Source organism: Anoplopoma fimbria, chromosome 3 (assembly GCF_027596085.1).
Source record: "Anoplopoma fimbria isolate UVic2021 breed Golden Eagle Sablefish chromosome 3, Afim_UVic_2022, whole genome shotgun sequence".
NCBI classification, from domain to species: domain Eukaryota; kingdom Metazoa; phylum Chordata; class Actinopteri; order Perciformes; family Anoplopomatidae; genus Anoplopoma; species Anoplopoma fimbria.
The window spans coordinates 8,775,924-8,992,968 of NC_072451.1; the positions used below are offsets into that span (position 1 = coordinate 8,775,924).

Here is a 217,045-nt window from a genome sequence, read left to right on the forward strand (position 1 = left end):
GATAGGCAGAAAGTTCTTAAAGCTACTTTTTGTCATCAGATACCCTGCTCAAGACAGGGTCTGGAAGTAAACAAGGGCCCTCATCATGTCAGTGAATATTGTGCACAAATTAGCTCATAACATTTCACACAGTAAGTCTGAAGTTCTGAAGAGCACTGGATTTCTACAGTCCGTGGGCAGTTGGCATGTTTTCTCAGTTCAAATTCATTCAGCCTTGAAAAAAAGGAATTGATTTGGAAATCCATGCTAGCTAACCAAGTGTTTTGGTTCACTCTCTCACACTGTAGTTTTCAGTCGCAGCAGACTGACATGAGAACATAGTGCAGCATTCAGCAGCTAAAGATACAGACAGATAAAGTACTCAAGAATTATAAAGACCAAAACATGTGAAATATTGGACTTGATCATCAGAAACAGGACTCCAATTGAATATTAAGGTTGTTCCATAATTGCTGGACATGTAACTAAGTAACTTTATGCTAACAAGTTTACTATATCAACTTAAAAGTTGGTTATATCAGTTAGTGTCTGTTAACAGATTGTTTGTGTTGACCCCATGTGGCCAAAAAGAACAGTGCTTGCAGGTTTAATGATTAATGAACGCTGACAAAATCAAGGCCAGTCTGGTGAAATCAGATGCCTGTCCAAGATGTTTCCTCTGGCTATGGGACCTGTGGTATTTAGAGTAACTAAAAACTGTAAAAGTACTGTTATTTTGCAAAGAAAAGCATTCAAGAAGAAGTAAAACTATTCATTAGGATAACTACAGTACTTGAGTGAGAGTACAAAAGGAAGTATAGATTTTTCTTATATTCAATTATATTATTTGCTGTTGTCTCCAATATTATATTATTATTTTTTGTCAGATAAATTAGCCTGTTAGTCTGTTATGTCAAAAAGTAGATATAAAAAATGTCAACATATTAGTGTCCATACCTTTGATCATCACAGTCACAAATCACAACCATGTCTCTCCAGTCACATGAAGACACTAAGATTAGAGAAGGTGACATATCGTTCTCTTATCTTTCTGAAAATATCTCACATTGGATGACTCGTTTAACCAAATTAGGAGATAATGATGTCATGTTTCATCATTAATTCCCTGTTAAATAAAGGTGTGTGGTGGTCTCTACTTTTCTGTCTCTCTTCATCAGGCTACACAAAGCATGACTAGTTAATGCACACTACTTGCATACCCATTGAATAGTATTGTGGCCACACCATAACTCTAGCTTCCATAGTGTTTTCCCTGTGTTCCCATCCTTAGTGTTCCTGTCTCTCTCCCTGTGTTTGTCTCTTTTCAGCTGGCTTGGGCATGGTCCCCTGTCTTCACCTCCCTGGCTTCCAGCTTCACTCTGCTCATTCTCCTGCCTGCAATCATCACTCAGCACACCAATCATTGAATCAGCTCTGCATTAAATATACCCCTGCTCCCCTTCCATTCTTCGTTGTAGGCTACTGCTTTCATCCTCACTTGCTGTAGCTTCATCCATACTGCTTTGTACAGAGAGTCATGTTGCAGCGTGGCTGCAGTAGGAATGCCAGCAGACCTGGACCACCTGCCTCTTAACGGATCATGATGTATACAATAATAAATAGAAGTAGCGTGAGTAATGTATCCAGATTTAACAGAATAAAATAAGGATATTTCTCTAAGAATCCTTTCAAGTAAAAGTAAAAAGCATGCTAAAACTACTCTGACCAGTACAATTTTAAAAAATGAAAGGAACTGCCTCAGAACTACTTTAGCGTAACCATATTTATCCAGCAATAACCCCATTGGCCTGAAGTAACCTCTGCAGTTCAGACAGCTGACTCCAGAGTGAACAAGAAGGATGTAGAGTTATGCAACAACAAACTGAATTACTGAGATGTGTGTTGCTGATAACAAACCCACCATTGTCAAGTCAAGGCCAGCTGTCCAGACACGTGTATGCATGCTATTCATTACACTGTGGAGAATGTTATTTCACAGTCACATTGTGATGACATATCTCATGGACACTCAAACTTCAAAAGAACATAAAACAAGATAAGAGTTCATGTGTGTGAGCAATGGAGCCTCAGGGAAGATACAGGTCATCAGATCAAAGAGTGCCCCCCACTGGGTTAATAAAATAGAAATAAATTACAATAAATAAATAATTAAATATAATTAAAATGTATTCAAATATCTTGATGGAGTAGACATTTCCCATTAATAGTGAAAGGGAATGATTCATCATTTAAATATATATATATAAAAAGAATATGTTAACAAAACTTAAAAAAGTATTATATATACAAATATGAACATAAAATGCTGGTAGTGCAGAATGTCCCCATCTGTAAGAGAACATTTACAGTTATTAAAAAATTCATGAGTATTAAATTATTCATGTGAGGATTTGTCGTCGGTCTGGTCTATGTGGTCCGCAAATGACTGTTTGCTGCTATAATTATGATCTGAATCCCAAATAGAACCTTTAAGTATCAAAGATGCTAAAGTCATTTGGGACTTTGTTCCTTTCACAGTGGTAAATAATGTACCAAGATTACCAGGTGTTAAAGATCCGTCATGCCAAATGTGGGTTGACCAGAAACCTTTGTTTACCTGTTAATGGGGACATTCTGCACCACCAGTATTTTATGTTCATATTTGTATATATTATGATTGTTGTTTACCTATTACTAAAGATAATGATATCAGTAGCTTATAGGCTTTCAGTTCCACACAGCTCATTTTTATTATTAATTTGACCTTTTCAAAAAGGAATGATTCTGCCACTGCATGTTAAATTCTGGACATAAATCTTTCGGCTGTTGACACAAATCAAAGGCCTGTGGCCAGGCATCAGGGACAGGGATAAACACTGATAACATTTAGGCCCTGACCTGAGGTAACTTGATGAGAGGTTACTGCAGGTGAAACCATGACAATATGAGTCAGCAAGACAATTACCCGACCCCAATGCCTGGGGTGCAGTGTGAGCTGGGCGGCAGGCTGGGGCGGGAACTTGGGCGTGCTGACCCCCGGCATCACAGACTAGCTCTAGTGACGTGGAATGTCACCTCTCTGGCGGTGAAGGAACCGGAGTTAGTGCGGGAGGTGGAGCGGTACCAACTAGATATAGTTGGACTCACCTCCACGCATAGCACTGGTTCTGGAACCAAACTCCTGGAGAGGGGCTGGACTTTTTCCTTTTCCGGAGTTGCCCAGGGTGAGAGGCGCCGGGCGGGTGTGGGGATACTCACAAGCCCCCGGATGAGCGCCGCTGTTTTGGAGTTCTCCCCGGAGAACAAGAGGGTCGCCTCCCTGCGACTGCGAATCGCAGGGGGGAAGTCTCTGACTGTCATTTGTGCCTATGCACCAAACGGCAGTTCGGAGTACGCAGCCTTCTTGGAGTCCTTGGGCACCGACTGGGGACTCCATAGTTCTTCTGGGAGACTTCAACGCTCACGTTCAATTCAATTCAATTCAATTCAGTTTATTTTGTATTGCCCAGAATCACAAATTACAAATTTGCCTCAGAGGGCTTTACAATCTGTGCACATGCGACATCCTCTGTCCTTCCCTCACATCGGCACAGGAAAAACTCCCCTAAAAAACCCCTTTAACAGGGAGAAAAAAGGAAGAAACCTATGGGAGAACGACAGAGGAGGGATCCTTCTCCCAGGATGGACAGAATGCAATAGATGTCATGTGTACAGAATGAACAGCATAACAGAGATACAACACATTCAATGTATATGACATAAATGATTCATATAATAAGACTACTTATAATAACAGCAGCAATTATTACAGTAGAATTATAGTTATGAAAATAGGGATAGTAATGTGATTAATAATAATAATCGAAGTAGCAGTGGGTGTCAGTCGGCTCACAGCAGGAGGCACGACTACGGTCCAGGTACCACAACGATTCATGGAAACCTGCAGAACGAGAAAGCAAAAGGGCTTCAGGGTGGAAGTAAAGCTAAAATGCTTAATGGTACAGGTAATAGTAATAGTAATGTGACTAGTAATAATAATGGTGGTAGCAGTCGGTGTCAGCAGGGCCGTAGCAGGATGCACGACCACGGTCCACGTACAGCCACGATTTATAGAAGCCTGCGAAGCGAGAAAGCACAAAGACTCCAGGGTAGAAGCAAGTCAATAAGCGTAATAGTACAGGCAATAATAATAGTAATGTGACTAATAATAATAGTGGTAGTAGTAGTGGGTGACAGCAGGGCCTCAGTAGGTGGCACGAAGACAGTCCAAATATAACCCCGATTCCTGGGAACCTGCGAGGCGAGAAAGCACAAGAACTCCGGGGAAGAAGCAAAATCAGCAAGGTGCATAAATAGGAGATTAATACATAAAGATGGAGGGAGAGAAGAGGAGAGAGGAGCTCAGCGTATCCTAGGTAGTCCCCGGCTGTCTAGGCATATAGCAGCATATCTAGGGGCTGGACCAAGGCGAACCTGAACCAGCCCTAACTATAAGCGCTATCAAAAAGGAAGGTCTTAAGCCTGCTCTTGAAAGTGGTGAGTGTGTCTGCCCCCCGGACTGAAACTGGAACCTGGTTCCACAGAAGAGGAGCCTGATAACTGAAGGCTCTGGCTCCCATCCTACTTTTATATACTCTAGGAACCACAAGTAACCCTGCATTGATTGAGCGCAGCTCTCTAGTTGGGTAATATGGAACTATAAGTTCCTTAAGATAAGACGGTGCCTGGCCAGTTAGAGCTTTGTAGGTAAGTAAAAGAATTTTAAATTCTATTCTTGATTTAACAGGGAGCCAGTGCAGAGAAGCTAATACTGGAGTAATATGATCTCTTTTCTTAGTTTTTGTTAGAACACGTGCTGCAGCATTCTGGATCAACTGTAAAGATCTAAGAGACCTATTAGAGCAGCCTGATAATAAGGAGTTACAGTAATCTAGTCTAGAGGTAACAAATGCATGAACTAGTTTTTCTGCATCGCTTTGAGACAGGATTTGCCTGATTTTCGCAATGTTACGTAAATGAAAAAAGGCTGTCCTTGAAATCTGTTTTATATAAGAGTTAAAAGACAGATCCTGGTCAAAGATAACTCCAAGGTTCTTAACGGTAGTGCTGGATGCTAGAGCAATGCCATCTAGAGAAACTATATCGTTAGATAATTGAATTCGAAGGTGATCTGGGCCTAGTAGGATAACTTCTGTTTTTCAGAGTTTAACATTAAAAAGTTACAGGTCATCCAGGTTTTTATGTCCGTAAGACATGCTTGAAGTTTAGAGAACTGGTTAGTTTCGTCTGGCTTAATTGATAGATATAACTGGGTATCATCTGCATAACAATGAAAGTTTACTGAGTGTTTTCTGATAATATTCCCCAAGGGAAGCATATATAAGGTAAATAAAATATGTCCAAGAACAGACCCCTGTGGAACTCCGTGACTAACCCTGGTTTTCATCGAGCTTTCATTGTTTACATATACAAACTGAGATCGGTCTGATAAATACGACTTAAACCAGCTAAGTGCGGTTCCTTTAATGCCTATAAGATGCTCCAATCTCTGTAATAGGATTTGGTGATCAATGGTATCAAATGCAGCACTAAGGTCTAGCAATACAAGTACAGAGACAAGTCCTTTGTCTGAAGCTATTAGAAGGTCATTGGTAATTTTCACCAGTGCCGTCTCTGTGCTATGATTCACTCTAAATCCTGACTGAAAATCCTCAAATAAACTATTGTTATGCATAAAGTCACAGAGCTGATTTGCTACTGCTTTCTCAAGGATCTTAGAGAGGAACGGAAGGTTAGATAGGTCTATAGTTAGCCAACACCTCTGGATCAAGAGTAGGTTTCTTAAGAAGAGGTTTAATTACAGCTAGTTTGAAGGCCTGTGGTACATGGCCCGTTAGTAAAGACAGATTGATAATTTCTAATAAAGAAGCCTAGTCGGAATCGGCTCTAAGAGACAGGTGGAAGGTTTAGACTTAGAAATAGTTAAAGTCAATTGCTGAAGGTCGATGGGAGAAAAGCCATCTAAATATATTTCAGGTTCTACAGCTATGGATCGATCGGTACTGGTTGAGGGCAGTAGATTATAATTTTTTTCTCTAATAGTTAGAATCTTATCATTAAAGAAGTTCATGAAGTCACTACTACTGAGGTTTATAGGAATACACGGCTCAACAGAGCTGTGACTCTCTGTCAGCCTGGCTACAGTGCTGAAGAGAACCCTAGGGTTGTTCTTATTTTTCTCTATTAATGCTGAGTAATAGGCTGCTCTAGCATTACGGAGTGCCTTCTTATATATTTTAAGACTGTCTCGCCAGACTAACCGCGCTTCTTCCACATTGGTGGAACGCCATATCCTTTCAAGCTATCGCTTTAATTCGCAGGTTTGAGGGTTATACCATCGAGCAAAACTTCTTTCTTTTATTAGCTTCTTTTTTAGAGGAGCTATAGAGTCTAGTGTCATTCACAGTGAAAATGCAGCACTATCAACAAGATGGTCAATCTGAGACGGACTAAAGCTAGCGTAGGAGTCCTCTGTTATATTGAGCAATGGTACTGAATAAAACCCTGAAGAAATCGCTTCTTTAAATTTAGCTACAGCATTATCAGATAGACATCTAGTGTAGAAACTTTTGCCTAATGGCGTACACTCTGGTAGAAAAAATTATACCATATTTTCTATTTCAATACCATATACCAGAACAAGGTCGAGGGTATGGTTAAAACAGTGAGTCGGTTTATGTACACACTGACAGAAGCCAATAGAATCTAATAATGAACTAAACGCAGTACTAAGGCTATCATTATACACATCCACATGAATATTAAAATCCCCTACAATAATAACTTTATCTGTCTTAAGGACTAAACTAGATAAAAACTCTGAGAATTCAGATAGGAATTCAGAATACGCACCTGGTGCACGATACACTATAACAAATAAAATTGACTTTAATGCTTTCCCGCTCGGGTTTGAAAGACTAAGAACAAGGCTTTCAAATGAGTTGTAATTTAATTTAGGTTTAGGGTTTATTAATAGGCTTGAGTCAAAGATAGCTGCTACTCCACCTCCTCGGCCTGTGCCTCGAGGAATATGAGTATTAATATAACTTGGAGGAGTTGATTCATTAAGGCTAACGTACTCTTCATGACACAGCCAGGTTTCAGTAAGACAAAATAAATCAATATGATTATCTGATATTAAATCATTTACAAGTACACCCTTAGATGACAGAGATCTAATATTTAAGAGTCCACATTTAATTGTCCTGTTTTGATGCACTGTTGCATTGGTTGCCTTAACTTTTATTAAGTTATTTAGTATAACTCCTCTTCTGTTGACTTTAAATAATTGAAGTGGCCGTGGGGCAGACACAGTCTCTATAGGGGTAACGACGGAGAAACCTGGAGGGGTGTGATTGGGAGGAACGGCCTGCCCGATCTGAAGTGGTGCTTTGTTGTTGGACTTCTGTGCTAGTCATGGACTGTCCATAACAAACACCATGTTTGAGCATAGGGAGGTTCATAAGTGTACTTGGTTACCAGAACACCCTAGGCCAAAGGTCTATGATCGACTTTGTAGTTGTGTCATCAGACCTGCGGCCGTATGTCTTGGACACTCGGGTGAAGAGAGGAGCAGAGCTGTCAACTGATCACCACCTGGTGGTGAGTTGGATCAGGTGGCGGGGGAGGCTGCCGGACAGACCGGGTAAACCCAAACGTGTAGTGAGGGTGAACTGGGAACGTCTGGCTGAGGATCCTGTCCGCAAGGTCTTCAACTCCCACCTCCGGAATAATTTCTTGTGCATCCCAGGGGAGGCTGGGGACATGGAATCCGAGTGGGCCATGTTCAAATCCTCCATTGTGGAAGCTGCTGCTAGAAGTTGTGGTCGGAAGGCGATCGGTGCCTGTCGTGGCGGCAATCCGAGAACCCGCTGGTGGACACCAGCGGTGAAGGAGGCCGTCAAGCTGAAGAAGGAGACCTTTCGGGCTTGGCTGGCCCAGGCGTCTCCTGAATCAGCAGGCAGGTACTGGTTGGCCAGAAGGGCTGCAGCTGCGGCAGTTGCTGAGGCAAAAACCCGGGTGTGTGAGGAGTTCGGCAAGGCCATGGAGAAGGACTTTCGAATGGCCTCAAGGAAGGAATTTACCATGGGTAAATTGCCTCTTGTAGTTGTCTATTTCTGATTAATAACTGGAAAAATGGGTAATCTGAGAAGAGAGATTATGTTTTGAAAGCAACAGATCAAAGACCCAGAAAATGTTGGTCAACCTCAAAGATGTTCTGAACGAGAGTCTGAAGTAATTGTATGAAGGGAAAGTTTGGAAAAACGCTGCAAAGCGCCATTTTAGCCCGATCTGGTTCTATTCTCCTAGGATCTGGTCCTATTCTACACAGATCGATACTATTCTACCCAGTTCCGGTTTGATTCTACCCTGATATCATTGTTGTCAGTATGGGGGTGACAGCCATTTTGAATTTAACTGGATTTCTGGATTGTCTTTTAGGATTATTCATAAATCACTTGTTGAAGAGGAAACTGTAAAGTCAAACAGGATTTTTCTTTAATATAGGATTAGAAAAATATGAAGATAATTGTAAACAAAATAATAAGTAAAGCAATTGGTAAAGAAATGAATACACTGACAATCATATGTTTATTATTTTTCATTATATGGATAAGATCATCCAAGGAGATGACAGTGAGTTTGAGGGACATGAAGATATTTGGATGAAGACCTTGAAGACCCTGATTACACTCCCAGAAAAACGGACATGGAGAGTGATGAGTCAAGTGGTTGTGCTGATTCAGACAGTAGTGTATCAAGTGATTTAGATGAAGTACCGCAACCAAACATCAACTCTGAGCAGCAAAATACTGTCCAAGGAAAAGAAAAATCTTTGCGAAAGTAACCCTTTAAAGACCCAAAGAGCGAATTCAAAGGAGAGAGTGACACACCTACAGACAATCTTCATACTCCCTTGGAGTATTTCAGAAAGTTCCAACGCTGAACACGGCAGCAATGTGAACATCACTGTCAAAGAACTTCAAATACTGACTGGCTTATATCTGCGAATGGGTCTTTGCCAACTGCCGAGAAGTCTTGAATACTGACACAAGGTGTTCATGGTGGCTGACAACATGTCACGCGTTTTCAGTCCCTGCTGGCATTTCTCCATTTTATAACACTGCTTTGTCAAACAATGAAGTTGAGGATAAGTGTAAGAAGATCTGTCCATGGCTTGATTTGTTTGCAAAGCTGCCTGGATATCACCCAGAGAAGCATAGCTCTAATAATGAGCAAATGGTGTCCTTCAGAATGACACACAGCCCAATAAGGCAGTATGTGAAGGGAAAGCCCCACCCTTGGACCCTGCGTACCATTTTTTCCCTTCAGCGTCACTGGTGCTGCTACAGATATACTTTGTAGGAGCACTCAATGGCAATCGGTTGGCTGGTTGTTGGCTTGAAGATGGATCTGTCGATGCATGGCGGAAAAAGAGGAAAGTATGGTCATTAACAAGTGGTACAACAACTAATCTGATTCGTTGATATCATCCTACTGTGCAACTAAGCCTCTAGACAAAGCTTGATGCTGGAGCAAATCAGACAAAGCATTTGTGGAGGTCAACCAGCCACACATTGTGAAGGAGTACAACACTTTCATTTATACCTCATTAATGCATGTGTCGCAAGTACAAGTTATACATCGAGGTTTAGGAGGTCAAACAAATCTGAAAAATCTGAAAAATAATTTGTTAAGCAAAGTTTTAATTTTGATATTTATTGTGGAAATGCCAATGAAATTCGATTCCGTGTTACTAAGCAATTAACATTGTGAAATATATGTATCATTCAGATCTTTGGCTCTAGGGGATAGTTTAAAAAAATATGTATCCATATACGGTATATCAGAAATGTGTTCCTTGCTCTGTTTTATACCCCCTATAATTTCTTTTTAAGGAAAAATGTGTCTGGGTTCTTATTTATTTATTAAGCATCACTCATGCAATATATTTTATAATAATGTAAGTTTGATAAGGATTATATATTTAATATTCCTATTTTCAATGCAATCGTTACCTGCCGTAAAATTGTCAACTGCACCATAAAAGCATTTTCTTTTTCTACCAAATATGTTTTGCAATGGCTCAAATATTTCAAAAGGGGTACATTATTGAAAGAAGTGGAAGAACCACTGGTTTAGCTGTTCAGTTAGTTAATGTTCTTTGCTCATTTTTGGACATGGCAGGCAGCTGTTTTTCTTTTAATTGAGAAAGCTCCAAAGAGTCGGTGTACACAACCTATTCAACATCAAGCAGTAGAGAGACACCGTTAGAGACAAGTTGGTGAACATAGTGGAGCATTTAGCAGCTGAAGAACCAGATAGTTTCATCAGAAGTTGGTTGTATGGGTTGGGCATAAAGAACCAGATTCCAAATTAGAACCGGTTCCAAAATTCTGATGCGAAAGATATCATAAGGAAATATCAATTTAAATTCTGGTGCTCGATTCCAAAACAAATTTCACTAACGTTAGTTTGAAATGAACAGTGCAGGGCTGACAACTTTTTGGTTTAGTCTAGCATGATAGAGACTTTGTCCGTGTTACAGTGTATTTTGAGGTGATTTTCACTGTTGATAAATTTAAAAAACTTTCAGCAAACCTCTGAAGGAAAACATTTATTTATTTAACTTGCAAGAGTTTAAAATTAGTACATTTTCAATGTGTTACTTTATCATTTGACTGACAGCTGACTTTCTATATTCAATACTGTGAAATTAGAGAAAATGGCTCCCTGGATGAGAGCAGTTAGTTAATTATTACATCAGGGCATGAGATCGTAGAGTGGTGGATGGAGGTGGTGGAATGAGGATTTCCATTATGAGCTACATTACAGAGCTTGTATAATAAGTTAAATATAACACTGATATAACAATAATAAAAAGAGCTATACATCGCTGTTGATATGGAATTAGAATGTATATTTGAGACTTCTAAACAGTAATCAAAAAAGTGATTTATTGGTTAAATGCTTTCGACTTTGTTAGCTCAGGTGATATAGGTTGATGGCAATAGGAGAAAGAAGTCGAAGGACCTAACGTTGTGTGATTGAAAAACACAGGGTAAGTCTAAACTAGGGCAGGTATTTATACAAGTTATATTGTTAGTACATTACACATAATAAATGTATTATCATAGTTATACATATTAGTAACCTACTTTAGAAACACTGTGTGCTGTGTGGTGAACAACAGTGATCAGCTGGAGGTCAGGAGTATTGAGTTGACCATGGAGACATTTAAAAGATGACAAGCTAAGTTTTTTAAATAGTCCAGCAATAAGGAATCATACTAAGGGTGTATTGTACTGCCGTATTTTATAAGGGCTCATAATTAACATTTTATGTTTATTATATAAGTAATCATCCCTCATATGCAAAATGTATTGTAAGTAGGCTAATCATTTTAAGGAAGCATACTGCAGTGATGAATCGAGTTGACTTACCACGCACAACAACTCAGCTTTGTCTACCCAAATACCTATCCCATCGTGGTTGACCGTATTCGGAAAACTTCATACTACTACACACTCACTGCTGAACAGCAAGCGACCAATAACATGAGACAACTTTATACAAATTCATATTTGTCATACTTTGTTCAACTATGATCACAATTAATGAGTTAATAACTTGGGAAACAAAGTTCCCCCCCCCCCTTATGTCACAGAGTCAATGTCCCATCCACACCTATAAAGGTGAGTGTAAACCTTTCTCCTCTGTCTTATCTCTCTCTTTTAGCAAAAGAAGCACAAGCTGATGGTCATAAATTGACCAACGTGAGCACAAGTAGACATGTTGTGAACCTGAAATATCTCTTTCAAGTCCAGTAATGTTACAAATGTTGGGATTAACTACACAACTGAACTTGGTTATTTTAAAACTCTACTTATGTGTTGTGAAGCAAAACTAACTATACAGTTTTGTTTTAGGACGCAAGGAGCAAACGGCTCAGTTTATCAAGCTGAGGGGGGAGAATGATAGCCTCTTCACCAGGGCCAAAAATATAGCTAGTGTAGCTTGGAAGTTAGCCATTAGCCCATTTATAATATCTTGTAAATGGGCTAATGGCTAACTTTGTCATCCAGGTTGACCTGCAACTTCTTGATGTTAAACTCCGACAAAACTGAAGTTATTCTACTAGGCCCAGATCACCTTCGAAATCAACTATCTAACGATATAGTTTCTCTAGATGGCATTGCTATGGCATCCAGCACTATCGTAAAGAACCTCGGAGTTATGTTTGATCAAGATCTGTCTTTTAACTCTTATATAAAACAAATTTCAATAATATTTTAATTCTACTATTGTCATTGCTGTTTTTATTATAAGTAGTCTTAATTTTCTCCTTCGTTACTTTGCTTACTACTGTGATTATATGAATAGTTTATGTCATATACATTGAATGTGTTGTATCTCTGTTATGTTGTTCACTCTGTACACATGACATCTATTGCATTCTGTCCATCCTGGGAGAAGGATCCCTCCTCTGTCGCTCTCCCATAGATTTCTTCCTTTTTTCTCCCTGTTAAAGCGTTTTTTTAGGGGAGTTTTTCCTGTGCCGATGTGAGGGTTCCGGGACAGAGGATGCTGCATGTGTACAGATTGTAAAGCCCTCTGAGGCAAATTTGTAATTTGTGATTTTGGGCTATACAAAATAAATTGAATTTAATTGAAAAAGAATTGTGCTTTGCGTTACTTTACTAATAAAACAACCAGTAAATTGGGCGATACCCTTTTTATTTGTTGTGTTTCTCAATGTCACAGAGATGCAAGTTGTGACTGTCACCTTTTTCTTTTCTTCTTTTAAAAGATTGTTGCACACAGGCTGCTCATCATCATCCGCAAGATGGAACTTAACCAGCAGAATTGGAACACAGTCTATGAGAACCTAGATAACGTCATAGAGGGTTTTGAATCCATCAGAACATACATCTAATTTGATAGCAATACTGAGGGAGGGCATCTGGCCTCCTGAAGATGCTGCAGAACGATGACTGCTGTTTTTCCTATTTCATCAAATCATCTCACGTTGACATGACATACCAGGAGCTGGAGAAAAAGACACTGACTTAGTGTTCATCAAATGGTAAAAGGACTGTACTTGTATCGCGCTTTTCTAGTCTTCCGACCACTCAAAGTGCTTTAACGCTACATGTCATCACCCACCCATTTACACCCATTCATACACTGATGACAGGGGCTACCATGCAGGGTGTGACCCTGACCATCATGACTCTAACTAATCATTCATACCCGATCATACACCGCAGGCACAGCCTGTATGAATGAGCAATTTGGGTGCAAGTGTCTTACCCAAGGAAACATCAACATGGACTATTGGAGCCCGGGATCGAACCGCTGAACCTCTAATTAAAGGACGACCTTTCTCTACCACTGAGACACCAATGCATCCTCCAGAGCTAAGCCTATATGGTAACAAGGTTAAAAACTATAAAAGTGGGACGAGCTAACCCCCTACACTTTCATCATCAGCTGGCTGACAAGCATGGGTCTCCTTAAAATGTCCCTGCACAAATTGGAACAAAGTAACAAAGTAAAACCCACACTCGGCACAATACTTTTGGAACGATAAAAAAACAAAACATTTGTTGGATTCTCATTGATTAACATTCACATAATAAATATGATGTTTTTTCCTTGATAGGGTGGAAACCCAGCCAACTTTGCAGAACCTTGGGTTGAGAACTGCATAACAGAACTCACCATCAATGGTTAAAGCAACCTCTCTGCTGCCATTATGGATCAAATGCAGGGCTGCCAAGAGAAGCCTGTAAAAAGGCAGATTGTGCAGTTCACAAGTTGTACATTTGTGAATAAACCCAGAAGTAAAAATTACTTTTATATTTGTAATAACTATTTTTTATTGTTCAGTATTGAGAAGAACAATGCTACCACCTAGAGGATAAATAGTGCAAAAAGCCATCCCAGTTAATTAGGTACTCAAAGTTAAAACTCAAAGTGTCAACATATGCATTTATTACATAGGCTGATAAAGGATGATTATGTGATGACTACCAGGTGTGATGTGTATAACGCCTTGGTCATGTGATGGCACACTCTGGATTATTTATTGATGGAGTGCTCCGGAACCAACAAAGGTTTTATCCACATGTTCACACAGCCACTCATTGTTACATGCTTCTCCCTCCAGAGGTAAATGTACAGAGCAGGGAAATGCAATACCGTCGTATTTAAGGATGTCCTGAACATGATTCACCGTGCTTTGCCACCTCATCACTTCTGAATCTCCATTAGGAGTGGAAGCGGCTGTCCAGTGGTGGATGATGGCCAGCCTCCACAGCCTAAGGGCCTCCCAGTCCCTCTCCTTTGCAGCAGCAAATATATAGGGCATTGATCAGCAATTGACTATGGGTCTTCTGTTTGTGGGGCAGCAGCTAGTCTAACTGAAATCAAATTGACAGAGTTTAAAACAAAGCCTTGAGACTTAGAGTCGGTGCAACTACTTTAAATTAAGGAAAACAATAAAAGTGCAGATCTGGTGAGTGAGTTTTATGGGTATGTGGAATGTAAATATAAAGACTTTGTGCAGGTTTACACAGATGGATCCAAGGATCCAATAACAGGCCACACAGGTTCTGCAGTAGCATTTCTTAGCTACAGAGGTGAGGTATACAGACGGATTTCAAATTTCCTTAGTGTATTCACTGTTGAGCTGTACGCCATCCTGATGGCTTTAGAATGGGTAGAACTAAACAAATCAAACAAAGTGTTAATATGTAGTGATTCACTCTCTGCTCTGTACAGTCTCATGCCAGGTACAGCTAGCAATCGTCAGGATTTAACCTATGAAATAATTTCAGGTCATGCAAGAATAAGGAAACAAGGTGCTGAGGTTGCATTAATCTGGGTTCCTGCCTCTTCAGTAAAATGACTTCCATTTATGTTGATTTCTTTTGGCTGGATGACTATGAAAAACTTGAGTTGGGTTTTAGGAAAGGAACCTTCTTTATAGCAGATTTTATTTGCCAGGCCTGGGAGAGAAGACAGAATGTTTTGTTTAAGATGGAGCGGTGAAGCAACATGTTATTTTGTAATCAAATGTGACCTGATGAGATGTGGATCCACTGCAGCTGTATTGTTGGTGTCTTGTAAACCCATGAGGGTTGGGCACGTTTTTGTGCATGACACGAAAATAAAAAAATATCTATCTATCATAGGCATTCTGGGAAACGAAAGAGTGGGCAAACTAGCCAAAAAAGCTGTTCACAAAGGGATCATTGATACACAAATAAATCTATCAAAATCAGAAGGAAAGAGCATTGTTCAGAAGGAAACCAATAGCAGCACTGGGATCAGGAGACAAAAGGAAGACATTTACACTCAATTCAGAATAGCGTTGGTATTGTGAGAAATAGGGGAGGAAACAGAAAACATGGGACGGTCATTACAAGGATAAGAATAGGGCACAGCAATCTGAACAGTACACTCCATATTATAGGGAAGCACTCAACCGGCTTTTGTGATCATTGTCATGTACCAGAAACTATACAGCATGTGATGGTTGGATGCAGGAGATATGATGTACAGAGAAAGGACATGTTGGACTGACAGGAATAGGTGTAAAGAATATACTGGAGTGTGGTGGAAGTGGGCAAGGCAGAATATGCTTGGGCAAACTTCTTGGCACCTTGCATGGTAGCCTGTCATCAGTGTGTGAATGATATGTGATATATGCTACTGATTGTAAGTCGCTTTGGATAAAAGAAGAACATAAGAAGAACAGGTCTGATGAGTAAAATATAGCATTCCGGACGCGGTAGGAGTTCCAGAAGATGGCAGTAGTGCAACTCTAAGGATGCAAGCTGCCGTTAAAACCCCAAAAGAAGAAGAAGAAAAAGGAAAGTATCAAAGTATCACCAGGTGATCATTACCTAGCTGTGTCTTCCCTCTGTTTCGGATAGCCCCCCCCCCTGTAGAACATGTCCGGACTCCAGACTGTGACGGTGTTCGTCAGACAGCGGCTGACTGCAGCTGTCGACGAGATAATCGGCCACTTAGAGTCAACACTGACCGAGTATGAAGAGGAGATGGAGTGCCGCTATCGCAAACTGCTGCTAGACACGGTGTCCAAGCCCGAGGAGAAGCTGCAAAGAGCAGGTCAGTATGAAAACACATCTCCTGCGTTGGTGGTGCTGCACCGATTCACGTGACAGCTCAGGCTACTTCTACATAGGCTATTAAGAGAATCAGTAGAATGTGAGAACTGATTGCTACATAAAGATGTGACGTTAGTTGATCAACGCTCCCTCTGTGTGTTGTGATCCAGGCTACAGTATTCTAATGCTTTACAACCTCAGTATTAAGTTGAAGCCATAATTACATGACATTACACTTGTTTTTAGATGTAGATAAAAATGAAAAAGGGTGATCATGATCACAGACATCACTAAGGCCAACTGAGGATTTCATTAAATGTTGCTGTCAACACATTCAGAACAGTTATTATTGGTCTGAATGTGTTGACAATGCACATTAATTAACATGAGCTCTTCGGTCAGTTATGTTATCGTACCAAATACACAAATTTTCATCTGCAGTTAATCTATGCTTGCACAAATAAGCAGGCAACAAGCATCCATCAGCACATGGCTGAGCCATCAGTGTATGAACGGGTATGAATGTCAGTAAGTCCTGATGGACATGTGGCACCTTGCATGGTAGCCCCTGCCATCACAATGACATAACCACCAACATAACTCCCGATTATCACAAGCTCCTCTTGATCAGTTTTACTAATATAATAAAAAAATATATGTAATATATTCAAATAAATAATAGGTGAGACACCGTTAAAAGAAGTCACATAGGAAATAGCTAAAAAGAGACATGTATATAACACGATAGAGTAATAAATACAATAAATAAAAGTAATAAAGAAGACAGAGCTTATTAATATACATAATTAATGATGTGGAGTTTGGGTTTATTTGAACTTGGATGTCAGTCTGTAATTCACTGTTTTCTGCAGATGTCCAGCTTCATTTGCTGATTAAAGAAGAGCAGCAGGAGTGGAGCCCCGGCCTGGACGAAGAAGACCCAGTGCGCACACACATTAAAGAGGAACAGGAGGTTTTCTGGACCAGTCAGGAGGTTAGAACCCAGCTACCAGGACCGCAGGAGGGGGAGTTCACATTCACTCCTGTCCTTGTGAAGAGTGAGGATGAGGAAGAGAAACCTCAGTTCTTACTGCTTCATCAAAGACAAACTGATGAAGACAGAGAGGCAGAGCCTCCAGCCAGCAGCTCAGCTGAACAGATGAAAACCGAGGCTGATGGAGAGAACTGTGGAGGATCAGAACCAGACAGAGTTTTAGTACCTGGTTTTAAATGTCTATCTGCATCTGATGACAAGACTTCACAGTGTTCTGGTGCTGTGGCTGAAGACAGCAATGATTGTTGGAAGGAGATCAGGAAACCTCAGACAGATTTAAATATTTTGAAAAATAAAGTTCCTGTAAGTGATATGGGACCTAAATCCTTTAGCTGCTCAAAATGTGGTAAAAGATTTGGACAGAAGCACCATCTTCAGACACACATGAGATGCCATACTGGAGAGAAACCCTTTAGTTGTTCTCTTTGTGATAAAAGATTTAGTCAGAAGGGAAATCTGACACAACACATGACAGTCCACACAAGGGAGAAACCATGCAGTTGTCCTGTCTGTGGCGAAAGATTTGCACAAAAAGGAAATCTGACACAACACATGACTGTCCACACAAGAGAAAACTTTGTTGGTGAGAGATTGACAAAGGGAAACAGAATTACACATTTTACAAAACATTGAGTTAACAGCTACACATCAAAAATCCAAAGTGATAGCAGCAGCTAATGAAGTTGGCAACTGTTGGTTGAGAGCTATAGAAACGTCGGCACATGTAAATCCTGGTAGCTCCCATGAATTTTGCAAATTTTTTTGTCTTACTTAGTTGTTTTTGTTGTGTTTATCACTGGAGCACTAATGGCATATGACATAATAGATTCATCAACATCGGAATAAGAAGCACTTGGAGACGATTAGCGCTCCACAGCCGACCAACCAGCCTGACCTGCCGGACCAAACGCCGCCAAACCAACCCAGGGAGGAGAGCCGAGATGAAAGCTAAGCTAACCCAGCTAGGACCTGAGGCTACTCCACTACCCAGCATGCTCCTGGCTGTCTGATAGACCTGGCTCCATCGTTCATCCCGGATCAAGCTGCACTTGATGGGCGGACTTCAGGACAGAGAGCAGGACTTCAGGACAGAGAGCAGGACTTGGGCAGGACGAAAGGAGAGGGACATCATTTTTTTTTGCTGCTATTTACATTCCTTACGATGCTAACTCATAAAATGTACTACAGGAAAGTACTTCTGGTTTTGTTATGTTTTGTTTGACATGTTTTTCTTGTGTTACAAATGGGCTACAACTGTCCTGGCATCCATAGAGTCCCAAAAAAAAAGAGGTTTGTGACAAGTGAAGCTGTGCAGTTACAGGATGCTGTAGATCAGTCATTCCTAAGGACTGGGTAGCAATGCACAAGTCTGTTGCAGGAGATTTTCTAAGGGTCCCTAAAAGATTTGCAGAATTTCTCCCATTAAAATTCTCCCATTGTCTTTCATATCGAAGTAACACCCTTGAGCCACATGAGGGAGCCTGCATGTTCCAACTGTTCTGATAATTGTAGCCTACTTATAACAAGGAATCTAAAATTTAAGCTAGGGCACATTCTTTTTGTTTTACTGATGAGAGGGGGGAAAAGGAGAGCCGGTTAAATCAACGTAATAAATGAAGCATTTAAAATCATCTAGTGCTGAGGTTGCTGATTGAAACCCGAATGAAACTTCTGTGTGTGTCAAGTGTTTGTAGAACTACGGTAGCCGTCCCCGTGAAGAGGACCCACCTGCTCCATATGTAGATATAAACAGCTTATCTAAGGTAAAAAACAAACTTGTGATTTACCTTTCTTGAATTGGGTTGTGATGGTTTGTCTTTCTTTTTTTTTTAAAGTTGGTCTACAGGAGGAGAGAGAGGAGACAAGGAGGCACAAAGTAGAGAAATCAGAAGAGCGATGTAATAACTACAATGCTCTGGTTGGGCTCTAAGGACAAAGAGGCACAGGGGCGGGTCATGGCATAATTGTATTCATTATTTACGTATTTATTCAGTTTACTTAACACTTACTAGGAGGTAGCTGGCCTGTTGTGGGTCAAGCCTGCCTGGGCTTAGCGGGGATCAGGTCAACTTACTCCCAAGCTGTCCCAACAAACGGTTTCAATGATACTTAAAGTGGCCCTATTATGCTTTTCCACTTTTTCCCTCTTCTTTAGTGTTTTATTTATTTATTTATATATATATATGTATATATATATATATATATATATATATATATATATATATTATTTTACATGTAAAATTTTACATGTAAAAGGTACGTAGAGTGTAATACCTGAAGTCCACGCCTAAAAGGAGTTACCCTCCCCCTCAGAATCACTGCTCCTGAGCTGCCTGAAACGGCTCCATTGAATTCTCTCCTTCACTTCCGTAACTTTATGAGGTCATAATGTTACGGAAGTGATGTAAAACTCCTTCTGGCGAGCTAGGCCCTCAAACAACAAAAGAGAGAGACGACTCTGAAGCTCCGGAGGAAGAGTTTTTTGAAATGTGAAACGTTGACCAATCACAACAGAGCGGGCTAGCTGACCAATCAGGGCAGACTTTGCTTTCTGGAGGGAGGAGCAAACGCTACAACGGAGCATTTCAGAGAGAGGGTCAGAGGAGGTGCTGCAGGACAGCCAGGATGAGAAAAACAAGGCGGATTATGAGCATTAACGCATGTAAACATGTTGTAACTGTAACTTGAGATAAAAATATGCACCTGGAAAATAGCATAATAGGGTTTAATGCTCAACTAAGTTTGTTCCTACTGCTGGAGCATTGTGTTCCATTATATGGAAATGTGCCTGTGTCACTTTATAGTCCTGTCAAAATCCTGTCTTCCAGATAAATGAAGAGTTCCGTAGGTGCAACACTATTCCCCTGGAGTCAACCTTTATCTCCCAGCTGGACAGGTACACTCCTAAATTCCTGGAATTATTCAGCTCAAAGGGAGGTGCTGTTGGACAGCGCATGAAGAATGTGTTTATTGAACTGATAAAGGTGAGGTTTAAGTGGTCTTAAAAAACATGGTCAAATAATAAAGTAAACTGGAGCAATAGGGTCAGTCTAGATTTGTTTTGTTTTAACCTCTTCTACTCCATCTCTTTTTACCGTAGACCAATTTCTGTCTCTTTTTTTTGTCCACAAGCTTTCCAGACATACCAGAATTTTACAATTCAGTTGCTGACTGTTTAGGAAAATGCAAAAAAAACATATTTAGAACAGCCCAAAAATATAAAACATTTTTATAGCATTTTATAATTTCATATGATAGCCGTACCTTCACTCTAAAATAGAGTGAAGGTACGCCTTCACAAGCTACAGCTGCTAAAAGATAGTGAAGTTGGCCAGGGACGCTGGCTACTGCAAGGAGTAGAGGAGGTTAAAATAGGTTTAAAAAAAACAAAAAAACTTTTCAAGACATATGGTTGTTACATGTCCTTCTCGTTTCACAGTTTCAATTCTATCTTAGAAGAGCTAAGCTAGAATTGTGAGCTGAGAGAGTGAAACTAGCTTCTGTTGAAGAGGTGACAGACAAGAGAAGTATTGATTTAGTTTTATTTATGATCCAATGATTAACCTCAGGACCCACATGCCTCAGTGGAGAAGAAGAGGGACGTGACTCTGAGGTGCCTCATTCAGTACTTGGGGGAGAATGTGAATGAGCTCATCTCTGAATACTTTGTAAGTACTGTCCTAATAACTGTGTATTCATAGAGTAAAGTATTAGTAGTTAGTAGTCGATACCAGTACCAGTGAATTTTCCACAATTCTCATTACCAATTCAATACCACAGTAAGAAGCTAAAGTAAAACCACAAGTACCACGCACTAAAACTTTGCACTGTTTCCATACTATTCATTATTAGGAAGTTAAACAGGTAATAATCCTCTCTCTATTTAATTTATTACAAAATTTAGTTTGTATGCAAATAGTTGTAAACCAAGATGGAGAAAGAATGACTTTGATTTGATTCATACGGAACACCAAAATGTTCACTACCAAATAATTAAAAGATATTTGAGAAAATCTTACGAAGAAAGTCACATTTTTAAATAAAAGCAGACATGTCTTTTATTAGAGAAATAATTGTGAAATTACATTTTGTAATAATGAGAAGTTTTAATAACTTTTAATATTTACAAATCATTGTTTAATTTTTATACTTTTAGCAATCCATTCATGTGATTATTTATTTCACATTTATTTATTTGAACTTACAAAAGTTACCACAAGGAACCATTTTTTTTTTTCTGTTTTTTTGCGGCCCCCGTGGATGAAAGTGGTAGTGTTTACTAGTGCCAGAGTCCCTTTAGCAAACCTAGTTTTACTGCAGCAGGGTCTGACAGGCTACCCTGCTCGGTCCTGGTCCTGGTCCTCCCGTGTCTCACTTCCCTCTGCGGGCCCAGCAGTATAGCCTGGGCCAGAAGCCGTCTGTGTTGGCTCCCACGGGACCGGCAGAGCAGGGAGGAGAATCTCACACCATATTAGGTCATTAGGATTAAATTGAGACCGTTTCATAACAAGTTAAAAGTTCTTCTCAGTAACTTTAATATCCAACATGTTAGAGCCCCATAGAATCAGTGTTGATGAAATATGTCAAATGTGAATGATTTACAGAGAACAGAAGAGGATCAAGTGCATCAGGACCTTAAAACCCAGAGTATGAGGATCTATGTTTGTCAGCAGCCGGATGCAGTGGGGATCGTCATCGATGGGACGCCGGTGCTGACCGGTCTGGATAACCTGTCCAGAGCCTGCTGCCTTCTCCTTGGCCTAACCTATGCCTTAAATCTGGACTATCCTCCCAAACTTGCCAAAACTTTTGAAGTCTTCCAAAGACTGTTTGTAGGACTTGATATGATGCAGCCAAAACCAACGTCCAAGTACATCAGCTTGAAAAACAAACTCCTCACCTAAACATTGGCTGTGTGATTTTGGTCTGACTCTACTTAATCACGCCTCTGTTTGTTAGTGTGTTATGTTCAGGAGCTGTATAGGTGCTTATGAGGATATGGATAGTAATGAATATTCATTGTTTGTAATAACTGTTAGAGTTCAAATATTGAGCTATACTTCAGATTTTAAAGGAACTTAAAACTAGTAACTTGCTAAGGACACATATTCCAAACTCCAAAGGCGTTCCTGTTGTAATATTGTAGTGACCTAACCCAAACTAGCCCACACCAACAAAGAGATCACCAGGGGTCTTCAGAGCCCAGTTCTTGCTGAGACTGTGTGTTGTATAAGATCTGTAAAGTTTCAAGTAAGCTGCATTTTTTTTTCTACTTAATGAGATATGGTTTACTGTAGTTCAAAGTTTTAGATTTCGATGTACCTACATTATTTATCTCTTGAGGTCAGATGATACTGAAACACATTTTAATGTTTTTTTTTTAAAAAGACTACTTTTTGTAAACTGACATTTCAGTTAAGGGGTGTACTGGGGAGATTGTTCACTTAGATAATAAATATTCCAGTTTAAGTATATCAGTCCTAACACCTGGATGGTAAACCAAATCTTTCCCTCAGTCTAGCAATCTGTTGTCACAGATCTCCACATTCACATGTCAATCGAAAGAAAATTATGAAAAACATCATAGGTTGTGAAGACACAATATTGTAGTTCTTTATTTTTTCACTTTGATGGATTGTTCATTGAATTGATTTTTACATCAAATTATTTAGCAAGATCATTAAGAACATTGTATGCTTTTACATGTGATGTTTTCTGTACATCATTCACACATGGATAAGAGTTATACAGTTATAAACCCTGTTGCCTAATTTACATTTTTACTTTTACGGTGGACATGTTGTCAACTCTGTCCTTAATGTTCCTCCCTCTCTTAAAATTTACCATTTTGGTTTGGTGTTTAAGACATTTTCCAATTGCGTCTTTGTTCAAAATTTTTATTAAACAGGTATATATTCAAAGCTTAATATGAAGCTGTCAACATCTTTTGTAAAACCACTCTACTGTGTGTGTGTTTGTGTGAGAGGCAGATACAGAAGCATAGACACTAAATGTAGGATACTAAATCTTTGCTGGATTCTAGAGAACTGGTCTATATGATATTTCCAGTCATCCAAATATTCTACTTTTAGGCACCCATGTCCAAATATGTGCAGATCATGTTAGGAAGTGTTCAATTCATTTACTCATTATTCTCTGAATGTAATAATATCAAGTAATACTTTGAAAGATTTTAACAACAAAATACAAAAACTTAAGGGCATGGTGATGAAATATGAAGATAACATATAATAAGTGAATGTTTAAATAAAGTTTTATGTGTATTTCATGGACAGTCCCCATTTAACTTTAGCAAAGTTGTTGTATCCTCTCTGCCAACTGCAAGCAGTGAAGGACCCGGATTTTCTCTCTGCGGAGCTCCTCAACACTCACTTGGCCCTCCAGCTTGGCAGAGAAGTGGATGAGGTCCTGCATGAAGAGGCCCACATTCCCTCTAGGTGCAGGTGGGATCTGGGTCAGAGTGCAGGAGTCAAAGTGAAAGTTGATGTTCTTGGCCCTGGGGAGGCCTGGCCCACGTTCCTCAATCCACGTCAGAGGTCTACAAGGGACACAGAAGAAATGAATGATTAAACCTGTCTCCACAGCTGTGCTCTCATTAAAGGGACTTTTGTATCGTTGCTATGTCTGGGCCTGGAGCTCTGCACTTACCCTAGCCTGCAAATTAGCAGCAGATCACGCGCGCGCGCACAGCACACACACACAGCCCATTTAGCTGCATACTTGTTTTTTGCATATCTGTTTTTTCTGAAAGACCGATTAGTGGACTTTGAAGTCATACTGTCTGTAACCTCAAGAGAAACTGATTCAGAAAACATTTAAAATCAGTCCACAACACTGTTAGTGCTTTATTTATTTTTTTAAGAAAACATCATCTACATGATAACAAGTTAATCCACCAAATATGGATTAATCTCCTGCTGAAAATAGTCCCCAACAAATACACTATTTCCCCTTGTTTGAGTAGAATTTGTTAAAAAATAAAGTGACAAAAGGGAAACTATATAAATTTGAGAGTTGGAGCCCATTGACAGGTGACGGAGAGGCACAGACGGAGTAGGGAAGACAGTGTTGAGAGACGGACTCACACATTGTTGGTTTTAGTCTTTTCACTATGAACTCCATCAGTGTGGTAGACATACAGATGTATCCTCTCTCACCTGTTGTCAGAAGTGAGCAGCTTTGCAGTCATCTTGCTGTAGTTGTTAGCAGGGTCTTCCTCCATGGTTGCTACAGTAACTGACAGCTCACCGAACAACTCAACCAACCAGGTGAGGCGAGCAATGCCACTGAATGCTGGGAAACCAAATCCGGGCTTCAGAGCTCCACCTTCAACAAATGACAGTATACACACATGATTACATGTCCTTATGGGGGTGTTCCTGGAGTTCCAAACCCCAAAAATGTGCTTGTTTTTTTGCTCTCTCTGGACAACCTTCATATTCGACCTGTCAAGAGCGTTCTCAGCACAGCGCGGCGATGATTAACTGGATAACAGTCCAGCACTTGAACCATATTCTTAAAGTAAAACTAGAAATGACTTTCAATTCCAATTTCAAAACTGAGATGAATTTTTTGGTCAAAGCTGTGTCAAAGAGACGTACATTCCTGTCTCTTACCTGTAAAATGAAGAGTTCCTTCCTGCAGGATTTTACCCTCTACCTCTCTCCTCAGTGCTTTGTAGTCTTCTGTCAGCAGCTCAATGTGTTCTTCATGGAGAATCACTCCTGATACACACACACATACACACACACACAAATGTTGACTGAGATGCATTCACTGTTAGCTGGGCCTGTGTGTGTATTTGCAAATCTGTCATTGAACCCACAGTGCCAAGCACTGATCTGAGAATGTAGTCATTAATGAAGGGAAATCATGAGCACAGAATCTTGACCCAAGGTGTGTTTGTTTTTAGTCGCACCTGGCCCATAAAATGAGAAAAAGTAAAAACTCTTTCTCTATTTCTTATTGTAGCACTGGACATAGTTCTGCATGAGTACATGTGAGAGCGTATATATTGTTATATATATATATATATATATATATATATATATATATTGGCATCACCTTTTTTCTGGGCTAAATCCCAGAGCTCCACAGCAGCCTTGTAGTTCGTGGTCATGGGGTACTCCACACAGACGTGTTTTCCTGCCTGCAGAAAAGCGCTGATGAGACAGGGGGAGGGAGTTGTCTTTATCAGAATTTGTAATGAAAAAAAAACTACTGAATATTGATTAGAAACAGTAAGCTGTGCATTCTGTTTCTCTATTGGATTGTAAAATGGTTCAGACAGATCGAATCCACAACATTTTTTTATATTTATTTTGGGTAAATTCAAGTTTTTATTAATCCAGAATTAAAAAATTGTCATAAGAATATTTAATACATAAAGTCATTACATTAATCACGTAATCCAAAAAACAATTGTGAGACTTATTGATAAAAAAAAAGTAATTGTTAGTGGTAGCCTTAAGATAGTGGAAAATCAGGGCTTAAGTTTTATATTGTGAACGCTAGCCGCCTCAGAGAGCCTCTCAGCCTCGAAACCAGCGTCATGTCGTCTGTAGCGGTCTCCATTCTTGTTACTAGTACTCCTTGGTTCTGGCACACAGCTGACAACAATGTGTTAACAGCTTGGTGTTAATCCTGCCCCTGGCGCTGATGGCTAGTTGCTGAACCTTGGTCGATAACATTTTAATTGAGAAACCCATAGACTGTATACAAGTACATATAGTGACATGAGATACAGCTCTGGTAGTGGCAGCGACCTGTCAATCACAGTAGGCCTGCCCTAAGGCATACCCTCCTTTATGGTCTATTTGAAGTGTATTGAAGAAGACTTGAAACTAGAGATTGAGACCATAAACTCATGTTTACAATTTTTACTGAGGGAATAAATCAAGAGAGAAGGAGAGTCATTTTCTCTTAGACTTCTATACAACCAGAGGAGTCGCCCCCTGCTGGGCATTAGAGAGGATTCAAAATGTAAGACACTTCCACATCAGCTTCAGTTTTGGCCCCTGGAGAAACAGCTGTTTCATGTAACGCTGCCAGACAAATGAGTCGACTCAAACACGGTGGAGTTGACTGACTGATCATTCTGGCTCTATTAAGCATACATCGGTACAAAGGACAACCAAATGGGTTGATTGTTACAAGAATGATGTAAATCATCTACTTTTTTTCAGCAGATCTTAACCCAACTAAACACCAGAGATTATTGAACGTTGACTAACTGTACAGAACTATTGAATGCGACACAGATCAGGTGTAGAGACTTTTTGCAGACTTGTACATTACCTGACGTTGTCCTCGTGCAACACATTCTCAGTGCAGATGAACGCCACATGAATGTCATCTCTACTCACAGCCTCTTCTATGGAGATCTGACTCACTCCCTGCTGAGGGTCCAGGCTTCTCCTGTTCACAAAAACATCTGTCAGCTTGATTATGACTGGAATGCTGCTTTCATCAAAGACAGTGTCTTCCAAGATGATATAGTTATAGATATAGTGGACTTCATCCAACTATGCATTTAAAAAAACTGCTCCTACCATTTCACAAACACTATGAGGTAAAATAGCTCCATTTTGAAAAAGCCAGATGGGTTTTTCCATATTAACCATACTGTATAAATAAAATAGTGGGTCTTGGTTATTACAATACACTGTATGTGTTTTAAGTACTAGTTCTAAGACTCCTTTGGACTCTAGACTACAAAGATGGAAACACACAGTTGGCAGTTTATTTGGGATGAAAATAATGCAGTCTAATCACACAGCCCTGTATAAATATAGGCTGTACTCTCAATATTTAAAGTCTGTACTTCTGTCTTGCTGACCTCTGTTTCTATCTTTGTTTCCATCAAGTTAGTTTAGTATCCAACTATATAGTACGGAGTCTCTGTAATGTGTCCTGCTCATATCTAGAAAAATGTCATCTGCTCTATTTCACACTTGGATGGGGTATTGCTGGGCACACAAGGACATGCAGCGTCGAAGTTGGTGCCATTTTGACACAGGACATGTTCAATATAAACTTTAAAAAGACAAGCGATAGCGCTCTGTCAAACATCAGGGATTCAGGGCTCTGTAGAATGATGGAGCACGACGTCTGCAGCCGGCCTTTACGGCCTCAGCCCATTGACTGCAGCTCACTCTGGCTGCCCGATAGTGGATATACTCATGAGAAGACCGGCCCCGCATGGCTAGCTTGCTTGTGTTTATCTGTGCATGCTGGCAAGCTTGTGTGGGTTACCTGGATATGAATCCTCTGACATTGAGTTTCTCTGCAAGACTGCCAGGTTCAGGAGCCAACATGTCTCGGATTCTCACCCAACCTGCTGTGCCAATGCCAACAACCACAGCCCCCAACATTCTGACTGAGAAACAGAGACAAGAAATAAAAGGGTAAAGTGGGTTAAATCGGGTGTCCCGGATATCAAAAATATAAATATGGACTGTGTGAGAGTGGGGTGGGTGGACCGCGGACCCTCTACGGGGCACGCCCCCGGAAGACATTTTATACATTTGAAAGTTAAATGCATCAACCTGGTGCACTTTGGGAGCAAAATTAAATTATATATCTCTGAAGATCTTTGTGCTCATGCCCTGGTAAACAATTTAAGTGTGAACCTTTTTATATATATATTAAAAAAAAGGTTCACACTTTTATGTTTATTTATATATATATATATATATTATATATATATATATATATATATATATATATATATAATATTGTATCATTATTCTGCTTTGCAATCTTATTTTTCAGGGGCTTGGGATGCTCGAAAATTCACAAACAAATGGCACACACTTCAGAGGCACAAGATAACACGTCTAAAAAGTTCTGGTATCCAACTTAAATCAAAAAACCTTAAATGATAAAGTGCTCTTCAGGTCACAAGAGACACATGCAGTTTATGCAAAGCCTCTTCTAGATGTGCACTACTATTGGGTAAGGTACTTCTACCACTTCTTATAAACTCTTTGTGTAGTAGTGATCATCCAGTGTCACATGTAAATGACCTGTTCAGCTACATTTAGCTGAGTATGCAGGAAGTGATGGAACCTTGCCCTGCTACAAAATAACACATTACACACTGAGTAATGGAGTCTGCCGGTGGCTCATACGTGGTTACCAAACTATGGATGCTTCACTTTAAAAGTGGTGGTGCTGGTCAGCTTTTTTTTTTTTTTTTTTTTAATTTAAAAAAAAAAAGTCACTGGGGGACTGCAGCTGTTAGGTAAGCAATCTACAATAACAATTGATGATATCATAATGTAGATATTAATGTCAATATTAGAGCCCAGCTGGTTTCCTCTCCTGTGAACAATTTGAATCAGAAATCTAGAACAGCCAGCGGACTACGGTTCCGTTCGGACTCGGTACCAATGATGAATGAGGACATGGTTAGTGACCTGCATCCCGGTGATTCTGACCGGCCCGCGAAAGATTACATGATAATTAGAAAATAAAACATATTTTCTAATTATCTTATGGGTGGACTAAAACCGCATTGCTTTTATTTTGAAGCCCATTTATTCTCACAGTGCACGCAATCGTGCACGTCAACTGTGCACGTGAAATGCGTGTGATTGACAACCTGTCTTCCTTCCTTGTCACCCCTGAAAAATGCGAAAATATCGGCTCATGCCAAAAAGAGAAAAGTGGTGCCGAAAGCAGAACTTTCAAACAAATATGGACTACTATTTTTTTCTTTACTGAAGTCCAGGGTAAACCTGTGTGTTTGGTTTGTGGGGAGCATGTCGCCGTGTTTAAAGAGGACAATTTTCTTTTCTTTCTTTTTTTTGCACAGTTCTGAAAACATTAAATGTTTAATATAGGCATGTAAAGTCAAAAAGGCTACAAAACTGGGACACTTTTCTTTACACAGTTACACAGTTCAGTGACATGTCTTGTTTATTTTGGCTACAAAGATGATGTGATGTCTTTAGAAAGCTAGGAAAATCCTTGTTTCAATAGTATATGAAACTCAAAATGCCCTTTGTTATTAATGTGACTGAAAATGAGTCAAATGTTTCACATTTTGTTTATCATTTTGGAAATTCTATTTGAATAAATGATATTTTTGAAAGCTAACCTCACCTTTTAATTGCCAAATAATAACATACACTCTTACCAGCGGTCAAAACAATGCCATTTACTGCTTTTTATATAGAAATAAAATGTATATTATGCAGAATTGAGTTCGGCATTTTGGCCCGGCCCTCCAAAATATTTTCAGTTGCTCATTTGGCCCCCTGGGAAAAATAATTGCCCACCCCTGCGGTAGAGCCTGAAGGCATCAGTAGGCTCTACCGGGTAGAGCCTACTGATGCCTTCAGTTCACCGTGCATGTGTCCCCGTGTCCCCGTGCTTACCTGCTTCAATGTAGCTCGTTCGTGTCTCACGAGAAGGAGCCTGGTTGTCACTGATGTCCGTGTGTAGATGTGTCTTAGCTGGAGGTGACATAACATGCAGCTCACTACAGCGAGCTTCAGCTAAACTTAAAGGCGCGCTCGCTGTGTTGCAGTGGTGAGACCGGCCTATTGCTGGGAAAGGGGCGGAGCTGTGTTTTTTTTTTAGGCGCCTCTTCACACTCATAGGCCTCAATGAATAATCAGTTTAATTTATGAATTCAACAAAGGGCATTACCGAAATAAAACAATAACCCTGTAAAACTACCAAAAGATGTACTGTAATAATTGTGAATGTACTTTATTGTTTATCCAGCTGCTTGAAGCATACCTGACCAAGCTGATTCTGATTGTGAATATGTCTTGTTACATATATGAACGTTTTTCCACAACCTTTAGATGGATTTGTTTAACCAGAAACTACATATTAAGAAAAAACACATGCAGTGAACTCATGCTTGCTTCTTCTAAATACACGAAGAGTCAGTTTGAGACCCTCCCATGGAGTTCACTGGAACGTAGACCACTGATAAGAAAGATGAGCTAACTGCCCCTCTGGTTGTTCACGGTGTATGATGAACAATGTCAGATTAGGGGTATTGCCTAATCTCATTGGCATTCTTGTGCTAATGCAAATGTATTCTGAAAAAGTCTGCACTTTCTTAAACGTAAAGCAAATTGTAAATTGAAAACATGTTTTACATCTTATTACTTTTATACATAGGCATTGCATTACAGGCCCGTGTTGTGAGCAGATTACACATGTGCACCCTGTAGGAGAGTGTCGAATTGAAAACTTTATTTATATAAAAATCTACTAAGTATTCGTCACATGTTTGTTCCCATTCCTTTCATATGGAGAAAAGGGTTGTAATGGTAGTACTCTATAAATAACAGTAGACTCACTTTTGTTTTATACAGCCAGAGGATATTCAGCAAAACATTGTTAATTTAATCTATTTTATGTAGAATAGTTAGAAGTGCAAACAGTAAATTAATTTAAAGTAAATTAAAGGTGTATCGGAGAGCTTAGTGGTGTTATTGTCATGACAACAGAGCCAGCATAAAATCAAAGTTCAAGGTAATCAACTCTTTCTACAGTCAGACTCATCACATGTCTCAACACTTTATCCTGTAACATTCAGCCGAATAGTTTAAGAAGCCTTTAAAACATAAATAAATTGATAAATGTATGAATCATTAAAATATAATTCCATTGTTTGCTCATTAGCAGTATATTCACGATCAGCTGTGGGAAAGTGGCAGAAATATGACTTAAAAACAGTTATATATAATGTTCATTATTAAAGCTATTTAATTTAGCTCTTCTTAAATTGACGCGCAACTTTAACTTTGAAGGCAAGCTGTCTCTTGTTTCTGGCTCTCGACTTTCGTTACTCAATTTGCTGTATCCAAATTGGATAATTTAACAAGCTGAGGTAGTGGTGCACATGTTCATTCAATGCCACAATAACACAGACACAGCATTAACCACGTTAAAGCAGCATCGAAGCTATCCAAAAACAAACTCACACGTATCAGAATACATTAACACTAACACAAGTAGACCAGTGAAATAAATCAATACCTCTAATATTACATTGTTCATCATACAAAGGGAACAATGGCAGATCAATGAAACTTCATTCACGGGCCCTTCCAAAGACCTGTATATATTTTTTGTCATAATTTTCTTTGCTTTTCTATTCCGCCCTCTGAGTGTAAACTGATTAATTGTCCGCTGTATGTGCGATATCATTTGTTGTGTTCATGTAAAATTAAACTTATATATAGCCTATAATATAGCCTAATCTCTGTATAGTAGTGCAGACGCCGCCTGCTCGAACATGAGCGGCACACGCAGAGTATTAACGAAGCGCACCCACATCCCATTGGCGACAATCCGTGTGACGTTTACGGATGTAAACGGAGCAGAATCGTCCTGCCTGTGTAGAACAAGGTGAGCATGTTTCCATATTTAGTTTTAAGGGAGCAGCAGCATTTGTTGAAAACCCGTTAGGACACCAAACCTAGAGAGAAGGACAGCAGGTAGGCTACCTCTGCTAACACCGAGCAGTCTGACGGAGTTCAGCTTTGTGTCACATCCGAGCTGCCCGTCTTCATTCAGACAGATAACTACTTTCCCTACTTTTTGGGTACATCCCAAGTCTCTTAAATTGCCTCCTCGATTCCCTCACTTGCGTCGAAATAAATCGAGGAGAGAGGAAACGAGGAAATGTGTTTCAAGAGACATGAGACGTCCTTTCCTCTGTAGCGTCACTTGAAGCGACGTCTGTTTCTGATGACGACGACCGCTGATCACATGATCACTGTACTAATATTAATAATGACACAAAGTAATCATCACTGTACTAATATTAATAAAGACACAAAGTAATCATCACTGTACTAATATTAATAATGACACAAAGTAATCATCACTGTACTAATATTAATAAAGACACAAAGTAATCATCACTGTACTAATATTAATAAAGACACAAAGTAATCATCACTGTACTAATATTAATAATGACACAAAGTAATCATCACTGTACTAATATTAATAAAGACACAAAGTAATCATCACTGTACTAATATTAATAATGACACAAAGTAATCATGACTGTACTAATATTAATAAAGACACAAAGTAATCATCACTGTACTAATATTAATAATGACACAAAGTAATCATCACTGTACTAATATTAATAATGACACAAAGTAATCATGACTGTACTAACATTAATAATGACACAAAGTAATCATGACTGTACTAATATTAATAAAGACACAAAGTAATCATGACTGTACTAATATTAATAAAGACACAAAGTAATCATCACTGTACTAATATTAATAAAGACACAAAGTAATCATCACTGTACTAATATTAATAAGCGCAGGACCGATTTGTACCGGCGAAATGCGTTTGTCTTATTTATGAATGATCAGCCTCATATGAATGAATGGAAATTAAGATAAATGATGTAAAAGTGTTTCTACTGACAGACAGACAAACTCTCCAACTCTCTCTGACTGTTCGATCTGTGATCTGTCATCACTCTGGTATTAAACTCCATTGATGATGATCTATATCAGATCAGTACGATCGGCTGCAGACTTCCGGTTCAAGTGAGGATCGAGGAGCGAGGAAATGACAAATAAGAGACTTGGGATGTACCCATGGTCAACAAGCCGTTTTCTAACAAGACAGATGTTATTTGTTAAGACTTAAGTATTTCTCCATGATCTACCTTTGGATTGTCTGTTAGGACAATGTTTGTATTGATTACATGAATGGAGTCTGTATTGGCTGGTTCCTTTATCTGCCAGGAGGGGGCACTACAGACATTACATTACATTACATTACATTACATTACAGTCATTTAGCAGACGCTTTTATCCAAAGCGACTTACAATCAGTAGTATATTACATATCATTCACCCATTCACACACTGATGACAGGCTACCATGCAAGGTGCCACCATCAGACTCTAACTAACATTCATGCAACATCCAGTCCACACCGATGGCAAGCCTTCGGGAGCAACTTGGGGTTAAGTGTCTTGCCCAAGGACACATCGACTGCCGAAGACATTTGGTAACTTTCCCCTTAACAGAACTAACAGCCACTGAACCCAGAAGTGTCAACATTTTGACACAGTCTGATTGTGGACGGTGGAATACCTCTTTGCTCTAGCATCATAAACAGTGCAGTTGCAGGGCTCGGAGGTAGTCAGGGTCATTTTCCAATCGAAAGATTGACGGTTCGATCCCCAAGTCCCCATGTCGAAGTGTCCTTGGGCAAAACACTGAGCCCCAAATTGCTCCAGGAGGCTATCTCATAGGTGTGTGAATTTGTGTTTGCATAGTGGATGTATGGGTGTATGAAATTGGGTGAATGGTGACAAATAGTGTAAAGTGCTTTGAGTGGTTGGAAGATTAGAAAGGCATAAATTAATGCAAGTCCATTTACCATGCAGTATGTGCCATGATTGGTAACTCAGCCTGACAACTTGGTGTGTGAGAACACAAAACTGACACATAAACTGCAGCTTGACTGTCATTTTTCAGTCATAACACTAACAAGTATGCAGCTAAATGGGCTAAGTAAGTGTGTGTGTGTTTTGTTACTTTTGTTCTCAATATGCACAGAAATAGACTTGGCCTGAAAACTAAAACAAGGATAACAGAGCTGAACAAGGCAAACATGAAAATTGCCTTTACAGATGTAAACATGTGAAAAATGATTTATAGGCTATAAACAACACATTGAAAATTGCAGAGAGAAGACAATAGTGCAATGGTGCAGAGAACGGTGCTGGAATACATATTGAGTCATCACATTCAGTTTCCCTTGGTAAAATGATTAAGTTTTGGCAGTAGCCAAACCGCATGGACAGCTGAAGCAGAATGGTTTGCCGCAGTACTAACAGGATGCAGCTGGATCAGTGTAAAATGGCGTAATCGGGGCCCTTGCTAAAATAGTTATGCAAGATTTAAATGGAAAAGTACACAATATCCAACAGTTCCTTAAAAAAATAATACAGACTGACTAATAGTGCCCCATCCTAGTAGACACAGGAACCTGCCTAGAGCTGCACACTCAAACCATTTTGGAATTTACAGTAAAATCATATCAGGTGTAATAAACAGTCGTGGAGGAAGAACTCAGGTCTTAAGCAGAAAAGCAGCAATATCACAGTGTATACAAATAAAAATTATTTGTTCAAAATTTAACTTAAAGTGAAAGATTTCATTCCTGGTTGATTTAGAATTTAGTGAAATCAAAGAAATTGTGCTCAGGGTGTAGCAGTCATGAGTTCAATACTGACATGCTACTATCCAGAAATAAAGATATCAGTGCAGTAAAAAGTACAATGTTTCCCTCTATTTACTGGGGCTTGTATAAAGTAGCATGAAATGGAAACACTCAAATAAAGTACAAGTATGTTTAAAATGATAGTACTTCAGTCAATGTACTTATTTACTTTCCACCACTGGACATTAATACATTTACACAAACATGTCATTTTACACTATCGGATAATAGATCTTAAGAAAAGAACGCCGTCTTTTCATGCTGGTAGAAAAGGGCATGCCACATTTGTAACAAATCTACTCATTTATGCTGAATGATAAGTAAAATGCCATGTATGCCATGTTAATGTTCTGCAAAGTGGAGTTATTGGCATGTCCAAGTTTGGTATTTTGGATGTTGCCATCTTGTTTTTTAAGTTAAGACATTTTTAGGTCACCAAAATGTTACAATTCACTTTCATGAACTAACAGAGAACTGTCAATGGAATAAAGTTCTAAGAAAAACTCCCAGACAGGACAACAGTGTTTTTTTCTTCCATCAAATTAATGCAGGGCAAATTTTATTGTCATGGTAAAAGAATTTTGATCTGAAATAAATAGGCTTTTGTTTGTGTTTTTGTTAATGTGAGCTTGCCTTGATAGCTGGGTTAGCCTTGAGTTACTGCATGAAAAGTGAATAAATAATTAGCACCCTTTTACATTTTACCAAAGGTTTAGTTAAAGTAGACATTCTCCACAAATCACTTCTCACACAAAAATATCACAAATGCTGCTTTGTGCTGTGTTTGTTTGTTATACAGAAATGGGATGTTAGCTTATAAGACTGAGACGCTAATGAAGCTAATATTATCTGTCAGCATAAATTCTGAATGGAGAATTCCCTCCATCGGATAGAAATGATCTGAGCAATAAGCCACAAGGCTCTGGTTTACCGTGATGTTAGGCTTGACGTGGATCTGTTGTAAAATCACTGTAAATCAACAGCCTAAAGTGGTTTGCTGCTTTTTTAAAAATGTTACTACATGTACCTGGCAATGTTTCATAAAATAAATACAGCAACAAAAAATCTGTAATTTATTGCACCAGAAAATCATTTTTCTGCAAAGCAATGTAGTTCTTCAGCGACATTTAGCAGACTTTTCACCAAGCAACACACAGACGCAGTGGAAAGAGTGTTTAAAGGTTCGGGGAGGGATTGTTCTGGATATCGCAATTAATTGCGCAATTGTTGAAGTGGTGTTCAATCATACAGGGTGTTAGTCTCTGGACAAGGGTGTTTTAATCACCCCCATTGGCTCTCCAGTACACCTTTACACGGTACAACACGGTTAGAAAGTATAAAAAAAGTTCTCATGTGTTGCAGTTCACTTTCCCCTTGCTGTTGTCACTTGCCAGCAGTATACTTTTTTACAGTATAGCTTGAATATTTAGCAAGTCACTGGGCAACACTGTAAAATAAAATAAAACCGCTAGCTATTGACAACATAACTAGAGTAAAGTGAGCATGATGGAGCGCCGCAGGAATCAGCACTTCCTGTTCCCTTAACTACAAGTCTGTGTTTTTTTTCTATTTACGCTTGTGTTAACCACAGACCTTTTTCAGCCTAAAATAAAGTGGGGTTAATTCAAGCGTAATATTTAAATGGAGTTGTACTTGTATAGTGTTTTTATTAACAAAACAGCTGGGCTCAATGAGACAAAACATGTAAGTATTATAAACGTCTGCCACAGAGATCAATATCTGCCAAAATCCAATGGAAAAATACCAATAGTTTTTTGTCAAAGAAACCAGCGCTATGCTGACTCTCTGGGATGGTTTACAATGTGTCATTCAATGACATAATCACTTCTCCAACTTCTCCAACATAGGGACAGGACATTGTTTTGTCCATATCTCCCAACTGCTTATCCACATTAGCCCACCTTGTACATCAACATTCACAACAAAGTGGGAGATTTATGAACAAAAGGTAACTAATTGCTGCATTTGGCTGAGGAGCATCACGTGATATTATTTACTACGCATGCAATTGGTTTGTCAGTTTAGGCTAGAAAAGCAGCTCAGTTCAAATAATTCTCAATCATTTATTAGTTACAGTTCCGGGTCTGGATAAAATGGTGTCTGGGTCCGGACCCGGACCTTGGTCCATCTATAAGTGACCTCAGCTAAAATTATCATGCGGTATGACACAGTTAGGACACCGTTTATTCTCCCCTAATTGTTTGACGTGACTCCCACTGAGCCTTGAGTTGATTTTTAATGTCACAAACTCAATATGTATAAAATAATTACAATTCCCTCTCACAAGAATTTCTCTTTCAGTATGAAAACCGTTTCATTGCAAACGATTCCCATTTCCTTCTCAAAAGAATCATAAGAAAAATGATTGCCATTAAACTGACCAGACCTGTGCATCTTTACAGGTTTCAGGAAGAAAAGATGAGGGTTTCCACCAGTCATCTGCAACAGCTCACCATCTTCACCACCCTGCTGACGGGGGGTGGGATCGGCACTATGTACTATCTGCTGCAGAGTGAGTACAAAGGAGCTGTGTGTATGTGTGTGTATTAAGTAGAGGTTGGACAAAATATCAATATGGGAATATATTTTATTATTTGCAAACTGCCAAATATTTAAACTGCTCTAAACTGCTGTATTGGGACTGTCGAAAAGAAACTACTTAGCTACGCTACCGTCTTTAAAGGTTGAGTGGCAACGCTAAGCCCGGATACAAAAACCTTCTTGAAGCCCAATGTTAACAGTACAATCCTCAGAGAAGTGTTTAAACCACACTGCAGGCTGGATTCCCTGATAACTGTGACAAACAGAGTGATGGCCCATTCTTATGAACCGGTCCCATGCAGGGGAATGTATTAATAATGTTTTAATAACTTGTGTCATGCGATTAAGGCAACCTGATTGGTCTACCAACCTATTTCAGAACCCCATGTTCGATTTAAGTTAACCACAGACCTTATTTCAGCCTAAAATAAGGTCTGTGGTTAACACAATGGAGTTGTACTTGCTACCATGCAAACAACATGGATGCTACACTGCAACTGTGGCTCAGTGGTAGAGCGGGTCTACCTTCAATCAGAGGATCGGCGGATTGCTCCGCTAGTCCATAAGTCTTTGGGCAAGAAGGACATATGGACAAGACACTTAACCCCCAGTTGCTCCCGTAGGTGCGCTGTGTGTGAATGTTGTATGAATGTTAGTTGGTCCTGATGGGCAGGTGGCACCTTGCATGGTAGCCCCTGTCATCAGTGTGTGAATGTGTTTAATTTACAAAGAAGACGTGTTGTAATTTAAACAACATGCTAGCTGTTTGTTTGAGTTGTCGTTCAGACCTGAGGTCCCGTTCACATGACTTTTCTCATTCGGGGAAAAAAAAATATTCCGCTGATTCATAAACTTCATGAATGCAACACAAATGCCCAATCCCGCTGTTCCATTGAATGCACATGAGAAAATCGACAACATGACTATCTGAAACGCCTCCTGGGTCCCACATCAGCAGACACTTAAAGGCAGGGTTGGTAATAATATTCGATCACATTTTGATATAAGAATCCAGTATCTGTGGCTGTTGTAGGATTGTAATCAGGCCCTGTAATTTGGCCCAGATGTAATGATTGGACGTGTTGCCTACCTGCATGTATTCTACCCGTGCACTCATGCTCATCTCTGGAGACTTCCACAGGCTGCTGACTTAACAACATTGAGTACTAACAATAGCCATATTCGTTGTTTACCTTCATAATGACATATTTATGTTCATTATAATCATTTGGGGGGAGTTGCTTTCGAGGGAAGCCTGAAGGATCGAGCTGTCAGTGTTGCCAACTTGGCGACCTTCTTGCTAGATTTGGCAACTTTTGGAGCTAGTGCTGCTAGCTACTTTTGTTGGAAAAGAGTTGGCTACACTGGGCTGGGTTTTTCAGTTGGATCATTTTTTTTTATCTAGCGTACTCTCGCTTGTTTCTCAAGTTTAACAACCCTGCCTTTAGCTGCATGTGTTGCTTTTACTTTAAATAAAACATCGACTGCTTTAACTTCTTACGACCGGCTCACATACACTCAACTAGCAGCTGTGCTTCTGTTTCCCCAGGTAAACACAAATAGGATTTAAACACTCATTTCCAGATTGTCCCATGGCAGAGCATATTTGCCTGAAGTTGAACCTTTCTCAACTTGTCCATGTCCCACCGCAGGGAGACGTGAATCAATGGGGGAGGTGCCAGGCTACTATTTGGAGCTTCTTTTCACAGTGAATGACAAATCTTGTGCATCTGGTGTTTGAGTGTGGATAAAAAGGGGCTTACTCTTCAAGTACTAGTTGAAAGCAGTTCAACCGCTACTGTCATTACACTGTGTTTTCAGCACTTTAATTATTATTTTATAATCCTCTTAATTTCTGTCCACTTTTTTGTACCTTTCTGTCTACTATCCAATTAGAGAAATTTGTTGAGTCCGACTACCACCGACTGGCTCTGCAGAAGTTGGAAGCATGTCCAGTTGCCATGGAAAGCCTGGGGGCTCCACCTTTAAAAGTCCACAACATCCATCTGACTGACAGAAACAACCGCATAGATCAGCACACTGCAAAGGTACTGTGCTTTAGTAAGTCATCAAACGTTGTTAATCTGTGTTCTGTCTGTTGCAACAAAACAGTCGCCACACCAGTGTGGCTGATGCTTTCTCCTGTTCTGTTTGTTTGGCAATCTTGTCCTTGCTATGGTCCTAAACGTCCAAGTTGGATCATTATTACATAAGAACACGGGTCATGATGTTTGGACTAAGTCACTCATTTTATTACTTTTTAACTAAATGCCTAGGCAGGCTCCTGATTTACACTAATATCCTTTTGGAATATGTGTTAGTTTTACTAGTATTGTGAGAGCAAGTCTTTCATATGTTGTCCACTGTGAGCTTTTGTTATTGTGCGTGGGTGACCAAACTAGTTTCTACTCTAGGGATTGATAAACTTATCTGTCTATCTAGCAATCAAACATGCGATTGGTTTTGGATTCAGATGATGGGCAGCTTTACCCCACAATCATTATGTGAAGAGCTCTGGTACCTGTCTACACATGTGCAGATTCATTTGAATTTGCTTTGTGTTGCAGATAAAGATCCCTGTGACGGGTTCAGAAACTGGAGGTTATCTGTATACTGCTTCAATTCGAGACCCTGACACTAATAGGTGAGTACATTCTGTTCAATTCAGAGTTAAATGCAAATGATGGTGACAATCAAAGGTCACCTTAAATGCAAAATGCACGTTTTCTTGGCTTTTAAACATAAACATGTGTCCCCAGTGTGTCTTTGGACCCCCAGCGTGTCAGAAAAGAACACCCACTCTCTCTTTCTCCTGCTCCATCCATCTGAAAACCTGTGTAAAAAAAGAGCTGATCAAACTATGGACCCGTTAAAGAGGTCCCAAGCCATTTCTGTGTTTCCTGGTGGTACTGCAGAACCACCTTCCGCTAGGTGACCCATTACACAGAGCTCTGCAGAATCCACTGTGGTTTACTGTCATGGACCTGCTAACACATCTCAAGCAAATAATGATCTGTTGTTGGCTGCATGAACTAACAGAAAAGTCATGTTACTTACTTCCATCACTGAGAACGTGAACACCCAGTGGATTAACTTTATGTTTAGGTATTTTTGGTGTTTTTAAATGTCCTCACAATCACAACAAAGGAAACCTGTTTCTCAATGAGCGTCGGTACCAACATTTTAAAACTGAAGCTCTGGATGGATCTGTAGCGGCTGACTGTGACCTAACTTCAAACTTGGAAGATGTAAGTTGTGCCATTTTTATGTATTTTATGTATCTAGCAGACTGTTTGCGTGTTAACGTTAACATGCTGCATTGCTAATATGGTTAGCTTTGATGTCCACAGGCTTGAGTTATGTACTAACTTTAGGTAATACAGACAGAGACTGTGTGGACAATAAGTCTCATATGAAGTCAGTTAAATAATGACAGTAGTATGTTTGGCTTTTTGTGAAGCACATTACTGCATGCAGCTAAAACGTGTGTGTGTGTGTGTGTGTGTGTGTGTGTGTGTGTGTGTGTGTGTGTGTGTGTGTGTGTGTGTGTGTGTGTGTGTGTGTGTGTGTGTGTGTGTGTGTGTGTGTGTGTGTGTGTGTGTGTGTGTGTGTGCTGTGTGTGTGTAGATTCACTTGACAGACTGCCCTGGAGTCACAGATGTAAAAAATCCAAAAAACAATGGTGATTTATGCTTCATATAACTATTCATGCTCTGTTCTGCAGTTATTTCACACTAGTTGTTGTTGTCTAACAAGAAATCTAAATGATTGTGTAAAAGGAACTGAAACATTCTGAGCCTCCCTTCTATCAGACATCCGCTTTTTGACAGAGCAAGTTCAAATGGAAATACAACATGATCTCTTAGGTTTTCACACAGACGCTGTATTGTGTAGTATCTGTAGGTTATCAAAAACATTGAAGTAAATAAATATAAATATATATAACAAAATATACTTCAAACATTGGAAAACTGGAAGTGGAAAATAAAGAAGAGTTACAAAGTCTTGAACAGAAAACCTCTTGGAATCTCTTATGGTGGAAGCTAAATCAATCCTATCTTCTTCAACCCCTAGTGCTTGTCCAGTGGATTAGTTGTCCACAACTGAAGATACAACCACAGCTGTAATCAAAAGTGACCATATAAGGATAACCTTCCCCCACCTATGGAAGACAAATTATGATCCTGACTCACTTCTTGCCCTACATCCTTATCTGATGCTGATCGAGTAGTTGCAAATTCGAGCCAGGCGGCGTGAATGACTCAAATAACGCGAATGGCGCGAAATTTGCTGTGTCGCGAAAGCCAATCAGCGTAGATATTCTCCTCCTGTCACCACTGACTTCCTGTCCTCTCGGTGTCTCTACGATACCTCATATTATTAGAGACTGGACGAAATTATGTGTATAAATGTATACGTATAAACCATATGGTACAAACAACCTCGCATATACACGCCTGTGTGATGTTATTTTAAGAGTTGACGGAGCAGCTACAATGGAAGCCAAGTCCAGCACCAATTGATCTGAGCTTGTTGTCTTGCAGAGAGAACTAACAAAACATGAATTCTGACTTTTTACAAATCTGCATCATTATGTAGTTATTTCGGCATCCTTTTTGTACGTTTATTGCAAGTAAATCACAGCAAAATTGTTTATCTTCGGTTCATACAGCTATAGTAAACCAGCCGACGTGTGGCTTGCTAGATACAGTGAATACAGCTCGATGAAATCCACCAAGCGCCTCCGGATGATGTTATGAACCCAGACAAGACGGCGTCTAGTTTCCCGGAATATCTGGAACCACCACAACAAGCACAAAGCAGAAATAGTAGTTATTTCTTGCATGGTTGATTGCGGAAACAAATGGCTTAGTTGACGACGGTTTCCAGGGAGATAAGCCACTCCCCCTCTCCGGCACTTCTGGCGCGAATGAAGCGATTCTGAAAAACATTAAACCACTTCTTACTAGTCAGCTCAGCAGTCGAGTTGACAGTGTTGAAGATTTAGTTTGCCTTGTTCATAACTAGAAACGGACCATGATCAGCAGCTTCAATAAAACCAGAGACTGGGTATTGAAAATGTGAACCCATTTCCAAAAAATACCACCTCAGGTCAACCTGTTGATAGACCCTGACCCTCAGTTTTGTGCTTGAGATGTACTGGTTCCTGCCCACAGTACAGTTCACCTGGCACTTCCCCTAATCCTTACAGAAAAACCATTTGGTTTCGATTTAGGCCAATTAATGCTGTCACTGAAGCCGACGCATATACACCCTTTCCAATCAATGAAATCCTTGAATCCCTTTCTGGAGCTGCCCATTTCTCCACAGTTGACTTGGATCATGGCAAGAACCCATGGATCCAGATAGCAAAGAAAGAAAAATGTTACTCAGTCTGGATTATATAATTTTAATATCATGCCCTTTAGGCTCAAGAATGCGCCGGCCACCTTCCAAAGGCTCATTGAAAGAGTCTAGGATGGCCTGATGTTAGAAATCTATCTAGTCTATGTAGATTACATAATTGTTTATTCGTCATCTGTTACTCAGCATTTTTTTTTTCTTTCAGGATTGTAATGGATCAGCTCTGCAAAACTAATCTGACAATCAACCTCAAGAAGTCTAGGTTATGCATGCAAGAAATCAGATTTCTTGGACAGATTGTCTCTGGTAAAGGAGTCAGTGCTGATCCCGACAAAGTCGAGGCAATACAACATATCCAGTTCCGACGAATCTAAAGGAAGTTTAAAGGCAAAGTGGCCTTGCAAATGGCCTTGCTGGATAGTGTCACAAATGTTCACCAGACTTCTGGAAAATTGCGCAGCCCCTGAATTAACAAAAAAAAAAAAGTGGGTGAGTCACCCACTTGTGAGTCAAGCATGTCAGCAGGCCTTTGACCAATTAAAGTCCAGTTTGACCTCTCCACCTATCTTGCGTCACCCAAATCATTCCTAGACCATTCCTAGTCGATACAGACGCAAGTGATACAGGTCTTGGAGCTGTGTTGACCAAGAGAACGAGAAAAGGAGTCAAAGAAGTTCTTGCTAATTCAAGTTAAACAATAAACAGGGCTGAACGGACTTACTCTGTAAAAGAAAAGGAAATATTTGGAAGTAAAACCTACGCAACAGGTTGTGTACTGTTAGCTTTGATTCGTTAGCACCAGTCATTAACTCACTCAAGCCAGTGGTACGGAGGAAGAGACACAAGCTAAAATAACCTCATTTATATTATGTCTTTAGACTTTTGCAGTGTGGTTATTGTTAAGCAGCAATTCACCAAGACATATATGAAGTATGTGAATGTTTTCTTGGCTAATAAACGATCAAACCGGGCGAGTGAATGGGTGAGTAGGCAGAGGAAGAGACACAGCTGTGGGGGAGGTTAGAGGAGACAGCTGTTGATCAGAGCAGAGGAGAAATGATTCATAAAGATTGTTAACGTCTTATCGTCGCTTTCCAACCACAGAGAGCCAATACAAATACAACATGAATACTTGTTTCAGCATTAATGTTGTCTCAGGCTAAATAATACATCAAAGTGTAATAAGAGTGTCTGTAGCAACCAGCTGAACAGAGTGTCAAGTTGCTATGATCTAGCAAAAAATCATAGCAACTTGACACTCTGACACACTATAGTGACTCACCGCAGCAGTTTCAGTGTAATATTCATATTGAGATACTGTCAGCAGACCTGTCTCTCCGGGGCAATGTCTCTTTTACACAACACCAGTTACAACCCACAGTCAACCAGTCTGTGTAATTCATTTCTGCCTCCATATTTGGTAAAACTGAATTATAATATTTTCCACTGTAGCAGTTCTTGGTCAATCTCACTGAATCTCACACTGTCGCTATTTTCAGCTTGTACTGAGTTTACAAGCCTTTGGTAAACACAATGCCAGTTACACTCCTAGTCAAATGCTCTGTGTAATTAATTTCTTCCTTCATACCTGATACAACTGATGTATCCTTATCTACAAAGTTTGTAGCTGTGCTGTAGCTACACATGTAAGATGAGGATGGTGTCGTAAACTATAACTTTACTCCTGTCACACTTACTGTCATACACCTTGATGTTGAACTGTGAATCTGTCATGTTTTTACAGGTGGTCTGAGGGACCTGATGCTCTGTCCTGTAGCTCCTGTCTGATGAGGTGTTCCTGAACCCAGCAGACTCCTCTCACAGAATGAATAACCATCAGAGGAAAAGAGGCCTCAGGATGACCTCTGACTCGAGGGCTCTGTTAGCATCTGACACAACTTCATTAAACAAGAAACCCTCTACTGATGGAGCACATGATCTGGGGTCTCATTTATAAAACAGTGCGTAGGATCCACACTAATTGTTTGCGTATGTTTACAGGAGGAAATGCAGGTACGCCAGAAAAAATTATTAAGATTTATATAACTTTGCGAACGCCTGCCAGTGTGCAATATCCTTTTTATAAATCCCAAATCAACCTGTAAATGTGCCCAGCTGGTTCAGCCTCACATCCTGCCCTCCACACGCCCGCATTCAGCCATAAATGGTCAATGCAAAGCACCTCATGAATGTTTATGCATAGAAATGAGCCTGCTGATCAATCGGTCTTTACGGGGAATCGCATTAACTACCGAGAGGAAGAACACCGGTTTCCTCCCATTTCTTCCATTTACAAAGTCCTAAGAGAGCCAGAAGTAAACACAACTTATTTCCACACTTTGCTTAATTACACAATACTTAAGTGCAGGTGGTGAAGATGAAGGTGAGGTGACAAGAGAGGTGTGCAAGAGTCACCATGGTGACTGCTCCAGTGAGCTCTGATACTGGCATCAGAAAGCTGTTTACAGTTTGTCTGTGTACAGTATATGGGTCCCTTTTGACACCTAATGAAAACTCAGATTGTACTTGGTGATTTATGCCTAGTAAGAGAAGATTATTTAAAAACTATTTACGCTCTGTTCTGCAGTTCTTTGACACTAATTGATGTTACCTAACAGCTGATGATAATTTCATCAGCTGCTCCACAGATGACCATGAGTGTCGGTAGTTTCGGTCTCTCCTCTGTACTCCGGGCTGCAGACACCACTGATGAAATATTAAGCAACATTTGATTTGAGGTTTGAGATGGTTTATATCTTTTTACAATTAATATGTGCTTATAGTTATGGCTCACTAGTACATGCACAAATACACTGCTGGTTACACTGTTTATGATAAAGAGATTATATAAGTGCAAAGTAACATGTTATGTGAAGTGAAATGAAATGTGTGAAAGGCATCATTATACCTGTAATGATGCCTTTCGCACATTTCATTCCTACAGTCTGGCTTCACATCACCACTCCCCGTCTGCGTCGGTAATCCAAAATGTTTTTATACGCATGGGTCAGCGTTTCCGTACAGGTACGCACATTCTTCTGTCAAGTTTATTGTTTATAGATCACAACGTTTGCATGGGAAGTGGTGTACGCAACGGTTATAAATGAGACCCCAGGACAGTTTACATACAAATTATGGCTCTGCTACATTGGGCATTATGTGTCCCCAATGTATATTTAAATGTCAGTCTATGAATAAACAGCTTTTATATTTAAGGAAGTTTTTGTCATCTTTTATCTTATTTACTTTAACAATCTTGTATTTGTATTCGAAAAAATACAACACAAAAAAAAAATACTTCACAGTTTTATGTAATTACTCTATTTAACAGGTGATATGAAAACAGTTAAAAAAAACCATGGTCCAAAAATGTAATCCTTTACCCCAGGTTAAATACTGACTGTGAGCAACACATTTATCTTTGAGTCAAAATTTTTTACTACAATATGAATCATACAATATTGTATAATATACTATATATAGTATTCATATTCTTTACAGATAACTATAAAAATAACTTATCTCCTCATATCATTTGATTTCTTCTTCACTGGGCTCTGTCCATCATTTCTCACTAATATACCTGTGAAGACAAACGTGGTGACATAAGGGGAATCCTGCAAGCTGTCATGATGCTTGTAAAGTTATTTTCTCTGCATATTTGATTGCACAAAACCTGTAGGTCGTATGAAACAAAAAAGAATCTATCCAGCAACAGCTCTATTGGATCATTTTATGCAGAAACATTTAGTGGGATATTATCAGAAACTACTTTTGTCTATCTTGTACTTTTTTTCTTTTAAAGATCAAAGTTTGTGTCACAATGTCCATTTATCATTGTAAGAGCTTTGTAGCCACAATTCCTGACCTGTGTTTTCCTCTCCCTGCAGGTGGAGTCTGAAGCAGGCAGTTCTGAAGCTCCGAGAAGGACATACCATCGACCTGCTAGATCCTCCTCCCCCAGCTTCAACAGAGCTCACAGAGGGGCTGGACACCGACCGCTGGCACTGACCAGCTCCATGTGCTATAGAGAACAGTGACAGTGGAAGTCGCCCTGCTTCAACAGGGGTTGAGCAGTGACCCAAATAATAGTACATTTACCAAAAGGCAAATCCTCAACTCTAGTTTCAGACAGCAGACAAACCTTTAGTCCACTGACTTCATTTCCCCCCTACTTCCTCTTCCTGCAAATGTTTGTGATCAATTAGATAAAGACTTTCCTGTAAACTTGTTTTTTTCAAAAAGCAGGTTAGTCTTGGTGATGGAAGGCTCCGTTTCTGTGTTGAACTTCTTCTCCTGGTATCAGTTTTACTTAAACATTTGCAAACCAGCTAGAGCATGTTCTGTGTGTTTTGTGTTCTTGAAACTTTTCATACCGTTAACAAGATCTATTGAAGAAAATATGTTTTCCAGAAACCCTTTAAAAAAAGAGAGCCAAAATAAAAACACAGGATTTTACCAGACCTAGGAATCACGTTGCCAGGTGACAGGCAACTGATACTACCTGGATGTAGGCCAACTACAAATAAAGCAATATATATATGTATATATATATAAGTGAAGTCTTGGCTATTATATTATTCCTATTGTCAAATATATAATAAATGAGTAAACTGTAAGATCTATATAAAATTGGATATAATCGTACGCAGACTAAATGGTTGAGTTCACATAGCACATTTGAAAAAGGATATATATGCAACATTGATATCATCAAATCATATTACCACACACTGACACACATACTGTGAATTATTATTATTATTTTCATGTTGCTGATTCAGTTATTTTTATCTGCGTCGTAAACTATGGTTGACATAGTTGTTGTTTTTTGCACTGTGTTGAGTTTTCATTTATTCATTTTCCGTAACCTGCTTATAACCAGTTAAGGGTCGCAGGGGTGCTGGAGCCGATCTCAGCTGTCAATGGGCGAAGTCAGGGTTCGCCCTGGACAGGTCGCCAGTCTGTCGCAGGGCAGGTGTTGAGTTTTGACATGGTGATTTGTTGTTTGCATCTTGGGTACTGTGCTTTCCCATGTTTGTACCGCCTTGTACAGTACACAGTCCTTTGGCATTACTATGTCATGTTATGGTTATGACCAATCAAGCCTTATGGAATTGAATTGTATTGATATTGCATAGAATAATGATATTAAAAGGTTAACATACAGTTAATGAACCAAATGCATATCATCATGAAGGGTCATTTGTACCTAAAACGCTACCATTCTTCAGGCTAGCTGGCACGGACGTGTGGGTGATTCAGAGATCCTATTTCTCTTTCTTTCATCCAGACTTGATTGTTGTGAAGTTTTGTTGTCAGGCCTGCCGCATGCTTGTACTAACAGTCTTCAAATGGTCAAAATGCAAAAAGCTAGAATCCTAAATAAAAGTAGAAGATTTGACTTTATTACAGCATTTTTAGCTCCCTATGGTCCATGTCAGATCTGACTTTAATTTGTTTCTGATGACAAAATGTTAATGGTCACCACCCTTTCTGTCTGACCTTTAACCTTATTTTCCATCCTGTGTTCTCTGCTCTCAGAATACAGGGCTCGTGTCTGTCCCCAGAGTTAAAAAGAGGTCAGCAGCCTGCTAGGTCTTATCCTGTATCAAATCCCCTTCCTCTGGAATAACCTCTCTGCTGATCTCAGACAGTCTGACTACCACATTGTCTTAGGGCATTGTATGTTGAAATAAAACAAAATAAAAAAACTAAACTGGGGGAAAGTCATTCTCCCCCTAAACTTAGGTCAGTGGTCCTAAGCTTCAAACTATGACGCTACATGTACCCTCTAGTGTCAGATTGGACAGGAATGACATATCAATATAAGCTCTTTACATGCATAGTGCCCTTTCAAAGAAACCAAAACCACTTTGTTAGATTTAGAGGTTTAGGTTTTGACTGACTAACCACGTCAGTAGTCATGTGACTCGCATGACTGACGTTGACTTTTAGTTTTGCACGGAACACCTGAATGTGTCCATCATTTGCACTTTTTTACAGTTTGACTAGTATGAACTGAATATTTTGATACTCTCTATACCTTTATTGATAAATAAAGGTATAGAGATTTGGATTCCAACAGCCCTTTGGATTATAGTGGTGTGTTCTGCACAAAGTTTCCAGCCTTGTTGCTAACACGGAATAAATACTTGCTGGTGTATTAGAATTCACACTATGGCTTTTTTGGTTGGGTTAAACTCTCACCATGAAAAATGTATTTGTAAACAACTTTATCTTTCCCAGCTCAAAGAAGAGGTTGACATAAATTCACTAATGGTGTCTTTACCTACTACAGTCCCTGACAAAAGTCTTGTCGCTTGGGTACAAGTTGACCTTAAGTGCCCCTCAAATATATTTGTAATCAATTTTTTTTTTACAAGAAATGGCTAATTTCAATCCCAACAGCTTTTGAAATAATGTTTTGGTGCCAAACGAAACTGCTGAAAAGCATTCTAACGTTCACAGCTTGGTAAAGCCCACTGAGTCAGTTTTTGCAAAGACAAAAGTCTTGTCGCCTTGTCATATGATGCACCCAATCCTAGATTACAGCCTTACCTGTGATCAATAATTGATCAATCAATTAGTGGGTGTGTATAAAAAGAACCCCAGCACACCAGACCTTCACATCAACTGCAACTTGACCTCTGACAACATGCCTAAGATTCACCCTGAGACCAAAGCGTTGATTATCAAGAGGCTGAAGACCAGATCCACTGCTGAGGTGGCTGACACCTTCAATGTGTCTCAGCGTCAAGTACAAAGAATAAGAAAAAGATTTGAAGAGACTGGAGATGTTTTTGACAAGCCCAGGTCCGGCAGACCCCGCAAGACAACTGCTCGGGAGGACCGTTTGTTGGCTCGAAAATCCAAGGCCAGCCCCTTTTCCACTGCAGCAGAGCTCCACCAGGCCTGGTCACCTCAAGTCCCCGTGTCAACCAGGACAGTTTGTAGAATTCTGTCTTTCATGGTCGAATCAGTGCCCAGAAACCATCACTAAACAAAAGGCAATTAAAAAAAAACGTGTGGCATTTGCCAAGGCCCATAGCCTGCTAAAAGGATGGACGCTGGAAAAGTGGCAGAAGGTGGATTTCTCAGATGAATCTTCGGTTGAATTACATCACAGCCGCCGCAAATATTGCAGGAGACCTACTGGAGCCCGCATGGATCCGAGATTCACCCAGAAAACAGTTAAGTTTGGTGGCGGAAAAATCATGGTCTGGAGTTACATCCAGTATGGGGGTGTGCGAGAGATTTCCAGGGTGGAAGGCAATATCAATAGCCTAAAATATCAAGAAGTATTAGCTACCTCTTACATTCCCAACCATACAAGGGGTCAAATTTTGCAGCAGGATGGTGCTTCATCGCATACTTCCATCTCTACATCAAAGTTCCTCAAGGCGAAGAAGATCAAGGTGCTCCAGGACTGGCCAGCCCAGTCACCAGACATGAACATCATTGAGCATGTCTGGGGTAGAATGAAAGAGGAAGCATGGAAGACGAAACCAAAGAATCTTGATGAACTCTGGGAGGCATGTAAGACTGCTTTCTTTGCTATTCCTGATGACTTCATCAATAAATTGTATGAATCATTGTCGAACCGCATGGATGCAGTCCTTCAAGCTCATGGAAGTCATACAAGATATTAAATATGGATCTCACAGCACCACTACTTAATTCACTGATGTTATGCAACATATTTTTGTATTTGAAGTAAATTATTTGTTCAATTTTCACATTACTCTCTGTAGGCGACAAAACTTTTGTCTTGCCAAAATCTGACCTTTCTGTGTTCATTAAATGATCAATCTTTCTTCAGTGAAGCAAATTTATTTTAGTATATTAAACATAATTTGGGAGGGTTTTAGCTTTCATATGAGCCATTTCTAAAACCAATGGATAAATTAAAAGTCAGGTTATAAGCTGTTGTTTCTACAAAATGGATAAGTGACAAGACTTTTGTCAGGGACTGTATATTAGCTGAATCTGTTTATCCAGCTTGTTGAAAATGATTTCAAAAGTGATGTGATTTTCAGTGTTATTGCAACTTGTTAGAAATTAGGTCAAATGGGCGCACCCTGATAGTCATTTCATATCCTCTCTCAACATTATGCATGGGAACACAGGTCATGACTGATGACAACAACTTTCTTTCTTCAAAATGTCCAAATGTAGCTCCTAGGAGAATAGGAAGGGCTCATTCCAAGCTTACAAAAAAGCCACGATTCTTAGTTTACTGCAATTATACAATTATCAAAACATACTTATGAATACTATATTCCATTTCTGATCAGAGATCTCCCTAAATCATACACATTGAACCTTTAAGTCATGTCTACCAGTTTGTATGTACTACCAGTTTTTTTTTCCATTGCTTGAGTGTAAAACCTTGTTTGGGATGTTGCACACATGGTTAAACATGGGCAACATGGACCTAAAATCAGTCTGCAGTTGACCCAGATCACATGAAAACCACCAACGTGCAAATTACAGAGGAAATCAAAGCCATCTCCGGAAGCTTCTTAGGTCAGGAGAAGCAATATTATCATTGAAGGCATACCTAAAACAGAATTATGCTCAGACATCAAGATCATGGCAAAAAAATTGTTCATTGAACATCTCATAATTCTCCTTAAACTCATTGAAATTGAGAGAGCACATGTTGTAGGAGAACATGATCCCAAAGGACTACTACTGCTCCTCCATTGATATATTTTGAGTGTCCTCAGTGTAAATCTTTTATGTTATACTCTTACATGTTTGTCTGTAGTAGGACTGCCCCTTTGCAGATGCCTCTTTATCACTAAAACTCTTGAGCTTTCTCATTGCAGTGAATGTCCCGGAGTCATTCACTCCTTCCTCATTCACCCTCCCACTGCACTACCACACAGCTGCCTGGTGAGTTCAACCAGCCTTCACCACAGTCATATCAAGAGCTTTTCTTGTGTGCTTAATTAATTTCACAATAATCTGTATTTAACACTAGATTCTTCTTTATGAATTGTATATATGCATACTTTGCTGGTACATTCTGGTTTGAAACTGGCATATTTATGGTCTTTATTATATTTCATACGCATGGTGAGGATAAAGAGTGTCTTTACATGGGGATTTTTTATCAGATCAAATAGCACTAGTCGTAAACTAAACTTTTAACCTCTTACAAATTACTGAAATTAATCATCACATGAAAACAAATTCTTAATAGTTTGTCATAGATGTGTCTAACTTTCCAGTCTTCTTATTAATGTAAAGCTGCAGAAATGCAGGTTTCTGCTTTGATGTAAAGTAAAAGTTAAACGTTATAAAAGATATGATAGAAACACTTAAAGGTCATCGTGAATAACTATAAAACACATTAGAAACATTCTTTAATGTAAAATAGGCAAAACTGCTCTGTAGTTAAAAAGGCATAATATTACATAAATTATATATTTGTTAGGTATTTTATTCATTTAAAATGAATTGATTGTTATTAATGCCATTGTGTGAATGTTTGTTCCTGATCATACTGAAGGAAATTGAGATCTTAACGTCAGCTCTAAATTGCTGAGCTTGAGGAAGGCGAACAACTACTTCTTGTTTCCTGTAACTAGTTGATTCAAGTAAGATTGGTCACATCAGGAAAGGGGAAACCATTTGTAGCACAATCAATTCTCCCAATTGACTCGGGATCAAAGGTTCCACTTTAGGTCCAATCTACACAAATGTTCCGCATAAAGTTCAACTCTGGTTCATCTTGACATGCACATATTTCGAAGGAAATAGATAAATCTGTCATAGCTTATTCGTGTTATTGTACCATTCACTTTTATCTAACCTGTCAAAGTAAAAACAGTAGAAAGCAATAGATTAAAGACTGTTCTAGAGATTCCAAGGTGATTGGGAAGGGTTCAACTCGCTGTGTGTGTGTGTGTGTGTGTGTGTGTGTGTGTGTGTGTGTGTGTGTGTGTGTGTGTGTGTGTGTGTGTGTGTGTGTGTGTGTGTGTGTGTGTGTGTGTGTGTGTGTGTGTCTGTCTGTGTCTGTCTGTCTGTCTGTCTGTGTCTGTCTGTGTCTGTCTGTCTGTCTGTCTGTCTGTCTGTGTGCATCTGTCTAGTGTCTAGGGAGTTAAAAGGGTGGACAGATAAAATAGGGGGGGGAGCTGTGGTAAATTATGAATAAGTGAGAGAACAAACAACATCAAAATGACAATTTGCAAACCTGTTAAGCTGATAATGACCCGTTTTGGAGAACAAGTATTTCACACCAGTTACGAGAAACCGGATTTTTTTTACTGCTCAGTCAGCAGTTTATGTTCTCTTTTTTAAGAGTAAAATAAGGAATCAACATACGACACCACTCTGTACTTTGAAACCAGTTACTCAGTTATCTTGCGTTGTTTGGATCCAAATTCATTTTCACAGCTGCTCTTCCTAATTTCTACAGGTGAAAATATAATATAAAATACATGTATGTAATCAAAAATAAGAAGCATAGTTACGAACCCAGTAAAACACCATTCATCCACATCTAAGTCAGCTCTCCAAATAGAAAAGCAGTTACATGGGCCTTTTTGAATATCAAATATACCTTGCTGTGATATAAAATGGCCTGCCAGCACATATAACACCATCCACAATAAAATCATAACCTTCACTGTCTTACTAGGCTGCCTAGTTAGACAGTGAAGTATATCATAGAAACTTTCATTTCTCCTTCAGTGATTGGTAGCCTTTGTGCCTTTAGATGCCCTTGGCTTCTGCATCAAGCTACACCAGTTGTGATCCCTCAAAAATATCGCAAAACAATATTTAATGTGAGGAAATATCTGCCGTAACCCAGAGAAAAGTCAATACTGATATTCTGTTTGATGAGTAAGTTTCCTACAACAACTTGTAGGATGTCAGATATTTTGTGTGCAGTTGATTAAACACATGCTACTTCCTGACACCACACAGTTTCCTCTGAGGTGAGAGTAGAGGAGATGATAAGATTGTGATTATGCTGCTAAGGTGACACAGAGCTATTTTGGTGCACGTTTTAGCATGAAATAAAAACCTCAGCTAACCTTTTGCAGTCGTCAGTTAAATTCCTAGGCTTTAATTGACACATGCACACAGACCTTTCCCAAAATGCGTGTTTTATTAACTGCATGGAGAAGATCAGGACCATGTCAGGATCATGTCTTGTGAAGTCTAAAACCTCCACATTGCTGCAAAGGTTAGAGTTTGTTTAGCAGCCCTAATTGAATTTCAGAATGTTGAAAGATTAGGGACATATGTACAAAAAGATTGAAATATTAATTAAAGGTCAGGTTAATTTACTTTCTAGAGTTAACTTGCATGACCTTTTAATAAAGCCTCACTTACATTTAGCCACCCATCTTGCAGTAGAGAATAGACACCTGGCTTCTATGTTGAGTCTGAGGGTTGAGCTGAAGTCCAGTACATTCTATGTGATGAGGACCGGCTGTGCTTTATGAGCAATTTCTTCAACTACCAGGCTACAGACTAACATGCATCTGTATTTTATCACAGGTCAAACCCCAGCCATGGACGATGACGAATATCGGCTGTTCATGCAATCTTATGAGGAATCCTTTAACATGACTGACCCAGGCTATGTGGTCAGTGATTCTGTCCAGCTCTGTGATAAGCAGGCTGTCAACCAATTTGGCGCGAGATTCATCCCAGTTTTTTACTATGTCAACTTCCTCCTGAGTTACCTTGGTAATGGGCTCGTCCTATTCATTATCTACAAGTTTGAGAAGCTCTGCACAGTGACGAACATCTTTCTCCTGAATTTGGTCCTCTCCAACCTTCTCTTTGCCGCAAGTCTCCCTTTCTGGGCAACTTACCATCTGTCTGAGTGGATCTTTGGCCTGGCTCTGTGTAAGATGGTCAGCAGTGCCTACTTCATCGGCTTCTACAGCTCCATCCTCTTCCTCACACTCATGACATTTGACCGATACCTTGCGGTGGTTCACGCAGTGACAGCCGCTAAGAGCAGGAAAAAGGCCTATGCCATCATTGCCTCGGTGGCAGTTTGGTGCATTAGTATTGTAGCGAGTGTGAAAGAGCTGATTCTCCAAAATGTGTGGAAGAGTCCGTATAACGGCCTGATATGTGAGGAGTCGGGATACCCTGAGAGCACCATGGCGCGCTGGCGTCTGGTTAGTTATTACCAACAATTCCTGCTCTTCTTCCTCCTCCCTCTGTTCATGGTGATGTACTGCTACATCAGCATCACTGTGCGCATCCTATCCACCCGCATGAAGGAGAAGTGTCGCGCCATCAAACTCATATTTGTCATCATCTTCACCTTCTTTGCCTGCTGGACGCCCTACAATATTGTGATCCTCCTTCGAGCTATTCAGATCTCTCGCCCCATTGAGGGAGACTCGTGTTCTGACGGAGAGAGCCTGGACTATGCACTGTATGTGACCCGGAACATAGCCTACTTGTATTGTTGCATTAGTCCTGTGTTTTACACATTTGTGGGAAAGAAGTTCCAGAGCCACTTCAGAAGGCTGATGGCTAAGAGGATCCCCTGTCTGAAGAGACACATGAGCCTCAACAGCCAGAGCACTAGAACCACGTCACAGAAGACACCGCACTCCGCTTATGAGTTATAGACAGACAGCAGACACAGACAAACACACAGAATTTCACTCCAAACATGAAGTTCACTCTATGTCTACTTCCTGCCAGACTCTTCAACACTGTAAAATCTTAATTTCAGTTAGAGACAATCAAATCTGTCAGCATTAAAGGTGCAATATATTGGATTGAAAGCATGAATGAAGTGATGTGTATGCTATGTAAAGATACAGGGGAGCAGAGAATGAAGTTGGTCTCTCTCTCTCTCTCTCAGTATTGTAATCCGACCTTAGATAAGTTTATTAGTTTCATGACTGCAAAACTACGGACTGCTTAACATCTACTTCTTACATTAACATTGTTAGCTTTTATCCTCCTTTTTTTTTGCATATGTTGTGTTTGTGTGTTTGTTTCTCAAGAAAGCCTTCTTATTTGAAAAAGGTTACATTATGAAGGTTTTTATTATGTTTCTTTTAACACATTTGTCTTATGAGACTCAAACTACTGTTAAATCAAATTCAATAAAAAAATGCAACAAAAAAAATGGTGTTTTCTCAGGTGGCTGATTGGTGACCCTTATCTGACATGAAAGTCTAAGACTAATGTTATTTTATAATATTCTACTGTCAAAGAATCCAACGAAAAAATCAAAACCCTGTGTCAGGCCGTGTCTCACTACATTCAGGCTCTGTACCCTAACGACGCCGTCACTCCCAAACATACAGCTTTAAAGAACAACTCACAAATTAATATTTTTTTAAAAAGCTTAAAGGAGCAGTGTGTAAGATTGGCATCTTACAGTGAGGTTGACAATTGTAACCAACTGAATACCCCTTTGCTCTCCCCCCACTTTCCAATTGTGCCGGAAAACTACGGTGGCCTTCAGGTAATGTAAAAATATGAAAGGCCCTCGTTAGAGCCAGTGTTTGATTTGTCTGATCTGGGCTACTGTAGAAACATGGCGGTGCAACATGGCCTACTTCCTGAAGAGGACCTGCTCCCAATGCTGGTTCATTCTAAGGTAACTAAAACACACCAATTCTTAGTTTCAGGTGATAATAATTTTCTACCAATAAATCCCTCTTAATCTTACACACTGCTTCTTTAAGCGCTCAGCCTAAACAACTGGGCACCGGGTTGTGTCCAGGCACTTATAATGTCAGTGTGAGTTGAGGCAGACCTCCAGCAACCCAATGAAGGACATAGACCAAATGTTTATGCAAGTAATTGTTAAACGTTGCTTTTCTTGAGGAAATTTAGTCAATGTTTCTAGGTACGGCTGATAGATTTTATGCATGTTCTTCAGATCTGCTCGAGGTCTGGTCCTTATTCTTCCAATCTTGTTGAGTCAAAGTTGAATGCAAGGGGGTTATTTGTAATGTGATGTATTTGACACATCTTGTATAAGTGCTTTAAAATTAACTTTATCTTAACATTTTTATAAATATGCCAAACACCCCTGTGACATCTGTTGTTTTATGGACACTATTTCTTTTTAAATTCTTTGCACTGTTGTTTTGTGGGATTGGGTTAATGTTTAGATTGTTTCCCTTTTATGACAGAACATCTGGAGCAGTTTCCTGTCAGCTAAGTACATTCCTCTGATGAGTCAGTGTAGTCAAGTATGGGCAAACAACATGAATGTATGATAACCAACAGATGGTTTTAAAATTTGGCTTGAGGCATTACACTAAAATCAAATATTAGAAATTTGATTTGTTATAGCTATATTTTTTCAATTGAATTCTATTTAGTTGTATAGTCCAAAATCACAAATCAACATAGTAAAACTACAACACAGTCAAATAAATTAGTAAATTAGTAAGCAGAATAATGATGGGAAAATTAGGACTACTAATTACAGCAGCAGTGGATATAATATAATAATAATAATACAAGCACTAATGGTATCAGCAACAGTAATGGAAATGTGACTGATAATAATGGTAGTAGCAGTGGGGGTCAGTAGGGCCACGACAGGAGGTACTACCACAGTCCAGGCATGACCAGAATCCATGGAAACCTGCGATTTTAAGGGGTAGCCTACTTAAGGTCAAAATCAAAGCACAGACCTCGGCCTTGTGGGCACTTACACTTAAGCCTATACATTGAATGACATCTCCCCAACTCCTGAAAGGTGTCAGTCCTCCTTTTCCGCCCAATTGAGATAGGCAAAGCCTCCCTCAAACACAGTACCCAACAATCTACAACGGTGCCTCCCAGTATGCTCTTCTCCTTGCATTGGCTGTCTTCATATTCACAATCAGAACCCATGAGAAACATTAGAGACTGGACTATAGCTCATCTCCAGTCAGCCCTAAAAGGTAAAGACATTCCCTGCAAACACAGTGACAAAAAGCCAGTTTGTTTCACCTTTACTCAGCTTCCATCAATACTCCAACAAACACCAATGTTCCCCAGACATCTTCGACATAATTTATTTGATCCTAGTGTATTTCAACTTTCGCCTAACAGCTACAGACTCCCTTACATTATCCATCTTCAATTTTCTTTTCATCATTCCTCCATCATCACTCCTCGAATTACTCTCACAAAAGCAGATCCACCAAATGCCAGCTGCTAGCCCTTATTTGCCACCTGAATTTATGCCACATACATAATTGTATCAATGGAAAGCCTGTCCAACCTTCCAACCATGATAGTCATTCTTGACGACACATGCAAAATGAAAATGTGTCTTTCGGGACACTTACTGTCTTCCTGAAATGTAATTTGCTTCTTCTACAATTATTCAACACGACGACATCCAACTTCACACTGATGCAGCTCCTTCCATAGGTTTGTGGCTTCTACGGAGAAAGATGTTGTGCTTCTATATGGCCCCTAGAGTTTATATCTCTTGAAACAGAGTCCTGCTCTACGTCTGTGCTCCATGAGCTGTACTCATTGTTATACCTGCCAATCTTGGGACATGTCTAGGAAGTCCATATTTAATCACTCTTATAATACGGCAGTTGTAAAAATCCTAAACAAAGGTTCTGTCGGGTAACAGAAGTTCGGACTGGGCCAGTTGATGAAGCCCGAATTACTGCTCCAACTCTTTTACTTATTCTATACTAAATACCTATTGGAGTCTCGATGAAGTTTGAAGAAAACACTGGAAACAGACAGAGTTCGATGCGATAGAGTTTATTCTTTAAGCAAATAATTAAACCCGAGTTGGCTCTCCGGAGGCGAACTGATTTGCATTGTCCTTAATATGGTCTTATATAGTGTCACAGCTTTTTTTAAATTTTTTATCTGTAAGTCCTTCCCTGTTTTTTTTTATTTGCAGGTGCACTGAGCTATCTATCATCCAGATGTCTGTGCAAGCCATCTATCTTTTTTAATTGGTTTGGAAACTCCCTGACTGATACTTGAACTTTTCTATGCCTATTATTCTCGCATGTTGTCATTTCTTATAGGCTGAAGTGTTAGGCCTTGTCAATTCTGCATGTCGTAACTTTGGGGTGCTGAAGTGTGTGTGTGTGTGTGTGTGTGTGTGTGTGTGTGTGTGTGTGTGTGTGTGTGTGTGTGTGTGTGTGTGTGTGTGTGTGTGTGTGTGTGTGTGTGTGTGTGTGTGTGTGTGTATGTGTGTGTGTTTCAACAGCTCTTAGTCATAAAACAGGTTATATCTTAAGTCATGCAAATCACTCTATATTCACACCCATTTCAGTATGCAGATGCCATATATACTGTATATATATATAAGTTTCAAACATTCAGTTATATTCAAACATTTAGATAATCGATAGTGATAGTCTATTATGATTAAATCAAACTCCAACAGTTCACCTCATTCTCCAGTCATCGTTCATGTGAAGACTCACATTAATATAAGCCCAAGTCAGGAGAAGAGATTACTTATAGTTAATCCATCCTGTCCTGGTGTGGACTGGATGTTGTATGAATGTTAGTTAGAGTCTGGTGGGCAGGTGGCACCTTGCATGGTAGCCCTGTCATCAGTGTGTGAATGGGTGAATGATATGTAATGATATGTAATATAAGCTTTGAGCTACTGATTGTAAGTCGCTTTGGATAAAAGCATCTGCTAAATGACTGTAATGTAAATGTCCTGTGAAGACCCACCCTCCCTTTCCCTCCCCCTGATCCATTTACCTTTTGACCTCAAAAGGTAAATGGATCCCTGTTAACATCCATTCATCTCTTACCTTCTTTTCAATTCCGTTTGATTTGATTTATTAATAGAAATGTACACATAGAAAGAACAAAGGACCTAGGACATTTCCCTGTGGCACACCGCAATGGATTTCTCTAGCCGCAGATAAGGTCCTGTAAATATCAACTCTTTGACACCTATCAGTAAAAAAATGACCAAATCCACTCACCAGCCATGCTATTTAAAATCCAAAGCTTTTAGTTTTGTAATCACAATCTGACAGTCAATTGTGTCAAATGCTTTCTGTAGGTCTAAAAGTACCATGCCACAGAATTGGCCTTAATCTATATTTCTTAATGTAATCAGAAAGAAATAATAAATATGTATCATATGAGTGTGACTCTCTAAAGAGATGGGGAAGAGGCCAGATGGCTTCGGTGGCCAGTTACTGCAGCTCTGTTCTACTTTCTGCATTTTTATTGTACTTTATGCCTTTTTTCTATGCTAATCCTCGTTCCTATGCAGCAATGGAACACTGAAGAGATTAGTGGTATTTTATTTAACTTATTTTTGGACAACTTAGATCCACAACAGGACTCCTATTCATACACAGTGTCACATAAGAATACTCTCCGTAGAGAGACCAGACACCTCTGAGGAAATGAGGAGAAGGAAGGGGGGGTGGAGAGCTGGAGTAAAGTGCCGGTTGAGGGAAAGATAAACCATGCCTACAGTCTGTTATTATGGGGAACATCAGATCCCTCCCTAATAAGATGGAGGAGCTAATAGCGCTAACCAGACTGCAAAGGGGGTAACAGGAGTGTAGCACCATGTGCTTCACAGAGACTCGGCTGAAAAAGCTCACTTCAGACATAAACACATAGTTCTCTGTCACTCTTAATGACTGTAATCTTTCTTCATGACTGTAAACTTTATGGTAGATTTTAAATAGGCCTACAGTTATATTATATGATACATAATTGTGAATATGGAGTATATATATTATATGACACTAGCTTGGATATGGAGAATTATATATCATAGATACAGGCCTGTATCTTGAGTGTAAGTGTTGCATGCATGTAACTAGCTGTTCATCAACAAACAGACCTTGTAGTTGCAAATTGGACAAAATTTGCAAAAAGTTATCTGGAGTGGGTCAATCTAAAAACAAAAGAAAGCGAAATTGCAGAAAAAGTTGACCTAAAAGACAGCCCCATTCAATGTCCCAGCTCACGAGGAGGGGGGTAATATAGGCAGTGGCAGCTTTAGTTTTTGAAATGGTCAAATGGTTATATGAACCCCAAGAAAATTCTGAACACGTTGCTGTTTGGTGGCAGTCTCAAGTCTATCATAGATCTATGAAAACTAAACTGTAGTTTAATAAGCTGATGAGGGAAACCCTTGAGTACTTTAACATAAACCTAAAACTTGTTCTGGCGTCACCTGAAGTCTGCCGATTATATTCATTCATTGTAGTAATAGAAGTAAATAAAAGTAAGTAGAATTCATATTGTCTTTTTAACTTTTTAGTTGGTTTACAACATCAGTTTTGGCAGGTAACCACAGATGATAAGACCTCTTGACCTGACCTGACCCTGACACATCTATTCTGCTTAAACAGTGAACGTGCTCTTTGTTTTTTAAATATATAGAGTTAACCTCTATAGAGCTGCTTAACAAACTCCAACCTCCTGTACTGTCTCTACTCTGTTGTTTTCTATTTCTCTCTTTGTTAGCATACTGCAGGTGTCATTATCTACTGCAGCCAACATGCGCTGCCACCTATGGCTTGCACTCATTTGAGGGGAGCCCCTGTTTTGTTTTTCCTATCGGGCCGTACCAAGTGTGGGGGACAGTGGGGGTGTACTAATTGGTTCTGCAGCTCGGCGGTTGGAGTAGCCCCCGTCTGTCTGACCATGCACCTGGAGCGCGAGGCACGACCCGCAGCACAATCGTTCGGTTCGGTTCACAGGCTAGTTCTGGAGGTTGTTGGTCAAACCCTGCCGCAGTGCCTTTGGGCAGGCTGGTGAGAGAGAGAGAGAGAGAGAGAGAGAGAGAGAGAGAGAGAGAGAGAGGATAAAGAACAGACCAAACGCACAGAGCGCAGCGGGCGGAGGGCCGTGGCTTGTTTTTTCCTTCGCCGTCGGAACAACGGGCAGCCGAGCGGAGGGAACACCGCGCTGAGACCCGCCTGGAGCCGCTTCATTGTCTCGGACGGTGCGGATCTTCTGTGAGGATGTCTTATCTGACCGTGCTGCTGCTGCTGCTGCTGGTGGTCCTGTGTAGCATCACAAGCACCTCCAGCGCTGCATCCTCAGCATCCCGTAAGTAGGCTGAAACACACACACACACACACACACACACACACACACACACACACACACACACACACACACACACACACACACACACACACAAACACTCTCACTAGCAACCGTGGCTAATTTGGTAGCTCTCTCTTGTTGGGGGCAGTGCAGTTCTCAGTGCAGTCATTGATTGTGGACTACAGACAGCACTCAGCATGAGACCAAATATAAATAAACAGATAGGCTGGGGATCACATAGTAACGTTATCTGTCTTATAGAGGGACGTCATCTTCACGAATTCTGTGTTACTGAGGAGAAAAACAGCAACATGATTTGAAAGCCGGACATGAGTCAGCCTTATACTCTGTGTATTTATGAGCCTTCAGTTTATATAGAACATATAATCCAGCAGATGCTAGACTAGAAAGCAAATGTGTGCAAGAAGCACATCAATACCATATCAATATCAGTTGTGCAGAATAAATATAACATATTTTAAGTACTGTCCATACTGCTCCACAATTAAAACCAAAAATAGAAGGACCCTTTTATACTTACATTATTGGGTGACACGTATTATCCCCCCTATTTAGCAGGTCTAATCACTGTATACACACTTCATGAATTAATTATAACACATCACAGTGTAAGCAAATGTGGAGACCATGTTTTAGGTGTTTATTTTTTTACTGTTCATAGTACTAAGATCAGGGATACTCAAAATCGGTTAACCGTGGGGCCACTTTTTCATAATGACAAGAGGCCAGGGGTTTCTAAACAAGCTCTATTCTATTTTTCTTTTTGATGCTTTTTGATGGACTTTGGATCCTTACAACAAAAGTACAACAGGTCAGCGGGCCACCCAGCCAAATGTGGCCTGTGGGCTGAAGGCTAAGTCGAGTATGACACCATAAGATAACGTGCAATAAGATCAGAATCTCCAGAACAGCTTCTAAATGGACCTTGTGATAATATCTGTAAAATATGTAATGTTATATTATTTCACAGGAAATAACCCTACATTTTCACAACAAATGAACTTTGGTTAGTTTATCTAATCAACAGATCTTTAAAACTAAGTTTCTGTTCTAAGAATATATCCAAAGCAACCACTTTAAATATTTTGTTTACCAGAGATGCGCTCATGAGTTTCTTGGAAATAAGTCATTTAGAATTTAAGAAGCATGACTAAAGACTAATCGACTAAAGAAAGCCCAATACACCCTAATTCACAAGGCTTTTAAAACATTACATTACATTACAGTCATTTAGCAGAAGCTTTTATCCAAAGCGAATTACAGTCAGTAGCTCAAAGCTTATAAAAAACAGAATGTGTGAGGAATGTAGTGAGGAACTACCAGGGGCATATGATAACAACTATTTAATACGAGACACATAATGTATATCTATATCTATCCCTATATATATATATATAATGTGTGATTTGTTTATTGTTGACATACTGCAACTGTTAACATGGGGTTTAAATAAATATTAATTTGTTGTGCAACAAGATGATGTTAAAGGAGCTACCATTTTACATATTGAGGTCAGTTTAAGTATTGTCTTCTGATGATCTGATGACATGTTTGACTAAGACAGACATGTCATCAGGGATATTTTGGGATGGGTTTAGTAATCACACATAGGGACATTTTTATTCATCTAAAGCTTGAGTACGGAACCTTTGACCCCTACCTTTAAGAGTAATTACCATTTAGGAGAGGCTAATCCACTTATTCTCATTAAACACTGTAGGTAGGCCTACCTCTGTTTCATAGTCAACCATAAATATCTTTAAACTTCTCAACGGGTGGGGTCAGAGCTGTCCGGGGGATTCAGCTCAGCTGGTCAGAGGGGGAGGATCCTCCGCCCGGTGCTGGCTGGCCCTCACTGGGGCCATTTCCTCCATGTGCTTCGCAACCAGCTTAAGAAGATTGGTTTTGAGAGGCCTGGGGGTGAAGGTGGCGATCGGTTGTTGGGCTACACAGTCAATAAGATCTTTACATGTAAAAGGTTACAGCTTACAAGCACATATACAGTATGGTCCATTTTTCATCATTTTACATATTTTTCATATTTTTGTGTGATGGTTTTCTTTATCATTAGTTTCAGCAGTAGCTTGTATCTATGAGCCTTGCTGTTTCATTTCTATTTTTGTAGCAGTACGATCCCCAGGACCTTGAATTGGTGGTCAGATATATCGTATTCTAATCCTGCCTTCCAATCTTTCTTAATTAGATAATTGAGATTGAAGGATTCACTTTCACTTTTATCTCCCTACCTGTCTTTATGAAAGCAGTCTGACCTGGAGATACCTGGAGAAATAAAGGTTATGCGTGTGCGAGAATAGTCAACTGACCTCTATGCACTGAGAGTTAATCTATAAAATGACTGTTTACAACATAAACTGTTACAGTTTGGCATCCTAGAATGTGATGGAACTCCTGGCTCTCCACTCAGCCAAGATCTAATTGACATCTTGCTGGATAACACCTTGACGTTTTATAGTCTTCATTTTTTTGTTTAAGTGTAAGGATTTTTATTTTATTTGTCAGATTTTTTACAATGAAATTTTATTTTGCAAAAATGATAGATGTTATGTGGTCAATGAAAAGGCCAGCTGGTGGAAAAGGCCAATGAGCACAACAGCAGACCTATTTGAATCGTTGAACAAATCTGAACCTAGTGATTAATCATTAAGTTAAAAACTCACATCATCTCTGATTCCTGAACTGGAAGCCACAGTAATGGAAAAAAGGGACATTTCACCAAAACCTACACCCTGTAAAAGTTCATTAGTTTGCTCCGTCATAGAGCACAGATGGCGGTGGTGAGCTTGAATTTCAGTCATTTAAAATGGATTTTATTAGTGACAAGTTTTCGTAGGAAAAGAAGTACCCGAACATCCATGAAACCATCTCAGCAGAATCCCATTATCATCTCTGCAGCTTGGTGATGCAAACACTCACGGCAAACTGCTTCAGTCACAGTCCTAATGCCCTGTAAAGCTTTTAATCTGCTGCATTAGCACGGTCCTAATTATGTTTTTGAATTTAATGACCAAGAAAGTAAAAGTAAAAAAAAAAATACCATACTTACAAATATCATAAAATTCATATTATTTTAAACAACTAGAAAGAACCCTCTCGATATGATTTGGATATAATAGCGATAAATGACAATCATTAAAGGTAATATGGGGTTTTGCAGAATTGTCCAATACTAAGAGCAGGAGGCACAAAGGGGACAATATTGTTCAAATTACCAAATAAGAACAAGTCTTTTCCTCAGCGATATGAGACGTCAGTGTGGAGGTTATTCTCCAGGTTCTCTGTTGAGCAGATAATCTCTTTCTTGTTCCTTTTAAACTGCTTGAGACATGCTTGGCTTGTTGTTTTGTAATGCATATTAGGAAGCTCATTATCATACCCAGCACCTGTCGCACATACATACAGAGCTGGGACCCCTCCCCCACCCCCACCCAAAACTCCAATTCATATCTATTCTGGTGAACGTGTGGAGAACAAAGACAAACACACTCCCACTGCCTAATGCTAAGAATATGTCCTATTTCACGGTAAAACAAGCTATTTCTGTCAAAAATATATATCGGAGAAGTGACAACATACTATATACTTGACTGTATACTGAAAATAAACCTTTTGTGGTTGTACAAATTAAGTGAACATAAGATTCACAGCTAACAGGAACAGGAATTGGATATAGAGCCTTTTTATTCTGTGAAGTTGCTATTTTATTTCTTGGGAACTTCGAGGACTCTGATATTACATGATTTACACAAACAAAAGAGTCATGACAACTGCTCCCAGATAAATAGAAATGTATTTACAACATGCACACATACAGTATAATGAACACAGAAAGAATATATAATGTGAGGCATTATCAATTTTAGGTTACTTATAAAGACACCTTGATTAATAAAAAAAGAGGTTTCATTAATTATCATATGTTGGCTTGATTAGTCAAAACACTCTGAGACCGATTATTAATAATGAAAGGTGGGAGAACAAGAAAGAGATCAATGATTTGTTTAGCAATACACAGGCTATAGAGTCAAACAAGGAAATAGAGTCAAACAAGGACAATACATGATTCAGTTAGATCTAATGACACAAGAGATATGTGTTCTGGTTTATGGATACTAGGACGGAAAGGTCTAAACCTGGTATAAACCTGTTATAGTTTTGGGTTGATGGGACTAAAATGACCAGGGGAGTCTTGGCGCAAACCCTAAAGTTACTTTTATTAACAAATGTTCTTCGAGGGTAGTTTCCCCAAAATCCTCCTTGCTGTGCTATTAAATGCCATCAAACATGACCTTAATTACTGCTGTAATACACATATCAATCATATCAATAATATCAATCAATTATTAATATTAGTTAAACTATCAATAGATATTATAAATAAAGGACACTAAAATGATGTAGTTGCAGTAGCTCAAAGAGTCATTAAAATGGCTTTCAGGAGTAATTAGTAATTATCAAAATAATAATTTTGTCATTATCATATAATTATGACATTGTATTTATATGATTCGATTGGCATTAAACCCCCCAGGGGCACCACCTTTTATCAAAGGGAAAATGCAGTCTCATGAAATAGCCTCAGGAAGAATACAAAATTATCATTTGGGAATTCTCATTCATAAATTGATAACTACAACCAAAATTACAATATCAATGGCTGGTTAAGGTTGAACGATTTGTTCTTTCCACGTAATAGGGTGGCAGCATTAACTCTTATGCAACATATAACAGACCAGCATGTATAGCAATATGGCTTACAATGTAAAACTACAAAGATGGCCGAACAAAGTGTGTAATGTGTGGAACATTGAGCTGTTCCTCCGAATGTGTCTGTGTTTAAAAGCCACTGTGGCTCAGCCGTAGAGCAGGTTGTCCTTTAATCAGAGGGTCGGCGGTTCAATCTCCGGCTCCACTAGTCCATGTCAGTGTGTCATTAATCCCAAATTGCATTTGAATGTGTTGTATGTGAATGTTGGTGTGTAGTAAGTCTGATGGGCAGGTGGCACCTTGCATGGTAGCCATCATTCACCATGAAGGAAAGAGACTTCTTTATTAATGAGCTGAACTCGCTGTGTTTGTCTTTTGTCCCTCTGGTTCAGGAAAGTGTGAGGACAGCTTGGCCACTCCTCTCCCCTACAGCTCCTTCACCAGTTCATCAGTGTTTGCCCGAGGATGTGGAGCAGGTTATGCCAAACTCAATCGGAAACAAGGTATGCCTTTGTAAATAATTTAATGCACTTTCACATGTAAATACAGAGAACTGCTTCCCTTCCATGTTGTGCTACATTCCTGCTAATGGACCAATCTTTGCATCAAAATAACAGAGAGCAGACGGGCAAAATGAGTAATACAGTGTATATAACTCTCCTAATCTGGACTGAAAGTGTAACATCCAGGAAAGTTTTTCACATGCAGCAGCATGACAGCTCCTCAAAAGTGAAGCCAAACAATCTCAGTTGCCCTCTGGTTGCTGGCTGCTGCTGAAGCTTGACTGGATTTGATAGGCTGAGTTGTTTTCTATGAGCGTAGCATTCTAGCTGGATTGGCTATCGGTGACAATATGTCAATCTGATGTCTATATATATTTACTTGTTATAATTTGAAAAGAAAAAAGGTAGTACCTACAAAAATATCTGTCAATTAACAAATTAATCTATGTTAAATTACAGAAACAATACTTCTTTAACTGCTTTATCAGATTAAAAATATATATTTACAGTATTCAGCTTGAATTTAACATTATATATATTTAAAAAAAGTGTTACAGTACCAGTCAAAAGTTTGGACACACCTTCTCATTCAATGTTTTTTCATTCTTTATTTTTAATTTTTTTCTACATTGTAGATTAATATTGAAGACATCCAAACTATGAAGGAACACATATGGAATTATGTGGTAAACAAACAAATGCTCAACAAACCAGAATATGTTTTATATTTTAGATTCTTCAAAGTAGTTGAATGAGAAGGTGTGTCCAAACTTTTGACTGGTACTGTATATCTGTGAAATTATGAAAAATGTGTCTTTTTGTAAAAAAAAATCTTTAAGAAAACGGAAATTTTCCGTTTTACACAGTTATGTGTTTTTATGTTATTTTACATTAGTCATCTATAGTAACAGTCTAATATTTAAATTTGTATATATATTTTTTTTTTCGTGTATCTTTACAAGGCAGTAAAATTCAGTAAAATAAAGAAGTTAAATTTTGTAAAAGAAATATTGTTATTTAATAATATTTTTTCAAATGTTTAGATCAACTTTTCTGCTCTTCCTCCTTTTTCCCGTCCTCCAATCTTTTATCCCGTCCACCCTACAACACCCATACAACTAGGTTCTGGAGGCTGGACCCCCTTGGATACAGATCGTTACCAGTGGTTACAGGTGGACCTGGGTTCTAGGAAGCAGGTGGTTGCTATAGTAACACAGGGTCGCTATGGTAGCTCTGATTGGACTAGCAAGTATCGGCTGCTTTACAGCGACACGCAGAAAAACTGGAGGCCTTATCTACAGGATGGAAACATCTGGGTAAGGAAGAATCATCATTTATTAATAGGCCATCTCATCTAAACCTTTGAACCTTTTGAAACCATTTGATGAAATCTAAAATAATACAAATTGCACAAAAATGTCATTCAGTTACTGCTGGAATCAGTGCAGCTTAGTCTTTTCAATGGCAGTGACAACGGTGATTCATCAGGTGTCCATAGAAACCTTTAAAATATTGCAGAAATGTTGCAGATCAAAATGTACAAACTAACAAATGTACAGCAAAAACACAGGTGTGACTCAGCACATTTTTTGAAAAGTAAGTAGGCTCCTCAAAGTCATGAGGATAATAGCACGATGGTGCAGCGTTAATCAGTTACAGTATTTGAAACGCATTAGTTTTGTCTCCCCCTTTGTATTATACATATCCAAAATGTGTCTAGGTAGTTGAGATAAGACTGGTTGTCAGATATCATAACATCATCCATTTTCCCATAAAAGTTGCAGTGAAACTTTCAATTGGGATAACCTTGGATATTCTCTATACCCTTGAAATTCAGTTGTGGACTCCACTGTCCCTTATAAGCTATGTCTATAAAGTCTTCCGTTCAGAGGTGAAGTCTGACCTCAAAGAAATGTCCCAATGTCCTCTCTAGTATTTTTTCATTACCAGACACAACTACAGATAATAAATAATATGTTGCCAACTATTTCTCACTGAGATGCAATGATTAGAGGCATTAGAGCTGATCTTATTGAGATATTGTCTTGTTTATTGTAGCCTATACTATGCTATACTGCATTGTAACTACGGAGTAAATACTATACTTTAGTACATATACTCCATGGTTACAAAGTACAGATCTCTGTATATTTATATAGAGATATCAATCTTTTTCCAAAAGATATATAGAAATAGAGCTTTTTTAAAAGGTGTAGTAGAATAGAATATAACAGAGTAGGGTGTGTGTGTGTAACTGTGTAACTTTCCATATAAATCACTAGAATTCAATTGCTGAACCTTTTTTTCAATCTATCATGTATAATAATGATTTTGCAAATGTGCTATGGATAGACAAATGGACAAGGTAAACTATGTAGTGCTAATCATGCTTTGGGTTTCCTGAATCTAAGCGACTCACTTGCGTTTGATTTGTCCTAATGGCCACTCCTGAAATTGACAACAAAGAAAAGCCCCACAGGGCCGAAAAGCCTTTTTAATTCCCATGGACCACCATAGTTTTGCAGTCGTTGGAGAGCAACTTTTCTCCTAAAACTGCAACCATGATCTCAGATGATCCACCTTGATTTCTTTCAAAACTCAGATACTCAGAAACAAAAGCGATGTAACCGCTTACAGTTATTAGCTATGTAAACGGCATCACCTGGACAGGACACCGAAGGTAATGATTGAACCGAGGAGTGAAGATTGTGAGAAGGACTGCCCAGCTCCTCCCTTTCAGGTAACCTAAGGGATAAATAGAAATTGAAGTACTACAATTTCCAGTTTGACTAGTACAAAGATAAAAATCCCCCCAAAATAATCCCAAACTATATTTGATCTTTTTCTTTTCTTAATGAAGGTTTTACAGATTACGGTATAAGGACGTGGGTACCTTCTTGCCAGAAGTTTTATAGCATGTTTGTTTCTTTCTGTTTCAGACATTTGAGGGGAATGTGAATAGTGAAGGTGTCGTTCGCCATGAGCTGCAGCACGCTATCCTGGCTCACTACATCCGCTTCATCCCAGTGGACTGGAGCAGGGAGGGACGCATTGGAGTACGCCTGGAGCTGTACGGCTGCTCATATTGTAAGTACAAGTCGACAACAGAGGCAAAACTGTGGGGGGGTTAATACTGTTGTCCCATACTAAAAAGCCCACAGTGTCTATATGGGTTTCTGCTGGGTGAGGCTGAGAATCTAAATTGCCTGTAGGTGTGGATATGAATGGAAAAGTCTGGTTGAACTTCAGATTCAGGAGGAGCAATGCGGATTCCGTCCTGGATGTGGAACAGTGGACCAGCTCTTTATCATTGCAGGTCTGTAGAGGACTCATGAGTTTGCCCATCCATTCTACAAGTGTTTTATGGACTTGGAAACAGCTATGACTGGGTCCCCTCTGGGAGTCCTGTTAGGGGTACCGAGGGAATACGGGTTACCTGGGTCGTTGCTATGAGCCATATGGTCCTTGTATGACTAAAGTGAGAGCTGTGTCCGGATACTCAGCACAAAGTCAAGCATGTTCCCAGTGCGTGTTTGCATCCTCCAGGGTTGTCCCTGGTCACCAATCCTGTTTGTGATTTTATGGACAGGATTTCAATACACAGGGAGGACAGTTTCCGCTTTCAGGACCTCAGAATTGTATCCCTGCTGAGTCCATGGTTCTCTGCAATGGTTAAAATGGAGCATGAGATGGACAGTTGGTTCAGTTCGCCGTCAGCAGTGCTGCGGCCATTGAACCGGACCGTTGTGTTGAAGAGGGAGCTAAGCCAGAAGGCAAAGCTCTCTATTTACCATCTATGTTCAGACCCTTACATATGTTCATGATCTTTGGGTAGTGAACGAAATAATGAGGTTGTGGATGGGTGTCAGTCAATTAACCGAAGAGAGGACTCCATTTATGATGATGACCCGTAATGGAGATTGGTTCTGGCTCACGGTGTATTTGTTTGGATATCACTGCAGAATCCTCTTGCCTTCTCTGTGACGCTAACACTACATGTACAGCGGGTAAAATAAGTATTGAACACGTCACCATTTTTCTCAGTAAATATATTTCTAAAGGTGCTGACATGAAATTTTCACCAGTTGTCGGTAACAACCCAAGTAATCCATACATACAAACATGTTCATTTAGTAAATGATGGTCCCAATTAGATTAAAATAGAAGATAAAGCAGTGTATGTTAAGAGCGTGGCTATGTTGTGATTTATAGATTGCTACCACAGTGTTTTCTGGTCTGGGTGACAGTTAGTTTTTAGTTCATGAAAGTTAATTCTAACTGCTTTGGTCTAAAAATGTCTTATTCAGAGTTCGATTGTACTTTACTGTAGCTCCCTTCCTCATGTCACTTCTGGTTGCAAAACACCAAGATGACGATGGCCAAAATAGAGAGCAGCGGGCTTCAAAACGCAGTCCACAAACCAATGGGGGAGGTTACGCTGACTACGACCACCTCTGGTGTACAGTCTATATGTAATTTAGTGCCTGTGCTCTTTATCCCTAACGGTTCATGTTTCATATAAATGTAATTATTTCCTCTAAAATTGGTGCAGTTCAAAATCAATTTGAATGAAAAAGTCATCAGCAGGCTTTGGTTATCTGCTAAAGGGGTCTTACAGAAAAAATGTGGTAACCGCTGGCCATGAAAAAGGGGTGTCCACATACTTTTATATACAGCAGGTAAAATAAGTATTTAACACATCACCATTTTTTTCAGTAAATATATTTCTAAAAGGTGCTATTGACATGAAATGTTCACCAAATGTCAGTAACAACCCAAGTAATCCATACATACAAAGAAAACCAAACAAATGAGTTCAGAAATTAAGTTATGTCTAATAAAATGGAATGACACAGGGAAAAAGTATTGAACTTGCTTACTGAAATGTATTTAATACTTGGTACAAAAGCCTTGTTGGTAATGACAGCTTCAAGACGCCTCCTGTATGGAGAAACTAGTCACATGCATTGCTCAGGTGTGATTTTGTCCCATTCTTCCACACAAACAGTCTTCAAATCTTGAAGGTTCCGTGGGCCTCTTCTATGAACTCTGATCTTTAGTTCTTTCCATAGATTTTCTATTGGATTCAAGTCAGGTGATTGGCTGGGCCATTCTAGCAGCTTTATTTTCTTTCTCTGAAACCAATTGAGAGTTTCCTTGGCTGTGTGTTTGGGATCATTGTCTTGCTGAAATGTCCACCCTGGTTTCATCTTCATCACCCTGGTAGATGGCAGCAGATTTTTATCAAGAATGTCTTGGTACATTTTTCCATTCATCCTTCCTTCAATTATATGAAGTTTGCCAGTGCCGTATGCTGAAAAACAGCCCCACACCATGATGTTACCACCTCCAAACTTCACTGTTGGTATGGTGTTTTTGGGGTGATGTGCAGTGCCATTTGACCTCCAAACATAGGGTGTATTATGGCATCCAAAGAGTTCAATTTCGGTCTCATCTGACCAGACTATATTCTCCCAGTATTTCACAGGCTTGTCTAAATGTTGTGCAGCAAACTTTAAACGAGCTTCAACATGCTTTTTCTTCAGCAATGGAGTCTTGCGTGGTGAGCGTGCATACAGGCCACGGCGGTTGAGTGCATTACTTATTGTTTTCTTTGAAACAATTGTACCTGCTAATTCCAGGTCTTTCTGAAGCTCTGCACAAGTGGTCATTGGCTCTTGGACAACTCTTCTGATAATTATTTTCACTCCTCTGTCAGAAATCTTGCGAGGAGCACCTGGTCGTGGCCGGTTTATGGTGAAATGATGTTCTTTCCACTTCCGGATTATGGCCCCAACAGTGCTGGAACATTCAGAAGTTTAGAAATCCTTTTGTAACCAATGCCATCAGTTTGTTTTGCAACAATAAGGTTGCGAAGGTCTTGAGAGCTCTTTGCTTTTACCCATCATGAGATGTTTCTTGTGTGACACCTTGGTAATGAGACACCTTTTTATAGGCCATCAGTTGGGACTGAACCAGCTGATATTAATTTGCACTGACAAGGGGCAGGATTGCTTTCTAATTACTGATAGATTTCAGCTGGTGTCTTGGCTTTCCATGCCTTTTTGCACCTGATAGATTTCAGCTGGTGTCTTGGCTTTCCATGCCTTTTTGCACCTCCCTTTCTTCATGTGTTCAATACTTTTTCCCTGTGTCATTCCATTTTATTAGACATAACTTAATTTCTGAACTCATTTGTTTGGTTTTCTTTGTATGTATGGATGACTTGGGTTGTTACTGACATCTGGTGAACATTTCATGTCAATAGCACCTTTTAGAAATATATTTACTGAAAAAAATGGTGATGTGTTAAATACTTATTTTACCTGCTGTATATAAAAGTATGTGGACACCCCTTTTTCATGGCCAGCGGTTACCACATTTTTTCTGTAAGACCCCTTTAGCAGATAACCAAAGCCTGCTGATGACTTTTTCATTCAAATTGATTTTGAACTGCACCAATTTTAGAGGAAATAATTACATTTATATGAAACATGAACCGTTAGGGATAAAGAGCACAGGCACTAAATTACATATAGACTGTACACCAGAGGTGGTCGTAGTCAGCGTAACCTCCCCCATTGGTTTGTGGACTGCGTTTTGAAGCCCGCTGCTCTCTATTTTGGCCATCGTCATCTTGGTGTTTTGCAACCAGAAGTGACATGAGAGGAAGGGAGCTACAGTAAAGTACAATCGAACTCTGAATAAGACATTTTTAGACCAAAGCAGTTAGAATTAACTTTCATGAACTAAAAACTAACTGTCACCCAGACCAGAAAACACTGTGGTAGCAATCTATAAATCACAACATAGCCACGCTCTTAACATACACTGCTTTATCTTCTATTTTAATCTAATTGGGACCATCATTTACTAAATGAACATCATGCTGTACTGAAGAAGACTTGAAACTAGAGATTGAGACCATAAACTCATGTTTACAATGATTACTGAGGGAATAAATCAAGAGAGAAGTCATTCTCAGGTTGTATAAAAGTCATTTTCTCATAGACTTTTATACAACCAGTCACCCCCTGCTGGACAGTAGAAAAAGCAGTGACTTTACATTTCAGTCCCAAAGCTTGCCACCTGACATAACCCAGTTAAGATAACATATTTAATATTTAATAATATTTATACAATTTTGACATTGTGTTGGTCCAATGATCATTTCCCAACGTCATCATCAATTCAAAATGAATTGTATTTAGCCAGAGTTCAATGTTCCTACTCAGCAGTAGCTAGCTACATTAGCCATCGCAACATTAAGCTTGTTGTAGCAGCCCTGAAGGACCTGTGCAGCAGTCTTGCGTCTATATCGGGGTCCAGTCCCAGAGAGCTGCCCCCCCATCATCTGAGTCATTTCTGCGTACCACGGTGCAGAGCAAAGGCCTGGAGCTACAAGAATAACTGACAACTGCTCCTGCTTCATCCACCCTGCAGCAAGAGAAAGTCAGGAGTTTGTGAATAACTCATGTACTCATCACCTGCTCGCTGGCAAATACGATATTCAAGCTGCTCTACCTTTCTCCAATGTTGGTCGGTTCCAAGCAGGGGCCTTCTGTTGATGTATAGCCCTGTTTGTGCTCAGCTGAATCTGCTCACCACAGCTGCAGGGGGGCTCTAACTCCTCCAAGTTTTATCCTTCTCACGTTGCGTTGTTACAGTTCGTCTTCGCTTTCCCCTGATATTGAGAGAGCGGCAGATTAGATGTTTCCTCCAGCCAGAAGATCATCCCGGTTCTTCTATGGGAGTGGCATAAATCCCAGCCATACATGCCAAAAGCAAATGGTGATTAGAGACATCACACAGCATGCTGCTGTTGCATCTCCCTGAGTCTGATTATTCATTTTGCCAATGCTACGGTTCAGAATGTTAGTCTGAGACGGCGGGACAGTGACGTCAGACTGGGCAGATACATGGAAGCAGGAGGGGATTCAGTGGTAGCCTATCATGCACTGCTTCAGTTGTCATCACAACCCAAGGAGGGAGCGGAGGGCTTGTACCAGACACCATGACATATTGTCGTCATCCACAGATGAAGCCGGTGTCTCAGCATGGGTCAACAGAGGCAGCTGGGGCGATGATGGATGTATGAGTGTGTATGAGTGTTGGTTAGTCCTGATGTGCAGGCGGCACCTTGTATGGTAGCCCCTGTCATCAGTGTATGAATGTGTGTGAATGGGTGAACGATGACATGTAGTGTTAAAGCGCTTCGAGTGGTTGGAAGACTACATAAAAGCTTTATACGTGTATCGAACCACTAACGGTATCCTCTTTCACATAGAGGCTGGTTAACATAGATGTCATCATTACTAAAATTCTCGACATGTTTCTATCCAATTCATTATTCTGCTAAACCCATATTTGTTGATGTGTAACAATGCAAAAAACACATTTTCACTGTAGTCAAAAAAACTGTTGGCTCTTCTGCTTGCTGGCACATTCCTGTATTAACTGGGCAGTCTAGTAGAAAGGACTTACATTTATATTAAGATAAATAAGATAATCCTTTATTAGTCCCACAGCGGGGAAATTAGCAGGATTACAGCAGAAGAGTGGATAGTGCAAACAAGAGACATAGTAAAAACAAGATCAAAACAAGTATAATAAAGTAAAAAAAAGCTGCACAGAGCTGTCACGGTGTGCTACATGGGGTGGGAGGTGTTGTCCATCAGGGATGATATCTTAACCATCATCCTCCTGTCTCCCACCACTTCCACTGTATCCAGAGGACATCCCAGGACACTGCTGGCACTCCTGACAAGTTTGTTCAGTCTCTTCCTGTCGGCTGTCGAGATGCTCCTGCCCCAGCAGACCACTCCATAAAAAATGGCTGATGACACCACAGCGTCGAAAAAGACCTCAGTCTCCTCAGCAGATAGAGTCTGCTCTGACCCTTTTTGAGTGCATTTGTGTGATCAGTCCAGTCCAGTTTATTGTTCAAGTGAACACCCAGGTACTTATAAGATTTCACAATCTCAATGTCCATTCCCTGGATGTTCACTGGTACCGGAGGAGAGTGTTTACCCCGGCGGAAGGCCACCACCAGCTCTTTGGTTTTCCCAGAGTTGATCTGGAGGCGGTGCCGCTGGCACCATCCTATGAAGACCTGGTTCAGTTCCCTGTATTCCCTGTCATCACTGGCCGTGATAAGGCCGACGACTGCAGGGTCATCAGAGAACTTTTGCAGGAGGCAGTTAGCAGAGGTGTGTTTAAATCCGTGGTGTATATGGTGAGGAGGAATGGAGCCAGAACCGTTCCTTCTGGGGCCCCCGTGCTGCAGGACAACAGGTCGGACTCACAATGTATTACCACAATAACATCCAATTATTTTTGGCCTTCAAAGCTTCATTAGTAAACATTTTTAATCTGGTTGCCTCTTAAAAGGTTTTTATGATAATGGTTTTAGTATGAGATACGTGTCTGTTTACATTGGGGGGCTGTGGCTCAGAGATAGAGCGGGTCGTCCCCTAATCGGAAAAAAAATTGTGATCAAATCCCCTGCTCCTCCAGTCAATATGTCAAAGTATCCTTCCGAAAGATACTGAACCCCAAATGCTCCCAAAGACTGAGCCATCGAGCCAATCGGCTACTCAGAATGTATGGCTGATTTAAACCCGCTCTCTGTTGGATGGACAACAACAGCATTTCATGGACTGCCAATTATCATTTCAAACATTCCATGCACTGCTTACAACTGCGATGAGCATTTAAAGAATGTAGGACACAAAGCAACTCGTTTCACAGCAAGAAGGCACAGCCACCACATTTGACTGAACTTCTTTAACACCCTTTTCCTTTTGTCTTCCAGGGGCAGATGTGATCAGTTTTGACGGCCTTGGTGTCATCTCCTACCGCTTCAGGAGTAAGAAGATAAAGATTGCGAAGGATGTCATCACTCTAAAGTTTAGAAGCACAGCTGGAGATGGGGTCCTGCTCCATGGAGAGGGACAGCAGGGAGACTACATTTCCCTGGAGCTCAGCAGGGCAAGACTGCAGCTCAGCATCAACTTAGGTAGCTCTCTATAAAGTCTGTATGCTTTCAAGGACAGGAAACGTCCTATTCTATTCTATTGAAGTTCTAAGGACTCTCTTATCTCCTCCTGTCAGAAGTGACATGAGAAACATGTATAAGCTGTTCCTGTCCTAATGATTTGCTCACTTCTCTCCAGGCAGCGACCAGTACGGTTCCATTCAGGGTCACACCTCTGTGACCAGTGGGAGCTTACTGGATGATGACCACTGGCACTCTGTTGTCATACAGCGGTACCGAAGGAATGTCAACTTCACTCTGGACCATCACACTCAGCAGTTCAGGACCAATGGGGAGTTTGACCACCTGGACCTGGACTATGAGGTAAAGACTCCATTTAGTTCATGCTGTCAAGCATTTTTTTCATCATCTCAGCCTCATGTCATAATCCTGGGACTTTGCTCCCATTTCGAAGGTCTGTAAGTTATACTGGTCCTTTAAGATGAAAACTAATGGCAAAAATATGTGCGCCCACTGTAGCCTGACTAAGTCGTCTTTGTAAAGATGTCCATTTGCTTTGGATCATCCGAACAGTAGGGAAATGTTATCTCCTCTTTTTCATTGTCTTCGTCAAGTCTGTCATAGCTTTCATAACACTGGCTATTTCCACTTGAAACTTTTCACTTGTGTGAGATAAATGAGTTTGGGTGAGTCAATGTATGGGGTTAGCCATGGAATTTGATAACAGTAAATGAATACCAGTTAAACTACAGCTGCCTCAACTACTGCTACTGTTGCTTCAGTGTGTGTGAGAAGAAGATGGTGGAGATGCCTGTGTGTTGATGAGGACCTTGCTGGTGCTATGTCCTCAATACTCATTACAGGCAGAGAGCTCCACATCTGAAAAGACAAGTCAATGATGAAGTGCCTTAAACGTCAATTCTCTCTACTGTCCATCAGTGGGCGTCTCCTCTGGTTGTATAGAAGTCTATGAGAAAATGACTCTACTTCTCTCTTGATTTATTCTCTCAGTGAAAATTGTAAACATGAGTTTATAGTCTCAATATCTAGTTTCAAGTCTTCTTCAATACAGCATGATGTTCATTTAGTAAATGATGGTCCATTTACAGTCAAATAGACCATAAAGCAGAGTATGCTTTAAGGCGGTGCTACACAGTGATTGACAGGTCTTTTCAGCAGCATTGTCCAGTCTGGGAGTTGTCTGTGTTTTTGTTAACCCTTTCACAGTGTGTTCAGTTGTTGAAAATGAATTGTAACCTTTTTGGTAGCCAGCCCGAGCTAAGGAGGTTGTCCTTCCTCCATTCTGGGTTGAACAACCACCGAACAACACCCCTTATCTTTGATATAATCAACCATGGGCCTTTCCTGAGCTATTGCTTATTTGTAAACAGCATATGATGCTCTTGGGGTGATATATTTTTTGAAACCATTTTATCTTTTAGAATAGATAAGAAAGGCATTAGGAACTTTAACTCCAATGTGTTTCATGTTAGTCTGTAGCCTTAAAGGTGGAGTCAGTGATTCTAGAGAAAGATTGTTGATATATGAACTCAACACCCAAACAAACAAAAACAAAAGTTAGCATGAGCCAGATTTACTGTCCCTGTCACTACCACTCGTTTCTCTTATGCTGTCCATCCATGGCCTTATCTCGATCCTGTATAAGAGGTCAGATGTCTCCTGTTGCTGATTGGCTGGAATAGTGTTGAGTGGCTCCGTCCCAGCCACTTTGATATTTCTCATTCACGGAGCCAGGGCTGTATATGAACACTGGAGATATTCACTGAATTTGACAGAAAGTGTTGGGTTAGAATCACTGCAACTGTAAATCTTATTTCAGTGCGCCTTAAGGGCTTATGCAGTGCACAGAAAAAAAGGTTAGAGTGTACAGTTTCTACTCTAGTCTTTAATTATGTCTGATGAAGTTGTTGTGACATTTCTTCATGGCTTCAGGTTTATGGATGAAAACATACTATCTTTTATTTTCTTGCAATGTTCCTTTTTCTGAATTGAAAGCTAATTTTAGAGTTCCTGACAGTAAGTGTGTATTTAATGTCATTCAGTCCATGTTGCTCACCCTGCTCTGTCCTCAGATCAATTTTGGAGGGCTGCCTGTATCAGCGAAGCCAAGCTCAGGAGGCAGAGGGAACTTTGTGGGCTGCATGGAGGGAATCACCTACAACGGAGACAACATCACTAACCTGGTCCGCAGGAAGAAGGTGGACACCTCCAGCTTTGTAAGACAACTTCTTCTTGCTTCTTGCTGGAGTGTGTGTGTGTGTGTGTGTGTGTGTGTGTGTGTGTGTGTGTGTGTGTGTGTGTGTGTGTGTGTGTGTGTGTGTGTGTGTGTGTGTGTGTGTGTGTGTGTGTGTGTTCCTAGTGGAAAAAATTGCTCCTAGGGTCGAAATTCTAAGCAAAATCATAGAATTACGATTTTATTTCTAAGTAGTTCCCCAACATTTAAGAAAAGATTTTAGGAGAGATGAAAGTTATTCGAAAACCATTTTAGGCCTTAAAAGAGCTCCTAATATAACAAAATCTGGAGTAGAGAGGAGGACTTTTAAGATGCTCAAGAGTTTCTGAAGCAGAGGAAAAAAAGGTGAAAAGAAAAAGAAGACGCTGAATAACAGTGAGTTAATGAAACTACAGATCTGATCATCCAGGGATAACGTTTGTGGATCATCTCATTAGAGATACGCTCACATCTCCCACCCATCGCAATAACGCCAGATATTAAAGTGATCACAACAATAAGATATCTTGAAGAGTGCATTTTATTTAATTTTTCTGTTGGGGATCAACCAATCACACCTCCTAAAAAGAATGCATTGAGAATGCAGTCCAGGTTAGTTAGGTAACTGGTGCAGTGTCCGCTCAAAACATAGCTCTTCAGAACAGACTGCATGCTTGGCCTGTGGTCCTGCTGCTCACAGCTCTCTGGAGAATCGTTCACACAAACAACTTCACATTCAACAATGTGCTTCCTTGGGTCGCCAGCAATACACCTGCTATGATATAGCTGCATCACACTTGCCATCAGAAACAGAACACCAGGGGCAGACTTTATAGTTGCCAGGTAGACCACTGCTATGGATTCACTATGCCATTTAGACATAAAAAATAATGAAATATGTTACTATTCTTAATCATTTTACCCAGAAATAACTTTAAAAACCTTCAATGAAAGTAGACACAAAATAAACGTATCAATTTGCACTACTGCAGCGTTTTAAATGTGGTATTACTGGTAGATGGTTTTTCTGGACTTTTTTTTATTGTACTTGGATAATGGAGGTATGGCAGCCACAGCAAGAGAGCCAGTGTGACACTCAGTGAGAGGATCAAGAGAGACAGGACATTTAAACCTTTACTTCCATCAGTTATTTTCGGCAACCCATTACCTGTCACTGGCCAACAATATAGTTGCACTAGAACAGCCATCGTGTCTACGTGCAGTCTGGGTTGCTTTGCTTCATGGAGACAAAGCTGCATAGGAATATAGCAGACACTCTGCTTGAACACAGCAGTCAGAAGAATGGAGGAGCTATTGTTGTCTGAGTTAACTCTAAATGGTGTAATCCCAGGCATGTGACCCAGAAGGAAAACAAATGAATTATTCAAAAATGATTGGCAAAAAGCAAACAAACAAAGATTAACTTCCTTATTGGGATTAATAAAGTGCAAAGTGTTTGACTTTCATGTGCGCTGTCCCTCTGTCAGCTGATGGATCTAACAGGAATGAAATAGTTTGCTCTTACCGCTGTTACAGACTCTGCTGTTGTGTTGCAAAGACTTCCAGAGCCATGACTTAATATAGATACCTAAAGCCCATGGCTGAGAAGCCGTCTGTGTGAGAGCAGCTACCAGTGGTTTTTAAAGCAAATGGTGGAGCTGACTGGTTTAACAGCTGCTGCAGTTGAAATGTGTTCATTTCAGCATTGACTCAGCACTAGCTGTAGGACTCTATGGCCACAGATATAGGAAATGTAGAATAACTTGCCTTTGCATTTTCTTTCCTCCTTAACCATTTGTTCTAGTGAAAATTGTAAAACACATCAATGTGAAGGTCCAAAAACTTGTCTGGCAGTTTGGTTTGAAGTTGAGAAGTATAAAATAATTGAATTAAGAATAATTGAATAACCTTCAAATATTTTTCTTTACTATATGTTTATTTAGAATTCATCTAGGGTACCAGGTAGAGTGCATTAAGTGCAGTTTGGCTGATTTAGTTAATCCTGAGATTCTTCCCTATGAATTGGTTGAAGTGCAGGTAGAATTTCAGTCGACCAAAATTATCTCTGCTTGACAGCCCTGAGCTGAAAAAAGCTAAAATACTCAGAGCAAAGGAGAACTGCACAACATGGGGATTGGTTGATTTGTCGCTGCAGCAAGCCATACCTTTCACCTTACACATAATGATTTGATCAATCGTTGATTTGAAAAACGATCAGTATTCCCAAGAAAGTTAAATATAAGGTGTGCATACAGAATCTCTGTGTGGTGATTTCAATATAATACAATATTATAATCTCTCTCTCTCTCTCTCTCTCTCTCTCTCTCTCTCTCTCTCTCTCCCACTCTCCCACCGTAGCGTAACCTGACATTTTCGTGTGCTGAGTCCAACTCCTTCTCCGTCTTCTTCAACTCTACGTCCTTCCTGCGGCTGCCGGGTCAGAGTGACAGCGACACCCTGTCAGTCAGCTTGTCTTTCAGGACGTGGAATCCCAACGGGCTGCTGATGTTCACGCCGCTGGCTGACGGCTGGGTGGAGGTGGGACTGACGGAGGGCAAGGTCACGGTCTACATGAATGTGACGCAAAAGAAGAACACACGTATTGACATTTCATCAGGTGAGCTCAGCTCAATGTACTTCAGAATGGAAGTTCAGGAGCCCTCAGTTAGTTCAATCTGTTGCCACTTTAAGCTCCATTTTTATTTTGCTGCTTTCCTGAATGATTGTTGTTGTTGATAGACTGAAGTGTGTTTTCCCTTCCAGGTTCCGGTTTGAACGATGGCCAGTGGCACAGTGTCCATCTGAATGCATTGGAGAACTATGCTATGCTGACAGTGGATGGAGACGAGGCCTCCACAGTGAGAACAGCCATCCCCATACAGATTCAGACAGGAGGAACCTACTACTTTGGAGGTGATTCCTCAAAGAGATTAGTAACCTTCCAAAGTATTGTGTATGTTTCATTAAAGGATGGCACTGAGGATACTTTTTATTTTCTGGCAGTGAATCATGAAGTCCGATTACCTTTGTTAGTTTCAAATGAAAAGTGTTTAACCCTCATCCTAGACACATATTTAACATACTAGGACTACTATAAGAAATATAAGAAATATAATTTAAACTTCGTTCTTCTCAAAACATTATTAGTTATGTAGTTAATACCATCTGAAGAAAATACATCAGTATTTTACAGTCAATTTATCTATTCTATTTTATCTATGTTAACTGCATCGGCTACAATTGGGTGCTTTTGACTCGGGTCCCCCAGGAGTCCAATACATTATTTTTGTTTTTTTAAATGCAGTAATTATAACAGAGACAAAAAACAATGAAGTCCTTCGGAACAAAGTGATTAGGATGATAGAATTAGGCACCTGGGAGAGGCAGCATTGATAATAGTGAAAAATTTAAAAAAGAGCAGCAACAACTTGGCATTACAGGGAGGCCTGTGAATCACTGTTATGTCAGTGAGTGGTAGCTAACTTTTTCTGAGGCGGGGGACCTGGGCTTGGATTCATGACCTTTCTTAAAATCCCTTCTGTGCTTGTCTCCAGGTAACTTCCTGCAGACCAACACCCGATCATTTCAGCGCTCATTCCAGGGATGCATGCAGATGATCCACATAGATGACCATCTAGCAGACCTCAGGGCTTTGGAGCAGGGCCTCATTGGCACCTTTGAAAATATCAGCCTGGATATGTGTGCCATTATAGACAGGTAAACAAGTCAGTCAGAATAATAAATGGAAGATTTTCATAAATAAGAGAAAGCTCAGGCTCAGTGGGTAGTTATGTTACAGCAGATATTGTGGGTCACAAACTGGTCCATTCTGTGTTCTGCCTGTGTTCACATGAGTTTTCTTCCACTGTCCATCTGTGTGTCAGGTGTGTTCCTAATCACTGTGAGCATGGAGGTCGCTGTTCTCAGACGTGGGATACATTCAGCTGCAACTGTAGCGGCACTGGATATACAGGAGCTACCTGCCATACATGTAAGTGCGCTTACACACACACACACACACACACACACACACACACACACACACACACACACACACACACACACACACACACACACACACTGCTTTGTGTCTGCTAAGCTGTGTGTCTCCTCTGCAGCGATGTATCAGCAGTCCTGTGAGGAGTATAAGCACCAGGGGAAGAGTTCAGGGAGCTACTGGATTGACCCAGACGGCAGTGGATCCATCAGCCCCTTCAGAGTCAGCTGTGACATGACAGGTGAGAGAGCTCACTGAGAAAAGAATCAACAATCAACCAGAACAGATTTTTTCAATGCTTGTTCCAGAATCTTGCACAAATTTGAGTTCTACTTAAAAGTTCTGCAGTTTTTTTAAGCTATGCTAATTACACTCCACAAAATGTATTCCTATCTCTGTTTGTAAATCAGGCAAGAACATGTGTTTGTGAATGTCCTGGTAGCTGCTGTGGTATGGAAACATGTATAACTTTAGGCCAAAGGTTGGGTGAGGTAGCAGAAAGAGCCTCTTGCTGACTATGGAACAGAAGGTAAGGAGGAGATGGGCAGTGATTTGGCCACAACTTCCGAGCCGCCAACAAGGAGTTGTTACGGTTCTGACACTATCACCTCCTGGCCAAGGCTGCAGTCACCAGACAGTTCATCTTTTTAGAGTGAGAGAAGTGAAAGCATTTCTCAAATTGTACTTTCATGTGAATTCCCTGGGCAACCAATGGCTTCCAGGACATTCAGTATTGAAACTGAGGAAGATTGGTGACTCTTGAAAGACTGAGTCTTCCCCGGCGTTATACGAGCAATACAAGAAATGCCTGATGCTTCTCCAAAGGCTTTGGTAGCTATTTTGGAGAATATGAAAGAAGGTCACCATTCCATCTGGCTGGAAAAAGGCAGAGGGCTGTGTTGGGCCAAAGGAAAAGGACTCCTCCACCATCGACCAGCTCAGAACGATTCACTCCTAAGCGTAGAGTGCAAGAACATCTTTTGGCCAAGAGGATGACCTCATACACAACTGAGAATGGGTAAAGTTATTTACAGAGAGGTGGGATTCCAGGCTTCCTTTACGTTCTAAAGCACAAATAAACACATCCACACCTCTGCACAGCCCTGTGGGAGGCTGGATTTTGAAATAATGCAGCTGAAGCAAACGCTCCATACTGTCTCCTTGACTCTGCTCTGCTGGGGCCTCTCTGCTCTGCCTGTTGTGCCTGTGTGCAGACACAAAGGAGAGGAGAGCCATGATCCAGAATGAGGATTGGAATTTAGAGCATGATCAGCTGAGGTCAATGGCTGTCAAGCTTGCATCCCACAGAGCCTCGACAAAACGTCACAATGCGAGCTGGAACTCTTCCACATCTCCTTCCTACTGCGGTCAGTGTACTAAACACTCCCAACTCCAACACACCTGTGTTAGTTGGGCATGAGGGAAGATCCATAGTGCAAGCAGGGGGAATGGATGGCCAGCATTGCTATTCCAAGTCGATCTGGATTGCAAAAGATTGCCGGCACAGTCAAAGTGAAGAATGCTGACAGCCATTGAGATGACAAGAAAGGAATGAAGGAAAACAGCAGCTAGCAGGTGGGAGGAGGCAGCAGAAAGAGCTTCTTGTTGGTTATGGAACAGGAAGGAAGAGTTGAGCTGGAAGCCAAGCCACCACCCTCAAGCGACTGTGATATGGTTGAGGGTCGAAATAGCCGATGAAAGTTTGATATCGTCTGACAGCATCACCACCAGGCAAAGTCTGCAGTCACCTGACACTTAATCTCATTATTGAGAAAAATAGAAGCACTTTCAGATTTGTATTTTCATGCAACTGTTACACTATTTTTCCCTTTATATTGTACGAGTTCTTATGCATCTGCTTACATATTGTAAAGTGCAAATGAATCTTTGCCTCAGAAGGAGAGGAGACTGATAACAGGATTTCTTCTCGTCTTTCAGAGGGAAAGGTTTGGACCACGCTAAAGAACAACCTGTCTCCTCAGACATCAGTCAGCAGAGCAGACCAGGAGGGGAAGGCAGTTCTGCAGATCACTTACAATGTGACTGATGAACAGGTAAACAATGACTACACACCTACTTTGACCTAGTTCCCCTGCTGAACACTTCGTATTGTTTTTCAGAGTGGGTCACTTTTTTTTGTGTAATGCATTGGTACTAATGCTAATAGGATACAGTCACAAGTTGAAGTAAAGTAAATATTTAATTAAAAACAGAGGAAATGCAGATTCCATAAGCATGTTTAACTGATTCTACATTATAAAATATGCATGGGATCACCGTAAATTCTTGAATACAATCCAATATAATAATATGAAAGAGAAAAAGGCCCGTCAACAATAAGGACCTGTAAATCTGCTGGCACACAATGTAAATTCCGTATGACGTCTTTTTCCATAGCATAATATTTCCATTGAAATCAGTCCACTAAGTTCATGTCATACCCACCACTCTACTGTTTAGGGCCTGATAATAATAGGGGCCCAGGACGACTGAATGAAGGCAAATTTCAACTCCACATGGTCAGATCTTTCCAGATTTTACACGTTTGATTGAACCAGATCCACCTCAAATTTGGTCAGCCAAATGTAAAAACTGCAAAGCAGTTTGCCTTTTCGGGGAACACCATTTCCATGTCGACAAATTATTTTCCATGAAGCAGGAAGCCGTTGTAGACGACTAGGGTTGGTTGAAAACAAACCAAGCTTGGTGCGTGCATTAGACGTATAAGATTGTGTCATTTAATATAGTTCTTATCTGTGGGTGTGGCAAGGCGGCTTGAAGGAGCCCTCTACAATATTTCAACAAAGCAGCGTTCACAGTTGGTTTCACTTTGGAGGCTACATGTATCACAAGAAGACTAAAAAAAGTCTATTTTATCTGATTTGTTTCAAAGGTTGGTATAATTCTCTACTAATGTGACACTAAATTGCAAAGAATAGTTGATACCTACAACAATGTTGTCATAGGTCATATGACAATATCCCAATTTAGGCACTTTTTGGAACTCTTCCAAGAGGGATGTTAACAAAATTTAGTGGGATCATTGCTCTCATCTTTAAGATCCCAAAAAATAGAAATAAATATTTTCGCCCAACAGGCAGTCAGCCATGTTGGATTTTGTGCCTTAATTTTCATCTGGCCAACATATGTTTGAGAATTTAAGGCACACAAACTTATTTGCACCTTATTCAAAGTAGTCAATATTTCGATTTGATATCGGAATTAGTCTAGAGCATGGCACATCTGCTCAATAGTGCCCCCTAATCAGCCTTCAAATGAACAAATGTGTGGAAGGCCTTCATTGGGACATATTTATGCTGATATTCACAAAATATATCACCTACATTGATCTCATCATTTCAAAGATATTTCACATCGGCTTTCATTAGCTTCGCCCAACCGGAGGGTTTTTTCAGTAGTATTTTATGAAAACTTTTTCAAACTCTCAAATTTGGTTGGTATACATTTCTAACCAATGTGTCGCTAAATTGCGAAGTATTAATTAATACCTGAAACGATGTCATAGGTCATGTGACAATATTCCATTTCAAGGTACTACTTTACAGGTAGGGGCTATAAAACATTTTGAAACTCCTTCTAGAGGATTCCACAGATCCATCTCAGATTTGGTCAGCAGAACCTTAAAACCTTCAACGATTCCATATTGTGGGGGTGACAAAATGTATTTAAAATGACCTAATAACTAATCATTAGTGTTGAAGGGTGGTTCTCTAACAATGTGCAAGCCTTTAGGTACAAAGCAAGGCAGTGATACCTCATCAATAAAAGGAGAGAAGAGGGGAAGGGAGAAGAGAAGGGGAGGGAAGTGAAGAACAGAGAGGAGATGATGGCAGGGGTGAATCTAAATGAGTAAGCAAAGATAGATATGATATAATGGGATTCAATCTACAACCATAACCTGGTCCACGTTTTATTTTTTCTTTCTCTTCACATATTGGCTACAAGGCCACCTTAATCTTCAATAACTTCATATTTTAAAACACAGATTTTATATTGTGCCTGAAATGACACTTCATCAATGTTTCTGTTCATGATTACAAACATGTATTGACTACAAAATCACCTGGACATTTGATAGTTCCATAATGTTAAAATACCATTTTTTATAACATTCTTCAAGAGATCTTTCACATAAAAAGGAGGAAAATTGACCTCATCATTAAGACCAGGACATTTTGTTGCTTTCAGTTGTGCAATCCAGAAGGTGTCGCATTGAAAAAAGTATTTTATGGTGGTTGCCTCCTCTGATGGCCTTCTAACACTATGACTTTCAGGGTGTCTTAATGTCCGTCCAATATAGAAACAATGTGTGGGAGGTGCTTGCATTGTCGGTCTCTTTCCTGTGTGTTTCCAGGTGTTGTCAGTCACCAGCAGTGCAGAGTACTGTGACCAGTATGTAGCCTACGCCTGCCGAATGTCCCGTCTGCTCAACACTCCTGGTAAACTTTCCCTCAGAACTATCATCTGCAACTTCTCAGTCACTAATAAAAGATCTTTAGGGGCTTTTCCGTTTATGCTTCTTGTTAGCTTTGGTTGACCATATGCCCCCCCTGTTACAACTCTCAAGGCACTGTGTTTGAAGATGTCTGCACAATAGATTTCTTAACAGATGAAAAAAGAGATATGCTGCACACCATTTACAGTGCTGACTAGCTGACTATTTATCCTGTTGTGACAAAGCACATACTAGTCTGACTTAAGAATTGATCAAATGAAAGTGAAAGTCCAAGCTGTTGGTTTGACTTCCATAGATGGCGTCCCGTTTACCTGGTGGGTAGGAAGAGCTAATGAGAGGCATTCTTACTGGGGGGGGTCAGGACCAGGCATACAGAAGTGCTCCTGTGGTATCGAACACAACTGTACTGACCCCAAACGCTTCTGCAACTGTGACGCTGACCTACGCGCCTGGTGAGTGGAGTTTTTAGTAGTTCTATGAAAAAGCAAGGAGAACTCTCTCTGATAGAAAGTAAACTATAATAAATGCAAAATAAAATCCTATTTGATGTACTTACTTACAATCATTCTGTTTGTGCACAGTTTAATGTTGCAGTAAATATTTTAGCACATAGGTCAGCTGGGTCCACTTTAAAAGAAAATACATCAGTAAAAATGTTGTTATAGTTATGAATATAGTTTTTATAAAAATCTGTGGGATTGGCTCCTTATGTTGCTGCCCTACTGGTCTATAACGCTGTGTCTACTGGTGTTGCTGCATGCTCAAATCATTTAGGTCAAATCATTGTAATAAGTAAGTATGATGAAGTAAGTATAAGTATGATTCCGACTTGATTGACGTGTGTGTGTGTGTGTGTGTGTGTGTGTGTGTGTGTGTGTGTGTGTGTGTGTGTGTGTGTGTGTGTGTGTGTGTGTGTGTGTGTGTGTGTGTGTGTGTGTGTGTGTGTGTGTGTGTGTGTGTGTGTGTGTGTGTGTGTGTGTGTGAAGGAGGGAGGATGCAGGCCTGCTGGTGTATAAGGACCATCTGCCAGTCAGTCAGGTCGTGGTTGGTGATACAAGCCGAGCTGGATCGGAGGCCAAACTGACAATAGGGCCACTCAAATGCAAGGGGGACCGTGAGTGTCTCTCTCTCTCTCTTTAATAAACACACACACATCAATCTCTGGGCTATGAGATATTTCATATCATCATAGAAACATAAGTATTTTTTAATCCATGTCCTGCTCTTGTTATGTGAAGGGAACTTCTGGAACGCGGCGTCCTTCACCAGCCCGGCCTCCTACCTCCACTTCCCTTCCTTCAGAGGAGAAACCAGCACTGACATCTCCTTCTACTTTAAGACTTCGTCCACTCATGGCGTCTTCCTGGAGAACTTGGGAACCACTGACTTCCTTCACATTGAGCTCAGAGGTGTGTCCCTGTGTGTGCATTGCACCAGGTTTTAGAATCTTCTTGAGGAAATTGAAATGCTCCTCGTTGAGATAAGAGTAAAATGTTTTTTTGAACCAAATCAATACTGATAAATGTTGATCATCACAATGAAGGTTTGTTGTGCTCTGTAATGCTTTTGGCAGTGTCTTCTTTAATAGTACCCACATGAGTTGCGCTTAGAAATGTCCAAAGCAACACTTAAGTAGCTTTAGTCACTAATGTATACCTGACTCCTGTTTATATTGAGAGGTTTTATATAAGGTTTAAGCAATCTTATCAAGCAGGAACATGTTTTGACTTTAAGAAAGTATTCTAAGAAATGGAAGCAGCTTAGTTCACTCAGAATAAGGTTTTATTTGGCCTGATGAAAACATTTATTTTTTCATTTGATATAGCAGGCACTAATTCACAGAACATTCAGGACAATTTATAAGTGCTTTACAGTTAATATGGAAAAGTGGGAGAGAAGCAAATAATTATTATTATTATTATAAATAATAATAATAATAATGAGATAAATATGTTCAGGAAGGAGTTTCAAAGCTCAAGGGCCTAGACTGAAAGGGCAAGTTGACCAAAATACTAACAGTAAGCAAATATATTTAGTTGCCCAAAGTACATGTATATGTTTGCAGTAATTCCAAACAAATGAGAAACCATGGAGGGAGTTTTTGTTCAGGTAAAGTCTTAATATTTGTTGTTTGAATTTGGTTCCGCTGCTCCCAGGAGGCACGATGGTCCTCTTCTCTTTTGATGTGGGCAGCGAGCGAGTGGAGCTCAGTGTCCGCTCGCCGGTTCCACTGAACGACGACCAATGGCATCGAGTGGAGGCTGAAAAGAACATCAAGGAAGCAGTGCTGCAGCTTAATGGACTGTACAAAGAGGTCAGACCCACGCCCCCACAGGGACACACCAAACTGGAGTTCTACAGTGAGCTTTATGTTGGTAAGACTCACATGCAACTCATGTACTGAACTATACTCTGCAGCTGTCACATGTGATGTCATACACCATTAGGAGTATTCCTCCTTTTGCTCCTGTCTCTAGGGTGTGTCAGCAGAACTCTTAAAGGTTTGAATATGCCGTAAAAACTTTGACTAGATGTTCCACAACCACATCAGGGAATCCCACTGGGAGGATCCTGGTTGTTCTTGTGACTTTTCACTTCAGAACATGATGAACAAACTGTGAAAGCTACCTCAGTCTGTATAAAAACAGTTTCTCTGTAACATTCGGTTGAATAATGTGTCCAGAGTTGGTAGTGGAAAGTGTCAGTGCTGTACATCTGCATGAATGTGATTTACTCAATTGCTAATGAGCCAGTGGCTGTGAAGTGTGAATGAAACATCAGGAGACTTCAGTGCTCTGCCCAAACTGATGCAATGCTTCATGTCTTATTCCCAAGGTGCCTCGAGTGGTCAGAGGGGTTTTCTGGGCTGCATGCGGGCTCTGAAGATAAATGGTTTGACCTTTGACCTGGAGGAGAGGGCACAGGTAACCCCAGGGGTGAATCCGGGCTGCCAGGGCCACTGCAGCAGCTTCGGGATGCACTGCAGGAATGGAGGGAAGTGTGTAGAGCTGTACAACAGATACTCCTGTGACTGTTCCCTCACTGCCTACGATGGACCCTTCTGCACTGATGGTACGGCCTCCACCACTGAAGGGCTTTAGAGGAGAGAACATCATTTAGATCAGATGATGACATCTTTCATGGAATTACATAGAATGAGACAACAAAGAGTCATCAACACTTTTGATGTAATTAAGATGCTTTAATTACCCTTCTTTCCACTGTGTTTTAGATGTAGGTGGCTACTTCGAGACAGGAACACTGGTGCGATATGACTTCCTGCCAGAAGGGGGCCCTGTTGTGTTGCAGGAGGTGAAGAGCAAATCAGGTGTTGGTGTTCCTAGTGAATCCAACCTGACACAAGAGGAGCTGGTGTTCAGCTTCAGCACCTCCAGTGCTCCCTGCATCCTGGTCTACATCAGCTCCAGAACTCAGGACTACCTAGCTGTGGTGCTCAGACACAACGGTGGGCTCATCATCATCATACCTGATCAATTTATTTATTTTTTGGTTAATAAAAAATATGTGTTTTATACACTTCTGTTACATTATAATCCTCTGTGTGTATGTGTCCAGGCACTCTCCAGATCCGCTACAGTCTTGGTGGGCTAACAGAGCCTTACACCATAGATGTTGACCATCGTAACCTGGCCAACGGGCAGCCTCACTCTGTCAACATCACCAGGAACTTAAGGGAGATCAGACTCCAGGTCAGTACCTGCCACAGCAGTACTTGGTACACAAAGTACAGTATGCTGCACATTAGTAGAGAAAAGTGTGTCAGACTGCATTAAAGGAACAGTGTGTAACATTTCGGATGATTCGTTGGCAGATATGGAATATAATATTCATAACTATGTTTTCATTTTAGATTTTTTACTTTGTGATATTAACATTTATATTTGAAATTGAAATAAATTCTAAAATTATATATATGTTTTTAAAACCATTTATTTAGTCATGAAAAATAACTGATAGGAGTAACTCCTAGTAGTAATTAAAAACCCCAAAGATACCCATCCCTACCTGAAGGCCACCGTAGTTCTCCGACAAACTTGGGGGGGTGGAATGGCCTTTTAAAGATCCTACTGGAAGATGAACAGCTGGTAGTGGTAATGAACACAGAGCAGATTACTGTCAGACTTTCACCTTTCCTTTCCTCTGTCCATATTCTCCAGCTGGACCACTACTCAGTGTCCACATACACACTCCCTGAGGCCTCTGACACCCAGTTCAACTTGGTCAAAAGTATCTTTCTTGGAAAGGTATTTGGTAAGTGTGAAGAGTAGAAGTGTGTTTTTGAGAACCTACTCAGAAAAGATTGATTTCTTAGTGATGCTGGGTAAAGTTCTGTGATTTGAATGATGTCCAGACGGTGAATCTGTTTGATTTCTCACTTCCTGTTCTACATTACAGTACCATCCATTACATTCCCAGTTACCAACAGACTTTCACTTTGTTCCTTGGTCGGCCAATTATTATCATTAGAGAGAACCTGAAGCCCACTGGTGAATAGTTGCATGATTTACCCAAACAGAATTTTCTTGACTACAACAGAATCAATTACTGTAATTTGGCAGTGATTAAAATGGGCATCCATAATCAGATTCTTTATTACCCAGCTCCTTCTGGAATATTAAACCTCCTCCAATCCATATTTTAGCGTGGCTACAAGATGAAGACAGCATCAACATCATCTGAGGGTCTGAATTCCAGCCACAACAAACATTTTTTTTATTTTCTTTAACAGTAGATAGTTGAGAGCTGAAATGAGGGGGTTCCGCATGGGGGCATTGCAATTAAAAGGGTGTGTTTGACCCCAAGGCTAAGGAAGTTTTTATTGGACTTTAATAGTTATTACCCACATTAGACAATCCACAAATGTGTACCATGATCCAAAAATATTTCACTCTCCACATACATATATGTTTTGTGTAAAATCATCCATGAGAATACGGAGCGATTTGGCAATTTCAGCTGTAAGTGCAGTATGAGAGCAGTGCTTTGAAGATGCCGTGAGCTAACCACTGGGAAACGCTCACGAGCATAAACATGCACTAAAAGCAGCGCACGTGCTGTATTCTGAAGAAATCTCAATGGAATACATGTGATATGTACTTAATGCACTTTTACATTATTTTCTCTCAATACTCTTGACCTACAAAACCAGTGTGTGTGATATGAAATATCTTAAAAGTATAATGTAAATAAATACAATAGTTGTGCTCTTAGAATTGATTAGGTACACTATACAATACACTGTTTGAATAAACTGTAAGTGTATTTTAATCAAGTATTAAGTAGTATTTAGTAAAAAGTAGTATAGTGTATCATGTTAATACTGAAGAGTGCATTTCATTTTAGAACACATTAATCATTTTACATCAAAGTTAACTGAAATTGGTTCATAGAATATATAACTACCATGCTTTTCATATACCTTTACAAAGCTTTAGAACGCTCTGCCCACAACAGTACAACATCAAGTTTACTAACAACAAAGGGGTATATTTATCACATGTGAACCTATAGGATTATTATGTGAAATATAAAAAAAAACATTGAATGGTGAATCTCGCGTGTTCTCCTCATTCGCCCTGCCCGGCGTGAACATGCGTCTACTCGCTTCCATTCCCTTCTTTGCATTGACTTTGTATGTAATCCTGTCGCAGAAAAATGTACTTCTCGTGAACACAGCATAACAGTTGACTAGATATAAAGTCTTTTGGTAAAAACAGTCAATCTATTAAAAGGTAACATTGGGCCCTGAAAAGATTTTCAGTTGTGTTGCTTGGTTATTTTGTAATGGTCTAAAAGTGTTGTTGTGTGTTTGTTGCAGAAACGGGACAGATTGACTCCATCCTAATCGAGCGCTACAACACGCCAGGCTTTGTTGGCTGTCTGTCAAGAGTTCAGTTGAACAGTGTGGCTCCGTTGAAAGCGGCGCTGCGTTCAGGCCTGGCTGCACCCGTCAGCACCCATGGGATTCTGGTCCCATCCAACTGTGGAGCCTCTCCCTTGACCATCTCCCCCATGGCTTCAGCTAGTGACCCCTGGCACATAGAAGCAGGTAGAGACACAGACGGAAAGATCATTAAATTGTAAATTAAAATAAATAAAACTATTCTGAAGAACACTCCCTCTTGAGTACAAATCTAGTTGGCCCTCTCCAAAAACACAGGACCACCAACCTTGATACTTTCATTTACCAGACAAAAAATTGTTAGATATTCACTTCTTTCATAAATTTTAAGAATGTATTTGGCATGAAGGGTTATATAACATACGTCTTCATTATAGTAAAGGAGGACAAGGACTAAAGCTGGACACAGTAGACACGGACTGCCAGAACTGGGCCCTGACAGTAAATATAAAGAAAACTAATGTCATGGTATTTCAAAAAACACCACAGATGTCAGGAGAAAAATACCATTTTACCATAAATAACCTTATCATTGAACATAGTTTGGGTTCTTACCATAACAGCATCAGGGAGTTTCGACATGGCAGTTTTTGCACCAAAAGAAAAAGCTTGAAGAGCTTTAAATGCAATTAGAGAACATTTCATAATCTCCAAATTCCAATTAAAATATCTGTATAGGTCCAGTCATCATAGCTATACCCATTGGGACAAACATCAGGCAATGTTTTATATGCAGAACTCTACAGATACATTTTACGCGTAAACAAACAAACCAACAAATGAATGTTCATTCATTTTGAAACAACTTAATCCAGCCCCCAAAAACAGCCTCCACTCCAAAGCCCCCCCAAACACAAGAGCTGAGCCAAGAAAAGAGGGCCCTTTGTCAGTGAGTGCTGAGGCGAACTGATCCCTCTCAGGCCAGGTCTCACCAGACCCACAACAACACGGCTCTCCAACTTCCAAATTGTAACGCAATGAAAAGAAAACTATTAACATAAGAAAGAAAAAACTAAAAAACAAATATGTGGTCACTGTTTTCAACAGGTGAGGCTGAGACAAAACCGCACTTACTTTTTTAAAATGTAAAACTTTCAATGAAATAAGGAGCATTGTTTTGACAAATTCAACTCTGTAATCCCAGATTTCAAAGAGTTTAATGATTTAAAAATGAAAAATACTCCTAGCAGAAGGAGACGAGGCATATCTTGCTGCCCAATATGTATCAACATGCCACAACCTGAGGGACAGTGAATGATTTTGACAGAAACATACACACACACACACACACACACACACACACACACACACACACACACACACACACACACACACACACACACACACACACAAATGTTATTGAAAACACTCTATATATATCATATCAGATAAAAATTGTAATGTGTGTTAATATTCATATTAATATTATTGTGTACTTTTATATTATATGCTTTGGCAACATTGTTTTTTTATACTTTCATGCCGATAATCCGACTTTGAATTGAATACAGTTTAATGGAACATCAGCACACGCCAAAGTCAAATCAAAAGTCTGATGAGGATGTCAGAAAACAAACGGATAACAAATGTTTTCTCCACAGCTGGAGCTGTTTTCCCCTTTAATGAGGACAAGGCCGGTGGTGATGGAGTGGATCGCAACTCTGCCATAGTTGGAGGTAAATCTCATTTGACTTGCAGCTACCTCAGAGCTGCAGCTGAGAACAGTCAACAAAACGGTTGAGCCTCCAAAGAGCAGACAACCCAAATGACTGTTTACATCAACAGAAGACAGATTTTTGTCTTAACAGTCAGACAGGAGCAATCATAAAAGTTAACAGTAAAAATAATATTTATAAACATAGAAATATATGGTATTTAAATACAGTATGTAAATATAGAGGACAATACACCGATATCCAAGCAATCTCCAAATACAGGAAACCCTGTATCCAGACAGAAAGGGACATCCATCATAGCTGTTTGCATTGCTAACTTATGCTGCTGGTTTGTTGGCAAAGGAAAATGCAAAATTGCACTCTTTACCACTGCAATGTTTGTAGCTAGAGAAAGAATTGATGCTGAACAGCGCTCTGATCTAAAGAACTAGCTGCTGCGTTCAAAGGTCAGTCAATGTGTACATAACCTGTAAGCAACCCAAACTCCTCCTCTTTGTCTCCAGCAGGGTTAATGACCAGTGCCTCTGCTGTGTTTAACTGGTTTACGTTAATCACAAACTGTGTTTTTCAAGTCTTGTATCATTTTTTTCATATTCATTTTTGCTTCATTGCTTACCTGGCATATTGGTGACGTCAGCTTAAGCAACACAATATATTTGAGCTGTCTAAATTATATTCAGTCCAATCAGGCTCTGTGTCTAAGACAGAGTGGTAAACAGGCTCTCTATCAGCACTGATCATGTGGTATACTCTGTACTCCTGCCACTGTTAGACCTAAACAATGAGAGGAGACTGTCTCTTTAGATTGGGTCAGATTGTACTCAACCTAATTCTCCCAATTAGCTGTCAGTTAAAAAAAATTCCGATGGTGTTGATCATTTTGGACTCATAAGGACATGTACTACACTTTAGACTACTCTACAGTTCAATAGAGAAAAGAGAAAAGGCCGATATAGTTGCAGCAATGGCTCTTATTGTGAAATGTGAAGGGGCCCTCCAGCGATTAGACTCATGGTCAGTTTACTAATCCCAAGGAGTATTACTGTTTGAATACTGTGTCTCTTCCAGTCTAGTGTTAGAGATGACATGCTCATTTGTTTTGTTTCCAGGTATCATTTCCATGGTGATCTTCACTGTCCTCTGCATTATGGTGTTTGTGATCCGTCACATGTTTCGTCATAAAGGCTCCTACCACACCAATGAGGCCAAGGGAGCCGAGTCAGCAGACTGTGCTGACGCAGCAATCATCGTCAATGACCCGGCCTTCACCGAAACCATCGACGAGAGCAAGAAGGAGTGGTTTATCTGAACCCCTCTCAACAACATGGACTCATGACGTTAGGATGTATGTAGTTTTCTAAGCTTAGGGAGTAGTAGTGAGGTCACTGCCTGTGGAACCTCGAGGATGTGCCCAGTGGTTTATTAAAAACTTTATGGACAACAGACAACCATGGGATTACAGCGTGGGGTTTAAAGCACAGGGCACAGTGCTGCCTGGCAGAGCTTGTGTGGAAATGTGGAGCATTTTATTTTAACTTTATTTACAATGAACACTGGGACAGGATGACAGCCTTCAGATGATGTAGAGAACGGTGACATGAAGTTGTAGGCTTTAGATGAGTGAGTGTGTTATTTAGCTTTTATTTAAGCATTCATTTATATATTTTTACATTTTATTTATTTTTACATTTTATTTATTTTATTTAACATTCATGTATTTATTTATATTTGAGTCATATATTTTTTCATAAAAGTTTTTACTTTATATACGTTTATTTATTTTTTCTAGATTCATATTTCAATGCCTTTGTGCAATGTGCACGTATTTCAGAAGATTATGGAAATGGTGGATCATTAATCCATTAATTCCATTAATCCTTCACGTCTGTAGCATTGTTCATACATTTTCTTTTTATATATATATTAAATCTCATGTTTAATCATTTGCCTTATTTTAAAGTAAAGTTTTGAGTGTGTGTGTGTGTGTGTGTGCGCGTTTGTGTGCGCACTGACTGGCTTGCTTGTCTGTAAAGGAGATGTAGCCATGACTTTGTCCGCAACAATTAGGACTAAGGCCGGAAATTGTTATTGCCTCTACGTGACTGACAAGTATCTATTGTTTACTTTTGAGCATTGATTGCTGAAACTCTTAATAATTGCATATTTTATTTAACTGTTTCTGATGCCAAATGAGTTCAGGGCTGAGTTCAGCTTTTGAAGAATAAACTGAGTCCTGTCAGTCCACAAGAGCTTGACTCACTGGTTATATTTCTGCAGATTTCGGAGGCAGAGGTTGTCTTTTGTTAGCAATGCCAGTGTGGAAACTCTTATTGATACCACGGGCAGTAAGGTTTTCTTTTTAAGGAACATAACGACATTTTGGAAATCTTCTCCAGTGCCATCTGACTCAAAGTCAAGAGTCAATAAGATTAAGTTTATCTTGGTTCAGTATGGAGACAGTTGAGGGATGACTTTAGCTGGGTTAGCACAAAGATTGGAAGCAGGAGGAAACTGCTAGCTCAATCACAAGTGAACACCTTCTCACAACTGTTCAGCTAGCGGGCTCCCCAAACCTGACAGTCCCACTATGAGGACAGGACTTTTGGTGTTCTGGTTGGAGAAGAAACATCCGTTTTTTTCCCCAGCTGAAAGTGCCAGGTTCTTTCTTAACACCCAGGTAGAAATACTTGTGAGCGCTTCAGAGGTGCAGCGCCTTTTTCAGCTGAGACGTTGGATTGTCTGGTTGCTACGATATGGAATATCTGTAGAGTACTTGCTCTGGATGAAGCTCGTAGGGAGATGAGAGGGACCTGCTGGTGAATGTGGCGTAAGATGTTTTGAAGGCGAGAAACCATCTTGGTGAGTATCGTTGTTTGTTCAAATTCTGATCAACTTTAATGTCCTGCACGAAATAACTAACATGGTCCAGTGTGTTGGCTTTAACGACACCATAAAGGCCACGCAGAATAGATGTTCGCTGAACATTTGGTATTTTGTAGAGGAAGAGGGCCTGTATTCAGGGCCATTTGTGTCAAGTCTTGGGTCCAAGCCTCAACAATTTGAGATAAATTCACAAGGGGGCTCGCTCGCAAGTTAAGACAGATTCTGAATAGGCTTGACAGAAAAAAAATGTAATAAAGGAAATTAAAGTACTGCTGCTTTTAGTTTATGTTATTTGAATTTGTAAAAGTTTGAAATGTAATAGAAGCAGGAAACAACTTCCAAAAGAACAACTCTCAGCAAAAGAAATATATAATTATATTAGAATCAAAATATTTGTCGAGACCGAAGACACGGTTAGACCGGAGGCTAAGAACAAGACAGGCCCATGTCCAAACATCCACACGAGTGGAACAGGTCCTCGGTAACAGAAAACTTGAGTACTACAGCTGTGGTAGGAAGGTGTATTTTTTGTCATTTGTGATGGACCTAGACTATCAGTTTCCCCCTGCATCCAGTCTTTGTTCTATGGACTAACAAGGAAATGTTGGTACACTATTACACTTAGTAATCAGCCTCTATTTGCGGCATGTTAGGAATTATAATTACCCCAACTATTGAGAAAGTCGTTCTTATTTTCATATAACACAATGTTGAAACAATTCACCAGTGTTATTGATATTGATTTAGTCTGTGTGGCCACGTTGAGGACTGAAGCCAGCCTCTTCCTGAAGGGGGCGGCTACTCTTCGGATGGACTGAGAGGACTCTGTCTTTGATCTTTGATCTATGAAGTAGGATGATGTTTCTGGAAAATAATGTGTGTTACCCACATACACAACTATGGCATACATGCTGACATTTGATTGTATTGCATTTGTATTCCTTTGACTGCACTGCAGTGTAATGGCATGCTGTTTGACACTGAATGACACGCATATTTCTGTTTGATAACCCACTGTAGCATCATGTTTTTTCTTCATGTAATAAAACTTTGCGTAAATGTTCTCATTATTTGTGCTGTTCTAATCATCTTGGGAAAAAAAATATGCTTTGCAAAGAATTGTAAGAGAATAAATGTGTTGCCTCAATCTCATCAACCTGGAGGGCAACTGATATTGAGTTGCCAAGACTTCCAAATAGGATGACCGGTAAAATATAAGCACAGATCTTACACTGGCTAATATAAGTTAACTGACCAAACAGTTGGATCCAGGTGTTTGAAATCTGGAAGAAGACAAACCTGATGTTTGCCCCCACCTTTAGACAGAAAATGACATTATTCTTCAGAAAAAATACACATGGAGATGTTTGTTACAAATAATGTCTGAAAACATGAACACATTTTTAAAAGAAAATACTGTCCAAACCAACCTAGAGAGAGCACAGTAAAGCAGATACATGGACTGGTTGATGTCAACCCCCAGATTTCATAATACCAACCAAATGTACACACAGGATTAGTACTTGTTAGAATTTATCAAGTTATTTGTTGTCGGCTGATACAAGCAAATTAAGAAACCATCTTCACCAATTTGATCACCGGGAATCAAGGAAGTCGTGGTCAACAAGGTGTTGGAAACATTCCTCAGAGAATTTGGTCCATATTGACATGATAGCACCACACAGTTGCTGCAGATTTGTCGGCTGCACATCCATGATGCGAATCTCCCATTCCACCACATCCCAAAGGTGCTCTATTGGATTGAGATCTGGTGACTGTGGAGGCCATTGGAGTACAGTGAACTCATTGTCATGTTCAAGAAACCAGTTTGAGATGATGTGAGCTTTGTGACATGGTGCATTATCCTGCTGGGTACACTTTGGTCATAAAGGGATGGACATGGTCAGCAACAATACTCAGGTAGGCCGTGGCGTTTAAACGATGCTCAATTGGTACCAAGGGGCCCAAAGTGTGCCAAGAAAATATCCCCCACACCATTACACCACCACCAGCCTGAACCGTTGATACAAGGCAGGATGGATCCATGCTTTCATGTTGTGTACGCCAAATTCTGACCCTACCATCTGAATGTCGCAGCTGAAATCGAGACTCATCAGACCAGGCAACGTTTTTCCAATCTTCTATTGTCCAATTTTGGTGAGCCTGTGTGAATTGTAGCCTCAATTTCCTGTTCTTAGCTGACACGAGTGGCACCCGGTGTGGTCTTCTGCTGCTGTAGCCCATCTGCTTCAAGGTTGGACGTGTTGTGCGTTCAGAGATGGTATTCTGCATACCTTGGTTGTAACGAGTGGTTATTTTAGTTACTTTTGCCTTTCTATCATCTCGAACCACTCTGCCCATTCTCCTCTGACATCAACAAGGCATTTTCATCCACACAACTGCCGCTCACTGGATATTTTCCTCTTTTTCGGATCATTCTCTGTAAACCCTAGAGATGGTTCAAAAGTTCAAAGTCACTTAAATCCCCTTTCTTCCCCATTCTGATGCTCGGTTTGAACTTCAGCAAGTTGTCTTCACCACGTCTAGATGCCTAAATGCATTGAGTTGCTGCCATGTGATTGGCTGATTAGCTATTTGTGTTAACAAGCAATTGAACAGGTGTGCCTAATAAAGTGGCCGGTGAGTGTATAGCCCTGTTGAGACAGCAATATGACATAATTTCTTAATAGGTCCTGAAAGATAGAAGTTACAGCACTTTTGCAGCTTGTAGATGTAGATAGTCATGACACAGTTGCAGAGACCAAGAAAATGAAACCATTTCTAAACAGGTAAATTATGTTATAATTTATTAACATGAAATATCCAACAAAATATTGACACAAAGATCTGGAAATCTGTTTTGAGAAATCATTGCTAAGTGCCCCGTGCATGTTTCACCCTGGTTTGAAATGTGAATGTATGCACGGTTGAGTTTGGAGTTGTGGATATAATTCATATACCAACACCACATTCAAACTGTTGGCAGTTCAGCTCTCATCAGGTTTATCTATTTGGTCTGAGTCAAAGCTGAAGGGCTTATCGTAGCCCATCAGGTGGTTGTAGTCATGTGGAACTGGGAACATGTCCGGGTTTACCAGTAGCCCCATTTTGTCAGCATAGAAGGTGGTGAACATCTTGCTTATAGCTGGGATCCTAACCTGCCTCTGGTGGAACACATTCTTTTTTTCTGTGAGGAAGACACTGTAGGTGATGGCTGTGTAGGTGTCTCTGTCAGGGTTGTGGTACATCCGGACCACGTAGCCCTTGGTGATGAGGTGGAGGAGGACAGGGGTGAGGAAGGTGAAGAATCCAATGACCCCACAGAAAGTGGCTTTCAATGCAAAGCTCTGGACCACTAGTCCGGTCTTCAGGAGGGTGTGGGGCACTAGAAAGAGGCTGGTCCCGCTGGTGCTATAAGAAAACAGTTTCACCCCTGACAGAAGAGAAAATTCAGAGAATACAGGTCATAAAAGAGAGGGTTACACTTTTCTATACACTGCTATCATCTGGCATATTCATTTATCGAAGTATAGAGTGCTGAAGGGATGATGTATTTTTGTAGTTAAACCCCAGAAGTAAGTGTTACACTGGTTTCCTTGACAAAAAGCCTATGGAATTGTTCCATTGGATTTTGATTATTGCAGAAAATAAGCTCTGTGGCAAACAAGTTTGTGATACTTAAACATTTTAAAAGCATGAATGCAATTGCAAGGAATAAAAAGCTAACATTAGGCTATACACAAAATACAATAAAATACAGTCTCATGAGCCATGTCACCCCAACGAGGCTTAAGAGGCGTTTAGAGGAGTGGCCCTCATGACGCTTTACCAGGTCCTATATGGGAAAGACTAGCAAGCTTTGCATTGAATTGTTACTTAACAACCACTCATATCAGACACAGGAAAAAAGACTAAGTTTAACAAGCCCAAGGTGACTCACCTCGAACAGCATTACCCAGGCTGCCGGAGTAAATGAGGTTCCCATCCTCGGAGGGGGTCGCGGTGGAGAAACATCGGGTGGAGGGACAGTTGGACTGCACCTACTCACAGAAACAGAAGACAATACACAATGAAAGCTGCCTTTAGCAGGGTTAGGCTACTCTGTTCGAAATCTTGAGTCTGTTATGATGTCCTATAAGGTATTCAAGTGGTACACATTCTCATTCTAAATGGCTTCCTATCTATGCCATCTATTTAAAACATAAACAAATTAAAACAAATCCTCCTTATCCTATCCAGTCGCAGATACAGGACAACGAGAAGGAAAAAGGCACATTTCAGTAAAAGTTTTATCGTTTTTTTAAATCCACAGCCTGCAACCCACAAGAACGCAGGGGTTTGTTTTTTTGTCTGCATTATGGGCTAGGGAAATATTGGGATATTATGTTGTTTAACAGTGGTTACAGGTTACAGTGCTATACTTATGCAACGCTGCGTAATCAAGCACTGAATACATGGAAATCCCTGAAAAGCGCCTCAACTTGCTTTTTTTGTCGTTTCAAACTTGCAATTGGCAGCAGTATCGTTACCTGAAAAAAGTGAAGCACACTAGTGTTACCTAACATTACTTGAAAGTATACACGTTAGTCTAGGCCTGCTATAGGCCTCGACTGCTGGGGGACTACCTAGGATACACTGAGCTCCTCTCTCCTCTTCTTGCTCCTCTCTATCTGTATGCATCATGTGCCATTACTCTCTCTGTTTCTTCCTTGGAGTCTCTGTTTTCCCTCCTCACAGGTTTCCATAGATCGTGGTTATAACAGGACCGTGGTCGTGCCTCCTGTAATGGTCCTGCTGACACCCACTGTTACTACTGTTATTATTATTAGTCACATTTCAATTACTGTTAGTGCTATTACTACTGCTTTTATTATCATTATTATTCTATATATCCACTGCTAGGGCTGCACGGTGGTGTAGTGGTTAGCACTGTCGCCTCACAGCAAGAGGGGCCTGGGTTCAGTCCCCGGGCTAGACAACCTTCTGTGTGGAGTTTGCATGTTCTCCCCGTGTCAGCGTGGGTTCTCTCCGGGTTCTCCGGCTTCCTCCCACAGTCCAAAGACATGCAGCTTAGGTGCATTGAAGACTCTAAATTGCCCGTAGGTGTGGATGTGAGTGTGAATGGTTGTTTGTCTCTATATGTCAGCCCTGCGACAGACTGGCGACCTGTCCAGGGTACCTGCCTTCACCCATTGACAGCTGAGATCGGCTCCAGCACCCCTGCGACCCTTAACTGGATAAGCAGGTTACGGAAAATGGATGGATGGATGGATATCCACTGCTGCTGCTATTAACCATGTTTCTATTATTATGACTGCTATAATAAGTGCTACTGCTGCTATTACTTCTCTCATTTCATGAATCATTTATGTCACATGGATTGACTATGTTGTAATTGTAATATGTATTTCATTCTGTACACATGACATCTATAACACTTCTGTCCTTCCTGATAGAGGGGTCCCTCCTCTGGTGGTCTCCCTGAGCTTTCTTCCTTTTTTTCCCTTTTTTTTTTTGGGGTGAGTTTTTCCTTTTCCGATGCGAGGGTCCAAGGACAGAGGATGTTCTCTGCTGTACAGATTGTAACGTCCTCTGAAGCCAATTTTTAATATTGGGCTATAATAATAAATTGAATCGAAAAAATGTCATGTTATTTAGCAGGGAATACTTTCAGAATAAATATGAAGGTGTACCTTGCTGTTCAGGTTGATGAAGGACCTTGTGTCAGCATCGAGCTGGTTCCTGCTCACTCCGTTAAACGGGGCAGCATGTCGGGCTGCCGTAAAGTGAGCCTTACTGAGGGACTGAGCGACAACACAGTGTCGTATTCTACGCAGAGCATTCACAGAAAACATAGTTATTTGGTTAGCGACCCTCACTGACATACTGCATTTCACACACGCTGAAGTACTTCCGCTTCCGGTCTTCTTCTTCTTCTTTGAGATTTTAAGGCAGTTGGCATCCACAATGATGCATTACTGCCACCCTCAGGTTGCATTTCCCACAGTTTCCATACATTTGAAAGCCGTTTTGCCACCCCAGTTGTCCTGAAAATATATTAAATAACATATACCACTTCTTCCCACTGTCTCCACACTCTAATATACTCTAACGTTGTTCTCTACCCGCCATATTGTTCGTTTGTCATAAGCTGTGTCATAAGTCTTCCCTGTGTAAATGTCCTGCAGGAAAGGATGCATGTTACTGTCTCAGCATCATGGCATGGATCATAAAGACCTGTTGGATGTTTTCCTCTGATCAAAGTGCACTGTTAAGGTTGCTGTATCCAATTGGTAAATGGCAAATTCTCAACCTGTTATTATTCCTTGCTTTTGCGGTCTTGTTCCCCTACTCCTGAACATGTGCTATGTCTCTTGTGTGCACTTTACTCTATGCTGCTGTAAGCCTGCAAATTTCCCCGCTGCGGGACTAATAAAGGATTATCTTATTTTATCTTATCTTATCCCTGCTGTTTTGGATTGAGTGTAAAATATCTCTCTTTTGCTGTGTTATCCCACTGATGGTGTACCTTTCTCCAAGCTATGCCTTTTTTCCCTCTGACTTTTCTAATTTGATGTTAACTTCAATAATTTCTATTTGGACTGCTTCTTGTTGTGGCTTAGAGTTAGAACGGGTGAAAGAACACACACACTATACATGTTTTCCTTCAAGTAATTGCATTTAAACAGCTTATTTTCTACTTTTCATGAACAACTGTAGTTTCCATCCCTGTACCTCCTAAAGGCGTAGATGGGTCGTCTCTTCCTCAGCTGCAGTTAGTGATGTAATAGAAATTTCCAGACTTTGTCCTTTTTGCAAAGAAGTATTTTATGCCGCTGCAATGAGCAAGATGTTAGTGCCTCAACTTAATGTTAAAGGACAGAGGACCGAGCATGATGAAATTACCTGAAATGCTCTGAAGATGCTGATTTGTACCAGCTCTAGATGATGTGTAAGAATCCTCCTCTCTGATCTCATCATTTGTCAATGTGTGACAGAACAGACAAACCATGTGCTCAGTGCTCATTCACTCAGCTCACTTTGCTCTGGCAACGGCGGCACATGTAGATAAAGCTGCTGGTAGCTCCACCACATTTCCGTAGCATATTTAGAATTTATTATAAAACGATCACCACCCAGACAGACCACCCAGCCAGACCAAACACCACAAAACCACCCCATGGAGGAGAGGGAGGAGAGACAAGATGGAAGCTAACCCAGCTAGGACCTGAGGCTACTCCACTACCCAGCATGCTCCTGGCTGTCTGATAGACCTGGCTCCATCGTTCATCCTGGGTCAAGCTAGACTTGACGGGCGGACTTCAGGACAGAGAGCAGGACTCCAGTGGGACCAGAGGAGGTGGACTCTGTTACATCATGATGCTTGGTGCTCACACACAGTCAAAGTTGATGGACAATGTTTTCCTCATGTTGAATTTTCTATGTTAAGATGTCGGCCATATTATCTGTCCAGATTTTTTTTTTTGCTGCTTCTGTTTACATTCCTTATTATGCAAATTTTTAAAATGCACTACAGGATTGTAGTTCTGTTTTTGTTTTTATTTTGTTTATCATGTGTTTGTTACATTACAAACAGGCTACAACTGAATTTGGTTGTGCATCCCTGTGTTGCATAATGACAATAAATAAATGTTGAATCCTTGAATCATTCATATGGCGTGACAGGGGACAGGATCACGTCCCCTGTCACGCCTCCCTCCACTGGCCTCCTGTCCATTTCAAGATTGATTTTTTTCTCCACACTCAAGTTATAACAGTGAGGTCAATTATTAAGATGCTCCTGGATGTCCCCAGAACTAAACACAAAAAACAGTGGTGTTCAAATTCTTTTACTACTATCATTTGCACACTGGGCCTCATTCACAAATAGTCATATGTCCAAATCTGGGATTTATCAACATTTTCTAAACAGAATTTGTTGTAACACTGTGTATCACATTTTATGCCATCAAACAAAAAAAAAGAAGAATCTGATTTGAGGTTATAGTTGTTATATAAATGTCATTCATGGTGCTGTTAGTAAGAAAAAAAACAGTTTATTGACCTTAGTGCAAGTGTTGTTTATGAAAGGCTAAATATGAATTAAGGCTGGATATTTTGTTAGATAAAACATGTTGTAAATTTTAGAAATTATTACATCCATCTTTTCCAATAAATGTTGACTTTTGGAATTCACAACGCTCTGGAGTTATTGGAAATGTTTGAATCACAAGAGTTGGAAACTCCACCATTAAAATGTAATACTGCAAAAAGTATTATACTAAAATGAGTGTAGCCCGATCTTTACCTGCAACTATGCAGATATACAGAAATAAAAGATTGAGTAGAGATGCAAAATAAAAAGCTGCGCACCATTCAAATGTTGTTTTAGAATTGGAATGCCCACATTCTGAATGAAGCGTTAAACTATTTGGTACAACCCTAACATAATAGTAGGGTTGTTATAATTCTCCAGTTCAATGGAAGACTTTATTGTTTATATTGTAAAAAGGGAGATTTGCATGTCTTCATTATAAAGCATATCTAAGTTGTATATAATTACTGTGAAAATGAACGTAATGCTGAGTCCATGGAGATACAGTATGAAACTAAACTAGAGCAGGTCCTCAGTCAGCTAACTCCTGAAGGAACATCCATTTCCTTATTGTGTTTACAGTTTGACAGTTACTCTTAGAATTTGGAAACTGGTTACAAACTTCCACCTAAGAGGCAATCATCTTATAACCACAAGTTAGGTGTTTTGGCTACTTGTTAGTTGGCATCAATGCGACAACTGTATTTTATTGCGTGAAGTAAGAGCAAGATTATTACGGATTCACACAAGGATCAGTCTTTTTCGTCATCATTTCATACAGCAACAGAATGTTCAGTGTCTTTGCTAGTTTAAATGACCCGGCCATTTAATGCAAGAATGATGTGACGGGTTGATTCCAGGAGACACCATACGGGAGCATTGCTATATTAGTTGTTGTTACATGGATAAAAGGAGTTATCAGCATAGCCAACCTTTTTCTTCATTGTTTAGAAAGTAAAACATCAGAAAACAGTGACAAAGTCAAAGAGGAGACAAAAAAAAAAATTCCAAGCCCCAAAATATTTTGTTCATTATAAAAGCAGACACGTTCGAGAGGCTGGAACATAACGTTCGGGAGGTTTTTGCGACTAAAGCTGCCATTTAAAGACATTTGACTGGATGAATGGTTCCTGGTCTATACCAGGCAACATCTTATGTAACATCTTGGTTAGCTGGTAGCTTGGGCATGAAATGTCCTTATTGTCTTTAATAAATCATTGTCATTATAAAATAAGTAATGGTTACAGTTATTACCTTAAGTGAACAGTAAAGGCCTTTTAAAGCCCCAGCTTTTTAAAACATGAAAGTAACCAGTACATATTCAGGTTCATTACTTTATTTTGTTGCTTACTTTAGATATAAAAAAAAACAATAGCCAGGCTACACACCACAATGTGGTGTAAGTAGAAAAAATAGCGGACAAAAAAAAACATATACAAAGTAAGAATGATATGGGGAAATAAAATAACTACAATCCCAGCATGCACTGGGCAAAAGGCAGGGAAACATCCTGGACAGGTCACCAGTCCTTGATGGTCCATCCAAGAACAATCTAATCCTCCACCTGGATGACTCTGAGGCTTCAGAGAAGGAGGAGGAGGTTCCAGTGAGCCAGCAGAGGCTTCAGAGCAGCAGTGAGGCAGTGAGGCAGTTTAAACCAGTGAATGTTTCTTTTCTCTCTGCATGGCCGGCACACACAGACAGCGTGAGGTGCCAGCACCTCCCTGCCGGACTTCCAGCGCTGCCAAACTCCAGAGGTGTGATTGAAAACAGTGAACGCAGAAGAACAGAGGAAAGAACAGCATGAGGAGGGCCCTCAGCTTAAAAAAAATTAAATAAACAAGGGATCGTGTTCAAAAGCAGAACGCTGTACTGAGGTCTGCTGATCTTGTGTTGCAGATGGACTCTGTGGGTTCTGGAAGGATCAGACGGTCTTCCTGGCAGTCAGGACTCTAACGATGGAACCGACTCCTCCCACTGCCAGAGCCTGTGGACACACAACACACTCATTACAGCCGGATGTCAGGTGTAGTGCCAGATCAAAATATTTGTATTTCCATATTAGGTTCTAAGGCAACTGAGCATAAAGAGAGTTTTGAGGAAAATGCAATATTTTGTAAGAGTTCATGCATTGGAAACCAGTTCTCCCATAATAAAATTAAAGGATACATTTAGCAACAAATCCCAGATCCCCCTCAACCCTTAATGCATCTACTAAGTATTGTGTCTGTATCAAAGCCTCATATATCTTCTTCCTCTGTGCCACAGAGCTCCATTGTTGTTACAAACACACCAGTGAGCCACACTGATCACTAGGTGTCACATTCCTTCATTACCATGAACACACACTTTGTAGTTTATTTGGATTCAATCCCACACACATCCTTCTGCTGCCACCAATACTCACTAGATCGATAAAATCTGGATTAATTTGCCTCCGGAAATAGTAACGTTTGCTAAAGACCACAGCGGCCAACTGGATTATTTCTGAGCCTTTTTATAAATGAAACCGTACACTTGTAGATCTTTTTTTTTTAAAGAGATATAGGTCTTGAGAGACAGAGTCATTGTCTAGACATTATTGGTTTTGGTGTTTTCAGGAGATGTTTTGACTTTCAGAATATCCCCAGCGTATTTTTGCAGGTAGCCTAATGGATTGTCCTTAGTACACTGTGGAATACCTTTAAAAAGGGACAGGACTACTTCAACCTTATGATTACTAAACCTAACTATTTTAAACATGAACAGTAGCTTGAGACAGTTTCTATAGAAGCGTTTGAGTTATATTAAGGTTCAATGAAGATGCATGTGATTGTAAAGTAGTGAGCATATGACTAGATAAATGAGACTTGGATTACACTGCATGAGTTGTGTGACCGATTGTAAACGGACATTTAGATATAGTTTCGTGCTTGTCATTTACTTCAAGTTTTCCTCCAGAATTCAGGGTAGCATGTGGTGAGAAACTCATATACAACTGGTCCTTTTGGGGGGTGAAGTGTGAGGTGAAAGTGAAAATGATCATCTTGCTCCATGCTCTGTTTTGTGAGGCGGAAGAATGACTCAGCGTATTATAGCGCTGAACACCTTCCTAAGAAGATCTTTAGATAAGTGAGTCACCTGACTGAGTGCTGAGTTTGATTCTGCTGTAAAGCTGTCTGAAGTTGTGGACCCGTGAAACCATGTATCAGTCATTCAGCAGCTGAGTGAAATGTTTTCATGAGAGGGATAAAGCGTGCGCACATCCAGGCAAAGACACTCATGTGCAAGGCAAAAAACTAAACTGTATACTCTATATAAATGTTAATTTCTCTTTCTCGTTCCTAAAATGGAATGCTGGCAGTGAACACTTTGTCTTGGCTTTTTGGACAAGAACAATGAAAACACATTTGAGGTGTAGAAGCTGCTCAAAACTCCTTACACATGTAAACATGTATTTGTACAACTACACAGATTGGTACTGAGTGCTATTGTAACAAAAAATAAATCGGATTTTCCAAACCTTCCTTATATGACACTTATAGTTGATCTAAAAATGCTGTTCATTTGGAATTAGTATGAGATTTATTTTGTATCCTTACTAACCTTTTCGTGCCACTGCAGCAACACAGCGCTGCTGTTGTCATTGGGGTTCTCAAAGCCTCTGTAGATGTATTTCATCAGCAGGTCCACTCCAGCTCTGTCCAGTGAGCCCACAGCCTTCTCTATGTCGCTGCTCTTAAAACTGCTCAGCACTTTGATCACCAGCAGCTCTGCTCTCTCCTACACGCACACACACACACACACACACACACACAGGAGATAGTGTACATTGACCAACATGTAGCTGGATGACTAAACTTTCCCTCCAGCTAAAGCCTTTTTCAGATCTAAATAGTTTGGAACTCTGCAGGACCAAAACATAGATATTCCAGGAAAATCTGCTACACATGTTGTGTTTTTCCTTTGTAGATTAAACCCAGTCATTTTAGCAATACAGCTTGCTAAACATTTTGGCAGCTGATGATCTTTACATCTAAATTGAATTTTTAGAATTGTCTAGAACGCAGCATGATAAGTGGATGTAGTAATCGGGATGTCACCCCACTGGTTGGTGGACTACAGTTTTGAAGCCTTGAATTGCAGTATTTTGCTCAAACCATCTTGTTTTTTGGAAAGCAGAACTGACACCAGAGGGTGGAGCTACGTACAACCGACACTGAACAAGGCGACCAAAGTGTTGGCCAAATATAACTTCATGCACTGAGAACACACTGTGAAAGGGTTAGAGATCTAAGATGAAAACACAGGCAACTCCTAGACCGGACAACACCATGGTGGCAGTCTGTCAATCACAAGGTAGTCCCTCCACAAAGCATACCCTGCTTTATGGTCTATGTGACTCTAAATGGACCATAATTTACTAAATGAACATCATGCTGTATTGAAGAAGACTTGAAACTAGAGATTGAGACCATAAACTCATGTTTACAATGTTTACTGAGGGAATAAATCAAGAGAGAAGTAGAGTCATTTTCTCATAGACTTCTATACAACCAAAGTTTTTCTTCAACGTCTATGGCCCAAATCACTAAATCCACCCCTACGTGTGCCATCGCTTTCCATAAAATGATTCATAAATCAATTCGGCACATTAGGAGACACCCTTCGCATACCATAAAATTATGAATTCCCCCCCCAAAAAAACTATACATGCAGAAAAAAACTGGCTTATTCATGCTTGAAAAGAGTTCACTGTTCTGCAACACTGCCATCAGGTGATACAAGCAGAAGGTGGAGGATCCCCCGACTCAAAGTGGAGAGGCATTTTTTCCATCATCACAATAGCACCTACCTTGGCAATCTGGTTCTTGGTGTTGATTGGAGGATTCTTTAGCACGGCATGGAGAGCTGCATTCATGTTCGCCTTGCAAAACAACAGTCAAGGATCACACAGTTCCACAGGACAGGTTCATGTGCATTACTTTATTCACCTAACTGGGCGGCCGGAGCTCAGTTGGCCAGAAGGTTGGCGGTTTATTGTTAATATATTTTAAAAAAAAAGAGAACATCTAGCTTGGCTTGTTTGGTTCCTCATTTTGCCAACGTTGTTCATGTACAATGGCTGCTTTAGCATATATATATATATATATATATATATATATATATATATATATATATATATAAAAATATATATATATATATATATATATATATATATATATATATATAAAAAATATATATATATATATATATATAATATATATATATAAATATAAATATATAAATATTTCTCCCCCCATTTTTCGATTTGATTTTTCGGACATTTTCTTTAGAAGGCTGTTTAAACCCAATTTCTGTAAGTGTATTTAAGATCCTTTCCATTTTCCAATAACTTAATGCAATATATTTGTATGTATTTTCTGATATATGAGATGATTAATATGATATATTTCATAACAATAAGTATGACCTTTGTATAACTGTTTTTATCTTCTTTATTGAATTGTTTACTGGTGTTTTGGATGAATCACAACTGTCATATTAGAGCTTGTTTTCCGGTTGGTGTGCATCATGTATAAAAATGTAAATATAAATATACAAAAGTTGTCACATTGATTAATGTGCACGCGTTAACTTTCTCTTTAAAAACACTGAAGTTGCCCATCCACCCATTTTACTGACCACGCCCTCCTGTGAACTGACACCCGGAAATGCTCCTTTGACTGCGACCCAACAGAAGAGCTCTGCCAAATAAATGTCCCCATATGTCAGATACGAACCGACTACAATAGATAGACTGAATAGATGGATACAATAGAAATATTAAAATAATGTATATACTGCGTAGCGGCAACGTCACCTTTAATTGTTGTGACGTCACCAGAGCAGACGTGTTCTGAGCCCTGGCACTAGTTAACGTCCCTGTTGTTTGAGCGGACGTTTTATTTGAAGTTAAAGGATATTGTCGGAGCAAACCGTCTACTTCTGCTTCGTCCGGTCCACCCTGGTTCTCTCCTCCGTCATCCTCGTCCACAAACTTATTCTCGTCGTATTCATCCACATCTACTTTTCTAAACCGGTCGGAAATTGTATTCTTAGACATTTTGGTCACGATGGTAAAGAAATGTTCAACGAAATAGGCGCGTTATTGACAGCAGACCCTATTAATATTATTATTGGCAGCTGTACTCCACAACTAACGCTACTCGCTTCGCTTCCTCTCCTTCCGCGTTAGACTTTCTTCTTCTTCTTCTTCTAGTTAAATGGTGGTTTGCAACCATTGCTTATAAGGTGCATACTGCCACCTACTGTACTGAGTGACTTATCGCATACTGATGAATATTGTCCCTGGATAAATGTATATAATTAGGTTAATAAAGTAATAATCAAATGATAGTATTAATAGTTAAAGTAAACATATACATATATATATAAAAAACATTATATTCTATGATACATTCTTATCTCCTTTAAATATTCCACAACTGCTCCCTGTGTATCCTGTACCCCGTCTCCTGCTGTTCCAACAATACCCTCGAGCTTCCTGCCTTAAAAACTCTTTCGAGCATTCTTGGAAATTTTGTCTGCTCTTTCGTTCCTTTTTATGTTTACACAAGCAGGTAGGCAGCATAACCACACTTCCACCCCAAGTCTATTTCATCTTAGCATACTGTGAAGGACTGTTCCAGAGTCAACACAGCGTACCTCTCTATTTGGTCTTACTTCCTCCACCCACTGCAGGCCTTTGGTCACCTCCATTGCTTCTGCTGTATAAACTGACAGCTGATCAGGTATTCTTATTCCTATGTTAACATTCATTGAGGGTACACATATTCCTTTGCCCACTTTATCATTTTCATCTTTGGACCCATTGTATTTGTATCCAAATGACTTGATATTTGGTTCTTAAGTAATGGCTTGCTAGTTGTTCTATCTCATTCTCTCTTTAATTCCATTAAGTTGAGGTCTAGGTCAGGTCTTGGGAGTAGCCAGGGGGGAACATTACTAATAGAGGTAGGGGGACTACAAACACTCCAGCCTGTATTCCTCTGTTTTAGCCAAAGCAGTTACCCTGAAATCTGCTGTATTCCCAGCGTTCCTCAATAACACCAAAGTAGGGTTTTCGTTACCACATCCCTGTAGACGTCTCCAATATATAAAAATAAGCATAACTTATCTCATTGCTAAAGGTATTTCTCTGTATGTTTAGGGTTATTGAAGAAGATTAAGGAAGTTATCAGTTAATTCTGCATGGAATATGGCATGTGTCGTGAGAGCATGTGGAAAGTATCAAATGAGTGAGTTTCACGGTTAGCGTGTGAGAGTTTGAAGCACTGAATTAAAGATTTATTTCTAAAAGGTTTTAAGCTCCGGAGCACAAAAAATTGTATTCCTGACATATGTACTTTGTAGTTTTACCTCTGGAATGGGCTGTTTTGGGTTTACACTCTGTTAATGTACCTATGTTTACATAAAGAAATGGAACCAAAAAAGTCTGGTTAAAACACTACAGTTAAAGAATAATAATTCTACTTCTTCTTCTTCTAATTATTCTGGCACATCACGTAGGATCGTAGCCCCCACATGATGTGCGTATAATTGATAAGAAAAAAAACATCCCCCTGACTAGAGACAAATGCTGGTTAAGTCTTGCCCAACTACAGCTTAATTAGTCCACAACTTTTTTGCATTCTGTTTCTACCTTCTCCACAAATGTTTTCTCGGCATATGTCCGTCAGGACGCGACTTTAATAGCAAACAAACCGTAGAGAAATGCTCATTTGACTGCTACTGAAGTAGTTATAGGACACAGCAAAACTGTTTAGAAAAATATATAATTTCCCCTAAAGGTGAAATAAACTCTTTTGTGCAAAAAAACTCCCAGGAGTGTCAAACCCTATGTGATGGTAATGTACAACGCTCACATTCAAACAATGAACTTATGTAGCCTTAACACTTTTTTACAAACCTGCTTGATCCATCTGCCAGATTCACAGCTCAGTGATGACGAGGACATCTGGTGCAGCTGGTAGGGGAGGTTAAAGAGGGCTAGAGGGGTCTCCCACTGCAGACCAGACAGCTGAAGGTTGTCCAACCAAAGTCTCTGTGGTCTCTATTGCCCCAATAGATCCAGATCATGGCTGGATGGAAAAAATACATTGTGATAGTGGAACATGTATCATATTGTAGGCTATAGAGAAAAGGACAAATAAACAGCACTCTTATTAGATGAGTTCCACACAGTTATCTGAAAATTCATTATTCTTTTGGCTTAGTTGTAAGAGTTTTCATTTCCACTCCACCGATCAGCTTTTCCTCGTCCAATGTGGAGCCTTTAAAGCGAGCAGCAGGAATAAATAGAAACAGGGCGTCTGACAAAAAAACGACGAATTCCGCCGCGCAGTGCTAAGGACAGATGCTATAGACTCTGCACACAGCGTGCACAAAATGACATTCAAAGCAACACAGTGACAGTGTTTACTCTCCCTCATAACGTCTGCACAGTTTAAACGTCTCACTGGTTTGAGGACCAAACAACTCATGAGCTCCAGGAACACTTTCCTTTAGAGTATCTCTTCAACTCAACATTGTTGTCTCTTCCCTCTTCATGGGACTTTTTTTTTTTTTTTTTTAATCACCCTACCCACCCTCACTATAGGAACATCTTTATTGACATATAATTGTTGAGCTATTTATTATTAAAAACTCTGTGGAAATCCTGATATCACACTGTCACAACCATTTCTTCTCCCTGGCACCAGTTCCATCACACACTCCTGTTCCTACTTCTCATCTAATCCTCATTTACACATTTATTTCCTCAAACAAATCTTTTTTGCTACTGGTTCATTTCAGTGACTTCTTTTTCCCACAGAACCTTCTTCAGTAAACTTCTCCCGAGTGCAATGAAAACTTGACTAGCTCGAGGCAAAAGCAATTTAATTTGCTTGCAGGATGCTCAAACATGTTTTGGTCATAATTATTTTTATTTAAACCGACACTATGGAAATTTTGGAAAATAACACATTTTTATTCTTTAAATGAAAAGTTGAATTCTTAAGTAATAAAACACAACCTTGCTCAGTTCAGTACACTGAGCAAGGTTGTGTTGTTTTTTCAGCTATAAACAGCATTACTTGTATGTCTTAGCATTTATCATTTATGGCTACATGGCTGTAATTTAGCTAACATAAAACTTGATGTGTGTTATGTCTTTGTTATGTTTTCTGTGTTCTCTTTTCATCGGTGGTCCTTCTTTTGGTGCTTTGTCCCTGGAGGGCATATTTAACATATAAATATAGTCGAGGATCACTGCAGTGAGTAGTTCATGATCATGATTTATGTCAAGATCATAAAATATTTTAAAATAACTGATTCATTTATCACCTACACCACAGGTTGACCGATGCTTTCTGAAGGTGCTGTGGAGATGAATTGAAAACCTGAGCCAAGATGTTTGAAAGCTGCTCAGGACATACCCCAACACTCTGCAATGTGCTGTACAGTAAATGAGTTTAACTCTCCCTCTGTGACTTGCTCTTATCTTCATTCTATAAACGAGGGTGAAACACACTCTGGCAGTTCAAGTTGAAGCTCCTCCTCTTGCTTTAATAAAGCAGAACCTGATAGTGTCCTTGGTATACTTCTGCACTCAAACACAATGATAGATATGTTTTGTCCACATATTGTGTGGTTCCACAACATATGATGCAACAGTTCACACGCAAACATACTGCAGATCGATAAGTGAACATGAACAGAAGGAAAAGCTTTGGTTGTAAATGTTGGGATCTTCTGAAGGCTCCAGTTACTCTTCCTTGTACTTTTACTTGAGCTGAATGCAAAGATAAGTGGATCAAAAACAAATCCACTGCTGCCCTCAATGCTAACAGTCCTTTATACTGAGTTGTCCCGTTAAAAAATATATATCATGTTTGCGTCTTATTGGCATTCAGAAGGAAGAACTTCTAGCTAGTTCACCTGATCATCAGCAGACTGATCCCGGTAGAGGACATAAGTCAGATCAAAGGGCAGCTGAGTGACATACCCCCCCCACTGTTACCCCTGGATGTCCTGTCTCACTGACTACGTTTACACGCATACTCATATGCCGCTATTATTCTGGATATGACAATATTCCGATTCTGATATGGCTCATTTAAACATCATATTCCGTTTGGAAATTCTGAATTAGACCTTATTCGGAATGGAGCGTTTTCCGATTGAGACATGTGGGGTATGCCGGTATTATTCAGGTTTAAGGAGCGTTCTTTGGACATTTAGAATATGGGTCTCAATAGAGGTTTTTATGGCACTTTGTGACACACCGTCTCTTTCCTGTTGACCTACAGCTCTGTGCGTTGAGCCGATATTTGCAAAGCTGAAGTAAAGATGCATGTCCAGAAGAAAATCACATTTATGGTCAGAGGGAGAAACATTATGAATTATGAAAGACTTGGATATCAACAGGGTTTTGATATGCCCAAATATTGCAAAGCTAATCTTTTCGAGGAGGTGTTTGACAGAATAAAATAGCGGGATGTGTTCACAAAGTCCACCAAGTCCCCCACCGGTAGTAAACTTTGAAATAAACATAATTTTTCGCAAAGAAGCAAAATGACAGAAGTGGTTCCTGCTGTTCCACTTTTCCATATTTTGAACTGATAAGACATGTAAGGGCATTGACCCGTCAAACACAGCCCGTGAATGGCGTCCACCTGGGATCCACTGGCCCCGGTGATGAGGCTGCAGCATGGGGGCGTTTACCGGTAATCGGAATCTACACGGCTGCATGTAAACGATGATATCAGTGGAATATTAATTTAATTTAGCCATGTAAACAGCTCTTTAGGAATATTGTTGTTTTCTGAAAAGGGCAAAAACCTAAATATTTGGTGCATGTAAACATAGTCAGTGAAAGGCTAGAACCAATCTCCATCCTCAACCATACTTTGAGGTGTCCATAGCAAAACCCAAACTACAGGACCTCCTCTGTTCAGAACTGCCATAGATCCTACTAACAGAGACTCACTCTGATATCAGAGTGACATTCTTAAGAGTATAACACTGAGTTCAAAAACAGCATGGTCATCATTAATGAAGACGAAGACACACACACACACACACACACACACACACACACACACACACACACACACACACACACACACACACACACACACACACACACACAGTATCAGTTGCATACAATGGTATTGGGATAGGTTTGGTTGGGTTTAATGAATGTCCTATTTGATTCTTAACCATTCATTTGTTCCAAAAGAAATCAGGACTTCAGTGTGTTGCAGGCTGCTGGGCCTAAGTTATCTCCCCGCCGGTCTTAAACATCAGGGAATTAGTGATTTTTTAAAAGATGTTTTTTGAACTAAAATGTGTGATACAGTAGTGCATTCCCTTGAGGAGTAAGTTAGTGCCTGGGTTGTATGCATAACCTTCGAGCGTTGTGAAAATTTACCTCAGTCTCAGAAACAAAGACTCTTTTTTACAAAGTTTGGATATTGCTATAGTATTTTGTTAAAGTATTGCTGTATTCATGCCTGTTTATATCTTGAAGGTTTCAAAAAGCTTGCATACATTGAAGTTATTTTGCTCTTTACATCTGTTATGTTGTCCAGTCTCAACATGCAGTTAGGAGGGGATATGACAGTCAAAGGTGTTAATCCATAAGTGATACATATTTGGCTGCATGGCAAACACATTTGGCCCTGAGCCATATACCTGCTTTCAGTTGAATGAACATAGTTGAGTGGATCAAGCTGAGGCTGTAGCTGATCTCCGAGGATAGAGGACCGGAGCAGCAGCAGTGTATTTAGTTGGGTTGTGTAATAAAAGTTTGTTGTTGTTTGTGATGTACACACAACAACAAATCTTTATGAAAGTGTTATGAATAAACAGTCTTCATTAGCTGCTTCTCATGGTGGGGAAATGCATTTCTCATACTGTGCATATCAACCAGATTATTTTTTCCGCACTTGATTTTACACTTACAGGAACTCAGACATGTGTTAGATATGAAAAAAATGCTTTAATCAGAATTCATTCAAAAAAGCTCTTTAGTATTCTATTGAACTTATATTGTATAAAGGTCAACATGCTGTAATTTGAAAGTATATAGTCTACTGTCATTGAATGGATACACACAATAAAAAAGCCATTAGTGCAACAACAAAACTGCCTTTAAATCATTATAAAACATAATGGAATTTGTTTTTAAAGCACATAACATACAGACAATATTAACGGTAAGTAATGGTTAACAGCCGAAGTAGGTAATTAGTGATTCAAAGAAAGTGTCCCGTTGCCTTGATTGCAGTTGAGAGACATAGGAGGAGTGGAAAAAAGGTTTTCCTGTCTTCCTGTTACATTAACACTTGAAAATGTGATTAGCCTGACAGTTTAAAGGCTGCAGTGGGACAGGAAGTACTTAAAAAGGTTCCTGTTGTTTAATTAAAAATCATGAATTTTCTGCCATCAAGGGGTGATACCATCAGCCGTGCTGAGCCTGGGGAGTGGAGAGGCCGCCAACTATTTCTCCAGATGACGGTGCAGAGTCGGGAAACCAGCAGGATACATGCTAACACCAGCAGTACGACTGATTGGACACAAAAGTAAAGAAGTTAAAAAAATGAAACAGAGGGGGATTGGGTTAGCCACCAGAACTTAAATGAACCTCCAGGTTTATAAATGGATATCATTATAGCAAGAATGGGAAGGCAGCGCACAAAGATTTATTTGTAAATAGAATCACATTATATTTGGAAGCAGCTGTCTAGCAAACCTTGTAAAAGAATCTTGTTTTTTTCTTGATAGAACTGTAGGGCAAATGACATTGACAAAATGCGTGTGGACATAGACTTAATGTGTCTGTTCTGTTCATAATCTGTTCATCCAGGATTCATATACCGTGAATATCAGATAAAAAAGAAGCCACGTATTTAGCTTGTTGGGCTGGGCAACTCACAGTCGTAGTGATCCAGTTTTTAACTCACCCATGAACACAGAATTTGGAGTGGGATCATCTAGGTTAAAATGTTTGAAGACGTTTCCGACCAGAGCAACGATCACCACGGGGTACACGGTCAGGATGTTACGCACCCAACGGTCCAGCACCCAGTTCTCAAGGAGGAACCTGCACACACAGACAACTGTAAAATGTACTGAAGTGCAGTGATGGGTTTTTCAGAGCTCCCATAAATGTGATCCCACAGAATGGTATTGATCCCAGACCTTAAGCTGCCCTTAGCAGCGGCTGTCTTAGAAAACATTTATCAAGTTTCACACTTAAGATTCCAAAAATGACAATATTTTAGATCTTTCTGACAATCATAAAAGACAGAAGAAGCTAATGAATCTGATAGTATCACATCTATCACTCTTCTACTTTTGAGATGCCCATCTTCTAACCTCATCCAATCAAAGCTTACCATCCCACCACCTCTGCAAACAGGATGCAGAGAGAAGCTGTTGCTGCTGTGGTCTTGGCCACACCCCACAGGTGGAGAACCAATGAAAAATTGATCAGAGAAGCAATGGAAATCCATGTGGTGTAGAGAGCCAGACCATTCTGGACCTGAACATATGAACATATACGAGCACAAAAATGACACTATTCACAGGGGACTTTCTTAAAAATTGAGACTTATCAGCCATATCTTGAATAAAGAGCACATAGTCTACCAACACTCTGTCCACACACACACACACAGTCTGCCATACCAGTATTCTTAGACAGTACAGGTCTTTGCGATGGAACGTCTGTAACCAGAGTCCATAGTAATCTGTGGCAAAGCAGCAGAAGAACATAGCTGTGAGGTTGGAAATTGTCATCAGGATTAATACAACCAGAGCCGCTAGCATCAACCTGCAAGACAGAGAGAGAGAAAGAGAGAGAGAGGGTCAGCAGTGATTCCATTACAAGTGCACATTTCAGAGATAGCAGATCAAATGAGTTCTGCCTGGAGTAACAGGTAACTTTATTATACAAGGCCTTGATATGCTTAGTAAAAACCTGCTATGAGATAAATTGCATAAAATGGATTCTTCAAAAACGTATACCCCTATTTCATATTTTATTGATGATTGTGTTTCGACTATTTCAGCGATACTCATTTTATCATCCCCAAATGTATTGTACTGTACGCGGGCAGACAACTGAGTTTAATTTAGTTTTTGGTAAGATTGTGTGACGTGTAACGACTTCGACCCAATTACATCATTCATCGCATACGCATTGCTGCTTGTTTTTTGAGTTTGAATCAGCTGCTAAATCTCCTGACTTCAGAGCAGCTTCTTTCCTCTGGCTGTGAGACTCCTTAATTCATCCTCCACCCACCAGTTATAATAAAGGTTTTCCTTTGTCGCAAATTGGGACTACAAACAAAATGTCATGGTGCAACCCTGTCGTAAACTGACAAATATAAACCCTTGTTATCTTTTTCTCTGCCTCTAATTGGCTGCTGACTTCTAAACGCTAACAGTAGCCTAGCTTCGATGCTAACCGGCTCTAAGAGGCCCGGCAGGAGAGAAACCCAGGCATGGCACTTCATGTTTTTGTGTAGATTTTCAATAATGGCAGTTTTACACAAAATATCACATCATCATTTATGTATTCATTTTATATTTTGAAAAGTTCCGTCCTCCAGGAAACTACCCTTTAAGAAGAATATAAAGTCAATTTTCATCATAAATAAACCCTTTCATACCTTAATGCTTGTTAACACTGTTCTTAATCCCAACTCCTCTCAATGGGACTTAATGTAGTCATAGTCTTATTTGTACTCATGGTTATCTGCAGGTATGTCCAATCCTCCTCGTTGTACTTGCCTACCTGTCCTCCCCTCACCCATAGTGTCATTACCCAAATCCACATTACATCCCTTTTTTAATCCTTGCTGTTGTTGTATTTAAGGTTTTTTTGTGCAAAAGAATCAAGTACTAAGTAGAAGAAGCAGACATACTCTCTATCCCACAGCAGCAGCCATATCATGTTCATCACCATGTTGGACAGCCAGCAAAAATAGAAGGAGTATGGCAACAGAGACTGAGCCCAGGATCTATTCACAGAAAGAGAGAGATCAGTTTCATCTGCATTTTGCTCCGACTAATGAGTCCTATCAGACAGGTTAAATCCACATGAGAAACTATTTAGTAGGACTACATTGATGTTATCTTACCCTCTGAATACATATGTAGTGATGTACATCACCATCAGGGTGAGCCAGGTGTAGATAACACCCCAGATAGAGAAGGTCCAGCCAGCTGGAGTGATGTCTGTCTCATAGCGGCTTGACACATTACCTGTAGTAGATTTGAAAGGACCTGGAAACAAGCAGAGACATTGATCACAAGACCATTAGTGAGGTCCATCAGGGGTGTTTGGGGATAAGGCCTTGCTCTCAGTCAGTGCTCTGTGCAGGTCAAGCTCTTTTTTCAAGATTACAGACACATTCTTGTCTAGACACAAAAATATGCTGAATGAAGATTTTCTTTAACTGGAAGTGAAACACCGCTTTGACCACGAAAAAAGTACACTGTGTGGACAGAGTTTTCATTCTATTTTTTAGAGAAATTTGTTACAGAGAATGTTTATCCGTGATCTTTTTATTGACCTAATTTATGTGCACTTGTTTTACTTGATCTCAGTGTAAGAGTCTTTACTGCGTTTTGCTGTCATGCTACTTTTTCTCCTCTCCTCTGGGCTTCGATTTTGCAAATGTAACTACTTCTATTATATTATTCAGGACGATGGTGCCATAATCTCTTTTTTGCATTGAATGCATAGCATATGTAAATCACTAGAGACCAGCCAGTTTTCAGTAGATCGGCCATGACAGTTTCATCTTTCCAATTGGCCACATTTACACAAGAAGGTGAATAAACATTGAAATGCCGGCTGGGAAGAGACTAGAATTGGTGATTAAATATAGAAAGCCTTTAATAAATGTTGGCTAGGACAAAACTAAAAACAAAGATATGCACCAATATACAGCAACACTTGAGACACTGAGGAAGGCAAATGTCCCATCCATTTGAGATCCTAGCATTAAATGTTTATTAAAATATACTCAATATTTGCATGATGTATTTATATTTTCTTTTGCTATCATTATAAATGTTGTTGCCAGATCTGGCAATATTGTGTTGGTGAGAAAAAGAAAGGTCGGATCAAAGTTAATTCTTTAACCTAGCTAGCTAGAAGGCCAAGGTTACCGCCATGTTGGTGTTTGTGACATACACTGTGCAAAACCAGAGATGTAGTTCACTAAGCAGTTTCACACAAGATGGTACTACAACAAACCTACGAAAAAAACTGCAACTTTCTTGATTGGCCAAAATGTCTTTTACATTGAAAAACATCATATAATGTATGTACTTCATGGCACCTTTCAAACATGATCAAAAAACCCGTTCAGCAGTCTGCTGGTCTGCTTGCTGGTTCCACCATGCCTTTGATGCTACACTTGTTAAAGGAAATAAGGCCTGTCAATGTCAACGTCTCCATCTTCAGTCTGACATAGCCACCCTCAAGATGATTTCTATGGTATCAAGTCAACTCAGACTCGGTGGAGTGGGCAGATTCAATAGGTCTGGTCCGGGGAAAACAGGTCAACTCTTTATCTCTGCAATAAATTAGCCTATTGGCAAAAATGTCTGTCCATCTCTCCATAGTTAAGCCTTCTGCGTGCAAAACCAACAAGTCACAAATACAGGAAACTGACTCAGTGGGCGGACTCCTTTCTGAACAGTTTGTGGTATTCCACAGCAAGGCCTCAGGAATGGATTTGAAGAAAATCTTACAAAGTAGTCACGCCATGCCCTTTGGCTCAAAAAGTATTTTTCCAAAAGACTTAAATTGGGAAAGAGACGTCTCTAACTAAACAGATGATAGTTTGTTTAGGTTAATCAACTTATCAGTACAAACTCTTGAAAAGCTCTTGTTTAAATCATTAGGTCGTAAAGGCTGTAAAAATTTACCAACAGTCTAATACAGTTGGAGTCGGTGATAAAGGGAAATCCCCTAGGTTTATACTGGGAAATTCACTTTTTTTTTTTTGCATTGTGTGCTATTGAGCAATCTCCATAGAGATGACTAGGGGGCCGGCTCCAACGCCGTGTCCAGTTCTATTTATACATCCATGTGCCACTCCCTACCCATAGATGTCCCTTCAGTTTAGATGTAAAGCTCAATGTCACTAGCATTGAACGGTAGATGAAAGTGAGAAAAGTTTTCCCCTTTTTTTATTTGGGTGAACACTTTTACACGGTACAAAGGGATTTTTTTCTCATCAAAAAAACCGCTTCAACTATTCAAAATAAAAAAACTTTTGTTTTGTTCTTCCGTGTTTTTATATATATATATATATATATATATATATATATTGCTTACCTAACGCTAATTGGCTGCGCAACAACTGTTTTTAACATGTTACGTGAATCTCAACGTTACACAAGCAGGGTCATGGAAATCATCTGCCATCGTTTTGTGTAACCAACAGGAACGACGAGTTCCCAGCATCCCGGGAGTCTCCCTCCCAGTAGAAAACAGTCCCATAACCAGTGAAAACTCAGCTGAATAAGGCACGAGGAATAACACAGTGTTCTAAATCACGCGTGTCACAGACAACGGAACGTGGAGTTGAACGTTCGGGAGTTGTTTACTTCTGGAAACGTAACCTTAACTTGAGAACCGTAAAGAACATTCCAGTGTCTGAACGACTCTTATTTCACTCACCTCTGCCCGATCCAGCCAAAGCGTTAAGGATTAAAACGGCAATAAAAACCACCGTACACAGGATAATAACAACAATACGTGGCAAGCTGTTGTCCTTCATGTTGGTTGTCGGCAGCCTCGTCCTGAGTCCCGTCTGTTGTTCTGCTGATAGCTAGCTGTCACTGACAGTCGGGGCGGAGGAACACAAACGCACGTTGGCTAAATGATGCCTTCACGTGTCGTGCTCGGTGTAAACGCCCAAAGCCTGGGAGCGAACGTACAAACTAGGCTAAGAGATCAGTTTTCACTGGAAATCTGACTCTTGGCTAATCCCATTTTTTGATACGGTAACACTACTAACTGTACACAGGGGCGCCGAAAAGGGGGGGTAAAGGAGACGGATTCTAGGGGCCCATGATGGAGGGGGGCCCAGAGAGGCCCCTAATGATGATGAAATTATAATACAGAAAAAATTCAGAGTTAGTGAGTTAGTATTCAGAGTGCTCAGTTCTTCCCCTACTGTACATGTCAACTGTCATGCTGTTCTTCTTTCACAAATATGGTAATGATAGTCAAAAATACCATTAAAATGCATAATTGTATGTAAAATAGCATCAAAAAATTTTGCCGCTGTGTTGGGGGCCCTGTAAAGATTCTTTTCATGGGGCCCAAAATCCCTAGCGGCGCCCCTGACTGTACATAAGGCATAAAAGTGCTTTTCTTCTTTGGCATATGAGGAATGAGGATTTGACTGAGGAGGAGTTGCATTTGATTAAAACAGTCCACGTTGGTTCGGAATGTGTATCCACAGAAGAGGGAACCATTCGTTCATGTTTAGAAGCTATAAATCACTCCAAGTTCAGTCAGCAAATGCCTTCTTTATGTGAATACCAATACTGACCTGTGGTTGGGACCAATGTTAAACTTTTGTCTATGCTGTCACATACCTACATGGACAGTGGACCTCTGCATTTAACCCATCCTAAGCATTTAAGAGCAGTGGGCTGCTCAACAAGAACTTGATGAACTACTTGGCCACAATGTTTGCTCACTATTGACGAGACTCTGTAGTCCCTCTGTTTCTCACTCATTAAGTCATTGTTTATCTAAGTGTCCTTGGTTACTGGTTAACATTTGTCTATATCCATTGTTGCAACCTGGCCAAGAGGAAATCCGGCCTAAAGGAAACCCTGGCGCAACATGAAAAATGAGACTGTCCTCTTCCCCGATCACAAAAACCACCAGCAACGAGGTATTGGCAGTCCTTTTAAAAGTTTATTTAAAACTTCAAGATACGTCTATAAACAAAGACTCACACAGACTAGTCCTCTCTTTTAACAGACATTTTAAGTGTCTCAGTGCTATAAGCAGGATTCTGTTACAGAATGATCTGATGGAGAAAAACCTAAAGGATGACAAGGCTCCACTCAAAGTGGGGTCTCTGGGGTCAGACTGAGCATACAGCAGCTACCAGCCTTCTCTCAGAGAGGAACACTGCTGCCTCAAGAAGACACCACTGTATGGACAGCCAGCATGAGAGTTCATGTACAGGGTGACATACAGACATAAACATTCCCACAGAGCACCAATCAACTGTAAATGTTGAAGTTTGATCCAACTAGTAAAATGACACAGTGCTGCTCCATTGTCATCATTGAAATACATACAGTAAATGTACCCATGACCGTCTCTCAAGAAGCACCATGTGTTCCAGTGTGCCACTTTATACTCCATCAGTCTCCAATGGCTAAAGGTGCAGAGTACAAAACGCACAGCATATCTATCGCCACCTCATGGCTCTCAACATGGAGACGGCCGAGCCGGTGGCTTGCAGCTAACGGTGCTTACAGCTCAAACAAGGGCACCAGTGCTGAAACAGTGTTTCTCCGAGGGGGATCCTGTGGGTGGGTGTTAGTCTTCTGCAATGACTCCTTGTGGTGGGATGGCATTATCAGCCGTAACCGCCACATTGGAGAGCGGCGGTCATGAGATGGGCAGTGAGGCACTGTCACATGCACTAAAAGTTTAGTTTTGAATCAAATGTGGGCAAATTTGAAGCTATTTGATCTGTTCATCTGCTGCATGGTTCCAGGCAGGTAGGATACAGTTTGAGCTGATGACACCCGCCTACTGCTGCTGGAAACAGGGTGGACGCAAACTAAAAGAAGCTTAAATGCTCTGCAGAGCTGAGGGGAACTTTAGAGTTAGTGATAGTTTTTCATTGCTGCCAGGGGCCCTTTTTAATAGTAATTTGATCCATTGTTATTATCGTTTTACTGATACATCTTCATAAACCCGCACGATTTCTTTTGTGGATGAGAAAGCACTACAAAAAACATGTTACAGCTTTTGGTGATAAGATATAAATTTAATTACAGATTCATTGAAACATCATCTGAAGTGTCATTTTTTTATGCGGCTGTCTTTATCAAACGGTACATCCACTGAATCCAAAAGTGACGTGTGTATGCATGTGTTTGTTAAGAGGCCTTTGGTTGGCAGTCCTGAGTCTCGATGCTGCTGTTTTCGTAGTCTTTGTGAACGTCCAGTGGTCCATACAGGCCCTCCAACACAGCCAGAACTCTGCTCTGGACAAAATCCACCTGCTCGACCGGACAGTATTCATCTAGACTGGACCTGAAAACACACACGGTAACAAACACATTAAACCCCTCTTCCTTTACTATTATACCTTTAACAAGAGGGGCTCAAATTCAAATCCCAACTATGTGTGGCTGTATTATTGACCTGGACATAGTAACCAGTGTAGGTTTGGGCACAGCCTTCAGAAACAGCTGTACTGCTGAGATTAGTCTGTCGATCTCCTCATCAGTGCTGATGTGGTGAGGCAGCTCAACGGTATCACAGGTCAGCCCTGCCTGATGGACCTGAGGGAGAACAGATGGAGAGAGCAGGAGGGTTGAAGAGGGGAGAGTGTCCAAAAAAAATCAGAAGGGACCAAAGGAGAAAACAAGGAAGAGGAGAGAAGCAGTGAGATCAGATAAAAAGTCATACAAAATAAGAGTGCAAATAAAACAATACACCAGTATGAAACTTGATATATGTCATTTGAATGAGTTATTTATGCCTGTACTTTGAAAGGCACTGTACCATCATTCTAAATTACCAAATTGTTTTTGAATGTTTCATTTACATCACATGGAAAGTTGAATGTCCAACTGTCATTTTGAGTAACCCCCTTCCAACCCAATGTTGCAGTCTTTAAGGTCTTCATCAGGCAAACATCCATGTGGATAAAAGCAGGCTGTGTAAGAGACATGACTGAAAAACACCTATGATCCTAAAACAATGTCGAAAATAATGTACCTAAAAATACAGCTGAGTGAGTCTTTACTGCGTTTTGTTGTCATTTAAACATGCTCAGATAGAGAGACGCCATTCAAACACTCACCAGTCTGCTGTTGCTCTAGCTACCACATGATGCGACATTATTAAGATTCAGCGAGAGTCATTGAAAGCTGATTCATAAGAGTAATCAGCCACTGGAGATTCTCAGCTCTAATAACAGTTTGTGTAATAGTTGTTGTATCAGGGGCATATATAACTGTAGTACATACGTGCATGAACTTTCTTACCATTTCATAATCAGGGCACAGATTTCTTGACTTCAAACTGGAAACCAGTTTGGCTAATGGAGCCATGCTGAAATCACATGAGAGAAAAAAAAGTAAGGTAACACACTCCTACCTAAAATATTCTAACGACATAGACTTTATGCTAACAGGCACACAATGCAAGGCTCTGCCCTTCTTCAATGCAACAGTTACAGTCCTGCCGCAGCTCATCAGTCAGTGATGATCATCATGTTTCATGAGTGTCAGAAATGTCAATAGAGTGGGCTACTGATTGTCTAGTACATAGTGAGTAAAGAAATTACTTAATCTTCCCATAACACACATGGATCACCGGTAAAGGAGTGTTGGCTCTGTTTGACGTGTTGGACCCGTTACAGGACTGTGTGGGTGTGTACAGAATGTACTGCTTAACATCTCTCTGATTACGCTGCATAACAACCACCATCAGTACTACAAGCCCTGTTCACAGCAGGTATTAAGCATCCAGCAACCTTTAGTTCTGAAAATAGAAGCCAATGGGGAAATGTCTCAAACGTGCATTCTCTTTACAGACCATCAGGGGGCGACTCCTCTGGTTGTATGGAAGTCTATGAGAAAATGACTCTACTTCTCTCTTGATTTATTCCCTCAGTAAACATTGTAAACATGAGTTTATGGTCTCAATCTCTAGTTTAAGTCTTTTTCAATACAGTATGATGTTAATTTAGTAAATTATGGTGCATTTAGAGTCAAATAGACCATACAGATCCCAGAGTCCAGAGCCCTGGACTGTGTCTGAATTAACTCCCTCGTTCACTCATTCAGCAGTTAGTACTATCAGCTCACAACAAGAAGGTTCTGGCTTCCTTTAGCTTCTCCCCACAGTCTACATGGGCGGCTGTGGCGTAGTGAAGAGCAAGGTAGTTCTCCAATCAGAGGGTCGGTGGTTCGATACCCGGCTTCAGCAGTTGATGTGTCCTTGGGCAAGACACTTAACCCCAAGTTGCTCCCAAAGGCTTGCCATCGGTGTGGACTGGATGTTGCATGAATGTTAGTTAGAGTCTGATGGTGGCACCTTGCATGGTAGCCTGTCATCAGTGTGTGAATGGGTGAATGATATGTAATATACTACTGATTGTAAGTCGCTTTGGATAAAAGCGTCTGCTAAATGACTGTAATGTAATGTAATGTAATGTAATGTGACGTCTACAGTCCACAGTCTACAGGCGGGACAGGTTGAGTCTAAATTGCTCGTAGTTTAATGGTTGTCTGACTCTATGTGTCAGCTGTGTGATTGACTGGCTACCTGTCTACAGTGTCCAAAATGATAATCACCATGATTTTTAGGGACGAAATATTTTGATGTACTTTTACATATAAATAAACCACCATCAGTACTAACTTTTGGAATAGCATCACCCGGATTACACTCTTTTTGGGCCTAAAAAAATACGTCATCCCTGGAGTACCTAATAAATACTTTTTTAGTATACTTACAAGTCAACTGAGATTTCAGATGTGTCTCTCTAACGGTTAGATTAACACCAGTGCTGAGGCGGCATGTTGAGAAACTTTACCCAGGGTTGCTGGCCCAGCGTGTAACCGTCTCTTCCCCATCGTCCTCCAGCAGATCAGCAAATGCTGCTTCTAGGTCTTCTAACTGATGTACGCGGCGATCCACACACTCATCCAGCTCCTCCTGGAGAGAGGGAGAGAGGGAGAAAGAGAGCAAAAGAAAGAGAGAAAGAGAGAGAAACACACACACAAGTTACAGAACAATGCACTAAAACTACTCTACAAATTCTTCTGTACCGTCATTGTAATAAAGATTACAACACTACTATGTACTCCTAAAGTAAAGATGGTGTAAGTAAGTCAGTCAGGTTGCCAAACCACACCAGTATGCTATCAGTAAGGATGCTCTCTATATGGTAGCCTGACAGAACCTGACCAGGGTATTTATGGGACATATCCATTGAGAAGGAGTCTGATCTCATCAGCAAATTTCATGATGCTGTTATCATGACATTTGGCAACACAGTCATATGTGAAACGACTTGTGGATGGAGTAAGGGACTAAAGCAACAACCCCGTGGTTCTCCTGTGTGGAGAACTATGGTAAAGGAGTAACTGGTATCTACTCTCACTGTCGGGGGGTCTGTCTGTCTGAAAGTCATACAACCACATACAATGATCAAGGTCCTAAAGCTTTTACACCAATTTAGATTCTGACATAGGTGTTGTTACCTTCAACATGTATTGATACAGTATGCAGAGCCAGGGATACAGCATATTCTTTACATACATATATTTTAAACTAGACTTAACAGGTTTCTCTAATGCAGTGAGCTCATACACCTCTGTGTTTGTCCACGGCTCCTCCGGCTGCATGCTCAGGGACCTCTCGTTGTCGTGATTCACACTTTGTCAAAACACCTTTTATAACCTGTTTGTTACTGCCATTGACTGTGTGCTGACTCCTCATTGATCACTCTTAACCTTCCTCTGGCCGGTAGGGGCTGCTAGTGATATAACACAGCCACCTGACACATCAACTCAGCAGGTGTTTATGTGTCCTTGGGCAAGCAAGGACTCATCAACACCTGTGCCACATCAACTGTGCCACAGAACCACTGTGCCAGCGGTGTGTGAATGCTCCGATAGTCCTGATGGGCAGGTAGCACCTTGCATGGCATCAGAGTATGAATGTATGTAAAGTGATATAGTCCGTGTGTGTGTGTGTGTGTGTGTGTGTGTGTGTGTGTGTGTGTGTGTGTGTGTGTGTGTGTGTGTGTGTGTGTGTGTGTGTGTGTATAAGATGGTGGTTGGTGGGGGTGGACTTAATACCATCTTTGGTTAAAAGAGATTCATAAAACAAAGTCTGACCTCGTCAGGATCAGGGCTGGGTCCTCTGAAGTTGTAGAGCTCCTTAAGGATGTCGTACTCTTCCTTGACACAGACAAGACATACCGACAACATGGAGCGTAGATCAGTTCAAGGTGCCATATATTGCATTAAACTACAGAGAGGCCTCTGTGTAGCCGGACATAGTTTAAATGTACAAACACAATTGGTGTGCTTCAGTCCATCACTGGTATGTTGTTTTAACTAAATGGGATAAACAGGTGAAAGACTGGATCATCACCTGTGTAAAATTGTGAATTTGGGGCCTAATATGATTATGCTCATCAACTTGTATATTGTATGTAGGTTTTTTTATATTTTTGTCATATAAAGACAGGCACTGATGATTGCTGGTTGATATGTGTTAACCAGCAATCATGGTTAAGGCTCTATTTGATCATGTGACATGACCTTACATTGCTAGTTTAGGCGATATCTATCACAATGAAGACGTCCCTGCCAGCATACGTGTGAACCCCACAGTATGAAAGTCAACACAACACATCCTTTTTCACTTCAGTGAACGCCATTTGCCCACTGACTGGCTTTCTCCACGGATGCCTGTCATGTCCCGACCTCATAGCGGGGACGGATCTTACGGAAGCCTCAGCAGGGAGCATGAACAGAGCGGTGATGAGCAGCCAGTGGATTCAGCTGAGTTCAGAGGGCTCAACGCAGAAACATGTCTATGGGCAGGGTGCATGTCCACGGAGAGGGCCGCGTGTCCCAGGCCCCACCATGACGCGACGACATTTCACTCACTCGTTGATTAAAACAAATAACGTTTTTCAAAGAGCTTATTCCTCTACCCTCTCCAGCTTCCCATGACGTCTAGTTGAGTTCAACTGGACTGAATATGACGTTCCGTCTGCCAAGTGTCAAAGAACTCACACCGGCTGTTTTGCCCACCCTTCCCTCCAGCTTAAACCTGTGGTCCCTACTAAAGACAGACAGAGGTTTTTTTGTCCACATTCTTTCTGGCTCCAAAGAAGACCGGGATCTCAGGCCTAAAGCAGCGCCTTGCCACGCAAAACATTATTTTTGCTGACCATAAGGAAGTTGCTGGAACTGGTTCAGCCGGGTGATGGTTCACCGTCGACTTAAAGGATTATGACTTTCTTCTCCAGGTTGCTCCGAACCAAAGGAATTTCTTGCGTTTTGCCTTCCAGGGGCACACAAGTACAACAAGGTGCCGTTCAGCTCCTCCGTGGCCCCCTGCACCTTCATCAGATGGGTGGAGACGATGCTGCAGCCACTGTGTTTCAAACAGCCAAACTTATCTTAAAACCAAGTTGGGGTTCAGGATCAGCTGGACCAAAAGCAGCCTCCAAGCCAAAATGTGGAGTATTTTGGGGTTGTGCTTGAGATCATCCAGGCGGCTATAGTGGGATCCACCATAGCATGTTACTAGGCAATGTGGTCATGATTCCAGGAAAGGAGGCTAGATCCTATGTCCTTTGAAGTTGAGTCCATATTTTCCTTTTTTGCAGTGTTTGGTGGATAGAGGGCTGTCTCATGCCACTGTTAAAGTGCATGCAGCAGCCATTTATCTCTCCCACAAGGGTCTTGGAGACAGGAGGGTCCTTGGCCAACCTCTTATGGAACGTTTTGGTGTTTGTGCTTGTGCTGACCTCAGCTAAGCGAGTATGTGAACTAACTCTATCTCTTTGTGCGCTGCAAGCCTATAGGCAGTTGGGAAGAAACCCTTCCACCAAGGTCTGCGCACGCAGCAGTGTCGGCAGCTATGTTTGCTGTGATGAGTGTCGAGGATATGTGTACGGTGGGGCTGTTTTTAGGGTCTGTGCTCCCTGGGACGACACAGGAATGGTGAAAAAGGGTGGGTTTGTGTCGGTGGTGTTGCACCTTGGGTCTGTCCAGTTCAGTTAGGTACTATGTGGGTTGGCTGGGGCCCCTTACTTCTCTGTCAGGCGGCCTAGGCTATAAAGCAGTAGGTTGGCTCTGGCAAACTAACCCTTAGTCGGTCAGGATGTGTGTGGTTGGGTCGATGTTATGTCACGGCAGGGTGTGAATTCACAAAGGTTACGATATTGTAACCCTATTTCTATCCTCACAGGGGGAGCCCTCTACCAAGGAGGCCCTGCTGCTCCTACCATCCCTAAAAACGGGGTGTAGGATGTTGAGCAGCAAAGTGTTCCGCCTTATGCACTGTGGTGGGTTCCCACGTGTTCGAGTAGGCACATCCTTCAATTCTCAATGGGCGAACCCGTGCTTGTAATTGGAAAATAATATCACCCATGGAATCAAGTAGAAAACTACCCGAGCACTAGGGTGGTAATATTGTAACCTCCAGGGAACACACATTTTGTGCGGCCCCTCTGGACAAAAGTGGTAGGACCAGCATGGTTAAGCAATCACATCTGCAGCTAGAGCAACTACAAAACTAGAGGTGTAAATGTGGGAGGTACCTGTGTGTATAATTCCTTGAAGGGATTCTTACATGAGAAGAAATCCAAATCAATGTCCAAGATGTATGGGTCTGTCTCACTAAGAATAGCAGAAATTATTTTAACAACGTAAGTGGTGGATCCTTCCTCGTCATCATCATCACCCAAGCTTGACATGTTGCTGCCCTCTCCCTGTTGCAGTAAGTCAGTACATCTAGAGAGGGGCTCAGAGCAGCTGGCCTCCCCAGCTTTACTGCATTCTGTACGGGGTTTCTTGGCAAACCATCTCTCTGTGTCATCTCCAGTTTTCTTTCCTGAAATGTCACACAGAAAAGCAGTTAACAGAGTTAAATGGAAAGGTGTTCATGCCCATTAGTGAATGGAGTTATAATCTGGAATATAATGTTAGTTAAAAAAAATAATAATACTAGTAAATCATAAAGTGATAAAAAAAAAAGAAATTTGAATATAAAAAAATGTTGTTTTAATATTTATGATATTTTGGGAGTATATCCACATAAAATCTGAGTGCAGCATGTAGGAAGTGCATGGAAAAGATAGGAAGGCCTATTAAAAGTGTCCGCCCCCCACAGGTGGTAAAGAACAAAAGCCTTTCTGGTTGGATAGCTGAGTAATCATGTTACCAATCTCTCTACTTTCCACCTGCCCTTAGGGGCTCATTCCTCACCTGTAGGTGATCCGTGACTTGGTTGAACAGGATTGACTTTGACTACATTCAGCCTGAAAGGTTTGGAGTTCTCCAACTGCTTCTCTGACAGATACAGACCATCACTGAGGAAGTAGTTGTCTGTACTGGTCACCCTGCACAGAGAGTAGAGGGCAGAAACTCAGAAACAAAGTGAAGTTCATGACAAACCAAAGAGAAAGGACAAGAAAAAACAATCTGTTCTACATTTAACGGGTCCTGTATATCTACTAAGGTGGTTACAATTATTCTGGCTCAACGACCTCAGATCTGGCTAAAGCTGGGTGGAGCTGTGTTGGAGCAACATTAAGTCACAAAACTCATATGTAACACAATGATAACAGGGAGAGTCGTACTGCCCTAACAGTCCTGAGTCTAATCCGTCTATTAAGGCAACAAAAACACCTGTGTGGGAGGAATTCTCAAAGCACATACTATCATTTTTAATTCACACACATTTATACATTGATGGCATGCAAGGTGACACCTGCCATTCAGGACTGAAATAATTCACATTCATACACCCATGGCACAGCATCAACATGGACTGGAAGATCTAACCAGGATCGAACCGCTGATCTTCCAAAGGGAAGACAACCTGTTCCACCTCAAAGCCACAGACGCCCAGTTTGTAAATTCCTGCTCCCTCTATGTGTGCTGTTATCGAGCTTCTCTGTGCTTTGATGGTCCACAGCTGATAACGCCGTCACGCCCACGATGTTGCCACAGATACGATGCCCTTCCTCTTTTGTGCTAGCCGCCGTCGGTTGAGAGCCATGTGGAGGCAACAGCTATGGTCCACAGGATAAGGTCCTCTGATAAAGCAACAGAGGATTTCCCAAAGATGTTTGACCTGCCAAACCAAACGGCACTAAACTGCCCCAGGGAGGAGAGGGGAGATGGAAGCTAAGCTAACCCAGCTAGGACCTAAAGCTATGCAACTACCCAGCCTTCTGCTGGCTTTCCGATGTCTGGTCGCAGAAAAGTGAGATGGATGAAATAAGACTTCAGGCCAACCCAGCAGTGGTAGATCGGTGACTGTTGACCCAACATCTTCACAGACACCTGGCTCCATCGTTCACCCCGGATCAAACTGTACTTGACGGGTGAAACGACGGACAGAGAGCAGGACTCCAGTGGGACAAGAGGAGGTGGACTCAGTGTTTACATCATGATGCTTGGTGCTTAACCACAGTCAAAGTAGATGGACAATGTTTTCCTCATGTCGGCCATATTATCTGTCCAGAGAATTATTTTTGTTGCTGCTGTTTACATTCCTCCAGATGCAACAAAAAAAAATGCAGTACAGGAATGTAGTACTGTTTTAGTTTTAGTTGTGTTTGTCATGTGTTGAAAATGGGCTACAACAGCAATTCGTCTTGCATGTGATGCAAATGATCCTTGAATCCTTGAAGTGCGATGCCGAGTCTGGTTTAGTGTATATCCTACCTGATGGTGGAGGTGGAGGAGTCTCTTCCTACAGCCATCCTGTGCTCCCCCTCTCTGATCTGCTGGGCCCAGTATGGATGCAGCCACGACACACATGACACATGGCCAGCATAAACCATGGGCATGATCCAGTTTTCTATACTCAACTCACTGAAAAAAACAAACATACAATGATTGTTGAAGTCCAACACAATATAACAGTTTGACTTTTAGAACATCCTTCCATCCTAGCAGAGTAGAAGATGGTCTATATGGGAGAATCACCCTGAATCCTTTACTTCTTGGCCTGCCTTTCGCTTTAAAGTTGCTTAATAATAGTTTGAATTTGATGACCCTTTGATTATCAAATACATTTTACATACAGCATATTATCTCAACATTGCCCGACAAGTTCTGTTCTTTTAACTTTCTCTTTTCTTGTAGGAGTTGTCCCCATGTTACCATGACAACGCACTCTGTCAGACCAGTTACATTTAGCTTTGTTTATGCTGTGAAATGTTTCCCTTACACAAAGGTTTCAAAGCATAGTCAAAGCAAAGTAATTGTTAAAAAAATCCATCAATGACAGAAACATTTGTTTAACGTATCCTCTGCCTGACGTCCAGCTGCTCATGACTGGATCCCAGTATGGGTGACAGACTGCTGCATAGGGGCCTCACGGCATGGACACATTCCCACTGTAAACGCACTGGGTGTTGGACTGAGGCTTCAAGTAACACATCCTACCCGTAGCCTATTTTAATTCATCTTGTACAGGGTAGTTTTGCCGATCTGTAATACTTCCACATGGCCGACTTTTTTAATTTATTTTTTTACACAAATCACATGTGATCACGACACCCGTCGTCATGCCAAAATCATCATCATCATCCAGTGGCTTCTTCTTCAAATATGCAGCTGGTAACTGTTTCCCGAGACAGCACGTAAATAACCAACACAAAATGTAGCCGGCACTAAATCAATGCACCACAACAGATAAACATTGGCCACTGTCAACGGTCTATAGGCAAATATTTAACATTTATAGTCAGCAAGGTAAATATCGGCAAATGTTGGATTGGATTGTACTTGGTTTGTAACTGTGTTTGATACAAAATCCTACCTGAAGAGTTTCTCCTTATCAAACACTGTGTCAGCAGACATGTTGACGGGGATGAGCAGATCAGGATGGGAGTCTAAATGAATCATCTTTATGTTCTTCAGTGGAAGGTGTCTTGATGCAATGGCACGATAAATATGGCCCACCACCTGGTAAAAAGTAAAAAAAGAAATGTTAACATCTTTGACACAGTTATATGTAATGAGTAAACTGGTATAGTATCTTAGCTATTTGGAAGCCAGTCATTGGTATGGTACACGGTTAATCGACTTGTATACTTGTATTTGTATAGCGTCTTCTAGTCGTTGAAGAACTTTACATAACATGTCATTCACTCTTTAATGTATAAAAAGCAACAACAAGACGCAAAAATGTGCTCCCAGAAATAAACACATTTATAATATTTGTTGCATTACATATATTTAGGGCCCAAGCATTAAGTGCCCGGGTTGAAAGGTCCCTGGCACTGGAGCTGTGAGGAACATACTGTTTTTCTAGAGATTATTATTTTTCTGCTACTCAATCGCATTTTTGAGGGGCTTGGGATGCTCACAAAGTTACACAGTTGGCACACGCTGGTGAAAATAAGATGGGCTCGGTCGTGGCCACCAGGCTCCATAGCCCGCCATCACACAACAGAGTAGGGGATAAAGTTCCTTTGATGAACATCTTGAAATTTTTGAAAACATTTCGCCTGAAAGCAAGTCAGCCATGTTAGATTTAGATCATACATTTTCATTAGAGGACTTTAGGATGCACGTTGTGCCCATTCATTTTTGATGCCCTTGGTATTCTGAAAATGGCATGAAACTTGGCACGAACATCAAAACCTGTCAACATCGAGAGAATATAGAGTGATTGGACTCATCCATGTTTGGCAGGCCCCGAAGCCGCCCTAATGTATGAAGGCTGTAGTTGGGACATATTTGCTCCAATATTCATGACAGCTGGAATGCATATTGCTCTCAGGATTTTAGACATATTTCATATAGACTCTCATTCCAAACCGGAAGTCGGCCGTTATGAATTTTGGGCTGTTTTCAAGTACTTTAAGCAAACTTTAAAAAAAACTCCTCCTAGAGGGTTTATCAGATTTGTTTCAAATTTGGATTGTATAGCCCTCTGGATAATGTGACGCTAAATTGCGAAGCAACAGTTAATAACTAACGATTATGTCATAGGTCATTTGACAAAAGGCCCTTTACAGGTATGGAACCTTTTGAAAAACCTTAGAGGATTCAACATCCATCTCAACTTTGGTCAGCAGAGTCTCAACACCTACTCAAAGATCAGCTGCGGCATTGTTGTGGTGAGAAAATGAATAGTTTCCCCATGACACAGGAAGCTGTGGGAACTTGACATTATTTTGCCCAATATGCCCCAAATTTCACATGCTGGATAAGAGTCCAGGCTTTAAAGGCACGTAAACACCCATATTGGGTTATAGTCACAGAGCCACCTACTGGCAACACAAAGCCAGCCTTATTCGACAAAGATTAACTTCCCCCGTGTATGAGGGCCTGTTTATCGCTACTTGAAGCTTGATGGAATATTGCTGTGACAGAACCAGAACCAGACAGCACCGCGTGACAAAGCTGCAGATGTGTTGGTGCGTTAAATCACCTGCAACATCTGATTTAGAGACAATGTGAAGCACATGAAGTTGTTTGACTGTGAGGTGAAAAGTTGGCCGTCAACATCACAAACGAGATAAAAGTTCTATGTGAACTGCGGTTTAATTGCACTTAACTATCACAGTGTTTTACTGACGATCGTTATCGGCCAATATTCAGTAAAGAGATATGAACCCTATCCCTGATAATGTTACACTGTGAACAACAAACCAGTTGAAACTGACAGGATGAGAGCTAGTAAAGGTGGCAGCACAGCTAAGCTAACATACGCAGGGTTCCGTTCAGTTACATTGTGATGCGTTCAGGATCTGTTCATTCATCCATTCATTCATTTATTCAATATCCCTAACTGTTTATCCTGTTAAGGGTCGCGGGAGGATCTGTTCAGCGAAAATGATTATTCCACAAATGAAATGTTACCATGTGTTCAATGTTAACTTGTAAAATGTAGTGTTGATGAGAAACTTTTTCACATTAATATAAAGTAGATATTAGAGATGAAATATGAGCTGTTTAACTTCCTAACACTAGTTCTAAGCAGATTATAATACATCATTAAAACTACTAATGACAATATTTCTTATTTTTTTTACTTTTTTAAATAAAAATACATTTAAGTCTACCATATTCACTGAATTGGCAGTGTGAGGAACATAACTGAAGAAAGCAACCTTTTTTCATTTTAAACAGATAGAAGGAGCTATAGACCTACATGTGTTTGGAGGAGGAGCCTGCCCCATAATGTAAGTGGAATGTAATTGACTCAGAGTTAGTAGCCTAGTAACTTACTTTTGAATTGTGAGTTTACTGTATTGCTGAGCGGGGATCTCAGTAATACAGGATATTTGCAAAAATGTCTTTTTTCACATATTCACGGTTTGTTTTTTAATTTCAATGTTTTTTTCTGTTTTTCACCACAGCCAAAAATGGATTTATATTACAGTAACTTAAAAATAATTTTCTTTAAAGAAAGCCAAAGCTGACAAAACATTTTACATCTTAACCCATGTGAACCAAGAGCTTAAAAACAGGGATCAGGACTGTACTAAAGACATATGGACCTTGAGCATCTGTTGAGGGCTGTCAGCAGCAGTGCTGCAGTGTACACACCACATGTGTACCGGCCACAGAGGTTCAGCGGCTGCTCGTTCAGTTGTGTGGTTTCTCTCACCTGTTAACATGGGTGCCAAAATGAAAAGCAAGAGGTTGCTTGTATGTAACCATCGACAGTATAAACTGTGTGTGAGCGACTCCATCGGGTGTTCTATCTCCCTCGTCCTCGTGTGTGTTAAAACAGAAAACATAAGTAGGTGTGTGCTAAACCAAACTTGTGTTTATTTAGTTAAAGACGCTATTACAAATTCCATGTTGTGGCAAAACGGACATTGGTGACTGTGATGAAATCAGTAACACTTGGTCCTAATGGAAAACTATACTGTAAAGCATCTACAACATACACATGATATGTAAGTCACATATCCATTAATAAGCTGATGTATAACGGCATAGTATCTTAAAGATGCTAAATACAAGTTTGGAGATTCCTATTCTCAACATTGCGACAGCTGAGCCGGCAGCTCACAGGTGGCGGTGCTAACGGTGCTAACAGTGCTAAAAGGTCAAACAGTGCAAACAGGGCAAATGTGTTGACCCGTGTAGAGGTCCCATTTGTGCAACTCAATCAGCTCTTCAACAAAGATGGGTTCATAATCATCAACTCCAGAGAAATTACTTCCCACTTTTCTCTTGCAGTCCATGGAATTATAGGATATTCTGGTCAAAGGTGCGTTCACCTTTGTCCATGCAGTGAAACGCAACAGGAGCGAGAAACCAGAATCTGAATCAGAATCAGAAGCTGTTTATTGCCAAGTACGTTACACATACAAGGACTTTGGCTAGGTGATCGATTGTAAATAACAAACCAGCCGGTGCGCTTGTTCTTCTCCCTCATGTCGTGCATTTCGAACACTGCTATCAGAGATATTTCTTTCCAAAGTGTGTTTACTGTGCAACAAACTTGACGAACTCCAGCTGGTGGAGAAAAACAGACACTTTTCTTCATCGTCTGTTTAATGCTTCACAGAGAATTAGCTCTGTGGAATGACATCACCTCAGCCCTTTAGCTGGCAGGGTCCACCTGTTCAGAGTGGATCAGGATGCAGAGAACTCCAGCAAATCAAAAGTTGGAGGAATCTGTTTTTATTCCAACAGTGCCTTGTGTAACGATGCGACAGTGATTCTGCAGCACTGTTCTCCTGATCTGGAATATTTTTTCATAAATTGCAAACCATTCTTAAAGGGACAGGTTTAGGGAGACAAAATACAGGTTTAGCAAAGCAGTGAGAGATGTTAAACGTGGGAACTCTGAGAAAGTGCAAACCAGTGACTCTGCTTCTGTCAAGCCTAAAGCAACCCCTCCATGAACGACCAGCGTCTGGCAAACAACCTGAACAAGTTTTACTATCAGGTAAGACAATCGAACAGTCCTGACTCCTGATCCTGTCCCCCAAGACCCCATCTTTCAGATCCAGCTCTCGAGAAATACCATGTCCCTGTTGATATTGACTTCTATGGGGCAGTTGCTTGGAATTCTCACTTTCAGGCACCTTAGAGTCAAATGTGGAAGTTTGTCTGGTTCAATAGTAAGATATCTTCGACCAGCAGAAGTGTTCAGGAAACAGTCCAGAAAGTTTTACAGCTCCTTCCCACTCTAGCTGTGATGTCAACCACTCCCTAAACAGACCTTTAAATACACACCAATTATAAAATCTGAAACAGTCTGAAAATTTTACAAACTGAATTCTTGAAAACTGTGCTAGACATCAAAATGCCCATTTTGTCCAATTTTTCTACATTTAAGTATGGCGAATTGGTTTGTAACCAAAGAGGAATGTTTTATAGCTCTCTTCATGTCCTACTCCTTCTATTCTCTTGCGGAAAGTTTTTTGCAATTTTTCGTGTAAATGTCCAGGCTAATCTCTTTGAACACTAATAACATTTCGAACATTTGATTGTATATTTTGAGCATTTGTTGGCAGAGCAGCAAAAGGAGAAGCAAAGCAAAACAAATTGTGATGGAAAAAAGGACAATAAGTGGAGACTAGAGAATGCAATTGCTTAAGAAATTGTGTCGTGAATGTATGCTGAAAAGCTGCACTGTACTGAATTGCTGGCTGTAAGAGTTGATTAATAACAATAATGCAAGAAAGATGTGAAATACATCAAAGTCCGTTGAAAAGCTGATGCTAACCTGCATCACTTGATTAAATGTGAGGGTAAAGTAGAGGGTTACATAATTAGGAAGAGTTAGTAAAGTGGGAATCGGTTTAATTGGTATGAATGTCACTGAAAAGTTAAATAATACCAATATTGTATAAAAGTTGTGGAGTATTTTAGTTTTGTTTTGTTTAAACAGCTGATGCAACACTGTTCTGGCTTTCAAAGTTGAAAAAGTCCCAAAACGTCGAATATGTCACGTTTTGGTTGAAAAGCTGAAGCTAAACTGGATTGCTGGCTTTAATCTGTATGAAAAGCAGTCGAAGGACTATTAATGAGTTGTAAAAGTGGGAAATGAAAAGGTCCAATGTGGGAAACTCAATCGGCTGTGTTGAATATTGTCATCATGACCTTAAATTATGTATGAAGAGGTACACATATGGGAAAGAGAGCAGGTTAAAGAGAAATTGGGGAAAATTCTGCAGAAAACATTGAATATTTCTGAAAGTATGAAGGACATGCATGAGAAAGGTAATAGCACACATGTCCTAATGAAGCTGAACGTTTTGAAGTTTGAATTAAGTTAAATTGAAAAGTGTGGAAGGAGTTAGATGACGAAACATGCGGTAGAATAATATAAATAAATATTTTTTGTAGAAGAACATAAGTTTTATATACCAATAAGCTTAGTGAATAATAATCAGTCAAGTCTCAAGCCTCGTTGATAGCAGGCGCACTGAATAACAATAAACGGACACAAACCTCGGCGTTTGAACCCTCATTATGTCCGTTGTACTGGTGGAGCGCTGGGTAACGTGGCCATGTGTTTCCATGACCATCAGATACTGCGTGCATGAGTTTCTGGAAATTTCATATTGCAAATTTTCCACCACTTCCCGTGTACACCATGTGGCTCTAGAGAACAGGAGTTAAACATGCATTGTGTTAATGTGGAAGTGTACAACACACAATGTGAATCTATGTAAATCAGAGGATGTTTGTCACACCATGTTGGTGCCATTGTCAGTAGGTGATACTATGACTGTGAGTCAGTACGAGCATGCGGTCCTCAGAACACGACTCTTATAAAGCACGTTCAATATGGGGCAGATTTGACCATGCACAGTCAAGTAACAACAGCTCATTGGTTAATGACATTCATGGTGGCTGGCCTCCATGATAAGGCTGTTCCGTGTAACCACAGGCTCCAGAACAGTTTTGATCACACAAGACTTGTACTGACCAAATGTTGAAGTCAATCTCATTCATTCTCTCGCAGGTCTTTAGTAGTGCTCTCACATTACAAATGAATTACTGTCGATATATATAAAAAAAAACGTTTGGAATACTTCATAACGAGCAGTAATGTGTAAGTACTTCGGTACGTGCTGTTTGTTGTTATCCCTGATACACAGTCAGTAATAAATCAGGGGATGATAATCAGGCAGCAGAATAGCTAGCTAGGTGGGAAACACACAGTAAGTCATTCTGTAGAAAGTCTGTAGAGACAAGCTAACATGTCTGGAGGCCAGGCTTACATCGTGGTGGTCCTCCACTATCCACACCGGCAGCTCCTTGTAGGACCTCTTCAGCGGCACACAGCTCATTCTTCCCGGACACAGCGTGTGTTTACCCCGCGTTGACGTGATTATTACACTCGACTTCAGCTCATTGACGTCCCGTTCTGTCTCCTCCCTCTCAAGAACATAGTTTGATCACGTTATCCAAAGTTTGTTTGCTAGAAAAAACTAACGGGAGCCATTCACTCCACTGACATTAGTAAACAACCGGAAATGGCCGCAGCATGGTTTTCTGTCCGACTAGAAACAGGAGTCAGGATAAAAAGATTTGGTTCCTAGTTTTCGGTAATAAATTCGGTAATAAATAAAAAAGGGGAGACAAAGAATTGTAAAAAGTAGGTTTATTAAACTTACCCGCCTGTGAAGCATTACACAAGATAATTAGTTAACTTTCTACACGACTGTGTTAAAACACATGAGATACAAACTAAAATAAAGCAGATGTATTCATAAGTATAATATTCATATAAAATGAGTTGTGTTTGATTTATATATATACTTATATGTATATATATATATATACTTATTTTACCCGCTGTATATATATATATATATTATACACACACAAACCCAGCCCCGTCTACCTATATGAAAACAAGAAATACAGTTAATTAGTGCTTATTTTAAGAGAATGTTCTCATCCATAAATAAGTACATAAGTATCAGGTGATGTGATTACAAGATGTGGTCAGACAGAGCCAATTACCAGGAGCTCCAAAAAATGTGGGAAAAAAAATGTGTTTAAGAAAAGCACTGTCTCTCTGCGTTTAAATAATGTGAAACCACTTGAAACTGACTTGCCATCAATACAACAGCTGTCTGTGGGGGTGATTGGAGAAGGAGTCTCAATGCCACTCTGTGCACCTGACAACACAGTCGTGTTCACTTCAGCAATTTACACAAAAAAACTGACTAGAAACTAAAATCATAGTTGCTGATCTATGCAGAACACTTTTGAGACTCTTTTGTTGTGCCACTTTAATGTTATTTGATGATATCTTAGATTTCTTCAACGGGTTATTTCATCACAGCTGGCCATGAATGTCAGTAGCAGACAGTACGGCCCTCATCTCAGTGCTCGCTGGGTAGGAATGGGATGGTGAAACAGCCCTGATGAAATATTGAGTTGGGATTTGTGTTGGCTTTTTTCTTTCACATTTGAAAAGCTGCTTATATAATATTAATGGCTCACTGGCACAAACCCAAATAACACTTCTAGTTTGAATGTGTATGAAAAAGTGGATCTTGCCTGAACATTTGTGTGGACATAGCGCCACAGGATAGTGAAATTTATCCCTGATCAGAAGAGCTTTCTGCTAGCTTTGGCAGATATTCTGACCCAATTCTGATAATATTTCAACTTTATTCTTGAGAACAGAGATTTGTAGGATATATTTGAGTATGCAGTAAGTTTTGAACATGAGCAGAAATCCTGATGAACCACATATGAGCTGTTCAAATTCAGGGGTTTATGCCTTTTTCATTGACGTGAATAAATGCCACAGGCAGATCAAGAAACACGAAAAAGGGACACAATAGAGGAGGTAAGAGAACATCATAGGGTTAAGGTTAGGGTTAGGGTGTGATGACTAAGAAGAGATAACATTAAATGAGAAAAGTTGATCTACAGGAGAATAAATATATGAAAGCAACACAGAATACCTGTGAGCCTTAATATAATGTATACCATTATATTTTTATATAATGGTATACATTAATTTTCCCCTGGTGCCTGACTTTTGTGTTTTCCTTCACATGGATAAAAACATTTCCTCCATAAATAAAGGCATAACGTTTCACCAAAATGCAGGAAATGAAGTATTATTACAATAAAACTGAGCATAAACATGTTTAACAATTTTCTTTTTGGCAGAACTTAGCATTTTTTGCAATTGACAGGTCATCAGTTAACCAGCTGGCTTACAACATCTCCTGGTCGATGTAGTTGAGATCCCACGGGGCCTCCAACAGAAGTGTCTTCCTTTTTTGACTCAATTCCAACAATCTTCTTTATCCATGCAATTGCAGTTTTGCGTCTCTTCCAATCGGAGTAATACTTAATGAGCTGCACTACTGTTTGTATACTTATTGCATTTACAGAGATATCGTTTTTGACCTCTGGATAACCTTCATCAATAGTGGACTCTACCCAGAGGGGCCCTTCAACAATAATTCTGGACCACATTTTGTGAAGTGTGGATATAATGCCATTGTACTGTGTATTTTGCTTCACAAATGACAAATAATCTGTTGGCCACAAATGTTTGGAATAACTTGTTCTTATTGCTGATGAAGACGATGTGCCTGTCAAATGAAGGTGTCCCTTTCCCTTCACCATAGGAGCCCTGAGCCTCTGTCCAAATTAAACTCACTCACGTTTCATGAATTTGGTCAGTAAAATCAAAGACCTTTGCAATCAAAAGCTATCAAACATTTGTGTGTTCATGCAACATGTCTTCAAAGGCTCTTTCAGCACTCATGTGTAAACCATAGGCTGTATATAAAAAGGTGAAAACAGCTTTGTACGAGGTCCCATTTGGTGTATCTCTATCTTCAGATACTACATTCAGTGCCCTTTATTTGCACTTTTCTTTTCAACATTGTTTGTAGGCTTGCATGAAGACTTTTAATTTTTACTTACATAAAGAGGTGGAAGTTGTCTTTCATTTTGTCTTTGTAGAATCTGTAGTGTGGAATTATCATTGCTTGCATCTGCAACATTTCAGATATTTTCATATTGTGACAGGTGGATTTTATTTTCCATCGATGATATGGGCTCCTTGAGCTTTGCATCAGGAATGACAACAGTTTATTTTGTCCTTGGCTTCTCAAAAATTCCATCCTGATCTAAAAAAATGTTTTGCTAGTTAAGCCCCTGAGGCTTCAATCGCAGCATCACTTTTCCTTTTCTCCATTTGTTGCATTATGATTTCCTCTCTTTGTCCACTGCATGTTTCCATGAGTTCATCTCTCTTGGCTTGGGCTCGCAAAGAAGGATTTCCTTAATCTACTTGGCCTTCAACTGCCATGACCTTTGATTGAGATGATTGATATTATTTATCCAATATTTGACACTCTCCACTTGTTGACACCATCATTTGCACACGTCAAACATTTCATGACACTGTGAGAAAACTAAATCTCACCCAAAATGTTTGCCTGGAATCAAATTTCATGGTTTTCCTTTTTCCTCCACAGGTAGCAACTCAAGCAGAGTATAATGTGCATCCGTCATTAATCTGAATTTGTGGACAAATTTCTCTCGATCATTTATTTCATAAAGCAATGCCTTTGCTGTAGGTTGATAACTGCTGGGACAGACAAGGAGATTGGCCAGATAAACACAGGACTTTCAACCAGGAGACCAGTGTTTTTGTCCCAAAGTTACGTTAGTGATTTTTGTGAATGGGTTTCCCCCCTACATTGTTTACAGTTATTTGAGCCCAACTGATGTTTTTCCTGATAACTAAAGGCTATTCCTTTTTGGGTTTTTTTTAAATCCAACTTGGCAATACCTCTATACTCAGTATTACAAATTCAGTTTAATATGGTAAAGTTTAAGATTTTAATAGTTTTATAATAGGGGATAGATAGTAAGTGACAAGAATCCATCATCCCACCCAAGATGCTATGAAGTCATATGTTTCTATTTAATAACCAGACAATGAGAACATAAGCAACAGCACTCTGTGTTCCAAGGTGAACACAGTTTCAGGTTTATTGACCAAACAGAAAGATGCAGTATACAGGTCCCACACACAGACAGCTAATCAGACAGCCAGGTACCAAATGAGACAGGAGGGGAGCTGTGATTCCAGCGGTTGACCTCTGACACATGCCTATCGGGGCAGTTCAGTTTATGGAACTTACCGCTTTCTCTTTCCTGAAGCTTACAAATCGCAATGCTTCCATTTGTGGTGTCCCTCATGGGGAGTCAGCTACGCTCACATTTGATCCATCAATAGGCTTCATTGGCACATTAACAAGGGGAGCAAGGAACTTGTGATCTAAATAATAGCTTGATGATGAAGACCATGAGATGCAGTTAAAAGCTCCACAAAAAACTAATATGGACCGAGTGTTAAGATGTTGTCAAATGAACAGAAAAATTGTAAAACATGAAAGCAGTACACAGGTGAAGGGAAGTAGTTATTTCTAGGTTTAGTAAAACTGTAGTACATACTCACAAATACTGACCGAACTGTCCTGTGCATTTTTCAATGGGCCGCATTCCATTTTTAATGTAGTGAAAGACGTACCCAGGAATGTGACAATAGTGCGCTCTTATCAGTTATCTTGACTGAATATTGTTCATATTTCAATTTTTTTGCTGCAGTTGACACTGCCTGTTTTTATAACTTTGAAAAATAATCCAATCAAATGAGAAGTAGTAGCTAAAGGAGCCATATAGAGAGAAAGGAAGAAATGTTTGTTTGGCTCTAAGTGGCCAAAAACATTTCAACTCCAAAACTGAGGTCGAAATCATTCAAGGGAAACTTTGCTGATATTTTTTTTTTGCAAATCTGCAGTTTCCCGTTCACCTCTCCCTCCTCCTGATCTAACGTGGGGTGAGGGAGGTGTGTGTGTGTGTGTGTGTGTGTGTGTGTGTGTGGCCAACAGTCCTCTGTAGCTCCGACTTCAGTTTCACTGGGACTTTAAAACATTTAACCATGTATTCTGTGCGGAATGAATGTCTGAGCTGTATATGAAGACGTCATGTTGGTGCCCATTCTTTACATCTAAAGAAGCGAGGGCTACAGAATGATCCTCCCACTGGTCAGCCAGTGGTGACTGAATAGCAAAGAGAGGAGGTTTGGGGTGACAGTCAATACTTTAATGGTCTAACCGTCCATGGTGCTGCGAACATATCTTCCCAACCCACCCGCATCCAATCCAACACACTCCTCTCCATGTTACAAAAGACATTTATAAAAGAACAAGCCACAGATATTAGAGGACAGTTTGTTTCTACAGGCAACAGATCAAGACAACAGCTATGAGCTTCTCCATCACAATTCACTTTTTCCCTAATGAGGCGACTTATTCTGCTGTACACATTTTATAGGAACAAAAGAAAGAGCAGCCCTGCTGATGGAGCAGCTGGCCTGTTAGCATGCGTTCACACTGGTAGAATCAGAGTCAGAAGAGGGACCACAGCTCCGTTCATGTGCTGCTCTCCCTTGTTTCCTGTTCCAGACAAAAACACTGCAGCCATTCAAATGTTCACCATTCTCTAGTTTAATTTGAATGATGTGTTAAAAAAAAGTTACTTGCAACATTATCAAAAAAAAAAAAAAAAAAAAAAAAAAAAAGGAAAAATTTGCCTGAGGCAATCTTTGTAGCTTCATATTACTGTATAGATGCATTTGGATATGCTTGCACTGCCCACTGCTGGTCATGACTGTTGAGTTTTTCAGTATGAAAGCACATTTTTCCCTCAGTGGTAGTTTTCCACATATGGTTCAACAGGTGTTTTTTCAAAGGCCCAACACACATCTAATAAAACTGTCTGATATCACTTTAGAGGATTATCTATGGAAGCAAAGAAAATGCACTAATCATTTGAATTTATAAGCACCTGAAACCTACTTATGACATTTAATCACAACTGATTATTTAATGTAGAACATCAAATATATATACACCTCATAAACCTCCTTTCTGAACGCCTATGCTTTGAATCTCCCTTTTGAAAATATATATTAATAATAAGTAGCTCATTTCAAGCTGCTCAATTCCAAAAACATTCTAGGGTTCACAAATTCAGACAGGAGATTCAAATGCCCAATATTCCAAACAAACAAAGATCCAAGAGTTCAAGTTAGTTATGTAAATCTATTTGCTTGGATTGGATTTGTGAAATTCATAATAATATATTTTTTAACTTAAACCTTCACACTACAAGGGATAACCAGCAGAGCATCAATATCATTCTGTCAGTCATGTGATCCAAGAAAGTCAAGTTCCAATGAGACTCTAAAAAACTATTTTAGTTTTTAGAATTCTAAACCTGAAATTACTTGAAAATATCAAAGAGGGGAATCTAACCCACATAAATCGATGGCTCTCAAAGTAAAAATATTCCATTAAAGATGACGTATTCAGAAACTCTGATTATAATGGCCGTTCTTTGCTTCCATACCGGTCAGATTAATTTAAAGTGCCATGGACAGTTGACATATATCCATGTGGTATGTGTCTACGGGCAGGTGCTGTTGGCTGGAGAGAATCTACAAATACCATTAACAGCCCATTATCACTTCAGTTCACCTGCTGGCTGCTGTACTGATCTGCTACCTTCTACTGAGAGAAAAATAGAAAGAGACACAGAGAAAGATACAGAGAATATAAAACAACGTTTTTTTTTCTTTTTACAAGAGTCCTTTTGAGGGTTTAACCAACCCCTCTCATCTCCTTCTGACACACATTCCTCTCTTCCCATTTCTGTGTGTGCAGGTGTAGTCAAGTCCATATGTTAACTTCCTACTGGTATGAGTGTGTGCGTGTGTGTGTGTGTGTGTGTGTCTGTGTGTGTGTGTGTTTGTGTGTATGTGCGCGTGTCTACTTGTGTTCTTTAGTAGGAGCAAAGTAGAGCTCCATGGGTTTGTTCACCTTCCAGTACTTTTCGCTGACCAGCTCGAGGGAGAAGGAGCCGTTCAGAACCTGTGAACAGAGTGAACAGTTGAGACACCCATCAGGGCCTGAAGACCTTTCTAATGAACCTTTATGTTATCCTCAAGTCTCTGTTGTTCCATTCACCTGTAGCAGCACAGCTGTTCTTTCCAAATATATCCATCAAATGCAGTACATAAGTAAAATAACTGCATCTACAGCAGTATAGACTGGAAAAGAGATGTCACTAATTACATAGGGTAAGTGTAGGTTTTGGAGTATAGATGACCATGTTCTGTGCGTGTGTATACTCACAGTGAACTGGTTCCCAGCAGTAGGTATGTAGATGGTGTACTGCTTCTCTGAAGCTGCCTCCACATTAACAGGACTGGCCTCTGCGTTTCTTCTCAGCTCCTCCAATGCCAGTCTGACAGCCAGGTACTTAGACAGGTGATCCACTGTGGCGTTACCAGACGTCTTGATGTAGCGAGGGACAAACTCCACACTGTAGACAAACACATAAAACATGTGTCAATGAGCAGGCAGGCACAGTTGATGAGTACATTGGAACAGTTCAGAAAACTCACAGTCTTGGCTGACTGATTGGAATCAGCTGGAAAAATAAAAGGTATACGTTATTATTAAAAGATAGTATTCTATTCTAAGATAATAGTGGTTATTTGTATAAAATAGTTTTGGACTTGCATTTGTATAGCGCCTTTGTACTCTTCCAACCACTCAATACAAAAATCTTGTATTGCGTAGTTTTGATTATGTATTATAAGCTGCTTAGAGCTAGAGTTAGGAAGTTAAACAGCTCATAATTACCTCTCTAATATCCATTTTGTATTGCAATGAAAACGTCTCCATCAACTGACCGCTCAGAACTACATTTAACAAGATTACATTTGAACACATCTAATAACATTATAGTTTAACTTCTCCCAATACTTATTTTAACGGAGTAGAACATGAACACATCATAATGCAACTCAATGGAACGTCCTTGCGTTAGCTGTTAGCTCCAGGGCTTCCAACTTTGCTGGCTCTCTTCCTGCTGATTTCAACACAGATTTGTTGTTGACATTGTAACATCAACAGGAAGGGGTAGGCGGTTTCATCCGTCACCGTAGTCACGTTGGGCCGTGTTGTCTTTACTGTGATCAGCTCAGTCACAGAATCGCTTATTATTTCGTTGCCCTGTTTAGAGGTTGAAGCAGCCACACTGTCGATTCTGTACTACTACAGCTTATAAGCACGTGTTGTCCACAGACAGCCCTCAACAGATCACTTTCAAGGTCTATTTTTGCTGAGAACCCGACCAGAAAGTCCTTGTCGGTGCCCACATGATTTATCGTACAAAGCCAAGTAGACACATCTGCAGCCTACAAAGTGTTCACTAAAAATAAAAAAGGACAATCTGTAGTGGAAACATTTTCGGTCAAACATACTGGTTGTTTACAGAACTCGCTGCAAAATGTTGCCACACCGTTTACTGTAAAAGCTTATCTCAGCTTTCTGTTTCTTCAGAGATGCTTTTCCATGTGTGACACAGGCAAAGCCTTAAATCAGAGCTGGATGTGTGCCAACATACCTGTTGTGACCGTCATCCTTCTCCATCAGGGTGGGGTGTGGCCTGAATACTAGTTCTATTTCGCTGGCCCCCCCATCGATCACAGAGTCCCCGCCCCCGTTCTCCGCAGCGTTATCCATGTCCAAACCGCTGTCATCACTAGTCTTGGTGCGCTTAATGCTCGGACCCGCCTCCTTGGAGAAAAGCACAGCATTTGATAACGATGACATAACAGATCAGGACAGGAGGGCGTGCTCTCATCCAGGATCCATGTATGCTTATAGTCACATATTGGTCTTGCTTCTCAGCCGTTCACAGCAGCGTGTGTCTTACAATATTTCCTCATCATTACACTAGTCTGGGCTAAACACTTAAACCAATACAACCAATATTTTCACTGGTGACAATATTACAACTGATTCCCAGGACAGTTTCTCAGGCTTGGCACTTTAATGTGATAGTAACGGGGACACAAAATGCATTCATCACACATGGTTTTCGTCACATTTGTTCATGTGTGAAACATCAACATACCTGGTTGCTGTGGACAGAAGCGTTGCTACAGTGGGAGGAGTCTCCATTGTCCTCCGCTCCGCTTCCATTCTCCACTGTGTGTCTCTTACCACGCTGCAGTCTGACAGAAACAAATGCAAATTCGATTCATGAGCGAGACAGCTTTCTACGATTCTATTTGCATAATTTGTTTGTGTTGGGCTTCCTGTTTACCTAGTCATAGCCTGTATCTTCAGCCCCTCCTCTATGCTGTGGGACAGGGCTTGCTGGTTGTTGTGTTTGCTGATGCGAGCCAAGACTCTCTCTTGGTGGGCTTCGTACTCGTCACGGCTGGGATAAATCTTGCCTGAAATTGGATAAATTAATATTAAACCAACTTCTGGAATATTTTACACAATATTCAGATCATCCAGATTTTCTGTGTAGTGATTAAACCTTCTTTATAAAGTGAAGTTAATAAATATCCGAGTTGGTTGTTTTCATTTTTACAAGTCAACCTCTTTATCAGATCCCAACAAAAGGGTCTGTTGTGTCTTAAATGAGAAATAGCTGAGTGGAGGCCTCCGAAGTATCTGCATGTCCAACGTATCCAAAGAAGGTATTTCTGCAAGGGACTCCGTTTGAAAGCTATCCTATGTCCTACATGCGTATGTACTTATGAGGTATTGTGTTTTTTGTCAATAGTCTTTGTTCTAAAAGGTCTATAGCAGAGGTCACTTTTAGGCCAACCCCGGTCCCAGACAGTGTCCTATTCAGACCCGGACATCTATCTATCTATCTATCTATCTATCTATCTATCTATATACACAGTGGGTACGGAAAGTATTCAGACCCCTTTAAATTTTTCACTCTTTGTTTCATTGCAGCCATTTGCTAAAATCGAAAAAGTTCATTTTTTTCGCATTAATGTACACTCAGCAACCCATCTTGACAGAAAAAAACAGAAATGTAGAAATTTTTGCAAATTTATTAAAAAAGAAAAACTGAAATATCACATGGTCATAAGTATTCAGACCCTTTGCTCAGTATTGAGTAGAAGCACCCTTTTGAGCTAGTACAGCCATGAGTCTTCTTGGGAATGATGCAACAAGTTTCTCACACCTGGATTTGGGGATCCTCTGCCATTCTTCCTTGCAGATCCTCTCCAGTTCTGTCAGGTTGGATGGTGAACGTTGGTGGACAGCCATTTTCAGGTCTCTCCAGAGATGCTCAATTGGGTTTAGGTCAGGGCTCTGGCTGGGCCAGTCAAGAATGGTCACAGACTTGTTCCGAAGCCACTCCTTTGTTATTTTAGCTGTGTGCTTCGGGTCATTGTCTTGTTGGAAGGTGAACCTTCGGCCCAGTCTGAGGTCCTGAGCACTCTGGAGGAGGTTTTCTTCCAGGATATCTCTGTACTTGGCCGCATTCATCTTTCCTTCAATTGCAACCAGTCGTCCTGTCCCTGCAGCTGAAAAACACCCCCATAGCATGATGCTGCCACCACCATGTTTCACTGTTGGGATTGTATTGGGCAGGTGATGAGCAGTGCCTGGTTTTCTCCACACATACCGCTTAGAATTAGCGCCAAAAGTTCAATCTTGGTCTCATCAGACCAGAGAATCTTATTTCTCATAGTTTGGGAGTCCTCCATGTGTTTTTTGGCAAACTCTATGCGGGCTTTCATATGTCTTGCACTGAGGAGAGGCTTCCGTCGGGCCACTCTGCCATAAAGCCCCGACTGGTGGAGGGCTGCAGTGATAGTTGACTTTGTGGAACTTTCTCCCATCTCCCTACTGCATCTCTGGAGCTCAGCCACAGTGATCTTTGGGTTCTTCTTTACCTCTCTCACCAAGGCTCTTCTCCCACGATTGCTCAGTTTGGCTGGACGGCCAGGTCTAGGAAGAGTTCTGGTCATCCCATACTTCTTCCATTTAAGGATTATGGAGGCCACTGTGCTCTTAGGAACCTTGAGTGCTGCAGAAATTCTTCTGTAACCTTGGCCAGATCTGTGCCTTGCCACAATTCTGTCTCTGAGCTCCTTGGGCAGTTCCTTCGACCTCATGATTCTCATTTGTTCTGACATGCACTGTGAGCTGTAAGGTCTTATATAGACAGGTGTGTGCCTTTCCTAATCAAGTCCAATCAGTTTAATTAAACACAGCTGGACTCCAATGAAGGAGTAGAACCATCTCAAGGAGGATCAGAAGAAATGGACAGCATGTGAGTTAAATATGAGTGTCACAGCAAAGGGTCTGAATACTTATGACCATGTGATATTTCAGTTTTTCTTTTTTAATAAATTTTCAAAAATTTCTACATTTCTGTTTTTTTCTGTCAAGATGGGTTGCTGAGTGTACATTAATGCGGGGAAAAAATGAACTTTTTCGATTTTAGCAAATGGCTGCAATGAAACAAAGAGTGAAAAATTTAAAGGGGTCTGAATACTTTCCGTACCCACTGTATATATATTTGCAAAATTCTTGGGAATTATCGCATTTTGAAAGAGCAAGTTAGACATTTTCTCTAACTGGATCTCTATGGATTTTAAGTGAATACCTCTGGTTGTATAGGGTGTGATGTGCCAACCAATGAAAACACATTTCCATGTTCTATAGAAAACTCTAAAAGGTCAGGTTGTGTAATGTAAAAGAGAGGGAGACATTATTTCCTGCGTGGAATGGAAATTACGTATTGTAAATTTTGTAACAACTTCTGTGTCTAGTACGTGGTGCTAGAGAACACACACCAGTCATAGGTCATGCTGATGTATATCATGTGTTGACCACACCGTGTACATTTCGTGTAAATCAAAAGGATCTTTGTCACCTACAGTTTACTTCCTCCACAAAAGCCCAAATCAATTAACCATTGAGAAGGTCTTCAGATTCTGCTGACCACATCCATGAAATGGATCTGTTAAATTCTCTAGGTGTTTGGAATGGTTCATCAAAAGGAACTTAAGCCCAACCATGGTGTGCGTTTGGGGGCCCTTTGGAGCCCGCTGACAACGGTGAAGCCCAATCAAGACAGAACAGTGAACATTTTCCACAGCTCTAAAACTTGTGGCAATTAAGACAACAAAATGTGAACATCCCAAGCCCCTAACAGTGATTGCTCACTGATTCTTTTTTTTTTGTGTGTTGGCTTCGAGTGGGTTGTCAGAATTTCCATGACATTCTCGTGGTTACTTACTAATCAGAGCATCAAAATTAGGGTCTGGACGCAGCGACCTCTTGGACACCAGCTTCTTACGACAGGTAGGACATTCTTTATTACTGGAAAGACAGGGAACACAGACAGACTATTATTAATGCAACACATTGCAAATGCATTATCATTTCTGTCTGGGTACGTTTAAAAAGGAGCAGTATTATAGCGGTAAGGTTGCAAATTGAAACCAACTGAATACCCCTACACTCACTCATCCCTTTACACCATGATGGAGAACTATGGTGGCCTTCCGCTATGTATAAAAAGCTGATTCTAAGGTAACCGAAAAACAACGTTTCTCAGTTTTAGGTGATTATAGACTAATAATAGCATAGTTATAAATATTATGATATATTTCTGCCAACCAATATACCCCCCTTTATCCCACACACTGAACCTTTAAATCAAACAATGCAGCTACGGAGGGCCTGAGAAACACTATTCAAACCTAAATATGCCCTAGGTGTTTGAGGCTACAATTGGGTATTTTAGAGAACGAATTGCAAGACTATGCATAACTGATATTCATAAACCTTTTCTCTGCCGATTAGTCAGCACCCTTTTAGAGAGTTTATGGTCAAAAAAGCACAGAGAACCACTGACTATTGACTAAGAACATGTCTCTGCTCATGGGGTCTGTTGATGACATAAAGTGTAATGCCATGTTATTTGATGACAGTTGCTACTGCTGAGCCAATATGTGGAGAGGTGAGTAGACCTGCATGTATTATTTTAAGAATAAGGTTCACATTTCATTTCAACATTCACATGCCCCCTATGCACATTGAAAAGAGTTATAATTATTGTCATCACCAGGAGGATCATGCGATTGGTCACTTATGTGCGTGCATCGGCGAGTGAGTAAGAGGTGAGTGAATGGCCTGCGTCTCTGACTCTGTCCAACGAAGATGTTGCATTCTGCTGCACCAGGCTGCATAATGTTTTGGTTTTCCAGTTTTGTCTTCCTCCTCAATGACCTCTCATGGTTGTGGTGACTCACAGTTTCCCCACAACAACTTGTATTATCTGTTTTAAAATAGCCATTGGCCACCAGCTGACTCCACACTCACTACTCTTAACCCGTCCCTGGCTGCTAGTGATAATACAGCTGAGTGCTTCTCTGAGCCCTCATCTGCTACTCTGTGCCCACAGTGGGGAATAACCCTTTGTCTGGCAGCTACAGCTAACTGAACAGATGGTATTTTGGTTAATAGTAGTTGTATCTACCAAAGACATTTTGCTGCATACCTCTCGGCTGCTATTCTGCGGCTCACTTTGATTGTTTTGAATAGTGTGTTTCGCTAACCGCTAACAAAACTGCCCGTGCACACACTGCTCGGACCTCGCCACAACTCAGCCTCTGCGTAGCGGGCAGACAGCTTGGTGAGGTTCATTTAGTTTGTGGCCGGATTGTATGAAGTGTATTTTATACAGAGACTTTATGCCAATTTCTTCCACACATCGACGATTGTTTTTGAGTTGGAAAGAAGTGTGTCTGATTACGCTTTAAAGCCCATAAGTTGCATATATCACCAATTGATATTGACTCACTTTTACTGCATTGAACGCTGTGTTTGGGTAGCTTTAGCTTTAGGCAAAATTGATACAACGACTTTGAGCTGATTGCCTGCATACATTGCAGTTTGGTTTTGAGTTTGAATAAAGTGTTTTATGACGCCTCACCGCCTAGTGGTGTCTAAACCAGGGGTTTTCCCAATTGTGATTTGTATTCATTCACTGACACAATACAGCACTGTTTTTTGCATATACTTCTGGCGAAGATCTGCTTTCTACTGACTAAATCATTCTCGTTTTTTTTTATTTATTAATTAGTCCTCTTGTGCGTGAGAATACCAATTTCTAAAGCAACTTAAATGTGATCAGGTACAAAATCCACAGTCCTTGTTCTGTGAAAAATATTTCTTATGTTCAGCTTAAGTTAATAATTTGCACAGAAAAAGAACTATTGATTTCATCTCTCATCATTTTCACTAAAATTGCATTAACAAGGGATATCCCTTTGTGGCCAGAATGGACATAATCCATTAATTACCTAGATTGTGGCAGCCCGCACAAGTTCTTAACGAACCAAAAATATTTTACACTTTTCAACAAGTGGGCTGGCTGGCCCTCTCCGTGCACAATTCCACCGCAGTGTTGCACAGCGACTAGCTCGGCTCGCAAATAGAAAGTGGATTGCGGCTCTAGCTGGGTCAGCTTTACAGCATCGCTCTGCGCTTCCCGGGGCCGTGAACGTAGTGGCCACTGCGCCATCTCTCTCTGAGAGTGCTTTAAATGTACATTTGGGCATGTGATTACTGATTTTAGACATATCCATTAAACAACATGCTTTCTACTGAATGATAAAAATGTACCCAGATCTTAAAGCTGTGATGATACAATCAGCGCAGAAGCGGTGCAGACACTCTTTGGTTGTCATTGTGTTCTTCAACATGTCCAGACAGATAGGACACATGAGCTCGCTGTGCAGGGACCTGGGTGACACTGCTATTTCCAGTCCATCTGTTATAGCCTCCTGTGCCAGTATGAAACAGAGCAAGATGAAGGTTAGTACACACAAAGATACATCTATGTGGAATGGTACAAGCGCTGTTGATGATTTTAGGTTACGGTCTTCAAAATCTTATAACCCTAGCAATTTAACAGTCATCATTTTAGATATTACACACCACAATGTTTTATTTTCAGGAGCTGTGTAACAGGGATAGTTAGCCTATCAACTGATAAGAAATAAATAAGGTTGTGAATCTTTCACGATAGGATTTCAATTCAAAATCAATTAAGTACATAGGGGTCTTTCAATTTAAATATCCACACCAGTCCACTGTAAACCATTAAAGGCAGTGTGGCAGATATTGGCATGGAAGCGGAGTAGTGTGATTAGGATTAAATGATTGGATTCAAAATATAGGTATAATATTTAAAAAGAATCAACTGATTGAAATGTAAACACACAAAGGCAAAAGGTAACATTTATACACACTAAACTTGCTAAAACACTTTTACTTAAAAGTTTTAGTATTTATCAGTTCTCAGTGACTTCAAGAATAACAAGATGAAAAAATAAAAGAATGAAATTAAATTCTATTTCTTAGAAACTGGCCAACTTCAGAAATAACAGTTCTCGGTAATGGTATTTTTTATCTATCAAAATCAACAATACATTTTCATATTAAATTTGGATTGTTTTCCCCATTCAAACTTGAATTTAGAATATTAATTGAAAGTCCTAGTGTGAAGGATTACTGTCCATCAGTATCTCGGTTCTTTGGTAAAACAAAACTATTTAAAAATAGATTTTTGGAAGTTGTGAATTGATTCAGAATCTTATAAGAATCTCTTTTATTACATAAAATATAGGAGATACCTTCCTACGGTATCTGTATGCCAGAAACACAGGTCAACATGGTGTGTGATTGATAAAGGGCTGTCTAAAAAAAACAAAGAAAAGCAGTAGGATTGTGATAAGACAGTTTGGTGAATGAAGTGAAATACTATGAATTGTTACCTGTGGAGTTCTCTGTAGCTCATACAGACTCAGCTCCCAGGTCTTACTGAGGGGTTGAACCCCGTTGGTCTGAACTGTCTGAGTCATCACTGCAACACTGCAACAAAAACAAAAAAATATTTTTACAGCCAAGTCCAAGTACTTACATTTGAGTACTTTCCAATACAGAGTACATATACTAGTACTTAATAATATCCTTACAGTTTTAACAATAACTTTGAAAACACTTTGATTTTCATTGGATGTTCCTCACTTTCAGACTGTAACAAATGAAATCCACAACATGGTACTGTTGCTGACATTGTATCATTCAACAATGTGTTTTCTGATACAAACAGGGCACAGTTTGTAGTAGGGTTGTTAATAATGAACCGCTTAACAGTGCAATCAGTTTCAAGAAATATAAGAAATATAAAAGCTGACCAAAACTCAGAGAAGTGGCTTGTCATTTACAGGATAACAGTGCTGGATCCGTTTAAAGTTCAGCCCACATTAAGTGCACCTGAGCCAGAGCTGTTGCTAAGTATGGTGCTACTCAAGTCCCTGAGAAGAGCAGTGGGCTCTGTAGTCAATTTCTGTGGATACACTTCAAACATTTCATTTACAAAAAGGTATCATCAGGATATGTGGATTAGCAGATGGAAACGTAAACGGCCCGTAGGCGAGTCCTTCTGTCCACAGCGTTCAGGCAGCCTCTCACTGCAGATTCAGACTGTACCAATGGAACTATTGCTTTAGAGTATTACTGCGTAGTGCTGGGTGGCATGAAAAAAAAATCAGTATCGTATTAAAAATCTGGTGGTTTCACGGTGTGAAAAATGTACACAATAATCTTAAAAATTAATATTTATATATTATTATGGTTGTTATAAAAGTAAATATATATATATATATATTACTATCTTCAAAAAAAAATTCTTCATATAGTTGTAAAAACACATTAAACTGAAAAGAGGTCTGTTGTAGTAGTGTTCTAGGTATAATGTTGGGATTAATTTGGTTGAAGTATCGGAGACCTGACAAGACATGCCTCAAATGAGGGCTGTGTATTGGCCAGCCGATATATTGGGATACGATACGACACATATTGCGTTAAGCTTGCTATGTGACACCTGGATAGTCTATTATTTACATAACAAATTGATAACTCAGCAGACAAATTTCATCAGAACAACAATCACTCATCGGAGAACACCCTGAACTGATATGCACTTGCCATAATAAAATGATATGTAAATAAAGTGCACATTTTATTCTCATTGTGTCACTGGGAACTTTTTTTACTAAAAATAAAATACATACTGTATAATGTTTTTGTCTCTGACCACTCTTAACTTACATGTAAATGCCATAACCATCTTATGAAATAAAGTGCATTAAGTTAAGTTGTCCATCACTATGGCTGGGTCCTTCCCCTTTATGCCCAATTCCTCCAGGTTAAGTTTTCAGTAACTGTGGTTTCATGATGCGGTGTGACGCAATCTTAACATTCGACTTGGTGGTCTAGTCGTCTAAAATCGACGACAGGGATACTCTCTCTGCAAGGGGGAGCGGTGTTTTGACACGTTTCTTCACCTCCTGGGCACTACACCGCTACCTCCATCACGTGTCGGCAGGAAGGATACGGGATCACATCCGTGTCTGTGCTGTCGGACACTCCCACCACGGAAGAATAACATTCTACTCCGGTGAGGAACGTTTGCGCTGAACTAGCTCACCAGGAAAATAAAGAGCAACACACAAAATACAAACTCTCCCCGCAGCGTGAAGGCAGCTATTCCTCACTGATTCAAACGGGGCTAAAGCTATCACCACGGAGATCGGTACACTTAGAACGGCGGATAGGAGACCCTACTCTGAAATGAAAAAAGGCAGGCTTTACGAACAAGCCAAATGTTAATGAGTCCCGTTACATTACTCCTTCACAAGCCCGTTTCAGCCAGACCGTAATTCCTGTCATGCACAAGACACAAAAGCCTAAACAGAGAACCAAATGTCCCGATCGCCGCTGTTGCTCTGATAACAGACGGCTGGACGTAAAGGGCTACACAGAGCGACCCGACTGTAACGGCACATTAGAGATGAAAAGCCATGTTGCTGCAGCTTCCTGTACACATATTAATATATCATTGTTCAACGTAAAAACGTTATGATGTTAGTTTTAATAAATACAAATATTTTAAATCAAGTAAGTTTCTCTGGCATCTCTCCTTCTGTATTAAAAGCATACCAAACCGTGCCACCACTGCCGTATGGACCCGAACTGTGAATTTTGTGAACTGTTACACCCCTAGTGTGTATATATATATATATATATATATATATATATCATATACACAAAAACACACTCCTGTCCATATACATGACAACGTTACATTAAATAGAGCAAATCAGTGCTGAATGCATAATGATGTTCTTATTGATATAATAATTTGACGGCAGCAGCTGTTTGCACTTATAAACAAACAATATCAAGGTGAAAATGTCATGGAGGAGTACAGTTAGACCAGGGCCTTAGGAGGCCTGTACAAACGCTATTCAATTTGCGGGTCACAGAAGGAGAGAGGATGCAAGGAAGGATTGAAAAGCACCCTATATACGCTGCTGTACTCCCTTAATTGTTTCTTTTTGACCAAAGACATTATGTGTGAAGCCTTGGAGTTGATTTGGGCTACTTCTTTAATTTACCTGGTAATCGCAAAATATCTGTTGTGATTTGATTTATTGTTAATGAGTTTGTTCACTGAGGAGAGCACAAACCCTGCAGACAGAGAAAAAGTAAGAACTTTTCCTCAGGACAGAGGATGTCGCATGTGTACAGATTGTAAAGCCCTCTGAGGCAAATTTGTAATTTTGGGCTATACAAAATAAACTGAATTGAAAATTTAACTAATACAAATCTGCCTTAGAAAATAAAACTGCTCTGCATAAAAGGAACCTGCTGACTGCTTCTCCTTCTGTTCATATCAATTAGGTTAGGTCCAGTGTATTCCTATCTAACCGTAATAAATGCAAAATTTCATTAATAGGCTAAATTAAATTACTATTATTATTGGTTTTTTTTAGAGCAGGACTACTTTTCTAATGCATTTTAATTCACTTTGATATAAGACTTACATAAAAGCCTCGGTCTATTGCAACCGTCATTCTTTCATTAACAAATATTTGTTTGTAAATGTGAAGAAATGAGAAAATACATTACCAGAGGAAATGGTTCTCTTCACATTTGTGAGGGGGCTACTTTCATATCTGGCAGGCAATTTAAAAAACACTGGGTCCCTGTTAAATGTACTGCTAATTTGGCTATGGCATTGGATGACGTTATACATTTTTGTTGTGTGTCTAACCCCTATAGGGTAATTGCGTTGATTTCTAAAAGTAAAGAAATGCCAAGACACAGCAACACGTGAAATAAATCAAAAAGGGATTTTTTTTCATATTAATACCAGGTTTACTTTTATTAAGGAAATTGTATTGAAATTTAATTAAAAACTGTGGCTTTCAGGGTTTCTTAACCATTTACTACAGCTTTGAAAAAAAACCCCTCTAAAATCAAAGTTAGTAAGATAAATTCTCCCCAAAAACAAAGCGAGGGCCATTAGGACTAGCATCGGTCTTGATTCATCTAAATGCTCAATCCACTCCAATTGGCAATTCAAATAATTGTTTGGCCTCTTTGTCAATGCCACCTGAAACTGTTGGATGGTGCATTGCTTGAATTCCTGACCAAAATATACTCTCAAGTCAACCAGGGGTAGTAACACACAATGGGTGTTGGGCAGATGGCCTATGTGTTTCATGCCTACAGAACAGCCTTTAGAAGAGACAAAAAGATTAGCCTAAAAAACCTGAATGTCAAAGGTCTGAATCTACTCTGATTGCTGGAGTTGTGTGGCCATGCTGCCTAATTTGACAGACAAGAGGTGAAAGTGGGGGTTAGTCCGTATCAAATACCGATAAGAAGGAAAACGGATGTGTCTTTCCATACATGCTTAAAAATGTATCACAAAACGGAGACGTGAACCTTATTACGTTTGAGCTACAACGTTACCAAAAATCAGAAATGTATGTCAACAAACAAACCCGACTGTGTTAGAATAATGGACGCAAATGAACAAATGTTCTCTATGATTGTTGGCAGTCACGTTAATGTTAGTAGTTACTTTTACTGGCCATCACAGGACCAGACGTAGCAACACATAGCTACATACATACATATACATACATATATATTTATTTATTTGATTCGGTCCATCTTATTGATACCAGAACAACCAGCTGCAGTTAATAGACAGAGCCCGTGCACAGATTTCATGTAGACTCCATGGGGCTCGGCTAATGCTAACTAGCTACAATTGAAGCTAGCAATTTTTTGTCGTAACGATGAGATTAGAGGAACATAAGCTTAACATATGTAGCCGGCCGAAGACAAAGACTACACAGGCGTGCCAAACAGTTTAATTTTGTCCATTTTAATAGAAGAGATAATTGTAGAAAAGGCTCATAGTTGAAATATTGCGAGGGAATCGTGGATGGAATGTGTCGCTGTGACAAGAGGGGAAAACAACAACAGAGAAAGACCCGACGCACCAGTCTCCTTAGGTTAGAGAGATATATATACATATATACCTGTTGAGACCACGTTTTAACAATTTAAAACTAGTACGCAAACGGGCATTGATACACAATTACATACATGAAAACGATATAGTCTTAGCTTGCTTGAAATGTGATTGTTTCTCTACTTACATTTCCAGTTGAGGGTACGAGTCGATCCAGCCAGCGCGTTTCGGCGGAGGCAATATGGCGGCTGTGTGAGACGCAATGCAGTCTGGGAAATGGAGGCGCTACGCCAACGGGGCCCGGAGTCCCTAATCATAGAGGAAAAGATGGGGCCTCGACAAAGTGGAAACAACGGGAAACCTGTTCGTGGACAATACACATCCATTCTCCAACAGCCTTGCATCGGGAAAACATATATTTCATGGCACTGAATCGGAGCCAGAAAAAAAGAAACTACGGAAACATATAAATGCTTTGTTTTGCATTCGAAAAGGAGAAAACAATGTCAAACAGAGCAGACGGGTTCTGGTTGTGTATCACAGCCTACATTCTGAAGAGGGGGCTGGTTGAGTAGCCAAGCCAACTGTCTTTTTTACAGGAGTCTCTCTATTCTATTTTATATCAGCCCTTCAAAGTCACTTCACTTATTAATTCATTCATGCATTAGGCTTATCCACGCCGGTCATCCACTGTGGTGTAGTTTTCATTGTGACCACTAGAGGGCGATATAGCTCTGGTTTAGTGATCCAGTGTGTGGCACGCAGATATTCATCACTGACGTAAATATTGTATGTAGGCAATTGATTTGGAGATTTGCAAGTCAGACTATGTCTAAAATAATTAGTGTGGAAGCTTTTTTGGAAGTCTGTGTAAAGACTCCCCATTTTAAAGGACTTTTTCAAATCAGCTTTATTGTCCATCTCTCTCAATGTACTTACACCCAATAGAAATAACAGCTATAGACAAGGACAACAAAGCTAGACAGTTACAGGTTAAAACAAAATATAGACATGACTGTAACGTGCACAGGTATGTGAAAAAGGGGGCAAATATGCACAGTATTCTAGTATATAATGAAAGAACTGGTGACCGACAATACAACAAGAAAGATAACGTCTATGTAGAAGTCCAGTGTTGTGTACGTTGTAAAGCAGGGCCTTACAGGCTACTGTACAGTTGACAGTTATGCCATCGAGTTTGACACACTGTGCATTTAAGCAGTAGGCTGTAGTTTTCTCACAGTTTGCAGAATATAAGTTAAACTGGTTTTTGTGGAAAGGTTTTTGTGGAAGGCTATGTCAAAACAATTGTAATCCGGAAGAAATATGTGTCCCTCGAAACCTTCGTTTTATGGGTGACTGGGCTACAAATAAATATACCTGTTCTTTTTAGACCCCAAACACAGACTTTCTTTTCTGCAAAGGTGTACTTCAAGAGATACATAAATAATGTGATAGCTGATAAAATAGTAGTTAGAACTTTTAGTTGGTTTGGTAAGGTTACTTTAGCCAGTGGATTAAAGGGTAAATTGAACTAAATGCAGATTTCTTTTCACATTTTTGAGATTTACATATATGGATAGAAATATGCCATCGAGTTTGACACACTGTGCATTTAAGCAGTAGGCTGTAGTTTTCTCACAGTTTGCAGAATATAAGTTAAACTGGTTCACTTCTGGTGAGGATAATACAATATCAGTCCTACAGACTGAAACGCAACCTGGAAAGATGTTCAACAAAAGTCCCGAACACTTATAGTACGAGATTCAAAACACCAGCCACACACTGTAAACGAAACGAACAAGTAGAAACGCTAAAAGCTTTACACATCACAAATGTTAAGTGTGACTCCAAAACGTGGAGGGGGGAATCTATCTTTATTTTGTTGTATAGTATGTGTATTTATTGTCTGTGTCTGTGTAGCTGTATAGTATGTGTATTTATTGTCTGTGTCTGTGTAGTTGTATAGTATGTGTATTTATTGTCTGTGTCTGTGTAGTTGTATAGTATGTGTATTTATTGTCTGTGTCTGTGTAGTTGTATAGTATGTGTATTTATTGTCTGTGTAGTTGTATAGTATGTGTATTTATTGTCTGTGTAGTTGTATAGTATGTGTATTTATTGTCTGTGTGTGTAGTTGTATAGTATGTGTATTTATTGTCTGTGTCTGTGTAGTTGTATAGTAGTATGTTGTAGTTTATTGTCTGTGTAGTTGTATAGTATGTGTATTTATTGTCTGTGTAGTTGTATAGTATGTGTATTTATTGTCTGTGTAGTTGTATAGTATGTGTATTTATTGTCTGTGTAGTTTAGTATGTGTATTTTTATTGTCTGTGTAGTTGTATAGTATGTGTATTTATTGTCTGTGTAGTTGTATAGTATGTGTATTTATTGTCTGTGTAGTTGTATAGTATGTGTATTTATTGTCTGTGTAGTTGTATAGTATGTGTATTTATTGTCTGTGTAGTTGTATAGTATGTGTATTTATTGTCTGTGTCTGTGTAGTTGAGCTGCTGCAACACTTGCATTTCCCCCATGGGGATCAATAAAGGAATATAATAATAATGTAGTGTAGAGTGCGTGCGTGTGTGAGCGCGATCAAGAGCAGAAGGCGTAGCTACATCAAAAGGGGTGGAGGGAAGGAGGGCAGAAAAAGGGGGTGAGGAGGGGAGCGGAGGTAAGAGGAGGGGAAGTGGAGTCGGTCCATGACATGAATGAACCATGTTCGGTAACGGAGGCTTAGCTCTCCCGGTGTGCTCCTTTCTCCTGCTACACATCCCGGTTTTCCCGCTAACCAACAACTGGCCCGTTAAGGTAAATAGCTCGAGGAAAAAGCTGCGCGTTCATCTCTCAAAGCTGTATCCGTTCGAAAGTGGTTCAAAGTTCTGAGAAGTTACTCTAAAGTCTGTCACTCCGGTTCTGTCTTGCTTGTCGTCAGGGACACTGTCCTTTTAGTTTTTTCACCGTTAATAATTCCCTGGACCGTTTTAAATTCGACTAAAATCCCAACAAAGCATCGATGAAATGAATTGGAGTCCAGTCCCTAGAGTTGTTCTGGTTTCGTAAAACCATTTGACCATAAAGTGTGTCTGTGTGTGTGTGAGGGAAGGCTAACTGTTAACCAATGCGGGAATGTAACTGATTCTTTTCGGCAGTCCTCAGAGAAGTTGGTGCTTTTTTTTTAATTAAAGCTAGTGGCTTGTTTTGGGGGAGAGTGTTGCATCAAAAGGGAAGAACTGCAACGACTTGATGTGTTTACATTAGACAACAAACAAACTGTGAAATGACATAAATGACCCGTTCTCCAGATCACATGAACATGACCTGTTATATAGCCTGTTGTGAGGGTTTATCTTAACAACCAGACCAAAATACCTTTCTTTGGTTTTTGGTCTGTCTCTCATACTGCTTCCACCAACTCATCTTGCCTGTTCGTTGATGGTTGTGTAAGCTAAAGACAGCAGCCTTTTGTCCACCTGGACCACTTCCATCCATCGGGCGTAAAAGAACCAGTGCATGCAACTATTTATGTTTTATTATTCAGGCAGATTTTTGTGAATCTAAATGATGGTTCATTTAGGATCTTAAAATTGTAATCTGTGTGTTGTCTTCTTAATTGTAATACTTTTTTTTACATAATGTCGTCTGCAAAGACTGGTGTTTGTGTCTCCAGTTCTCCTCTGTCATTCCACTCAGAACTCTGGCAGTGTGTGTGTGTGTGTGTGTGTGTGTGTGTGTGTGTGTGTGTGTGTGTGTGTGTGTGTGTGTGTGTGTGTGAGAGAGATTGATTGTCAGGGAGAGAAAAAAAAGATCCTTACCGTACTTATTGAGGCCCATTTGTAAATTGGATATCAGGTAAAATGGTTATTACGGTACATCTTACATTAACTAACTGAGTTACTGTTTATTACAGTGTAATTGGGTGAACATCTTTTTTGTATAAAAAAATTAGACTTTTTTGTTGTGCCCAAGTAAAAAGTGGAAATGAATGAAGTGTAAGGAGGCAAACATGGGAAATTGCAGGATAGACAACATCTCTGCCTTAACATTACATGACTAAATGACCCATTTGGCTGCTCTCTCACTGTGGGCTTAATGACCAGCAAGCTGACAGAAAAACTAACCCATTGATCTTCTCCCTGACCAAAAGGCTTACACAGTCTGACTGTTCAACTCACTACAGAAGACAACATGGTGACAGACAGCCGGCCTCTCTGGGTGTCTTGGGGTCTCATGGTTGAAACTCTAAACAGATGCATGACCAAAGGCTGTGCAAACAATTGTTTGCAGACTCTTTGTCCTAGCAGCATTCACAGTTCTTCTAAACCATAAACGCTGCTTGGTTTCTATGCACATGAATGGACTGAACGTTAATGCCCTAGAGTTAAATGCCCCATATTTTTCTGTTTAGCATTTTTTATCATTCAGACCGATCATTGTTGCCATGAAAGAAAGAACAGTGTACAGAGAGCAAGCGGGGAGGATTTCTGGATGTGAAGCTGAGCTGTGTGGATGAAGTTGACTACACATAAAATTGATGGCAACAGTAAAAAAAAAAAAAAAAAAAAGAAGTAAAAAAAAGTTGTGGGGCGCTCTCAACAACTGGCATAACATCTAAAAGCCTATGCTGGCAAAGACTAATGAAAAACATTGTCTTCCAAAAGTTCTAAAGCAGTCTTTGCATATTATTACACTGAAACATAAAGCAGCATAGCAACAGTGAGGCAATGCTTTCTATTTAAAGGCTTGGCTTTATTGTGTCGTTACCATCTTTTAGTTTGAAATAAGCTTTCCTATCAAGACATGAGAAATTATTTGCTTAATTCAACTTCATGCACACTTTTACATACATACTATAATAAGGTGCGCTCAAATTTAAATGTGGAAATATTTGTGAAAAATGCTTAGGAAGAGTAGCCCAATGCTTTTAAACATTAAATAATATTGCTTCAATTTAATACGTTTTAGAGACATACACATTTCCACATGTGTATTCATGGCCTTTCACCTTGACAATCACAGTGGACTTAATATTGGAGCCTGACTAAAAAAATGGGATTTTTTTTTCAAGCCAATTATGGCAGCAATATTTGAGATGAAAATCTAATAACGATGTATTAGCCGTTATAAAAAAAAGAGCACTAGACATTCTTTCAACTTGTTCAACATTTTGTGATTGAGCTTTGCAAAATGGTTGATCGTTGATTCATAAACAATGTAATAAATGGCCATTTCCATGTTGATTTGTAGAATAAATGTGAACACACAGGACAGGCTGTCCAGCATTGTAGGTCAGCACTGTAACGTATTCCAACATGAGAAAGATGTAGTGAAGTTACATTGGAAGGAATATGGTAAGTTACAGGTTATCTTAGGAGAGTTTCCTTTGCAATCCTCATCCTCAAACCACAACCCCTCACACTAGAGAGTCGTTAGCATGCTTTCTGTACTGACCTCTTTAACAGAGCATGTCTCCACGTTGCACAGGTAATGCCGTTATTTGGTCACTGAACCATAAAAATACACTGGCTCTGCTGCAGTGCATCCTCCAACCAGACATGAAACTGTCTTTTAACTTTGATAGTAAGCAACTATTACTGTCTATTTTCAGCTCTAAAACCCTATGAATATCCCTCACACACACACACACACACACACACACACACACACACACACACACACACACACACACACACACACACACACACACACTATAGAGATGTGTGTGTTTATGTGTTGAATTAGCCAGGGGGTAATCTGACAGAGTAAGGAGCCTGTGTCAACTTGTTTAGGACCCCGTTGAGACAACACAGTAGTGGGACTTTAAACCTTGGTCTTTGTGTGTGTGTGTGTGTGTGTGTGTGTGTGTGTGTGTGTGTGTGTGTGTGTGTGTGTGTGTGTGTGTGTGTGTGTGTGTGTGTGTGTGTGTGTGTGTGTGTGTGTGTGTGTGTGTTTTGTTGGGTTGAGGGATTCAAATATACCACCTTATTGAGACTTTAAGCAAATCGCATCTTTCTGATACATTGCAAACCAAATAGTGTCTTCCATCTGGACATTGGGCAGATTTTTCTCAATTTAGAATTTTACATTAGCTCAAATTCCACACACCCTACATTTACTTTGATTTGTGTTTTAAGAACCTACAAAATTGTATTGCTGATTTTAGTGATGAACCTCTCCTTCATGTTCTCATTTTGCAAGAAAGAGATTTTTAAATAATGACACGATGAACCCATTTTTTGGTATGCAGCATTTATACTAGTGGTTTTTAGTATAGTAGCAATCCAAAAAGTTAAATATTGATGAGTGCCAGACTAATAATGAATCCTTTCAGAGATCATTGGCTAGTTTCCATAAGACAAACAAACCTGCAAAAGTATTTAATTTAAGTTACAGTCAAATTTAAAATCTGTAAACCCGAACTCTGTGTTTCACACGTGACAAAACTCCTGGGTGAATGTCCTGTGTTTGTTTGACCAACCAATCCATCCTAATTCTAATTCAACTATGATGAGAAAGGTTTTTGTGGAAGGCTACGTGAAAAAAATTGTAATCCGGAAGAAATATGTGTCCCTCGAAACCTTCGTTTTATGGGTGACTGGGCTACAAATAAATATACCTGTTCTTTTTAGACCCCAAACACAGACTTTCTTTTCTGCAAAGGTGTACTTCAAGAGATACATAAATAATGTGATAGCTGATAAAATAGTAGTTAGAACTTTTAGTTGGTTTGGTAAGGTTACTTTAGCCAGTGGATTAAAGGGTAAATTGAACTAAATGCAGATTTCTTTTCACATTTTTGAGATTTACATATATGGATAGAAATATAGATCAGCAAATCCCCCCTTATTCATGTGGGGTCACAGAGTAAAAATGATCCATGTTCATGTGTACGTGTGTGTGTTTGTGGTGTGTGTCTGCCAGGACAGAAGTGAAGGGAGGTTGGAGCAGCGTAATATCCATCTACAACCACACAGCTTAAGAGGTCACAATGTCAAACAGACAAGCAACAAGGTACTGTGATCACACTCATAAACTAGCGCACAACTTAATCTGTATCCTTGTCTAACGTTTCACATCTAATGTAAATGTAATATGTGTCTGACTGTCATATGTGAGACCCTCCATCTTTGCAGATAGAGCCATTTAAACCTTAAAGGACAGACTAGTGTCTGACGAGTTTCCTGCCAAACTCCAACTCCAACAGTGCAATTTGATATGTCATACCTCACCCTAGTGCAAATGACACACCAGATCGGTTTGCTTTTACTGACTGTTGTATATTTTCTCCCAGGAGGTGTTTCAGTGGTGGGGAGAGTGGTCCAGTTGGTCCTCTTGTTCCAGGAGTTGTGGAGGAGGAGTGAGGAGTCAGGAGAGACACTGTCTGATACAGAGGTAGTGTGTTCAAAAAGCTATGTGGTTGCATGTATACTGAGGGGATTTAAAAGGGTATGATTTTTTGTGAAATGCAACTACCAATCATCAGATGTGACCAATGTGGTGTTTGGTCTTTTGCTTTAAATAAAAAGGCAATCTTGAATTCAATCAAAGCTTGTCGGGACAGCTGCTATACTTAAGCCACTTGAGGCTGTGATTTTCAGTGATTTTACAACAGCTAAGTGGTGTTGAAATCACTGTTGTTATTTTCTATATTTAAATAAACACACAGCAATTTTTTCATTGATAGCAAATAATAATTTTAACAATGTAGTTTTAATAATTTAATTTGTCTTCTGTTGGGGCCAAACTATGTAGGTAACAAGTAAATTATACATTCCAGAAGCATAGTTTGTAATTCAAGTATTCTTTTTTAGTGAGGAAAGGTCAACGTTACTCTTTGCCTGAGTCATTATTACAGCCTCTCTGATTTATCTGTCTATGTGTTCTCATCAAAGACGCAAATGAAGGACAGAACGGGTGGTGCACTAATAACTCCTAAGACCTATAAATGAGTTAGCATTAGCCTAATGATAAACTTTTTACTTCTGGCGATGCATTCAAAAATCATAAAAGTAGTGTTCATTTGTGATGATTATCTTGCTGAAGATGTGTACAAATCATAAACTTGTGTTTGTCACAGAGCTTATTTCTGCAATGATCCAAAATCCAATGGAAAAATCCCATTAGCAATTTCTTGTCCAGTCGGATGATCAGGTCTGAAGACAGTGAACAGACCACATAGTCTGTTTTGTGGCCCCAGCTTTGTTTCTTGACTTTCTAGCTCTTCAGCTTCTCTCTTTTAATTTAAAGATGTCTTATTTGTTTTTTATCTTCTTCAACTATTCGATCCATCTCTTCAAACCACTTAACCACGCTTAGACCATCCATTATCACAATTCATAACAAAATTTGATATTAAACCAGACGTGCAACTGCTTGGCGTCAAACCAAACAAGGCCCCTTAGCTGTGATATAATCACAACATATCATGGACTGAAGACAGCTATTGCTTTTATAAAATGGTCATCAAGTATGGCCACATAAAAGTTCCATTTCAAATATTTTTTATTATAAATAATAATGTTCACAATAAAATAGGCCCTCTTGTGCTGGCTGCCTGCTCATACCGAGGCAGTTGCTATAGAATTATTGCTTTTGAACTTACATTAGCTTAGCATATTTCTTTTTTCATCACAGGCTAATGTTTAATTGATTAAAAAAAAATTACATTATTATTATGTTGTCAATTATTGTGCAAGACCTGAAAAACTGTCCAGTGTCAGTAGGATGACTTTTAATAACTGCTTGTGCTTGTGGATGTGTGTTGCTTGCGGTGGCGAGGATGTTACCCCTTTTTTTCTCGGGTCCCTTAGTTTTGGTTGGCGATAGCTCTGGAGAGAGGTTTCACATTTGTGGCCCCTTGCGGCAATAATCTCAAAACAGGCAAAAGATTGTTTGAGAATCTTGGTGAATTTCTGCTGCCTTCCTGCTTGCTTGCATATTCTAGGCGACATTGGTGAACCTCCTCTTCATGTAGCGCTGCATGTTGTATAGCAGGTGGATTTTTTTCTGGAGATGGGCACTGCTCAATCTACTCCTCCATATAGAATAACCTTTAATGTGTCTGTTTTGTAGTGGGTTTTAGGTAACTACTTTGTAACCTGTTGTGTATTAGTAGTGACCCCCGTGACCCTGTCTCTTAGCGACCATGACAACATATTAGTCTTACTTCTTTTTTTATATATAGACTACTGAATACTGAAAGTGCAAAGGAATTGGGCGTCATAGCATTGGTATGTTGGAAATATATCCCCGTTATAAACTAATCAGATTGCTTCATTTTAACGACACGTTTTATGATGTAAATGATTTCCCTGTTAAACTTGGAATCTGTGTGTAACAGCTTATTTGTCTGTTGTGTAGAAAAACACTGAAACTCCATTTCTGTTAGATCCCAAACAATCCTGTTACCATGTCAGGAGATATAAATGATTAATCAAGTTACCCTTCATGACATCATAAATATAAAAAAAGTGTGTAGCCAACTGGAAGAGGCCAACTCAACATACATGAAAGGTCATTATTTTGTGATTTTCTGAGAGTTCTATTTTCACATATCTCTGCCAACTATGGCTATGTTGTTATTAGAGGCGTTCAAAATGGGTGAAAATGCAATATCAATTTTATGTTCAAATTAGCCCCAAAATTGCACTGTACCTCCTAAATACACAGAACCTCAGCCGCACCACTCCACCTATTCTATGCAGGTGTTTGGAGACAGGAAATGACCAAACACACAGCCAGCCTTTTGCATTTGCTAGCTTGGTGCTGTCAGGAAAATAGGGCCCAAAGTCCTGAGAATGAAAGATACAATTTAATGTTAAAAATAATCACCGGCTTGATATTTCATGATTCATTCATGTATCGTACACAAAGTGTATGCAAAGACATAAAGGAAACGTATGTAACGTTATGCACACAGCAACAACACATGGTGGGAGAGTGAGTAGGGACATGGCCACATACAAAAGGGAAGTTAGGTAGAGAGCGTTGATAGAATGTGTGTGTTTGTAGCCATCTTGTTACCTTTGACCTCCCCCTGTCAGACTTGCGGAAATGTCTGTCAACCAAGATTAACGCCACTCTGCCCTCACTGTTGGCCTTCTTCCCCCTCCTTCCCCCTCCCCCCTTCTTTTCCTGTCTTTGTTATTCTCCTTCACATTTTCTCCTCTCATGTCTGCCCCTTTTACTCCTCTTTCCCTTTTTTACCCTTTTCTCTCCTCTCCACTCCTCTTTTCCACACTATTCTCTTCTACTACCCTAACTTATTCACCTCCTCCCCTTTTTGCTTCTCCTGCTCTTTTCTCCTCCTTTTCTTCTCCTGCCCTACCCTCATCACCTTCTACCAATTAGATGTGACACCCTCACATAGTGACCTCTCACTCACCTCTTTCTGGAGTCTCTCCTACTTTACCGTCTTAACAGTGTAGGAGGATGGGCCGACGAAAGATAGACATATAGATCTATAGATCTATAGATAGATAGATAGATAGATAGATAGATAGATTGATAGATTGATAGATGAGGTTTGTGTAGGGGGTGCAGTTAACATGGTAATGAAAGACAGATGCATTGACTCCTGTAGGTCATTCTCAACAAACAACACACACACACACACACACACACACACACACACACACACACACACACACACACACACACACACACACACACACACACACACACACACACACACACACACACACAGAATTAGGATAATGTTTACCATAAACTACAGCATTCTTAAACAGATTTTTCGTGGTGCAACTGTTGCAAACACATGTTACTTGTTGCAACATTTTGCAAACGTGAAGTTCTGAGACCCTTGAGATGTGTTTCCATCAGCTGGTGAAAAGTGAATTAGGAGGTCCAACTATTTTACTGTCAAAAAACACATTCAAGTTGTTATTGTTCCTCAGAGCCAGCTGTTGTTGATCAGATGTCATGTTTCCTCTGAAGACATTAATGTATGAACTGCAAGTAGTCACACAACAGTGTTGAACGCTAAACACAGCAAGCCCGGAATGACATTTGTACTTGGCAATGTGACAATCTGACTTTTAAACTGTATAAAGTTTGACCATTCAGCAGGCCCATTGTACATACATCATCATATCCGTTGCCTTTCACCAACTATTTGTTAATGAAAGTACTCTAGAGTTATATTTATATAGCTGAAGTTTGTATCAAAGTGACTTACAATAAATGCATTCAGCCAAGAATTATGCAAGTACATCAACTTCATCAAATATGCTGAACCGCTTCAACTGATACATTAAGAACTAATAACACGGAGAAAGAGGCGCCCTCTCGTAGTGAGGAAGTAGCAAGCTGGTTGGCATAAGCACAGCCTAGTGGACGGACTGGGATGTATGGTTTAACCATATCTTGAATGAGCCTGATCCATTTGCTGCATGGTACGCAAGGATCCAAGAGCCCCAGGGAGCCAGTGCACGGTGCAGTGGAGTGCGGTAATGTAGGAGAACTTAGGTATGTTGAAGACCAGCCACGCTGCTGCATTCTGGATGAGCTGCAGAGGTCGGATGGCACATGCAGGCACACCACCTAGTTGCATTAGTCCAAGAGTGAGATGACAAGAACCTGAACCAGAACCTGCGCCACCTCCTGGGTGAGGAACTGACTTATCCTTCTGATGTTTTTGAGAATAAAGTTTCAACAAGAGCGAGTTGTTGCTCAGATCTTGGCAGCAAAGGACAGCTGGTCACCCACTGTCATATCCAGGTTCCTTGACGTCTGAGGGGACACCACAGACTTCTCAGTGTTCTCAGTGGTGATGGAGAGGTCCCAGACGGGAAATGCCTTCACCTTACTTGACTCATCCTTCTTGTTAGCAAAGACACAACTGGAGAAATTCATTTTATTTAGTTCTTGGCCAGAGTACAAAATATGAAGTAGTATGTGACGCTGTTATTGCCTTCTCTTGCTACACCAAACTGAGGAGACAAAGGCCATTTCCCTCTCTCAGATGGCGGTGTGGATGTGAAGCTATAGGCAATGGCAATATAATGCATTATTTGGTGTAACTTGTGTATTGTCCATGTAATACAGTTTATAAAACATATTGTATTATTCTGTATCCTCTCTCTGTCTCAGGCTGTCCACCACCCAGAACGTAAACAGTTCATATTGTGTTGGCTCTCCTAAACAGTACCAGCTCTGTCCAAACCAGGTATGATGTCACACTGATACTGATACTATAAAAACGAGTACTCAATTGAGTCCTTAACCATAGAATACAGGGGTAAATGGTAGAAATCAATAAGAAAAACGTATAAAGGGTAACATTCCGTTTTATTCAACCTGGTCCCTACTTTTCCATATTTTTATGTCTAACTGACTAATATATAGATTACACTGCAGCCCTTGGCCGTCTGCTCTCTACAGAGCTCTAGCTCAATACTGGACCAATTTCAACAATTGTTGTTCCCATTTGTCAGTTAGACACAAAGACATGGGAAATAAGGGTTTAGGTTGAAAAAAACAAAGTCGGGCTGCACAGTGGTGTAGTGACTAGCACTGTCGCCTCACAGCAAGAAGGGCCTGGGTTCAGTCCCCGGGCTAGACGGCCTTCCGTGTGGAGTTTGCATGTTCTCCCCTTGTCATTGTGGGTTCTCTCCGGGTTCTCCGGCTTCCTCCCACAGTCCAAAGACATGCAGCTTAGGTTAATTGAAGACTCTAAATTGCCCGTAGGTGTGGATGTGAGCATGAATGTTTGTCTGTCTCTATATGTGTCAGCCCTGTGATAGTCTGGAGACCTGTCCAGGGAACCCTGCCTCCACCCCCCCACTCTTTAAGCTGCAGGTTGTTTTTCTGTATGTGTTTGTGGGTTTTGTTGTATTTTTCAGCCCTGTCCCAGCCCCACGGTAAGCTTCAAACAGCACCAGTGTTCCCAATTCAATTCTAAAGCCTTTGGAAGAAGATACTACCAGTGGATCCCTCTTTACCCTGGTATGATGCCCTTGTGGATTAATAAAGTTGTATTGTATTGTATATGAATCTATGGTCTTAGTCTTTCTTCCAGTCCTTTTCAGTTTTCCATCTGTCTGTCTGTCAAATATCAATCTTGAAGTCGATGTTAACCACAATGCCTTGGTATTGCCTCTGTCCATACTCCTAGCCATCTATGCTGGACATTAACATTCACAACTTTGTGAATAAATGAAAGTCAAATGTTGAAAAATTGTCAATCTTCTGAAAAGTGTTTAGTTTGACTGCATACATAGAAAATGTCAGTCTTACTAAGTATAGAAAATGTGAAAGACTGATTTTAACTCATCTATAATCCTTCAGTTAAAGCTGCACAAGGCAACATTACATTTGGCCGATCCCAAATGATAACCACATGTAACTAAATGAGTTCTGTAGACTTCATTGCACAGAAATCCTTCATTGTGATGTCACTAAAGTAAATATCTTTTAAAATATGTAATTCCCTGTGTAGCTGATTACATCAGCATCTCCAATAAGCCATGTGACCTGCAGTGCACAACCATCAGTGGTGAGAGACAGCTGCTAGTTCGCCCACGATGGTACATTCTGTCACGATGCCAAGTACCATGGAGTCTGTATAGAGGGAATATGTCAGGTAAAGCAAAAAGAAAATGATATGATTTAATCTTTCTGTAAGAAATCATTTATGATGTTACTCTCATTCATAGCAAATGTTTCTTGTTGATGAGAAAACTTGTCTGGAGGAGTGATGACAACCTAAATGTCTTAAGGTTTTAATTCCTCTTCTCCTCCAGCCTGTAGGTTGTGATGGGGAGCTGTACGGCAGTAAGACAGTAGACAGATGTGGAGTATGTGGAGGCAACGGGACGTCTTGCCAGCGCATCTCTGGATCATACAGGAAGGCACTCACACAGTTAGGTAACACACACACACAAGTAGACAGATGTGCATAGAAGTATTAATTATGAACCATTATCATTAATGTCTGGTGTTGAATTTGGTAACACTGGCACACCAACACTGAATTTGCTGGATCCACATTCTAATTGATGTTACACTGAAAGTCAGCTGCTGTATCAACTGGTCCTTCAGTAACCCTCTCATCAAATGTTACTGTTATTATTGAATACACAATATCTTGACATACTGTTGGGATGACGATGTTATAGCTTCACACAGAATGTTACTGTTATATACTGATAACAGCCAGGCGGTGCATGGAGAGATTCAATTCTTTTTCATCCATTTGGTTTTAGGCAAAAAGAGTTGGAGCTGAAAATGATCCACAAAATGATTAAGAATGTAGTTTTGCAGATTGGGGGTCTGCTCCAATGTTATACATGAAGCAACATTTGTTTTTGGCCTGATCTGTACTACTGCATGCCGGCTGTGCCTACATGTAACAGGATGCATTACACTGGATCCGCGATTTTGCTACTTCTGATAAATAAACACAAAACGACAATACAGGAGATATTCCTACAGCTTAAAAGAGAAACCTTCTGTATTAAAGTTTCTCTTTTACACAGAAGAGCTTAACTGCCTTGTTAATAACTCTTGAAACACACTTATTGAAACTGGACAGAAACAAAATGAAACTCCCCAAAACCATTTATCATTTAGTCCATCCGCTATTGGTTTGGTCAAAATACATCTTTTAATGACAGCGTAAGATATGATAATATGCTGTCTGTTCCCTGCTGGATACCTCTCCTGTCCGGCTTCCTGTGGAGTAGCTGCTCTGCTGCAGCGGCTCTCACAACCACTTCAGAGGCAGACCATTAAATTAGAAAAATACAAAGACAAAAATCTGTCCAAAATCTTCCTGGTGGTCTCTGTTGTCTTTTCCAGTTTACCTTCCTGAAGAGGGTCTCCAGCACACTCAGGGGATATTTTTATTAAATCCCGTGAGAAGCCTGTGTTTAAACCTATTGAACTTTTCTGTTTTATTTAAAAAAAAAAAAAAAAATATTTCAGTTTATAGCCGCCATTTGGTTAGGTCAGACAACAAAAATACTTTGTTAGGATTAGGCAAAAAAACTACTTCAAATGTATTACACTGTTCCCTGATGATCAGTTCACAACTGATAAATGCCTGTGCCTTTGTGTAAAGTAGGTGTCTTTGTCATCAGGCTATGTGTTCATCACCAACATCCCAGCTGGAGCTTCAGACATTCAGATTATAGAAAGACATAAGACTGAGAACATCCTGGGTGAGAAACTACAACTTCTTTAAAATCAATAAACTGAGTATGAAATCAGCAGACGTAAAGCGAACAAAGTGCCACTGTAACAGAGGTTCTAGAATCTTTGTATTATTTATTATTATTAAATATATATATAAACAACAACCAGTAGCTATATAATAAGTATCACTATCTTGAAAATGACTAATCTCTTTGGTGGTTATTTTTGGGGGGTGGTTGACCCAGTTTTGAAACGTGCTGCCTTAGCTGATGTTTCCCCTCCTCTCCAGCCCTGTCAGATGAAGCTGGTCATTTCTTCTTCAACGGAAACACTGTTTTTGACAATCCTCAAAACTTCCATGTGGCAGGAACAGTGTTTAAATACCGACGTCCAAGCAATGTATTCTCTGATGGGCTGGAGTACGTCATTGCCCAGGGACCAACACTTCAAGGCCTGAATGTTATGGTAGTAAACACACACGGGACAAGGACATGTGTGTCTCATTTTACTACAATAAAGGAATGAGTTCAGTTCCAGTGTGAAGTAGTTAACCTGTGATTTTCTCTTTGGACATGAAGTACTACAACCTGAATGGGAAGCTCCCCCACATCACCTATGAATACACCATCCCCGGCACATCTTATGACATCACTGCTGCTGAAGACGTCACCACAGGCCCCTCCCAGTCCCATCTTAACTTCACCTATAACAAGGTAAATGAGGATGTCGGAGGGGATCAACTTGTAGCAACCAATGGGAGTGTGACATCCGTCCATCACTACAACACCCAGCTGGGGGATGATGACCAATCAGATGTCCAGCAACAGGAAGAAGAGGAGGAGGAAGTCCTTTGGGCGATCAGAACATCCAGCCCTCCTCCACCGGCGGCCATGTTGGTCTACAGAACGGCTGATGTTACCAGTCATGTATTCAGCCGTAATGATGTGGAGCGAGGACCTCCAGTACCTTCTGGCTACCGTGAGTCAAAGATTGATCTGTCTTATGATTGAGCTTTAAACTTTTTTGAAAATGATAACACATTTGTGCTGAGAAGCTGCCAATACACAGTGTTTCAGTGATGGTTCGTCTATTAATTAGTCGACTGACAAATAATCTTTCATAATGAGCTTGTTCTAGTTTCATTTATTCAAATGATATCATTAATTGAAACAGGCTTTTTTGTTTGTTGGAAGCAGGACCAAAGTCTGTCCATATGTACAACACTTCTAGAGTAAAATATGGCCACTACCACAGTTTTGTTGCGCCTATTTTTATACCCATTGTACTGTATATATATATATATATATATGTATATATATATATATATATAGTACAATGGGTATAAAAATAGGCGCAACAAAACTGAACATCAACAAAACATCTAAAAACATGAGGTATTCCCTGCACAAAATGGTAATGGCTGAGCCAGTGGCTAGCAGCTTACGGTGCTAGTAGTACAATCAGTGCAAAAAATGGCAATAGTGCTGACAGAGCAAACAGTGTTAGGTTGGGGGAGGCCTGGAGGCTACGCTGCCATGGCGATGCTGTAAGTGGGGCTCAACAGAGAGATTCTCATGCACTAAAATGCAAGAGTGGCTGACCAAGCTATTTAAACAAAGCTCAGGGAAGCTCGGAATACCACCCAGAGGGAGATAGACTTCATTCTCTGCTCAGGTAGTCCACTATATGATAAGCTATTATGACCAGTATATCATCCTGGCTAATTAAATGGTGTAGTTCGAATGCAAACCTGGCCAACGACAGCAGAAAGCTGGTGTTACTCCACATTTGTTGGATTTAGAGAGTTATGAAATATGCCCCCTCTCATGCTTTCAGAAAAAAACCTTTTTTAGTCCAAACTGTGTTGTGCCCTCATCTGTCTGTCTGTCTGTCTGTCTGTCTGTCTGTCTGTCTGTCTGTCTGTCTGTCTGTCTGTCTGTCTGTCTGTCTGTCTGTCTGTCTGTCTGTCCGTCTCTCTGCCATTAATGTACTGTATCTAGCTGTTTGTCTGATTTGTCTCTCTGTTCATTAAGGAAGTCCCTCCAACTCGATTGACGAGCCATCTACCAATGATGACAACACTCTAGTGCACCCTCTCCTTGGTAGGAGAGACAAATTGAGTGAAATGAATAACTGGTGTGAGATAAGCCAATATATGGCAAATCCTCCACACAAAGGGAGAAAATAGGACATACAACAAACCCTAATAACTATGCTCAATTTAAACAGAATAAATAAGATATTATAGTCTTAACTATATTACAAAAATCTCAGCAGTACATATCTGTTAATGTCCAAGAAATCTGGACGTTTTGAAACCCCTACATTCATTTGTTTCTATCCCTTCACAGGTAGTCAGAGTGTTCATTCTGCAGCCCTGCCAGAAGATGCCCCCTATCTGCTACAGGAGGACTTGCATTACAACCACACACACTCAAACACACACTCCCTCACACAGTCAAACACACACTCCCTCACGCAGTCAAACACACACTCTGTTGAAAGCACTGATCCACATTCACCAGCAGAAACACACGTGCAAACGTTGTCAGACACAGACACAGAAACACACTCAGACCCACAGTTGGAAATGCTCACATTTACTGACACACACTCTGTTACACAAACAGAAACAGAAACGGACACACACACAGGCACACACACTGCCATCTTGGTACAGCTGCAACAGGTGTCTGCAGTCCAAGCAGCCAACACAGAGAGGTATGAGGCAACAGCTGTGGAATACAGTATGTGCATGAAGGGCACTGTCATGGTATAAGATGTCATTCACTACACACTTATCCCACATAATGTTCTACAGCTTTTTGTTTTACACGCTCACATTCAGTTTTTCTTTGCTTATAGCTTATAATGAGCAAAACTTGTGTTTTGTATGAATTTAATGACATTAATGTGTAGAATTCGGCCTGCAAGTCATGTTGTTTCGCCTCATTTTTAACATTACTGGGTGAACTTTCCTTTTTCTCCCGACAGCATCATAATGATAACCTTACTGGGTTTTTATAAAATGAACCAGAAAACAATCAGGATTAAAAAATGTGCCCAGCTGTCTCTATGTCTGTCTCTCTCCAGTAATGACTTTGACGTGGGTCTGGATCCAGATATTAGCCTGGCAGACATGTATCGCTGGAAGGTTTCTGCTTATGCTCCCTGCAGCTCGACCTGTACAACAGGTAAACACATTCACATCACGCACACAACAAGTACACCAATATGATAATACCTGCATTAGTTCTACTTTTTCTGATGATACAGCTTTTGAAAGTTGTTGGCAGTAGAAAATCTAAGTGTGGCTGTTACTGTTCATATCAGGACACCTTAGACAGAGTTCCAGACCACCGTTTTAACATTGTTCTAAATCAGTGTGCAGGTTACCACAGCGATGATGACGTTAAGTAAATTTAGGTACATTGTGTTGATAATTCCTCTCTTTCATTCTTCACTTGAAATTAAATTCGCATGCCAGAACTTTACCCTGCAGTATTGGGTTGTACTTCTACTTCAGAGGAAAACATTGTATTGATACATTTACCTGACAGAGAGATTGGTTACGTTGCAGATCCAGATTTAACTCACAGATATAACAAATAAAAATATTATGCATTATTGTTCATTAAATTATTATAGAATCAAAGTTTATAGTTATAGTTTCATCATAGTTTTATTGAATGTCAGGCTAAAACTGTCAGGCTAAAACTGACCACTTACAGCGTAAGTGGTAAAAGGAAGATATCGGAAACATTTCATTTGTTTCTCTATTACGCCTAATATAAAAATCAAACCACTTAGACAACAAGCATGATGGAGGCACTGTGGACATACAGATGAAATTCATGCACATATTTTTTAGAGTTGCCCAAAAATAAACCATACGGGGATAGACTGAATACAGCATTTAACAAGGTATTAGGACATAAAATCCCAATTGTTTTTATACCTGGGCATATAACTAAAGTGCTGCTGAAGGAAAATAACGACTTGGTCAAAATCATACTCACAACTGGCAGGAAGGCCAAAAGGAACTGGCTTATAACGGACCCACCCAGACATAGACAGTTATTAGATATAGAACAAAAAATATTTTTTATGGGAGAAAAAAAAGAATCATAATCAAGAGTGAAAGAAGATAATAATAACAAAATAAACAAATGAATTACGTTCAAAAATAAAGACATAGGCTCTGTATAAACTCATATGTAAACAAGCACAACAGTGGATATAGTAATTATTATGACAGGTCTGGCCCTATATCAGCTGCAACACACATGCATTGCACGATGTTGATCTACCTCTGTACTCTGTGTACTCTGTGTACTCTGTGTTAACATTGTGTGTCTGTGTGTATTGCCAGGTATCACCACTAGCTACGCCCTTTGTGTCCGGTACGACGGTACTGAAGTCGATGACAGTTACTGTGACTCTCTGACCAGACCTGAGCCCACACATGAGTTCTGCACTGGGAAGGAATGTCCTCCAAGGTACTACCCTTACTCAAGTGGAATTCTTCAGACTTTGGCACTGGTTTCATTTGCAAATGGCAAAAAGAAATAAAGAATGAAACAAGAATTCATAAGTCATACTGGGTAGAAATTCAAAAAACATAACCTGAATTTGGATTGACATCTCTTATTGTGACTGAAATGGTTTTATACTCCCACAGTAACTGAAACTGTATTAAATATGTGACCATCTTGAAACCTTCTCCTCAGATGGGAGACCAGTGGTTGGAGTGAGTGCTCTAGAACCTGTGCTGAGGGTGTTCAATATCGCACTGTGCGCTGCTGGAAGATGCTGTCGCCCGGTCTCGACTCTTCCGTCTATGATTCACTTTGCCTGTCACATGACCTTCACAAGCCAGCCAATAGAAAGGTCTGCCTTGGCCAGAGCTGCGGACCCCAGTGGGAGGTGTCTGAGTGGTCCGAGGTAATACACCAAGCCACGTTGCAATGCTTCTGGTGTAGGGGTGTGCAATGGTACTGTCAACATTGATATCTAGTGTTTTCATTTACATCTTTAGGTCATGAAATCTGATTTTGTAAAGATCAAACAGCAAAAAACATAGAGCAATATCCAAGAACTGCCAGCATTTATTCTGTGTCCCAAAAGTTCATTAAAGCTTTCAAAGATTTCAACATCAGAATCTAAACATTTCCGTGTGCAGAAATCAGTATCACAAACTAACTAACTAAACATACTGTATGTAACGTGGCATCTTTTCAGCAGGTAGATAAAGTTATATTGGCATTTAAATCTTAAGACCTACAACCGAAAAAATACAAGCAATAATAACCGGCATCCATCCGTCCATTAATGTTTGAGTCATTAGGAGAGCTGAATGCAGCCCAAATGTCTTCAGAGACTCTCCTGCTCCTGCCTGAGGACCAAAGCGGCGACAAAGCCAGTGCCAGTCATCATAGACCTCCATATTAAAATGCCTAACTTTACTGTTCCACAGACAATCCACCTCTCTGCCCATTTTGTAGAGTGTCTGTCTCATCACTGCCAAGATGGCGACGGCCGGGATTTTTGAGGAGTTAGCTGAATGATATGGCTGTACTGTGATATAACACATACATGCTGGTGGTAATATTGACATTTCCACCAAATTTATAAAAATTGAATGGCTTGAAAATGATTCAACACGCCATCTACTGTTTTTGAAACAGCCCTGAACCTTGCAGGGCCCATGCTGACATAGAATTGACCAGTTGAGACTTATCTAGGTCATGAAATGTATATAAAAAATAATGTTAACGCCCTCTAATCAGAAGCCAGTGAATTTCACTGAGCAACTATGCTCCACACGGCAACCTGTAACGTGTATTAAAAATGAATTCATATTGTAAAGTATTCAAACTATACAGTTTTTGTTGCAGTATTGCTCAAGGAAGCTCATGTGTGTTGCACATAATGGGTATGTGTGTGTGTGTTTGTGTGTGTCACTGTGTATGTTAGTGCTCGGCGCGTTGTGGCTCTCGGGGTGTCCGCACTCGGGAGGTCCGTTGTTCCATGGAAATGAGACTATGTAACAAGTCTTCTCAGCCAATAGAAAGTCAGGAATGTGAAGGCCCGCCCTGTGACAGAAGATGGACAGTTTCTGACTGGGGACCTGTGAGTTGACGACACACACATAGCTTCAGCATCCAATCCATTAACACACCAGCGTTTTAACACGGGTCATTCAATATTTAGTTGATGAAAGTTTTGTATTTTCAATGAAAAATGTCTGTGTATGCACCAGTGCTCCGGTGTGTGTGGAGAGGGAAGGATGGTTCGTGCAGTGACGTGTCGATCATCAGGTGGGTTAGTGATGTCAGAAGAGCAATGTGACCAATCACTGCGCCCGCTGGCCATCTATCCCTGTGGTGACAGAGATTGCGCCCCCCACTGGGTTGAACAGGAATGGCAGCAGGTAAACACATAAAGAAGTCCTTGGAGCTCTTGTTAGCTTATTTTTGGGCTGGTGGGGGAATTTGTACTTCTTTGACACCAGCAAAATCAAAGTCATGTTTTTCTTGTGCGTGTGTTTGTTGTGTATGTGTGTTCCAGTGTAATGCTACATGCGGGCGTGGCGTGCGTCAGCGTCAGGTGGTGTGTGTTGGGCTGGAAGGCGGTGTGTTCAAACAGTTTCCAGACAGCAGTTGTGACCACACCAACAGACCAGAGACCAGCTCCTCCTGCTTCCAGAGACCCTGCTCCAAATGGTTCACCACATCCTGGTCTCAGGTACTGTCTGTCTGTATGCCTACCTACTGATGTACAGGACATAACCACAAGGATCTTCACTCAGGGGGGGGGCTAATTGTATACATTACAGACCCTTCATAAATATTCTGTGTCTGTTAGTGATGTCAAAGAAGGAAATCTTGTTTTGTACATCCAGCTGTATTTGAGTGTCTGTAGGTCTGGTCATCAATAACATGTAGAGAACATGTTCCCCTCATGCCCCCACAGTGCAGTAAGACCTGTGGGAGTGGCATCCAGGTTCGTGAAGTGAAGTGTTACCAGGGGGAGGAGCTGGTAACCAGGGGCCACAGCTGCAACTCTGCCCTCAGGCCAGAAGCCAGACAGAGCTGTGAAATCCAGAGCTGTCCGACGGAAGCACCAGGTATAACAACAAACACTTACTGTAGGTGATGCAACATTTCAGCAGGCTTTCTGCTCCATCAGCACAGGATAAATAATGTCCCAGCTGCATCAATGTGAGAAATGGTTTTTCTGTTGTGCCCTAAGTGGAGCATTTAAACTTCTTTATAATATTTTCAACATATTTCATACTTTTTGTGGCTTCTGTGTGTTTATCCAGCAGCAGCCCCAGCAGCATCAATAGTAGTAGAAGACTCCTGCCAAGACAAACCAACAGCCAACTGTGCCCTGGTCCTAAAGGTGAAACTGTGTTCCCACTGGTACTACAGAAAGGCCTGCTGCCAGTCCTGTAAGGCACCAAGACCATAAAGTCACTACTGTAACCTCTCACCTCAACCACTGGTACCAAAGGTCACATTACATTCGTATTGGTGCTACACAAAAGCCTGCTGCTAGCAATGTAAGGCCTTACTACATTAATTTTAACCTTGTAACTCTTCCTCCTATCACTGAGGTCAAAGGTCAACCTGTGGTCACTGGCTTTATCTCCTACCTGTCAATGTTATACCTTTAATCTTCCCTCGCACAGAGAATTGCTTCTGGGAGTAAATCTGTTTTTGTATGTCGTTGTAGTACTATAGCTACTAAAGATTACCAACCAAAAAGAACAGTTCCAGGGGTGAAAACCCCCCCACCCATCGTCCATTACCGCATGTAAAGTGATGCCACCTGTAGTAAATGTGTGTAAGTGGGTTTGTATGAGGTACTCTTCCATAGTCAGTGTATTTCCTACAGTAGATGGCAGTTGGCACACTCCCAGTTTGGAGAACCAGACAGGAGAACCAGCATTGGAGCAAAGCAGTGTTCTGCTGTGTACAGGGGCAGCAGCAATTTATATATTTTAGCCACCTAGAAAACCAACCAGTCATGCTGCAGTTTACATGATTGTCTGTCCAAAATGTCATCATTTTATCCTATTTTTATCCTATATGTGTGTGAAATTGTCATAATTAGCATATGCATTCTTGAGTTATGGCCAAAAATGTGTTTGGTGAGGTCACAGTGACCATTGACTACCAAATTCTAATCAGTTTATCCTTTAGTATAGGACGTTTATTCCAAATTTGAAGCAATTCCTTCCACGACCGGAAAGACAACCCAAAAACATAACTTAAATAAATCCAAACTATCCATATAATGTTCCACCAAAACGAGATCATCAAAAAGCACATGAAAGCCCGTGGCAGCTTTGTTGTTACTGTGGCAACAGACAAGGACAGACTGGACCAGGTCTGAGGAGCTCAGCTGCATTTTTGTCCCTGGTCCTGCTACACATAAACAGCCCTGTATTCATACTGCTGATATGAAACCAAGCTCTTTTTACGACTACTTAAACATTTGTATTTACACAATATACAGACACAACACCTACTGCCCTACACTGACTCACGTACCAGAGTTACTCCCAACCTCACTGTTGCTCCCTTTTCAACACAGTACCAACAAGCTTACTGCTTCTTCATTGTGATCACCTGATCCACGTCATGGCTCCATTTTGCCTCCAACTCCTCACAGAGCTTCCTTTAGGAGCCACACAAATCCTCAAACAACTTATCACATATGAAGCTGTACTACGCAACACCTGGAAACACTATAATTTGGGAAAAAGACAAAAAATTGCAAAGATTTTGTTGCAAAAAAAAAAGTAAATGCAAGTGCTGTGAAAGATGCACCTGCAGGTACAGTAACGTCTGAGCACCTGGTTCTACTGCTGTAGACATCTCAGATGAGACAGCTCAACAAGGGATTCAATGAAAGTTCATCACTGGAGATGCTGTACTCAGAATAGAAGAATAGAACAAACAGCGCACAAACCACAAACAGCTGAGAAGCACGAGTGTGTCTCCGGTGAAAACTGTTGAGGCCAAACTCTCATCCATCAGATTCACTGCATACATTTCACTGTCAGACTGTTGTTGTTTGTTACTGTAGTCACAGCTGCTGTTGTTGTTGTTCTTGCTTACTGTATCTCACATAAAAAATAAAAGAGACGCTGTTTTTTTCTGAAGCATCTGTGTTTGACTCGTGATTGCTGCTCGTCTTGGTCACAAACACTGGAAACCAAATAACCTACCAAAGAAGGGTCAGCTGATCATATACAGACCCTACTGAATAACAAGGTAAAGACCGGAAAACCTAGAAACTCACAGTATCAGTGAAATGCTTACATTTCAATAGTTGCCAGCTTAACCATGGAAATTCAAGCTGGGGTTGTACAGGAGCCAAATAGAGGAGATGTAAGGTTATATACTGTGAATGAAGGAGCATTAACAGAGGAGAACTGTGGGTAATAATTAAGCTATCACCTGAAACATGACCTGCTTCCTCTGGGGTGAGTGTCATTATTGATCGCTGTGTTGTTAAGAATACTCCTCCCCTTACCATGCGAGTTAAACATTGTCATGGTAACAAGAGATGGGATCCCATAGGATGGGCCCCATGGTGAAACCAAATGACACACATGATTGAACACCAATTACTCCTCTTAACTGGTCTCGACAAGGCACTTTGGATCTCTGGCTTACAGACACTAAGAGGACCTGCAGGTGATTTCATCTTGACATTTTGACGAGATTCATTAAGCTGTCACTATATTGTACCTCTGAGGATCTCTGACAAACTTCTTCGTGTGTGTGTGTGTGTGTCTGCAGGACAAAACCACCAGCTCTACAGACAAGGTGAGTTACCTGAACCTGGACTAACACAGCACCTGATGTTCAAACGTTTGCAGAGTAGGTGATCCATGCTCTATGTCAGAGATATTAAGAGTGAATCCATCTAAGAACAATTTCAACTGTCAATGTTTCTACAGAGGTGTCTGACAATTAATACACTGCGACTTGCTTTAACATTAGTGAGTCAACATTTTGGAGAATAATGACAATTCACAATAGAGGGTATTGTGATGTAAATCCAGGTTGTTGAAAAATGGCAAATGGGGAAAAAAGTTTACTTTAGCTAATATTGACATACTCCAGAAGAATAAAGGGCAAACAGGTGATGAAGCTGCTTTCAAACTTTAATAGACGCTCAACCTCATCCTCATTCTTTGAACAGCAGACCACAGTGTTGCAGATTGATTTTTCCTTCTGCCCAGGCTTACTTCAGTGTGCTGTTCAGTTTGCACACATTCAGGACAGGGCTTCCATATCCGATTTAATACTATACCATTACTCAGAAGTCACGATAATGACATTACCGCAATATCTATAAAACATTTGAAATAATAATAATAATGCTGTCTGTCAAATTCATCTTTAACTTTGTTAATTGTGCGTTTTGTCTCTTTTTTTGGTACATGAATGAAGCTCAAAATATGATTGTAGGAAGGTGGAGAGGGAGTCTGTAACCAAAGCTGAATATATAAAATCATGTAAGAGATGCTGGATTATTTACACAATATTATTATATTTATATTGTTCAAATACTAGCAATATTACATTTTTAAATATCACCTCTTACAATAGGGCTTTACAGAATGTTATCTTCAAAGGTTTAGATACAGTTTGATGCACGCAGTGATACATTTGTTTAGCTAAGAATATCTTACATTAGTTATTACATTTAATACATCTATTGCATGTATTGTTGGAAGAAGCGACTAAATAGTTTTGTATGTTATTCGTAGCATTTGTGTTAGTTTTAATGGCTCAATACATTCACAAAAACAGTGACCATACGATGACCATGCTATTGCATCGTGTTCACATTTTGTGTAGTCAACTGTTCAAGTATCATACCTTGGTAAATTCATACCAATCAAATCAAGTGTATTGTTGTCCAAACACTATCAAACACATGAGTGAGCCACACGGTTGCAATAATTAACTTTAGTAAAAGTATCTGCACCACAATGTAAAAGTAGCCCATTACAAGTAAAAGTATTACAGTCAAAATCTTACTCCAGCAAATATACAGAATTAGTAAAAGAAAAACTTCAAAAGGGACTTGTTCCGAGTTTAGAACTTCTCTTATTATATCTGACATTCTGAGACATTTAACACCCAGGCATCAGTGTTTAAGTAACATTTACTGTTGGAGCTGCTCAAGGTAGTTTTAACTATTGAATATACAATTAGGTAGTTTTGTCCTGTGATTTCCAACATAAGGGTCGGGCCCCTCCAAGGGGTCACCAGATAAAGAGTGAAAATAGAAAATTTAACTTCTGATTCACAAATCGTTATAGAATATCTATGATGTTTGCCATTCTGTGAAATAAAACAAGTTGATAATTTGACCTGTCCGGGCCTCAAACAGCTATTTAAATGAAATATCTGAGAAGGGCCCAGGGGAATGTATTTTTGGTGGAACTCACACTTCATAGACATCTGAAACATGAAAAGGCTGACTTTGAATTATTCTTGTATGTCTGTTATTGCGTATTTTCTATTTACCTTGTGAAAGGATATCTTGACACACATAAATGTGATTTGATGATGTCAATGAACATTTTGCTATGTATGTCCTTCATCGAAGACCAGTGGTTAATTAAACATTGCTAATAAAATCAAAGGGAGCTTTGTGGAATATACTCCTTGCGTTGCAATTTAAAAAAAATAATAATTGTATCCAGCACCTATAGCACTTACGTTTTGTTTATGTCATATACTCTATGTATATGCTCTAACGTTTTGTTAGGGATCACATGGTAACTGTTAGGGAACCACTGGGCACGACTCTAGACCAAGTATTTTACTGGCAGAGGATCGGTTAAGCCCTCTGAGGCAAATTTGTGATTTGTGACTTTCGGAAATACAAAATAAAATTGAATTTAATTGAGTTCAGGCAAAGTTCAGGCAAACAAATCCAGATGGCTGAGGCTCAAGGAAAAGCAGAATCAAAAACCAGGTAACCAAGATCACAAATCAAAATTGCTGGAACGTTAGACACAGGATACTATGGCCAACTGGCACCGGCAAAAAGGAGCATACAGACTAAATCCTCTGGGGAGGAGGAGGAGGAGGGGTAATTGGGAACAGGTGAAGCTGGTCAGGGCAGGGGAAGGTGATCACACTGGCTGGAAACACACAAGAGCAGGAAGTGAAGTTATCTGAAACAAGAGGGACAGGTGAGTGACAAAATAAAACAGGACACCTAAAAATGACAAAAATGTGTAAACAAGGAAAACATAGCTCAGGGAGCTTGTGGAGACGTTACAGGTTTAGTCTACAACAAAGCTGTATTTTAAGTCTATCATATACCATGTCAATATTAACCTCTGAAATATACTTGGGTAGAAATTATGAAGTAACATAAAATGGACTTATACTACAGTAAAGTACAAGTATCTAACAACTGTACTGAGGGTTCTTGAGTCATTCTACTTTATTACTCTTAGTGGAGAGCAGGGTCGTCCTTCAATCAGAGGATCGGCGGTTCGATCCCCGGCTCCGCCAGTCCATGTCAATGTGTCCTTGGGCAACACACTTAACCCCAAGTTGCTCCCTCGGCTGTGCCATCGGCGTGTGAATGGGTGGGAATAATTAGTTAGAGTCCTGATGGGCAGGAGGCACTTTGCATGGTAGCTCCTCCCATCAGTGTATGAATGGTGCTGCCACAAATACTCAGTGCAGAATGAAATATGTATTAATCTGTGTCTGGTAAAAATCTTTTTGAGTCTTCATTTTTGAAGCCAATCCATTCTCCAGTAGGAATGGATTGGCCACAGACTTCAGGACACCAGAAAGTATTGCTAAACGGAGTAACAAATTGTTGGTGTTGGTCTTTCATCGGATTAAAAAAATAGTACATTTGTGTTTTCTGTAAAGAAACTTTACTAGCGTCACGTTCAGAACTTATTGTTCCTCCAAAGTCAGTATCCATTGCAAGCATTTGTTGAAGACCTGGTTTCACCATCTGTTTTTTTATTTAAAAAAAAAAAGAAGCTTGGTTGATGTCACATGCATATCATAAATGACTGGCTGGGACATTTATGATGTCCATAAAGCTAACCCATGTTCTCCGTATGTTGAACTAAACGGTGTTGTTTCCTGTCCCTTTCAGATGCCTCTTAAAGCCATGCCGTTGCTTTTAGCAGCGGTGTGTGTGTGCTGTGTGCAGGAGTGTGTGTGTTTCCCTAACGGCTCCGTGGCCTTCTCCTGTGGCAGCATGATGCCTGTACACCCGCCTTTCACCCCCTCCACCAGCAGACCCCCATTCACACTGTCTACATCTAGTGCCTCCTACAGGCCTGGTGGAGTCATTACAGGTACATCTGTGCAGCAACATCGTACTCAACATTACCAAGTAGTCCATTACAATATTGTAATGGATTACTTGCCATGTTTTATCTAGCATTGATGTTTGTACGTCCTTTCTATGAATAGTCTGCATGATGTCCTCCTGCTAGGTATAGTTAGGTGAAGTAAACTGTGTTTTTATATCAGTATGTATAGGAGCTGTACTGATCACTGGGCTATCGTACTATTCCGATCAACATTTGAAAAAAATAACCTCTATTCATTTGGACTCAGAAGCTTCATGGTTAAGGTCCATCCCATAAACAGAACTTTATTTCCTGTCTTTCGCTACACTGTCAAACTATACAAGCTCCCAGCAGCGCTTCATGAAGGCCATCTCGTTCCCATTAATGCCCTCATTATTAAAATTGTAACTTTTTGAATCAGATGTTTTCATCTGTGTGGTGGTGCAAATATTTTCTGATATAAAGGGCCGTAAAAGTCTGTGGCCTTGCACCCTTAAATGTTTTAGTGTCAATCTATAATTCATAAAACATAAAAAATAAATAATTACAAACCATGTACTATTATAATGCTAGTATTGTGTTAGTATACCAACATAAGTCCTTTTTTAACCATATAATTAGTAGTAGTACCATAAATATCTAGTCTAGATATTTACATATGCACAGTACTTTGAAAATAATCTTGGGTTTGGGGAAAAATTATACTGATATCATTTTTTCACCCAATATATAATGGTATAACATTACATATGTGATATTAACAATGGTGAATGTTGACATGATTTTCTTTTCTTTTATAAAAATAGTAAATGTATTATCTTGTCGTCACTACCTTTATCACTAATTGACAATTTAACTTTTTGGTAGAGGATACTTTTAGATGGTTAAACATTATAAATATGAAATTATTTCAGGATAAATTTACATCATTAACAACAATGAATGTTCAGATTTCTTATCTTTTATGTTGTAGCAATTTTAATTACATTATTACCCTTATCGTAAAGGGACAATCAAACAGTTTGAAAAAGGATGTTTTTAGAAAATGATTTGACCCTAGACTTTTTGTTTTTGTTCCAAGTTACATAATTCTATTTATTAAGACCTCTGAAACTATAATATGTTAAAAAATATGTATTTTTTAACATATTATAACAAATATATATTCTTTAATTATAGACTTTTTTTGTGTTTCTAACCTCCTCCATGAAGCCAAACTAAAGAGGTACACTATTCAAAGACACAGCAGCATCTAGTGGATTGTTTAGCCCAAAGTAACCGAAAGGTAGAGATGGTTCAATCAGACTGAATTAAGTTCAAAACATTTTCAAAAAACATATAGCGACTCAGAATGTTATTATTTATAGCGACAAACAGAACATTGAAGGGTTAGGGTCATTGAGGTTGTACAAGTCAAGAAACCATGTTGTTAGGATCATCAAGGTGGAACAAAAGCTAACTCCATATGTTTTATATATTTATTTTACAACTCCCCTCTTTCCCTGTCTTGGGCTCACAATAATCCCACTCCTCTTCACCCCTCCTCACCCTCTAACTTCCCCCACCGTTCACTTTGTTTCCCCTCTAAATCTCCCTGACCCGACCTTCCATCCCAGAGGTGTCGCGTAACAGTTCAGAGGTCAAAGGTCATGTTTAGTGGAACTTACTTTGACCCCACTCTCACCCTCAAACTCCTCGATCCCTTTCTTCTCTCCTCCATTATCAAATGTCAGTGAACATTTTTCTGTAACTTAGAAGGACTAGTTGCACATACAGTGGGTACGGAAAGTATTCAGACCCCTTTAAATTTTTCACTCTTTGTTTCATTGCAGTCATTTTCGCATTAATGTACACTCAGCAACCCATCTTGACAGAAAAAAACAGAAATGTAGAAATTTATGCAAATTTATTAAAAAAGAAAAACTGAAATATCACATGGTCATAAGTATTCAGACCCTTTGCTGTGACACTCATATTTAACTCACATGCTGTCCATTTCTTCTGATCCTCCTTGAGATGGTTCTACTCCTTCATTGGAGTCCAGCTGTGTTTAATTAAACTGATTGGACTTGATTAGGAAAGGCACACACCTGTCTATATAAGACCTTACAGCTCACAGTGCATGTCAGAACAAATGAGAATCATGAGGTCGAAGGAACTGCCCAAGGAGCTCAGAGACAGAATTGTGGCAAGGCACAGATCTGGCCAAGGTTACAAAAGAATTTCTGCAGCACTCAAGGTTCCTAAGAGCACAGTGGCCTCCATAATCCTTAAATGGAAGAAGTATGGGATGACCAGAACTTTTCCTAGACCTGGCCGTCCAGCCAAACTGAGCAATCGTGGGAGAAGAGCCTTGGTGAGAGAGGTAAAGAAGAACCCAAAGATCACTGTGGCTGAGCTCCAGAGATGCAGTAGGGAGATGGGAGAAAGTTCCACAAAGTCAACTATCACTGCAGCCCTCCACCAGTCGGGGCTTTATGGCAGAGTGGCCCGACGGAAGCCTCTCCTCAGTGCAAGACATATGAAAGCCCGCATAGAGTTTGCCAAAAAACACATGGAGGACTCCCAAACTATGAGAAATAAGATTCTCTGGTCTGATGAGACCAAGATTGAACTTTATGGCGTTAATTCTAAGCGGTATGTGTGGAGAAAACCAGGCACTGCTCATCACCTGCCCAATACAATCCCAACAGTGAAACATGGTGGTGGCAGCATCATGCTATGGGGGTGTTTTTCAGCTGCAGGGACAGGACGACTGGTTGCAATTGAAGGAAAAAGATGAATGCGGCCAAGTACAGAGATATCCTGGAAGAAAACCTCCTCCAGAGTGCTCAGGACCTCAGACTGGGCCGAAGGTTCACCTTCCAACAATTCAATTCAATTCAATTCAATTCAGTTTATTTTGTATAGCCCAGAATCACAAATTACAAATTTGCCTCAGAGGGCTTTACAATCTGTGCACATGCGACATCCTCTGTCCTTCCCTCACATCGGCACAGGAAAAACTCCCTAAAAAAACCCCTTTAACAGGGAGAAAAAAGGAAGAAACCTATGGGAGAACGACAGAGGAGGGATCCTTCTCCCAGGATGGACAGAATGCAATAGATGTCATGTGTACAGAATGAGCAGCATAACAGTTCTTAGATACAACACATTCAATGTATATGACATAAATGATTCATATAATAAGACTACTTATAATAACAGCAGCAATTATTACAGTAGAATTATAGCCATGAAAATAGGGATAGTAATGTGACTAATAATAATAATCGTAGCAGTGGGTGTCAGTCGGCTCACAGCAGGAGGGACGACTACGGTCCAGGTACCACAACGATTCATGGAAACCTGCAGAACGAGAAAGCAAAAGGGCTTCAGGGTGGAAGTAAAACTAAAATGCTTAATGGTACAGGTAATAGTAATAGTAATGTGACTAGTAATAATAATAATGGTGGTAGCAGTCGGTGTCAGCAGGGCCGTAGCAGGATGCACATCCACGGTCCAGGTACAGCCACGATTTATAGAAGCCTGCGAAGCGGAAAGCACAAAGACTCCAGGGTAGAAGCAAGTCAATAAGCGTAATAGTACAGGCAATAATAATAGTAATGTGACTAATAATAATAGTGGTAGTAGTAGTGGGTGTCAGCAGGGCCTCAGTAGGTGGCACGATGACAGTCCAAATATAACTCCGATTCCTGGGAACCTGCGGAAAGCTGAAGAAAGCACAAGAACTCCGGGGAAGAAGCAAAATCAGTAATGTGCATAAATAGGAGATTAATACATAAAGAAGGAGGGAGAGAAGAGGAGAGAGGAGCTCAGCGTATCCTAGGTAGTCCCCGGCTGTCTAGGCATATAGCAGCATATCTAGGGGCTGGACCAAGGCGAACCTGAGCCAGCCCTAACTATAAGCGCTATCAAAAAGGAAGGTCTTAAGCCTGCTCTTGAAAGTGGTGAGTGTGTCTGCCCCCGGACTGAAACTGGAACCTGGTTCCACAGAAGAGGACAATGACAAGACAATGACCCGAAGCACACAGCTAAAATAACAAAGGAGTGGCTTCGGAACAAGTCTGTGACCATTCTTGACTGGCCCAGCCAGAGCCCTGACCTAAACCCAATTGAGCATCTCTGGAGAGACCTGAAAATGGCTGTCCACCAACGTTCACCATCCAACCTGACAGAACTGGAGAGGATCTGCAAGGAAGAATGGCAGAGGATCCCCAAATCCAGGTGTGAGAAACTTGTTGCATCATTCCCAAGAAGACTCATGGCTGTACTAGCTCAAAAGGGTGCTTCTACTCAATACTGAGCAAAGGGTCTGAATACTTATGACCATGTGATATTTCAGTTTTTCTTTTTTAATAAATTTGCAAAAATTTCTACGTTTCTGTTTTTTTCTGTCAAGATGGGTTGCTGAGTGTACATTAATGTGAAAAAAAATGAACTTTTTCGATTTTAGCAAATGGCTGCAATGAAACAAAGGGTGAAAAATTTAAAGGGGTCTGAATACTTTCCGTACCCACTGTACATTTTCTAACACTTAACCATGTTACCCCTCTCTACCTCCTGCTGCTCCTGCACTCAGTCTGTCTCGTACTAACATGAATCCCTCCTCCTCTCATCTCCCTAATTCTCTCCTTGCAGTGACGGTGGAGGTGGTGAAGAACAGCTCCACAGAGTTCCAGGGTTTCCTGTTACAGGCCAGGAGCAGGGAGGGACTCGGTAAGGGAATGTCTGTCATTAAAATAAATATGTACTGTGATAAATTATTATAGAACTATATAACATTAATGACACTTGTGGATCACCTTAAAGAGATGCCCAGGAGAAGCTTGACAGTGTAAAACAGTTTTCAAAGTCTGAGACTGTTGGCCTCCCCTCAGTCAAAGCTTGGAAAAATGGGCCTCAACCCCCCTTCACTTGCTTATTTTCAGTCTTGATAACCAAAAGCTGATGCCTTTTTGCCAGCCTTGCCACGACTTTTAAAGGTTAGCGTGAAGCCCTGTAATGTATCACCTAATTGCCGCCTCCCACTTTGAAAACCTTTGCTTTAGGTGTTTAATATAATAGTCATCACAAGATTGCTCTTGAAACTTTATAACAGGAAATTTGTTTTATTTTTAAATATACAGTGTGAGTTACATCTACTGAAAATTGTTTGCATAGTTTGTCTTTGTCATGGGGAACAGCTTTTTGCCACAGCAGCTGTGTAGACTGATCTCTTTGTTTCCTTCTTCCAGCTCTGCTCTGGCCTGTAGGGAAGTTCACCAACATCAGCACCACCCTGTTTACTGCACTGCACTGTAACAACGTGGAGGTATGTGTGAATGTTACAGTTCAAATGATATTTATTATTATCTACTAAAAACATATCTTCAAAACCATCTCTCTTTTCTCTTGAATTGTAAACTAAGTTGTTTGTTATCAATGAAGAAGAACATTAGAAGATAATGAATAAAGGGGGCTTTATTCATTTTTTCTTTGTGAGGATCAATTTGTGTGTTTGTGTTTGTATGTGTGTGTTGTATCTTTATGCAGAACTCAACAGTCAGTCAGGCGTCAGGAGTCAGGAAGAAGAAAGTACAGCTGACGTGGGAGGCGCCTAGAAACAGTAACTACGGAGATATCTACTTCAGGTGGACAAAGTAGCACTCATACACAGGCCTCTTTGCTGACTACACTATTTTGTTAACCCAGAGGCCAAACTTCTGAAAACAATCTGAAACATTCACAAAGCCGTCTAATACTAAATGTGAGCCCTCTAGTGGTCATTAGTGGTTCTGCACCTGAAGCGCAGGCATTGATAAGCATCCATCGAACAGCGCGGACCTCCAATATTATTCATTCAGTCATTTTCATGTAATTGTTGTTAACATGGCAGTGCCACTGTGGTCGAGGACTACAAAACCTTCTGGGTCCAGAAGAACAGCAGCACTCTGAGACTGGACAGCAGTGGGAACTCTGCAGCTGGAGTAAGTATGACTGACTATTAGTGATTTACTCATGTGCTGTGTGGAATAACTGAGTTGCCTCTGCTTCATGTCAAACTCTGATGGAGGTGCACTGGGAAGCTCACATGTTTCTCTCTCTCTCTCTCTAGGTGTTTTCCTCCTCAAGAGCTCTGCTCTTCATCAATCTGCTGAGTCTGTCTGCCTACTGCTGACACACACACACACTCACACTCAAATAAAGATTGTACAATATGAATAGAAGTGATTTTTATTGGCGTTTGTTAGTTCAGGCCTTGGCCTCTGTTCACTGACTAACAGTGAAGAGTAATAATTCAGGATTTAAGTTACTTTAGTTTTGTACACAGCCGTGTGTAGCCAAGCTCCTGAGTATATTTGAACCATTCATATAGTACTGTTGGCGGTCTGTGGTCACTGTACTTTGAACATCTTGAACAGGGTTTAGGACATATTATTTCCTCACCATTGCTTTGTGTGTTGGTGTGTTTTATGTTGGATTACTGATCTTTTTGGTGAAATATTTTAAAGCTCAGTTTTATAGGATATATTTAAGTGTAAACCTTTGTTAGTCCTGACTCATTATGGAAAGCCCTTTTAACATTTAATCATTAGTGGTAATAGCAATAGCAGATATCAACAATTGCTTTGTGACTAGTATCCATAATTTGATTTTGACTGGGAGCAATTGTTATTAAAGATAGCTACAATTCATATCTCACCAGTCAAAATGTTTATTCTTGATATCAACATTCATTTCTTACTAGTAGAAATGTTACTTGTAGATATCTGTAACTTAATACTTTTACCATTGACTTCTATTCAAATTAAATTAAAGGGGCTATATAATTTACACAAGATTTTCCCCAATTTGTTGTTACAGAGGAAAATCCTAACATCCTAACACGTATAACTCAGTCACTGTCTGGAATTATTGAGAAAACACATTTTAAAGCACATGACATATTCAGTTATTAGACATTTCTCAGTACAAATGTAGAACTTTTACTTTGAAATATCTCTTAATTGGTACAGTAAAAATGTTAGATTTTTAATTTGAGTGAAGTCAGAGATTTCCTGAATACATATACATCAGGTATTGTCTGGAATTATTGAGAAAAACATTTTTATATCACCTTCAAAATTAAAGAAATTACCCATTTGAAGGTACAAATGTAGGAGTTATTACTTTGTTAAATATAATATACAATTGGTAAAGTGAAAATGTTAGTCACGAGATGCAGGTAACTGGGTTCATTTTTAATGTGAATAGAATAAAATGAATCTTATTTCAATATATTTGTACATACGCTTTGCTTACATCTTATTTACATCCGAGTGTCTGCTGAGTTGACCACAGTTGTTTTCTGGCTTGTCGAACAGAATACAGAACGATTTAATTGAAGCAGTCAGTGAGGTGATTAGAAATTATATCAAAAAGGAGATTAATGCAGCCTCATTTGTTGCTATAGAAGTAGACGAGACATCAATGAAGAAGAACATTAGAAGATAATAAATAAAGGGGGCTTTATTCATTTTTTCTTTGTGAGGATCAAGATCCAGATAGTTGGGATAATGACACCCCAATGATGGCCGCTGGATATGAGCGGTGGCTGTCAAAAGCATCAACATGGCTTTTCATTATGGCATATGAAGACATTTTCAGTGAAACCGATGCACTCTTTAGAGGGCTGCAAAACAAAGTAATGGACATTGGATTTTGTTGTGCACGAATCCGCGTCACAGTTGGATTTGTGGAACGCCAGAGAGTTTAACAGTTTTCTATGAGCGATTTGAGCAGAAATGCGCCACGCTCGGAACGACAGATAGTGTCCGAAGTCAAAAGTCAGTCAGAGATGAGATGAAACGAATGTTTTAAAACATTCTGGACAATATCAGTGTTCAACTGAAAGCTAGGTTTGATCATTTTGGTGAGCTAGCTTTCCTTGGTTTGGTCGATTGTACAAAATTGAATGAAATGTCACAACATTTTGATGACACCAAACTGCAGAGCCTGTCAAAATATGCCAGGTTCTTTGACTTTGTTAGACTAAAGGCTGATCTCATCGGACTGTATAGCTCATAAGCAGTGAGGGATGAATGTAAATCCCCTGGACAGCTTCTCAGCTTTTTGGCCGAGAAGGATCTGATGCAGACTGTTCCTGTGGCGACAAAGTTATGGTGCTGGTGCTCACTATACCGGCTACAACAGTGTCCGCGGAAAGGTCATTCTCTGCTTTGAAAAGACTCAAAACATACAGTCGGAATCGGACTGACCAAGGACGACCTTCATCCCCGGCAATAATCTCCATTGAGACGGAGAGACTTTTAAAACTAAAAGAAGATGAGGAGGACTTTTACAACAAAGTCACAGAGATTGTTGTCCAGAAGGATAGACAAATGGACTTAATTTACAAGTAAAGGTAAGACCATGCATACACTGCAGTAGGCTATATAGCCTATTTTTATTTGTATTGATTGAGTATGAATTGTGGAATTGCGATGGCAAATTAAAAGCACACGGAGGGTGCAGAGGAAATGCGCTCCTTAGGCTCGTTCGAGATAAGCCAGTCCTGCGCAGAATCGATCACCGGCGATCGCCGCACAATGCATGCCGGTTAGATTCCCGACTTGCTCTGACGTCATGAACATGTGGGCAACGGTCAAACTGACATGCATATCTCAGTGATTATATTTAGTCTGGAAATGCTGTAGATAAGCCTACCTCCACTTGTCCTCTTGAGAGTCTGAAATGACTTCTGAAGTCTGTGACACTGTACAGAGGGTCAACCTCCTCAACAAATTTCGGTATTTTTGGAACCAACCTAGGAGAAGAATAATTAAACTGATTCTTAACAGAATTCTCAAGAACTCATTAGGCATGTAGGGAGCAGTTATTGAATTGTCATTGCTGACCACTGAAAACCATGTCTCACCACAATGCCATCTTTTTATTAAATAATACAAATACGAATCGTTTTAAATTACGTGACAATTACATTTCTTGAGCTCCAGGGGTCTGATGGCCAACGCCGGGGCTCCGGCAAGTAGTGAGTTGCAGTAGTCCAGGCGGGAGATGACAAGAGCCTGGATGAGCACCTGCGCTGTCTCGTCAGTGAGGAAGGGGCGAATCCTCCTGATGTTGTAGAGGAGGAATCTGCAGGAGCGTGTGACCGATGCAATGTTTGCTGAGAACGACAGTTGGTCGTCCAGGGTCACACCCAGATTCCTTGCAGTCCGAGTTGGCGTCACCACAGTATCAACAATGGTGATGGACAGGTCTCGGTGCAGGCAACCCTTCCCCGGGAGGAACAGTAGCTCGGTTTTGTCCAGGTTGAGCTTCAGGTGGTGTGTCGCCATCCACGTCGAGATGTCAGCCAAGCACGCAGCAATGCGTGCCTCCACTTGAGTGTCACCAGGAGGAAATGACAAGACCAGCTGGGTGTCATCGGCATAACAATGGTAAGAGAAGTCATGCGAGCGAATAACAGAACCCAGAGATGTTGTGTAGAGGGAGAAGAGAAGGGGGCCCAGAACTGGACCTTGTGGAACCCCGTAGTCAGCATGCGTGGTTCCGACACGGCCCCCTCCATGTCACCTGGTAGGATCGACCTGTCAGGTAGGATGCAAACAGGGAGAGTGCAGAGCCTGAGATGCCCATCCCCTCGAGGGTGGAGAGGAGGATCTGGTGGTTCACCGTGTCAAACGGCGCTGACAGGTCCAGGAGAATCAGGACAGAGGAGAGTTTGCTCTCGCGGCGTGAAGCGACTCTGTCACCGCAAGGAGGGCTGTCTCTGTCGAGTGACCCACCTTGAACCCGGACTGGTGGGGGTCCAAGAGGTTGTTCTGGTGGAGGTAGGAAGACAGTTGGTTAAAGACAGTACGTTCAAGTGTGAGTCCACTAACCAACAATCTAGCGTCAAATCTAACATTTACACAGAAAATAAGAATTTTCTACAAAACATGGTGTTTGTTGTCAAAACTAAGAGCCAATCAGCTCTTTGATCAGGAGACAGCCAGGCGTTTCCCATCATGCACTGGGCCATGCAGTCGGTGGAGAGCAACTGCGGCGCCTGGCTCTGATAACTGTGGCCGCCTCGCTCTCGTGAGGTTATCGTTGCCCACGTGTTCATGATGTCAGAGGAAGTCGGGATCAAGTCGGACACAAATCTAACCGGCATGCATTGTGCGGCGATCGCCGGTGATCGATTCTGCGCAGGACTGGCTTATCTCGAACAAACCTAATGACTCCTTCCGTACCTCCTCCCCCACACTTCCTGTCCCCTTGCTCGGACCACACCCATCTTCACTTGGATCTTGGATCTCAACTACACACCGGGGCAGAGGTAGAGGGGAGCTGGTGACAGTGAAACCAGGCAGAGCGAGGGATGAGAGCATGGACAGTGATCCTGTGGCTCAGAGAAGAACACTAGAAGAGACTCAGAACAAACACGACTCAAGCGGCCTGAGACGTGAAACTTCCTCTATAACTGAGTCATGGATCTGGAGATGAGAGGATGAAGAACCGGGTGGATCTACTGCAGGTGAGGAGGCAGGACAGCAATCAGGGAGCCGCCCACAACACAGACCTTCAGAGAGAGATGGACAGGAAGACAGGAGACAAAGAGAAGACACAAGAAACACAAGAACGACTGGAGACACGGACGTGAACCCGACATCAATATATAAAGAATCTCTATTTCAACTGTCAGACTACAACAAATATCCAAACATGTTTATGAATCTATATGCTGTTTATACTGACTGAATAGTTTAAACTGAAGATGCTTTGATTTTATGACTCCACTATTATGAAATAAATATTGTTCATATTGTTCCACATATTTAACATCTTTGAAACTTTGGACCTTGAGTTGAATCTTCAATCAGTTTCTGTGTGTTTTTGTTTGTGTTTAGCTTCACAACGATGAATGAGTTTGTATAGATGGAGCCGCTGGTGGGGTTTAAGAGGTGGAGTCACTACTACGTCTTTATTGAAATTGCAGCACGTTGTCATTAATATTAATGAGAGCTTTTTTTCACAGTTTTTAACCGACATCTTGATTTAAGGAAGGAACGTTGTCGTCTAAAGTTACATCATTTATTCTTTATTCAGGTTGAGAAACTGCGTTTTGTCAGAGATCAGCTGTTCTTCTCTGGCTTCAGCTCTGAAGTCCAACCCCTCCCATCTGAGAGATATTGAGCTGAGTAACAACAACCTGAAGGATTCAGGAGTGACGCTGTTGTCTGCTGGACTGGCGAGTCCACTCTGTAGACTGGAGACTCTGTGGTCAGTTCCCTGTCTCTCTGTTACTATTTACTATTTATTGTAGATCTTACGTACAAACATAACTTACATCCATAAAGTTGAACATTTAATTTATTCATATTCAATGTTTCTTAAACTAAATTTAATCTGCAGTCACGAAAGACTTGTCTTTGTTAGTTGATAGAGTAAAGTTATGTTTATAATTTTGGTAAATGCTCACATCTGTATACAGAAGATTCTCTGAACTAATATTGGTTTTAAATTGATAAAGTTTACTTAATGAAGTAGAAATATTTATTTGGTTTCTGTTCATTAAAATGTTCTTTCACAAATAACATTTAATCATTGATATTGATCTTTAAGGACACACACAAACACATAGAGGCACACACAGAGATCGAGTCATATTTCCAAATGCAGTTTTTCAAAGGATCAATATTGTATTGATCTTCTAGTTCCAGACTTGACTGAGATCAGCAGCATGTTATTAATCTGTGTTGACATCAGTAGGTGTATGAATGTTGTGGTGACATCTGGATGATGTCTGTAGAAGGCTGACATGATGATGATCCACAAAGAGAAAAGATCATTGATTAGGACATAGTCATGTTGAGCTACACATTTAAAACCTGATCACATCTGATTGGATCATAAATTGATTTTTATCTTCATCATTTATTCTTCATTCAGGCTGAGAAACTGTGGTTTGTCAGAGATCAGCTGTTCTTCTCTGGCCTCAGCTCTGAAGTCCAACCCCTCCCATCTGAGAGAGCTGGATCTGAGAGAAAACAACCTGCAGGATTCAGATGTGAAGCTGCTGTCTGCTGGACTGGAGAGTCCACACTGCAGACTGGAGACTCTGAGGTCAGTGGAGGGTTTTAGAGACCCTCGCCCGACCTCCAGAGAGGATCCGCCCACCTCGACAGACCCTTGCCCGATCTCCAGAGAGGCCTGGTCGTCCCCGTGGCCGACCCCCAGGGAGGCTCCGTCGGCCTGGTCGTCTTCGTGGCCGACCCCCAGAGAGGCCCTGTCGGCCTGGTTGTCCTCCAGTTCGCCCCCTCCAGAGGGGTTCTGCCTCTCCGCCTTGGTTGTCCTCCTGTTCACCCCCTCCAGAGGGGTTCTGACTGTCCACCTTGGTTGTCCTCCTGTTCGCCCCCTCCAGAGGGGTTCTGCATCTCCGCCTTGCTTCAGCCTTCAAGGATTCTGACTCTGCGGCCTCGGAGGAGTTCTAGTCACACACTCGCTGCCAGATCATTCGTTGCATTTATGTCAGACCTTCCAGCAATTTCCCGTGGACTGATTTCCCGTTGCCGACCCTGCCTGCCTGTCTGGACTTCCCTGCCTTGCCTGTGCCCTGGTCAACGACTCAGCCTTCTGTCCCCTACCACCGGATTCCCCTACCTTGCCTTTGCCTCGGTTAGCCACCTTGGCCTTCTGTCCCAGACCACGAGTTTAGCCTCTGCTTCCTCTGGTTTCCGTCTGCCTGATCCCCTGCCTGTTTCCCAATGTGAGTCTGACCCTGCCTGTCTGTCTGCTGTGTGCTCAGCTTTAAATAAAGCTCCAGAACTTTATCTGTCTCCTGGTCGTACTGCTTTTGGGTCCACACCACATCTGTGACAAAATCTGTGGGTTCTAGATTAAACCCTTTGAATATAACAGGGTTCTCAATAGAACCAAATCTGTGGGTTCTAGATTAAACCCTTGGAATATAAAATGGTACTTGGTAGAACTTCGTTGGTGGGTTCTAGATGAAACCCCTGATTCTTGACAGAGCTTCTTGGTTGGGTTCTAGATGAAATCCTTGGAAAATAAAAGTTTCCTTGGTAGAACTTCCTGGGTGGGTTCTAGATTAAACCCTTGGAATATAAAAGGGATCTTGGAAGAACTCCCTGCATGTGGGTTCTAGTTGAAACCCTTTGAATATAAAAGGGTTCTTGGTAGAACGCCTCTTGGTGGGTTCCAGGTGAAACTCTTGGAATATGAAAGGGTTCTTGGTAGAGCCCCCTGGGTGGGATCTAGATGAGACCGTTGGTTCTTGATAGAGCTTCTTGGATTAGTTCTAGATGAAATTCTCGGAATATAGAGGGATTTTAGTTAAAAACCCTGAGTTCTCGGTTCTTTTACCCACTGTTCCTCAGGGACAGAACATGAAGTGTTATTTTATACCAAAACTCGTCGGGATTTGTTCAATCACATCTTTCTCACGTTTATTTTGAAGTGATTGTAATTTAACGTTTTGAGTGTTAAACTTGTTGATCAGTTTTACATATCATTTATATTTGAGGGTTCTGAAGGAATGTGGAAGAAACGTGATCCATGAACTCAGCATCTTTGTACCAGCTGAGTTTTCACATAGAGAACGTACAGCGAGGGGACCACACTTCATGACCTCGCACCAAAAGCCTCGACAGACGTTTCCCCAATGAGGTTGTTTCCATTGTGTGTCTGCTCTCAGCCAATAACAGTGAGCTGGTGGAGTGCCTGGAGGGTGTGGTCTCTGTGTGTACCAATCAGATCAAGCAGGTGCTGACGGAGAGCGAACAGATGAGGAAGGAGGCCGATGACGTCGGACTGTCAGCTGAGCTGGAGCACTGGAAGAGACGCATGGTCACCTTCAACAGGTAGACGCTCACTGAGGAGGATCCAGAGTCTTTGTTGTTTCTGTCTCATTTCTAGATCGCAGACACAGTTAATTCATTTTGTTTCACTGATTGTAATCTATAATCTAAATCTTTAATCCTTTAAACTAATCTGATGTTACTTTGACTACATCCTGAATATAATAATTTTCCTTTGTCTCAACTATTCTGTAATAATTTAGTTTAGTTAATTAAAGTTTTGCTAAATAATTCTTTCTTTAACTTTTCTGATTTTGTCTTTTCTGATTTTATATATTCACTTATTTATTTATTGATAATGCAAACATGGATGTGTGTGTGTGTGTGTGTGTGTGTGTGTGTGTGTGTGTGTGTGTGTGTGTGTGTGTGTGTGTGTGTGTGTGTGTGTGTGTGTGTGTGTGTGTGTGTGTGTGTGTGTGTGTGTGTGTGTGTGTGTCAGTGTCAGTGTCAGTGTCAGTCTGATGGAGGAGGTGAAGCGTCCTCAGGTGAAAAGGACTCTGGGTGTTCTGCAGGTCACCAAGACTCTACAAACCTGGAGAGAGCTGGTCAGCTTCTGAAAAGACACTGGTCTAAATTGTAGTTTAGCAGCTTTTAGGTTTATGTTGTAAATATAATGATTGATTGATTGATTGATTGTGTCAGGACAGGGATATCACTGTCGTGGCTAACGAGGCCAAGGACAACGTGAAGTACCTCTACACTCTGGACAAGTTTGTCGGCCCGCTGGGGAAATGCACTCCGGTAAAAAGAAACTCTTCCAGAACAAGAAAACAGAAAATAAAAGAGAACATACCCATGAATAAAAGATGTTGTAGATAAATAAATAAAACAAGAATGAATCCCTTCATAAGCTGCTACTAGCATATCACACAACCAATCTCACACACAACTGTCATAGTAAGAGTTGCATTATGGGTAATGTAGGCACCAGGTTTTTTGACAGAGAAGAAGAATGAGTGAAATAAAAAAGATGGTATTTCTGTTGCATCGATTTTGATCCTTTTTGTTTTAAACTGTCCATGAGTAGAGTCTCCATGTCTTCAACCACCAGACCAGCACCATCAAGTGTTCTTCAGGTTCATGCACACAAACATGTATGAGCTTACTATATAGGCAGGATATTGAACTTTGCTATCTGGCTGTTTTAATAAATCTTTTATATCTGCATCTCCACGGTGAACAACTGAAATAGAACTACTGAAATATAGTACTTGAGTTTATGTAATTAGCTATTTTCTACCACATTTTTTGTGTGGCAGTGGTAGAGTCAGTCCACAAAAAATGTACAAAACGTACCGTCTACTGTTTAAAGGGTAATGTTTTCTTTGGTGACGTGTGGAAGTACATTGAGAGCTGCGGACAACCTGAAACAACTTACTTCATGTGTCAATAATAATAATGTTTATTATGATTCTGGTTACACTGATTGTACTAAACCCATCTGTGATATTACAGGCTGGTTCTGAACAGTTTCCATCAGCTACAACGAAACACAGGCAGCACTCGAGGCTTGTGTCTGTTCTCTACGTGTACGTGTGCTTCACAAACTGACCATGTTGGCCCAAGCACAACCCCTTTTTTAATTAATACAAACAAGTACAGTAACATGTACAGACTAATATTTGATCAATTAGTAATATTTACATCCTTTAAAAACATCAAGTGTCTACTTTAACAGTTGTTAAAAAAAATTGATCAAAGAGAGTAATTCAAGTTGGATGGAGGGGTGTGTAAATGTAATTTTCTCTGGAGAGACATGTGTCCAACTATGGCCCAAAGACAGACAGGATGTTGACCAGTAAACAAACTGCAGAAATATTTCTTCATTTTGTTTTCAATTGATGTTTGTGTCACTTATTCTGAAAAGCTGGCTTCCTGTTTGTAGAAATCCATCACAACAATGGAGGGAAACTGTAAAACATCAGGACCACATGCTGTCAACCTGTGGACACTGGAGGACCATATAGGACCAAGGATGGTGTCCAACCTGACGCCCTCAAAGCTCCATGCAAACATGCATTTCCATATTATTTCACTTTATCTAAGACAGTGTTTTGTAAAAGGTCTGAGAGGAGAATTAATTTGTGGTTGACCCCTGGGCAGGTCACATGTCTCTCAAACACAACAGGAGACAGTGAGTCAATATGTAGTTTTATTATCTGAGCTTATGTCTTAGTCACATGATGGGTATTCCTCATAAAGTTGTATTTAATTGCTGTTTCTGCAGCGGAGGACTGTTGATCTGGACCTGATGGAACTCTGAGGTAAGACCTGTTCTCAGCAGGGACCTGAACGTTCCATGGTTGCCATGTTTCCCTCAATGTGCATCTTTTAGACATTAACGACGAAAGTTCACAAGCAAACCTTCTATCAGACAGAAAAGCAGAAATTTCTACTTTCTCTTGCTGATTTCTCTGAAAACAAAACCCCAAACTGTGATATTTTCTACTTGTGACCTACTGTCAAAGACTTGAGGACTTTTTGCTGGAAAGATGTGAGATTTATAAACGTTGTAGACCAACGTTGTTTTCTATGTATTTTCCCATGGAGACTCTCTGAACCTCCAGAACACACTGACGTTAATGCCAACATTAGTAACATGTTCAGTGATCAGAGTGAATGAATCCTCTAGGACTGACGTCTGACTGCTGGGACCAAGTTTAAATAAGTTTGTCTAAACTAAAGCTACTTTCTTGGTTTGTTTAATCAAGCATTATGCTAACAAATACTTAACTAGCTAACAAAACATTGTTTTATATATTTAAATAACTTCTAGGTTTTATAGCTAGACCACAGGGGATGCACGCGTGACAATGTCTTTAATCCTTATCATTTGGAAATGCCTATAATTCACACATTTCCTACATATTTGGAACATGTTTTCATATATTAGGAGGCTATCTTACACCAAACTTGGTTCATAAATGTGTCACTTTTATGTCCTCGTCCTCTGAACATTGACACGATGAACAGCAGAGAGTGAAACAACCGCAAAAATATATTTTTATAGAAAAAGCGCCGATATGTTTCCACCTTTAGTCAATCATCAAGACAGCTTTAAATTGACATGTTTTTGTTTTTTTTTAGTCTGGCATTAATGTCGCTGTGTAAAAGGTATCTAAACGTAGATGTACCGTGTGTAAACTGTAATAAAGCTTCCAGACTCAGTTATAACTGATACTAATCATCTATACGAATATTTATTATGAATACATAATGATATTGTGAATATCAGACCAGGTCAGGTGTTATTTTAATCAGTTTCATTAGTAGATGAATTGCCTGCAGTCAGAAATATTACAGTAAACAGTTTTTCTGTACAATGAGACTGTATCATATACATAGTATATATATATAATATTTAACTGTATCAGTGGTGACTGTGAGCTCATGGGTTTGATACCAGCAGCATGTAGACCTATGTAAGGCCTCCTGCAGTAACAACACTGTGGAAGAAATGCAGACATTTTGCACCGTACAGTTTTTTTTCTGCATATACATTTTCTAGCGCATCATTCATTGTATGATATTTACTTTCCATGTAGTCATACTACTTTGTGGTACTGATTATTTTAAAGCAGTATGTGATGTGATAAATTACCATGAAGTGCATCAGTGGTCTGAAGGTTATGTTTGTTTTTACCCTCAGATGGCCCTACGGTGCACGTACACCAGCGTCCAGATCCCGGACCCTTACCGGCCCGGTGTCCGGACCGTCTGCATCAGGATCGCCAGTCCAACCTCCCTGATCGGCTCCTCATCCCCCACCTGACTACGACCCTGGAAGCACGGTTACAGTCACTCCAACCAGGAGCACGGTAAGAACACCAAGAACCTGAACATTACAGCAGTGGTCGTTGTACACACACCTGGCAGAGATCTGCACCTTTTCATTGATTACTGCACACACTTCTATGCTTTTGCTTGTGTATAATTTATGTATGGCATTTACTTTCAATGAAGTATTACTGCATAGTGGCAGTACATACGGTGTAACATGTTTGTTACCATGATGTGGAGCAGTTGTGTGATTGTTGTATTTTTTTCTACCTTCAGGCTGGTCGTTGCTTCACCTGGAGGGCTTTCCCCATCCAGGACCCCTACCGGCACGGCGTCCCCCGGCTCATCCTCCGTAGGACCCCAGCCTCAAAAAGCAAGACTGGCTCCTCAACTCGCTGTGACCCTGGGTCTTCTGCTACGTCTTCCCCTCATTCCTCTTGTATCTTCTCCTCTCCCTCTTCCTCTACCTCCTCCTCTTCCTCTTCTTCTAGCTCATCCTCTAGCTCCTCTTCTAGTTCCACCTCTTCCTCTTCTTCTAGCTCCTCCTCTTCTTCCAGCTCCTCCTCTTCCTCTTCCCGTAGCATCCCCCCAAGTTCACCCAAAAGGCGACGCAAGAGAAGGTACGTTATATTTATTCAGCACATTTCAGCAACAAGGCCATTGAAAGTTCTATTCTCAAAACATCAAAGCATTGAGACAACGTTCAAATGAAACACACCATAAAATTGAATTCAAATACCTTAAATCCTGCTCAGACATAAGTTATTTAATCCTTGATATATTCTAACATGATAGTAGGCTGACTTTATAATTGTCTTCATGTGGCTGTTCAGAGTCCATGACTACACCTAGATTTCTGTCTTGGTCTCTGGTTTTCAACATTGTCGATCTAAACAGAACGTTGACTTCTAATTGTTACTCCTTGGCTTCGAAAACAACTACCTCAGTTTTGTCTTTGTTTAAGTGAAGAAGATTCCACTTGTTGTTGTTCAATTGTTGTTTGGTTCTATTCACTCACTCTGTGCTTCTGTTGGACAATAGTTCTCTGGTGATATAGTTAAGTAGCATTGTGTGTCATCTGCATAATTCTGATAATTTATTTTGTTGTTTTCCAAAGCTCCTCTGATCCACCTCAGGGACCAGGTGAGTCTTCAAGGCTTAGTCCCCCTAAACCACCTCAGGGACCAGGTGTGTCTTTTAAGGTAAGTCCCATTGAGCGTCGGGACGAACCTGAGCCCGAGTGGGTGAGGAACCTGGGGCCTGATCTGGAGTGGAGGAACCAGATCAACAGCTGGTGGTGCGACCGAGACGGAGAACCTCAAGGTAAGGTTAAGCACCAGGAACAAGGTGGGTCTTCAAAGGTAAGTCCACCAAAACCAACACAGGCACCTGGTGGACATTTAAAGGTAAGTCCACCTAAAACATCTCAGGGACCTGGTGGACCTTTGAAGGTAAGTCCCAGTGATGGTCGGCCGTTATGGGACCTTCCTGAGCCGGAGTGGGCGAGGGACGTCAGGCTTTATCTAGAGGGGAGGAACCAGTTTGACAGCTGGTGGGGCAACAGGGGCACTGAACCTCCAGGGAAGGTAAAGCACCACGCTCCAAATCATCACTTTTATTCATTTATTTAGAATGAATTCATTTGATTCACTTTAAAATTATTTATTTAAAGCGAAATGATTAACTTGAGTGCTAAATTGTTTAGAGTTTAAGTTATATTATATGTGCTAAGTTGTATTTAGTTGTGTTAAGTTATATTAGTTGTATTAAGTTGTTTTAGATTCAGGACAGGAGAGGAGGAGAGGAGGTGGAGGGTGAGGGTGAGTATCAACCTTCTCTTGTAAAAGGTAAATATACATTTTTATAATTTTTTTCTGTTGCATATTGATAATTCATACAATCACCTTTATTTTCTTAAGATTTTAACTTTTTCTTGTCTGTATTTGTTTTCAGAAAGAGAGGAGAGATGAACGGGGAGAGGAGGAGGTGGAGGGCGAATGTGAACCTTCTCTTGTAAAAGGTAAATAATAATCTATCTTTTTTTCTCATACTTATGGATAATTCATATATTTACTTTTATTCCTTGCAGTTTTTCAATTTCCTTCATGTTTTTGTTTTTACGAATAAAGAAGACGAGGAGAGGAGGAGAGATGAACAGGGAGAGGAGGAGAGAGGGGAGGAGGAGAGATGAACGGGAAGAGGAGGAGAGAGGAGAGGAGGTGGAGGGTGAGGGTGAGTATCAACCTTCTCTTGTAAAAGGTAAATATACATTTCTATAATTATTTTCTATTGCTTATTGATAATTGATAGGTTCACCTTTATTGTCTTAAGATTTTAACTCTACTTCCTCTTGTCTGTATTTGTTATTATAAAGAGAGCAGAGTAACTAATGTTGTGTCCTGTTAGTAGCTGGTGGAGCAGCAAGAATTAGTGTTAATGACTTCCATCAGACGGAACAAGAAGTCCCCTCTCCATTAATACCTGAGCAGTGACATTAATATGATTATAAATATAGAAGATAGACAGGACTCTCCTCTCAGGCCTGGTCTTAAGAGGAGCTTCATGCTGACCCCACATCATTATGGGAAAAGGGAAAGTACAACATTCTGACTTCGACAGAAAGTGTTTATTCATTTTATGACTTGTTTTTTTAATAAGTTAAAGATTTCTCACTTTTTTGTACTTTCATTTCTTTTCCTTCATTTTTGTTTTACTGAGTTGACTATGACTTGAGACACAGGTATGAAATCATTGATAACATCATCAAAAGAGTCTTGAAAGTCTTATTTTTAGTAATTTATTTATTATTCGTTATGTTTCTCTCCGGTGCAGACGGCCCACCGGAGAGAGAAGACAACGTGGAAGACAGAGACTCAACGTTCCAGTAGGACCTCCAGAGTTTCCATGACGACGAAGAAGAAACGCTCACTCCAGACCATACCAGAAGGATGAATGAAGACAGGACAAGACGGAGAGCGTGTGGTGTTTCCGTCAACAAAGTGAGTGAGCCCTTCATTAAGCTTCATTTAACATCACATACTGTATGTTATGATATTATATAACTGATCTAAGAAGACTCTTATTTAAACTACAAACACTGTCATCAAGTGGTGATGAGCTAAAGTTAACATGACATCCTGTATATCAGATGGTATTTATTATCATCAACACATCATCAACATGTTATTAGCTACAGTATTTAATCATATTCATCATAAATATTCCTTGTTTTCAGGACAGGACTCTTCCTGTGTCTTTTCCTGAGACACCTGACGGTCGATGTCAACCAGCCAAACATCTCAGGAAGCTGCAGCACCACAGCAGTCCGCTGAACGCACTTCTGCACCAAACCTGCTTCCAGACCCCAAACCAGTGCTTCAACACTCAGAAGAAGACGACGGCCCCAGTCAAGAGTTCGAGGAGTGGCCCAAACTCACCTGTGCAGATGAAGCCGTCACTGTGTGCGTCCTCTGCACCACCTTCCTACACAGTTTGGTTTGGTGTTGAGTTCAATAAAGTGGACTAAATGTAACATGATCCAGAGTTCTGTGAGATCCTTCACCCTCACTGATGGTGGGTTAACATGAAGCTTCTTAGAAACCGAATCCACTGCAGGTGTCACAGTATTTGTATTGACTGAAATGTTTCATACAGGAAAATATATTCACATATTTGATTAAGGGCATTATTGTAACAAATTATATAAAACTAGATTTTTTTTCATAGAGGCCTCACAATCCACATATTCAGATTCTTCTTACTTTAATTAGGAAAAAGTAAGTAGAAGAATCGTGGTGAAATCAAGTCCCATTTCTATGAGTTTTTGAGTTGTTGTTTTTCGTTTACTTTTATTGATTTAAACAGTGATATAATATATATATACTGTACATGCACAAATTAGTTGCAGAATTGTTTTATATGCCACTGTAGGGCCCATTTGTCAGAAAAAATCAAAGTCAAACAAAAGAAATCATGCATATCGCTGCCTCTCCTGCTCTGGTAAAAAAAACTAAAGGCCGACCCCGGTGCATGCTGGTCCTGAACCTGTCTACACATATATAACCAAGAGCCCACAGTGTTGGATTTTGTCTGATCTCGGAAGCTAAGTAGTGTCGGGCCTGGTCAGTACTATGATGGGAGCCTGCCTGGGAATACCAGGTGCTGTAAGCTTTTTTCTCTCCTCTTTACAAAAAGCAGAGGGCGCTGCTGCTTTTTCAGTGGACACCGACAGGGCGGGATGGAAATAAGTAGATCATGACTTGCCGCTATAGAAATGGCACACATCCAGTTAGATGATGGCTTTCATCATTCCTAAGCTCACTGATCATTTCCTTACAAACATGCACTCGCATGGTGTTACTGTGAGTGGCAAATGCTGGAAGGAGCATAAAAAAGTTTTTTCAGGAGTGTTTTTTATTTTATTTTATGCTAACCTATACTACATTTCAGCAGTAAATATTAGTCTTTTTACTGCACTACATTTGTGATCCTTATAGCCACTTTGTAGATTCTGATTTAACATTTAAAAGCTGTGAGTGTTGCTGGCAATCTGCAGGCACTCCCTGTATAGACAAAAGAGCAAAGTGTGGTGCTGTAGTAATCTTTAAAAGGCCCTTTGGTTGGCACACATTTCGCTTACGGCCATACCACCCTGAAAACGCCCGATCTCGTCTGATCTTGGAAGAAAGCATAATATTGGAGGAGGATATATTTTGTATATGTGTGAAATGAATTGAGTGATGCAACCATATTGTAATCACATCTTATCAGTGTTAACCCTAAGGTAAGCCAAACCTACACCTATTGGGTCATGACTATAACTTGAATGCTACAACATGAAAAAACAGTCTGTCGTTAAATAACTTTAGTCTTTTCTTATTATTTCATTTGACCTGAGTGAAACTCAACCAGCAGAACTTCAGCATGAGTTCAATATTTACAGCTCTGACAGCAAATGATAAGTGAGATAAGCAGAAATATACATTTGAACACTTTTATTGATCACTTTTATGTTGGTTGAAACAGTTATTACATATTGTTAAAACATGAAACCACATTAGCGCCGATCAGCCCTTTGAAGTAGATGGCTCCAAAGATTTGAACGGTGGTGTATAATCTGCTCCCTCAACTCTAGCCCATATGTTTTCAAACAGGCGCTCGAGGATGGCCTCTTGGTTTCCTGGTTCCACTTTGGCCTTTGCTTTGGTGAAGATCCTCGAAAGCAGCAGTTCCACAAGTATCCTGACGGACATTTTGTTTTTCTCTGCCCGTGCTGTGGCGTCCTGCAGAGCCAGTGTCACCCCGTCACTGTAGCTGCTAGCCTGAGTGGCCAGCCACCACCCCATCAGTCCCAGGAAACGCCACACTTTGCCCTGAATTTCATCATATATATTTCATCATACACTGTCCCTCTGGTTTGTTCTGGGACGATCTCAGTGATCCTCCCCTCTGTAATGTGGTTGTAGAGGAGTGCTTCTGTGAATACCAGGGCTTTACCGTTGGAAATGTTCTGTAGTCTCTGGTACACACCAACCTCGTTTCCACCTCGTTGTCTCTGACCGTCCTCTGTCAGAAGCAGAGAGTCCACATTGTGGCACAGCAGCCTTGACCTCTCCTCTCCTAACGGGGGGTCAAACTGCGCAAGCTGGATAGGCTGATGGACATACGACCGTGTCAGCACCTTTGTGAGAAACGCTGTATTAGGCCAAAAAGTGACACCCGAACCATCTGAATTCCACCTCAGCCATGGTTCACTCACCGACAAGGCATGTGCCCACACGTTTTGCCGAAGTGATGGCAAGGAGAAAGGCGGACAAGTACATGTAATTTAATGCAAAACGTCAGTCAACGAAGTTGATTAATCAGTCAATGATAGGAGTCACTGATTCTACCTGGTCACATTCAATATTTTTCATTAGTTGTGGTTCATTATTCTATTTACTCTTCATTCTATTCTTTATTCTTTCCCTTTATTCTGTTTATTTTATGTTTAATAGTTTAGTAATGTAGTTTGTCTAATAAATATTTCATTTATAAAGAACTTGATCATTTGATTTGTGTGTATATGAAACAGTAGGTCACTGTACACCTTGAGAAGCAACCCTGAGATTAATATTAGATTAATTAATATCACATTTTGAAGTTTTCCCTATTTTTCCAAAATAGGGTGGCGTCCAACTTAAGTCCGATGTCAAATTCTGTTAGGTAGACTAATGGTGGTAAGTTCGAGTACCATCGTTCTTTTATACTAATTTAAGGGTTTCTAAATCATAATTGAGTTATTTAAACCAGATACATATCCTGATATTAAATACTTATTATTTATTCAATCTGCTACCAGCAACAATGCTACAGGCTCTTGGGACAAGTGTAATTGAATATAAGTGGGACTAAGCGAAGGGTCAATTCCGCAGAGGCCCTCTTCTTTTCGGAACTCGCCAACAGCTAAATATGGGACTAACATCCAACACCAATCAATTAGCAGCCTCCTTAGCATTAGTGTGTTGGTGTGTAGTTCGTTTAACGTCCACTAGATGCTGACTGTATTGAAGGAAAATCATTTCACCGTACTTATTAAGAAGATATAAGAGCTGTTTGTTTGTGTTGCATCCTCTTACCGCATGGTGGTTGCTGCTTCTCCCTGTTTGCCCAAATAAGGATTTCCTGCCCCTAGTATGTGAAGATGGTGAGCCTCAGCAGTCCACAGAGTGATGGGGAATATGAGGCATCAGCAGGTGACAGAGACGGTGTGTCCCGGCTGATGTAACGTCCTCAGAGAGCTGCAGGTCAACAGCTCTGTTTAAAAAAAAACAAAAAAAAACAGCCTGAAGGTAAAACTAGAGAACAAACAGATTAACAGGACGGAGAGGTTGCAACATCATCACAAACAACTCTTCATCTGCTGTTTCTGTTCTCTGGGATCAGACTGCTATTGCATTAGCAAATTGAAGGGAAATGCAAAAAAGAAAAATAATCTAATTATTATAATAGAAATACATTTTTAAATATTATATAACATATTGGAATCATATTTGCTATGCTCATCTTTCTACTAGCCTGCTCCTTAAATTTAGCTAGCTAGCTTAGTCTAATTCACAATGATAAATGTCTGAAATAGGATAAGACCTGACGTTGTGATACTTAACTGACAAACAGTTATTGGAAAACAAAAATCATTACTCTTATGGAAGGATTTAATATTTTAAGTACACATACTCATTATTGCATTTATAAAAAGTTCAGAAGTTTAACTTTTTAACATTTGCCATAGTATTGTTAATCGGTTTTCAGAGACATCTTGGGGGCCCCAGACATAAGCCAATGCTATTTGAGGGGCCTTGGCATGGAAAGTTTGGTAACCCCTGAACTGAGTACTGCAGGAATGAGTCCAAAAACCAGGAAATGAGTCAGCCTTTTTGCATTTCTGCTCTTAAGTGTCTTAAAGCTGACTGTAGAATAGTTTGTTTATAGCTTGAGCTTTTTACCTCGTCGGACTGCATTCACACTTTATAAATCATAATGTGGTGTTCATTTGTGAACATTATCTTGCTGAACAAAATGTGTAGGTATCCTAAACTTGCGTTTCCCACAGTTATGTCCTGCAAAAATCCAAAATCCAAATGAAAAATCCTGTTGGCATTTGTGGAGGGAACCTGTGCAAAACATGACAAAACATAAAAGCTGTATAACATTTGTTAAGGCATCCTCGTATGGCCTAAAACACATTCCAAACACAAAGAACATTTGAAATGTACGTTGTTTGTGTTTGGAATTCGCCCAATAATATGATAATTATCGTTTATATCTTTTGTAATAGTAATAATTAAGTAAGCACAATGTGTTTATCACTTAATTCAATTCAATTCAATTCAATTCAATTCAGTTTATTTCGTATAGCCCAGAATCACAAATTACAAATTTGCCTCAGAGGGCTTTACAATCCGTACACATGCGACATCCTCTGTCCCGGAACCCTTAACTGTATGTTTTACCACCAGTTACCTAAATATTCCTCTAAATCTTTCCAAAATGTCTTGGTACATCCACAATTACGGTTATCTGATAACATCTAGTTTTGTTCTTACACTTTCCCTTGTACACTAATCGACTTAATAGTATAGTAAATAGTAAATTATTCACACGTTGTTAAGGCAAATGTTTTTTTAAGTCCACCATATTTGAGCATTGATTAATGATGAAACTCCCCTGATGCTCAAGGTGTTTGTGCGTCACATGATGTCAGAGGTGTATAACTGCTAAAGCTTCAGGAGCAGCAGTTATGTCCTCCAGCTCTACAGTAGCTTTGTTATCCTCATTATCCTCATTATCCTCGCCTCTGTCTTCAGCGTAATTAGTGTTTAGCTGCAGCTGCGTGCTGGGGCCCAGACCCCCACGGGTCCCCTACAAACACTCAGGTGAGATCAAGGTGAACTGAGCTGGTACATTGTGTGTAGTTTCAAAGTCCAGCTGGTAAAGATAATAAAACTGACAGAATACAGGGAGAGAGGATTTATTTACTGCAACACTGCAATCATATCTTAGAAATCCTCTTTAGCAGTCAAGTTCACCGGAATGACCTCATGGCTAATTACAAGGTGTCATTTATTTCTTTTACTGTTTTCAATATGTCTCTGTGAATC

At 40.3% G+C, this 217,045-nt stretch overlaps 12 protein-coding genes across 15 annotated transcripts; 6 read left to right on the forward strand and 6 right to left on the reverse strand.

Annotated features, from left to right (window-relative positions):
* The first annotated feature begins 15,849 nt into the window (after window positions 1-15,849).
* On the forward strand, window positions 15,850-18,310 carry LOC129089181 (zinc finger protein 354C-like). The gene is made up of 2 exons (XM_054596564.1): window positions 15,850-16,179; window positions 17,051-18,310. Exons 1-2 carry the CDS (start codon window positions 16,002-16,004, stop codon window positions 17,863-17,865), a joined length of 993 nt encoding a protein of 330 aa, XP_054452539.1. The 5' UTR covers window positions 15,850-16,001; the 3' UTR covers window positions 17,866-18,310.
* Window positions 18,311-22,824: 4,514 nt separating this feature from the next.
* blvra (biliverdin reductase A) lies at window positions 22,825-29,792 on the reverse strand. The gene is made up of 7 exons (XM_054596121.1): window positions 29,637-29,792; window positions 27,508-27,631; window positions 26,551-26,670; window positions 25,318-25,415; window positions 24,870-24,977; window positions 24,411-24,579; window positions 22,825-23,791 (listed from the first exon to the last, which is right to left on the reverse strand). Exons 1-7 carry the CDS (start codon window positions 29,725-29,727, stop codon window positions 23,542-23,544), a joined length of 960 nt encoding a protein of 319 aa, XP_054452096.1. The 5' UTR covers window positions 29,728-29,792; the 3' UTR covers window positions 22,825-23,541.
* A 1,759-nt stretch (window positions 29,793-31,551) lies between these two features.
* Window positions 31,552-46,977, forward strand: LOC129088836 (cytochrome c oxidase assembly factor 1 homolog). 3 transcript variants are annotated; one of them, XR_008531116.1, is made up of 6 exons: window positions 31,552-31,632; window positions 36,925-37,034; window positions 38,960-39,111; window positions 39,631-39,707; window positions 39,823-40,311; window positions 44,172-45,621. XR_008531116.1 is itself a non-coding variant. In XM_054596072.1 (5 exons), exons 2-5 carry the CDS (start codon window positions 36,941-36,943, stop codon window positions 46,436-46,438), a joined length of 444 nt encoding a protein of 147 aa, XP_054452047.1. In that variant the 5' UTR covers window positions 31,552-31,632; window positions 36,925-36,940; the 3' UTR covers window positions 46,439-46,977. The 3 variants fall into 3 exon arrangements, 2 of the variants coding, with proteins under 2 accessions (XP_054452047.1, XP_054452048.1); XM_054596072.1 differs by lacking the exons at window positions 39,823-40,311; window positions 44,172-45,621 and adding an exon at window positions 46,318-46,977; XM_054596073.1 differs by lacking the exons at window positions 39,823-40,311; window positions 44,172-45,621 and adding an exon at window positions 46,318-46,977 and having other exon boundaries at window positions 31,632-31,721.
* Window positions 46,978-51,235: 4,258 nt separating this feature from the next.
* ccr12a (chemokine (C-C motif) receptor 12a) lies at window positions 51,236-55,539 on the forward strand. Its single transcript, XM_054596234.1, has 2 exons — window positions 51,236-51,328; window positions 53,948-55,539. Exons 1-2 carry the CDS (start codon window positions 51,265-51,267, stop codon window positions 55,042-55,044), a joined length of 1,161 nt encoding a protein of 386 aa, XP_054452209.1. The 5' UTR covers window positions 51,236-51,264; the 3' UTR covers window positions 55,045-55,539.
* Window positions 55,540-61,146: 5,607 nt separating this feature from the next.
* Window positions 61,147-96,729, forward strand: cntnap2b (contactin associated protein 2b). The gene is made up of 25 exons (XM_054624078.1): window positions 61,147-61,456; window positions 66,595-66,705; window positions 67,828-68,021; window positions 69,645-69,792; window positions 76,520-76,723; window positions 76,881-77,065; window positions 78,796-78,939; window positions 81,294-81,552; window positions 81,699-81,848; window positions 82,490-82,652; window positions 82,820-82,926; window positions 83,054-83,173; window positions 84,871-84,986; window positions 87,308-87,392; window positions 87,705-87,861; window positions 88,396-88,523; window positions 88,648-88,818; window positions 89,566-89,784; window positions 90,245-90,481; window positions 90,642-90,875; window positions 90,986-91,119; window positions 91,588-91,681; window positions 93,249-93,479; window positions 94,934-95,008; window positions 96,118-96,729. The coding sequence occupies exons 1-25, from the start codon at window positions 61,369-61,371 to the stop codon at window positions 96,315-96,317; spliced, it is 3,954 nt and encodes a 1,317-aa protein (XP_054480053.1). The 5' UTR covers window positions 61,147-61,368; the 3' UTR covers window positions 96,318-96,729.
* Window positions 96,730-100,705: 3,976 nt separating this feature from the next.
* tmem70 (transmembrane protein 70) lies at window positions 100,706-103,823 on the reverse strand. Its single transcript, XM_054627363.1, has 3 exons — window positions 103,585-103,823; window positions 101,832-101,931; window positions 100,706-101,324 (listed from the first exon to the last, which is right to left on the reverse strand). Exons 1-3 carry the CDS (start codon window positions 103,774-103,776, stop codon window positions 100,879-100,881), a joined length of 738 nt encoding a protein of 245 aa, XP_054483338.1. The 5' UTR covers window positions 103,777-103,823; the 3' UTR covers window positions 100,706-100,878.
* A 2,825-nt stretch (window positions 103,824-106,648) lies between these two features.
* LOC129116516 (actin-related protein 2/3 complex subunit 5-like) lies at window positions 106,649-112,215 on the reverse strand. The gene is made up of 4 exons (XM_054627367.1): window positions 111,932-112,215; window positions 110,821-110,893; window positions 109,572-109,748; window positions 106,649-107,973 (listed from the first exon to the last, which is right to left on the reverse strand). Exons 1-4 carry the CDS (start codon window positions 112,069-112,071, stop codon window positions 107,911-107,913), a joined length of 453 nt encoding a protein of 150 aa, XP_054483342.1. The 5' UTR covers window positions 112,072-112,215; the 3' UTR covers window positions 106,649-107,910.
* A 5,785-nt stretch (window positions 112,216-118,000) lies between these two features.
* On the reverse strand, window positions 118,001-123,954 carry LOC129116492 (uncharacterized). Its single transcript, XM_054627358.1, has 7 exons — window positions 123,721-123,954; window positions 121,163-121,307; window positions 120,947-121,042; window positions 119,706-119,850; window positions 119,414-119,559; window positions 118,979-119,118; window positions 118,001-118,581 (listed from the first exon to the last, which is right to left on the reverse strand). Exons 1-7 carry the CDS (start codon window positions 123,818-123,820, stop codon window positions 118,433-118,435), a joined length of 921 nt encoding a protein of 306 aa, XP_054483333.1. The 5' UTR covers window positions 123,821-123,954; the 3' UTR covers window positions 118,001-118,432.
* Window positions 123,955-126,048: 2,094 nt separating this feature from the next.
* On the reverse strand, window positions 126,049-142,486 carry c3h5orf22 (chromosome 3 C5orf22 homolog). Of its 2 annotated transcripts, XM_054627340.1 has the most exons (11): window positions 142,226-142,314; window positions 141,450-141,602; window positions 135,841-135,986; window positions 134,739-134,888; window positions 133,272-133,405; window positions 132,605-132,897; window positions 130,161-130,223; window positions 128,852-128,973; window positions 127,296-127,362; window positions 126,448-126,587; window positions 126,049-126,336 (listed from the first exon to the last, which is right to left on the reverse strand). In XM_054627340.1, exons 2-11 carry the CDS (start codon window positions 141,540-141,542, stop codon window positions 126,180-126,182), a joined length of 1,365 nt encoding a protein of 454 aa, XP_054483315.1. In that variant the 5' UTR covers window positions 141,543-141,602; window positions 142,226-142,314; the 3' UTR covers window positions 126,049-126,179. The 2 variants fall into 2 exon arrangements, with proteins under 2 accessions (XP_054483315.1, XP_054483323.1); XM_054627348.1 differs by lacking the exon at window positions 141,450-141,602 and having other exon boundaries at window positions 142,226-142,486.
* Window positions 142,487-145,968: 3,482 nt separating this feature from the next.
* Window positions 145,969-162,511, reverse strand: rnf2 (ring finger protein 2). The gene is made up of 9 exons (XM_054627354.1): window positions 162,433-162,511; window positions 157,684-157,780; window positions 156,530-156,690; window positions 154,137-154,219; window positions 151,179-151,311; window positions 150,987-151,086; window positions 150,474-150,646; window positions 149,195-149,384; window positions 145,969-148,930 (listed from the first exon to the last, which is right to left on the reverse strand). The coding sequence occupies exons 2-9, from the start codon at window positions 157,768-157,770 to the stop codon at window positions 148,829-148,831; spliced, it is 1,029 nt and encodes a 342-aa protein (XP_054483329.1). The 5' UTR covers window positions 157,771-157,780; window positions 162,433-162,511; the 3' UTR covers window positions 145,969-148,828.
* A 2,449-nt stretch (window positions 162,512-164,960) lies between these two features.
* Window positions 164,961-186,551, forward strand: si:ch211-267e7.3 (ADAMTS-like protein 2). Its single transcript, XM_054627336.1, is given in 22 exon segments — window positions 164,961-165,059; window positions 169,170-169,259; window positions 169,540-169,640; window positions 174,360-174,435; window positions 175,112-175,214; window positions 175,708-175,783; window positions 175,785-175,851; window positions 176,012-176,135; window positions 177,350-177,430; window positions 177,694-177,869; window positions 177,983-178,382; window positions 179,438-179,506; window positions 179,756-179,861; window positions 179,910-180,125; window positions 180,498-180,598; window positions 181,777-181,903; window positions 182,135-182,348; window positions 183,381-183,536; window positions 183,667-183,837; window positions 183,975-184,151; window positions 184,380-184,533; window positions 184,732-186,551. Coding segments are annotated over 22 exon segments (3,027 nt in total). The 5' UTR covers window positions 164,961-164,966; the 3' UTR covers window positions 184,881-186,551.
* Window positions 186,552-195,374: 8,823 nt separating this feature from the next.
* LOC129088780 (putative ferric-chelate reductase 1) lies at window positions 195,375-196,958 on the forward strand. The gene is made up of 5 exons (XM_054596012.1): window positions 195,375-195,495; window positions 196,014-196,090; window positions 196,312-196,409; window positions 196,655-196,745; window positions 196,874-196,958. Exons 1-5 carry the CDS (start codon window positions 195,375-195,377, stop codon window positions 196,934-196,936), a joined length of 450 nt encoding a protein of 149 aa, XP_054451987.1. The 3' UTR covers window positions 196,937-196,958.
* The last annotated feature ends 20,087 nt before the right edge of the window (window positions 196,959-217,045 follow it).

Bases quoted from the DNA above. Each gene is read 5' to 3' on its own strand.
- LOC129089181 (XM_054596564.1), top strand. From the start codon at position 16,002: ATGTCCGGACTCCAGACTGTGACGGTGTTCGTCAGACAGCGGCTGACT. The intron at 16,180-17,050 runs GTCAGTATGAAA...TGTTTTCTGCAG, and splicing joins GGAGAAGCTGCAAAGAGCAG to ATGTCCAGCTTCATTTGCTG.
- blvra (XM_054596121.1), bottom strand. From the start codon at position 29,727: ATGTCACCTCCAGCTAAGACACATCTACACACGGACATCAGTGACAAC. The intron at 27,632-29,636 runs GTAAGCACGGGG...TCTGTTTCTCAG, and splicing joins AACGAGCTACATTGAAGCAG to TCAGAATGTTGGGGGCTGTG. The intron at 24,580-24,869 runs GTAAGAGACAGG...CATTTGTTGAAG, and splicing joins AGGAACTCTTCATTTTACAG to GTGGAGCTCTGAAGCCCGGA.
- LOC129088836 (XM_054596072.1), top strand. From the start codon at position 36,941: ATGAGGGTTTCCACCAGTCATCTGCAACAGCTCACCATCTTCACCACC. The intron at 37,035-38,959 runs GTGAGTACAAAG...CTATCCAATTAG, and splicing joins TATGTACTATCTGCTGCAGA to AGAAATTTGTTGAGTCCGAC. The intron at 39,708-46,317 runs GTGAGTACATTC...CTCTCCCTGCAG, and splicing joins CGAGACCCTGACACTAATAG to GTGGAGTCTGAAGCAGGCAG.
- ccr12a (XM_054596234.1), top strand. From the start codon at position 51,265: ATGTCCCGGAGTCATTCACTCCTTCCTCATTCACCCTCCCACTGCACT. The intron at 51,329-53,947 runs GTGAGTTCAACC...ATTTTATCACAG, and splicing joins CACTACCACACAGCTGCCTG to GTCAAACCCCAGCCATGGAC.
- cntnap2b (XM_054624078.1), top strand. From the start codon at position 61,369: ATGTCTTATCTGACCGTGCTGCTGCTGCTGCTGCTGGTGGTCCTGTGT. The intron at 61,457-66,594 runs GTAAGTAGGCTG...CCTCTGGTTCAG, and splicing joins CGCTGCATCCTCAGCATCCC to GAAAGTGTGAGGACAGCTTG. The intron at 83,174-84,870 runs GTGAGAGAGCTC...CTCGTCTTTCAG, and splicing joins AGTCAGCTGTGACATGACAG to AGGGAAAGGTTTGGACCACG.
- tmem70 (XM_054627363.1), bottom strand. From the start codon at position 103,776: ATGTCAGTGAGGGTCGCTAACCAAATAACTATGTTTTCTGTGAATGCT. The intron at 101,932-103,584 runs GTACACCTTCAT...TTCTGTGAGTAG, and splicing joins TCATCAACCTGAACAGCAAG to GTGCAGTCCAACTGTCCCTC. The intron at 101,325-101,831 runs GTGAGTCACCTT...CTCTTCTGTCAG, and splicing joins CCTGGGTAATGCTGTTCGAG to GGGTGAAACTGTTTTCTTAT.
- LOC129116516 (XM_054627367.1), bottom strand. From the start codon at position 112,071: ATGTCTAAGAATACAATTTCCGACCGGTTTAGAAAAGTAGATGTGGAT. The intron at 110,894-111,931 runs ATATCCTTTAAC...GTTGTTTTGCAA, and splicing joins GTAGACGGTTTGCTCCGACA to GGCGAACATGAATGCAGCTC. The intron at 107,974-109,571 runs GTTAGTAAGGAT...GTGTGTCCACAG, and splicing joins TGCTGCAGTGGCACGAAAAG to GCTCTGGCAGTGGGAGGAGT.
- LOC129116492 (XM_054627358.1), bottom strand. From the start codon at position 123,820: ATGAAGGACAACAGCTTGCCACGTATTGTTGTTATTATCCTGTGTACG. The intron at 121,043-121,162 runs GTAAGATAACAT...TTCTGTGAATAG, and splicing joins ACTACATATGTATTCAGAGG to ATCCTGGGCTCAGTCTCTGT. The intron at 119,851-120,946 runs GTATGTCTGCTT...TCTGTCTTGCAG, and splicing joins CTGCTGCTGTGGGATAGAGA to GTTGATGCTAGCGGCTCTGG.
- c3h5orf22 (XM_054627340.1), bottom strand. From the start codon at position 141,542: ATGCACGCAGTATCTGATGGTCATGGAAACACATGGCCACGTTACCCA. The intron at 128,974-130,160 runs GTCAGACTTTGT...CCCTCTCTCCAG, and splicing joins CCAGCCCTGATCCTGACGAG to GAGGAGCTGGATGAGTGTGT. The intron at 127,363-128,851 runs GTAAAGTTTCTC...ATGTGATTTCAG, and splicing joins CGCTGGGCCAGCAACCCTGG to CATGGCTCCATTAGCCAAAC.
- rnf2 (XM_054627354.1), bottom strand. From the start codon at position 157,770: ATGACTCAGACAGTTCAGACCAACGGGGTTCAACCCCTCAGTAAGACC. The intron at 151,087-151,178 runs GTAAACAGGAAG...TGTTTCTGTCAG, and splicing joins AAGATACAGGCTATGACTAG to ACTGCAGCGTGGTAAGAGAC. The intron at 149,385-150,473 runs GTATGTTGGCAC...GTTTGTCTACAG, and splicing joins AAGGATGACGGTCACAACAG to TGTGGAGTTTGTCCCTCGCT.
- LOC129088780 (XM_054596012.1), top strand. From the start codon at position 195,375: ATGAATCCCTCCTCCTCTCATCTCCCTAATTCTCTCCTTGCAGTGACG. The intron at 196,091-196,311 runs GTATGTGTGAAT...ATCTTTATGCAG, and splicing joins TGCACTGTAACAACGTGGAG to AACTCAACAGTCAGTCAGGC. The intron at 196,410-196,654 runs GTGGACAAAGTA...TTAACATGGCAG, and splicing joins TACGGAGATATCTACTTCAG to TGCCACTGTGGTCGAGGACT.